Source organism: Lissotriton helveticus, chromosome 3_2 (genome assembly GCF_964261635.1).
Source record: "Lissotriton helveticus chromosome 3_2, aLisHel1.1, whole genome shotgun sequence".
NCBI lineage: Eukaryota > Metazoa > Chordata > Amphibia > Caudata > Salamandridae > Lissotriton > Lissotriton helveticus.
This window is the reverse complement of record NC_136062.1, coordinates 376,579,934-376,850,744: the sequence shown is the minus strand read 5'-3', so window position 1 is coordinate 376,850,744 and position 270,811 is coordinate 376,579,934.

The window sequence follows — 270,811 nt, the reverse complement described above, 5'->3', positions numbered from 1 at the left end:
TAGTGAGTGCAGAGTAGTGAGTGTAGAGCAGTGAGTGCAGAGTAGAGAGTGCAGAATAGTGAGTAGTGAGTGGTGAATGCAGAGTGGTGAGTGCAGAGTGGTGAGTGCAGAGTGGTGAGTGCAGAGTAGTGAGTAGTGAGTAGTGAGTGCAGAGTAGTGAGTGCAGAGTAGTGAGTAGTGAGTGCATAGTAGTGAGTGCAGAGCAGTGAGGGCAGAGTAGTGAGTAGTGAGTGCAGAGTAGTGAGTAGTGAGTAGTGAGTGCAGAGTAGTGAGTGCAGAGCAGTGAGTAGTCAGTGCAGAGTAGTGAGTAGTGAGTGCAGAGTAGTGAGTGCAGAGTAGTGAGTGCAGAGTAGTGAGTGCAGAGTAGTGAGTGCAGAGTAGGGAGTAGTGAGTGCAGAGTAGTGAGTGGTGAGTAGTGAGTGCCAAGTAGTGAGTGCTGAGTAGTGAGTGCTGAGTAGTGAGTGCAGAATAGTGAATAGTGAGTGCAGAGTAGTGAGTAGTGAGTGCAGAGTAGTGAGTAGTGAGTGCGGAGTAGTGAGTGCAGAGTAGTGAGTAGTGAGGGCAGAGTAGTGAGTGCAGAGTAGTGAGTAGTGAGTGCAGAGTAGTGAGTGCAGAGTAGTGAGTGCAGAGTAGTGAGTAGTGAGTGCAGAGTAGTGAGTGCAGAGTAGTTAGTAGTGAGTGCAGAGTAGTGAGTGTAGAGTGGTGAGTGTAGAGTGGTGAGTGCAGAGTGGTGAGTGCAAAGTGGTGAGTGCAGAGTGGTGAGTGTAGAGTGGTGAGTGCAGAGTAGTGAATAGTGAGTGCAGAGTAGTGAGTAGTGAGTAGTGAGTAGTGAGTGCAGAGTAGTGAGTGCAGAGTAGTGAGTGCAGAGTAGTGAGTGCAGAGTAGTGAATGCAGAATAGTGAGTGCAGAGTAGTGAGTAGGGGGGCAGAGTAGTGAGTGCAGAGTAGTGAGTAGTGAGTGCAGAGTAGTGAGTAGTGAGCAGTGAGTGCAGAGTAGTGAGTAGTAATGGCAGAGTAGTGAGTAGTGAGCACAGAGTAGTGAGTAGCGAGTAGTGAGTGCAGAGTAGTGAGTAGTGAGTGCGGAGTAGTGAGTGCAGAGTAGTGAGTAGTGAGGGCAGAGTAGTGAGGGCAGAGTAGTGAGTAGTGAGTGCAGAGTAGTGAGTGCAGAGTAGTGAGTAGTGAGTAGTGAGTGCAGAGTAGTGAGTAGTGATTAGTGAGTGCAGAGTAGTGAGTAGTGAGTAGTGAGTGCAGAGTAGTAAGTAGTGAGTGCAGAGTAGTGAGTAGTGAGTGCAGAGTGGTGAGTGAGAGTGGTGAGTGCAGAGTGGTGAGTAGTGAGTAGTGAGTGCAGAGTAGTGAGTAGTGAGTAGTGAGTGCAGAGTAGTGAGTGCAGAGTAGTGAGTGCAGAGTAGTGAGTAGTGAGTGGTGAGTGCAGAGTGGTGAGTGCAGAGTGGTGAGTGCAGAGTAGTGAGTAGTGAGTAGTGAGTGCAGAGTAGTGAGTGCAGAGTAGTGAGTAGTGAGTGCAGAGTAGTGAGTGCAGAGTAGTGAGTAGTGAGTGCGGAGTAGTGAGTGCAGAGTAGTGAGTAGTGAGGGCAGAGTAGTGAGGGCAGAGTAGTGAGTAGTGAGTGCAGAGTAGTGAGTGCAGAGTAGTGAGTAGTGAGTAGTGAATGCAGAGTAGTGAGTGCAGAGTAGTGAGTGCAGAGTAGTGAGTGCAGAGTAGTGAGTAGTGAGTGCAGAGTAGTGAGTAGTGAGTAGTGAGTACAGAGTAGTGAGTAGTGAGTGCAGAGTAGTGAGTGCAGAGTAGTGAGTAGTGAGTGCAGAGTAGTGAGTGGTGAGTGCAGAGTAGTGAGTGCAGAGTGGTGAGTGCAGAGTGATGAGTGCAGAGTGGTGAGTGCAGAGTGGTGAGTGCAGAGTGGTGAGTGCAGAGTAGTGAGTAGTGAGTAGTGAGTAGTGAGTGCAGAGTAGTGAGTGCAGAGTAGTGAGTAGTGAGTGCAGAGTAGTGAGTGCAGAGTAGTGAGTAGTGAGTAGTGAGTCCAGAGTAGTGAGTGCAGAGTAGTGAGTAGTGAGTGCAGAGTAGTGAGTGCAGAGTAGTGAGTGCATAGTAGTGAGTGCAGAGCAGTGAGTGCAGAGTAGTTAGTAGTGAGTAGTGAGTGCAGAGTAGTGAGTAGTGAGTGCAGAGTAGTGAGTAGTGAGGGCAAAGTAGTGAGTAGTGAGTGCAGAGTAGTGAGTAGTAAGTACAGAGTAGTGAGTAGTGAGTGCAGAGTGGTGAGTGCAGAGTGGTAAATGCAGAGTGGTGAGTGCAGAGTGGTGAGTAGTGAGTAGTGAGTGCAGAGTAGTGAGTGCAGAGTAGTGAGTGCACAGTAGTGAGTAGTGAGTACAGAGTAGTGAGTAGTGAGTAGTGAGTGCAGAGTAGTGAGTAGTGAGTGCAGAGTAGTGAGTAGTGAGTGCAGAGTAGTGAGTGCAGAGTAGTGAGTAGTTAGTGCAGAGTAGTGAGTGGTGAGTGCAGAGTAGTGAGTGAGGAGTAGTGAGTGCAGAGTAATGAGTGCAGAATAGTGAGTAGTGAGTGCAGAGTAGTGAGTAGTCAGTGCAGAGTAGTGAGTAGTGAGTGCAGAGTAGTGAGTAGTGAGTAGTGAGTGCAGAGTAGTGAGTGCAGAGTAGTGAGTGCAGAGTAGTGAGTAGTGAGTGGTGAGTGCAGAGTGGTGAGTGCAGAGTGGTGAGTGCAGAGTGGTGAGTGCAGAGTGGTGAGTGCAGAATAGTGAGTAGTGAGTAGTGAGTGCAGAGTAGTGAGTGCAGAGTAGTGAGTGCAGAGTAATGAGTAGTGAGTGCAGAGTAGTGAGTGCAGAGTAGTGAGTGCAGAGTAGTGAGTGCAGAATAGTGAGTGCAGAGTAGTGAGTGCAGAGTAGTGAGTGCAGAGTAGTGAGAATGAGTAGTGAGTGCAGAGTAGTGAGTAGTGAGTGCGGAGTAGTGAGTGCAGAGTAGTGAGGGCAGAATAGTGAGGGCAGAGTAGTGAGTAGTGAGTGCAGAGTAGTGAGTGCAGAGTAGTGAGTAGTGAGTAGTGAGTGCAGAATAGTGAGTAGTGATTAGTGAGTGCAGAGTAGTGAGTAGTGAGTGCAGAGTAGTAAGTAGTGAGTGCAGAGTAGTGAGTAGTGAGTGGTGAGTGCAGAGTGGTGAGTGCAGAGTGGTGAGTAGTGAGTAGTGAGTGCAGAGTAGTGAGTGCAGAGTAGTAAGTGCCGAGTAGTGAGTGGAGAGTGCAGAGTGGTGAGTACAGAGTGGTGAGTGCAGAGTGGTGAGTCGTGAGTGCAGAGTAGTGAGTGGAGAGTGCAGAGTGGTGAGTACAGAGTGGTGAGTGCAGAGTGGTGAGTCGTGAGTGCAGAGTAGTGAGTGCAGAGTAGTGAGTAGTGAGTGCAGAGTAGTGAGTAGTCAGTGCAGAGTAGTGAGTAGTGAGTGCAGAGTAGTGAGTAGTGAGTGCAGAGTAGTGAGTAGTGAGTGCAGAGTAGTGAGTAGTGAGTAGAGAGTGCAGAATAGTGAGTAGTGTGTAGTGAGTAGTGAGTGCAGAGTAGTGAGTGCAGAGTAGTGAGTAGTGAGTGCAGAGTAGTGAGTGGAGAGTGCAGAGTGGTGAGTACAGAGTGGTGAGTGCAGAGTGGTGAGTCGTGAGTGCAGAGTAGTGAGTGCAGAGTAGTGAGTAGTGAGTGCAGAGTAGTGAGTAGTCAGTGCAGAGTAGTGAGTAGTGAGTGCAGAGTAGTGAGTAGTGAGTGCAGAGTAGTGAGTGCAGAGTAGTGAGTAGTGAGTGCATAGTAGTGAGTGCAGAGCAGTGAGTGCAGAGTAGTGAGTAGTGAGTGCAGAGTAGTGAGTAGTGAGTGGTGAGTGGTGAGTGCAGAGTAGTGAGTGCAGAGTAGTGAGTGCAGAGTAGTGAGTGCAGAGCAGTGAGTAGTGAGTGCAGAGTAGTGAGTAGTGAGTAGTGAGTGCAGAGTAGTGAGTGCAGAGTAGTGAGTGCAGAGTAGTGAGTGCAGAGTAGTGAGTGCAGAATAGTGAGTGCAGAGTAGTGAGTGCTGAGTAGGGAGTAGTGAGTGCAGAGTAGTGAGTGGCGAGTAGTGAGTGCTGAGTAGTGAGTGCTGAGTAGTGAGTGCCGAGTAGTGAGTGCAGAATAGTGAGTAGTGAGTGCAGAGTTTTGAGTAGTGAGTGCAGAGTAGTGAGTAGTGAGTGCGGAGTAGTGAGTGCAGAGTAGTGAGTAGTGAGGGCAGAGTAGTGAGTGCAGAGTAGTGAGTAGTGAGTGCTGAGTAGTGAGTGCAGAGTAGTGAGTGCAGAGTAGTGAGTGCAGAGTAGTGAGTGCAGGGTCGTGAGTAGTGAGTGCAGGGTCGTGAGTAGTGAGTGCAGAGTAGTGAGTAGTGAGTGCAGAGTAGTGAGTAGTGAGTAGTGAGTAGTGAGTGCAGAGTAGTGAGTGCAGAGTAGTGAGTAGTGAGTGGTGAGTGCAGAGTGGTGAGTGCAGAGTGGTGAGTGCAGAGTAGTGAGTAGTGAGTAGTGAGTGCAGAGTAGTGAGTGCAGCGTAGTGAGTGCAGAGTTGTGAGTGCAGAGTAGTGAGTAGTGAGTGTAGAGTAGTGAGTAGTGCGTAGTGAGTGCAGAATAGTGAGTGCAGAGTGGTGAGTAGTGAGTAGTGAATGCAGAGTAGTGAGTGCAGAGTAGTGAGTGCAGAGTAGTGAGTGCAGAGTAGTGAGTAGTGAGTAGTGAGTGCAGAGTAGTGAGTAGTGAGTAGTGAGTACAGAGTAGTGAGTAGTGAGTGCAGAGTAGTGAGTGCAGAGTAGTGAGTAGTGAGTGCAGAGTAGTGAGTGGTGAGTGCAGAGTAGTGAGTGCAGAGTGGTGAGTGCAGAGTGGTGAGTAGTGAGTGCAGAGTAGTGAGTGCAGAGTAGTGAGTAGTGAGTGCAGAGTAGTGAGTGCAGAGTAGTGAGTAGTGAGTGGTGAGTGCAGAGTGGTGAGTGCAGAGTAGTGAGTAGTGAGTAGTGAGTGCAGAGTAGTGAGTGCAGAGTAGTGAGTAGTGAGTGCAGAGTAGTGAGTGCAGAGTAGTGAGTAGTGAGTGCAGAGTAGTGAGTGCAGAGCAGTGAGTGCAGAGTAGTGAGTAGTGAGTAGTGAGTGCAGAGTAGTGAGTAGTGAGTAGTGAGTGCAGAGTAGTGAGAGTGTAGTGAGTGCAGAGTAGTGAGTAGTGAGTGGTGAGTGCAGAGTGGTGAGTGCAGAGTTGTGAGTGCAGAGTGGTGAGTGCAGAGTAGTGAGTAGTGAGTACAGAGTAGTGAGTGCAGAGTAGTGAGTAGTGAGTGCAGAGTAGTTAGTGCAGAGTAGTGAGTAGTGAGTGCAGAGTAGTGAGTGCAGAGCAGTGAGTGTAGAGTAGTGAGTAGTGAGTAGTGAGTGCAGAGTAGTGAGTGGTGAGTGCAGAGTAGTGAGTGCAGAGTAGTGAGTGCAGAGTAGTGAGTAGTGAGTGCAGAGTAGTGAGTGCAGAGTAGTGAGTGCAGAATAGTGAGTGCAGAGTAGTGAGTGCAGAGTAGGGAGTAGTGAGTGCAGAGTAGTGAGTGCCAAGTAGTGAGTGCCGAGTAGTGAGTGCTGAGTAGTGAGTGCCGAGTAGTGAGTTCAGAATAGTGAGTAGTGAGTGCAGAGTAGTGAGTAGTGAGTGCAGAGTAGTGAGTAGTGAGTGCGGAGTAGTGAGTGCAGAGTAGTGAGTAGTGAGGGCAGAGTAGTGAGTAGTGAGTAGTGAGTGCAGAGTAGTGAGTGCAGAGTAGTGAGTATAGAGTGGTGAGTGTAGAGTGGTGAGTGCAGAGTGGTGAGTGCAAAGTGTTGAGTGCAGAGTGGTGAGTGCAGAGTGGTGAGTGGAGAGTAGTGAGTGCAGAGTAGTGAGTAGTGAGTAGTGAGTGCAGAGTAGTGAGTGCAGAGTGGTGATTAGTGAGTAGTGAGTGCAGAGTAGTGAGTGCAGAGTAGTGAGTGCAGAGTAGTGAGTGCAGAGTAGTGAGTAGTGAGTGCAGAGTAGTGAGTAGTGAGTAGTGAGTACAGAGTAGTGAGTAGTGAGTGCAGAGTAGTGAGTGCAGAGTAGTGAGTAGTGAGTGCAGAGTAGTGAGTGGTGAGTGCAGAGTAGTGAGTGCAGAGTGGTGAGTGCAGAGTGATGAGTGCAGAGTGGTGAGTGCAGAGTGGTGAGTGCAGAGTGGTGAGTGCAGAGTAGTGAGTAGTGAGTAGTGAGTAGTGAGTGCAGAGTAGTGAGTGCAGAGTAGTGAGTAGTGAGTGCAGAGTAGTGAGTGCAGAGTAGTGAGTAGTGAGTAGTGAGTCCAGAGTAGTGAGTGCAGAGTAGTGAGTAGTGAGTGCAGAGTAGTGAGTGCAGAGTAGTGAGTAGTGAGTGCATAGTAGTGAGTGCAGAGCAGTGAGTGCAGAGTAGTTAGTAGTGAGTAGTGAGTGCAGAGTAGTGAGTAGTGAGTGCAGAGTAGTGAGTAGTGAGGGCAAAGTAGTGAGTAGTGAGTGCAGAGTAGTGAGTAGTAAGTACAGAGTAGTGAGTAGTGAGTGCAGAGTGGTGAGTGCAGAGTGGTAAATGCAGAGTGGTGAGTGCAGAGTGGTGAGTAGTGAGTAGTGAGTGCAGAGTAGTGAGTGCAGAGTAGTGAGTGCACAGTAGTGAGTAGTGAGTACAGAGTAGTGAGTAGTGAGTAGTGAGTGCAGAGTAGTGAGTAGTGAGTGCAGAGTAGTGAGTAGTGAGTGCAGAGTAGTGAGTGCAGAGTAGTGAGTAGTTAGTGCAGAGTAGTGAGTGGTGAGTGCAGAGTAGTGAGTGAGGAGTAGTGAGTGCAGAGTAATGAGTGCAGAATAGTGAGTAGTGAGTGCAGAGTAGTGAGTAGTCAGTGCAGAGTAGTGAGTAGTGAGTGCAGAGTAGTGAGTAGTGAGTAGTGAGTGCAGAGTAGTGAGTGCAGAGTAGTGAGTGCAGAGTAGTGAGTAGTGAGTGGTGAGTGCAGAGTGGTGAGTGCAGAGTGGTGAGTGCAGAGTGGTGAGTGCAGAATAGTGAGTAGTGAGTAGTGAGTGCAGAGTAGTGAGTGCAGAGTAGTGAGTGCAGAGTAATGAGTAGTGAGTGCAGAGTAGTGAGTGCAGAGTAGTGAGTGCAGAGTAGTGAGTGCAGAATAGTGAGTGCAGAGTAGTGAGTGCAGAGTAGTGAGTGCAGAGTAGTGAGAATGAGTAGTGAGTGCAGAGTAGTGAGTAGTGAGTGCAGAGTAGTGAGTGCAGAGTAGTGAGTAGTGAGGATAGAGTAGTGAGAAGTGAGTGCAGAGTAGTGAGTAGTAAGTGCAGAGTAGTGAGTAGTGAGTGCAGAGTAGGGAGTAGTGAGTGCAGAGTAGGGAGTAGTGAGTAGTGAGTGCCGAGTAGTGAGTGCAGAATAGTGAGTAGTGAGTGCAGAGTAGTGAGTAGTGAGTGCGGAGTAGTGAGTGCAGAGTAGTGAGTAGTGAGGGCAGAATAGTGAGGGCAGAGTAGTGAGTAGTGAGTGCAGAGTAGTGAGTGCAGAGTAGTGAGTAGTGAGTAGTGAGTGCAGAGTAGTAAGTAGTGAGTGCAGAGTAGTGAGTAGTGAGTGCAGAGTGGTGAGTGCAGAGTGGTGAGTGCAGAGTGGTGAGTAGTGAGTAGTGAGTGCAGAGTAGTGAGTGCAGAGTAGTGAGTGCAGAGTAGTGAGTAGTGAGTGCAGAGTAGTGAGTGCAGAGTAGTGAGTAGTGAGTGCATAGTAGTGAGTGCAGAGCAGTGAGTGCAGAGTAGTTAGTAGTGAGTAGTGAGTGCAGAGTAGTGAGTAGTGAGTGCAGAGTAGTGAGTAGTGAGGGCAAAGTAGTGAGTAGTGAGTGCAGAGTAGTGAGTAGTAAGTACAGAGTAGTGAGTAGTGAGTGCAGAGTGGTGAGTGCAGAGTGGTAAATGCAGAGTGGTGAGTGCAGAGTGGTGAGTAGTGAGTAGTGAGTGCAGAGTAGTGAGTGCAGAGTAGTGAGTGCACAGTAGTGAGTAGTGAGTACAGAGTAGTGAGTAGTGAGTAGTGAGTGCAGAGTAGTGAGTAGTGAGTGCAGAGTAGTGAGTAGTGAGTGCAGAGTAGTGAGTGCAGAGTAGTGAGTAGTTAGTGCAGAGTAGTGAGTGGTGAGTGCAGAGTAGTGAGTGAGGAGTAGTGAGTGCAGAGTAATGAGTGCAGAATAGTGAGTAGTGAGTGCAGAGTAGTGAGTAGTCAGTGCAGAGTAGTGAGTAGTGAGTGCAGAGTAGTGAGTAGTGAGTAGTGAGTGCAGAGTAGTGAGTGCAGAGTAGTGAGTGCAGAGTAGTGAGTAGTGAGTGGTGAGTGCAGAGTGGTGAGTGCAGAGTGGTGAGTGCAGAGTGGTGAGTGCAGAATAGTGAGTAGTGAGTAGTGAGTGCAGAGTAGTGAGTGCAGAGTAGTGAGTGCAGAGTAATGAGTAGTGAGTGCAGAGTAGTGAGTGCAGAGTAGTGAGTGCAGAGTAGTGAGTGCAGAATAGTGAGTGCAGAGTAGTGAGTGCAGAGTAGTGAGTGCAGAGTAGTGAGAATGAGTAGTGAGTGCAGAGTAGTGAGTAGTGAGTGCAGAGTAGTGAGTAGTGAGTGCAGAGTAGTGAGTAGTGAGGATAGAGTAGTGAGAAGTGAGTGCAGAGTAGTGAGTAGTAAGTGCAGAGTAGTGAGTAGTGAGTGCAGAGTAGGGAGTAGTGAGTGCAGAGTAGGGAGTAGTGAGTAGTGAGTAGTGAGTGCCGAGTAGTGAGTGCAGAATAGTGAGTAGTGAGTGCAGAGTAGTGAGTAGTGAGTGCGGAGTAGTGAGTGCAGAGTAGTGAGTAGTGAGGGCAGAATAGTGAGGGCAGAGTAGTGAGTAGTGAGTGCAGAGTAGTGAGTGCAGAGTAGTGAGTAGTGAGTAGTGAGTGCAGAGTAGTAAGTAGTGAGTGCAGAGTAGTGAGTAGTAAGTGCAGAGTGGTGAGTGCAGAGTGGTGAGTGCAGAGTGGTGAGTAGTGAGTAGTGAGTGCAGAGTAGTGAGTGCAGAGTAGTGAGTGCAGAGTAGTGAGTGCAGAGTAGTGAGTAGTGAGTGCAGAGTAGTGAGTAGTGAGTGCAGAGTAGTGAGTAGTGAGTAGTGAGTGCAGAATAGTGAGTAGTGTGTAGTGAGTGCAGAGTAGTGAGTGCAGAGTAGTGAGTAGTGAGTGCAGAGTAGTGAGTGCCGAGTAGTGAGTGCAGAGTAGTGAGTAGTGAGTGCAGAGTAGTGAGTAGTCAGTGCAGAGTGGTGAGTCATGAGTGCAGAGTAGTGAGTGCCGAGTAGTGAGTGCAGAGTAGTGAGTAGTGAGTGCAGAGTAGTGAGTAGTCAGTGCAGAGTAGTGAGTAGTGAGTGCAGAGTAGTGAGTAGTGAGTAGTGAGTGCAGAGTAGTGAGCGTAGAGTAGTGAGTGCAGAGTAGAGAGTGCAGAATAGTGAGTAGTGAGTGGTGAGTGCAGAGTGGTGAGTGCAGAGTGGTGAGTGTAGAGTGGTGAGTGCAGCGTAGTGAGTAGTGAGTGCAGAGTAGTGAGTGCAGAGTAGTGAGTAGTGAGTGCGGAGTAGTGAGTGCAGAGTAGTGAGTAGTGAGTGCATAGTAGTGAGTGCAGAGCAGTGAGTGCAGAGTAGTGAGTAGTGAGTGCAGAGTAGTGAGTAGTGAGTGGTGAGTAGTGAGTGGTGAGTGCAGAGTAGTGAGTGCAGAGCAGTGAGTAGTGAGTGCAGAGTAGTGAGTAGTGAGTAGTGAGTGCAGAGTAGTGAGTGCAGAGTAGTGAGTGCAGAGTAGTGAGTGCAGAATAGTGAGTGCAGAGTAGTGAGTGCAGAGTAGGGAGTAGTGAGTGCAGAGTAGTGAGTGGCGAGTAGTGAGTGCCGAGTAGTGAGTGCTGAGTAGTGAGTGCTGAGTAGTGAGTGCAGAATAGTGAGTGGTGAGTGCAGAGTGGTGAGTAGTGAGTAGTGAGTGCAGAGTAGTGAGTGCAGAGTAGTGAGTGCAGAGTAGTGAGTGCAGAGTAGTGAGTAGTGAGTGCTGAGTAGTGAGTAGTGAGTAGTGAGTGCAGAGTAGTGAGTAGTGAGTAGTGAGTGCAGAATAGTGAGTAGTGTGTAGTGAGTGCAGAGTAGTGAGTGCAGAGTAGTGAGTAGTGAGTGCAGAGTAGTGAGTGGAGAGTGCAGAGTGGTGAGTGCAGAGTGGTGAGTCATGAGTGCAGAGTAGTGAGTGCCGAGTAGTGAGTGCAGAGTAGTGAGTAGTGAGTGCAGAGTAGTGAGTAGTCAGTGCAGAGTAGTGAGTAGTGAGTGCAGAGTAGTGAGTAGTGAGTAGTGAGTGCAGAGTAGTGAGTGTAGAGCAGTGAGTGCAGAGTAGAGAGTGCAGAATAGTGAGTAGTGAGTGGTGAATGCAGAGTGGTGAGTGCAGAGTGGTGAGTGCAGAGTGGTGAGTGCAGAGTAGTGAGTAGTGAGTAGTGAGTGCAGAGTAGTGAGTGCAGAGTAGTGAGTAGTGAGTGCATAGTAGTGAGTGCAGAGCAGTGAGGGCAGAGTAGTGAGTAGTGAGTGCAGAGTAGTGAGTAGTGAGTAGTGAGTGCAGAGTAGTGAGTGCAGAGCAGTGAGTAGTCAGTGCAAAGTAGTGAGTAGTGAGTGCAGAGTAGTGAGTGCAGAGTAGTGAGTGCAGAGTAGTGAGTGCAGAGTAGTGAGTGCAGAGTAGGGAGTAGTGAGTGCAGAGTAGTGAGTGGTGAGTAGTGAGTGCCAAGTAGTGAGTGCTGAGTAGTGAGTGCTGAGTAGTGAGTGCAGAATAGTGAATAGTGAGTGCAGAGTAGTGAGTAGTGAGTGCAGAGTAGTGAGTAGTGAGTGCGGAGTAGTGAGTGCAGAGTAGTGAGTAGTGAGGGCAGAGTAGTGAGTGCAGAGTAGTGAGTAGTGAGTGCAGAGTAGTGAGTGCAGAGTAGTGAGTGCAGAGTAGTGAGTAGTGAGTGCAGAGTAGTGAGTGCAGAGTAGTTAGTAGTGAGTGCAGAGTAGTGAGTGTAGAGTGGTGAGTGTAGAGTGGTGAGTGCAGAGTGGTGAGTGCAAAGTGGTGAGTGCAGAGTGGTGAGTGTAGAGTGGTGAGTGCAGAGTAGTGAATAGTGAGTGCAGAGTAGTGAGTAGTGAGTAGTGAGTAGTGAGTGCAGAGTAGTGAGTGCAGAGTAGTGAGTGCAGAGTAGTGAGTGCAGAGTAGTGAATGCAGAATAGTGAGTGCAGAGTAGTGAGTAGGGGGGCAGAGTAGTGAGTGCAGAGTAGTGAGTAGTGAGTGCAGAGTAGTGAGTAGTGAGCAGTGAGTGCAGAGTAGTGAGTAGTGATGGCAGAGTAGTGAGTAGTGAGCACAGAGTAGTGAGTAGTGAGTAGTGAGTGCAGAGTAGTGAGTAGTGAGTGCGGAGTAGTGAGTGCAGAGTAGTGAGTAGTGAGGGCAGAGTAGTGAGGGCAGAGTAGTGAGTAGTGAGTGCAGAGTAGTGAGTGCAGAGTAGTGAGTAGTGAGTAGTGAGTGCAGAGTAGTGAGTAGTGATTAGTGAGTGCAGAGTAGTGAGTAGTGAGTAGTGAGTGCAGAGTAGTAAGTAGTGAGTGCAGAGTAGTGAGTAGTGAGTGCAGAGTGGTGAGTGAGAGTGGTGAGTGCAGAGTGGTGAGTAGTGAGTAGTGAGTGCAGAGTAGTGAGTAGTGAGTAGTGAGTGCAGAGTAGTGAGTGCAGAGTAGTGAGTGCAGAGTAGTGAGTAGTGAGTGGTGAGTGCAGAGTGGTGAGTGCAGAGTGGTGAGTGCAGAGTAGTGAGTAGTGAGTAGTGAGTGCAGAGTAGTGAGTGCAGAGTAGTGAGTAGTGAGTGCAGAGTAGTGAGTGCAGAGTAGTGAGTGCAGAGTAGTGAGTAGTGAGTAGTGAGTGGAGAGTAGTGAGTAGTGATTAGTGAGTGCAGAGTAGTGAGTAGTGAGTAGTGAGTGCAGAGTAGTAAGTAGTGAGTGCAGAGTAGTGAGTAGTGAGTGCAGAGTGGTGAGTGAGAGTGGTGAGTGCAGAGTGGTGAGTAGTGAGTAGTGAGTGCAGAGTAGTAAGTGCAAAGTAGTGAGTGCAGAGTAGTGAGTAGTGAGTGCAGAGTAGTGAGTAGTGAGTAGTGAGTGCAGAGTAGTGAGTAGTTAGTAGTGAGTGCAGAGTAGTGAGTAGTGAGTGCGGAGTAGTGAGTGCAGAGTAGTGAGTAGTGAGGGCAGAATGGTGAGTGCAGAGTAGTGAGTAGTGAGTGCAGAGTAGTGAGTGCAGAGTAGTGAGTGCAGAGTAGTGAGTGCAGAGTAGTGAGTAGTTAGTAGTGAGTGCAGAGTAGTGAGTAATGAGTGCGGAGTAGTGAGTGCAGAGTAGTGAGTAGTGAGGGCAGAATGGTGAGTGCAGAGTAGTGAGTAGTGAGTGCAGAGTAGTGAGTGCAGAGTAGTGAGTGCAGAGTAGTGAGTGCAGAGTAGTGAGTGCAGAGTAGTGAGTGCAGAGTAGTGAGTAGTGAATAGTGAGTGCAGAGTAGTGAGTGCAGAGTAGTGAGTGCAGACTAGTGAGTGCAGAGTAGTGAGTGCAGAGTAGGGAGTAGTGAGTGCAGAGTAGTGAGTGTCGAGTAGTGAGTGCCGAGTAGTGAGTGCAGAGTAGTGAGTAGTGAGTGCAGAGTAGTGAGTAGTGAGTAGTGAGTGCAGAGTAGTGAGTAGTGAGGGCAGAGTAGTGAGTAGTGAGTGCAGAGTAGTGAGTAGTAAGTGCAGAGTAGTGAGTAGTGAGTGCAGAGTAGTGAGTAGTGAGTGCAGAGTAGGGAGTAGTGAGTGCAGAGTAGTGAGTGCTGAGTAGTGAGTGCCGAGTAGTGAGTGCAGAATAGTGAGTAGTGAGTGCAGAGTAGTGAGTAGTGAGTGCGGAGTAGTGAGTGCAGAGTAGTGAGTAGTGAGGGCAGAATAGTGAGTGCAGAGTAGTGAGGAGTGAGTGCAGAGTAGTGAGTGCAGAGTAGTGAGTAGTGAGTGCAGAGTAGTGAGTAGTTAGTAATGAGTGCAGAGTAGTGAGTAGTGAGTGCAGAGTAGTAAGTAGTGAGAGCAGAGTAGTGAGTAGTGAGTGCAGAGTGGTGAGTGCAGAGTGGTGAGTGCAGAGTGGTGAGTAGTGAGTAGTGAGTACAGAGTAGTGAGTGCAGAGTAGTGAGTACAGAGTAGTGAGTGCAGAGTCGTGAGTGCAGAGTAGTGAGTAGTGAGTACAGGGTAGTGAGTAGTGAGTAGTGACTGCAGAGTAGTGAGTAGTGAGTGCAGAGTAGTGAGTAGTGAGTAGTGAGTGCAGAGTAGTGAGTGCAGAGTAATGAGTGCAGAGTAGTGAGTATTGAGTGCAGAGTAGTGAGTAGTGAGTGCAGAGTAGTGAGTGCAGAGTAGTGAGTGCAGAGTAGTGAGTAGTGAGTGGTGAGTGCAGAGTAGTGAGTAGTCAGTGCAGAGTAGTGAGTGCAGAGTAGTGAGTAGTGAGTAGTGAGTGCAGAGTAGTGAGTGCAGAGTAGTTAGTGCAGAGTAGTGAGTAGTGAGTGGTGAGTGCAGAGTGGTGAGTGCAGAGTGGTGAGTGCAGAATAGTTAGTAGTGAGTAGTGAGTGCAGAGTAGTGAGTGCAGAGTAGTGAGTAGTGAGTGCAGAGTAGTGAGTAGTAAGTGCAGAGTAGTGAGTAGTGAGTTCAGAGTAGTGAGTAGTGAGTACAGAGTAGAGAGTAGTGAGTGCAGAGTAGTGAGTGCCAAGTAGTGAGAGCCGAGTAGTGAGTAGTGAGTGCAGAGTTCTGAGTAGTGAGTGCGGAGTAGTGAGTGCAGAGTAGTGAGTAGTGAGGGCAGAGTAGTGAGTGCAGAGTAATGAGTAGTGAGTGCAGAGTAGTGAGTGCATAGTAGTGAGTAGTGAGTAGTGAGTGCAGAGCAGTGAGTAGTGAGTAGTGAGTGCAGAGTAGTAAGTAATGAGTGCAGAGTAGTGAGTAGTGAGTGCAGAGTGGTGAGTGCAGAGTGGTGAGTGCAGAGTGGTGAGTGCAGAGTGGTGAGTAGTGAGTAGTGAGTGCAGAGTAGTGAGTGCAGAGTAGTGAGTGCAGAGTAGTGAGTAGTGAGTGCAGAGTAGTGAGTAGTGAGTAGTGAGTGCAGAGTAGTGAGTAGTGAGTAGTGAGTGCAGAGTAGTGAATAGTGAGTAGTGAGTGCAGAGTAGTGAGTGCAGAGTAGTGAGTGCAGAGTAGTGAGTGGTGAGTGCAGAGTGGTGAGTGCAGAGTGGTGAGTGCAGAGTGGTGAGTAGTGAGTAGTGAGTGCAGAGTAGTGAGTGCAAAGTAGTGAGTGCAGAGTAGTGAGTAGTGAGTGCAGAGTAAAGAGTAGTGAGTAGTGAGTGCAGAGTAGTGAGTAGTTAGTAGTGAGTGCAGAGTAGTGAGTAGTGAGTGCGGAGTAGTGAGTGCAGAGTAGTGAGTAGTGAGGGCAGAATGGTGAGTGCAGAGTAGTGAGTAGTGAGTGCAGAGTAGTGAGTGCAGAGTAGTGAGTGCAGAGTAGTGAGTGCAGAGTAGTGAGTAGTTAGTAGTGAGTGCAGAGTAGTGAGTAATGAGTGCGGAGTAGTGAGTGCAGAGTAGTGAGTAGTGAGTGCAGAGTAGTGAGTGCAGAGTAGTGAGAAGTGAGTGCAGAGTAGTGAGTAGTGATTAGTGAGTGCAGAGTAGTGAGTAGTGAGTAGTGAGTGCAGAGTAGTAAGTAGTGAGTGCAGAGTAGTGAGTAGTGAGTGCAGAGTGGTGAGTGCAGAGTGGTGAGTGCAGAGTGGTGAGTAGTGAGTAGTGAGTGCAGAGTAGTGAGTGCAGAGTAGTGAGTGCAGAGTAGTGAGTGCAGAGTAGTGAGTAGTGAGTGCAGAGTAGTGAGTAGTGAGTAGTGAGAGCAGAGTAGTGAGTAGTGAGTAGTGAGTGCAGAGTAGTGAGTAGTGAGTAGTGAGTGCAGAGTAGTGAGTGCAGAGTAGTGAGTAGTGAGTGCTGAGTAGTGAGTGGTGAGTGCAGAGTGGTGAATGCAGAGTGGTGAATGCAGAGTGTTGAGTCGTGAGTGCAGAGTAGTGAGTTCAGAATAGTGAGTGCAGAGTAATGAGTGCAGAGTAGTGAGTAGTTGGTGCAGAGTAGTGAGTAGTCAGTGCAGAGTAGTGAGTAGTGAGTGCAGAGTAGTGAGTAGTGAGTGCAGAGTAGTGAGTGCAGAGTAGTGAGTGCAGAGTAGTGAGTAGTGAGTGGTAAGTGCAGAGTAGTGAGTAGTGAGGGCAGAGTAGTGAGTAGTGAGTGCAGAGTAGTGAGTAGTAAGTGCAGAGTAGTGAGTAGTGAGTGCAGAGTAGTGAGTAGTGGGTACAGAGTAGTGAGTGCAGAGTAGTGAGTAGTGAGTGCAGAGTAGTGAGTGCAGAGTAGTGAGTGCAGAGCAGTGAGTGTTGAGTAGTGAGTAGTGAGTGCAGAGTAGTGAGTGGTGAGTGCAGAGTAGTGAGTGCAGAGTAGTGAGTGCAGAGTAGTGAGTAGTGAGTGCAGAGTAGTGAGTGCAGAGTAGTGAGTGCAGAATAGTGAGTGCAGAGTAGTGAGTGCAGAGTAGGGAGTAGTGAGTGCAGAGTAGTGAGTGCCAAGTAGTGAGTGCCGAGTAGTGAGTGCTGAGTAGTGAGTGCCGAGTAGTGAGTTCAGAATAGTGAGTAGTGAGTGCAGAGTAGTGAGTAGTGAGTGCAGAGTAGTGAGTAGTGAGTGCGGAGTAGTGAGTGCAGAGTAGTGAGTAGTGAGGGCAGAGTAGTGAGTGCAGAGTAGTGAGTGTAGAGTGGTGAGTGTAGAGTGGTGAGTGCAGAGTGGTGAGTGCAAAGTGTTGAGTGCAGAGTGGTGAGTGCAGAGTGGTGAGTGGAGAGTAGTGAGTAGTGAGTGCAGAGTAGTGAGTAGTGAGTAGTGAGTACAGAGTAGTGAGTAGTGAGTGCAGAGTAGTGAGTGCAGAGTAGTGAGTAGTGAGTGCAGAGTAGTGAGTGGTGAGTGCAGAGTAGTGAGTGCAGAGTGGTGAGTGCAGAGTGGTGAGTAGTGAGTGCAGAGTAGTGAGTGCAGTGTAGTGAGTGCAGAGTAGTGAGTGCAGAGTAGTGAGTGGTGAGTGCAGAGTGGTGAGTGCAGAGTGGTGAGTGCAGAGTAGTGAGTAGTGAGTAGTGAGTGCAGAGTAGTGAGTGCAGAGTAGTGAGTAGTGAGTGCAGAGTAGTGAGTAGTGACTGCAGAGTAGTGAGTGCAGAGCAGTGAGTGCATAGTAGTGAGTAGTGAGTAGTGAGTGCAGAGTAGTGAGTAGTGAGTGCAGAGTAGTGAGTAGTGAGTAGTGAGTGCAGAGTAGTGAGTAATGAGTGCGGAGTAGTGAGTGCAGAGTAGTGAGTAGTGAGTGCAGAGTAGTGAGTGCAGAGTAGTGAGAAGTGAGTGCAGAGTAGTGAGTAGTGATTAGTGAGTGCAGAGTAGTGAGTAGTGAGTGCAGAGTAGTAAGTAGTGAGTGCAGAGTAGTAAGTAGTGAGTGCAGAGTAGTGAGTAGTGAGTGCAGAGTGGTGAGTGCAGAGTGGTGAGTAGTGAGTAGTGAGTGCAGAGTAGTGAGTGCAGAGTAGTGAGTGCAGAGTAGTGAGTGCAGAGTAGTGAGTAGTGAGTGCAGAGTAGTGAGTAGTGAGTAGTGAGAGCAGAGTAGTGAGTAGTGAGTAGTGAGTGCAGAGTAGTGAGTAGTGAGTAGTGAGTGCAGAGTAGTGAGTGCAGAGTAGTGAGTAGTGAGTGCTGAGTAGTGAGTGGTGAGTGCAGAGTGGTGAATGCAGAGTGGTGAATGCAGAGTGTTGAGTCGTGAGTGCAGAGTAGTGAGTGCAGAATAGTGAGTGCAGAGTAATGAGTGCAGAGTAGTGAGTAGTTGGTGCAGAGTAGTGAGTAGTCGGTGCAGAGTAGTGAGTAGTGAGTGCAGAGTAGTGAGTAGTGAGTGCAGAGTAGTGAGTGCAGAGTAGTGAGTGCAGAGTAGTGAGTAGTAAGTGGTGAGTGCAGAGTGGTGAGTGCAGAGTGGTGAGTGCAGAGTAGTGAGTAGTGAGTACAGAGTAGTGAGTGCAGAGTAGTGAGTAGTGAGTGCAGAGTAGTGAGTGCAGAGTAGTGAGTAGTGAGTGCAGAGTAGTGAGTGCAGAGCAGTGAGTGTTGAGTAGTGAGTAGTGAGTGCAGAGTAGTGAGTGGTGAGTGCAGAGTAGTGAGTGCAGAGTAGTGAACGCAGAGTAGTGAGTAGTGAGTGCAGAGTAGTGAGTGCAGAGTAGTGAGTGCAGAATAGTGAGTGCAGAGTAGTGAGTGCAGAGTAGGGAGTAGTGAGTGCAGAGTAGTGAGTGCCAAGTAGTGAGTGCCGAGTAGTGAGTGCTGAGTAGTGAGTGCCGAGTAGTGAGTTCAGAATAGTGAGTAGTGAGTGCAGAGTAGTGAGTAGTGAGTGCAGAGTAGTGAGTAGTGAGTGCAGGGTAGTGAGTGCAGAGTAGTGAGTAGTGAGGGCAGAGTAGTGAGTGCAGAGTAGTGAGTGTAGAGTGGTGAGTCTAGAGTGGTGAGTGCAGAGTGGTGAGTGCAGAGTGGTGAGTGGAGAGTAGTGAGTAGTGAGTGCAGAGTAGTGAGTAGTGAGTAGTGAGTGCAGAGTAGTGAGTGCAGAGTGGTGAGTAGTGAGTAGTGAATACAGAGTAGTGAGTGCAGAGTAGTGAGTGCAGAGTAGTGAGTGCAGAGTAGTGAGTAGTGAGTAGTGAGTGCAGAGTAGTGAGTAGTGAGTACAGAGTAGTGAGTAGTGAGTGCAGAGTAGTGAGTGCAGAGTAGTGAGTAGTGAGTGCAGAGTAGTGAGTGGTGAGTGCAGAGTAGTGAGTGCAGAGTGGTGAGTGCAGAGTGGTGAGTAGTGAGTGCAGAGTAGTGAGTGCAGAGTAGTGAGTAGTGAGTGCAGAGTAGTGAGTGCAGAGTAGTGAGTGGTGAGTGCAGAGTGGTGAGTGCAGAGTGGTGAGTGCAGAGTGGTGAGTGCAGAGTAGTGAGTAGTGAGTGCAGAGTAGTGAGTGCAGAGTAGTGAGTAGTGAGTGCAGAGTAGTGAGTGCAGAGTAGTGAGTAGTGATTGCAGAGTAGTGAGTGCAGAGCAGTGAGTGCAGAGTAGTGAGTAGTGAGTAGTGAGTGCAGAGTAGTGAGTGCAGAGTAGTGAGTAGTGAGTGCTGAGTAGTGAGTGGTGAGTGCAGAGTGGTGAATGCAGAGTGGTGAATGCAGAGTGTTGAGTCGTGAGTGCAGAGTAGTGAGTGCAGAATAGTGAGTGCAGAGTAATGAGTGCAGAGTAGTGAGTAGTTGGTGCAGAGTAGTGAGTAGTCGGTGCAGAGTAGTGAGTAGTGAGTGCAGAGTAGTGAGTAGTGAGTGCAGAGTAGTGAGTGCAGAGTAGTGAGTGCAGAGTAGTGAGTAGTAAGTGGTGAGTGCAGAGTGGTGAGTGCAGAGTGGTGAGTGCAGAGTAGTGAGTAGTGAGTACAGAGTAGTGAGTGCAGAGTAGTGAGTAGTGAGTGCAGAGTAGTGAGTGCAGAGTAGTGAGTAGTGAGTGCAGAGTAGTGAGTGCAGAGCAGTGAGTGTTGAGTAGTGAGTAGTGAGTGCAGAGTAGTGAGTGGTGAGTGCAGAGTAGTGAGTGCAGAGTAGTGAACGCAGAGTAGTGAGTAGTGAGTGCAGAGTAGTGAGTGCAGAGTAGTGAGTGCAGAATAGTGAGTGCAGAGTAGTGAGTGCAGAGTAGGGAGTAGTGAGTGCAGAGTAGTGAGTGCCAAGTAGTGAGTGCCGAGTAGTGAGTGCTGAGTAGTGAGTGCCGAGTAGTGAGTTCAGAATAGTGAGTAGTGAGTGCAGAGTAGTGAGTAGTGAGTGCAGAGTAGTGAGTAGTGAGTGCAGGGTAGTGAGTGCAGAGTAGTGAGTAGTGAGGGCAGAGTAGTGAGTGCAGAGTAGTGAGTGTAGAGTGGTGAGTGTAGAGTGGTGAGTGCAGAGTGGTGAGTGCAAAGTGTTGAGTGCAGAGTGGTGAGTGCAGAGTGGTGAGTGGAGAGTAGTGAGTAGTGAGTGCAGAGTAGTGAGTAGTGAGTAGTGAGTGCAGAGTAGTGAGTGCAGAGTGGTGAGTAGTGAGTAGTGAATGCAGAGTAGTGAGTGCAGAGTAGTGAGTGCAGAGTAGTGAGTGCAGAGTAGTGAGTAGTGAGTAGTGAGTGCAGAGTAGTGAGTAGTGAGTAGTGAGTACAGAGTAGTGAGTAGTGAGTGCAGAGTAGTGAGTGCAGAGTAGTGAGTAGTGAGTGCAGAGTAGTGAGTGGTGAGTGCAGAGTAGTGAGTGCAGAGTGGTGAGTGCAGAGTGGTGAGTAGTGAGTGCAGAGTAGTGAGTGCAGAGTAGTGAGTAGTGAGTGCAGAGTAGTGAGTGCAGAGTAGTGAGTGCAGAGTAGTGAGTAGTGAGTGCAGAGTAGTGAGTGCAGAGTAGTGAGTGGTGAGTGCAGAGTGGTGAGTGCAGAGTGGTGAGTGCAGAGTGGTGAGTGCAGAGTAGTGAGTAGTGAGTGCAGAGTAGTGAGTGCAGAGTAGTGAGTAGTGAGTGCAGAGTAGTGAGTGCAGAGTAGTGAGTAGTGACTGCAGAGTAGTGAGTGCAGAGCAGTGAGTGCAGAGTAGTGAGTAGTGAGTAGTGAGTGCAGAGTAGTGAGTAGTGAGTAGTGAGTGCAGAGTAGTGAGTGCAGAGTAGTGAGTGCAGAGTAATGAGTAGTGAGTGCAGAGTAGTGAGTGCAGAGTAGTGAGTGCAGAGTAGTGAGTGCAGAATAGTGAGTGCAGAGTAGTGAGTGCAGAGTAGTGAGTGCAGAGTAGTGAGAATGAGTAGTGAGTGCAGAGTAGTGAGTAGTGAGTGCAGAGTAGTGAGTAGTGAGTGCAGAGTAGTGAGTAGTGAGGATAGAGTAGTGAGTAGTGAGTGCAGAGTAGTGAGTAGTAAGTGCAGAGTAGTGAGTAGTGAGTGCAGAGTAGGGAGTAGTGAGTGCAGAGTAGGGAGTAGTGAGTAGTGAGTAGTGAGTGCCGAGTAGTGAGTGCCGAGTAGTGAGTGCAGAATAGTGAGTAGTGAGTGCAGAGTAGTGAGTAGTGAGTGCGGAGTAGTGAGTGCAGAGTAGTGAGTAGTGAGGGCAGAATAGTGAGGGCAGAGTAGTGAGTAGTGAGTGCAGAGTAGTGAGTGCAGAGTAGTGAGTAGTGAGTAGTGAGTGCAGAGTAGTAAGTAGTGAGTGCAGAGTAGTGAGTAGTGAGTGCAGAGTGGTGAGTGCAGAGTGGTGAGTGCAGAGTGGTGAGTAGTGAGTAGTGAGTGCAGAGTAGTGAGTGCAGAGTAGTGAGTGCAGAGTAGTGAGTGCAGAGTAGTGAGTAGTGAGTGCAGAGTAGTGAGTAGTGAGTGCAGAGTAGTGAGTAGTGAGTAGTGAGTGCAGAATAGTGAGTAGTGTGTAGTGAGTGCAGAGTAGTGAGTGCAGAGTAGTGAGTAGTGAGTGCAGAGTAGTGAGTGCCGAGTAGTGAGTGCAGAGTAGTGAGTAGTGAGTGCAGAGTAGTGAGTAGTCAGTGCAGAGTGGTGAGTCATGAGTGCAGAGTAGTGAGTGCCGAGTAGTGAGTGCAGAGTAGTGAGTAGTGAGTGCAGAGTAGTGAGTAGTCAGTGCAGAGTAGTGAGTAGTGAGTGCAGAGTAGTGAGTAGTGAGTAGTGAGTGCAGAGTAGTGAGTGTAGAGTAGTGAGTGCAGAGTACAGAGTGCAGAATAGTGAGTAGTGAGTGGTGAGTGCAGAGTGGTGAGTGCAGAGTGGTGAGTGTAGAGTGGTGAGTGCAGCGTAGTGAGTAGTGAGTAGTGAGTGCAGAGTAGTGAGTGCAGAGTAGTGAGTAGTGAGTGCAGAGTAGTGAGTGCAGAGTAGTGAGTAGTGAGTGCATAGTAGTGAGTGCAGAGCAGTGAGTGCAGAGTAGTGAGTAGTGAGTGCAGAGTGTGAGTAGTGAGTGGTGAGTGCAGAGTAGTGAGTGCAGAGCAGTGAGTAGTGAGTGCAGAGTAGTGAGTAGTGAGTAGTGAGTGCAGAGTAGTGAGTGCAGAGTAGTGAGTGCAGAGTAGTGAGTGCAGAATAGTGAGTGCAGAGTAGTGAGTGCAGAGTAGGGAGTAGTGAGTGCAGAGTAGTGAGTGGCGAGTAGTGAGTGCCGAGTAGTGAGTGCTGAGTAGTGAGTGCTGAGTAGTGAGTGCAGAATAGTGAGTGGTGAGTGCAGAGTGGTGAGTAGTGTGTAGTGAGTGCAGAGTAGTGAGTGCAGAGTAGTGAGTGCAGAGTAGTGAGTAGTGAGTGCTGAGTAGTGAGTAGTGAGTAGTGAGTAGTGAGTGCAGAGTAGTGAGTAGTGAGTAGTGAGTGCAGAATAGTGAGTAGTGTGTAGTGAGTGCAGAGTAGTGAGTGCAGAGTAGTGAGTAGTGAGTGCAGAGTAGTGAGTGGAGAGTGCAGAGTGGTGAGTGCAGAGTGGTGAGTCATGAGTGCAGAGTAGTGAGTGCCGAGTAGTGAGTGCAGAGTAGTGAGTAGTGAGTGCAGAGTAGTGAGTAGTCAGTGCAGAGTAGTGAGTAGTGAGTGCAGAGTAGTGAGTAGTGAGTAGTGAGTGCAGAGTAGTGAGTGTAGAGCAGTGAGTGCAGAGTAGAGAGTGCAGAATAGTGAGTAGTGAGTGGTGAATGCAGAGTGGTGAGTGCAGAGTGGTGAGTGCAGAGTGGTGAGTGCAGAGTAGTGAGTAATGAGTAGTGAGTGCAGAGTAGTGAGTGCAGAGTAGTGAGTAGTGAGTGCATAGTAGTGAGTGCAGAGCAGTGAGGGCAGAGTAGTGAGTAGTGAGTGCAGAGTAGTGAGTAGTGAGTAGTGAGTGCAGAGTAGTGAGTGCAGAGCAGTGAGTAGTCAGTGCAGAGTAGTGAGTAGTCAGTGCAGAGTAGTGAGTAGTGAGTAGTGAGTGCAGAGTAGTGAGTGCAGAGTAGTGAGTGCAGAGTAGTGAGTGCAGAGTAGTGAGTGCAGAGTAGGGAGTAGTGAGTGCAGAGTAGTGAGTGGTGAGTAGTGAGTGCCAAGTAGTGAGTGCTGAGTAGTGAGTGCTGAGTAGTGAGTGCAGAATAGTGAATAGTGAGTGCAGAGTAGTGAGTAGTGAGTGCAGAGTAGTGAGTAGTGAGTGCGGAGTAGTGAGTGCAGAGTAGTGAGTAGTGAGGGCAGAGTAGTGAGTGCAGAGTAGTGAGTAGTGAGTGCAGAGTAGTGAGTGCAGAGTAGTGAGTGCAGAGTAGTGAGTAGTGAGTGCAGAGTAGTGAGTGCAGAGTAGTTAGTAGTGAGTGCAGAGTAGTGAGTGTAGAGTGGTGAGTGTAGAGTGGTGAGTGCAGAGTGGTGAGTGCAAAGTGGTGAGTGCAGAGTGGTGAGTGTAGAGTGGTGAGTGCAGAGTAGTGAATAGTGAGTGCAGAGTAGTGAGTAGTGAGTGCAGAGTAGTGAGTGCAGAGTAGTGAGTGCAGAGTAGTGAGTGCAGAGTAGTGAGTGCAGAGTAGTGAATGCAGAATAGTGAGTGCAGAGTAGTGAGTAGGGGGGCAGAGTAGTGAGTGCAGAGTAGTGAGTAGTGAGTGCAGAGTAGTGAGTAGTGAGCAGTGAGTGCAGAGTAGTGAGTAGTGATGGCAGAGTAGTGAGTAGTGAGCACAGAGTAGTGAGTAGCGAGTAGTGAGTGCAGAGTAGTGAGTAGTGAGTGCGGAGTAGTGAGTGCAGAGTAGTGAGTAGTGAGGGCAGAGTAGTGAGGGCAGAGTAGTGAGTAGTGAGTGCAGAGTAGTGAGTGCAGAGTAGTGAGTAGTGAGTAGTGAGTGCAGAGTAGTGAGTAGTGATTAGTGAGTGCAGAGTAGTGAGTAGTGAGTAGTGAGTGCAGAGTAGTAAGTAGTGAGTGCAGAGTAGTGAGTAGTGAGTGCAGAGTGGTGAGTGAGAGTGGTGAGTGCAGAGTGGTGAGTAGTGAGTAGTGAGTGCAGAGTAGTGAGTAGTGAGTAGTGAGTGCAGAGTAGTGAGTGCAGAGTAGTGAGTGCAGAGTAGTGAGTAGTGAGTGGTGAGTGCAGAGTGGTGAGTGCAGAGTGGTGAGTGCAGAGTAGTGAGTAGTGAGTAGTGAGTGCAGAGTAGTGAGTGCGGAGTAGTGAGTAGTGAGTGCAGAGTAGTGAGTGCAGAGTAGTGAGTGCAGAGTAGTGAGTAGTGAGTAGTGAGTGCAGAGTAGTGAGTAGTGATTAGTGAGTGCAGAGTAGTGAGTAGTGAGTAGTGAGTGCAGAGTAGTAAGTAGTGAGTGCAGAGTAGTGAGTAGTGAGTGCAGAGTGGTGAGTGAGAGTGGTGAGTGCAGAGTGGTGAGTAGTGAGTAGTGAGTGCAGAGTAGTAAGTGCAAAGTAGTGAGTGCAGAGTAGTGAGTAGTGAGTGCAGAGTAGTGAGTAGTGAGTAGTGAGTGCAGAGTAGTGAGTAGTTAGTAGTGAGTGCAGAGTAGTGAGTAGTGAGTGTGGAGTAGTGAGTGCAGAGTAGTGAGTAGTGAGGGCAGAATGGTGAGTGCAGAGTAGTGAGTAGTGAGTGCAGAGTAGTGAGTGCAGAGTAGTGAGTGCAGAGTAGTGAGTGCAGAGTAGTGAGTAGTTAGTAGTGAGTGCAGAGTAGTGAGTAATGAGTGCGGAGTAGTGAGTGCAGAGTAGTGAGTAGTGAGGGCAGAATGGTGAGTGCAGAGTAGTGAGTAGTGAGTGCAGAGTAGTGAGTGCAGAGTAGTGAGTGCAGAGTAGTGAGTGCAGAGTAGTGAGTAGTAAGTGCAGAGTAGTGAGTGTAGAGTGGTGAGTGTAGAGTGGTGAGTGCAGAGTGGTGAGTGCAAAGTGGTGAGTGCAGAGTGATGAGTGTAGAGTGGTGAGTGCAAAGTAGTGAGTAGTGAGTGCAGAGTAGTGAGTAGTGAGTATTGAGTGCAGAGTAGTGAGTGCAGAGTAGTGAATGCAGAGTAGTGAGTGCAGAGTAGTGAGTGCAGAATAGTGAGTGCAGAGTAGTGAGTAGTGAGTGCAGAGTAGTGAATGCAGAGTAGTGAGTAGTGAGCAGAGTAGTGAGTAGTGAGCAGTGAGTGCAGAGTCGTGAGTAGTGATGGCAGAGTAGTGAGTAGTGAGAGCAGAGTAGTGAGTAGTGAGTGCAGAGTAGTGAGTAGTGAGTGCAGAGTAGTGAGTAGTGAGTGCAGAGAAGGGAGTAGTGAGTGCAGAGAAGGGAGTGCCGAGTAGTGAGTGCCGAGTAGTGAGTGCCGAGTAGTGAGTGCAGAATAGTGAGTAGTGAGTGCAGAGTAATGAGTAGTGAGTGCAGAGTAGTGAGTAGTGAGTGCAGAGTAGTGAGTGCAGAGTAGTGAGGGCAGAATAGTGAGTAGTGAGTGGTGAGTGCAGAGTGGTGAGTGCAGAGTGGTGAGTGCAGAGTGGTGAGTGCAGCGTAGTGAGTAGTGAGTGCAGAGTAGTGAGTGCAGAGTAGTGAGTAGTGAGTGCAGAGTAGTGAGTGCAGAGTAGTGAGTGCATAGTAGTGAGTGCAGAGCAGTGAGTGCAGAGTAGTGAGTAGTGAGTGCAGAGTAGTGAGTAGTAAGTGGTGAGTGCAGAGTAGTGAGTGCAGAGCAGTGAGTAGTGAGTGCAGAGTAGTGAGTAGTGAGTAGTGAGTGCAGAGTAGTGAGTGCAGAGTAGTGAGTGCAGAGTAGTGAGTGCAGAATAGTGAGTGCAGAGTAGTGAGTGCAGAGTAGGGAGTAGTGAGTGCAGAGTAGTGAGTGGCGAGTAGTGAGTGCCGAGTAGTGAGTGCTGAGTAGTGAGTGCTGAGTAGTGAGTGCAGAATAGTGAGTGGTGAGTGCAGAGTGGTGAGTAGTGAGTAGTGAGTGCAGAGTAGTGAGTGCAGAGTAGTGAGTGCAGAGTAGTGAGTGCAGAGTAGTGAGTAGTGAGTGCAGAGTAGTGAGTAGTGAGTGCAGAGTAGTGAGTAGTGAGTGCAGAATAGTGAGTAGTGTGTAGTGAGTGCAAAGTAGTGAGTGCAGAGTAGTGAGTAGTGAGTGCAGAATAGTGAGTAGTGTGTAGTGAGTGCAGAGTAGTGAGTGCAGAGTAGTGAGTAGTGAGTGCAGAGTAGTGAGTGGAGAGTGCAGAGTGGTGAGTGCAGAGTGGTGAGTCATGAGTGCAGAGTAGTGAGTGCCGAGTAGTGAGTGCAGAGTAGTGAGTAGTGAGTGCAGAGTAGTGAGTAGTCAGTGCAGAGTAGTGAGTAGTGAGTGCAGAGTAGTGAGTAGTGAGTAGTGAGTGCAGAGTAGTGAGTGTAGAGTAGTGAGTGCAGAGTAGAGAGTGCAGAATAGTGAGTAGTGAGTGGTGAGTGCAGAGTGGTGAGTGCAGAGTGGTGAGTGCAGAGTGGTGAGTGCAGAGTAGTGAGTAGTGAGTAGTGAGTGCAGAGTAGTGAGTGCAGAGTAGTGAGTAGTGAGTGCATAGTAGTGAGTGCAGAGCAGTGAGGGCAGAGTAGTGAGTAGTGAGTGCAGAGTAGTGAGTAGTGAGTAGTGAGTGCAGAGTAGTGAGTGCAGAGCAGTGAGTAGTCAGTGCAGAGTAGTGAGTAGTGAGTGCAGAGTAGTGAGTGCAGAGTAGTGAGTGCAGAGTAGTGAGTGCAGAGTAGTGAGTGCAGAGTAGGGAGTAGTGAGTGCAGAGTAGTGAGTGGCGAGTAGTGAGTGCCAAGTAGTGAGTGCTGAGTAGTGAGTGCTGAGTAGTGAGTGCAGAATAGTGAATAGTGAGTGCAGAGTAGTGAGTAGTGAGTGCAGAGTAGTGAGTAGTGAGTGCGGAGTAGTGAGTGCAGAGTAGTGAGTAGTGAGGGCAGAGTAGTGGGTGCAGAGTAGTGAGTAGTGAGTGCAGAGTAGTGAGTGCAGAGTAGTGAGTGCAGAGTAGTGAGTAGTGAGTGCAGAGTAGTGAGTGCAGAGTAGTGAGTAGTGAGTGCAGAGTAGTGAGTGTAGAGTGGTGAGTGTAGAGTGGTGAGTGCAGAGTGGTGAGTGCAAAGTGGTGAGTGCAGAGTGGTGAGTGTAGAGTGGTGAGTGCAGAGTAGTGAATAGTGAGTGCAGAGTAGTGAGTAGTGAGTAGTGAGTAGTGAGTGCAGAGTAGTGAGTGCAGAGTAGTGAGTGCAGAGTAGTGAGTGCAGAGTAGTGAATGCAGAATAGTGAGTGCAGAGTAGTGAGTAGGGGGGCAGAGTAGTGAGTGCAGAGTAGTGAGTAGTGAGTGCAGAGTAGTGAGTAGTGAGCAGTGAGTGCAGAGTAGTGAGTAGCGAGTAGTGAGTGCAGAGTAGTGAGTAGTGAGTGCGGAGTAGTGAGTGCAGAGTAGTGAGTAGTGAGGGCAGAGTAGTGAGGGCAGAGTAGTGAGTAGTGAGTGCAGAGTAGTGAGTGCAGAGTAGTGAGTAGTGAGTGCAGAGTAGTGAGTAGTGATTAGTGAGTGCAGAATAGTGAGTAGTGAGTGCAGAGTAGTAAGTAGTGAGTAGTGAGTAGTGAGTGCAGAGTGGTGAGTGAGAGTGGTGAGTGCAGAGTGGTGAGTAGTGAGTAGTGAGTGCAGAGTAGTGAGTAGTGAGTGCAGAGTAGTGAGTGCAGAGTAGTGAGTGCAGAGTAGTGAGTAGTGAGTGGTGAGTGCAGAGTGGTGAGTGCAGAGTGGTGAGTGCAGAGTAGTGAGTAGTGAGTAGTGAGTGCAGAGTAGTGAGTGCAGAGTAGTGAGTAGTGAGTGCAGAGTAGTGAGTGCAGAGTAGTGAGTGCAGAGTAGTGAGTAGTGAGTGCAGAGTAGTGAGTAGTGATTAGTGAGTGCAGAGTAGTGAGTAGTGAGTAGTGAGTGCAGAGTAGTAAGTAGTGAGTGCAGAGTAGTGAGTAGTGAGTGCAGAGTGGTGAGTGAGAGTGGTGAGTGCAGAGTGGTGAGTAGTGAGTAGTGAGTGCAGAGTAGTGAGTGCAAAGTAGTGAGTGCAGAGTAGTGAGTAGTGAGTGCAGAGTAGTGAGTAGTGAGTAGTGAGTGCAGAGTAGTGAGTAGTTAGTAGTGAGTGCAGAGTAGTGAGTAGTGAGTGCGGAGTAGTGAGTGCAGAGTAGTGAGTAGTGAGGGCAGAATGGTGAGTGCAGAGTAGTGAGTAGTGAGTGCAGAGTAGTGAGTGCAGAGTAGTGAGTGCAGAGTAGTGAGTAGTTAGTAGTGAGTGCAGAGTAGTGAGTAAAGAGTGCGGAGTAGTGAGTGCAGAGTAGTGAGTAGTGAGGGCAGAATGGTGAGTGCAGAGTAGTGAGTAGTGAGTGCAGAGTAGTGAGTGCAGAGTAGTGAGTGCAGAGTAGTGAGTGCAGAGTAGTGAGTAGTAAGTGCAGAGTAGTGAGTGTAGAGTGGTGAGTGTAGAGTGGTGAGTGCAGAGTGGTGAGTGCAAAGTGGTGAGTGCAAAGTGGTGAGTGCAGAGTGATGAGTGTAGAGTGGTGAGTGCAAAGTAGTGAGTAGTGAGTGCAGAGTAGTGAGTAGTGAGTATTGAGTGCAGAGTAGTGAGTGCAGAGTAGTGAATGCAGAGTAGTGAGTGCAGAGTAGTGAGTGCAGAATAGTGAGTGCAGAGTAGTGAGTAGTGAGTGCAGAGTAGTGAATGCAGAGTAGTGAGTAGTGAGCAGAGTAGTGAGTAGTGAGCAGTGAGTGCAGAGTCATGAGTAGTGATGGCAGAGTAGTGAGTAGTGAGCGCAGAGTAGTGAGTAGTGAGTGCAGAGTAGTGAGTAGTGAGTGCAGAGTAGTGAGTAGTGAGTGCAGAGAAGGGAGTAGTGAGTGCAGAGAAGGGAGTGCCGAGTAGTGAGTGCCGAGTAGTGAGTGCCGAGTAGTGAGTGCAGAATAGTGAGTAGTGAGTGCAGAGTAATGAGTAGTGAGTGCAGAGTAGTGAGTAGTGAGTGCAGAGTAGTGAGTGCAGAGTAGTGAGGGAAGAGTAGTGAGTGCAGAGTAGTGAGTAGTGAGTGCAGAGTAGTGAGTGCAGAGTAGTGAGTGCAGAGTAGTGAGTGCAGAGTAGTGAGTGCAGAGTAGTGAGTAGTGAGTGCAGAGTAGTGAGTAGTGAGTAGTGAGTGCAGAGTAGTGAGTAGTGAGTAGTGAGTAGTGAGTGCAGAGTAGTGAGTAGTGAGTAGTGAGTGCAGAGTAGTGAGTAGTGAGTAGAGAGTGCAGAGTAGTGAGTGCAGAGTAGTGAGTAGTGAGTGCAGAGTAGTGAGTGGTGAGTGCAGAGTGGTGAGTGCAGAGTGGTGAGTGCAGAGTGGTGAGTCGTGAGTGGAGAGTAGTGAGTGCAGAGTAGTGAGTGCAGACTAATGAGTGCAGAGTAGTGAGTAGTGAGTGCAGAGAAGTGAGTAGTCAGTGCAGAGTAGTGTGTAGTGAGTGCAGAGTAGTGAGTAGTGAGTAGTGAGTGCAGAGTAGTGAGTGCAGAGTAGTGAGTGCAGAGTAGTGAGTAGTGAGTGGTGAGTGCAGAGTGGTGAGTGCAGAGTGGTGAGTGCAGAGTAGTGAGTAGTGAGTAGTGAGTGCAGAGTAGTGAGTGCAGAGTAGTGAGTAGTGAGTGCAGAGTAGTGAGTGCAGAGTAGTGAGTAGTGAGTGCAGAGTAGTGAGTGCAGAGCAGTGAGTGCAGAGTAGTGAGTAGTGAGTAGTGAGTGCAGAGTAGTGAGTGGTGAGTGCAGAGTAGTGAGTGCAGAGTAGTGAGTGCAGAGTAGTGAGTAGTGAGTGCATAGTAGTGAGTGCAGAGCAGTGAGGGCAGAGTAGTGAGTAGTGAGTGCAGAGTAGTGAGTAGTGAGTAGTGAGTGCAGAGTAGTGAGTGCAGAGCAGTGAGTAGTCAGTGCAGAGTAGTGAGTAGTGAGTGCAGAGTAGTGAGTGCAGAGTAGTGAGTGCAGAGTAGTGAGTGCAGAGTAGTGAGTGCAGAGTAGGGAGTAGTGAGTGCAGAGTAGTGAGTGGCGAGTAGTGAGTGCCAAGTAGTGAGTGCTGAGTAGTGAGTGCTGAGTAGTGAGTGCAGAATAGTGAATAGTGAGTGCAGAGTAGTGAGTAGTGAGTGCAGAGTAGTGAGTAGTGAGTGCGGAGTAGTGAGTGCAGAGTAGTGAGTAGTGAGGGCAGAGTAGTGGGTGCAGAGTAGTGAGTAGTGAGTGCAGAGTAGTGAGTGCAGAGTAGTGAGTGCAGAGTAGTGAGTAGTGAGTGCAGAGTAGTGAGTGCAGAGTAGTGAGTAGTGAGTGCAGAGTAGTGAGTGTAGAGTGGTGAGTGTAGAGTGGTGAGTGCAGAGTGGTGAGTGCAAAGTGGTGAGTGCAGAGTGGTGAGTGTAGAGTGGTGAGTGCAGAGTAGTGAATAGTGAGTGCAGAGTAGTGAGTAGTGAGTAGTGAGTAGTGAGTGCAGAGTAGTGAGTGCAGAGTAGTGAGTGCAGAGTAGTGAGTGCAGAGTAGTGAATGCAGAATAGTGAGTGCAGAGTAGTGAGTAGGGGGGCAGAGTAGTGAGTGCAGAGTAGTGAGTAGTGAGTGCAGAGTAGTGAGTAGTGAGCAGTGAGTGCAGAGTAGTGAGTAGCGAGTAGTGAGTGCAGAGTAGTGAGTAGTGAGTGCGGAGTAGTGAGTGCAGAGTAGTGAGTAGTGAGGGCAGAGTAGTGAGGGCAGAGTAGTGAGTAGTGAGTGCAGAGTAGTGAGTGCAGAGTAGTGAGTAGTGAGTGCAGAGTAGTGAGTAGTGATTAGTGAGTGCAGAATAGTGAGTAGTGAGTGCAGAGTAGTAAGTAGTGAGTAGTGAGTAGTGAGTGCAGAGTGGTGAGTGAGAGTGGTGAGTGCAGAGTGGTGAGTAGTGAGTAGTGAGTGCAGAGTAGTGAGTAGTGAGTGCAGAGTAGTGAGTGCAGAGTAGTGAGTGCAGAGTAGTGAGTAGTGAGTGGTGAGTGCAGAGTGGTGAGTGCAGAGTGGTGAGTGCAGAGTAGTGAGTAGTGAGTAGTGAGTGCAGAGTAGTGAGTGCAGAGTAGTGAGTAGTGAGTGCAGAGTAGTGAGTGCAGAGTAGTGAGTGCAGAGTAGTGAGTAGTGAGTGCAGAGTAGTGAGTAGTGATTAGTGAGTGCAGAGTAGTGAGTAGTGAGTAGTGAGTGCAGAGTAGTAAGTAGTGAGTGCAGAGTAGTGAGTAGTGAGTGCAGAGTGGTGAGTGAGAGTGGTGAGTGCAGAGTGGTGAGTAGTGAGTAGTGAGTGCAGAGTAGTGAGTGCAAAGTAGTGAGTGCAGAGTAGTGAGTAGTGAGTGCAGAGTAGTGAGTAGTGAGTAGTGAGTGCAGAGTAGTGAGTAGTTAGTAGTGAGTGCAGAGTAGTGAGTAGTGAGTGCGGAGTAGTGAGTGCAGAGTAGTGAGTAGTGAGGGCAGAATGGTGAGTGCAGAGTAGTGAGTAGTGAGTGCAGAGTAGTGAGTGCAGAGTAGTGAGTGCAGAGTAGTGAGTAGTTAGTAGTGAGTGCAGAGTAGTGAGTAAAGAGTGCGGAGTAGTGAGTGCAGAGTAGTGAGTAGTGAGGGCAGAATGGTGAGTGCAGAGTAGTGAGTAGTGAGTGCAGAGTAGTGAGTGCAGAGTAGTGAGTGCAGAGTAGTGAGTGCAGAGTAGTGAGTAGTAAGTGCAGAGTAGTGAGTGTAGAGTGGTGAGTGTAGAGTGGTGAGTGCAGAGTGGTGAGTGCAAAGTGGTGAGTGCAAAGTGGTGAGTGCAGAGTGATGAGTGTAGAGTGGTGAGTGCAAAGTAGTGAGTAGTGAGTGCAGAGTAGTGAGTAGTGAGTATTGAGTGCAGAGTAGTGAGTGCAGAGTAGTGAATGCAGAGTAGTGAGTGCAGAGTAGTGAGTGCAGAATAGTGAGTGCAGAGTAGTGAGTAGTGAGTGCAGAGTAGTGAATGCAGAGTAGTGAGTAGTGAGCAGAGTAGTGAGTAGTGAGCAGTGAGTGCAGAGTCATGAGTAGTGATGGCAGAGTAGTGAGTAGTGAGCGCAGAGTAGTGAGTAGTGAGTGCAGAGTAGTGAGTAGTGAGTGCAGAGTAGTGAGTAGTGAGTGCAGAGAAGGGAGTAGTGAGTGCAGAGAAGGGAGTGCCGAGTAGTGAGTGCCGAGTAGTGAGTGCCGAGTAGTGAGTGCAGAATAGTGAGTAGTGAGTGCAGAGTAATGAGTAGTGAGTGCAGAGTAGTGAGTAGTGAGTGCAGAGTAGTGAGTGCAGAGTAGTGAGGGAAGAGTAGTGAGTGCAGAGTAGTGAGTAGTGAGTGCAGAGTAGTGAGTGCAGAGTAGTGAGTGCAGAGTAGTGAGTGCAGAGTAGTGAGTGCAGAGTAGTGAGTAGTGAGTGCAGAGTAGTGAGTAGTGAGTAGTGAGTAGTGAGTGCAGAGTAGTGAGTAGTGAGTAGTGAGTAGTGAGTGCAGAGTAGTGAGTAGTGAGTAGTGAGTGCAGAGTAGTGAGTAGTGAGTAGAGAGTGCAGAGTAGTGAGTGCAGAGTAGTGAGTAGTGAGTGCAGAGTAGTGAGTGGTGAGTGCAGAGTGGTGAGTGCAGAGTGGTGAGTGCAGAGTGGTGAGTCGTGAGTGGAGAGTAGTGAGTGCAGAGTAGTGAGTGCAGACTAATGAGTGCAGAGTAGTGAGTAGTGAGTGCAGAGAAGTGAGTAGTCAGTGCAGAGTAGTGTGTAGTGAGTGCAGAGTAGTGAGTAGTGAGTAGTGAGTGCAGAGTAGTGAGTGCAGAGTAGTGAGTGCAGAGTAGTGAGTAGTGAGTGGTGAGTGCAGAGTGGTGAGTGCAGAGTGGTGAGTGCAGAGTAGTGAGTAGTGAGTAGTGAGTGCAGAGTAGTGAGTGCAGAGTAGTGAGTAGTGAGTGCAGAGTAGTGAGTGCAGAGTAGTGAGTAGTGAGTGCAGAGTAGTGAGTGCAGAGCAGTGAGTGCAGAGTAGTGAGTAGTGAGTAGTGAGTGCAGAGTAGTGAGTGGTGAGTGCAGAGTAGTGAGTGCAGAGTAGTGAGTGCAGAGTAGTGAGTGCAGAGTAGTGAGTAGTGAATAGTGAGTGCAGAGTAGTGAGTGCAGAGTAGTGAGTGCAGAGTAGTGAGTGCAGAATAGTGAGTGCAGAGTAGTGAGTGCAGAGTAGGGAGTAGTGAGTGCAGAGTAGTGAGTGTCGAGTAGTGAGTGCCGAGTAGTGAGTGCAGAGTAGTGAGTAGTGAGTGCAGAGTAGTGAGTAGTGAGTAGTGAGTGCAGAGTAGTGAGTAGTGAGGGCAGAGTAGTGAGTAGTGAGTGCAGAGTAGTGAGTAGTAAGTGCAGAGTAGTGAGTAGTGAGTGCAGAGTAGTGAGTAGTGAGTGCAGAGTAGGGAGTAGTGAGTGCAGAGTAGTGAGTGCTGAGTAGTGAGTGCCGAGTAGTGAGTGCACAATAGTGAGTAGTGAGTGCAGAGTAGTGAGTAGTGAGTGCGGAGTAGTGAGTGCAGAGTAGTGAGTAGTGAGGGCAGAATAGTGAGTGCAGATTAGTGAGTAGTGAGTGCAGAGTAGTGAGTGCAGAGTAGTGAGTAGTGAGTGCAGAGTAGTGAGTAGTTAGTAGTGAGTGCAGAGTAGTGAGTAGTGAGTAGTGAGTGCAGAGTAGTAAGTAGTGAGAGCAGAGTAGTGAGTAGTGAGTGCAGAGTGGTGAGTGCAGAGTGGTGAGTAGTGAATAGTGAGTACAGAGTAGTGAGTGCAGAGTAGTGAGTGCAGAGTAGTGAGTGCAGATTAGTGAGTAGTGAGTGCAGAGTAGTGAGTAGTGAGTGCAGAGTAGTGAGTAGTGAGTGCAGAGTAGTGAGTAGTGAGGGCAAAGTAGTATGTAGTGAGTGCAGAGTGGTGAGTGCAGAGTGGTGGGTGCAGAGTGGTGAGTGCAGAGTGGTGAGTAGTGAGTAGTGAGTGCAGAGTAATGAGTGCAGAGTAGTGAGTGCAGAGTAGTGAGTAGTGAGTACAGGGTAGTGAGTAGTGAGTAGTGAGTGCAGAGTAGTGAGTAGTGAGTGCAGAGTAGTGAGTAGTGAGTAGTGAGTGCAGAGTAGTGAGTGCAGAGTAGTGAGTGCAGAGTAATGAGTGCAGAGTAGTGAGTAGTGAGTGCAGAGTAGTGAGTAGTTAGTGCAGAGTAGTGAGTAGTGAGTGCAGAGTAGTGAGTAGTGAGTGCAGAGTAGTGAGTGCAGAGTAGTGAGTGCAGAGTAGTGAGTAGTGAGTGGTGAGTGCAGAGTAGTGAGTAGTCAGTGCAGAGTAGTGAGTAGTGAGTGCAGAGTAGTGAGTTGTGAGTAGTGAGTGCAGAGTATTGAGTGCAGAGTAGTGAGTGCAGAGTAGTGAGTAGTTAGTAGTGAGTGCAGAGTAGTGAGTAGTGAGTGCGGAGTAGTGAGTGCAGAGTAGTGAGTAGTGAGGGCAGAATGGTGAGTGCAGAGTAGTGAGTAGTGAGTGCAGAGTAGTGAGTGCAGAGTAGTGAGTGCAGAGTAGTGAGTAGTAATTGCAGAGTAGTGAGTGTAGAGTGGTGAGTGTAGAGTGGTGAGTGCAGAGTGGTGAGTGCAAAGTGGTGAGTGCAGAGTGATGAGTGTAGAGTGGTGAGTGCAGAGTAGTGAGTAGTGAGTGCAGAGTAGTGAGTAGTGAGTATTGAGTGCAGAGTAGTGAGTGCAGAGTAGTGAATGCAGAGTAGTGAGTGCAGAGTAGTGAGTGAAGAATAGTGAGTGCAGAGTAGTGAGTAGTGAGTGCAGAGTAGTGAGTGCAGAGTAGTGAGTAGTGAGCAGAGTAGTGAGAAGTGAGCAGTGAGTGCAGAGTAGTGAGTAGTGATGGCAGAGTAGTGAGTAGTGAGCGCAGAGTAGTGAGTAGTGAGTGCAGAGTAGTGAGTAGTGAGTGCAGAGTAGTGAGTGCAGAGTAGTGAGTAGTGAGTGCAGAGAAGGGAGTAGTGAGTGCAGAGAAGGGAGTGGCGAGTAGTGAGTGCCGAGTAGTGAGTGCCGAGTAGTGAGTGCAGAATAGTGAGTGCAGAGTAGTGAGTAGTGAGTACAGGGTAGTGAGTAGTGAGTAGTGAGTGCAGAGTAGTGAGTGCAGAGTAGTGAGTGCAGAGTAGTGAGTAGTGAGTGGTGAGTGCAGAGTAGTGAGTAGTCAGTGCAGAGTAGTGAGTAGTGAGTGCAGAGTAGTGAGTAGTGAGTAGTGAGTGCAGAGTAGTGAGTGTAGAGTAGTGAGTGCCGAGTAGTGAGTGCAGAATAGTGAGTGCAGAGTAGTGAGTAGTGAGTACAGGGTAGTGAGTAGTGAGTAGTGAGTGCAGAGTAGTGAGTGCAGAGTAGTGAGTGCAGAGTAGTGAGTGCAGAGTAGTGAGTAGTGAGTGCAGAGTAGTGAGTAGTGAGTAGTGAGAGCAGAGTAGTGAGTAGTGAGTAGTGAGTGCAGAGTAGTGAGTAGTGAGTAGTGAGTGCAGAGTAGTGAGTGCAGAGTAGTGAGTAGTGAGTGCTGAGTAGTGAGTGGTGAGTGCAGAGTGGTGAATGCAGAGTGGTGAATGCAGAGTGTTGAGTCGTGAGTGCAGAGTAGTGAGTGCAGAATAGTGAGTGCAGAGTAATGAGTGCAGAGTAGTGAGTAGTTGGTGCAGAGTAGTGAGTAGTCAGTGCAGAGTAGTGAGTAGTGAGTGCAGAATAGTGAGTAGTGAGTGCAGAGTAGTGAGTGCAGAGTAGTGAGTGCAGAGTAGTGAGTAGTGAGTGGTGAGTGCAGAGTGGTGAGTGCAGAGTGGTGAGTGCAGAGTAGTGAGTAGTGAGTACAGAGTAGTGAGTGCAGAGTAGTGAGTAGTGAGTGCAGAGTAGTGAGTGCAGAGTAGTGAGTAGTGAGTGCAGAGTAGTGAGTGCAGAGCAGTGAGTAGTGAGTAGTGAGTAGTGAGTGCAGAGTAGTGAGTGGTGAGTGCAGAGTAGTGAGTGCAGAGTAGTGAGTGCAGAGTAGTGAGTAGTGAGTGCAGAGTAGTGAGTGCAGAGTAGTGAGTGCAGAATAGTGAGTGCAGAGTAGTGAGTGCAGAGTAGGGAGTAGTGAGTGCAGAGTAGTGAGTGCCAAGTAGTGAGTGCCGAGTAGTGAGTGCTGAGTAGTGAGTGCCGAGTAGTGAGTTCAGAATAGTGAGTAGTGAGTGCAGAGTAGTGAGTAGTGAGTGCAGAGTAGTGAGTAGTGAGTGCGGAGTAGTGAGTGCAGAGTAGTGAGTAGTGAGGGCAGAGTAGTGAGTGCAGAGTAGTGAGTGTAGAGTGGTGAGTGTAGAGTGGTGAGTGCAGAGTGGTGAGTGCAAAGTGTTGAGTGCAGAGTGGTGAGTGCAGAGTGGTGAGTGGAGAGTAGTGAGTAGTGAGTGCAGAGTAGTGAGTAGTGAGTAGTGAGTGCAGAGTAGTGAGTGCAGAGTGGTGAGTAGTGAGTAGTGAATGCAGGGCAGTGAGTGCAGAGTAGTGAGTGCAGAGTAGTGAGTGCAGAGTAGTGAGTAGTGAGTGCAGAGTAGTGAGTAGTGAGTAGTGAGTACAGAGTAGTGAGTAGTGAGTGCAGAGTAGTGAGTAGTGAGTGCAGAGTAGTGAGTGGTGAGTGCAGAGTAGTGAGTGCAGAGTGGTGAGTGCAGAGTGGTGAGTAGTGAGTGCAGAGTAGTGAGTGCAGAGAAGTGAGTAGTGAGTGCAGAGTAGTGAGTGCAGAGTAGTGAGTGGTGAGTGCAGAGTGGTGAGTGCAGAGTGGTGAGTGCAGAGTGGTGAGTGCAGAGTAGTGAGTAGTGAGTAGTGAGTGCAGAGTAGTGAGTGCAGAGTAGTGAGTGGTGAGTGCAGAGTGGTGAGTGCAGAGTGGTGAGTGCAGAGTGGTGAGTGCAGAGTAGTGAGTAGTGAGTAGTGAGTGGTGAGTGCAGAGTGGTGAGTGCAGAGTGGTGAGTGCAGAGTGGTGAGTGCAGAGTAGTGAGTAGTGAGTAGTGAGTGCAGAGTAGTGAGTGCAGAGTAGTGAGTGGTGAGTGCAGAGTGGTGAGTGAGAGTGGTGAGTGCAGAGTGGTGAGTAGTGAGTAGTGAGTGCAGAGTAGTGAGTAGTGAGTAGTGAGTGCAGAGTAGTGAGTGCAGAGTAGTGAGTGCAGAGTAGTGAGTAGTGAGTGGTGAGTGCAGAGTGGTGAGTGCAGAGTAGTGAGTAGTGAGTAGTGAGTGCAGAGTAGTGAGTGCAGAGTAGTGAGTAGTGAGTGGTGAGTGCAGAGTGGTGAGTGCAGAGTAGTGAGTAGTGAGTAGTGAGTGCAGAGTAGTGAGTGCAGAGTAGTGAGTAGTGAGTGCAGAGTAGTGAGTGCAGAGTAGTGAGTAGTGAGTAGTGAGTGCAGAGTAGTGAGTAGTGATTAGTGAGTGCAGAGTAGTGAGTAGTGAGTAGTGAGTGCAGAGTAGTAAGTAGTGAGTGCAGAGTAGTGAGTAGTGAGTGCAGAGTGGTGAGTAGTGAGTAGTGAGTGCAGAGTAGTAAGTGCAAAGTAGTGAGTGCAGAGTAGTGAGTAGTGAGTGCAGAGTAGTGAGTAGTGAGTAGTGAGTGCAGAGTAGTGAGTAGTGAGTAGTGAGTAGTGAGTGCAGAGTAGTGAGTAGTGAGTAGAGAGTGCAGAGTAGTGAGTGCAGAGTAGTGAGTAGTGAGTGCAGAGTAGTGAGTGGTGAGTGCAGAGTGGTGAGTGCAGAGTGGTGAGTGCAGAGTGGTGAGTCGTGAGTGGAGAGTAGTGAGTGCAGAGTAGTGAGTGCAGACTAATGAGTGCAGAGTAGTGAGTAGTGAGTGCAGAGAAGTGAGTAGTCAGTGCAGAGTAGTGTGTAGTGAGTGCAGAGTAGTGAGTAGTGAGTAGTGAGTGCAGAGTAGTGAGTGCAGAGTAGTGAGTGCAGAGTAGTGAGTAGTGAGTGGTGAGTGCAGAGTGGTGAGTGCAGAGTGGTGAGTGCAGAGTAGTGAGTAGTGAGTAGTGAGTGCAGAGTAGTGAGTGCAGAGTAGTGAGTAGTGAGTGCAGAGTAGTGAGTGCAGAGTAGTGAGTAGTGAGTGCAGAGTAGTGAGTGCAGAGCAGTGAGTGCAGAGTAGTGAGTAGTGAGTAGTGAGTGCAGAGTAGTGAGTGGTGAGTGCAGAGTAGTGAGTGCAGAGTAGTGAGTGCAGAGTAGTGAGTGCAGAGTAGTGAGTAGTGAATAGTGAGTGCAGAGTAGTGAGTGCAGAGTAGTGAGTGCAGAGTAGTGAGTGCAGAATAGTGAGTGCAGAGTAGTGAGTGCAGAGTAGGGAGTAGTGAGTGCAGAGTAGTGAGTGTCGAGTAGTGAGTGCCGAGTAGTGAGTGCAGAGTAGTGAGTAGTGAGTGCAGAGTAGTGAGTAGTGAGTAGTGAGTGCAGAGTAGTGAGTAGTGAGGGCAGAGTAGTGAGTAGTGAGTGCAGAGTAGTGAGTAGTAAGTGCAGAGTAGTGAGTAGTGAGTGCAGAGTAGTGAGTAGTGAGTGCAGAGTAGGGAGTAGTGAGTGCAGAGTAGTGAGTGCTGAGTAGTGAGTGCCGAGTAGTGAGTGCACAATAGTGAGTAGTGAGTGCAGAGTAGTGAGTAGTGAGTGCAGAGTAGTGAGTGCAGAGTAGTGAGTAGTGAGGGCAGAATAGTGAGTGCAGAGTAGTGAGTAGTGAGTGCAGAGTAGTGAGTGCAGAGTAGTGAGTAGTGAGTGCAGAGTAGTGAGTAGTTAGTAGTGAGTGCAGAGTAGTGAGTAGTGAGTAGTGAGTGCAGAGTAGTAAGTAGTGAGAGCATAGTAGTGAGTAGTGAGTGCAGAGTGGTGAGTGCAGAGTGATGAGTGTAGAGTGGTGAGTGCAAAGTAGTGAGTAGTGAGTGCAGAGTAGTGAGTAGTGAGTATTGAGTGCAGAGTAGTGAGTGCAGAGTAGTGAATGCAGAGTAGTGAGTGCAGAGTAGTGAGTGCAGAATAGTGAGTGCAGAGTAGTGAGTAGTGAGTGCAGAGTAGTGAATGCAGAGTAGTGAGTAGTGAGCAGAGTAGTGAGTAGTGAGCAGTGAGTGCAGAGTCATGAGTAGTGATGGCAGAGTAGTGAGTAGTGAGCGCAGAGTAGTGAGTAGTGAGTGCAGAGTAGTGAGTAGTGAGTGCAGAGAAGGGAGTAGTGAGTGCAGAGAAGGGAGTGCCGAGTAGTGAGTGCCGAGTAGTGAGTGCCGAGTAGTGAGTGCAGAATAGTGAGTAGTGAGTGCAGAGTAATGAGTAGTGAGTGCAGAGTAGTGAGTAGTGAGTGCAGAGTAGTGAGTGCAGAGTAGTGAGGGAAGAGTAGTGAGTGCAGAGTAGTGAGTAGTGAGTGCAGAGTAGTGAGTGCAGAGTAGTGAGTGCAGAGTAGTGAGTGCAGAGTAGTGAGTAGTGAGTGCAGAGTAGTGAGTAGTGAGTAGTGAGTGCAGAGTAGTGAGTAGTGAGTAGTGAGTAGTGAGTGCAGAGTAGTGAGTAGTGAGTAGTGAGTGCAGAGTAGTGAGTAGTGAGTAGAGAGTGCAGAGTAGTGAGTGCAGAGTAGTGAGTAGTGAGTGCAGAGTAGTGAGTGGTGAGTGCAGAGTGGTGAGTGCAGAGTGGTGAGTGCAGAGTGGTGAGTCGTGAGTGGAGAGTAGTGAGTGCAGAGTAGTGAGTGCAGACTAATGAGTGCAGAGTAGTGAGTAGTGAGTGCAGAGAAGTGAGTAGTCAGTGCAGAGTAGTGTGTAGTGAGTGCAGAGTAGTGAGTAGTGAGTAGTGAGTGCAGAGTAGTGAGTGCAGAGTAGTGAGTGCAGAGTAGTGAGTAGTGAGTGGTGAGTGCAGAGTGGTGAGTGCAGAGTGGTGAGTGCAGAGTAGTGAGTAGTGAGTAGTGAGTGCAGAGTAGTGAGTGCAGAGTAGTGAGTAGTGAGTGCAGAGTAGTGAGTGCAGAGTAGTGAGTAGTGAGTGCAGAGTAGTGAGTGCAGAGCAGTGAGTGCAGAGTAGTGAGTAGTGAGTAGTGAGTGCAGAGTAGTGAGTGGTGAGTGCAGAGTAGTGAGTGCAGAGTAGTGAGTGCAGAGTAGTGAGTGCAGAGTAGTGAGTAGTGAATAGTGAGTGCAGAGTAGTGAGTGCAGAGTAGTGAGTGCAGAGTAGTGAGTGCAGAATAGTGAGTGCAGAGTAGTGAGTGCAGAGTAGGGAGTAGTGAGTGCAGAGTAGTGAGTGTCGAGTAGTGAGTGCCGAGTAGTGAGTGCAGAGTAGTGAGTAGTGAGTGCAGAGTAGTGAGTAGTGAGTAGTGAGTGCAGAGTAGTGAGTAGTGAGGGCAGAGTAGTGAGTAGTGAGTGCAGAGTAGTGAGTAGTAAGTGCAGAGTAGTGAGTAGTGAGTGCAGAGTAGTGAGTAGTGAGTGCAGAGTAGGGAGTAGTGAGTGCAGAGTAGTGAGTGCTGAGTAGTGAGTGCCGAGTAGTGAGTGCACAATAGTGAGTAGTGAGTGCAGAGTAGTGAGTAGTGAGTGCAGAGTAGTGAGTGCAGAGTAGTGAGTAGTGAGGGCAGAATAGTGAGTGCAGAGTAGTGAGTAGTGAGTGCAGAGTAGTGAGTGCAGAGTAGTGAGTAGTGAGTGCAGAGTAGTGAGTAGTTAGTAGTGAGTGCAGAGTAGTGAGTAGTGAGTAGTGAGTGCAGAGTAGTAAGTAGTGAGAGCATAGTAGTGAGTAGTGAGTGCAGAGTGGTGAGTGCAGAGTGATGAGTGTAGAGTGGTGAGTGCAAAGTAGTGAGTAGTGAGTGCAGAGTAGTGAGTAGTGAGTATTGAGTGCAGAGTAGTGAGTGCAGAGTAGTGAATGCAGAGTAGTGAGTGCAGAGTAGTGAGTGCAGAATAGTGAGTGCAGAGTAGTGAGTAGTGAGTGCAGAGTAGTGAATGCAGAGTAGTGAGTAGTGAGCAGAGTAGTGAGTAGTGAGCAGTGAGTGCATAGTCATGAGTAGTGATGGCAGAGTAGTGAGTAGTGAGCGCAGAGTAGTGAGTAGTGAGTGCAGAGTAGTGAGTAGTGAGTGCAGAGAAGGGAGTAGTGAGTGCAGAGAAGGGAGTGCCGAGTAGTGAGTGCCGAGTAGTGAGTGCCGAGTAGTGAGTGCAGAATAGTGAGTAGTGAGTGCAGAGTAATGAATAGTGAGTGCAGAGTAGTGAGTAGTGAGTGCAGAGTAGTGAGTGCAGAGTAGTGAGGGAAGAGTAGTGAGTGCAGAGTAGTGAGTAGTGAGTGCAGAGTAGTGAGTGCAGAGTAGTGAGTGCAGAGTAGTGAGTGCAGAGTAGTGAGTGCAGAGTAGTGAGTAGTGAGTGCAGAGTAGTGAGTAGTGAGTAGTGAGTGCAGAGTAGTGAGTAGTGAGTAGTGAGTAGTGAGTGCAGAGTAGTGAGTAGTGAGTAGTGAGTGCAGAGTAGTGAGTAGTGAGTAGAGAGTGCAGAGTAGTGAGTGCAGAGTAGTGAGTAGTGAGTGCAGAGTAGTGAGTGGTGAGTGCAGAGTGGTGAGTGCAGAGTGGTGAGTGCAGAGTGGTGAGTCGTGAGTGGAGAGTAGTGAGTGCAGAGTAGTGAGTGCAGACTAATGAGTGCAGAGTAGTGAGTAGTGAGTGCAGAGAAGTGAGTAGTCAGTGCAGAGTAGTGTGTAGTGAGTGCAGAGTAGTGAGTAGTGAGTAGTGAGTGCAGAGTAGTGAGTGCAGAGTAGTGAGTGCAGAGTAGTGAGTAGTGAGTGGTGAGTGCAGAGTGGTGAGTGCAGAATAGTGAGTGCAGAGTAGTGAGTGCAGAGTAGTGAGTAGTGAGTGGTGAGTGCAGAGTGGTGAGTGCAGAGTGGTGAGTGCAGAGTAGTGAGTAGTGAGTACAGAGTAGTGAGTGCAGAGTAGTGAGTAGTGAGTGCAGAGTAGTGAGTGCAGAGTAGTGAGTAGTGAGTGCAGAGTAGTGAGTGCAGAGCAGTGAGTGTTGAGTAGTGAGTAGTGAGTGCAGAGTAGTGAGTGGTGAGTGCAGAGTAGTGAGTGCAGAGTAGTGAGTGCAGAGTAGTGAGTAGTGAGTGCAGAGTAGTGAGTGCAGAGTAGTGAGTGCAGAATAGTGAGTGCAGAGTAGTGAGTGCAGAGTAGGGAGTAGTGAGTGCAGAGTAGTGAGTGCCAAGTAGTGAGTGCCGAGTAGTGAGTGCTGAGTAGTGAGTGCTGAGTAGTGAGTTCAGAATAGTGAGTAGTGAGTGCAGAGTAGTGAGTAGTGAGTGCAGAGTAGTGAGTAGTGAGTGCGGAGTAGTGAGTGCAGAGTAGTGAGTAGTGAGGGCAGAGTAGTGAGTGCAGAGTAGTGAGTGTAGAGTGGTGAGTGTAGAGTGGTGAGTGCAGAGTGGTGAGTGCAAAGTGTTGAGTGCAGAGTGGTGAGTGCAGAGTGGTGAGTGGAGAGTAGTGAGTAGTGAGTGCAGAGTAGTGAGTAGTGAGTAGTGAGTGCAGAGTAGTGAGTGCAGAGTGGTGAGTAGTGAGTAGTGAATGCAGAGTAGTGAGTGCAGAGTAGTGAGTGCAGAGTAGTGAGTGCAGAGTAGTGAGTAGTGAGTAGTGAGTGCAGAGTAGTGAGTAGTGAGTAGTGAGTACAGAGTAGTGAGTAGTGAGTGCAGAGTAGTGAGTGCAGAGTAGTGAGTAGTGAGTGCAGAGTAGTGAGTGGTGAGTGCAGAGTAGTGAGTGCAGAGTGGTGAGTGCAGAGTGGTGAGTAGTGAGTGCAGAGTAGTGAGTGCAGAGAAGTGAGTAGTGAGTGCAGAGTAGTGAGTGGTGAGTGCAGAGTGGTGAGTGCAGAGTGGTGAGTGCAGAGTGGTGAGTGCAGAGTGGTGAGTGCAGAGTAGTGAGTAGTGAGTAGTGAGTGCAGAGTAGTGAGTGCAGAGTAGTGAGTGGTGAGTGCAGAGTGGTGAGTGCAGAGTGGTGAGTGCAGAGTGGTGAGTGCAGAGTAGTGAGTAGTGAGTAGTGAGTGGTGAGTGCAGAGTGGTGAGTGCAGAGTGGTGAGTGCAGAGTGGTGAGTGCAGAGTAGTGAGTAGTGAGTAGTGAGTGCAGAGTAGTGAGTGCAGAGTAGTGAGTGGTGAGTGCAGAGTGGTGAGTGCAGAGTGGTGAGTGCAGAGTGGTGAGTGCAGAGTAGTGAGTAGTGAGTAGTGAGTGCAGAGTAGTGAGTGCAGAGTAGTGAGTAGTGAGTGCAGAGCAGTGAGTGCAGAGTAGTGAGTAGTGAGTAGTGAGTGCAGAGTAGTGAGTAGTGAGTAGTGAGTGCAGAGTAGTGAGTGCAGAGTAGTGAGTGCAGAGTAATGAGTAGTGAGTAGTGAGTGCAGAGTAGTGAGTGCAGAGTAGTGAGTGCAGAGTAGTGAGTGCAGAATAGTGAGTGCAGAGTAGTGAGTGCAGAGTAGTGAGTACAGAGTAGTGAGTAGTGAGTGCAGAGTGGTGAGTGAGAGTGGTGAGTGCAGAGTGGTGAGTAGTGAGTAGTGAGTGCAGAGTAGTGAGTAGTGAGTAGTGAGTGCAGAGTAGTGAGTGCAGAGTAGTGAGTGCAGAGTAGTGAGTAGTGAGTGGTGAGTGCAGAGTGGTGAGTGCAGAGTGGTGAGTGCAGAGTGGTGAGTGCAGAGTAGTGAGTAGTGAGTAGTGAGTGCAGAGTAGTGAGTGCAGAGTAGTGAGTAGTGAGTGCAGAGTAGTGAGTGCAGAGTAGTGAGTGCAGAGTAGTGAGTAGTGAGTAGTGAGTGCAGAGTAGTGAGTAGTGATTAGTGAGTGCAGAGTAGTGAGTAGTGAGTAGTGAGTGCAGAGTAGTAAGTAGTGAGTGCAGAGTAGTGAGTAGTGAGTGCAGAGTGGTGAGTAGTGAGTAGTGAGTGCAGAGTAGTAAGTGCAAAGTAGTGAGTGCAGAGTAGTGAGTAGTGAGTGCAGAGTAGTGAGTAGTGAGTAGTGAGTGCAGAGTAGTGAGTAGTGAGTAGTGAGTAGTGAGTGCAGAGTAGTGAGTAGTGAGTAGTGAGTGCAGAGTAGTGAGTAGTGAGTAGAGAGTGCAGAGTAGTGAGTGCAGAGTAGTGAGTAGTGAGTGCAGAGTAGTGAGTGGTGAGTGCAGAGTGGTGAGTGCAGAGTGGTGAGTGCAGAGTGGTGAGTCGTGAGTGGAGAGTAGTGAGTGCAGAGTAGTGAGTGCAGACTAATGAGTGCAGAGTAGTGAGTAGTGAGTGCAGAGAAGTGAGTAGTCAGTGCAGAGTAGTGTGTAGTGAGTGCAGAGTAGTGAGTAGTGAGTAGTGAGTGCAGAGTAGTGAGTGCAGAGTAGTGAGTGCAGAGTAGTGAGTAGTGAGTGGTGAGTGCAGAGTGGTGAGTGCAGAGTGGTGAGTGCAGAGTAGTGAGTAGTGAGTAGTGAGTGCAGAGTAGTGAGTGCAGAGTAGTGAGTAGTGAGTGCAGAGTAGTGAGTGCAGAGTAGTGAGTAGTGAGTGCAGAGTAGTGAGTGCAGAGCAGTGAGTGCAGAGTAGTGAGTAGTGAGTAGTGAGTGCAGAGTAGTGAGTGGTGAGTGCAGAGTAGTGAGTGCAGAGTAGTGAGTGCAGAGTAGTGAGTGCAGAGTAGTGAGTAGTGAATAGTGAGTGCAGAGTAGTGAGTGCAGAGTAGTGAGTGCAGAATAGTGAGTGCAGAGTAGTGAGTGCAGAGTAGGGAGTAGTGAGTGCAGAGTAGTGAGTAGTGAGTAGTGAGTGCAGAGTAGTGAGTAGTGAGGGCAGAGTAGTGAGTAGTGAGTGCAGAGTAGTGAGTAGTAAGTGCAGAGTAGTGAGTAGTGAGTGCAGAGTAGTGAGTAGTGAGTGCAGAGTAGGGAGTAGTGAGTGCAGAGTAGTGAGTGCTGAGTAGTGAGTGCCGAGTAGTGAGTGCACAATAGTGAGTAGTGAGTGCAGAGTAGTGAGTAGTGAGTGCAGAGTAGTGAGTGCAGAGTAGTGAGTAGTGAGGGCAGAATAGTGAGTGCAGAGTAGTGAGTAGTGAGTGCAGAGTAGTGAGTGCAGAGTAGTGAGTAGTGAGTGCAGAGTAGTGAGTAGTTAGTAGTGAGTGCAGAGTAGTGAGCAGTGAGTAGTGAGTGCAGAGTAGTAAGTAGTGAGAGCATAGTAGTGAGTAGTGAGTGCAGAGTGGTGAGTGCAGAGTGATGAGTGTAGAGTGGTGAGTGCAAAGTAGTGAGTAGTGAGTGCAGAGTAGTGAGTAGTGAGTATTGAGTGCAGAGTAGTGAGTGCAGAGTAGTGAATGCAGAGTAGTGAGTGCAGAGTAGTGAGTGCAGAATAGTGAGTGCAGAGTAGTGAGTAGTGAGTGCAGAGTAGTGAATGCAGAGTAGTGAGTAGTGAGCAGAGTAGTGAGTAGTGAGCAGTGAGTGCAGAGTCATGAGTAGTGATGGCAGAGTAGTGAGTAGTGAGCGCAGAGTAGTGAGTAGTGAGTGCAGAGTAGTGAGTAGTGAGTGCAGAGTAGTGAGTAGTGAGTGCAGAGAAGGGAGTAGTGAGTGCAGAGAAGGGAGTGCCGAGTAGTGAGTGCCGAGTAGTGAGTGCCGAGTAGTGAGTGCAGAATAGTGAGTAGTGAGTGCAGAGTAATGAGTAGTGAGTGCAGAGTAGTGAGTAGTGAGTGCAGAGTAGTGAGTGCAGAGTAGTGAGGGAAGAGTAGTGAGTGCAGAGTAGTGAGTAGTGAGTGCAGAGTAGTGAGTGCAGAGTAGTGAGTGCAGAGTAGTGAGTGCAGAGTAGTGAGTGCAGAGTAGTGAGTAGTGAGTGCAGAGTAGTGAGTAGTGAGTAGTGAGTGCAGAGTAGTGAGTAGTGAGTAGTGAGTAGTGAGTGCAGAGTAGTGAGTAGTGAGTAGTGAGTGCAGAGTAGTGAGTAGTGAGTAGAGAGTGCAGAGTAGTGAGTGCAGAGTAGTGAGTAGTGAGTGCAGAGTAGTGAGTGGTGAGTGCAGAGTGGTGAGTGCAGAGTGGTGAGTGCAGAGTGGTGAGTCGTGAGTGGAGAGTAGTGAGTGCAGAGTAGTGAGTGCAGACTAATGAGTGCAGAGTAGTGAGTAGTGAGTGCAGAGAAGTGAGTAGTCAGTGCAGAGTAGTGTGTAGTGAGTGCAGAGTAGTGAGTAGTGAGTAGTGAGTGCAGAGTAGTGAGTGCAGAGTAGTGAGTGCAGAGTAGTGAGTAGTGAGTGGTGAGTGCAGAGTGGTGAGTGCAGAGTGGTGAGTGCAGAGTAGTGAGTAGTGAGTAGTGAGTGCAGAGTAGTGAGTGCAGAGTAGTGAGTAGTGAGTGCAGAGTAGTGAGTGCAGAGTAGTGAGTAGGGAGTGCAGAGTAGTGAGTGCAGAGCAGTGAGTGCAGAGTAGTGAGTAGTGAGTAGTGAGTGCAGAGTAGTGAGTGGTGAGTGCAGAGTAGTGAGTGCAGAGTAGTGAGTGCAGAGTAGTGAGTGCAGAGTAGTGAGTAGTGAATAGTGAGTGCAGAGTAGTGAGTGCAGAGTAGTGAGTGCAGAGTAGTGAGTGCAGAATAGTGAGTGCAGAGTAGTGAATGCAGAGTAGGGAGTAGTGAGTGCAGAGTAGTGAGTGTCGAGTAGTGAGTGCCGAGTAGTGAGTGCAGAGTAGTGAGTAGTGAGTGCAGAGTAGTGAGTAGTGAGGGCAGAGTAGTGAGTAGTGAGTGCAGAGTAGTGAGTAGTAAGTGCAGAGTAGTGAGTAGTGAGTGCAGAGTAGTGAGTAGTGAGTGCAGAGTAGGGAGTAGTGAGTGCAGAGTAGTGAGTGCTGAGTAGTGAGTGCCGAGTAGTGAGTGCACAATAGTGAGTAGTGAGTGCAGAGTAGTGAGTAGTGAGTGCGGAGTAGTGAGTGCAGAGTAGTGAGTAGTGAGGGCAGAATAGTGAGTGCAGATTAGTGAGTAGTGAGTGCAGAGTAGTGAGTACAGAGTAGTGAGTAGTGAGTGCAGAGTAGTGAGTAGTTAGTAGTGAGTGCAGAGTAGTGAGTAGTGAGTAGTGAGTGCAGAGTAGTAAGTAGTGAGAGCAGAGTAGTGAGTAGTGAGTGCAGAGTGGTGAGTGCAGAGTGGTGAGTAGTGAGTAGTGAGTACAGAGTAGTGAGTGCAGAGTAGTGAGTGCAGAGTAGTGAGTGCAGATTAGTGAGTAGTGAGTGCAGAGTAGTGAGTAGTGAGTGCAGAGTAGTGAGTAGTGAGTGCAGAGTAGTGAGTAGTGAGGGCAAAGTAGTATGTAGTGAGTGCAGAGTGGTGAGTGCAGAGTGGTGGGTGCAGAGTGGTGAGTGCAGAGTGGTGAGTAGTGAGTAGTGAGTGCAGAGTAGTGAGTGCAGAGTAGTGAGTGCAGAGTAGTGAGTAGTGAGTACAGGGTAGTGAGTAGTGAGTAGTGAGTGCAGAGTAGTGAGTAGTGAGTGCAGAGTAGTGAGTAGTGAGTAGTGAGTGCAGAGTAGTGAGTGCAGAGTAGTGAGTGCAGAGTAATGAGTGCAGAGTAGTGAGTAGTGATTGCAGAGTAGTGAGTAGTCAGTGCAGAGTAGTGAGTAGTGAGTGCAGAGTAGTGAGTAGTGAGTGCAGAGTAGTGAGTGCAGAGTAGTGAGTGCAGAGTAGTGAGTAGTGAGTGGTGAGTGCAGAGTAGTGAGTAGTCAGTGCAGAGTAGTGAGTAGTGAGTGCAGAGTAGTGAGTTGTGAGTAGTGAGTGCAGAGTATTGAGTGCAGAGTAGTGAGTGCAGAGTAGTGAGTAGTTAGTAGTGAGTGCAGAGTAGTGAGTAGTGAGTGCGGAGTAGTGAGTGCAGAGTAGTGAGTAGTGAGGGCAGAATGGTGAGTGCAGAGTAGTGAGTAGTGAGTGCAGAGTAGTGAGTGCAGAGTAGTGAGTGCAGAGTAGTGAGTAGTAATTGCAGAGTAGTGAGTGTAGAGTGGTGAGTGCAGAGTGGTGAGTGCAAAGTGGTGAGTGCAGAGTGATGAGTGCAGAGTGGTGAGTGTAGAGTGGTGAGTGCAGAGTAGTGAGTAGTGAGTGCAGAGTAGTGAGTATTGAGCATTGAGTGCAGAGTAGTGAGTGCAGAGTAGTGAATGCAGAGTAGTGAGTGCAGAGTAGTGAGTGAAGAATAGTGAGTGCAGAGTAGTGAGTAGTGAGTGCAGAGTAGTGAGTGCAGAGTAGTGAGTAGTGAGCAGAGTAGTGAGAAGTGAGCAGTGAGTGCAGAGTAGTGAGTAGTGATGGCAGAGTAGTGAGTAGTGAGCGCAGAGTAGTGAGTAGTGAGTGCAGAGTAGTGAGTAGTGAGTGCAGAGTAGTGAGTGCAGAGTAGTGAGTAGTGAGTGCAGAGAAGGGAGTAGTGAGTGCAGAGAAGGGAGTGGCGAGTAGTGAGTGGCGAGTAGTGAGTGCCGAGTAGTGAGTGCAGAATAGTGAGTGCAGAGTAGTGAGTAGTGAGTACAGGGTAGTGAGTAGTGAGTAGTGAGTGCAGAGTAGTGAGTGCAGAGTAGTGAGTGCAGAGTAGTGAGTAGTGAGTGGTGAGTGCAGAGTAGTGAGTAGTCAGTGCAGAGTAGTGAGTAGTGAGTGCAGAGTAGTGAGTAGTGAGTAGTGAGTGCAGAGTAGTGAGTGTAGAGTAGTGAGTGCCGAGTAGTGAGTGCAGAATAGTGAGTGCAGAGTAGTGAGTAGTGAGTACAGGGTAGTGAGTAGTGAGTAGTGAGTGCAGAGTAGTGAGTGCAGAGTAGTGAGTGCAGAGTAGTGAGTGCAGAGTAGTGAGTAGTGAGTGCAGAGTAGTGAGTAGTGAGTAGTGAGAGCAGAGTAGTGAGTAGTGAGTAGTGAGTGCAGAGTAGTGAGTAGTGAGTAGTGAGTGCAGAGTAGTGAGTGCAGAGTAGTGAGTAGTGAGTGCTGAGTAGTGAGTGGTGAGTGCAGAGTGGTGAATGCAGAGTGGTGAATGCAGAGTGTTGAGTCGTGAGTGCAGAGTAGTGAGTGCAGAATAGTGAGTGCAGAGTAATGAGTGCAGAGTAGTGAGTAGTTGGTGCAGAGTAGTGAGTAGTCAGTGCAGAGTAGTGAGTAGTGAGTGCAGAATAGTGAGTAGTGAGTGCAGAGTAGTGAGTGCAGAGTAGTGAGTGCAGAGTAGTGAGTAGTGAGTGGTGAGTGCAGAGTGGTGAGTGCAGAGTGGTTAGTGCAGAGTAGTGAGTAGTGAGTACAGAGTAGTGAGTGCAGAGTAGTGAGTAGTGAGTGCAGAGTAGTGAGTGCAGAGTAGTGAGTAGTGAGTGCAGAGTAGTGAGTGCAGAGCAGTGAGTGTTGAGTAGTGAGTAGTGAGTGCAGAGTAGTGAGTGGTGAGTGCAGAGTAGTGAGTGCAGAGTAGTGAGTGCAGAGTAGTGAGTAGTGAGTGCAGAGTAGTGAGTGCAGAGTAGTGAGTGCAGAATAGTGAGTGCAGAGTAGTGAGTGCAGAGTAGGGAGTAGTGAGTGCAGAGTAGTGAGTGCCAAGTAGTGAGTGCCGAGTAGTGAGTGCTGAGTAGTGAGTGCCGAGTAGTGAGTTCAGAATAGTGAGTAGTGAGTGCAGAGTAGTGAGTAGTGAGTGCAGAGTAGTGAGTAGTGAGTGCGGAGTAGTGAGTGCAGAGTAGTGAGTAGTGAGGGCAGAGTAGTGAGTGCAGAGTAGTGAGTGTAGAGTGGTGAGTGTAGAGTGGTGAGTGCAGAGTGGTGAGTGCAAAGTGTTGAGTGCAGAGTGGTGAGTGCAGAGTGGTGAGTGGAGAGTAGTGAGTAGTGAGTGCAGAGTAGTGAGTAGTGAGTAGTGAGTGCAGAGTAGTGAGTGCAGAGTGGTGAGTAGTGAGTAGTGAATGCAGAGTAGTGAGTGCAGAGTAGTGAGTGCAGAGTAGTGAGTGCAGAGTAGTGAGTAGTGAGTAGTGAGTGCAGAGTAGTGAGTAGTGAGTAGTGAGTACAGAGTAGTGAGTAGTGAGTGCAGAGTAGTGAGTGCAGAGTAGTGAGTAGTGAGTGCAGAGTAGTGAGTGGTGAGTGCAGAGTAGTGAGTGCAGAGTGGTGAGTGCAGAGTGGTGAGTAGTGAGTGCAGAGTAGTGAGTGCAGAGAAGTGAGTAGTGAGTGCAGAGTAGTGAGTGCAGAGTAGTGAGTGGTGAGTGCAGAGTGGTGAGTGCAGAGTGGTGAGTGCAGAGTGGTGAGTGCAGAGTGGTGAGTGCAGAGTAGTGAGTAGTGAGTAGTGAGTGCAGAGTAGTGAGTGCAGAGTAGTGAGTGGTGAGTGCAGAGTGGTGAGTGCAGAGTGGTGAGTGCAGAGTGGTGAGTGCAGAGTAGTGAGTAGTGAGTAGTGAGTGGTGAGTGCAGAGTGGTGAGTGCAGAGTGGTGAGTGCAGAGTGGTGAGTGCAGAGTAGTGAGTAGTGAGTAGTGAGTGCAGAGTAGTGAGTGCAGAGTAGTGAGTGGTGAGTGCAGAGTGGTGAGTGCAGAGTGGTGAGTGCAGAGTGGTGAGTGCAGAGTAGTGAGTAGTGAGTAGTGAGTGCAGAGTAGTGAGTGCAGAGTAGTGAGTAGTGAGTGCAGAGCAGTGAGTGCAGAGTAGTGAGTAGTGAGTAGTGAGTGCAGAGTAGTGAGTAGTGAGTGCAGAGTAGTGAGTGCAGAGTAGTGAGTGCAGAGTAATGAGTAGTGAGTAGTGAGTGCAGAGTAGTGAGTGCAGAGTAGTGAGTGCAGAGTAGTGAGTGCAGAATAGTGAGTGCAGAGTAGTGAGTGCAGAGTAGTGAGTACAGAGTAGTGAGTAGTGAGTGCAGAGTGGTGAGTGAGAGTGGTGAGTGCAGAGTGGTGAGTAGTGAGTAGTGAGTGCAGAGTAGTGAGTAGTGAGTAGTGAGTGCAGAGTAGTGAGTGCAGAGTAGTGAGTGCAGAGTAGTGAGTAGTGAGTGGTGAGTGCAGAGTGGTGAGTGCAGAGTGGTGAGTGCAGAGTAGTGAGTAGTGAGTAGTGAGTGCAGAGTAGTGAGTGCAGAGTAGTGAGTAGTGAGTGCAGAGTAGTGAGTGCAGAGTAGTGAGTGCAGAGTAGTGAGTAGTGAGTAGTGAGTGCAGAGTAGTGAGTAGTGATTAGTGAGTGCAGAGTAGTGAGTAGTGAGTAGTGAGTGCAGAGTAGTAAGTAGTGAGTGCAGAGTAGTGAGTAGTGAGTGCAGAGTGGTGAGTAGTGAGTAGTGAGTGCAGAGTAGTAAGTGCAAAGTAGTGAGTGCAGAGTAGTGAGTAGTGAGTGCAGAGTAGTAAGTAGTGAGAGCAGAGTAGTGAGTAGTGAGTGCAGAGTGGTGAGTGCAGAGTGGTGAGTAGTGAGTAGTGAGTACAGAGTAGTGAGTGCAGAGTAGTGAGTGCAGAGTAGTGAGTGCAGATTAGTGAGTAGTGAGTGCAGAGTAGTGAGTAGTGAGTGCAGAGTAGTGAGTAGTGAGTGCAGAGTAGTGAGTAGTGAGGGCAAAGTAGTATGTAGTGAGTGCAGAGTGGTGAGTGCAGAGTGGTGGGTGCAGAGTGGTGAGTGCAGAGTGGTGAGTAGTGAGTAGTGAGTGCAGAGTAGTGAGTGCAGAGTAGTGAGTGCAGAGTAGTGAGTAGTGAGTACAGGGTAGTGAGTAGTGAGTAGTGAGTGCAGAGTAGTGAGTAGTGAGTGCAGAGTAGTGAGTAGTGAGTAGTGAGTGCAGAGTAGTGAGTGCAGAGTAGTGAGTGCAGAGTAATGAGTGCAGAGTAGTGAGTAGTGATTGCAGAGTAGTGAGTAGTCAGTGCAGAGTAGTGAGTAGTGAGTGCAGAGTAGTGAGTAGTGAGTGCAGAGTAGTGAGTGCAGAGTAGTGAGTAGTGAGTGGTGAGTGCAGAGTAGTGAGTAGTCAGTGCAGAGTAGTGAGTAGTGAGTGCAGAGTAGTGAGTTGTGAGTAGTGAGTGCAGAGTATTGAGTGCAGAGTAGTGAGTGCAGAGTAGTGAGTAGTTAGTAGTGAGTGCAGAGTAGTGAGTAGTGAGTGCGGAGTAGTGAGTGCAGAGTAGTGAGTAGTGAGGGCAGAATGGTGAGTGCAGAGTAGTGAGTAGTGAGTGCAGAGTAGTGAGTGCAGAGTAGTGAGTGCAGAGTAGTGAGTGCAGAGTAGTGAGTAGTAATTGCAGAGTAGTGAGTGTAGAGTGGTGAGTGTAGAGTGGTGAGTGCAGAGTGGTGAGTGCAAAGTGGTGAGTGCAGAGTGATGAGTGTAGAGTGGTGAGTGCAGAGTAGTGAGTAGTGAGTGCAGAGTAGTGAGTATTGAGTATTGAGTGCAGAGTAGTGAGTGCAGAGTAGTGAATGCAGAGTAGTGAGTGCAGAGTAGTGAGTGAAGAATAGTGAGTGCAGAGTAGTGAGTAGTGAGTGCAGAGTAGTGAGTGCAGAGTAGTGAGTAGTGAGCAGAGTAGTGAGAAGTGAGCAGTGAGTGCAGAGTAGTGAGTAGTGATGGCAGAGTAGTGAGTAGTGAGCGCAGAGTAGTGAGTAGTGAGTGCAGAGTAGTGAGTAGTGAGTGCAGAGTAGTGAGTGCAGAGTAGTGAGTAGTGAGTGCAGAGAAGGGAGTAGTGAGTGCAGAGAAGGGAGTGGCGAGTAGTGAGTGCCGAGTAGTGAGTGCCGAGTAGTGAGTGCAGAATAGTGAGTGCAGAGTAGTGAGTAGTGAGTACAGGGTAGTGAGTAGTGAGTAGTGAGTGCAGAGTAGTGAGTGCAGAGTAGTGAGTGCAGAGTAGTGAGTAGTGAGTGGTGAGTGCAGAGTAGTGAGTAGTCAGTGCAGAGTAGTGAGTAGTGAGTGCAGAGTAGTGAGTAGTGAGTAGTGAGTGCAGAGTAGTGAGTGTAGAGTAGTGAGTGCCGAGTAGTGAGTGCAGAATAGTGAGTGCAGAGTAGTGAGTAGTGAGTACAGGGTAGTGAGTAGTGAGTAGTGAGTGCAGAGTAGTGAGTGCAGAGTAGTGAGTGCAGAGTAGTGAGTGCAGAGTAGTGAGTAGTGAGTGCAGAGTAGTGAGTAGTGAGTAGTGAGAGCAGAGTAGTGAGTAGTGAGTAGTGAGTGCAGAGTAGTGAGTAGTGAGTAGTGAGTGCAGAGTAGTGAGTGCAGAGTAGTGAGTAGTGAGTGCTGAGTAGTGAGTGGTGAGTGCAGAGTGGTGAATGCAGAGTGGTGAATGCAGAGTGTTGAGTCGTGAGTGCAGAGTAGTGAGTGCAGAATAGTGAGTGCAGAGTAATGAGTGCAGAGTAGTGAGTAGTTGGTGCAGAGTAGTGAGTAGTCAGTGCAGAGTAGTGAGTAGTGAGTGCAGAATAGTGAGTAGTGAGTGCAGAGTAGTGAGTGCAGAGTAGTGAGTGCAGAGTAGTGAGTAGTGAGTGGTGAGTGCAGAGTGGTGAGTGCAGAGTGGTGAGTGCAGAGTAGTGAGTAGTGAGTACAGAGTAGTGAGTGCAGAGTAGTGAGTAGTGAGTGCAGAGTAGTGAGTGCAGAGTAGTGAGTAGTGAGTGCAGAGTAGTGAGTGCAGAGCAGTGAGTGTTGAGTAGTGAGTAGTGAGTGCAGAGTAGTGAGTGGTGAGTGCAGAGTAGTGAGTGCAGAGTAGTGAGTGCAGAGTAGTGAGTAGTGAGTGCAGAGTAGTGAGTGCAGAGTAGTGAGTGCAGAATAGTGAGTGCAGAGTAGTGAGTGCAGAGTAGGGAGTAGTGAGTGCAGAGTAGTGAGTGCCAAGTAGTGAGTGCCGAGTAGTGAGTGCTGAGTAGTGAGTGCCGAGTAGTGAGTTCAGAATAGTGAGTAGTGAGTGCAGAGTAGTGAGTAGTGAGTGCAGAGTAGTGAGTAGTGAGTGCGGAGTAGTGAGTGCAGAGTAGTGAGTAGTGAGGGCAGAGTAGTGAGTGCAGAGTAGTGAGTGTAGAGTGGTGAGTGTAGAGTGGTGAGTGCAGAGTGGTGAGTGCAAAGTGTTGAGTGCAGAGTGGTGAGTGCAGAGTGGTGAGTGGAGAGTAGTGAGTAGTGAGTGCAGAGTAGTGAGTAGTGAGTAGTGAGTGCAGAGTAGTGAGTGCAGAGTGGTGAGTAGTGAGTAGTGAATGCAGAGTAGTGAGTGCAGAGTAGTGAGTGCAGAGTAGTGAGTGCAGAGTAGTGAGTAGTGAGTAGTGAGTGCAGAGTAGTGAGTAGTGAGTAGTGAGTACAGAGTAGTGAGTAGTGAGTGCAGAGTAGTGAGTGCAGAGTAGTGAGTAGTGAGTGCAGAGTAGTGAGTGGTGAGTGCAGAGTAGTGAGTGCAGAGTGGTGAGTGCAGAGTGGTGAGTAGTGAGTGCAGAGTAGTGAGTGCAGAGAAGTGAGTAGTGAGTGCAGAGTAGTGAGTGCAGAGTAGTGAGTGGTGAGTGCAGAGTGGTGAGTGCAGAGTGGTGAGTGCAGAGTGGTGAGTGCAGAGTGGTGAGTGCAGAGTAGTGAGTAGTGAGTAGTGAGTGCAGAGTAGTGAGTGCAGAGTAGTGAGTGGTGAGTGCAGAGTGGTGAGTGCAGAGTGGTGAGTGCAGAGTGGTGAGTGCAGAGTAGTGAGTAGTGAGTAGTGAGTGGTGAGTGCAGAGTGGTGAGTGCAGAGTGGTGAGTGCAGAGTGGTGAGTGCAGAGTAGTGAGTAGTGAGTAGTGAGTGCAGAGTAGTGAGTGCAGAGTAGTGAGTGGTGAGTGCAGAGTGGTGAGTGCAGAGTGGTGAGTGCAGAGTGGTGAGTGCAGAGTAGTGAGTAGTGAGTAGTGAGTGCAGAGTAGTGAGTGCAGAGTAGTGAGTAGTGAGTGCAGAGTAGTGAGTGCAGAATAGTGAGTGCAGAGTAGTGAGTGCAGAGTAGTGAGTACAGAGTAGTGAGTAGTGAGTGCAGAGTGGTGAGTGAGAGTGGTGAGTGCAGAGTGGTGAGTAGTGAGTAGTGAGTGCAGAGTAGTGAGTAGTGAGTAGTGAGTGCAGAGTAGTGAGTGCAGAGTAGTGAGTGCAGAGTAGTGAGTAGTGAGTGGTGAGTGCAGAGTGGTGAGTGCAGAGTGGTGAGTGCAGAGTGGTGAGTGCAGAGTAGTGAGTAGTGAGTAGTGAGTGCAGAGTAGTGAGTGCAGAGTAGTGAGTAGTGAGTGCAGAGTAGTGAGTGCAGAGTAGTGAGTGCAGAGTAGTGAGTAGTGAGTAGTGAGTGCAGAGTAGTGAGTAGTGATTAGTGAGTGCAGAGTAGTGAGTAGTGAGTAGTGAGTGCAGAGTAGTAAGTAGTGAGTGCAGAGTAGTGAGTAGTGAGTGCAGAGTGGTGAGTAGTGAGTAGTGAGTGCAGAGTAGTAAGTGCAAAGTAGTGAGTGCAGAGTAGTGAGTAGTGAGTGCAGAGTAGTGAGTAGTGAGTAGTGAGTGCAGAGTAGTGAGTAGTGAGTAGTGAGTAGTGAGTGCAGAGTAGTGAGTAGTGAGTAGTGAGTGCAGAGTAGTGAGTAGTGAGTAGAGAGTGCAGAGTAGTGAGTGCAGAGTAGTGAGTAGTGAGTGCAGAGTAGTGAGTGGTGAGTGCAGAGTGGTGAGTGCAGAGTGGTGAGTGCAGAGTGGTGAGTCGTGAGTGGAGAGTAGTGAGTGCAGAGTAGTGAGTGCAGACTAATGAGTGCAGAGTAGTGAGTAGTGAGTGCAGAGAAGTGAGTAGTCAGTGCAGAGTAGTGTGTAGTGAGTGCAGAGTAGTGAGTAGTGAGTAGTGAGTGCAGAGTAGTGAGTGCAGAGTAGTGAGTGCAGAGTAGTGAGTAGTGAGTGGTGAGTGCAGAGTGGTGAGTGCAGAGTGGTGAGTGCAGAGTAGTGAGTAGTGAGTAGTGAGTGCAGAGTAGTGAGTGCAGAGTAGTGAGTAGTGAGTGCAGAGTAGTGAGTGCAGAGTAGTGAGTAGTGAGTGCAGAGTAGTGAGTGCAGAGCAGTGAGTGCAGAGTAGTGAGTAGTGAGTAGTGAGTGCAGAGTAGTGAGTGGTGAGTGCAGAGTAGTGAGTGCAGAGTAGTGAGTGCAGAGTAGTGAGTGCAGAGTAGTGAGTAGTGAATAGTGAGTGCAGAGTAGTGAGTGCAGAGTAGTGAGTGCAGAATAGTGAGTGCAGAGTAGTGAGTGCAGAGTAGGGAGTAGTGAGTGCAGAGTAGTGAGTAGTGAGTAGTGAGTGCAGAGTAGTGAGTAGTGAGGGCAGAGTAGTGAGTAGTGAGTGCAGAGTAGTGAGTAGTAAGTGCAGAGTAGTGAGTAGTGAGTGCAGAGTAGTGAGTAGTGAGTGCAGAGTAGGGAGTAGTGAGTGCAGAGTAGTGAGTGCTGAGTAGTGAGTGCCGAGTAGTGAGTGCACAATAGTGAGTAGTGAGTGCAGAGTAGTGAGTAGTGAGTGCAGAGTAGTGAGTGCAGAGTAGTGAGTAGTGAGGGCAGAATAGTGAGTGCAGAGTAGTGAGTAGTGAGTGCAGAGTAGTGAGTGCAGAGTAGTGAGTAGTGAGTGCAGAGTAGTGAGTAGTTAGTAGTGAGTGCAGAGTAGTGAGCAGTGAGTAGTGAGTGCAGAGTAGTAAGTAGTGAGAGCATAGTAGTGAGTAGTGAGTGCAGAGTGGTGAGTGCAGAGTGATGAGTGTAGAGTGGTGAGTGCAAAGTAGTGAGTAGTGAGTGCAGAGTAGTGAGTAGTGAGTATTGAGTGCAGAGTAGTGAGTGCAGAGTAGTGAATGCAGAGTAGTGAGTGCAGAGTAGTGAGTGCAGAATAGTGAGTGCAGAGTAGTGAGTAGTGAGTGCAGAGTAGTGAATGCAGAGTAGTGAGTAGTGAGCAGAGTAGTGAGTAGTGAGCAGTGAGTGCAGAGTCATGAGTAGTGATGGCAGAGTAGTGAGTAGTGAGCGCAGAGTAGTGAGTAGTGAGTGCAGAGTAGTGAGTAGTGAGTGCAGAGTAGTGAGTAGTGAGTGCAGAGAAGGGAGTAGTGAGTGCAGAGAAGGGAGTGCCGAGTAGTGAGTGCCGAGTAGTGAGTGCCGAGTAGTGAGTGCAGAATAGTGAGTAGTGAGTGCAGAGTAATGAGTAGTGAGTGCAGAGTAGTGAGTAGTGAGTGCAGAGTAGTGAGTGCAGAGTAGTGAGGGAAGAGTAGTGAGTGCAGAGTAGTGAGTAGTGAGTGCAGAGTAGTGAGTGCAGAGTAGTGAGTGCAGAGTAGTGAGTGCAGAGTAGTGAGTGCAGAGTAGTGAGTAGTGAGTGCAGAGTAGTGAGTAGTGAGTAGTGAGTGCAGAGTAGTGAGTAGTGAGTAGTGAGTAGTGAGTAGTGAGTGCAGAGTAGTGAGTAGTGAGTAGTGAGTGCAGAGTAGTGAGTAGTGAGTAGAGAGTGCAGAGTAGTGAGTGCAGAGTAGTGAGTAGTGAGTGCAGAGTAGTGAGTGGTGAGTGCAGAGTGGTGAGTGCAGAGTGGTGAGTGCAGAGTGGTGAGTCGTGAGTGGAGAGTAGTGAGTGCAGAGTAGTGAGTGCAGACTAATGAGTGCAGAGTAGTGAGTAGTGAGTGCAGAGAAGTGAGTAGTCAGTGCAGAGTAGTGTGTAGTGAGTGCAGAGTAGTGAGTAGTGAGTAGTGAGTGCAGAGTAGTGAGTGCAGAGTAGTGAGTGCAGAGTAGTGAGTAGTGAGTGGTGAGTGCAGAGTGGTGAGTGCAGAGTGGTGAGTGCAGAGTAGTGAGTAGTGAGTAGTGAGTGCAGAGTAGTGAGTGCAGAGTAGTGAGTAGTGAGTGCAGAGTAGTGAGTGCAGAGTAGTGAGTAGGGAGTGCAGAGTAGTGAGTGCAGAGCAGTGAGTGCAGAGTAGTGAGTAGTGAGTAGTGAGTGCAGAGTAGTGAGTGGTGAGTGCAGAGTAGTGAGTGCAGAGTAGTGAGTGCAGAGTAGTGAGTGCAGAGTAGTGAGTAGTGAATAGTGAGTGCAGAGTAGTGAGTGCAGAGTAGTGAGTGCAGAGTAGTGAGTGCAGAATAGTGAGTGCAGAGTAGTGAATGCAGAGTAGGGAGTAGTGAGTGCAGAGTAGTGAGTGTCGAGTAGTGAGTGCCGAGTAGTGAGTGCAGAGTAGTGAGTAGTGAGTGCAGAGTAGTGAGTAGTGAGGGCAGAGTAGTGAGTAGTGAGTGCAGAGTAGTGAGTAGTAAGTGCAGAGTAGTGAGTAGTGAGTGCAGAGTAGTGAGTAGTGAGTGCAGAGTAGGGAGTAGTGAGTGCAGAGTAGTGAGTGCTGAGTAGTGAGTGCCGAGTAGTGAGTGCACAATAGTGAGTAGTGAGTGCAGAGTAGTGAGTAGTGAGTGCGGAGTAGTGAGTGCAGAGTAGTGAGTAGTGAGGGCAGAATAGTGAGTGCAGATTAGTGAGTAGTGAGTGCAGAGTAGTGAGTACAGAGTAGTGAGTAGTGAGTGCAGAGTAGTGAGTAGTTAGTAGTGAGTGCAGAGTAGTGAGTAGTGAGTAGTGAGTGCAGAGTAGTAAGTAGTGAGAGCAGAGTAGTGAGTAGTGAGTGCAGAGTGGTGAGTGCAGAGTGGTGAGTAGTGAGTAGTGAGTACAGAGTAGTGAGTGCAGAGTAGTGAGTGCAGAGTAGTGAGTGCAGATTAGTGAGTAGTGAGTGCAGAGTAGTGAGTAGTGAGTGCAGAGTAGTGAGTAGTGAGTGCAGAGTAGTGAGTAGTGAGGGCAAAGTAGTATGTAGTGAGTGCAGAGTGGTGAGTGCAGAGTGGTGGGTGCAGAGTGGTGAGTGCAGAGTGGTGAGTAGTGAGTAGTGAGTGCAGAGTAGTGAGTGCAGAGTAGTGAGTGCAGAGTAGTGAGTAGTGAGTACAGGGTAGTGAGTAGTGAGTAGTGAGTGCAGAGTAGTGAGTAGTGAGTGCAGAGTAGTGAGTAGTGAGTAGTGAGTGCAGAGTAGTGAGTGCAGAGTAGTGAGTGCAGAGTAATGAGTGCAGAGTAGTGAGTAGTGATTGCAGAGTAGTGAGTAGTCAGTGCAGAGTAGTGAGTAGTGAGTGCAGAGTAGTGAGTAGTGAGTGCAGAGTAGTGAGTGCAGAGTAGTGAGTGCAGAGTAGTGAGTAGTGAGTGGTGAGTGCAGAGTAGTGAGTAGTCAGTGCAGAGTAGTGAGTAGTGAGTGCAGAGTAGTGAGTTGTGAGTAGTGAGTGCAGAGTATTGAGTGCAGAGTAGTGAGTGCAGAGTAGTGAGTAGTTAGTAGTGAGTGCAGAGTAGTGAGTAGTGAGTGCGGAGTAGTGAGTGCAGAGTAGTGAGTAGTGAGGGCAGAATGGTGAGTGCAGAGTAGTGAGTAGTGAGTGCAGAGTAGTGAGTGCAGAGTAGTGAGTGCAGAGTAGTGAGTAGTAATTGCAGAGTAGTGAGTGTAGAGTGGTGAGTGCAGAGTGGTGAGTGCAAAGTGGTGAGTGCAGAGTGATGAGTGCAGAGTGGTGAGTGTAGAGTGGTGAGTGCAGAGTAGTGAGTAGTGAGTGCAGAGTAGTGAGTATTGAGCATTGAGTGCAGAGTAGTGAGTGCAGAGTAGTGAATGCAGAGTAGTGAGTGCAGAGTAGTGAGTGAAGAATAGTGAGTGCAGAGTAGTGAGTAGTGAGTGCAGAGTAGTGAGTGCAGAGTAGTGAGTAGTGAGCAGAGTAGTGAGAAGTGAGCAGTGAGTGCAGAGTAGTGAGTAGTGATGGCAGAGTAGTGAGTAGTGAGCGCAGAGTAGTGAGTAGTGAGTGCAGAGTAGTGAGTAGTGAGTGCAGAGTAGTGAGTGCAGAGTAGTGAGTAGTGAGTGCAGAGAAGGGAGTAGTGAGTGCAGAGAAGGGAGTGGCGAGTAGTGAGTGGCGAGTAGTGAGTGCCGAGTAGTGAGTGCAGAATAGTGAGTGCAGAGTAGTGAGTAGTGAGTACAGGGTAGTGAGTAGTGAGTAGTGAGTGCAGAGTAGTGAGTGCAGAGTAGTGAGTGCAGAGTAGTGAGTAGTGAGTGGTGAGTGCAGAGTAGTGAGTAGTCAGTGCAGAGTAGTGAGTAGTGAGTGCAGAGTAGTGAGTAGTGAGTAGTGAGTGCAGAGTAGTGAGTGTAGAGTAGTGAGTGCCGAGTAGTGAGTGCAGAATAGTGAGTGCAGAGTAGTGAGTAGTGAGTACAGGGTAGTGAGTAGTGAGTAGTGAGTGCAGAGTAGTGAGTGCAGAGTAGTGAGTGCAGAGTAGTGAGTGCAGAGTAGTGAGTAGTGAGTGCAGAGTAGTGAGTAGTGAGTAGTGAGAGCAGAGTAGTGAGTAGTGAGTAGTGAGTGCAGAGTAGTGAGTAGTGAGTAGTGAGTGCAGAGTAGTGAGTGCAGAGTAGTGAGTAGTGAGTGCTGAGTAGTGAGTGGTGAGTGCAGAGTGGTGAATGCAGAGTGGTGAATGCAGAGTGTTGAGTCGTGAGTGCAGAGTAGTGAGTGCAGAATAGTGAGTGCAGAGTAATGAGTGCAGAGTAGTGAGTAGTTGGTGCAGAGTAGTGAGTAGTCAGTGCAGAGTAGTGAGTAGTGAGTGCAGAATAGTGAGTAGTGAGTGCAGAGTAGTGAGTGCAGAGTAGTGAGTGCAGAGTAGTGAGTAGTGAGTGGTGAGTGCAGAGTGGTGAGTGCAGAGTGGTTAGTGCAGAGTAGTGAGTAGTGAGTACAGAGTAGTGAGTGCAGAGTAGTGAGTAGTGAGTGCAGAGTAGTGAGTGCAGAGTAGTGAGTAGTGAGTGCAGAGTAGTGAGTGCAGAGCAGTGAGTGTTGAGTAGTGAGTAGTGAGTGCAGAGTAGTGAGTGGTGAGTGCAGAGTAGTGAGTGCAGAGTAGTGAGTGCAGAGTAGTGAGTAGTGAGTGCAGAGTAGTGAGTGCAGAGTAGTGAGTGCAGAATAGTGAGTGCAGAGTAGTGAGTGCAGAGTAGGGAGTAGTGAGTGCAGAGTAGTGAGTGCCAAGTAGTGAGTGCCGAGTAGTGAGTGCTGAGTAGTGAGTGCCGAGTAGTGAGTTCAGAATAGTGAGTAGTGAGTGCAGAGTAGTGAGTAGTGAGTGCAGAGTAGTGAGTAGTGAGTGCGGAGTAGTGAGTGCAGAGTAGTGAGTAGTGAGGGCAGAGTAGTGAGTGCAGAGTAGTGAGTGTAGAGTGGTGAGTGTAGAGTGGTGAGTGCAGAGTGGTGAGTGCAAAGTGTTGAGTGCAGAGTGGTGAGTGCAGAGTGGTGAGTGGAGAGTAGTGAGTAGTGAGTGCAGAGTAGTGAGTAGTGAGTAGTGAGTGCAGAGTAGTGAGTGCAGAGTGGTGAGTAGTGAGTAGTGAATGCAGAGTAGTGAGTGCAGAGTAGTGAGTGCAGAGTAGTGAGTGCAGAGTAGTGAGTAGTGAGTAGTGAGTGCAGAGTAGTGAGTAGTGAGTAGTGAGTACAGAGTAGTGAGTAGTGAGTGCAGAGTAGTGAGTGCAGAGTAGTGAGTAGTGAGTGCAGAGTAGTGAGTGGTGAGTGCAGAGTAGTGAGTGCAGAGTGGTGAGTGCAGAGTGGTGAGTAGTGAGTGCAGAGTAGTGAGTGCAGAGAAGTGAGTAGTGAGTGCAGAGTAGTGAGTGCAGAGTAGTGAGTGGTGAGTGCAGAGTGGTGAGTGCAGAGTGGTGAGTGCAGAGTGGTGAGTGCAGAGTGGTGAGTGCAGAGTAGTGAGTAGTGAGTAGTGAGTGCAGAGTAGTGAGTGCAGAGTAGTGAGTGGTGAGTGCAGAGTGGTGAGTGCAGAGTGGTGAGTGCAGAGTGGTGAGTGCAGAGTAGTGAGTAGTGAGTAGTGAGTGGTGAGTGCAGAGTGGTGAGTGCAGAGTGGTGAGTGCAGAGTGGTGAGTGCAGAGTAGTGAGTAGTGAGTAGTGAGTGCAGAGTAGTGAGTGCAGAGTAGTGAGTGGTGAGTGCAGAGTGGTGAGTGCAGAGTGGTGAGTGCAGAGTGGTGAGTGCAGAGTAGTGAGTAGTGAGTAGTGAGTGCAGAGTAGTGAGTGCAGAGTAGTGAGTAGTGAGTGCAGAGCAGTGAGTGCAGAGTAGTGAGTAGTGAGTAGTGAGTGCAGAGTAGTGAGTAGTGAGTAGTGAGTGCAGAGTAGTGAGTGCAGAGTAGTGAGTGCAGAGTAATGAGTAGTGAGTAGTGAGTGCAGAGTAGTGAGTGCAGAGTAGTGAGTGCAGAGTAGTGAGTGCAGAATAGTGAGTGCAGAGTAGTGAGTGCAGAGTAGTGAGTACAGAGTAGTGAGTAGTGAGTGCAGAGTGGTGAGTGAGAGTGGTGAGTGCAGAGTGGTGAGTAGTGAGTAGTGAGTGCAGAGTAGTGAGTAGTGAGTAGTGAGTGCAGAGTAGTGAGTGCAGAGTAGTGAGTGCAGAGTAGTGAGTAGTGAGTGGTGAGTGCAGAGTGGTGAGTGCAGAGTGGTGAGTGCAGAGTAGTGAGTAGTGAGTAGTGAGTGCAGAGTAGTGAGTGCAGAGTAGTGAGTAGTGAGTGCAGAGTAGTGAGTGCAGAGTAGTGAGTGCAGAGTAGTGAGTAGTGAGTAGTGAGTGCAGAGTAGTGAGTAGTGATTAGTGAGTGCAGAGTAGTGAGTAGTGAGTAGTGAGTGCAGAGTAGTAAGTAGTGAGTGCAGAGTAGTGAGTAGTGAGTGCAGAGTGGTGAGTAGTGAGTAGTGAGTGCAGAGTAGTAAGTGCAAAGTAGTGAGTGCAGAGTAGTGAGTAGTGAGTGCAGAGTAGTAAGTAGTGAGAGCAGAGTAGTGAGTAGTGAGTGCAGAGTGGTGAGTGCAGAGTGGTGAGTAGTGAGTAGTGAGTACAGAGTAGTGAGTGCAGAGTAGTGAGTGCAGAGTAGTGAGTGCAGATTAGTGAGTAGTGAGTGCAGAGTAGTGAGTAGTGAGTGCAGAGTAGTGAGTAGTGAGTGCAGAGTAGTGAGTAGTGAGGGCAAAGTAGTATGTAGTGAGTGCAGAGTGGTGAGTGCAGAGTGGTGGGTGCAGAGTGGTGAGTGCAGAGTGGTGAGTAGTGAGTAGTGAGTGCAGAGTAGTGAGTGCAGAGTAGTGAGTGCAGAGTAGTGAGTAGTGAGTACAGGGTAGTGAGTAGTGAGTAGTGAGTGCAGAGTAGTGAGTAGTGAGTGCAGAGTAGTGAGTAGTGAGTAGTGAGTGCAGAGTAGTGAGTGCAGAGTAGTGAGTGCAGAGTAATGAGTGCAGAGTAGTGAGTAGTGATTGCAGAGTAGTGAGTAGTCAGTGCAGAGTAGTGAGTAGTGAGTGCAGAGTAGTGAGTAGTGAGTGCAGAGTAGTGAGTGCAGAGTAGTGAGTAGTGAGTGGTGAGTGCAGAGTAGTGAGTAGTCAGTGCAGAGTAGTGAGTAGTGAGTGCAGAGTAGTGAGTTGTGAGTAGTGAGTGCAGAGTATTGAGTGCAGAGTAGTGAGTGCAGAGTAGTGAGTAGTTAGTAGTGAGTGCAGAGTAGTGAGTAGTGAGTGCGGAGTAGTGAGTGCAGAGTAGTGAGTAGTGAGGGCAGAATGGTGAGTGCAGAGTAGTGAGTAGTGAGTGCAGAGTAGTGAGTGCAGAGTAGTGAGTGCAGAGTAGTGAGTGCAGAGTAGTGAGTAGTAATTGCAGAGTAGTGAGTGTAGAGTGGTGAGTGTAGAGTGGTGAGTGCAGAGTGGTGAGTGCAAAGTGGTGAGTGCAGAGTGATGAGTGTAGAGTGGTGAGTGCAGAGTAGTGAGTAGTGAGTGCAGAGTAGTGAGTATTGAGTATTGAGTGCAGAGTAGTGAGTGCAGAGTATTGAATGCAGAGTAGTGAGTGCAGAGTAGTGAGTGAAGAATAGTGAGTGCAGAGTAGTGAGTAGTGAGTGCAGAGTAGTGAGTGCAGAGTAGTGAGTAGTGAGCAGAGTAGTGAGAAGTGAGCAGTGAGTGCAGAGTAGTGAGTAGTGATGGCAGAGTAGTGAGTAGTGAGCGCAGAGTAGTGAGTAGTGAGTGCAGAGTAGTGAGTAGTGAGTGCAGAGTAGTGAGTGCAGAGTAGTGAGTAGTGAGTGCAGAGAAGGGAGTAGTGAGTGCAGAGAAGGGAGTGGCGAGTAGTGAGTGCCGAGTAGTGAGTGCCGAGTAGTGAGTGCAGAATAGTGAGTGCAGAGTAGTGAGTAGTGAGTACAGGGTAGTGAGTAGTGAGTAGTGAGTGCAGAGTAGTGAGTGCAGAGTAGTGAGTGCAGAGTAGTGAGTAGTGAGTGGTGAGTGCAGAGTAGTGAGTAGTCAGTGCAGAGTAGTGAGTAGTGAGTGCAGAGTAGTGAGTAGTGAGTAGTGAGTGCAGAGTAGTGAGTGTAGAGTAGTGAGTGCCGAGTAGTGAGTGCAGAATAGTGAGTGCAGAGTAGTGAGTAGTGAGTACAGGGTAGTGAGTAGTGAGTAGTGAGTGCAGAGTAGTGAGTGCAGAGTAGTGAGTGCAGAGTAGTGAGTGCAGAGTAGTGAGTAGTGAGTGCAGAGTAGTGAGTAGTGAGTAGTGAGAGCAGAGTAGTGAGTAGTGAGTAGTGAGTGCAGAGTAGTGAGTAGTGAGTAGTGAGTGCAGAGTAGTGAGTGCAGAGTAGTGAGTAGTGAGTGCTGAGTAGTGAGTGGTGAGTGCAGAGTGGTGAATGCAGAGTGGTGAATGCAGAGTGTTGAGTCGTGAGTGCAGAGTAGTGAGTGCAGAATAGTGAGTGCAGAGTAATGAGTGCAGAGTAGTGAGTAGTTGGTGCAGAGTAGTGAGTAGTCAGTGCAGAGTAGTGAGTAGTGAGTGCAGAATAGTGAGTAGTGAGTGCAGAGTAGTGAGTGCAGAGTAGTGAGTGCAGAGTAGTGAGTAGTGAGTGGTGAGTGCAGAGTGGTGAGTGCAGAGTGGTGAGTGCAGAGTAGTGAGTAGTGAGTACAGAGTAGTGAGTGCAGAGTAGTGAGTAGTGAGTGCAGAGTAGTGAGTGCAGAGTAGTGAGTAGTGAGTGCAGAGTAGTGAGTGCAGAGCAGTGAGTGTTGAGTAGTGAGTAGTGAGTGCAGAGTAGTGAGTGGTGAGTGCAGAGTAGTGAGTGCAGAGTAGTGAGTGCAGAGTAGTGAGTAGTGAGTGCAGAGTAGTGAGTGCAGAGTAGTGAGTGCAGAATAGTGAGTGCAGAGTAGTGAGTGCAGAGTAGGGAGTAGTGAGTGCAGAGTAGTGAGTGCCAAGTAGTGAGTGCCGAGTAGTGAGTGCTGAGTAGTGAGTGCCGAGTAGTGAGTTCAGAATAGTGAGTAGTGAGTGCAGAGTAGTGAGTAGTGAGTGCAGAGTAGTGAGTAGTGAGTGCGGAGTAGTGAGTGCAGAGTAGTGAGTAGTGAGGGCAGAGTAGTGAGTGCAGAGTAGTGAGTGTAGAGTGGTGAGTGTAGAGTGGTGAGTGCAGAGTGGTGAGTGCAAAGTGTTGAGTGCAGAGTGGTGAGTGCAGAGTGGTGAGTGGAGAGTAGTGAGTAGTGAGTGCAGAGTAGTGAGTAGTGAGTAGTGAGTGCAGAGTAGTGAGTGCAGAGTGGTGAGTAGTGAGTAGTGAATGCAGAGTAGTGAGTGCAGAGTAGTGAGTGCAGAGTAGTGAGTGCAGAGTAGTGAGTAGTGAGTAGTGAGTGCAGAGTAGTGAGTAGTGAGTAGTGAGTACAGAGTAGTGAGTAGTGAGTGCAGAGTAGTGAGTGCAGAGTAGTGAGTAGTGAGTGCAGAGTAGTGAGTGGTGAGTGCAGAGTAGTGAGTGCAGAGTGGTGAGTGCAGAGTGGTGAGTAGTGAGTGCAGAGTAGTGAGTGCAGAGAAGTGAGTAGTGAGTGCAGAGTAGTGAGTGCAGAGTAGTGAGTGGTGAGTGCAGAGTGGTGAGTGCAGAGTGGTGAGTGCAGAGTGGTGAGTGCAGAGTGGTGAGTGCAGAGTAGTGAGTAGTGAGTAGTGAGTGCAGAGTAGTGAGTGCAGAGTAGTGAGTGGTGAGTGCAGGGTGGTGAGTGCAGAGTGGTGAGTGCAGAGTGGTGAGTGCAGAGTAGTGAGTAGTGAGTAGTGAGTGGTGAGTGCAGAGTGGTGAGTGCAGAGTGGTGAGTGCAGAGTGGTGAGTGCAGAGTAGTGAGTAGTGAGTAGTGAGTGCAGAGTAGTGAGTGCAGAGTAGTGAGTGGTGAGTGCAGAGTGGTGAGTGCAGAGTGGTGAGTGCAGAGTGGTGAGTGCAGAGTAGTGAGTAGTGAGTAGTGAGTGCAGAGTAGTGAGTGCAGAGTAGTGAGTAGTGAGTGCAGAGCAGTGAGTGCAGAGTAGTGAGTAGTGAGTAGTGAGTGCAGAGTAGTGAGTAGTGAGTAGTGAGTGCAGAGTAGTGAGTGCAGAGTAGTGAGTGCAAAGTGGTGAGTGCAGAGTGATGAGTGTAGAGTGGTGAGTGCAAAGTAGTGAGTAGTGAGTGCAGAGTAGTGAGTAGTGAGTATTGAGTGCAGAGTAGTGAGTGCAGAGTAGTGAATGCAGAGTAGTGAGTGCAGAGTAGTGAGTGCAGAATAGTGAGTGCAGAGTAGTGAGTAGTGAGTGCAGAGTAGTGAATGCAGAGTAGTGAGTAGTGAGCAGAGTAGTGAGTAGTGAGCAGTGAGTGCAGAGTCGTGAGTAGTGATGGCAGAGTAGTGAGTAGTGAGAGCAGAGTAGTGAGTAGTGAGTGCAGAGTAGTGAGTAGTGAGTGCAGAGTAGTGAGTAGTGAGTGCAGAGAAGGGAGTAGTGAGTGCAGAGAAGGGAGTGCCGAGTAGTGAGTGCCGAGTAGTGAGTGCCGAGTAGTGAGTGCAGAATAGTGAGTAGTGAGTGCAGAGTAATGAGTAGTGAGTGCAGAGTAGTGAGTAGTGAGTGCAGAGTAGTGAGTGCAGAGTAGTGAGGGCAGAATAGTGAGTAGTGAGTGGTGAGTGCAGAGTGGTGAGTGCAGAGTGGTGAGTGCAGAGTGGTGAGTGCAGCGTAGTGAGTAGTGAGTGCAGAGTAGTGAGTGCAGAGTAGTGAGTAGTGAGTGCAGAGTAGTGAGTGCAGAGTAGTGAGTGCATAGTAGTGAGTGCAGAGCAGTGAGTGCAGAGTAGTGAGTAGTGAGTGCAGAGTAGTGAGTAGTAAGTGGTGAGTGCAGAGTAGTGAGTGCAGAGCAGTGAGTAGTGAGTGCAGAGTAGTGAGTAGTGAGTAGTGAGTGCAGAGTAGTGAGTGCAGAGTAGTGAGTGCAGAGTAGTGAGTGCAGAATAGTGAGTGCAGAGTAGTGAGTGCAGAGTAGGGAGTAGTGAGTGCAGAGTAGTGAGTGGCGAGTAGTGAGTGCCGAGTAGTGAGTGCTGAGTAGTGAGTGCTGAGTAGTGAGTGCAGAATAGTGAGTGGTGAGTGCAGAGTGGTGAGTAGTGAGTAGTGAGTGCAGAGTAGTGAGTGCAGAGTAGTGAGTGCAGAGTAGTGAGTGCAGAGTAGTGAGTAGTGAGTGCAGAGTAGTGAGTAGTGAGTGCAGAGTAGTGAGTAGTGAGTGCAGAATAGTGAGTAGTGTGTAGTGAGTGCAGAGTAGTGAGTGCAGAGTAGTGAGTAGTGAGTGCAGAATAGTGAGTAGTGTGTAGTGAGTGCAGAGTAGTGAGTGCAGAGTAGTGAGTAGTGAGTGCAGAGTAGTGAGTGGAGAGTGCAGAGTGGTGAGTGCAGAGTGGTGAGTCATGAGTGCAGAGTAGTGAGTGCCGAGTAGTGAGTGCAGAGTAGTGAGTAGTGAGTGCAGAGTAGTGAGTAGTCAGTGCAGAGTAGTGAGTAGTGAGTGCAGAGTAGTGAGTAGTGAGTAGTGAGTGCAGAGTAGTGAGTGTAGAGTAGTGAGTGCAGAGTAGAGAGTGCAGAATAGTGAGTAGTGAGTGGTGAGTGCAGAGTGGTGAGTGCAGAGTGGTGAGTGCAGAGTGGTGAGTGCAGAGTAGTGAGTAGTGAGTAGTGAGTGCAGAGTAGTGAGTGCAGAGTAGTGAGTAGTGAGTGCATAGTAGTGAGTGCAGAGCAGTGAGGGCAGAGTAGTGAGTAGTGAGTGCAGAGTAGTGAGTAGTGAGTAGTGAGTGCAGAGTAGTGAGTGCAGAGCAGTGAGTAGTCAGTGCAGAGTAGTGAGTAGTGAGTGCAGAGTAGTGAGTGCAGAGTAGTGAGTGCAGAGTAGTGAGTGCAGAGTAGTGAGTGCAGAGTAGGGAGTAGTGAGTGCAGAGTAGTGAGTGGCGAGTAGTGAGTGCCAAGTAGTGAGTGCTGAGTAGTGAGTGCTGAGTAGTGAGTGCAGAATAGTGAATAGTGAGTGCAGAGTAGTGAGTAGTGAGTGCAGAGTAGTGAGTAGTGAGTGCGGAGTAGTGAGTGCAGAGTAGTGAGTAGTGAGGGCAGAGTAGTGGGTGCAGAGTAGTGAGTAGTGAGTGCAGAGTAGTGAGTGCAGAGTAGTGAGTGCAGAGTAGTGAGTAGTGAGTGCAGAGTAGTGAGTGCAGAGTAGTGAGTAGTGAGTGCAGAGTAGTGAGTGTAGAGTGGTGAGTGTAGAGTGGTGAGTGCAGAGTGGTGAGTGTAAAGTGGTGAGTGCAGAGTGGTGAGTGTAGAGTGGTGAGTGCAGAGTAGTGAATAGTGAGTGCAGAGTAGTGAGTAGTGAGTAGTGAGTAGTGAGTGCAGAGTAGTGAGTGCAGAGTAGTGAGTGCAGAGTAGTGAGTGCAGAGTAGTGAATGCAGAATAGTGAGTGCAGAGTAGTGAGTAGGGGGGCAGAGTAGTGAGTGCAGAGTAGTGAGTAGTGAGTGCAGAGTAGTGAGTAGTGAGCAGTGAGTGCAGAGTAGTGAGTAGCGAGTAGTGAGTGCAGAGTAGTGAGTAGTGAGTGCGGAGTAGTGAGTGCAGAGTAGTGAGTAGTGAGGGCAGAGTAGTGAGGGCAGAGTAGTGAGTAGTGAGTGCAGAGTAGTGAGTGCAGAGTAGTGAGTAGTGAGTGCAGAGTAGTGAGTAGTGATTAGTGAGTGCAGAATAGTGAGTAGTGAGTGCAGAGTAGTAAGTAGTGAGTAGTGAGTGCAGAGTGGTGAGTGAGAGTGGTGAGTGCAGAGTGGTGAGTAGTGAGTAGTGAGTGCAGAGTAGTGAGTAGTGAGTGCAGAGTAGTGAGTGCAGAGTAGTGAGTGCAGAGTAGTGAGTAGTGAGTGGTGAGTGCAGAGTGGTGAGTGCAGAGTGGTGAGTGCAGAGTAGTGAGTAGTGAGTAGTGAGTGCAGAGTAGTGAGTGCAGAGTAGTGAGTAGTGAGTGCAGAGTAGTGAGTGCAGAGTAGTGAGTGCAGAGTAGTGAGTAGTGAGTGCAGAGTAGTGAGTAGTGATTAGTGAGTGCAGAGTAGTGAGTAGTGAGTAGTGAGTGCAGAGTAGTAAGTAGTGAGTGCAGAGTAGTGAGTAGTGAGTGCAGAGTGGTGAGTGAGAGTGGTGAGTGCAGAGTGGTGAGTAGTGAGTAGTGAGTGCAGAGTAGTGAGTGCAAAGTAGTGAGTGCAGAGTAGTGAGTAGTGAGTGCAGAGTAGTGAGTAGTGAGTAGTGAGTGCAGAGTAGTGAGTAGTTAGTAGTGAGTGCAGAGTAGTGAGTAGTGAGTGCGGAGTAGTGAGTGCAGAGTAGTGAGTAGTGAGGGCAGAATGGTGAGTGCAGAATAGTGAGTAGTGAGTGCAGAGTAGTGAGTGCAGAGTAGTGAGTGCAGAGTAGTGAGTAGTTAGTAGTGAGTGCAGAGTAGTGAGTAAAGAGTGCGGAGTAGTGAGTGCAGAGTAGTGAGTAGTGAGGGCAGAATGGTGAGTGCAGAGTAGTGAGTAGTGAGTGCAGAGTAGTGAGTGCAGAGTAGTGAGTGCAGAGTAGTGAGTGCAGAGTAGTGAGTAGTAAGTGCAGAGTAGTGAGTGTAGAGTGGTGAGTGTAGAGTGGTGAGTGCAGAGTGGTGAGTGCAAAGTGGTGAGTGCAAAGTGGTGAGTGCAGAGTGATGAGTGTAGAGTGGTGAGTGCAAAGTAGTGAGTAGTGAGTGCAGAGTAGTGAGTAGTGAGTATTGAGTGCAGAGTAGTGAGTGCAGAGTAGTGAATGCAGAGTAGTGAGTGCAGAGTAGTGAGTGCAGAATAGTGAGTGCAGAGTAGTGAGTAGTGAGTGCAGAGTAGTGAATGCAGAGTAGTGAGTAGTGAGCAGAGTAGTGAGTAGTGAGCAGTGAGTGCAGAGTCATGAGTAGTGATGGCAGAGTAGTGAGTAGTGAGCGCAGAGTAGTGAGTAGTGAGTGCAGAGTAGTGAGTAGTGAGTGCAGAGTAGTGAGTAGTGAGTGCAGAGAAGGGAGTAGTGAGTGCAGAGAAGGGAGTGCCGAGTAGTGAGTGCCGAGTAGTGAGTGCCGAGTAGTGAGTGCAGAATAGTGAGTAGTGAGTGCAGAGTAATGAGTAGTGAGTGCAGAGTAGTGAGTAGTGAGTGCAGAGTAGTGAGTGCAGAGTAGTGAGGGAAGAGTAGTGAGTGCAGAGTAGTGAGTAGTGAGTGCAGAGTAGTGAGTGCAGAGTAGTGAGTGCAGAGTAGTGAGTGCAGAGTAGTGAGTGCAGAGTAGTGAGTAGTGAGTGCAGAGTAGTGAGTAGTGAGTAGTGAGTGCAGAGTAGTGAGTAGTGAGTAGTGAGTAGTGAGTGCAGAGTAGTGAGTAGTGAGTAGTGAGTGCAGAGTAGTGAGTAGTGAGTAGAGAGTGCAGAGTAGTGAGTGCAGAGTAGTGAGTAGTGAGTGCAGAGTAGTGAGTGGTGAGTGCAGAGTGGTGAGTGCAGAGTGGTGAGTGCAGAGTGGTGAGTGCAGAGTGGTGAGTCGTGAGTGGAGAGTAGTGAGTGCAGAGTAGTGAGTGCAGACTAATGAGTGCAGAGTAGTGAGTAGTGAGTGCAGAGAAGTGAGTAGTCAGTGCAGAGTAGTGTGTAGTGAGTGCAGAGTAGTGAGTAGTGAGTAGTGAGTGCAGAGTAGTGAGTGCAGAGTAGTGAGTGCAGAGTAGTGAGTAGTGAGTGGTGAGTGCAGAGTGGTGAGTGCAGAGTGGTGAGTGCAGAGTAGTGAGTAGTGAGTAGTGAGTGCAGAGTAGTGAGTGCAGAGTAGTGAGTAGTGAGTGCAGAGTAGTGAGTGCAGAGTAGTGAGTAGTGAGTGCAGAGTAGTGAGTGCAGAGCAGTGAGTGCAGAGTAGTGAGTAGTGAGTAGTGAGTGCAGAGTAGTGAGTGGTGAGTGCAGAGTAGTGAGTGCAGAGTAGTGAGTGCAGAGTAGTGAGTGCAGAGTAGTGAGTAGTGAATAGTGAGTGCAGAGTAGTGAGTGCAGAGTAGTGAGTGCAGAGTAGTGAGTGCAGAATAGTGAGTGCAGAGTAGTGAGTGCAGAGTAGGGAGTAGTGAGTGCAGAGTAGTGAGTGTCGAGTAGTGAGTGCCGAGTAGTGAGTGCAGAGTAGTGAGTAGTGAGTGCAGAGTAGTGAGTAGTGAGTAGTGAGTGCAGAGTAGTGAGTAGTGAGGGCAGAGTAGTGAGTAGTGAGTGCAGAGTAGTGAGTAGTAAGTGCAGAGTAGTGAGTAGTGAGTGCAGAGTAGTGAGTAGTGAGTGCAGAGTAGGGAGTAGTGAGTGCAGAGTAGTGAGTGCTGAGTAGTGAGTGCCGAGTAGTGAGTGCACAATAGTGAGTAGTGAGTGCAGAGTAGTGAGTAGTGAGTGCGGAGTAGTGAGTGCAGAGTAGTGAGTAGTGAGGGCAGAATAGTGAGTGCAGATTAGTGAGTAGTGAGTGCAGAGTAGTGAGTGCAGAGTAGTGAGTAGTGAGTGCAGAGTAGTGAGTAGTTAGTAGTGAGTGCAGAGTAGTGAGTAGTGAGTAGTGAGTGCAGAGTAGTAAGTAGTGAGAGCAGAGTAGTGAGTAGTGAGTGCAGAGTGGTGAGTGCAGAGTGGTGAGTAGTGAGTAGTGAGTACAGAGTAGTGAGTGCAGAGTAGTGAGTGCAGAGTAGTGAGTGCAGATTAGTGAGTAGTGAGTGCAGAGTAGTGAGTAGTGAGTGCAGAGTAGTGAGTAGTGAGTGCAGAGTAGTGAGTAGTGAGGGCAAAGTAGTATGTAGTGAGTGCAGAGTGGTGAGTGCAGAGTGGTGGGTGCAGAGTGGTGAGTGCAGAGTGGTGAGTAGTGAGTAGTGAGTGCAGAGTAATGAGTGCAGAGTAGTGAGTGCAGAGTAGTGAGTAGTGAGTACAGGGTAGTGAGTAGTGAGTAGTGAGTGCAGAGTAGTGAGTAGTGAGTGCAGAGTAGTGAGTAGTGAGTAGTGAGTGCAGAGTAGTGAGTGCAGAGTAGTGAGTGCAGAGTAATGAGTGCAGAGTAGTGAGTAGTGAGTGCAGAGTAGTGAGTAGTTAGTGCAGAGTAGTGAGTAGTGAGTGCAGAGTAGTGAGTAGTGAGTGCAGAGTAGTGAGTGCAGAGTAGTGAGTGCAGAGTAGTGAGTAGTGAGTGGTGAGTGCAGAGTAGTGAGTAGTCAGTGCAGAGTAGTGAGTAGTGAGTGCAGAGTAGTGAGTTGTGAGTAGTGAGTGCAGAGTATTGAGTGCAGAGTAGTGAGTGCAGAGTAGTGAGTAGTTAGTAGTGAGTGCAGAGTAGTGAGTAGTGAGTGCGGAGTAGTGAGTGCAGAGTAGTGAGTAGTGAGGGCAGAATGGTGAGTGCAGAGTAGTGAGTAGTGAGTGCAGAGTAGTGAGTGCAGAGTAGTGAGTGCAGAGTAGTGAGTAGTAATTGCAGAGTAGTGAGTGTAGAGTGGTGAGTGTAGAGTGGTGAGTGCAGAGTGGTGAGTACAAAGTGGTGAGTGCAGAGTGATGAGTGTAGAGTGGTGAGTGCAGAGTAGTGAGTAGTGAGTGCAGAGTAGTGAGTAGTGAGTATTGAGTGCAGAGTAGTGAGTGCAGAGTAGTGAATGCAGAGTAGTGAGTGCAGAGTAGTGAGTGAAGAATAGTGAGTGCAGAGTAGTGAGTAGTGAGTGCAGAGTAGTGAGTGCAGAGTAGTGAGTAGTGAGCAGAGTAGTGAGAAGTGAGCAGTGAGTGCAGAGTAGTGAGTAGTGATGGCAGAGTAGTGAGTAGTGAGCGCAGAGTAGTGAGTAGTGAGTGCAGAGTAGTGAGTAGTGAGTGCAGAGTAGTGAGTGCAGAGTAGTGAGTAGTGAGTGCAGAGAAGGGAGTAGTGAGTGCAGAGAAGGGAGTGGCGAGTAGTGAGTGCCGAGTAGTGAGTGCCGAGTAGTGAGTGCAGAATAGTGAGTGCAGAGTAGTGAGTAGTGAGTACAGGGTAGTGAGTAGTGAGTAGTGAGTGCAGAGTAGTGAGTGCAGAGTAGTGAGTGCAGAGTAGTGAGTAGTGAGTGGTGAGTGCAGAGTAGTGAGTAGTCAGTGCAGAGTAGTGAGTAGTGAGTGCAGAGTAGTGAGTAGTGAGTAGTGAGTGCAGAGTAGTGAGTGTAGAGTAGTGAGTGCCGAGTAGTGAGTGCAGAATAGTGAGTGCAGAGTAGTGAGTAGTGAGTACAGGGTAGTGAGTAGTGAGTAGTGAGTGCAGAGTAGTGAGTGCAGAGTAGTGAGTGCAGAGTAGTGAGTGCAGAGTAGTGAGTAGTGAGTGCAGAGTAGTGAGTAGTGAGTAGTGAGAGCAGAGTAGTGAGTAGTGAGTAGTGAGTGCAGAGTAGTGAGTAGTGAGTAGTGAGTGCAGAGTAGTGAGTGCAGAGTAGTGAGTAGTGAGTGCTGAGTAGTGAGTGGTGAGTGCAGAGTGGTGAATGCAGAGTGGTGAATGCAGAGTGTTGAGTCGTGAGTGCAGAGTAGTGAGTGCAGAATAGTGAGTGACAGAGTAATGAGTGCAGAGTAGTGAGTAGTTGGTGCAGAGTAGTGAGTAGTCAGTGCAGAGTAGTGAGTAGTGAGTGCAGAATAGTGAGTAGTGAGTGCAGAGTAGTGAGTGCAGAGTAGTGAGTGCAGAGTAGTGAGTAGTGAGTGGTGAGTGCAGAGTGGTGAGTGCAGAGTGGTGAGTGCAGAGTAGTGAGTAGTGAGTACAGAGTAGTGAGTGCAGAGTAGTGAGTAGTGAGTGCAGAGTAGTGAGTGCAGAGTAGTGAGTAGTGAGTGCAGAGTAGTGAGTGCAGAGCAGTGAGTAGTGAGTAGTGAGTAGTGAGTGCAGAGTAGTGAGTGGTGAGTGCAGAGTAGTGAGTGCAGAGTAGTGAGTGCAGAGTAGTGAGTAGTGAGTGCAGAGTAGTGAGTGCAGAGTAGTGAGTGCAGAATAGTGAGTGCAGAGTAGTGAGTGCAGAGTAGGGAGTAGTGAGTGCAGAGTAGTGAGTGCCAAGTAGTGAGTGCCGAGTAGTGAGTGCTGAGTAGTGAGTGCCGAGTAGTGAGTTCAGAATAGTGAGTAGTGAGTGCAGAGTAGTGAGTAGTGAGTGCAGAGTAGTGAGTAGTGAGTGCGGAGTAGTGAGTGCAGAGTAGTGAGTAGTGAGGGCAGAGTAGTGAGTGCAGAGTAGTGAGTGTAGAGTGGTGAGTGTAGAGTGGTGAGTGCAGAGTGGTGAGTGCAAAGTGTTGAGTGCAGAGTGGTGAGTGCAGAGTGGTGAGTGGAGAGTAGTGAGTAGTGAGTGCAGAGTAGTGAGTAGTGAGTAGTGAGTGCAGAGTAGTGAGTGCAGAGTGGTGAGTAGTGAGTAGTGAATGCAGAGCAGTGAGTGCAGAGTAGTGAGTGCAGAGTAGTGAGTGCAGAGTAGTGAGTAGTGAGTGCAGAGTAGTGAGTAGTGAGTAGTGAGTACAGAGTAGTGAGTAGTGAGTGCAGAGTAGTGAGTAGTGAGTGCAGAGTAGTGAGTGGTGAGTGCAGAGTAGTGAGTGCAGAGTGGTGAGTGCAGAGTGGTGAGTAGTGAGTGCAGAGTAGTGAGTGCAGAGAAGTGAGTAGTGAGTGCAGAGTAGTGAGTGCAGAGTAGTGAGTGGTGAGTGCAGAGTGGTGAGTGCAGAGTGGTGAGTGCAGAGTGGTGAGTGCAGAGTGGTGAGTGCAGAGTAGTGAGTAGTGAGTAGTGAGTGCAGAGTAGTGAGTGCAGAGTAGTGAGTGGTGAGTGCAGAGTGGTGAGTGCAGAGTGGTGAGTGCAGAGTGGTGAGTGCAGAGTAGTGAGTAGTGAGTAGTGAGTGGTGAGTGCAGAGTGGTGAGTGCAGAGTGGTGAGTGCAGAGTGGTGAGTGCAGAGTAGTGAGTAGTGAGTAGTGAGTGCAGAGTAGTGAGTGCAGAGTAGTGAGTGGTGAGTGCAGAGTGGTGAGTGAGAGTGGTGAGTGCAGAGTGGTGAGTAGTGAGTAGTGAGTGCAGAGTAGTGAGTAGTGAGTAGTGAGTGCAGAGTAGTGAGTGCAGAGTAGTGAGTGCAGAGTAGTGAGTAGTGAGTGGTGAGTGCAGAGTGGTGAGTGCAGAGTAGTGAGTAGTGAGTAGTGAGTGCAGAGTAGTGAGTGCAGAGTGGTGAGTGCAGAGTGGTGAGTGCAGAGTAGTGAGTAGTGAGTAGTGAGTGCAGAGTAGTGAGTGCAGAGTAGTGAGTAGTGAGTGCAGAGCAGTGAGTGCAGAGTAGTGAGTAGTGAGTAGTGAGTGCAGAGTAGTGAGTAGTGAGTAGTGAGTGCAGAGTAGTGAGTGCAGAGTAGTGAGTGCAAAGTGGTGAGTGCAGAGTGATGAGTGTAGAGTGGTGAGTGCAAAGTAGTGAGTAGTGAGTGCAGAGTAGTGAGTAGTGAGTATTGAGTGCAGAGTAGTGAGTGCAGAGTAGTGAATGCAGAGTAGTGAGTGCAGAGTAGTGAGTGCAGAATAGTGAGTGCAGAGTAGTGAGTAGTGAGTGCAGAGTAGTGAATGCAGAGTAGTGAGTAGTGAGCAGAGTAGTGAGTAGTGAGCAGTGAGTGCAGAGTCGTGAGTAGTGATGGCAGAGTAGTGAGTAGTGAGAGCAGAGTAGTGAGTAGTGAGTGCAGAGTAGTGAGTAGTGAGTGCAGAGTAGTGAGTAGTGAGTGCAGAGAAGGGAGTAGTGAGTGCAGAGAAGGGAGTGCCGAGTAGTGAGTGCCGAGTAGTGAGTGCCGAGTAGTGAGTGCAGAATAGTGAGTAGTGAGTGCAGAGTAATGAGTAGTGAGTGCAGAGTAGTGAGTAGTGAGTGCAGAGTAGTGAGTGCAGAGTAGTGAGGGCAGAATAGTGAGTAGTGAGTGGTGAGTGCAGAGTGGTGAGTGCAGAGTGGTGAGTGCAGAGTGGTGAGTGCAGCGTAGTGAGTAGTGAGTGCAGAGTAGTGAGTGCAGAGTAGTGAGTAGTGAGTGCAGAGTAGTGAGTGCAGAGTAGTGAGTGCATAGTAGTGAGTGCAGAGCAGTGAGTGCAGAGTAGTGAGTAGTGAGTGCAGAGTAGTGAGTAGTAAGTGGTGAGTGCAGAGTAGTGAGTGCAGAGCAGTGAGTAGTGAGTGCAGAGTAGTGAGTAGTGAGTAGTGAGTGCAGAGTAGTGAGTGCAGAGTAGTGAGTGCAGAGTAGTGAGTGCAGAATAGTGAGTGCAGAGTAGTGAGTGCAGAGTAGGGAGTAGTGAGTGCAGAGTAGTGAGTGGCGAGTAGTTAGTGCCGAGTAGTGAGTGCTGAGTAGTGAGTGCTGAGTAGTGAGTGCAGAATAGTGAGTGGTGAGTGCAGAGTGGTGAGTAGTGAGTAGTGAGTGCAGAGTAGTGAGTGCAGAGTAGTGAGTGCAGAGTAGTGAGTGGTGAGTGCAGAGTAGTGAGTGCAGAGTAGTGAGTGCAGAGTAGTGAGTGCAGAGTAGTGAGTAGTGAATAGTGAGTGCAGAGTAGTGAGTGCAGAGTAGTGAGTGCAGAGTAGTGAGTGCAGAATAGTGAGTGCAGAGTAGTGAGTGCAGAGTAGGGAGTAGTGAGTGCAGAGTAGTGAGTGTCGAGTAGTGAGTGCCGAGTAGTGAGTGCAGAGTAGTGAGTAGTGAGTGCAGAGTAGTGAGTAGTGAGTAGTGAGTGCAGAGTAGTGAGTAGTGAGGGCAGAGTAGTGAGTAGTGAGTGCAGAGTAGTGAGTAGTAAGTGCAGAGTAGTGAGTAGTGAGTGCAGAGTAGTGAGTAGTGAGTAGTGAGTGCAGAGTAGTGAGTGCAGAGTGGTGAGTAGTGAGTAGTGAATGCAGAGCAGTGAGTGCAGAGTAGTGAGTGCAGAGTAGTGAGTGCAGAGTAGTGAGTAGTGAGTGCAGAGTAGTGAGTAGTGAGTAGTGAGTACAGAGTAGTGAGTAGTGAGTGCAGAGTAGTGAGTAGTGAGTGCAGAGTAGTGAGTGGTGAGTGCAGAGTAGTGAGTGCAGAGTGGTGAGTGCAGAGTGGTGAGTAGTGAGTGCAGAGTAGTGAGTGCAGAGAAGTGAGTAGTGAGTGCAGAGTAGTGAGTGCAGAGTAGTGAGTGGTGAGTGCAGAGTGGTGAGTGCAGAGTGGTGAGTGCAGAGTGGTGAGTGCAGAGTGGTGAGTGCAGAGTAGTGAGTAGTGAGTAGTGAGTGCAGAGTAGTGAGTGCAGAGTAGTGAGTGGTGAGTGCAGAGTGGTGAGTGCAGAGTGGTGAGTGCAGAGTGGTGAGTGCAGAGTAGTGAGTAGTGAGTAGTGAGTGGTGAGTGCAGAGTGGTGAGTGCAGAGTGGTGAGTGCAGAGTGGTGAGTGCAGAGTAGTGAGTAGTGAGTAGTGAGTGCAGAGTAGTGAGTGCAGAGTAGTGAGTGGTGAGTGCAGAGTGGTGAGTGAGAGTGGTGAGTGCAGAGTGGTGAGTAGTGAGTAGTGAGTGCAGAGTAGTGAGTAGTGAGTAGTGAGTGCAGAGTAGTGAGTGCAGAGTAGTGAGTGCAGAGTAGTGAGTAGTGAGTGGTGAGTGCAGAGTGGTGAGTGCAGAGTAGTGAGTAGTGAGTAGTGAGTGCAGAGTAGTGAGTGCAGAGTGGTGAGTGCAGAGTGGTGAGTGCAGAGTAGTGAGTAGTGAGTAGTGAGTGCAGAGTAGTGAGTGCAGAGTAGTGAGTAGTGAGTGCAGAGCAGTGAGTGCAGAGTAGTGAGTAGTGAGTAGTGAGTGCAGAGTAGTGAGTAGTGAGTAGTGAGTGCAGAGTAGTGAGTGCAGAGTAGTGAGTGCAAAGTGGTGAGTGCAGAGTGATGAGTGTAGAGTGGTGAGTGCAAAGTAGTGAGTAGTGAGTGCAGAGTAGTGAGTAGTGAGTATTGAGTGCAGAGTAGTGAGTGCAGAGTAGTGAATGCAGAGTAGTGAGTGCAGAGTAGTGAGTGCAGAATAGTGAGTGCAGAGTAGTGAGTAGTGAGTGCAGAGTAGTGAATGCAGAGTAGTGAGTAGTGAGCAGAGTAGTGAGTAGTGAGCAGTGAGTGCAGAGTCGTGAGTAGTGATGGCAGAGTAGTGAGTAGTGAGAGCAGAGTAGTGAGTAGTGAGTGCAGAGTAGTGAGTAGTGAGTGCAGAGTAGTGAGTAGTGAGTGCAGAGAAGGGAGTAGTGAGTGCAGAGAAGGGAGTGCCGAGTAGTGAGTGCCGAGTAGTGAGTGCCGAGTAGTGAGTGCAGAATAGTGAGTAGTGAGTGCAGAGTAATGAGTAGTGAGTGCAGAGTAGTGAGTAGTGAGTGCAGAGTAGTGAGTGCAGAGTAGTGAGGGCAGAATAGTGAGTAGTGAGTGGTGAGTGCAGAGTGGTGAGTGCAGAGTGGTGAGTGCAGAGTGGTGAGTGCAGCGTAGTGAGTAGTGAGTGCAGAGTAGTGAGTGCAGAGTAGTGAGTAGTGAGTGCAGAGTAGTGAGTGCAGAGTAGTGAGTGCATAGTAGTGAGTGCAGAGCAGTGAGTGCAGAGTAGTGAGTAGTGAGTGCAGAGTAGTGAGTAGTAAGTGGTGAGTGCAGAGTAGTGAGTGCAGAGCAGTGAGTAGTGAGTGCAGAGTAGTGAGTAGTGAGTAGTGAGTGCAGAGTAGTGAGTGCAGAGTAGTGAGTGCAGAGTAGTGAGTGCAGAATAGTGAGTGCAGAGTAGTGAGTGCAGAGTAGGGAGTAGTGAGTGCAGAGTAGTGAGTGGCGAGTAGTGAGTGCCGAGTAGTGAGTGCTGAGTAGTGAGTGCTGAGTAGTGAGTGCAGAATAGTGAGTGGTGAGTGCAGAGTGGTGAGTAGTGAGTAGTGAGTGCAGAGTAGTGAGTGCAGAGTAGTGAGTGCAGAGTAGTGAGTGCAGAGTAGTGAGTAGTGAGTGCAGAGTAGTGAGTAGTGAGTGCAGAGTAGTGAGTAGTGAGTGCAGAATAGTGAGTAGTGTGTAGTGAGTGCAGAGTAGTGAGTGCAGAGTAGTGAGTAGTGAGTGCAGAATAGTGAGTAGTGTGTAGTGAGTGCAGAGTAGTGAGTGCAGAGTAGTGAGTAGTGAGTGCAGAGTAGTGAGTGGAGAGTGCAGAGTGGTGAGTGCAGAGTGGTGAGTCATGAGTGCAGAGTAGTGAGTGCCGAGTAGTGAGTGCAGAGTAGTGAGTAGTGAGTGCAGAGTAGTGAGTAGTCAGTGCAGAGTAGTGAGTAGTGAGTGCAGAGTAGTGAGTAGTGAGTAGTGAGTGCAGAGTAGTGAGTGTAGAGTAGTGAGTGCAGAGTAGAGAGTGCAGAATAGTGAGTAGTGAGTGGTGAGTGCAGAGTGGTGAGTGCAGAGTGGTGAGTGCAGAGTGGTGAGTGCAGAGTAGTGAGTAGTGAGTAGTGAGTGCAGAGTAGTGAGTGCAGAGTAGTGAGTAGTGAGTGCATAGTAGTGAGTGCAGAGCAGTGAGGGCAGAGTAGTGAGTAGTGAGTGCAGAGTAGTGAGTAGTGAGTAGTGAGTGCAGAGTAGTGAGTGCAGAGCAGTGAGTAGTCAGTGCAGAGTAGTGAGTAGTGAGTGCAGAGTAGTGAGTGCAGAGTAGTGAGTGCAGAGTAGTGAGTGCAGAGTAGTGAGTGCAGAGTAGGGAGTAGTGAGTGCAGAGTAGTGAGTGGCGAGTAGTGAGTGCCAAGTAGTGAGTGCTGAGTAGTGAGTGCTGAGTAGTGAGTGCAGAATAGTGAATAGTGAGTGCAGAGTAGTGAGTAGTGAGTGCAGAGTAGTGAGTAGTGAGTGCGGAGTAGTGAGTGCAGAGTAGTGAGTAGTGAGGGCAGAGTAGTGGGTGCAGAGTAGTGAGTAGTGAGTGCAGAGTAGTGAGTGCAGAGTAGTGAGTGCAGAGTAGTGAGTAGTGAGTGCAGAGTAGTGAGTGCAGAGTAGTGAGTAGTGAGTGCAGAGTAGTGAGTGTAGAGTGGTGAGTGTAGAGTGGTGAGTGCAGAGTGGTGAGTGCAAAGTGGTGAGTGCAGAGTGGTGAGTGTAGAGTGGTGAGTGCAGAGTAGTGAATAGTGAGTGCAGAGTAGTGAGTAGTGAGTAGTGAGTAGTGAGTGCAGAGTAGTGAGTGCAGAGTAGTGAGTGCAGAGTAGTGAGTGCAGAGTAGTGAATGCAGAATAGTGAGTGCAGAGTAGTGAGTAGGGGGGCAGAGTAGTGAGTGCAGAGTAGTGAGTAGTGAGTGCAGAGTAGTGAGTAGTGAGCAGTGAGTGCAGAGTAGTGAGTAGCGAGTAGTGAGTGCAGAGTAGTGAGTAGTGAGTGCGGAGTAGTGAGTGCAGAGTAGTGAGTAGTGAGGGCAGAGTAGTGAGGGCAGAGTAGTGAGTAGTGAGTGCAGAGTAGTGAGTGCAGAGTAGTGAGTAGTGAGTGCAGAGTAGTGAGTAGTGATTAGTGAGTGCAGAATAGTGAGTAGTGAGTGCAGAGTAGTAAGTAGTGAGTAGTGAGTAGTGAGTGCAGAGTGGTGAGTGAGAGTGGTGAGTGCAGAGTGGTGAGTAGTGAGTAGTGAGTGCAGAGTAGTGAGTAGTGAGTGCAGAGTAGTGAGTGCAGAGTAGTGAGTGCAGAGTAGTGAGTAGTGAGTGGTGAGTGCAGAGTGGTGAGTGCAGAGTGGTGAGTGCAGAGTAGTGAGTAGTGAGTAGTGAGTGCAGAGTAGTGAGTGCAGAGTAGTGAGTAGTGAGTGCAGAGTAGTGAGTGCAGAGTAGTGAGTGCAGAGTAGTGAGTAGTGAGTGCAGAGTAGTGAGTAGTGATTAGTGAGTGCAGAGTAGTGAGTAGTGAGTAGTGAGTGCAGAGTAGTCAGTAGTGAGTGCAGAGTAGTGAGTAGTGAGTGCAGAGTGGTGAGTGAGAGTGGTGAGTGCAGAGTGGTGAGTAGTGAGTAGTGAGTGCAGAGTAGTGAGTGCAAAGTAGTGAGTGCAGAGTAGTGAGTAGTGAGTGCAGAGTAGTGAGTAGTGAGTAGTGAGTGCAGAGTAGTGAGTAGTTAGTAGTGAGTGCAGAGTAGTGAGTAGTGAGTGCGGAGTAGTGAGTGCAGAGTAGTGAGTAGTGAAGGCAGAATGGTGAGTGCAGAGTAGTGAGTAGTGAGTGCAGAGTAGTGAGTGCAGAGTAGTGAGTGCAGAGTAGTGAGTAGTTAGTAGTGAGTGCAGAGTAGTGAGTAAAGAGTGCGGAGTAGTGAGTGCAGAGTAGTGAGTAGTGAGGGCAGAATGGTGAGTGCAGAGTAGTGAGTAGTGAGTGCAGAGTAGTGAGTGCAGAGTAGTGAGTGCAGAGTAGTGAGTGCAGAGTAGTGAGTAGTAAGTGCAGAGTAGTGAGTGTAGAGTGGTGAGTGTAGAGTGGTGAGTGCAGAGTGGTGAGTGCAAAGTGGTGAGTGCAAAGTGGTGAGTGCAGAGTGATGAGTGTAGAGTGGTGAGTGCAAAGTAGTGAGTAGTGAGTGCAGAGTAGTGAGTAGTGAGTATTGAGTGCAGAGTAGTGAGTACAGAGTAGTGAATGCAGAGTAGTGAGTGCAGAGTAGTGAGTGCAGAATAGTGAGTGCAGAGTAGTGAGTAGTGAGTGCAGAGTAGTGAATGCAGAGTAGTGAGTAGTGAGCAGAGTAGTGAGTAGTGAGCAGTGAGTGCAGAGTCATGAGTAGTGATGGCAGAGTAGTGAGTAGTGAGCGCAGAGTAGTGAGTAGTGAGTGCAGAGTAGTGAGTAGTGAGTGCAGAGTAGTGAGTAGTGAGTGCAGAGAAGGGAGTAGTGAGTGCAGAGAAGGGAGTGCCGAGTAGTGAGTGCCGAGTAGTGAGTGCCGAGTAGTGAGTGCAGAATAGTGAGTAGTGAGTGCAGAGTAATGAGTAGTGAGTGCAGAGTAGTGAGTAGTGAGTGCAGAGTAGTGAGTGCAGAGTAGTGAGGGAAGAGTAGTGAGTGCAGAGTAGTGAGTAGTGAGTGCAGAGTAGTGAGTGCAGAGTAGTGAGTGCAGAGTAGTGAGTGCAGAGTAGTGAGTGCAGAGTAGTGAGTAGTGAGTGCAGAGTAGTGAGTAGTGAGTAGTGAGTGCAGAGTAGTGAGTAGTGAGTAGTGAGTAGTGAGTGCAGAGTAGTGAGTAGTGAGTAGTGAGTGCAGAGTAGTGAGTAGTGAGTAGAGAGTGCAGAGTAGTGAGTGCAGAGTAGTGAGTAGTGAGTGCAGAGTAGTGAGTGGTGAGTGCAGAGTGGTGAGTGCAGAGTGGTGAGTGCAGAGTGGTGAGTCGTGAGTGGAGAGTAGTGAGTGCAGAGTAGTGAGTGCAGACTAATGAGTGCAGAGTAGTGAGTAGTGAGTGCAGAGAAGTGAGTAGTCAGTGCAGAGTAGTGTGTAGTGAGTGCAGAGTAGTGAGTAGTGAGTAGTGAGTGCAGAGTAGTGAGTGCAGAGTAGTGAGTGCAGAGTAGTGAGTAGTGAGTGGTGAGTGCAGAGTGGTGAGTGCAGAGTGGTGAGTGCAGAGTAGTGAGTAGTGAGTAGTGAGTGCAGAGTAGTGAGTGCAGAGTAGTGAGTAGTGAGTGCAGAGTAGTGAGTGCAGAGTAGTGAGTAGTGAGTGCAGAGTAGTGAGTGCAGAGCAGTGAGTGCAGAGTAGTGAGTAGTGAGTAGTGAGTGCAGAGTAGTGAGTGGTGAGTGCAGAGTAGTGAGTGCAGAGTAGTGAGTGCAGAGTAGTGAGTGCAGAGTAGTGAGTAGTGAATAGTGAGTGCAGAGTAGTGAGTGCAGAGTAGTGAGTGCAGAGTAGTGAGTGCAGAATAGTGAGTGCAGAGTAGTGAGTGCAGAGTAGGGAGTAGTGAGTGCAGAGTAGTGAGTGTCGAGTAGTGAGTGCCGAGTAGTGAGTGCAGAGTAGTGAGTAGTGAGTGCAGAGTAGTGAGTAGTGAGTAGTGAGTGCAGAGTAGTGAGTAGTGAGGGCAGAGTAGTGAGTAGTGAGTGCAGAGTAGTGAGTAGTAAGTGCAGAGTAGTGAGTAGTGAGTGCAGAGTAGTGAGTAGTGAGTGCAGAGTAGGGAGTAGTGAGTGCAGAGTAGTGAGTGCTGAGTAGTGAGTGCCGAGTAGTGAGTGCACAATAGTGAGTAGTGAGTGCAGAGTAGTGAGTAGTGAGTGCGGAGTAGTGAGTGCAGAGTAGTGAGTAGTGAGGGCAGAATAGTGAGTGCAGATTAGTGAGTAGTGAGTGCAGAGTAGTGAGTGCAGAGTAGTGAGTAGTGAGTGCAGAGTAGTGAGTAGTTAGTAGTGAGTGCAGAGTAGTGAGTAGTGAGTAGTGAGTGCAGAGTAGTAAGTAGTGAGAGCAGAGTAGTGAGTAGTGAGTGCAGAGTGGTGAGTGCAGAGTGGTGAGTAGTGAGTAGTGAGTACAGAGTAGTGAGTGCAGAGTAGTGAGTGCAGAGTAGTGAGTGCAGATTAGTGAGTAGTGAGTGCAGAGTAGTGAGTAGTGAGTGCAGAGTAGTGAGTAGTGAGTGCAGAGTAGTGAGTAGTGAGGGCAAAGTAGTATGTAGTGAGTGCAGAGTGGTGAGTGCAGAGTGGTGGGTGCAGAGTGGTGAGTGCAGAGTGGTGAGTAGTGAGTAGTGAGTGCAGAGTAATGAGTGCAGAGTAGTGAGTGCAGAGTAGTGAGTAGTGAGTACAGGGTAGTGAGTAGTGAGTAGTGAGTGCAGAGTAGTGAGTAGTGAGTGCAGAGTAGTGAGTAGTGAGTAGTGAGTGCAGAGTAGTGAGTGCAGAGTAGTGAGTGCAGAGTAATGAGTGCAGAGTAGTGAGAAGTGAGTGCAGAGTAGTGAGTAGTTAGTGCAGAGTAGTGAGTAGTGAGTGCAGAGTAGTGAGTAGTGAGTGCAGAGTAGTGAGTGCAGAGTAGTGAGTGCAGAGTAGTGAGTAGTGAGTGGTGAGTGCAGAGTAGTGAGTAGTCAGTGCAGAGTAGTGAGTAGTGAGTGCAGAGTAGTGAGTTGTGAGTAGTGAGTGCAGAGTATTGAGTGCAGAGTAGTGAGTGCAGAGTAGTGAGTAGTTAGTAGTGAGTGCAGAGTAGTGAGTAGTGAGTGCGGAGTAGTGAGTGCAGAGTAGTGAGTAGTGAGGGCAGAATGGTGAGTGCAGAGTAGTGAGTAGTGAGTGCAGAGTAGTGAGTGCAGAGTAGTGAGTGCAGAGTAGTGAGTAGTAATTGCAGAGTAGTGAGTGTAGAGTGGTGAGTGTAGAGTGGTGAGTGCAGAGTGGTGAGTACAAAGTGGTGAGTGCAGAGTGATGAGTGTAGAGTGGTGAGTGCAGAGTAGTGAGTAGTGAGTGCAGAGTAGTGAGTAGTGAGTATTGAGTGCAGAGTAGTGAGTGCAGAGTAGTGAATGCAGAGTAGTGAGTGCAGAGTAGTGAGTGAAGAATAGTGAGTGCAGAGTAGTGAGTAGTGAGTGCAGAGTAGTGAGTGCAGAGTAGTGAGTAGTGAGCAGAGTAGTGAGAAGTGAGCAGTGAGTGCAGAGTAGTGAGTAGTGATGGTAGAGTAGTGAGTAGTGAGCGCAGAGTAGTGAGTAGTGAGTGCAGAGTAGTGAGTAGTGAGTGCAGAGTAGTGAGTGCAGAGTAGTGAGTAGTGAGTGCAGAGAAGGGAGTAGTGAGTGCAGAGAAGGGAGTGGCGAGTAGTGAGTGCCGAGTAGTGAGTGCCGAGTAGTGAGTGCAGAATAGTGAGTGCAGAGTAGTGAGTAGTGAGTACAGGGTAGTGAGTAGTGAGTAGTGAGTGCAGAGTAGTGAGTGCAGAGTAGTGAGTGCAGAGTAGTGAGTAGTGAGTGGTGAGTGCAGAGTAGTGAGTAGTCAGTGCAGAGTAGTGAGTAGTGAGTGCAGAGTAGTGAGTAGTGAGTAGTGAGTGCAGAGTAGTGAGTGTAGAGTAGTGAGTGCCGAGTAGTGAGTGCAGAATAGTGAGTGCAGAGTAGTGAGTAGTGAGTACAGGGTAGTGAGTAGTGAGTAGTGAGTGCAGAGTAGTGAGTGCAGAGTAGTGAGTGCAGAGTAGTGAGTGCAGAGTAGTGAGTAGTGAGTGCAGAGTAGTGAGTAGTGAGTAGTGAGAGCAGAGTAGTGAGTAGTGAGTAGTGAGTGCAGAGTAGTGAGTGCAGAGTAGTGAGTGCAGAGTAGTGAGTAGTGAGTGCTGAGTAGTGAGTGGTGAGTGCAGAGTGGTGAATGCAGAGTGGTGAATGCAGAGTGTTGAGTCGTGAGTGCAGAGTAGTGAGTGCAGAATAGTGAGTGCAGAGTAATGAGTGCAGAGTAGTGAGTAGTTGGTGCAGAGTAGTGAGTAGTCAGTGCAGAGTAGTGAGTAGTGAGTGCAGAATAGTGAGTAGTGAGTGCAGAGTAGTGAGTGCAGAGTAGTGAGTGCAGAGTAGTGAGTAGTGAGTGGTGAGTGCAGAGTGGTGAGTGCAGAGTGGTGAGTGCAGAGTAGTGAGTAGTGAGTACAGAGTAGTGAGTGCAGAGTAGTGAGTAGTGAGTGCAGAGTAGTGAGTGCAGAGTAGTGAGTAGTGAGTGCAGAGTAGTGAGTGCAGAGCAGTGAGTAGTGAGTAGTGAGTAGTGAGTGCAGAGTAGTGAGTGGTGAGTGCAGAGTAGTGAGTGCAGAGTAGTGAGTGCAGAGTAGTGAGTAGTGAGTGCAGAGTAGTGAGTGCAGAGTAGTGAGTGCAGAATAGTGAGTGCAGAGTAGTGAGTGCAGAGTAGGGAGTAGTGAGTGCAGAGTAGTGAGTGCTGAGTAGTGAGTGCTGAGTAGTGAGTGCAGAATAGTGAGTGGTGAGTGCAGAGTGGTGAGTAGTGAGTAGTGAGTGCAGAGTAGTGAGTGCAGAGTAGTGAGTGCAGAGTAGTGAGTGGTGAGTGCAGAGTAGTGAGTGCAGAGTAGTGAGTGCAGAGTAGTGAGTGCAGAGTAGTGAGTAGTGAATAGTGAGTGCAGAGTAGTGAGTGCAGAGTAGTGAGTGCAGAGTAGTGAGTGCAGAATAGTGAGTGCAGAGTAGTGAGTGCAGAGTAGGGAGTAGTGAGTGCAGAGTAGTGAGTGTCGAGTAGTGAGTGCCGAGTAGTGAGTGCAGAGTAGTGAGTAGTGAGTGCAGAGTAGTGAGTAGTGAGTAGTGAGTGCAGAGTAGTGAGTAGTGAGGGCAGAGTAGTGAGTAGTGAGTGCAGAGTAGTGAGTAGTAAGTGCAGAGTAGTGAGTAGTGAGTGCAGAGTAGTGAGTAGTGAGTAGTGAGTGCAGAGTAGTGAGTGCAGAGTGGTGAGTAGTGAGTAGTGAATGCAGAGCAGTGAGTGCAGAGTAGTGAGTGCAGAGTAGTGAGTGCAGAGTAGTGAGTAGTGAGTGCAGAGTAGTGAGTAGTGAGTAGTGAGTACAGAGTAGTGAGTAGTGAGTGCAGAGTAGTGAGTAGTGAGTGCAGAGTAGTGAGTGGTGAGTGCAGAGTAGTGAGTGCAGAGTGGTGAGTGCAGAGTGGTGAGTAGTGAGTGCAGAGTAGTGAGTGCAGAGAAGTGAGTAGTGAGTGCAGAGTAGTGAGTGCAGAGTAGTGAGTGGTGAGTGCAGAGTGGTGAGTGCAGAGTGGTGAGTGCAGAGTGGTGAGTGCAGAGTGGTGAGTGCAGAGTAGTGAGTAGTGAGTAGTGAGTGCAGAGTAGTGAGTGCAGAGTAGTGAGTGGTGAGTGCAGAGTGGTGAGTGCAGAGTGGTGAGTGCAGAGTGGTGAGTGCAGAGTAGTGAGTAGTGAGTAGTGAGTGGTGAGTGCAGAGTGGTGAGTGCAGAGTGGTGAGTGCAGAGTGGTGAGTGCAGAGTAGTGAGTAGTGAGTAGTGAGTGCAGAGTAGTGAGTGCAGAGTAGTGAGTGGTGAGTGCAGAGTGGTGAGTGAGAGTGGTGAGTGCAGAGTGGTGAGTAGTGAGTAGTGAGTGCAGAGTAGTGAGTAGTGAGTAGTGAGTGCAGAGTAGTGAGTGCAGAGTAGTGAGTGCAGAGTAGTGAGTAGTGAGTGGTGAGTGCAGAGTGGTGAGTGCAGAGTAGTGAGTAGTGAGTAGTGAGTGCAGAGTAGTGAGTGCAGAGTGGTGAGTGCAGAGTGGTGAGTGCAGAGTAGTGAGTAGTGAGTAGTGAGTGCAGAGTAGTGAGTGCAGAGTAGTGAGTAGTGAGTGCAGAGCAGTGAGTGCAGAGTAGTGAGTAGTGAGTAGTGAGTGCAGAGTAGTGAGTAGTGAGTAGTGAGTGCAGAGTAGTGAGTGCAGAGTAGTGAGTGCAAAGTGGTGAGTGCAGAGTGATGAGTGTAGAGTGGTGAGTGCAAAGTAGTGAGTAGTGAGTGCAGAGTAGTGAGTAGTGAGTATTGAGTGCAGAGTAGTGAGTGCAGAGTAGTGAATGCAGAGTAGTGAGTGCAGAGTAGTGAGTGCAGAATAGTGAGTGCAGAGTAGTGAGTAGTGAGTGCAGAGTAGTGAATGCAGAGTAGTGAGTAGTGAGCAGAGTAGTGAGTAGTGAGCAGTGAGTGCAGAGTCGTGAGTAGTGATGGCAGAGTAGTGAGTAGTGAGAGCAGAGTAGTGAGTAGTGAGTGCAGAGTAGTGAGTAGTGAGTGCAGAGTAGTGAGTAGTGAGTGCAGAGAAGGGAGTAGTGAGTGCAGAGAAGGGAGTGCCGAGTAGTGAGTGCCGAGTAGTGAGTGCCGAGTAGTGAGTGCAGAATAGTGAGTAGTGAGTGCAGAGTAATGAGTAGTGAGTGCAGAGTAGTGAGTAGTGAGTGCAGAGTAGTGAGTGCAGAGTAGTGAGGGCAGAATAGTGAGTAGTGAGTGGTGAGTGCAGAGTGGTGAGTGCAGAGTGGTGAGTGCAGAGTGGTGAGTGCAGCGTAGTGAGTAGTGAGTGCAGAGTAGTGAGTGCAGAGTAGTGAGTAGTGAGTGCAGAGTAGTGAGTGCAGAGTAGTGAGTGCATAGTAGTGAGTGCAGAGCAGTGAGTGCAGAGTAGTGAGTAGTGAGTGCAGAGTAGTGAGTAGTAAGTGGTGAGTGCAGAGTAGTGAGTGCAGAGCAGTGAGTAGTGAGTGCAGAGTAGTGAGTAGTGAGTAGTGAGTGCAGAGTAGTGAGTGCAGAGTAGTGAGTGCAGAGTAGTGAGTGCAGAATAGTGAGTGCAGAGTAGTGAGTGCAGAGTAGGGAGTAGTGAGTGCAGAGTAGTGAGTGGCGAGTAGTGAGTGCCGAGTAGTGAGTGCTGAGTAGTGAGTGCTGAGTAGTGAGTGCAGAATAGTGAGTGGTGAGTGCAGAGTGGTGAGTAGTGAGTAGTGAGTGCAGAGTAGTGAGTGCAGAGTAGTGAGTGCAGAGTAGTGAGTGCAGAGTAGTGAGTAGTGAGTGCAGAGTAGTGAGTAGTGAGTGCAGAGTGGTGAGTGCAGAGTGGTGAGTGCAGAGTAGTGAGTAGTGAGTACAGAGTAGTGAGTGCAGAGTAGTGAGTAGTGAGTGCAGAGTAGTGAGTGCAGAGTAGTGAGTAGTGAGTGCAGAGTAGTGAGTGCAGAGCAGTGAGTAGTGAGTAGTGAGTAGTGAGTGCAGAGTAGTGAGTGGTGAGTGCAGAGTAGTGAGTGCAGAGTAGTGAGTGCAGAGTAGTGAGTAGTGAGTGCAGAGTAGTGAGTGCAGAGTAGTGAGTGCAGAATAGTGAGTGCAGAGTAGTGAGTGCAGAGTAGGGAGTAGTGAGTGCAGAGTAGTGAGTGCTGAGTAGTGAGTGCTGAGTAGTGAGTGCAGAATAGTGAGTGGTGAGTGCAGAGTGGTGAGTAGTGAGTAGTGAGTGCAGAGTAGTGAGTGCAGAGTAGTGAGTGCAGAGTAGTGAGTGGTGAGTGCAGAGTAGTGAGTGCAGAGTAGTGAGTGCAGAGTAGTGAGTGCAGAGTAGTGAGTAGTGAATAGTGAGTGCAGAGTAGTGAGTGCAGAGTAGTGAGTGCAGAGTAGTGAGTGCAGAATAGTGAGTGCAGAGTAGTGAGTGCAGAGTAGGGAGTAGTGAGTGCAGAGTAGTGAGTGTCGAGTAGTGAGTGCCGAGTAGTGAGTGCAGAGTAGTGAGTAGTGAGTGCAGAGTAGTGAGTAGTGAGTAGTGAGTGCAGAGTAGTGAGTAGTGAGGGCAGAGTAGTGAGTAGTGAGTGCAGAGTAGTGAGTAGTAAGTGCAGAGTAGTGAGTAGTGAGTGCAGAGTAGTGAGTAGTGAGTAGTGAGTGCAGAGTAGTGAGTGCAGAGTGGTGAGTAGTGAGTAGTGAATGCAGAGCAGTGAGTGCAGAGTAGTGAGTGCAGAGTAGTGAGTGCAGAGTAGTGAGTAGTGAGTGCAGAGTAGTGAGTAGTGAGTAGTGAGTACAGAGTAGTGAGTAGTGAGTGCAGAGTAGTGAGTAGTGAGTGCAGAGTAGTGAGTGGTGAGTGCAGAGTAGTGAGTGCAGAGTGGTGAGTGCAGAGTGGTGAGTAGTGAGTGCAGAGTAGTGAGTGCAGAGAAGTGAGTAGTGAGTGCAGAGTAGTGAGTGCAGAGTAGTGAGTGGTGAGTGCAGAGTGGTGAGTGCAGAGTGGTGAGTGCAGAGTGGTGAGTGCAGAGTGGTGAGTGCAGAGTAGTGAGTAGTGAGTAGTGAGTGCAGAGTAGTGAGTGCAGAGTAGTGAGTGGTGAGTGCAGAGTGGTGAGTGCAGAGTGGTGAGTGCAGAGTGGTGAGTGCAGAGTAGTGAGTAGTGAGTAGTGAGTGGTGAGTGCAGAGTGGTGAGTGCAGAGTGGTGAGTGCAGAGTGGTGAGTGCAGAGTAGTGAGTAGTGAGTAGTGAGTGCAGAGTAGTGAGTGCAGAGTAGTGAGTGGTGAGTGCAGAGTGGTGAGTGAGAGTGGTGAGTGCAGAGTGGTGAGTAGTGAGTAGTGAGTGCAGAGTAGTGAGTAGTGAGTAGTGAGTGCAGAGTAGTGAGTGCAGAGTAGTGAGTGCAGAGTAGTGAGTAGTGAGTGGTGAGTGCAGAGTGGTGAGTGCAGAGTAGTGAGTAGTGAGTAGTGAGTGCAGAGTAGTGAGTGCAGAGTGGTGAGTGCAGAGTGGTGAGTGCAGAGTAGTGAGTAGTGAGTAGTGAGTGCAGAGTAGTGAGTGCAGAGTAGTGAGTAGTGAGTGCAGAGCAGTGAGTGCAGAGTAGTGAGTAGTGAGTAGTGAGTGCAGAGTAGTGAGTAGTGAGTAGTGAGTGCAGAGTAGTGAGTGCAGAGTAGTGAGTGCAAAGTGGTGAGTGCAGAGTGATGAGTGTAGAGTGGTGAGTGCAAAGTAGTGAGTAGTGAGTGCAGAGTAGTGAGTAGTGAGTATTGAGTGCAGAGTAGTGAGTGCAGAGTAGTGAATGCAGAGTAGTGAGTGCAGAGTAGTGAGTGCAGAATAGTGAGTGCAGAGTAGTGAGTAGTGAGTGCAGAGTAGTGAATGCAGAGTAGTGAGTAGTGAGCAGAGTAGTGAGTAGTGAGCAGTGAGTGCAGAGTCGTGAGTAGTGATGGCAGAGTAGTGAGTAGTGAGAGCAGAGTAGTGAGTAGTGAGTGCAGAGTAGTGAGTAGTGAGTGCAGAGTAGTGAGTAGTGAGTGCAGAGAAGGGAGTAGTGAGTGCAGAGAAGGGAGTGCCGAGTAGTGAGTGCCGAGTAGTGAGTGCCGAGTAGTGAGTGCAGAATAGTGAGTAGTGAGTGCAGAGTAATGAGTAGTGAGTGCAGAGTAGTGAGTAGTGAGTGCAGAGTAGTGAGTGCAGAGTAGTGAGGGCAGAATAGTGAGTAGTGAGTGGTGAGTGCAGAGTGGTGAGTGCAGAGTGGTGAGTGCAGAGTGGTGAGTGCAGCGTAGTGAGTAGTGAGTGCAGAGTAGTGAGTGCAGAGTAGTGAGTAGTGAGTGCAGAGTAGTGAGTGCAGAGTAGTGAGTGCATAGTAGTGAGTGCAGAGCAGTGAGTGCAGAGTAGTGAGTAGTGAGTGCAGAGTAGTGAGTAGTAAGTGGTGAGTGCAGAGTAGTGAGTGCAGAGCAGTGAGTAGTGAGTGCAGAGTAGTGAGTAGTGAGTAGTGAGTGCAGAGTAGTGAGTGCAGAGTAGTGAGTGCAGAGTAGTGAGTGCAGAATAGTGAGTGCAGAGTAGTGAGTGCAGAGTAGGGAGTAGTGAGTGCAGAGTAGTGAGTGGCGAGTAGTGAGTGCCGAGTAGTGAGTGCTGAGTAGTGAGTGCTGAGTAGTGAGTGCAGAATAGTGAGTGGTGAGTGCAGAGTGGTGAGTAGTGAGTAGTGAGTGCAGAGTAGTGAGTGCAGAGTAGTGAGTGCAGAGTAGTGAGTGCAGAGTAGTGAGTAGTGAGTGCAGAGTAGTGAGTAGTGAGTGCAGAGTAGTGAGTAGTGAGTGCAGAATAGTGAGTAGTGTGTAGTGAGTGCAGAGTAGTGAGTGCAGAGTAGTGAGTAGTGAGTGCAGAATAGTGAGTAGTGTGTAGTGAGTGCAGAGTAGTGAGTGCAGAGTAGTGAGTAGTGAGTGCAGAGTAGTGAGTGGAGAGTGCAGAGTGGTGAGTGCAGAGTGGTGAGTCATGAGTGCAGAGTAGTGAGTGCCGAGTAGTGAGTGCAGAGTAGTGAGTAGTGAGTGCAGAGTAGTGAGTAGTCAGTGCAGAGTAGTGAGTAGTGAGTGCAGAGTAGTGAGTAGTGAGTAGTGAGTGCAGAGTAGTGAGTGTAGAGTAGTGAGTGCAGAGTAGAGAGTGCAGAATAGTGAGTAGTGAGTGGTGAGTGCAGAGTGGTGAGTGCAGAGTGGTGAGTGCAGAGTGGTGAGTGCAGAGTAGTGAGTAGTGAGTAGTGAGTGCAGAGTAGTGAGTGCAGAGTAGTGAGTAGTGAGTGCATAGTAGTGAGTGCAGAGCAGTGAGGGCAGAGTAGTGAGTAGTGAGTGCAGAGTAGTGAGTAGTGAGTAGTGAGTGCAGAGTAGTGAGTGCAGAGCAGTGAGTAGTCAGTGCAGAGTAGTGAGTAGTGAGTGCAGAGTAGTGAGTGCAGAGTAGTGAGTGCAGAGTAGTGAGTGCAGAGTAGTGAGTGCAGAGTAGGGAGTAGTGAGTGCAGAGTAGTGAGTGGCGAGTAGTGAGTGCCAAGTAGTGAGTGCTGAGTAGTGAGTGCTGAGTAGTGAGTGCAGAATAGTGAATAGTGAGTGCAGAGTAGTGAGTAGTGAGTGCAGAGTAGTGAGTAGTGAGTGCGGAGTAGTGAGTGCAGAGTAGTGAGTAGTGAGGGCAGAGTAGTGGGTGCAGAGTAGTGAGTAGTGAGTGCAGAGTAGTGAGTGCAGAGTAGTGAGTGCAGAGTAGTGAGTAGTGAGTGCAGAGTAGTGAGTGCAGAGTAGTGAGTAGTGAGTGCAGAGTAGTGAGTGTAGAGTGGTGAGTGTAGAGTGGTGAGTGCAGAGTGGTGAGTGCAAAGTGGTGAGTGCAGAGTGGTGAGTGTAGAGTGGTGAGTGCAGAGTAGTGAATAGTGAGTGCAGAGTAGTGAGTAGTGAGTAGTGAGTAGTGAGTGCAGAGTAGTGAGTGCAGAGTAGTGAGTGCAGAGTAGTGAGTGCAGAGTAGTGAATGCAGAATAGTGAGTGCAGAGTAGTGAGTAGGGGGGCAGAGTAGTGAGTGCAGAGTAGTGAGTAGTGAGTGCAGAGTAGTGAGTAGTGAGCAGTGAGTGCAGAGTAGTGAGTAGCGAGTAGTGAGTGCAGAGTAGTGAGTAGTGAGTGCGGAGTAGTGAGTGCAGAGTAGTGAGTAGTGAGGGCAGAGTAGTGAGGGCAGAGTAGTGAGTAGTGAGTGCAGAGTAGTGAGTGCAGAGTAGTGAGTAGTGAGTGCAGAGTAGTGAGTAGTGATTAGTGAGTGCAGAATAGTGAGTAGTGAGTGCAGAGTAGTAAGTAGTGAGTAGTGAGTAGTGAGTGCAGAGTGGTGAGTGAGAGTGGTGAGTGCAGAGTGGTGAGTAGTGAGTAGTGAGTGCAGAGTAGTGAGTAGTGAGTGCAGAGTAGTGAGTGCAGAGTAGTGAGTGCAGAGTAGTGAGTAGTGAGTGGTGAGTGCAGAGTGGTGAGTGCAGAGTGGTGAGTGCAGAGTAGTGAGTAGTGAGTAGTGAGTGCAGAGTAGTGAGTGCAGAGTAGTGAGTAGTGAGTGCAGAGTAGTGAGTGCAGAGTAGTGAGTGCAGAGTAGTGAGTAGTGAGTGCAGAGTAGTGAGTAGTGATTAGTGAGTGCAGAGTAGTGAGTAGTGAGTAGTGAGTGCAGAGTAGTCAGTAGTGAGTGCAGAGTAGTGAGTAGTGAGTGCAGAGTGGTGAGTGAGAGTGGTGAGTGCAGAGTGGTGAGTAGTGAGTAGTGAGTGCAGAGTAGTGAGTGCAAAGTAGTGAGTGCAGAGTAGTGAGTAGTTAGTAGTGAGTGCAGAGTAGTGAGTAGTGAGTGCGGAGTAGTGAGTGCAGAGTAGTGAGTAGTGAAGGCAGAATGGTGAGTGCAGAGTAGTGAGTAGTGAGTGCAGAGTAGTGAGTGCAGAGTAGTGAGTGCAGAGTAGTGAGTAGTTAGTAGTGAGTGCAGAGTAGTGAGTAAAGAGTGCGGAGTAGTGAGTGCAGAGTAGTGAGTAGTGAGGGCAGAATGGTGAGTGCAGAGTAGTGAGTAGTGAGTGCAGAGTAGTGAGTGCAGAGTAGTGAGTGCAGAGTAGTGAGTGCAGAGTAGTGAGTAGTAAGTGCAGAGTAGTGAGTGTAGAGTGGTGAGTGTAGAGTGGTGAGTGCAGAGTGGTGAGTGCAAAGTGGTGAGTGCAAAGTGGTGAGTGCAGAGTGATGAGTGTAGAGTGGTGAGTGCAAAGTAGTGAGTAGTGAGTGCAGAGTAGTGAGTAGTGAGTATTGAGTGCAGAGTAGTGAGTACAGAGTAGTGAATGCAGAGTAGTGAGTGCAGAGTAGTGAGTGCAGAATAGTGAGTGCAGAGTAGTGAGTAGTGAGTGCAGAGTAGTGAATGCAGAGTAGTGAGTAGTGAGCAGAGTAGTGAGTAGTGAGCAGTGAGTGCAGAGTCATGAGTAGTGATGGCAGAGTAGTGAGTAGTGAGCGCAGAGTAGTGAGTAGTGAGTGCAGAGTAGTGAGTAGTGAGTGCAGAGTAGTGAGTAGTGAGTGCAGAGAAGGGAGTAGTGAGTGCAGAGAAGGGAGTGCCGAGTAGTGAGTGCCGAGTAGTGAGTGCCGAGTAGTGAGTGCAGAATAGTGAGTAGTGAGTGCAGAGTAATGAGTAGTGAGTGCAGAGTAGTGAGTAGTGAGTGCAGAGTAGTGAGTGCAGAGTAGTGAGGGAAGAGTAGTGAGTGCAGAGTAGTGAGTAGTGAGTGCAGAGTAGTGAGTGCAGAGTAGTGAGTGCAGAGTAGTGAGTGCAGAGTAGTGAGTGCAGAGTAGTGAGTAGTGAGTGCAGAGTAGTGAGTAGTGAGTAGTGAGTGCAGAGTAGTGAGTAGTGAGTAGTGAGTAGTGAGTGCAGAGTAGTGAGTAGTGAGTAGTGAGTGCAGAGTAGTGAGTAGTGAGTAGAGAGTGCAGAGTAGTGAGTGCAGAGTAGTGAGTAGTGAGTGCAGAGTAGTGAGTGGTGAGTGCAGAGTGGTGAGTGCAGAGTGGTGAGTGCAGAGTGGTGAGTCGTGAGTGGAGAGTAGTGAGTGCAGAGTAGTGAGTGCAGACTAATGAGTGCAGAGTAGTGAGTAGTGAGTGCAGAGAAGTGAGTAGTCAGTGCAGAGTAGTGTGTAGTGAGTGCAGAGTAGTGAGTAGTGAGTAGTGAGTGCAGAGTAGTGAGTGCAGAGTAGTGAGTGCAGAGTAGTGAGTAGTGAGTGGTGAGTGCAGAGTGGTGAGTGCAGAGTGGTGAGTGCAGAGTAGTGAGTAGTGAGTAGTGAGTGCAGAGTAGTGAGTGCAGAGTAGTGAGTAGTGAGTGCAGAGTAGTGAGTGCAGAGTAGTGAGTAGTGAGTGCAGAGTAGTGAGTGCAGAGCAGTGAGTGCAGAGTAGTGAGTAGTGAGTAGTGAGTGCAGAGTAGTGAGTGGTGAGTGCAGAGTAGTGAGTGCAGAGTAGTGAGTGCAGAGTAGTGAGTGCAGAGTAGTGAGTAGTGAATAGTGAGTGCAGAGTAGTGAGTGCAGAGTAGTGAGTGCAGAGTAGTGAGTGCAGAATAGTGAGTGCAGAGTAGTGAGTGCAGAGTAGGGAGTAGTGAGTGCAGAGTAGTGAGTGTCGAGTAGTGAGTGCCGAGTAGTGAGTGCAGAGTAGTGAGTAGTGAGTGCAGAGTAGTGAGTAGTGAGTAGTGAGTGCAGAGTAGTGAGTAGTGAGGGCAGAGTAGTGAGTAGTGAGTGCAGAGTAGTGAGTAGTAAGTGCAGAGTAGTGAGTAGTGAGTGCAGAGTAGTGAGTAGTGAGTGCAGAGTAGGGAGTAGTGAGTGCAGAGTAGTGAGTGCTGAGTAGTGAGTGCCGAGTAGTGAGTGCACAATAGTGAGTAGTGAGTGCAGAGTAGTGAGTAGTGAGTGCGGAGTAGTGAGTGCAGAGTAGTGAGTAGTGAGGGCAGAATAGTGAGTGCAGATTAGTGAGTAGTGAGTGCAGAGTAGTGAGTGCAGAGTAGTGAGTAGTGAGTGCAGAGTAGTGAGTAGTTAGTAGTGAGTGCAGAGTAGTGAGTAGTGAGTAGTGAGTGCAGAGTAGTAAGTAGTGAGAGCAGAGTAGTGAGTAGTGAGTGCAGAGTGGTGAGTGCAGAGTGGTGAGTAGTGAGTAGTGAGTACAGAGTAGTGAGTGCAGAGTAGTGAGTGCAGAGTAGTGAGTGCAGATTAGTGAGTAGTGAGTGCAGAGTAGTGAGTAGTGAGTGCAGAGTAGTGAGTAGTGAGTGCAGAGTAGTGAGTAGTGAGGGCAAAGTAGTATGTAGTGAGTGCAGAGTGGTGAGTGCAGAGTGGTGGGTGCAGAGTGGTGAGTGCAGAGTGGTGAGTAGTGAGTAGTGAGTGCAGAGTAATGAGTGCAGAGTAGTGAGTGCAGAGTAGTGAGTAGTGAGTACAGGGTAGTGAGTAGTGAGTAGTGAGTGCAGAGTAGTGAGTAGTGAGTGCAGAGTAGTGAGTAGTGAGTAGTGAGTGCAGAGTAGTGAGTGCAGAGTAGTGAGTGCAGAGTAATGAGTGCAGAGTAGTGAGAAGTGAGTGCAGAGTAGTGAGTAGTTAGTGCAGAGTAGTGAGTAGTGAGTGCAGAGTAGTGAGTAGTGAGTGCAGAGTAGTGAGTGCAGAGTAGTGAGTGCAGAGTAGTGAGTAGTGAGTGGTGAGTGCAGAGTAGTGAGTAGTCAGTGCAGAGTAGTGAGTAGTGAGTGCAGAGTAGTGAGTTGTGAGTAGTGAGTGCAGAGTATTGAGTGCAGAGTAGTGAGTGCAGAGTAGTGAGTAGTTAGTAGTGAGTGCAGAGTAGTGAGTAGTGAGTGCGGAGTAGTGAGTGCAGAGTAGTGAGTAGTGAGGGCAGAATGGTGAGTGCAGAGTAGTGAGTAGTGAGTGCAGAGTAGTGAGTGCAGAGTAGTGAGTGCAGAGTAGTGAGTAGTAATTGCAGAGTAGTGAGTGTAGAGTGGTGAGTGTAGAGTGGTGAGTGCAGAGTGGTGAGTACAAAGTGGTGAGTGCAGAGTGATGAGTGTAGAGTGGTGAGTGCAGAGTAGTGAGTAGTGAGTGCAGAGTAGTGAGTAGTGAGTATTGAGTGCAGAGTAGTGAGTGCAGAGTAGTGAATGCAGAGTAGTGAGTGCAGAGTAGTGAGTGAAGAATAGTGAGTGCAGAGTAGTGAGTAGTGAGTGCAGAGTAGTGAGTGCAGAGTAGTGAGTAGTGAGCAGAGTAGTGAGAAGTGAGCAGTGAGTGCAGAGTAGTGAGTAGTGATGGTAGAGTAGTGAGTAGTGAGCGCAGAGTAGTGAGTAGTGAGTGCAGAGTAGTGAGTAGTGAGTGCAGAGTAGTGAGTGCAGAGTAGTGAGTAGTGAGTGCAGAGAAGGGAGTAGTGAGTGCAGAGAAGGGAGTGGCGAGTAGTGAGTGCCGAGTAGTGAGTGCCGAGTAGTGAGTGCAGAATAGTGAGTGCAGAGTAGTGAGTAGTGAGTACAGGGTAGTGAGTAGTGAGTAGTGAGTGCAGAGTAGTGAGTGCAGAGTAGTGAGTGCAGAGTAGTGAGTAGTGAGTGGTGAGTGCAGAGTAGTGAGTAGTCAGTGCAGAGTAGTGAGTAGTGAGTGCAGAGTAGTGAGTAGTGAGTAGTGAGTGCAGAGTAGTGAGTGTAGAGTAGTGAGTGCCGAGTAGTGAGTGCAGAATAGTGAGTGCAGAGTAGTGAGTAGTGAGTACAGGGTAGTGAGTAGTGAGTAGTGAGTGCAGAGTAGTGAGTGCAGAGTAGTGAGTGCAGAGTAGTGAGTGCAGAGTAGTGAGTAGTGAGTGCAGAGTAGTGAGTAGTGAGTAGTGAGAGCAGAGTAGTGAGTAGTGAGTAGTGAGTGCAGAGTAGTGAGTAGTGAGTAGTGAGTGCAGAGTAGTGAGTGCAGAGTAGTGAGTAGTGAGTGCTGAGTAGTGAGTGGTGAGTGCAGAGTGGTGAATGCAGAGTGGTGAATGCAGAGTGTTGAGTCGTGAGTGCAGAGTAGTGAGTGCAGAATAGTGAGTGCAGAGTAATGAGTGCAGAGTAGTGAGTAGTTGGTGCAGAGTAGTGAGTAGTCAGTGCAGAGTAGTGAGTAGTGAGTGCAGAATAGTGAGTAGTGAGTGCAGAGTAGTGAGTGCAGAGTAGTGAGTGCAGAGTAGTGAGTAGTGAGTGGTGAGTGCAGAGTGGTGAGTGCAGAGTGGTGAGTGCAGAGTAGTGAGTAGTGAGTACAGAGTAGTGAGTGCAGAGTAGTGAGTAGTGAGTGCAGAGTAGTGAGTGCAGAGTAGTGAGTAGTGAGTGCAGAGTAGTGAGTGCAGAGCAGTGAGTAGTGAGTAGTGAGTAGTGAGTGCAGAGTAGTGAGTGGTGAGTGCAGAGTAGTGAGTGCAGAGTAGTGAGTGCAGAGTAGTGAGTAGTGAGTGCAGAGTAGTGAGTGCAGAGTAGTGAGTGCAGAATAGTGAGTGCAGAGTAGTGAGTGCAGAGTAGGGAGTAGTGAGTGCAGAGTAGTGAGTGCCAAGTAGTGAGTGCCGAGTAGTGAGTGCTGAGTAGTGAGTGCCGAGTAGTGAGTTCAGAATAGTGAGTAGTGAGTGCAGAGTAGTGAGTAGTGAGTGCAGAGTAGTGAGTAGTGAGTGCGGAGTAGTGAGTGCAGAGTAGTGAGTAGTGAGGGCAGAGTAGTGAGTGCAGAGTAGTGAGTGTAGAGTGGTGAGTGTAGAGTGGTGAGTGCAGAGTGGTGAGTGCAAAGTGTTGAGTGCAGAGTGGTGAGTGCAGAGTGGTGAGTGGAGAGTAGTGAGTAGTGAGTGCAGAGTAGTGAGTAGTGAGTAGTGAGTGCAGAGTAGTGAGTGCAGAGTGGTGAGTAGTGAGTAGTGAATGCAGAGCAGTGAGTGCAGAGTAGTGAGTGCAGAGTAGTGAGTGCAGAGTAGTGAGTAGTGAGTGCAGAGTAGTGAGTAGTGAGTAGTGAGTACAGAGTAGTGAGTAGTGAGTGCAGAGTAGTGAGTAGTGAGTGCAGAGTAGTGAGTGGTGAGTGCAGAGTAGTGAGTGCAGAGTGGTGAGTGCAGAGTGGTGAGTAGTGAGTGCAGAGTAGTGAGTGCAGAGAAGTGAGTAGTGAGTGCAGAGTAGTGAGTGCAGAGTAGTGAGTGGTGAGTGCAGAGTGGTGAGTGCAGAGTGGTGAGTGCAGAGTGGTGAGTGCAGAGTGGTGAGTGCAGAGTAGTGAGTAGTGAGTAGTGAGTGCAGAGTAGTGAGTGCAGAGTAGTGAGTGGTGAGTGCAGAGTGGTGAGTGCAGAGTGGTGAGTGCAGAGTGGTGAGTGCAGAGTAGTGAGTAGTGAGTAGTGAGTGGTGAGTGCAGAGTGGTGAGTGCAGAGTGGTGAGTGCAGAGTGGTGAGTGCAGAGTAGTGAGTAGTGAGTAGTGAGTGCAGAGTAGTGAGTGCAGAGTAGTGAGTGGTGAGTGCAGAGTGGTGAGTGAGAGTGGTCAGTGCAGAGTGGTGAGTAGTGAGTAGTGAGTGCAGAGTAGTGAGTAGTGAGTAGTGAGTGCAGAGTAGTGAGTGCAGAGTAGTGAGTGCAGAGTAGTGAGTAGTGAGTGGTGAGTGCAGAGTGGTGAGTGCAGAGTAGTGAGTAGTGAGTAGTGAGTGCAGAGTAGTGAGTGCAGAGTAGTGAGTAGTGAGTGGTGAGTGCAGAGTGGTGAGTGCAGAGTAGTGAGTAGTGAGTAGTGAGTGCAGAGTAGTGAGTGCAGAGTAGTGAGTAGTGAGTGCAGAGTAGTGAGTGCAGAGTAGTGAGTGCAGAGTAGTGAGTAGTGAGTAGTGAGTGCAGAGTAGTGAGTAGTGATTAGTGAGTGCAGAGTAGTGAGTAGTGAGTAGTGAGTGCAGAGTAGTAAGTAGTGAGTGCAGAGTAGTGAGTAGTGAGTGCAGAGTGGTGAGTAGTGAGTAGTGAGTGCAGAGTAGTAAGTGCAAAGTAGTGAGTGCAGAGTAGTGAGTAGTGAGTGCAGAGTAGTGAGTAGTGAGTAGTGAGTGCAGAGTAGTGAGTAGTGAGTAGTGAGTAGTGAGTGCAGAGTAGTGAGTAGTGAGTAGAGAGTGCAGAGTAGTGAGTGCAGAGTAGTGAGTAGTGAGTGCAGAGTAGTGAGTGGTGAGTGCAGAGTGGTGAGTGCAGAGTGGTGAGTGCAGAGTGGTGAGTCGTGAGTGGAGAGTAGTGAGTGCAGAGTAGTGAGTGCAGACTAATGAGTGCAGAGTAGTGAGTAGTGAGTGCAGAGAAGTGAGTAGTCAGTGCAGAGTAGTGTGTAGTGAGTGCAGAGTAGTGAGTAGTGAGTAGTGAGTGCAGAGTAGTGAGTGCAGAGTAGTGAGTGCAGAGTAGTGAGTAGTGAGTGGTGAGTGCAGAGTGGTGAGTGCAGAGTGGTGAGTGCAGAGTAGTGAGTAGTGAGTGCAGAGTAGTGAGTGCAGAGTAGTGAGTAGTGAGTGCAGAGTAGTGAGTGCAGAGTAGTGAGTAGTGAGTGCAGAGTAGTGAGTGCAGAGCAGTGAGTGCAGAGTAGTGAGTAGTGAGTAGTGAGTGCAGAGTAGTGAGTGGTGAGTGCAGAGTAGTGAGTGCAGAGTAGTGAGTGCAGAGTAGTGAGTGCAGAGTAGTGAGTAGTGAATAGTGAGTGCAGAGTAGTGAGTGCAGAGTAGTGAGTGCAGAGTAGTGAGTGCAGAATAGTGAGTGCAGAGTAGTGAGTGCAGAGTAGGGAGTAGTGAGTGCAGAGTAGTGAGTGTCGAGTAGTGAGTGCCGAGTAGTGAGTGCAGAGTAGTGAGTAGTGAGTGCAGAGTAGTGAGTAGTGAGTAGTGAGTGCAGAGTAGTGAGTAGTGAGGGCAGAGTAGTGAGTAGTGAGTGCAGAGTAGTGAGTAGTAAGTGCAGAGTAGTGAGTAGTGAGTGCAGAGTAGTGAGTAGTGAGTGCAGAGTAGGGAGTAGTGAGTGCAGAGTAGTGAGTGCTGAGTAGTGAGTGCCGAGTAGTGAGTGCACAATAGTGAGTAGTGAGTGCAGAGTAGTGAGTAGTGAGTGCAGAGTAGTGAGTGCAGAGTAGTGAGTAGTGAGGGCAGAATAGTGAGTGCAGAGTAGTGAGTAGTGAGTGCAGAGTAGTGAGTGCAGAGTAGTGAGTAGTGAGTGCAGAGTAGTGAGTAGTTAGTAGTGAGTGCAGAGTAGTGAGTAGTGAGTAGTGAGTGCAGAGTAGTAAGTAGTGAGAGCATAGTAGTGAGTAGTGAGTGCAGAGTGGTGAGTGCAGAGTGATGAGTGTAGAGTGGTGAGTGCAAAGTAGTGAGTAGTGAGTGCAGAGTAGTGAGTAGTGAGTATTGAGTGCAGAGTAGTGAGTGCAGAGTAGTGAATGCAGAGTAGTGAGTGCAGAGTAGTGAGTGCAGAATAGTGAGTGCAGAGTAGTGAGTAGTGAGTGCAGAGTAGTGAATGCAGAGTAGTGAGTAGTGAGCAGAGTAGTGAGTAGTGAGCAGTGAGTGCAGAGTCATGAGTAGTGATGGCAGAGTAGTGAGTAGTGAGCGCAGAGTAGTGAGTAGTGAGTGCAGAGTAGTGAGTAGTGAGTGCAGAGTAGTGAGTAGTGAGTGCAGAGAAGGGAGTAGTGAGTGCAGAGAAGGGAGTGCCGAGTAGTGAGTGCCGAGTAGTGAGTGCCGAGTAGTGAGTGCAGAATAGTGAGTAGTGAGTGCAGAGTAATGAGTAGTGAGTGCAGAGTAGTGAGTAGTGAGTGCAGAGTAGTGAGTGCAGAGTAGTGAGGGAAGAGTAGTGAGTGCAGAGTAGTGAGTAGTGAGTGCAGAGTAGTGAGTGCAGAGTAGTGAGTGCAGAGTAGTGAGTGCAGAGTAGTGAGTGCAGAGTAGTGAGTAGTGAGTGCAGAGTAGTGAGTAGTGAGTAGTGAGTGCAGAGTAGTGAGTAGTGAGTAGTGAGTAGTGAGTGCAGAGTAGTGAGTAGTGAGTAGTGAGTGCAGAGTAGTGAGTAGTGAGTAGAGAGTGCAGAGTAGTGAGTGCAGAGTAGTGAGTAGTGAGTGCAGAGTAGTGAGTGGTGAGTGCAGAGTGGTGAGTGCAGAGTGGTGAGTGCAGAGTGGTGAGTCGTGAGTGGAGAGTAGTGAGTGCAGAGTAGTGAGTGCAGACTAATGAGTGCAGAGTAGTGAGTAGTGAGTGCAGAGAAGTGAGTAGTCAGTGCAGAGTAGTGTGTAGTGAGTGCAGAGTAGTGAGTAGTGAGTAGTGAGTGCAGAGTAGTGAGTGCAGAGTAGTGAGTGCAGAGTAGTGAGTAGTGAGTGGTGAGTGCAGAGTGGTGAGTGCAGAGTGGTGAGTGCAGAGTAGTGAGTAGTGAGTAGTGAGTGCAGAGTAGTGAGTGCAGAGTAGTGAGTAGTGAGTGCAGAGTAGTGAGTGCAGAGTAGTGAGTAGTGAGTGCAGAGTAGTGAGTGCAGAGCAGTGAGTGCAGAGTAGTGAGTAGTGAGTAGTGAGTGCAGAGTAGTGAGTGGTGAGTGCAGAGTAGTGAGTGCAGAGTAGTGAGTGCAGAGTAGTGAGTGCAGAGTAGTGAGTAGTGAATAGTGAGTGCAGAGTAGTGAGTGCAGAGTAGTGAGTGCAGAGTAGTGAGTGCAGAATAGTGAGTGCAGAGTAGTGAGTGCAGAGTAGGGAGTAGTGAGTGCAGAGTAGTGAGTGTCGAGTAGTGAGTGCCGAGTAGTGAGTGCAGAGTAGTGAGTAGTGAGTGCAGAGTAGTGAGTAGTGAGTAGTGAGTGCAGAGTAGTGAGTAGTGAGGGCAGAGTAGTGAGTAGTGAGTGCAGAGTAGTGAGTAGTAAGTGCAGAGTAGTGAGTAGTGAGTGCAGAGTAGTGAGTAGTGAGTGCAGAGTAGGGAGTAGTGAGTGCAGAGTAGTGAGTGCTGAGTAGTGAGTGCCGAGTAGTGAGTGCACAATAGTGAGTAGTGAGTGCAGAGTAGTGAGTAGTGAGTGCAGAGTAGTGAGTGCAGAGTAGTGAGTAGTGAGGGCAGAATAGTGAGTGCAGAGTAGTGAGTAGTGAGTGCAGAGTAGTGAGTGCAGAGTAGTGAGTAGTGAGTGCAGAGTAGTGAGTAGTTAGTAGTGAGTGCAGAGTAGTGAGTAGTGAGTAGTGAGTGCAGAGTAGTAAGTAGTGAGAGCATAGTAGTGAGTAGTGAGTGCAGAGTGGTGAGTGCAGAGTGATGAGTGTAGAGTGGTGAGTGCAAAGTAGTGAGTGCAGAGTAGTGAGTAGTGAGTATTGAGTGCAGAGTAGTGAGTGCAGAGTAGTGAATGCAGAGTAGTGAGTGCAGAGTAGTGAGTGCAGAATAGTGAGTGCAGAGTAGTGAGTAGTGAGTGCAGAGTAGTGAATGCAGAGTAGTGAGTAGTGAGCAGAGTAGTGAGTAGTGAGCAGTGAGTGCAGAGTCATGAGTAGTGATGGCAGAGTAGTGAGTAGTGAGCGCAGAGTAGTGAGTAGTGAGTGCAGAGTAGTGAGTAGTGAGTGCAGAGTAGTGAGTAGTGAGTGCAGAGAAGGGAGTAGTGAGTGCAGAGAAGGGAGTGCCGAGTAGTGAGTGCCGAGTAGTGAGTGCCGAGTAGTGAGTGCAGAATAGTGAGTAGTGAGTGCAGAGTAATGAGTAGTGAGTGCAGAGTAGTGAGTAGTGAGTGCAGAGTAGTGAGTGCAGAGTAGTGAGGGAAGAGTAGTGAGTGCAGAGTAGTGAGTAGTGAGTGCAGAGTAGTGAGTGCAGAGTAGTGAGTGCAGAGTAGTGAGTGCAGAGTAGTGAGTGCAGAGTAGTGAGTAGTGAGTGCAGAGTAGTGAGTAGTGAGTAGTGAGTGCAGAGTAGTGAGTAGTGAGTAGTGAGTAGTGAGTGCAGAGTAGTGAGTAGTGAGTAGTGAGTGCAGAGTAGTGAGTAGTGAGTAGAGAGTGCAGAGTAGTGAGTGCAGAGTAGTGAGTAGTGAGTGCAGAGTAGTGAGTGGTGAGTGCAGAGTGGTGAGTGCAGAGTGGTGAGTGCAGAGTGGTGAGTCGTGAGTGGAGAGTAGTGAGTGCAGAGTAGTGCGTGCAGACTAATGAGTGCAGAGTAGTGAGTAGTGAGTGCAGAGAAGTGAGTAGTCAGTGCAGAGTAGTGTGTAGTGAGTGCAGAGTAGTGAGTAGTGAGTAGTGAGTGCAGAGTAGTGAGTGCAGAGTAGTGAGTGCAGAGTAGTGAGTAGTGAGTGGTGAGTGCAGAGTGGTGAGTGCAGAATAGTGAGTGCAGAGTAGTGAGTGCAGAGTAGTGAGTAGTGAGTGGTGAGTGCAGAGTGGTGAGTGCAGAGTGGTGAGTGCAGAGTAGTGAGTAGTGAGTACAGAGTAGTGAGTGCAGAGTAGTGAGTAGTGAGTGCAGAGTAGTGAGTGCAGAGTAGTGAGTAGTGAGTGCAGAGTAGTGAGTGCAGAGCAGTGAGTGTTGAGTAGTGAGTAGTGAGTGCAGAGTAGTGAGTGGTGAGTGCAGAGTAGTGAGTGCAGAGTAGTGAGTGCAGAGTAGTGAGTAGTGAGTGCAGAGTAGTGAGTGCAGAGTAGTGAGTGCAGAGTAGTGAGTGCAGAGTAATGAGTGCAGAGTAGTGAGTAGTGAGTGCAGAGTAGTGAGTAGTTAGTGCAGAGTAGTGAGTAGTGAGTGCAGAGTAGTGAGTAGTGAGTGCAGAGTAGTGAGTGCAGAGTAGTGAGTGCAGAGTAGTGAGTAGTGAGTGGTGAGTGCAGAGTAGTGAGTAGTCAGTGCAGAGTAGTGAGTAGTGAGTGCAGAGTAGTGAGTTGTGAGTAGTGAGTGCAGAGTATTGAGTGCAGAGTAGTGAGTGCAGAGTAGTGAGTAGTTAGTAGTGAGTGCAGAGTAGTGAGTAGTGAGTGCGGAGTAGTGAGTGCAGAGTAGTGAGTAGTGAGGGCAGAATGGTGAGTGCAGAGTAGTGAGTAGTGAGTGCAGAGTAGTGAGTGCAGAGTAGTGAGTGCAGAGTAGTGAGTAGTAATTGCAGAGTAGTGAGTGTAGAGTGGTGAGTGTAGAGTGGTGAGTGCAGAGTGGTGAGTGCAAAGTGGTGAGTGCAGAGTGATGAGTGTAGAGTGGTGAGTGCAGAGTAGTGAGTAGTGAGTGCAGAGTAGTGAGTAGTGAGTATTGAGTGCAGAGTAGTGAGTGCAGAGTAGTGAATGCAGAGTAGTGAGTGCAGAGTAGTGAGTGAAGAATAGTGAGTGCAGAGTAGTGAGTAGTGAGTGCAGAGTAGTGAGTGCAGAGTAGTGAGTAGTGAGCAGAGTAGTGAGAAGTGAGCAGTGAGTGCAGAGTAGTGAGTAGTGATGGCAGAGTAGTGAGTAGTGAGCGCAGAGTAGTGAGTAGTGAGTGCAGAGTAGTGAGTAGTGAGTGCAGAGTAGTGAGTGCAGAGTAGTGAGTAGTGAGTGCAGAGAAGGGAGTAGTGAGTGCAGAGAAGGGAGTGGCGAGTAGTGAGTGCCGAGTAGTGAGTGCCGAGTAGTGAGTGCAGAATAGTGAGTGCAGAGTAGTGAGTAGTGAGTACAGGGTAGTGAGTAGTGAGTAGTGAGTGCAGAGTAGTGAGTGCAGAGTAGTGAGTGCAGAGTAGTGAGTAGTGAGTGGTGAGTGCAGAGTAGTGAGTAGTCAGTGCAGAGTAGTGAGTAGTGAGTGCAGAGTAGTGAGTAGTGAGTAGTGAGTGCAGAGTAGTGAGTGTAGAGTAGTGAGTGCCGAGTAGTGAGTGCAGAATAGTGAGTGCAGAGTAGTGAGTAGTGAGTACAGGGTAGTGAGTAGTGAGTAGTGAGTGCAGAGTAGTGAGTGCAGAGTAGTGAGTGCAGAGTAGTGAGTGCAGAGTAGTGAGTAGTGAGTGCAGAGTAGTGAGTAGTGAGTAGTGAGAGCAGAGTAGTGAGTAGTGAGTAGTGAGTGCAGAGTAGTGAGTAGTGAGTAGTGAGTGCAGAGTAGTGAGTGCAGAGTAGTGAGTAGTGAGTGCTGAGTAGTGAGTGGTGAGTGCAGAGTGGTGAATGCAGAGTGGTGAATGCAGAGTGTTGAGTCGTGAGTGCAGAGTAGTGAGTGCAGAATAGTGAGTGCAGAGTAATGAGTGCAGAGTAGTGAGTAGTTGGTGCAGAGTAGTGAGTAGTCAGTGCAGAGTAGTGAGTAGTGAGTGCAGAATAGTGAGTAGTGAGTGCAGAGTAGTGAGTGCAGAGTAGTGAGTGCAGAGTAGTGAGTAGTGAGTGGTGAGTGCAGAGTGGTGAGTGCAGAGTGGTGAGTGCAGAGTAGTGAGTAGTGAGTACAGAGTAGTGAGTGCAGAGTAGTGAGTAGTGAGTGCAGAGTAGTGAGTGCAGAGTAGTGAGTAGTGAGTGCAGAGTAGTGAGTGCAGAGCAGTGAGTAGTGAGTAGTGAGTAGTGAGTGCAGAGTAGTGAGTGGTGAGTGCAGAGTAGTGAGTGCAGAGTAGTGAGTGCAGAGTAGTGAGTAGTGAGTGCAGAGTAGTGAGTGCAGAGTAGTGAGTGCAGAATAGTGAGTGCAGAGTAGTGAGTGCAGAGTAGGGAGTAGTGAGTGCAGAGTAGTGAGTGCCAAGTAGTGAGTGCCGAGTAGTGAGTGCTGAGTAGTGAGTGCCGAGTAGTGAGTTCAGAATAGTGAGTAGTGAGTGCAGAGTAGTGAGTAGTGAGTGCAGAGTAGTGAGTAGTGAGTGCGGAGTAGTGAGTGCAGAGTAGTGAGTAGTGAGGGCAGAGTAGTGAGTGCAGAGTAGTGAGTGTAGAGTGGTGAGTGTAGAGTGGTGAGTGCAGAGTGGTGAGTGCAAAGTGTTGAGTGCAGAGTGGTGAGTGCAGAGTGGTGAGTGGAGAGTAGTGAGTAGTGAGTGCAGAGTAGTGAGTAGTGAGTAGTGAGTGCAGAGTAGTGAGTGCAGAGTGGTGAGTAGTGAGTAGTGAATGCAGAGCAGTGAGTGCAGAGTAGTGAGTGCAGAGTAGTGAGTGCAGAGTAGTGAGTAGTGAGTGCAGAGTAGTGAGTAGTGAGTAGTGAGTACAGAGTAGTGAGTAGTGAGTGCAGAGTAGTGAGTAGTGAGTGCAGAGTAGTGAGTGGTGAGTGCAGAGTAGTGAGTGCAGAGTGGTGAGTGCAGAGTGGTGAGTAGTGAGTGCAGAGTAGTGAGTGCAGAGAAGTGAGTAGTGAGTGCAGAGTAGTGAGTGCAGAGTAGTGAGTGGTGAGTGCAGAGTGGTGAGTGCAGAGTGGTGAGTGCAGAGTGGTGAGTGCAGAGTGGTGAGTGCAGAGTAGTGAGTAGTGAGTAGTGAGTGCAGAGTAGTGAGTGCAGAGTAGTGAGTGGTGAGTGCAGAGTGGTGAGTGCAGAGTGGTGAGTGCAGAGTGGTGAGTGCAGAGTAGTGAGTAGTGAGTAGTGAGTGGTGAGTGCAGAGTGGTGAGTGCAGAGTGGTGAGTGCAGAGTGGTGAGTGCAGAGTAGTGAGTAGTGAGTAGTGAGTGCAGAGTAGTGAGTGCAGAGTAGTGAGTGGTGAGTGCAGAGTGGTGAGTGAGAGTGGTGAGTGCAGAGTGGTGAGTAGTGAGTAGTGAGTGCAGAGTAGTGAGTAGTGAGTAGTGAGTGCAGAGTAGTGAGTGCAGAGTAGTGAGTGCAGAGTAGTGAGTAGTGAGTGGTGAGTGCAGAGTGGTGAGTGCAGAGTAGTGAGTAGTGAGTAGTGAGTGCAGAGTAGTGAGTGCAGAGTAGTGAGTAGTGAGTGGTGAGTGCAGAGTGGTGAGTGCAGAGTAGTGAGTAGTGAGTAGTGAGTGCAGAGTAGTGAGTGCAGAGTAGTGAGTAGTGAGTGCAGAGTAGTGAGTGCAGAGTAGTGAGTGCAGAGTAGTGAGTAGTGAGTAGTGAGTGCAGAGTAGTGAGTAGTGATTAGTGAGTGCAGAGTAGTGAGTAGTGAGTAGTGAGTGCAGAGTAGTAAGTAGTGAGTGCAGAGTAGTGAGTAGTGAGTGCAGAGTGGTGAGTAGTGAGTAGTGAGTGCAGAGTAGTAAGTGCAAAGTAGTGAGTGCAGAGTAGTGAGTAGTGAGTGCAGAGTAGTGAGTAGTGAGTAGTGAGTGCAGAGTAGTGAGTAGTGAGTAGTGAGTAGTGAGTGCAGAGTAGTGAGTAGTGAGTAGAGAGTGCAGAGTAGTGAGTGCAGAGTAGTGAGTAGTGAGTGCAGAGTAGTGAGTGGTGAGTGCAGAGTGGTGAGTGCAGAGTGGTGAGTGCAGAGTGGTGAGTCGTGAGTGGAGAGTAGTGAGTGCAGAGTAGTGAGTGCAGACTAATGAGTGCAGAGTAGTGAGTAGTGAGTGCAGAGAAGTGAGTAGTCAGTGCAGAGTAGTGTGTAGTGAGTGCAGAGTAGTGAGTAGTGAGTAGTGAGTGCAGAGTAGTGAGTGCAGAGTAGTGAGTGCAGAGTAGTGAGTAGTGAGTGGTGAGTGCAGAGTGGTGAGTGCAGAGTGGTGAGTGCAGAGTAGTGAGTAGTGAGTAGTGAGTGCAGAGTAGTGAGTGCAGAGTAGTGAGTAGTGAGTGCAGAGTAGTGAGTGCAGAGTAGTGAGTAGTGAGTGCAGAGTAGTGAGTGCAGAGCAGTGAGTGCAGAGTAGTGAGTAGTGAGTAGTGAGTGCAGAGTAGTGAGTGGTGAGTGCAGAGTAGTGAGTGCAGAGTAGTGAGTGCAGAGTAGTGAGTGCAGAGTAGTGAGTAGTGAATAGTGAGTGCAGAGTAGTGAGTGCAGAGTAGTGAGTGCAGAGTAGTGAGTGCAGAATAGTGAGTGCAGAGTAGTGAGTGCAGAGTAGGGAGTAGTGAGTGCAGAGTAGTGAGTGTCGAGTAGTGAGTGCCGAGTAGTGAGTGCAGAGTAGTGAGTAGTGAGTGCAGAGTAGTGAGTAGTGAGTAGTGAGTGCAGAGTAGTGAGTAGTGAGGGCAGAGTAGTGAGTAGTGAGTGCAGAGTAGTGAGTAGTAAGTGCAGAGTAGTGAGTAGTGAGTGCAGAGTAGTGAGTAGTGAGTGCAGAGTAGGGAGTAGTGAGTGCAGAGTAGTGAGTGCTGAGTAGTGAGTGCCGAGTAGTGAGTGCACAATAGTGAGTAGTGAGTGCAGAGTAGTGAGTAGTGAGTGCAGAGTAGTGAGTGCAGAGTAGTGAGTAGTGAGGGCAGAATAGTGAGTGCAGAGTAGTGAGTAGTGAGTGCAGAGTAGTGAGTGCAGAGTAGTGAGTAGTGAGTGCAGAGTAGTGAGTAGTTAGTAGTGAGTGCAGAGTAGTGAGTAGTGAGTAGTGAGTGCAGAGTAGTAAGTAGTGAGAGCATAGTAGTGAGTAGTGAGTGCAGAGTGGTGAGTGCAGAGTGATGAGTGTAGAGTGGTGAGTGCAAAGTAGTGAGTAGTGAGTGCAGAGTAGTGAGTAGTGAGTATTGAGTGCAGAGTAGTGAGTGCAGAGTAGTGAATGCAGAGTAGTGAGTGCAGAGTAGTGAGTGCAGAATAGTGAGTGCAGAGTAGTGAGTAGTGAGTGCAGAGTAGTGAATGCAGAGTAGTGAGTAGTGAGCAGAGTAGTGAGTAGTGAGCAGTGAGTGCAGAGTCATGAGTAGTGATGGCAGAGTAGTGAGTAGTGAGCGCAGAGTAGTGAGTAGTGAGTGCAGAGTAGTGAGTAGTGAGTGCAGAGTAGTGAGTAGTGAGTGCAGAGAAGGGAGTAGTGAGTGCAGAGAAGGGAGTGCCGAGTAGTGAGTGCCGAGTAGTGAGTGCCGAGTAGTGAGTGCAGAATAGTGAGTAGTGAGTGCAGAGTAATGAGTAGTGAGTGCAGAGTAGTGAGTAGTGAGTGCAGAGTAGTGAGTGCAGAGTAGTGAGGGAAGAGTAGTGAGTGCAGAGTAGTGAGTAGTGAGTGCAGAGTAGTGAGTGCAGAGTAGTGAGTGCAGAGTAGTGAGTGCAGAGTAGTGAGTGCAGAGTAGTGAGTAGTGAGTGCAGAGTAGTGAGTAGTGAGTAGTGAGTGCAGAGTAGTGAGTAGTGAGTAGTGAGTAGTGAGTGCAGAGTAGTGAGTAGTGAGTAGTGAGTGCAGAGTAGTGAGTAGTGAGTAGAGAGTGCAGAGTAGTGAGTGCAGAGTAGTGAGTAGTGAGTGCAGAGTAGTGAGTGGTGAGTGCAGAGTGGTGAGTGCAGAGTGGTGAGTGCAGAGTGGTGAGTCGTGAGTGGAGAGTAGTGAGTGCAGAGTAGTGAGTGCAGACTAATGAGTGCAGAGTAGTGAGTAGTGAGTGCAGAGAAGTGAGTAGTCAGTGCAGAGTAGTGTGTAGTGAGTGCAGAGTAGTGAGTAGTGAGTAGTGAGTGCAGAGTAGTGAGTGCAGAGTAGTGAGTGCAGAGTAGTGAGTAGTGAGTGGTGAGTGCAGAGTGGTGAGTGCAGAGTGGTGAGTGCAGAGTAGTGAGTAGTGAGTAGTGAGTGCAGAGTAGTGAGTGCAGAGTAGTGAGTAGTGAGTGCAGAGTAGTGAGTGCAGAGTAGTGAGTAGTGAGTGCAGAGTAGTGAGTGCAGAGCAGTGAGTGCAGAGTAGTGAGTAGTGAGTAGTGAGTGCAGAGTAGTGAGTGGTGAGTGCAGAGTAGTGAGTGCAGAGTAGTGAGTGCAGAGTAGTGAGTGCAGAGTAGTGAGTAGTGAATAGTGAGTGCAGAGTAGTGAGTGCAGAGTAGTGAGTGCAGAGTAGTGAGTGCAGAATAGTGAGTGCAGAGTAGTGAGTGCAGAGTAGGGAGTAGTGAGTGCAGAGTAGTGAGTGTCGAGTAGTGAGTGCCGAGTAGTGAGTGCAGAGTAGTGAGTAGTGAGTGCAGAGTAGTGAGTAGTGAGTAGTGAGTGCAGAGTAGTGAGTAGTGAGGGCAGAGTAGTGAGTAGTGAGTGCAGAGTAGTGAGTAGTAAGTGCAGAGTAGTGAGTAGTGAGTGCAGAGTAGTGAGTAGTGAGTGCAGAGTAGGGAGTAGTGAGTGCAGAGTAGTGAGTGCTGAGTAGTGAGTGCCGAGTAGTGAGTGCACAATAGTGAGTAGTGAGTGCAGAGTAGTGAGTAGTGAGTGCAGAGTAGTGAGTGCAGAGTAGTGAGTAGTGAGGGCAGAATAGTGAGTGCAGAGTAGTGAGTAGTGAGTGCAGAGTAGTGAGTGCAGAGTAGTGAGTAGTGAGTGCAGAGTAGTGAGTAGTTAGTAGTGAGTGCAGAGTAGTGAGTAGTGAGTAGTGAGTGCAGAGTAGTAAGTAGTGAGAGCATAGTAGTGAGTAGTGAGTGCAGAGTGGTGAGTGCAGAGTGATGAGTGTAGAGTGGTGAGTGCAAAGTAGTGAGTGCAGAGTAGTGAGTAGTGAGTATTGAGTGCAGAGTAGTGAGTGCAGAGTAGTGAATGCAGAGTAGTGAGTGCAGAGTAGTGAGTGCAGAATAGTGAGTGCAGAGTAGTGAGTAGTGAGTGCAGAGTAGTGAATGCAGAGTAGTGAGTAGTGAGCAGAGTAGTGAGTAGTGAGCAGTGAGTGCAGAGTCATGAGTAGTGATGGCAGAGTAGTGAGTAGTGAGCGCAGAGTAGTGAGTAGTGAGTGCAGAGTAGTGAGTAGTGAGTGCAGAGTAGTGAGTAGTGAGTGCAGAGAAGGGAGTAGTGAGTGCAGAGAAGGGAGTGCCGAGTAGTGAGTGCCGAGTAGTGAGTGCCGAGTAGTGAGTGCAGAATAGTGAGTAGTGAGTGCAGAGTAATGAGTAGTGAGTGCAGAGTAGTGAGTAGTGAGTGCAGAGTAGTGAGTGCAGAGTAGTGAGGGAAGAGTAGTGAGTGCAGAGTAGTGAGTAGTGAGTGCAGAGTAGTGAGTGCAGAGTAGTGAGTGCAGAGTAGTGAGTGCAGAGTAGTGAGTGCAGAGTAGTGAGTAGTGAGTGCAGAGTAGTGAGTAGTGAGTAGTGAGTGCAGAGTAGTGAGTAGTGAGTAGTGAGTAGTGAGTGCAGAGTAGTGAGTAGTGAGTAGTGAGTGCAGAGTAGTGAGTAGTGAGTAGAGAGTGCAGAGTAGTGAGTGCAGAGTAGTGAGTAGTGAGTGCAGAGTAGTGAGTGGTGAGTGCAGAGTGGTGAGTGCAGAGTGGTGAGTCGTGAGTGGAGAGTAGTGAGTGCAGAGTAGTGAGTGCAGACTAATGAGTGCAGAGTAGTGAGTAGTGAGTGCAGAGAAGTGAGTAGTCAGTGCAGAGTAGTGTGTAGTGAGTGCAGAGTAGTGAGTAGTGAGTAGTGAGTGCAGAGTAGTGAGTGCAGAGTAGTGAGTGCAGAGTAGTGAGTAGTGAGTGGTGAGTGCAGAGTGGTGAGTGCAGAATAGTGAGTGCAGAGTAGTGAGTGCAGAGTAGTGAGTAGTGAGTGGTGAGTGCAGAGTGGTGAGTGCAGAGTGGTGAGTGCAGAGTAGTGAGTAGTGAGTACAGAGTAGTGAGTGCAGAGTAGTGAGTAGTGAGTGCAGAGTAGTGAGTGCAGAGTAGTGAGTAGTGAGTGCAGAGTAGTGAGTGCAGAGCAGTGAGTGTTGAGTAGTGAGTAGTGAGTGCAGAGTAGTGAGTGGTGAGTGCAGAGTAGTGAGTGCAGAGTAGTGAGTGCAGAGTAGTGAGTAGTGAGTGCAGAGTAGTGAGTGCAGAGTAGTGAGTGCAGAATAGTGAGTGCAGAGTAGTGAGTGCAGAGTAGGGAGTAGTGAGTGCAGAGTAGTGAGTGCCAAGTAGTGAGTGCCGAGTAGTGAGTGCTGAGTAGTGAGTGCTGAGTAGTGAGTTCAGAATAGTGAGTAGTGAGTGCAGAGTAGTGAGTAGTGAGTGCAGAGTAGTGAGTAGTGAGTGCGGAGTAGTGAGTGCAGAGTAGTGAGTAGTGAGGGCAGAGTAGTGAGTGCAGAGTAGTGAGTGTAGAGTGGTGAGTGTAGAGTGGTGAGTGCAGAGTGGTGAGTGCAAAGTGTTGAGTGCAGAGTGGTGAGTGCAGAGTGGTGAGTGGAGAGTAGTGAGTGCAGAGTAGTGAGTGCAGAGTAGTGAGTGCAGAGTAGTGAGTGCAGAGTAGTGAGTAGTGAGTAGTGAGTGCAGAGTAGTGAGTAGTGAGTAGTGAGTACAGAGTAGTGAGTAGTGAGTGCAGAGTAGTGAGTGCAGAGTAGTGAGTAGTGAGTGCAGAGTAGTGAGTGGTGAGTGCAGAGTAGTGAGTGCAGAGTGGTGAGTGCAGAGTGGTGAGTAGTGAGTGCAGAGTAGTGAGTGCAGAGAAGTGAGTAGTGAGTGCAGAGTAGTGAGTGGTGAGTGCAGAGTGGTGAGTGCAGAGTGGTGAGTGCAGAGTGGTGAGTGCAGAGTGGTGAGTGCAGAGTAGTGAGTAGTGAGTAGTGAGTGCAGAGTAGTGAGTGCAGAGTAGTGAGTGGTGAGTGCAGAGTGGTGAGTGCAGAGTGGTGAGTGCAGAGTGGTGAGTGCAGAGTAGTGAGTAGTGAGTAGTGAGTGGTGAGTGCAGAGTGGTGAGTGCAGAGTGGTGAGTGCAGAGTGGTGAGTGCAGAGTAGTGAGTAGTGAGTAGTGAGTGCAGAGTAGTGAGTGCAGAGTAGTGAGTGGTGAGTGCAGAGTGGTGAGTGCAGAGTGGTGAGTGCAGAGTGGTGAGTGCAGAGTAGTGAGTAGTGAGTAGTGAGTGCAGAGTAGTGAGTGCAGAGTAGTGAGTAGTGAGTGCAGAGCAGTGAGTGCAGAGTAGTGAGTAGTGAGTAGTGAGTGCAGAGTAGTGAGTAGTGAGTAGTGAGTGCAGAGTAGTGAGTGCAGAGTAGTGAGTGCAGAGTAATGAGTAGTGAGTAGTGAGTGCAGAGTAGTGAGTGCAGAGTAGTGAGTGCAGAGTAGTGAGTGCAGAATAGTGAGTGCAGAGTAGTGAGTGCAGAGTAGTGAGTACAGAGTAGTGAGTAGTGAGTGCAGAGTGGTGAGTGAGAGTGGTGAGTGCAGAGTGGTGAGTAGTGAGTAGTGAGTGCAGAGTAGTGAGTAGTGAGTAGTGAGTGCAGAGTAGTGAGTGCAGAGTAGTGAGTGCAGAGTAGTGAGTAGTGAGTGGTGAGTGCAGAGTGGTGAGTGCAGAGTGGTGAGTGCAGAGTGGTGAGTGCAGAGTAGTGAGTAGTGAGTAGTGAGTGCAGAGTAGTGAGTGCAGAGTAGTGAGTAGTGAGTGCAGAGTAGTGAGTGCAGAGTAGTGAGTGCAGAGTAGTGAGTAGTGAGTAGTGAGTGCAGAGTAGTGAGTAGTGATTAGTGAGTGCAGAGTAGTGAGTAGTGAGTAGTGAGTGCAGAGTAGTAAGTAGTGAGTGCAGAGTAGTGAGTAGTGAGTGCAGAGTGGTGAGTAGTGAGTAGTGAGTGCAGAGTAGTAAGTGCAAAGTAGTGAGTGCAGAGTAGTGAGTAGTGAGTGCAGAGTAGTGAGTAGTGAGTAGTGAGTGCAGAGTAGTGAGTAGTGAGTAGTGAGTAGTGAGTGCAGAGTAGTGAGTAGTGAGTAGTGAGTGCAGAGTAGTGAGTAGTGAGTAGAGAGTGCAGAGTAGTGAGTGCAGAGTAGTGAGTAGTGAGTGCAGAGTAGTGAGTGGTGAGTGCAGAGTGGTGAGTGCAGAGTGGTGAGTGCAGAGTGGTGAGTCGTGAGTGGAGAGTAGTGAGTGCAGAGTAGTGAGTGCAGACTAATGAGTGCAGAGTAGTGAGTAGTGAGTGCAGAGAAGTGAGTAGTCAGTGCAGAGTAGTGTGTAGTGAGTGCAGAGTAGTGAGTAGTGAGTAGTGAGTGCAGAGTAGTGAGTGCAGAGTAGTGAGTGCAGAGTAGTGAGTAGTGAGTGGTGAGTGCAGAGTGGTGAGTGCAGAGTGGTGAGTGCAGAGTAGTGAGTAGTGAGTAGTGAGTGCAGAGTAGTGAGTGCAGAGTAGTGAGTAGTGAGTGCAGAGTAGTGAGTGCAGAGTAGTGAGTAGTGAGTGCAGAGTAGTGAGTGCAGAGCAGTGAGTGCAGAGTAGTGAGTAGTGAGTAGTGAGTGCAGAGTAGTGAGTGGTGAGTGCAGAGTAGTGAGTGCAGAGTAGTGAGTGCAGAGTAGTGAGTGCAGAGTAGTGAGTAGTGAATAGTGAGTGCAGAGTAGTGAGTGCAGAGTAGTGAGTGCAGAATAGTGAGTGCAGAGTAGTGAGTGCAGAGTAGGGAGTAGTGAGTGCAGAGTAGTGAGTAGTGAGTAGTGAGTGCAGAGTAGTGAGTAGTGAGGGCAGAGTAGTGAGTAGTGAGTGCAGAGTAGTGAGTAGTAAGTGCAGAGTAGTGAGTAGTGAGTGCAGAGTAGTGAGTAGTGAGTGCAGAGTAGGGAGTAGTGAGTGCAGAGTAGTGAGTGCTGAGTAGTGAGTGCCGAGTAGTGAGTGCACAATAGTGAGTAGTGAGTGCAGAGTAGTGAGTAGTGAGTGCAGAGTAGTGAGTGCAGAGTAGTGAGTAGTGAGGGCAGAATAGTGAGTGCAGAGTAGTGAGTAGTGAGTGCAGAGTAGTGAGTGCAGAGTAGTGAGTAGTGAGTGCAGAGTAGTGAGTAGTTAGTAGTGAGTGCAGAGTAGTGAGCAGTGAGTAGTGAGTGCAGAGTAGTAAGTAGTGAGAGCATAGTAGTGAGTAGTGAGTGCAGAGTGGTGAGTGCAGAGTGATGAGTGTAGAGTGGTGAGTGCAAAGTAGTGAGTAGTGAGTGCAGAGTAGTGAGTAGTGAGTATTGAGTGCAGAGTAGTGAGTGCAGAGTAGTGAATGCAGAGTAGTGAGTGCAGAGTAGTGAGTGCAGAATAGTGAGTGCAGAGTAGTGAGTAGTGAGTGCAGAGTAGTGAATGCAGAGTAGTGAGTAGTGAGCAGAGTAGTGAGTAGTGAGCAGTGAGTGCAGAGTCATGAGTAGTGATGGCAGAGTAGTGAGTAGTGAGCGCAGAGTAGTGAGTAGTGAGTGCAGAGTAGTGAGTAGTGAGTGCAGAGTAGTGAGTAGTGAGTGCAGAGAAGGGAGTAGTGAGTGCAGAGAAGGGAGTGCCGAGTAGTGAGTGCCGAGTAGTGAGTGCCGAGTAGTGAGTGCAGAATAGTGAGTAGTGAGTGCAGAGTAATGAGTAGTGAGTGCAGAGTAGTGAGTAGTGAGTGCAGAGTAGTGAGTGCAGAGTAGTGAGGGAAGAGTAGTGAGTGCAGAGTAGTGAGTAGTGAGTGCAGAGTAGTGAGTGCAGAGTAGTGAGTGCAGAGTAGTGAGTGCAGAGTAGTGAGTGCAGAGTAGTGAGTAGTGAGTGCAGAGTAGTGAGTAGTGAGTAGTGAGTGCAGAGTAGTGAGTAGTGAGTAGTGAGTAGTGAGTGCAGAGTAGTGAGTAGTGAGTGCAGAGTAGTGAGTAGTGAGTAGAGAGTGCAGAGTAGTGAGTGCAGAATAGTGAGTAGTGAGTGCAGAGTAGTGAGTGGTGAGTGCAGAGTGGTGAGTGCAGAGTGGTGAGTGCAGAGTGGTGAGTCGTGAGTGGAGAGTAGTGAGTGCAGAGTAGTGAGTGCAGACTAATGAGTGCAGAGTAGTGAGTAGTGAGTGCAGAGAAGTGAGTAGTCAGTGCAGAGTAGTGTGTAGTGAGTGCAGAGTAGTGAGTAGTGAGTAGTGAGTGCAGAGTAGTGAGTGCAGAGTAGTGAGTGCAGAGTAGTGAGTAGTGAGTGGTGAGTGCAGAGTGGTGAGTGCAGAGTGGTGAGTGCAGAGTAGTGAGTAGTGAGTAGTGAGTGCAGAGTAGTGAGTGCAGAGTAGTGAGTAGTGAGTGCAGAGTAGTGAGTGCAGAGTAGTGAGTAGGGAGTGCAGAGTAGTGAGTGCAGAGCAGTGAGTGCAGAGTAGTGAGTAGTGAGTAGTGAGTGCAGAGTAGTGAGTGGTGAGTGCAGAGTAGTGAGTGCAGAGTAGTGAGTGCAGAGTAGTGAGTGCAGAGTAGTGAGTAGTGAATAGTGAGTGCAGAGTAGTGAGTGCAGAGTAGTGAGTGCAGAGTAGTGAGTGCAGAATAGTGAGTGCAGAGTAGTGAATGCAGAGTAGGGAGTAGTGAGTGCAGAGTAGTGAGTGTCGAGTAGTGAGTGCCGAGTAGTGAGTGCAGAGTAGTGAGTAGTGAGTGCAGAGTAGTGAGTAGTGAGTGCAGAGTAGTGAGTAGTGAGGGCAGAGTAGTGAGTAGTGAGTGCAGAGTAGTGAGTAGTAAGTGCAGAGTAGTGAGTAGTGAGTGCAGAGTAGTGAGTAGTGAGTGCAGAGTAGGGAGTAGTGAGTGCAGAGTAGTGAGTGCTGAGTAGTGAGTGCCGAGTAGTGAGTGCACAATAGTGAGTAGTGAGTGCAGAGTAGTGAGTAGTGAGTGCGGAGTAGTGAGTGCAGAGTAGTGAGTAGTGAGGGCAGAATAGTGAGTGCAGATTAGTGAGTAGTGAGTGCAGAGTAGTGAGTACAGAGTAGTGAGTAGTGAGTGCAGAGTAGTGAGTAGTTAGTAGTGAGTGCAGAGTAGTGAGTAGTGAGTAGTGAGTGCAGAGTAGTAAGTAGTGAGAGCAGAGTAGTGAGTAGTGAGTGCAGAGTGGTGAGTGCAGAGTGGTGAGTAGTGAGTAGTGAGTACAGAGTAGTGAGTGCAGAGTAGTGAGTGCAGAGTAGTGAGTGCAGATTAGTGAGTAGTGAGTGCAGAGTAGTGAGTAGTGAGTGCAGAGTAGTGAGTAGTGAGTGCAGAGTAGTGAGTAGTGAGGGCAAAGTAGTATGTAGTGAGTGCAGAGTGGTGAGTGCAGAGTGGTGGGTGCAGAGTGGTGAGTGCAGAGTGGTGAGTAGTGAGTAGTGAGTGCAGAGTAGTGAGTGCAGAGTAGTGAGTGCAGAGTAGTGAGTAGTGAGTACAGGGTAGTGAGTAGTGAGTAGTGAGTGCAGAGTAGTGAGTAGTGAGTGCAGAGTAGTGAGTAGTGAGTAGTGAGTGCAGAGTAGTGAGTGCAGAGTAGTGAGTGCAGAGTAATGAGTGCAGAGTAGTGAGTAGTGATTGCAGAGTAGTGAGTAGTCAGTGCAGAGTAGTGAGTAGTGAGTGCAGAGTAGTGAGTAGTGAGTGCAGAGTAGTGAGTGCAGAGTAGTGAGTGCAGAGTAGTGAGTTGTGAGTGGTGAGTGCAGAGTAGTGAGTAGTCAGTGCAGAGTAGTGAGTAGTGAGTGCAGAGTAGTGAGTTGTGAGTAGTGAGTGCAGAGTATTGAGTGCAGAGTAGTGAGTGCAGAGTAGTGAGTAGTTAGTAGTGAGTGCAGAGTAGTGAGTAGTGAGTGCGGAGTAGTGAGTGCAGAGTAGTGAGTAGTGAGGGCAGAATGGTGAGTGCAGAGTAGTGAGTAGTGAGTGCAGAGTAGTGAGTGCAGAGTAGTGAGTGCAGAGTAGTGAGTGCAGAGTAGTGAGTAGTAATTGCAGAGTAGTGAGTGTAGAGTGGTGAGTGCAGAGTGGTGAGTGCAAAGTGGTGAGTGCAGAGTGATGAGTGCAGAGTGGTGAGTGTAGAGTGGTGAGTGCAGAGTAGTGAGTAGTGAGTGCAGAGTAGTGAGTATTGAGTATTGAGTGCAGAGTAGTGAGTGCAGAGTAGTGAATGCAGAGTAGTGAGTGCAGAGTAGTGAGTGAAGAATAGTGAGTGCAGAGTAGTGAGTAGTGAGTGCAGAGTAGTGAGTGCAGAGTAGTGAGTAGTGAGCAGAGTAGTGAGAAGTGAGCAGTGAGTGCAGAGTAGTGAGTAGTGATGGCAGAGTAGTGAGTAGTGAGCGCAGAGTAGTGAGTAGTGAGTGCAGAGTAGTGAGTAGTGAGTGCAGAGTAGTGAGTGCAGAGTAGTGAGTAGTGAGTGCAGAGAAGGGAGTAGTGAGTGCAGAGAAGGGAGTGGCGAGTAGTGAGTGCCGAGTAGTGAGTGCCGAGTAGTGAGTGCAGAATAGTGAGTGCAGAGTAGTGAGTAGTGAGTACAGGGTAGTGAGTAGTGAGTAGTGAGTGCAGAGTAGTGAGTGCAGAGTAGTGAGTGCAGAGTAGTGAGTAGTGAGTGGTGAGTGCAGAGTAGTGAGTAGTCAGTGCAGAGTAGTGAGTAGTGAGTGCAGAGTAGTGAGTAGTGAGTAGTGAGTGCAGAGTAGTGAGTGTAGAGTAGTGAGTGCCGAGTAGTGAGTGCAGAATAGTGAGTGCAGAGTAGTGAGTAGTGAGTACAGGGTAGTGAGTAGTGAGTAGTGAGTGCAGAGTAGTGAGTGCAGAGTAGTGAGTGCAGAGTAGTGAGTGCAGAGTAGTGAGTAGTGAGTGCAGAGTAGTGAGTAGTGAGTAGTGAGAGCAGAGTAGTGAGTAGTGAGTAGTGAGTGCAGAGTAGTGAGTAGTGAGTAGTGAGTGCAGAGTAGTGAGTGCAGAGTAGTGAGTAGTGAGTGCTGAGTAGTGAGTGGTGAGTGCAGAGTGGTGAATGCAGAGTGGTGAATGCAGAGTGTTGAGTCGTGAGTGCAGAGTAGTGAGTGCAGAATAGTGAGTGCAGAGTAATGAGTGCAGAGTAGTGAGTAGTTGGTGCAGAGTAGTGAGTAGTCAGTGCAGAGTAGTGAGTAGTGAGTGCAGAATAGTGAGTAGTGAGTGCAGAGTAGTGAGTGCAGAGTAGTGAGTGCAGAGTAGTGAGTAGTGAGTGGTGAGTGCAGAGTGGTGAGTGCAGAGTGGTTAGTGCAGAGTAGTGAGTAGTGAGTACAGAGTAGTGAGTGCAGAGTAGTGAGTAGTGAGTGCAGAGTAGTGAGTGCAGAGTAGTGAGTAGTGAGTGCAGAGTAGTGAGTGCAGAGCAGTGAGTGTTGAGTAGTGAGTAGTGAGTGCAGAGTAGTGAGTGGTGAGTGCAGAGTAGTGAGTGCAGAGTAGTGAGTGCAGAGTAGTGAGTAGTGAGTGCAGAGTAGTGAGTGCAGAGTAGTGAGTGCAGAATAGTGAGTGCAGAGTAGTGAGTGCAGAGTAGGGAGTAGTGAGTGCAGAGTAGTGAGTGCCAAGTAGTGAGTGCCGAGTAGTGAGTGCTGAGTAGTGAGTGCCGAGTAGTGAGTTCAGAATAGTGAGTAGTGAGTGCAGAGTAGTGAGTAGTGAGTGCAGAGTAGTGAGTAGTGAGTGCGGAGTAGTGAGTGCAGAGTAGTGAGTAGTGAGGGCAGAGTAGTGAGTGCAGAGTAGTGAGTGTAGAGTGGTGAGTGTAGAGTGGTGAGTGCAGAGTGGTGAGTGCAAAGTGTTGAGTGCAGAGTGGTGAGTGCAGAGTGGTGAGTGGAGAGTAGTGAGTAGTGAGTGCAGAGTAGTGAGTAGTGAGTAGTGAGTGCAGAGTAGTGAGTGCAGAGTGGTGAGTAGTGAGTAGTGAATGCAGAGTAGTGAGTGCAGAGTAGTGAGTGCAGAGTAGTGAGTGCAGAGTAGTGAGTAGTGAGTGCAGAGTAGTGAGTAGTGAGTAGTGAGTACAGAGTAGTGAGTAGTGAGTGCAGAGTAGTGAGTGCAGAGTAGTGAGTAGTGAGTGCAGAGTAGTGAGTGGTGAGTGCAGAGTAGTGAGTGCAGAGTGGTGAGTGCAGAGTGGTGAGTAGTGAGTGCAGAGTAGTGAGTGCAGAGAAGTGAGTAGTGAGTGCAGAGTAGTGAGTGCAGAGTAGTGAGTGGTGAGTGCAGAGTGGTGAGTGCAGAGTGGTGAGTGCAGAGTGGTGAGTGCAGAGTGGTGAGTGCAGAGTAGTGAGTAGTGAGTAGTGAGTGCAGAGTAGTGAGTGCAGAGTAGTGAGTGGTGAGTGCAGAGTGGTGAGTGCAGAGTGGTGAGTGCAGAGTGGTGAGTGCAGAGTAGTGAGTAGTGAGTAGTGAGTGGTGAGTGCAGAGTGGTGAGTGCAGAGTGGTGAGTGCAGAGTGGTGAGTGCAGAGTAGTGAGTAGTGAGTAGTGAGTGCAGAGTAGTGAGTGCAGAGTAGTGAGTGGTGAGTGCAGAGTGGTGAGTGCAGAGTGGTGAGTGCAGAGTGGTGAGTGCAGAGTAGTGAGTAGTGAGTAGTGAGTGCAGAGTAGTGAGTGCAGAGTAGTGAGTAGTGAGTGCAGAGCAGTGAGTGCAGAGTAGTGAGTAGTGAGTAGTGAGTGCAGAGTAGTGAGTAGTGAGTAGTGAGTGCAGAGTAGTGAGTGCAGAGTAGTGAGTGCAGAGTAATGAGTAGTGAGTAGTGAGTGCAGAGTAGTGAGTGCAGAGTAGTGAGTGCAGAGTAGTGAGTGCAGAATAGTGAGTGCAGAGTAGTGAGTGCAGAGTAGTGAGTACAGAGTAGTGAGTAGTGAGTGCAGAGTGGTGAGTGAGAGTGGTGAGTGCAGAGTGGTGAGTAGTGAGTAGTGAGTGCAGAGTAGTGAGTAGTGAGTAGTGAGTGCAGAGTAGTGAGTGCAGAGTAGTGAGTGCAGAGTAGTGAGTAGTGAGTGGTGAGTGCAGAGTGGTGAGTGCAGAGTGGTGAGTGCAGAGTAGTGAGTAGTGAGTAGTGAGTGCAGAGTAGTGAGTGCAGAGTAGTGAGTAGTGAGTGCAGAGTAGTGAGTGCAGAGTAGTGAGTGCAGAGTAGTGAGTAGTGAGTAGTGAGTGCAGAGTAGTGAGTAGTGATTAGTGAGTGCAGAGTAGTGAGTAGTGAGTAGTGAGTGCAGAGTAGTAAGTAGTGAGTGCAGAGTAGTGAGTAGTGAGTGCAGAGTGGTGAGTAGTGAGTAGTGAGTGCAGAGTAGTAAGTGCAAAGTAGTGAGTGCAGAGTAGTGAGTAGTGAGTGCAGAGTAGTAAGTAGTGAGAGCAGAGTAGTGAGTAGTGAGTGCAGAGTGGTGAGTGCAGAGTGGTGAGTAGTGAGTAGTGAGTACAGAGTAGTGAGTGCAGAGTAGTGAGTGCAGAGTAGTGAGTGCAGATTAGTGAGTAGTGAGTGCAGAGTAGTGAGTAGTGAGTGCAGAGTAGTGAGTAGTGAGTGCAGAGTAGTGAGTAGTGAGTAGTGAGGGCAAAGTAGTATGTAGTGAGTGCAGAGTGGTGAGTGCAGAGTGGTGGGTGCAGAGTGGTGAGTGCAGAGTGGTGAGTAGTGAGTAGTGAGTGCAGAGTAGTGAGTGCAGAGTAGTGAGTGCAGAGTAGTGAGTAGTGAGTACAGGGTAGTGAGTAGTGAGTAGTGAGTGCAGAGTAGTGAGTAGTGAGTGCAGAGTAGTGAGTAGTGAGTAGTGAGTGCAGAGTAGTGAGTGCAGAGTAGTGAGTGCAGAGTAATGAGTGCAGAGTAGTGAGTAGTGATTGCAGAGTAGTGAGTAGTCAGTGCAGAGTAGTGAGTAGTGAGTGCAGAGTAGTGAGTAGTGAGTGCAGAGTAGTGAGTGCAGAGTAGTGAGTAGTGAGTGGTGAGTGCAGAGTAGTGAGTAGTCAGTGCAGAGTAGTGAGTAGTGAGTGCAGAGTAGTGAGTTGTGAGTAGTGAGTGCAGAGTATTGAGTGCAGAGTAGTGAGTGCAGAGTAGTGAGTAGTTAGTAGTGAGTGCAGAGTAGTGAGTAGTGAGTGCGGAGTAGTGAGTGCAGAGTAGTGAGTAGTGAGGGCAGAATGGTGAGTGCAGAGTAGTGAGTAGTGAGTGCAGAGTAGTGAGTGCAGAGTAGTGAGTGCAGAGTAGTGAGTGCAGAGTAGTGAGTAGTAATTGCAGAGTAGTGAGTGTAGAGTGGTGAGTGTAGAGTGGTGAGTGCAGAGTGGTGAGTGCAAAGTGGTGAGTGCAGAGTGATGAGTGTAGAGTGGTGAGTGCAGAGTAGTGAGTAGTGAGTGCAGAGTAGTGAGTATTGAGTATTGAGTGCAGAGTAGTGAGTGCAGAGTAGTGAATGCAGAGTAGTGAGTGCAGAGTAGTGAGTGAAGAATAGTGAGTGCAGAGTAGTGAGTAGTGAGTGCAGAGTAGTGAGTGCAGAGTAGTGAGTAGTGAGCAGAGTAGTGAGAAGTGAGCAGTGAGTGCAGAGTAGTGAGTAGTGATGGCAGAGTAGTGAGTAGTGAGCGCAGAGTAGTGAGTAGTGAGTGCAGAGTAGTGAGTAGTGAGTGCAGAGTAGTGAGTGCAGAGTAGTGAGTAGTGAGTGCAGAGAAGGGAGTAGTGAGTGCAGAGAAGGGAGTGGCGAGTAGTGAGTGCCGAGTAGTGAGTGCCGAGTAGTGAGTGCAGAATAGTGAGTGCAGAGTAGTGAGTAGTGAGTACAGGGTAGTGAGTAGTGAGTAGTGAGTGCAGAGTAGTGAGTGCAGAGTAGTGAGTGCAGAGTAGTGAGTAGTGAGTGGTGAGTGCAGAGTAGTGAGTAGTCAGTGCAGAGTAGTGAGTAGTGAGTGCAGAGTAGTGAGTAGTGAGTAGTGAGTGCAGAGTAGTGAGTGTAGAGTAGTGAGTGCCGAGTAGTGAGTGCAGAATAGTGAGTGCAGAGTAGTGAGTAGTGAGTACAGGGTAGTGAGTAGTGAGTAGTGAGTGCAGAGTAGTGAGTGCAGAGTAGTGAGTGCAGAGTAGTGAGTGCAGAGTAGTGAGTAGTGAGTGCAGAGTAGTGAGTAGTGAGTAGTGAGAGCAGAGTAGTGAGTAGTGAGTAGTGAGTGCAGAGTAGTGAGTAGTGAGTAGTGAGTGCAGAGTAGTGAGTGCAGAGTAGTGAGTAGTGAGTGCTGAGTAGTGAGTGGTGAGTGCAGAGTGGTGAATGCAGAGTGGTGAATGCAGAGTGTTGAGTCGTGAGTGCAGAGTAGTGAGTGCAGAATAGTGAGTGCAGAGTAATGAGTGCAGAGTAGTGAGTAGTTGGTGCAGAGTAGTGAGTAGTCAGTGCAGAGTAGTGAGTAGTGAGTGCAGAATAGTGAGTAGTGAGTGCAGAGTAGTGAGTGCAGAGTAGTGAGTGCAGAGTAGTGAGTAGTGAGTGGTGAGTGCAGAGTGGTGAGTGCAGAGTGGTGAGTGCAGAGTAGTGAGTAGTGAGTACAGAGTAGTGAGTGCAGAGTAGTGAGTAGTGAGTGCAGAGTAGTGAGTGCAGAGTAGTGAGTAGTGAGTGCAGAGTAGTGAGTGCAGAGCAGTGAGTGTTGAGTAGTGAGTAGTGAGTGCAGAGTAGTGAGTGGTGAGTGCAGAGTAGTGAGTGCAGAGTAGTGAGTGCAGAGTAGTGAGTAGTGAGTGCAGAGTAGTGAGTGCAGAGTAGTGAGTGCAGAATAGTGAGTGCAGAGTAGTGAGTGCAGAGTAGGGAGTAGTGAGTGCAGAGTAGTGAGTGCCAAGTAGTGAGTGCCGAGTAGTGAGTGCTGAGTAGTGAGTGCCGAGTAGTGAGTTCAGAATAGTGAGTAGTGAGTGCAGAGTAGTGAGTAGTGAGTGCAGAGTAGTGAGTAGTGAGTGCGGAGTAGTGAGTGCAGAGTAGTGAGTAGTGAGGGCAGAGTAGTGAGTGCAGAGTAGTGAGTGTAGAGTGGTGAGTGTAGAGTGGTGAGTGCAGAGTGGTGAGTGCAAAGTGTTGAGTGCAGAGTGGTGAGTGCAGAGTGGTGAGTGGAGAGTAGTGAGTAGTGAGTGCAGAGTAGTGAGTAGTGAGTAGTGAGTGCAGAGTAGTGAGTGCAGAGTGGTGAGTAGTGAGTAGTGAATGCAGAGTAGTGAGTGCAGAGTAGTGAGTGCAGAGTAGTGAGTGCAGAGTAGTGAGTAGTGAGTAGTGAGTGCAGAGTAGTGAGTAGTGAGTAGTGAGTACAGAGTAGTGAGTAGTGAGTGCAGAGTAGTGAGTGCAGAGTAGTGAGTAGTGAGTGCAGAGTAGTGAGTGGTGAGTGCAGAGTAGTGAGTGCAGAGTGGTGAGTGCAGAGTGGTGAGTAGTGAGTGCAGAGTAGTGAGTGCAGAGAAGTGAGTAGTGAGTGCAGAGTAGTGAGTGCAGAGTAGTGAGTGGTGAGTGCAGAGTGGTGAGTGCAGAGTGGTGAGTGCAGAGTAGTGAGTGCAGAGTAGTGAGTAGTGAGTGCAGAGTAGTGAGTAGTGAGTAGTGAGAGCAGAGTAGTGAGTAGTGAGTAGTGAGTGCAGAGTAGTGAGTAGTGAGTAGTGAGTGCAGAGTAGTGAGTGCAGAGTAGTGAGTAGTGAGTGCTGAGTAGTGAGTGGTGAGTGCAGAGTGGTGAATGCAGAGTGGTGAATGCAGAGTGTTGAGTCGTGAGTGCAGAGTAGTGAGTGCAGAATAGTGAGTGCAGAGTAATGAGTGCAGAGTAGTGAGTAGTTGGTGCAGAGTAGTGAGTAGTCAGTGCAGAGTAGTGAGTAGTGAGTGCAGAATAGTGAGTAGTGAGTGCAGAGTAGTGAGTGCAGAGTAGTGAGTGCAGAGTAGTGAGTAGTGAGTGGTGAGTGCAGAGTGGTGAGTGCAGAGTGGTGAGTGCAGAGTAGTGAGTAGTGAGTACAGAGTAGTGAGTGCAGAGTAGTGAGTAGTGAGTGCAGAGTAGTGAGTGCAGAGTAGTGAGTAGTGAGTGCAGAGTAGTGAGTGCAGAGCAGTGAGTGTTGAGTAGTGAGTAGTGAGTGCAGAGTAGTGAGTGGTGAGTGCAGAGTAGTGAGTGCAGAGTAGTGAGTGCAGAGTAGTGAGTAGTGAGTGCAGAGTAGTGAGTGCAGAGTAGTGAGTGCAGAATAGTGAGTGCAGAGTAGTGAGTGCAGAGTAGGGAGTAGTGAGTGCAGAGTAGTGAGTGCCAAGTAGTGAGTGCCGAGTAGTGAGTGCTGAGTAGTGAGTGCCGAGTAGTGAGTTCAGAATAGTGAGTAGTGAGTGCAGAGTAGTGAGTAGTGAGTGCAGAGTAGTGAGTAGTGAGTGCGGAGTAGTGAGTGCAGAGTAGTGAGTAGTGAGGGCAGAGTAGTGAGTGCAGAGTAGTGAGTGTAGAGTGGTGAGTGTAGAGTGGTGAGTGCAGAGTGGTGAGTGCAAAGTGTTGAGTGCAGAGTGGTGAGTGCAGAGTGGTGAGTGGAGAGTAGTGAGTAGTGAGTGCAGAGTAGTGAGTAGTGAGTAGTGAGTGCAGAGTAGTGAGTGCAGAGTGGTGAGTAGTGAGTAGTGAATGCAGAGTAGTGAGTGCAGAGTAGTGAGTGCAGAGTAGTGAGTGCAGAGTAGTGAGTAGTGAGTAGTGAGTGCAGAGTAGTGAGTAGTGAGTAGTGAGTACAGAGTAGTGAGTAGTGAGTGCAGAGTAGTGAGTGCAGAGTAGTGAGTAGTGAGTGCAGAGTAGTGAGTGGTGAGTGCAGAGTAGTGAGTGCAGAGTGGTGAGTGCAGAGTGGTGAGTAGTGAGTGCAGAGTAGTGAGTGCAGAGAAGTGAGTAGTGAGTGCAGAGTAGTGAGTGCAGAGTAGTGAGTGGTGAGTGCAGAGTGGTGAGTGCAGAGTGGTGAGTGCAGAGTGGTGAGTGCAGAGTGGTGAGTGCAGAGTAGTGAGTAGTGAGTAGTGAGTGCAGAGTAGTGAGTGCAGAGTAGTGAGTGGTGAGTGCAGGGTGGTGAGTGCAGAGTGGTGAGTGCAGAGTGGTGAGTGCAGAGTAGTGAGTAGTGAGTAGTGAGTGGTGAGTGCAGAGTGGTGAGTGCAGAGTGGTGAGTGCAGAGTGGTGAGTGCAGAGTAGTGAGTAGTGAGTAGTGAGTGCAGAGTAGTGAGTGCAGAGTAGTGAGTGGTGAGTGCAGAGTGGTGAGTGCAGAGTGGTGAGTGCAGAGTGGTGAGTGCAGAGTAGTGAGTAGTGAGTAGTGAGTGCAGAGTAGTGAGTGCAGAGTAGTGAGTAGTGAGTGCAGAGCAGTGAGTGCAGAGTAGTGAGTAGTGAGTAGTGAGTGAAGAGTAGTGAGTAGTGAGTAGTGAGTGCAGAGTAGTGAGTGCAGAGTAGTGAGTGCAAAGTAATGAGTAGTGAGTAGTGAGTGCAGAGTAGTGAGTGCAGAGTAGTGAGTGCAGAGTAGTGAGTGCAGAATAGTGAGTGCAGAGTAGTGAGTGCAGAGTAGTGAGTACAGAGTAGTGAGTAGTGAGTGCAGAGTGGTGAGTGAGAGTGGTGAGTGCAGAGTGGTGAGTAGTGAGTAGTGAGTGCAGAGTAGTGAGTAGTGAGTAGTGAGTGCAGAGTAGTGAGTGCAGAGTAGTGAGTGCAGAGTAGTGAGTAGTGAGTGGTGAGTGCAGAGTGGTGAGTGCAGAGTGGTGAGTGCAGAGTAGTGAGTAGTGAGTAGTGAGTGCAGAGTAGTGAGTGCAGAGTAGTGAGTAGTGAGTGCAGAGTAGTGAGTGCAGAGTAGTGAGTGCAGAGTAGTGAGTAGTGAGTAGTGAGTGCAGAGTAGTGAGTAGTGATTAGTGAGTGCAGAGTAGTGAGTAGTGAGTAGTGAGTGCAGAGTAGTAAGTAGTGAGTGCAGAGTAGTGAGTAGTGAGTGCAGAGTGGTGAGTAGTGAGTAGTGAGTGCAGAGTAGTAAGTGCAAAGTAGTGAGTGCAGAGTAGTGAGTAGTGAGTGCAGAGTAGTGAGTAGTGAGTAGTGAGTGCAGAGTAGTGAGTAGTGAGTAGTGAGTAGTGAGTGCAGAGTAGTGAGTAGTGAGTAGTGAGTGCAGAGTAGTGAGTAGTGAGTAGAGAGTGCAGAGTAGTGAGTGCAGAGTAGTGAGTAGTGAGTGCAGAGTAGTGAGTGGTGAGTGCAGAGTGGTGAGTGCAGAGTGGTGAGTGCAGAGTGGTGAGTCGTGAGTGGAGAGTAGTGAGTGCAGAGTAGTGAGTGCAGACTAATGAGTGCAGAGTAGTGAGTAGTGAGTGCAGAGTAGTGAGTAGTTAGTAGTGAGTGCAGAGTAGTGAGTAGTGAGTGCGGAGTAGTGAGTGCAGAGTAGTGAGTAGTGAGGGCAGAATGGTGAGTGCAGAGTAGTGAGTAGTGAGTGCAGAGTAGTGAGTGCAGAGTAGTGAGTGCAGAGTAGTGAGTGCAGAGTAGTGAGTAGTAATTGCAGAGTAGTGAGTGTAGAGTGGTGAGTGTAGAGTGGTGAGTGCAGAGTGGTGAGTGCAAAGTGGTGAGTGCAGAGTGATGAGTGTAGAGTGGTGAGTGCAGAGTAGTGAGTAGTGAGTGCAGAGTAGTGAGTATTGAGTATTGAGTGCAGAGTAGTGAGTGCAGAGTAGTGAATGCAGAGTAGTGAGTGCAGAGTAGTGAGTGAAGAATAGTGAGTGCAGAGTAGTGAGTAGTGAGTGCAGAGTAGTGAGTGCAGAGTAGTGAGTAGTGAGCAGAGTAGTGAGAAGTGAGCAGTGAGTGCAGAGTAGTGAGTAGTGATGGCAGAGTAGTGAGTAGTGAGCGCAGAGTAGTGAGTAGTGAGTGCAGAGTAGTGAGTAGTGAGTGCAGAGTAGTGAGTGCAGAGTAGTGAGTAGTGAGTGCAGAGAAGGGAGTAGTGAGTGCAGAGAAGGGAGTGGCGAGTAGTGAGTGCCGAGTAGTGAGTGCCGAGTAGTGAGTGCAGAATAGTGAGTGCAGAGTAGTGAGTAGTGAGTACAGGGTAGTGAGTAGTGAGTAGTGAGTGCAGAGTAGTGAGTGCAGAGTAGTGAGTGCAGAGTAGTGAGTAGTCAGTGCAGAGTAGTGAGTAGTGAGTGCAGAGTAGTGAGTAGTGAGTAGTGAGTGCAGAGTAGTGAGTGTAGAGTAGTGAGTGCCGAGTAGTGAGTGCAGAATAGTGAGTGCAGAGTAGTGAGTAGTGAGTACAGGGTAGTGAGTAGTGAGTAGTGAGTGCAGAGTAGTGAGTGCAGAGTAGTGAGTGCAGAGTAGTGAGTGCAGAGTAGTGAGTAGTGAGTGCAGAGTAGTGAGTAGTGAGTAGTGAGAGCAGAGTAGTGAGTAGTGAGTAGTGAGTGCAGAGTAGTGAGTAGTGAGTAGTGAGTGCAGAGTAGTGAGTGCAGAGTAGTGAGTAGTGAGTGCTGAGTAGTGAGTGGTGAGTGCAGAGTGGTGAATGCAGAGTGGTGAATGCAGAGTGTTGAGTCGTGAGTGCAGAGTAGTGAGTGCAGAATAGTGAGTGCAGAGTAATGAGTGCAGAGTAGTGAGTAGTTGGTGCAGAGTAGTGAGTAGTCAGTGCAGAGTAGTGAGTAGTGAGTGCAGAATAGTGAGTAGTGAGTGCAGAGTAGTGAGTGCAGAGTAGTGAGTGCAGAGTAGTGAGTAGTGAGTGGTGAGTGCAGAGTGGTGAGTGCAGAGTGGTGAGTGCAGAGTAGTGAGTAGTGAGTACAGAGTAGTGAGTGCAGAGTAGTGAGTAGTGAGTGCAGAGTAGTGAGTGCAGAGTAGTGAGTAGTGAGTGCAGAGTAGTGAGTGCAGAGCAGTGAGTGTTGAGTAGTGAGTAGTGAGTGCAGAGTAGTGAGTGGTGAGTGCAGAGTAGTGAGTGCAGAGTAGTGAGTGCAGAGTAGTGAGTAGTGAGTGCAGAGTAGTGAGTGCAGAGTAGTGAGTGCAGAATAGTGAGTGCAGAGTAGTGAGTGCAGAGTAGGGAGTAGTGAGTGCAGAGTAGTGAGTGCCAAGTAGTGAGTGCCGAGTAGTGAGTGCTGAGTAGTGAGTGCCGAGTAGTGAGTTCAGAATAGTGAGTAGTGAGTGCAGAGTAGTGAGTGCAGAGTAGTGAGTAGTGAGTGCGGAGTAGTGAGTGCAGAGTAGTGAGTAGTGAGGGCAGAGTAGTGAGTGCAGAGTAGTGAGTGTAGAGTGGTGAGTGTAGAGTGGTGAGTGCAGAGTGGTGAGTGCAAAGTGTTGAGTGCAGAGTGGTGAGTGCAGAGTGGTGAGTGGAGAGTAGTGAGTAGTGAGTGCAGAGTAGTGAGTAGTGAGTAGTGAGTGCAGAGTAGTGAGTGCAGAGTGGTGAGTAGTGAGTAGTGAATGCAGAGTAGTGAGTGCAGAGTAGTGAGTGCAGAGTAGTGAGTGCAGAGTAGTGAGTAGTGAGTAGTGAGTGCAGAGTAGTGAGTAGTGAGTAGTGAGTACAGAGTAGTGAGTAGTGAGTGCAGAGTAGTGAGTGCAGAGTAGTGAGTAGTGAGTGCAGAGTAGTGAGTGGTGAGTGCAGAGTAGTGAGTGCAGAGTGGTGAGTGCAGAGTGGTGAGTAGTGAGTGCAGAGTAGTGAGTGCAGAGAAGTGAGTAGTGAGTGCAGAGTAGTGAGTGCAGAGTAGTGAGTGGTGAGTGCAGAGTGGTGAGTGCAGAGTGGTGAGTGCAGAGTGGTGAGTGCAGAGTGGTGAGTGCAGAGTAGTGAGTAGTGAGTAGTGAGTGCAGAGTAGTGAGTGCAGAGTAGTGAGTGGTGAGTGCAGGGTGGTGAGTGCAGAGTGGTGAGTGCAGAGTGGTGAGTGCAGAGTAGTGAGTAGTGAGTAGTGAGTGGTGAGTGCAGAGTGGTGAGTGCAGAGTGGTGAGTGCAGAGTGGTGAGTGCAGAGTAGTGAGTAGTGAGTAGTGAGTGCAGAGTAGTGAGTGCAGAGTAGTGAGTGGTGAGTGCAGAGTGGTGAGTGCAGAGTGGTGAGTGCAGAGTGGTGAGTGCAGAGTAGTGAGTAGTGAGTAGTGAGTGCAGAGTAGTGAGTGCAGAGTAGTGAGTAGTGAGTGCAGAGCAGTGAGTGCAGAGTAGTGAGTAGTGAGTAGTGAGTGCAGAGTAGTGAGTAGTGAGTAGTGAGTGCAGAGTAGTGAGTGCAGAGTAGTGAGTGCAAAGTAATGAGTAGTGAGTAGTGAGTGCAGAGTAGTGAGTGCAGAGTAGTGAGTGCAGAGTAGTGAGTGCAGAATAGTGAGTGCAGAGTAGTGAGTGCAGAGTAGTGAGTACAGAGTAGTGAGTAGTGAGTGCAGAGTGGTGAGTGAGAGTGGTGAGTGCAGAGTGGTGAGTAGTGAGTAGTGAGTGCAGAGTAGTGAGTAGTGAGTAGTGAGTGCAGAGTAGTGAGTGCAGAGTAGTGAGTGCAGAGTAGTGAGTAGTGAGTGGTGAGTGCAGAGTGGTGAGTGCAGAGTGGTGAGTGCAGAGTAGTGAGTAGTGAGTAGTGAGTGCAGAGTAGTGAGTGCAGAGTAGTGAGTAGTGAGTGCAGAGTAGTGAGTGCAGAGTAGTGAGTGCAGAGTAGTGAGTAGTGAGTAGTGAGTGCAGAGTAGTGAGTAGTGATTAGTGAGTGCAGAGTAGTGAGTAGTGAGTAGTGAGTGCAGAGTAGTAAGTAGTGAGTGCAGAGTAGTGAGTAGTGAGTGCAGAGTGGTGAGTAGTGAGTAGTGAGTGCAGAGTAGTAAGTGCAAAGTAGTGAGTGCAGAGTAGTGAGTAGTGAGTGCAGAGTAGTGAGTAGTGAGTAGTGAGTGCAGAGTAGTGAGTAGTGAGTAGTGAGTAGTGAGTGCAGAGTAGTGAGTAGTGAGTAGTGAGTGCAGAGTAGTGAGTAGTGAGTAGAGAGTGCAGAGTAGTGAGTGCAGAGTAGTGAGTAGTGAGTGCAGAGTAGTGAGTGGTGAGTGCAGAGTGGTGAGTGCAGAGTGGTGAGTGCAGAGTGGTGAGTCGTGAGTGGAGAGTAGTGAGTGCAGAGTAGTGAGTGCAGACTAATGAGTGCAGAGTAGTGAGTAGTGAGTGCAGAGAAGTGAGTAGTCAGTGCAGAGTAGTGTGTAGTGAGTGCAGAGTAGTGAGTAGTGAGTAGTGAGTGCAGAGTAGTGAGTGCAGAGTAGTGAGTGCAGAGTAGTGAGTAGTGAGTGGTGAGTGCAGAGTGGTGAGTGCAGAGTGGTGAGTGCAGAGTAGTGAGTAGTGAGTAGTGAGTGCAGAGTAGTGAGTGCAGAGTAGTGAGTAGTGAGTGCAGAGTAGTGAGTGCAGAGTAGTGAGTAGTGAGTGCAGAGTAGTGAGTGCAGAGCAGTGAGTGCAGAGTAGTGAGTAGTGAGTAGTGAGTGCAGAGTAGTGAGTGGTGAGTGCAGAGTAGTGAGTGCAGAGTAGTGAGTGCAGAGTAGTGAGTAGTGAATAGTGAGTGCAGAGTAGTGAGTGCAGAGTAGTGAGTGCAGAGTAGTGAGTGCAGAATAGTGAGTGCAGAGTAGTGAGTGCAGAGTAGGGAGTAGTGAGTGCAGAGTAGTGAGTGTCGAGTAGTGAGTGCCGAGTAGTGAGTGCAGAGTAGTGAGTAGTGAGTGCAGAGTAGTGAGTAGTGAGTAGTGAGTGCAGAGTAGTGAGTAGTGAGGGCAGAGTAGTGAGTAGTGAGTGCAGAGTAGTGAGTAGTAAGTGCAGAGTAGTGAGTAGTGAGTGCAGAATAGTGAGTAGTGAGTGCAGAGTAGGGAGTAGTGAGTGCAGAGTAGTGAGTGCTGAGTAGTGAGTGCCGAGTAGTGAGTGCACAATAGTGAGTAGTGAGTGCAGAGTAGTGAGTAGTGAGTGCAGAGTAGTGAGTGCAGAGTAGTGAGTAGTGAGGGCAGAATAGTGAGTGCAGAGTAGTGAGTAGTGAGTGCAGAGTAGTGAGTGCAGAGTAGTGAGTAGTGAGTGCAGAGTAGTGAGTAGTTAGTAGTGAGTGCAGAGTAGTGAGTAGTGAGTAGTGAGTGCAGAGTAGTAAGTAGTGAGAGCATAGTAGTGAGTAGTGAGTGCAGAGTGGTGAGTGCAGAGTGATGAGTGTAGAGTGGTGAGTGCAAAGTAGTGAGTAGTGAGTGCAGAGTAGTGAGTAGTGAGTATTGAGTGCAGAGTAGTGAGTGCAGAGTAGTGAATGCAGAGTAGTGAGTGCAGAGTAGTGAGTGCAGAATAGTGAGTGCAGAGTAGTGAGTAGTGAGTGCAGAGTAGTGAGTGGTGAGTGCAGAGTAGTGAGTGCAGAGTGGTGAGTGCAGAGTGGTGAGTAGTGAGTGCAGAGTAGTGAGTGCAGAGAAGTGAGTAGTGAGTGCAGAGTAGTGAGTGCAGAGTAGTGAGTGGTGAGTGCAGAGTGGTGAGTGCAGAGTGGTGAGTGCAGAGTGGTGAGTGCAGAGTGGTGAGTGCAGAGTAGTGAGTAGTGAGTAGTGAGTGCAGAGTAGTGAGTGCAGAGTAGTGAGTGGTGAGTGCAGAGTGGTGAGTGCAGAGTGGTGAGTGCAGAGTGGTGAGTGCAGAGTAGTGAGTAGTGAGTAGTGAGTGGTGAGTGCAGAGTGGTGAGTGCAGAGTGGTGAGTGCAGAGTGGTGAGTGCAGAGTAGTGAGTAGTGAGTAGTGAGTGCAGAGTAGTGAGTGCAGAGTAGTGAGTGGTGAGTGCAGAGTGGTGAGTGCAGAGTGGTGAGTGCAGAGTGGTGAGTGCAGAGTAGTGAGTAGTGAGTAGTGAGTGCAGAGTAGTGAGTGCAGAGTAGTGAGTAGTGAGTGCAGAGCAGTGAGTGCAGAGTAGTGAGTAGTGAGTAGTGAGTGCAGAGTAGTGAGTAGTGAGTAGTGAGTGCAGAGTAGTGAGTGCAGAGTAGTGAGTGCAGAGTAATGAGTAGTGAGTAGTGAGTGCAGAGTAGTGAGTGCAGAGTAGTGAGTGCAGAGTAGTGAGTGCAGAATAGTGAGTGCAGAGTAGTGAGTGCAGAGTAGTGAGTACAGAGTAGTGAGTAGTGAGTGCAGAGTGGTGAGTGAGAATGGTGAGTGCAGAGTGGTGAGTAGTGAGTAGTGAGTGCAGAGTAGTGAGTAGTGAGTAGTGAGTGCAGAGTAGTGAGTGCAGAGTAGTGAGTGCAGAGTAGTGAGTAGTGAGTGGTGAGTGCAGAGTGGTGAGTGCAGAGTGGTGAGTGCAGAGTAGTGAGTAGTGAGTAGTGAGTGCAGAGTAGTGAGTGCAGAGTAGTGAGTAGTGAGTGCAGAGTAGTGAGTGCAGAGTAGTGAGTGCAGAGTAGTGAGTAGTGAGTAGTGAGTGCAGAGTAGTGAGTAGTGATTAGTGAGTGCAGAGTAGTGAGTAGTGAGTAGTGAGTGCAGAGTAGTAAGTAGTGAGTGCAGAGTAGTGAGTAGTGAGTGCAGAGTGGTGAGTAGTGAGTAGTGAGTGCAGAGTAGTAAGTGCAAAGTAGTGAGTGCAGAGTAGTGAGTAGTGAGTGCAGAGTAGTGAGTAGTGAGTGCAGAGTAGTGAGTAGTGAGTAGTGAGTAGTGAGTGCAGAGTAGTGAGTAGTGAGTAGTGAGTGCAGAGTAGTGAGTAGTGAGTAGAGAGTGCAGAGTAGTGAGTGCAGAGTAGTGAGTAGTGAGTGCAGAGTAGTGAGTGGTGAGTGCAGAGTGGTGAGTGCAGAGTGGTGAGTCGTGAGTGGAGAGTAGTGAGTGCAGAGTAGTGAGTGCAGACTAATGAGTGCAGAGTAGTGAGTAGTGAGTGCAGAGAAGTGAGTAGTCAGTGCAGAGTAGTGTGTAGTGAGTGCAGAGTAGTGAGTAGTGAGTGCAGAGTAGTGAGTGCAGAGTAGTGAGTAGTGAGTGGTGAGTGCAGAGTGGTGAGTGCAGAGTGGTGAGTGCAGAGTAGTGAGTAGTGAGTAGTGAGTGCAGAGTAGTGAGTGCAGAGTAGTGAGTAGTGAGTGCAGAGTAGTGAGTGCAGAGTAGTGAGTAGTGAGTGCAGAGTAGTGAGTGCAGAGCAGTGAGTGCAGAGTAGTGAGTAGTGAGTAGTGAGTGCAGAGTAGTGAGTGGTGAGTGCAGAGTAGTGAGTGCAGAGTAGTGAGTGCAGAGTAGTGAGTAGTGAATAGTGAGTGCAGAGTAGTGAGTGCAGAGTAGTGAGTGCAGAGTAGTGAGTGCAGAATAGTGAGTGCAGAGTAGTGAGTGCAGAGTAGGGAGTAGTGAGTGCAGAGTAGTGAGTGTCGAGTAGTGAGTGCCGAGTAGTGAGTGCAGAGTAGTGAGTAGTGAGTGCAGAGTAGTGAGTAGTGAGTAGTGAGTGCAGAGTAGTGAGTAGTGAGGGCAGAGTAGTGAGTAGTGAGTGCAGAGTAGTGAGTAGTAAGTGCAGAGTAGTGAGTAGTGAGTGCAGAGTAGTGAGTAGTGAGTGCAGAGTAGGGAGTAGTGAGTGCAGAGTAGTGAGTGCTGAGTAGTGAGTGCCGAGTAGTGAGTGCACAATAGTGAGTAGTGAGTGCAGAGTAGTGAGTAGTGAGTGCAGAGTAGTGAGTGCAGAGTAGTGAGTAGTGAGGGCAGAATAGTGAGTGCAGAGTAGTGAGTAGTGAGTGCAGAGTAGTGAGTGCAGAGTAGTGAGTAGTGAGTGCAGAGTAGTGAGTAGTTAGTAGTGAGTGCAGAGTAGTGAGTAGTGAGTAGTGAGTGCAGAGTAGTAAGTAGTGAGAGCATAGTAGTGAGTAGTGAGTGCAGAGTGGTGAGTGCAGAGTGATGAGTGTAGAGTGGTGAGTGCAAAGTAGTGAGTAGTGAGTGCAGAGTAGTGAGTAGTGAGTATTGAGTGCAGAGTAGTGAGTGCAGAGTAGTGAATGCAGAGTAGTGAGTGCAGAGTAGTGAGTGCAGAATAGTGAGTGCAGAGTAGTGAGTAGTGAGTGCAGAGTAGTGAATGCAGAGTAGTGAGTAGTGAGCAGAGTAGTGAGTAGTGAGCAGTGAGTGCAGAGTCATGAGTAGTGATGGCAGAGTAGTGAGTAGTGAGCGCAGAGTAGTGAGTAGTGAGTGCAGAGTAGTGAGTAGTGAGTGCAGAGTAGTGAGTAGTGAGTGCAGAGAAGGGAGTAGTGAGTGCAGAGAAGGGAGTGCCGAGTAGTGAGTGCCGAGTAGTGAGTGCCGAGTAGTGAGTGCAGAATAGTGAGTAGTGAGTGCAGAGTAATGAGTAGTGAGTGCAGAGTAGTGAGTAGTGAGTGCAGAGTAGTGAGTGCAGAGTAGTGAGGGAAGAGTAGTGAGTGCAGAGTAGTGAGTAGTGAGTGCAGAGTAGTGAGTGCAGAGTAGTGAGTGCAGAGTAGTGAGTGCAGAGTAGTGAGTGCAGAGTAGTGAGTAGTGAGTGCAGAGTAGTGAGTAGTGAGTAGTGAGTGCAGAGTAGTGAGTAGTGAGTAGTGAGTGCAGAGTAGTGAGTAGTGAGTAGTGAGTGCAGAGTAGTGAGTAGTGAGTAGAGAGTGCAGAGTAGTGAGTGCAGAGTAGTGAGTAGTGAGTGCAGAGTAGTGAGTGGTGAGTGCAGAGTGGTGAGTGCAGAGTGGTGAGTGCAGAGTGGTGAGTCGTGAGTGGAGAGTAGTGAGTGCAGAGTAGTGAGTGCAGACTAATGAGTGCAGAGTAGTGAGTAGTGAGTGCAGAGAAGTGAGTAGTCAGTGCAGAGTAGTGTGTAGTGAGTGCAGAGTAGTGAGTAGTGAGTAGTGAGTGCAGAGTAGTGAGTGCAGAGTAGTGAGTGCAGAGTAGTGAGTAGTGAGTGGTGAGTGCAGAGTGGTGAGTGCAGAGTGGTGAGTGCAGAGTAGTGAGTAGTGAGTAGTGAGTGCAGAGTAGTGAGTGCAGAGTAGTGAGTAGTGAGTGCAGAGTAGTGAGTGCAGAGTAGTGAGTAGTGAGTAGTGAGTAGTGAGTGCAGAGTAGTGAGTGCAGAGCAGTGAGTGCAGAGTAGTGAGTAGTGAGTAGTGAGTGCAGAGTAGTGAGTGGTGAGTGCAGAGTAGTGAGTGCAGAGTAGTGAGTGCAGAGTAGTGAGTGCAGAGTAGTGAGTAGTGAATAGTGAGTGCAGAGTAGTGAGTGCAGAGTAGTGAGTGCAGAGTAGTGAGTGCAGAATAGTGAGTGCAGAGTAGTGAGTGCAGAGTAGGGAGTAGTGAGTGCAGAGTAGTGAGTGTCGAGTAGTGAGTGCCGAGTAGTGAGTGCAGAGTAGTGAGTAGTGAGTGCAGAGTAGTGAGTAGTGAGTGCAGAGTAGTGAGTAGTGAGGGCAGAGTAGTGAGTAGTGAGTGCAGAGTAGTGAGTAGTAAGTGCAGAGTAGTGAGTAGTGAGTGCAGAGTAGTGAGTAGTGAGTGCAGAGTAGGGAGTAGTGAGTGCAGAGTAGTGAGTGCTGAGTAGTGAGTGCCGAGTAGTGAGTGCACAATAGTGAGTAGTGAGTGCAGAGTAGTGAGTAGTGAGTGCGGAGTAGTGAGTGCAGAGTAGTGAGTAGTGAGGGCAGAATAGTGAGTGCAGATTAGTGAGTAGTGAGTGCAGAGTAGTGAGTACAGAGTAGTGAGTAGTGAGTGCAGAGTAGTGAGTAGTTAGTAGTGAGTGCAGAGTAGTGAGTAGTGAGTAGTGAGTGCAGAGTAGTAAGTAGTGAGAGCAGAGTAGTGAGTAGTGAGTGCAGAGTGGTGAGTGCAGAGTGGTGAGTAGTGAGTAGTGAGTACAGAGTAGTGAGTGCAGAGTAGTGAGTGCAGAGTAGTGAGTGCAGATTAGTGAGTAGTGAGTGCAGAGTAGTGAGTAGTGAGTGCAGAGTAGTGAGTAGTGAGTGCAGAGTAGTGAGTAGTGAGGGCAAAGTAGTATGTAGTGAGTGCAGAGTGGTGAGTGCAGAGTGGTGGGTGCAGAGTGGTGAGTGCAGAGTGGTGAGTAGTGAGTAGTGAGTGCAGAGTAGTGAGTGCAGAGTAGTGAGTGCAGAGTAGTGAGTAGTGAGTACAGGGTAGTGAGTAGTGAGTAGTGAGTGCAGAGTAGTGAGTAGTGAGTGCAGAGTAGTGAGTAGTGAGTAGTGAGTGCAGAGTAGTGAGTGCAGAGTAGTGAGTGCAGAGTAATGAGTGCAGAGTAGTGAGTAGTGAGTGCAGAGTAGTGAGTAGTCAGTGCAGAGTAGTGAGTAGTGAGTGCAGAGTAGTGAGTAGTGAGTGCAGAGTAGTGAGTGCAGAGTAGTGAGTGCAGAGTAGTGAGTAGTGAGTGGTGAGTGCAGAGTAGTGAGTAGTCAGTGCAGAGTAGTGAGTAGTGAGTGCAGAGTAGTGAGTTGTGAGTAGTGAGTGCAGAGTATTGAGTGCAGAGTAGTGAGTGCAGAGTAGTGAGTAGTTAGTAGTGAGTGCAGAGTAGTGAGTAGTGAGTGCGGAGTAGTGAGTGCAGAGTAGTGAGTAGTGAGGGCAGAATGGTGAGTGCAGAGTAGTGAGTAGTGAGTGCAGAGTCGTGAGTGCAGAGTAGTGAGTGCAGAGTAGTGAGTAGTAATTGCAGAGTAGTGAGTGTAGAGTGGTGAGTGTAGAGTGGTGAGTGCAGAGTTGTGAGTGCAAAGTGGTGAGTGCAGAGTGATGAGTGTAGAGTGGTGAGTGCAGAGTAGTGAGTAGTGAGTGCAGAGTAGTGAGTAGTGAGTATTGAGTGCAGAGTAGTGAGTGCAGAGTAGTGAATGCAGAGTAGTGAGTGCAGAGTAGTGAGTGAAGAATAGTGAGTGCAGAGTAGTGAGTAGTGAGTGCAGAGTAGTGAGTGCAGAGTAGTGAGTAGTGAGCAGAGTAGTGAGAAGTGAGCAGTGAGTGCAGAGTAGTGAGTAGGGGACATATCGGATGCCGCATTACCTGCCGTGAGGGAAACGGCTATCTCGCTTTGTTTGTTGCTCCAGTCCACTGCCTGACAAACAACAGAACCGCGCCGTGAGGGAAACGGCCAGAAGCCCAGCGCCCACACCGCCATCCACCGCTATCCACCCGGTGCAGCAGCAGCTGGGGAACTACATCACCCAGCTGCCCCGGGGGTGGACGCGGCGGGTGTGATGACGCCCACGCGCCAGGAGGCGCCTTATCAGCAGGGAGCGCCGAAGCGCTCTTGGGACATATCGGACGCCGCATTACCTGCCGTGAGGGAAACGGCTATCTCGCTTTGTTTGTTGCTCCAGTCCACTGCCTGACAAACAACAGAACCGCGCCGTGAGGGAAACGGCCAGAAGCCCAGCGCCCACACCGCCATCCACCGCTATCCACCCGGTGCAGCAGCAGCTGGGGAACTACATCACCCAGCTGCCCCGGGGGTGGACGCGGCGGGTGTGACGACGCCCACGCGCCAGGAGGCGCCTTATCAGCAGGGAGCGCCGAAGCGCTCTTGGGACATATCGGACGCCGCATTACCTGCCGTGAGGGAAACGGCTATCTCGCTTTGTTTGTTGCTCCAGTCCACTGCCTGACAAACAACAGAACCGCGCCGTGAGGGAAACGGCCAGAAGCCCAGCGCCCACACCGCCATCCACCGCTATCCACCCGGTGCAGCAGCAGCTGGGGAACTACATCACCCAGCTGCCCCGGGGGTGGACGCGGTGGGTGTGACGACGCCCACGCGCCAGGAGGCGCCTTATCAGCAGGGAGCGCCGAAGCGCTCTTGGGACATATCGGACGCCGCATTACCTGCCGTGAGGGAAACGGCTATCTCGCTTTGTTTGTTGCTCCAGTCCACTGCCTGACAAACAACAGAACCGCGCCGTGAGGGAAACGGCCAGAAGCCCAGCGCCCACACCGCCATCCACCGCTATCCACCCGGTGCAGCAGCAGCTGGGGAACTACATCACCCAGCTGCCCCGGGGGTGGACGCGGCGGGTGTGACGACGCCCACGCGCCAGGAGGCGCCTTATCAGCAGGGAACGCCTCTCGCACACGCGAGTCGCGCGCGGGAGAAGCCCGGGACAAGGGCGGGACAGTCTTAGACAGTCCTAGACTGGCCGGGACTGGACTGGGCAACCCCTCTAACATCTGTAACTCAAGCAAGTAAGAAATTTCCATTCTTTATTAACTTTACTGTGCAGCGTCATCACGTAAGGCTCCCTGGAGCTCTAAATGAAACTCACTGATACACGCGCTCTATCTAAGTATCTGGTGTTTATTGGTAAAGCCTATATAATCTTAGGACAATCGACAATACTATCTAAATATGTCTAAAAAAAATTCTAAAAAACAGCCCCCTGTTAACTCTAAGCCTACAGTTAACTCTAAGCCCATAGAAAACTACATGCTTCAAGTCATAACCAAAATAAATAAAGACAGAAGAGAATCATTGGGACTAAGTCAGTCGCCTGACTTACAGTTACTAAGCCCAATTCAAAGTCCTCAACATTCAGGCTCTCTAGTATTTGATGACTCCACTAACCTAATTGACATTACGGTCCATCCTACACCAAACTTGGATGATCAGAACAGCCTTATCCTGGATGATGCTGCAAATGTTATGCCACTAGATCATGGAATAAATATTGAACATGATCATGAGATTCTGGTGCATAATGCTGATGATCTACCATCTCCTGAGCAGGAAACTCGACCTACGAGAAAAAACAGGAAAACTCATCAAAAGCGGATGGGGTTACGTTCAAGTAATAGGAGGAAAAATGCTTCTCCGACAGGGCAAAACAAGGCAAAAATTTTAGATGATGGTGACACTAATGTTCTTGATAAAAGCAATCACGACAAAAGCTATAATGAAGATGATTTGCTTCAGAAAATAGCAGACATTATTGATTCCAAAATTCAAACCATCATTAAGCCTTTAATCGCCAAGATTGACAAATTGAGTGCGGAGGTAAAAAAGATGAGTACTCTTCAAGTCAAAGCTGTGGAAGGGGTTGAGACGGTTAATACCTTAGTGACACAAATGGCGAAACCAATTGAATCTAAGGCAAAGAGCTCTATAGAAAAAGAGAGCAGTCCTACGCTCCCAGAAAGTACAGTCGGGAATGAAACTCATTCTACTATTCGACCTCTGAACATCGCCGGGGTATCAGGACCCAAAGGTAATTTGCCAATAAACTGCCAGGAAATAGATCCCCTCCAATTTATTGAGGAAGCATCTCCTGTGGTCCTGGTTCTGGCAAATGTCCCCTCGCCAGCAGACGCACAATCCGAAACACCAGCATCTTTGTTTAGCAAGGCCCTTCATTGGCTAACAAACAATACACAAATGGCACCAGGAGGAAAATATCAACTTGCATCCGAGATTAAATCCACTAAGAGGGTGGCGTGGATTGGAAATCGACCGAAAGTATTCAAGGGAGATTGTGTTATAGTGACTTTTTCCCATCCAGGTGTTCTGCCAAATCTCCTAAACCATATCAATCCCCCCCAAAGAAGAGCAGGATCTGTTGTTCCTCTTACGTTAAAATTCTTTTATGGAGAGCAAGAGAATGTGACTTTTCCAAGGACTCCCGGACCTATGTGGAACACTGTGAGAAACAATAGAGGCCAAGGGGTTCCCCTAAATGATTGGGGTATGGTTTTAGGCAATAGATATGAAGCCTTATCAGGGCTAAATGATTGTGATTGACTGGGTTGTAGACTTGAAAATTTCCTAATTCCTGTTGTCACTCATGCGGTCAGTGAAATGGGCACCCGGTTAAATACTGGATTAAATACTGGATTAACTGATGTTTTGACCAATGTAAGCAACACACAGGTCGAGTCTGGTAATATGACTAATGCTGAACAGCGTATTGAATGTTCCAAACTTACTACTAATAATCATATACTTGAGTCATATGAGATTTTATCTCCTGAATTGGTTGTTATAGATGGTAACGCATGTGAATATAATTTTACTCAGCAACAGTGCAAAGGTCAAACAAATTGTACAAAATCTACCAGTGACAATGTTAACATACAATGTACCTTGTTGTCCTGGAATGTTGCAGGGTTAAAAAACAAGATTTTATCACAGGATCTGCTAACTTTCCTGGATTCTAAGGATATAGTCCTCTTTCAGGAGACTTGGCAGTTAGAACCGGATCCAATACAGGGATATTTACATTATTTTATTCCAGCCACCCCGAGCTCAAGGGGAAGGGCAAAAGGTGGCTTGGTAACATGGATTAAGCAGAATAATGACTACTCAGTGTTACAAATAGATACCAATAGTCCTGATATATTACTGGTCAAATTACAGCGACCGCCAAGTAGGGATATCTTTATTTTTAACATCTACTCAAGGGGCCTACCGGGTGGTAAACCCACTAAGGCGGTTGAACTGTTGGATATTCTATTAAATCAACACTGTTTGAATGCTGATATTATTATTGGTGGTGATTTTAATTGTTGTTTTGAACCACTTGATAACCAGGATGTTGACCTCACTACTGAAGAGGACTTCATTTGGGAAATCCCACAGCTTTCCTTGATACCTATCAAAAGATGGACTGAGGCTGCATTACAGTTAAAAGTATTATGTGTTGAGTCTGGGCTGAGGGCCACTAACGGAAGAACATTATCAGACAAGCAGGGCGCCCCTACTTTCTCTAATGGAACTACTCAAAGTCGTATTGATTATATATTGACTAATAAAGAGAACTGGGGGAATGTTCTTGATATGAGGGTTGAGACAAGGGTGGAAAGTGACCACGACCCATTGATTTTAACCTTTAAACTGTTCGATCTGATGACAAATGAGGAAGAGAGGGAAACTGTCCAGATAAACCTTTCCAACGATCAAAGACACATCAGATGGGCAATTTGTGCAGCAAATGAGGAAAGCATGGTAGCCATAAGGGACTTAACAACTCTGGCCATCCATGAAGTCCAGGACATATATGATAAAAATACCCCGATAGCTGAAATTACCAGGATCCACGACAAATTTTTTAACAATTTAAAATTATTTTTTGTAAAGAAAGCTAAGAAAAAGCCACATAGACCGATTAGAAAGGAGGATCAGTGGTATGACAAGTCCTGCAGGACTGCCTATAGATTCCTGTCAGATGCGGTAAAAACTCGAGACAAAATTAAAATAAGGGAGGCCCGAGTTATGTACAAAAAAGTGCAATTTAGTGCAAAAAGGGATTGGGAGGAAGGCTACTGGAGGGATCTACTCGATGTCAGTAGGGAAAGATCTATGACACCCTTCTGGAACATTGTTAAATGGGGAAGGGGGTCTAATAGAGGAGAACCCACTAACCATGTGCTACCAGAAGCCTGGGTATCCCATTTTTCTACCCATTTTGCTGCTGAGGATGAAGGCGAAGAGGAATGTCTAGCTTTAGCAGATATTCCTGCGAGCCCCCTAGTCTTCTCAAAAGATGATATCCTAAAAACTCTGAGCTGTATACCTAAAGCCAGAGCCCCGGGCCTAGATTTTATCCCTGGAGATTTGTTTATGCACGACAAGGACCTATGGGCCACCTATATTCAGCTGTTAGCCAACGCTATTGCTAAGGGCTCGCCTATTCCTGAGACCTGGAAAGGAGCCGAGATTATCCCCATCTTTAAAAAGGGGGCATGCTCGGATCCAGGCAATTACAGGCCTATTAGCCTGATTGCATGTGTACAAAAAGTTGTGGCAAGGTTATTATTACAGCGAATTCATGGGTGGATAGATGACTATGATATATTATCTCCCCTGCAGGCTGGGTTCCGTAGTCATACCAGCACTATCGATCAAGTTTTTAGATTTGTTTTATTGTATTGGCGCACAGTTTTATTAGAGGGCGGGATGCTTTTTGCAGCTTTTGTTGATTTAAAATCAGCTTTTGATTTAGTTCCCCGCCATAAACTGTGGAATATCCTACATGATCAGGGTATTCCAAAAGAAATCCTGTCTTTATTGATCAGGATGCATGAAAATAGTTTTGCACAAGTACGATGGAATCAGCAGGGTAGTACTACTGAGAAGTTCCCCATTGCGAGGGGTGTACGCCAAGGATGCGTGCTCGCACCAACACTCTTCTCGCTATACATCAACAGGGTGATCGGTTATTTTGAACATCAGCCCACGGATGCCCCAAGGTTGGCAGGAAGGCCGATCCCCCTGTTGATGTTTGCGGACGATACCTTGCTGATATCAAAGACCCAGCAGGGACTTCAAAAGGCCATTAGGGTGTTTGAAGGATTTTGCACTGATCATGGTCTTGTAATCAATACCAGCAAAACTAAATTTATGGTTATGCACAAACGGAAACACATTAGAGGTAGAGTCATTATGGATGGGGTTCAGCTTGAGCAGACCCAGGTCTTTAAGTACCTTGGTATCAATCTGTCATACAATCTAGATTGGAAACATCATATAAATGAACTAGACACAAAACATGCTCAACTTGCAGGAGTTCTCACAAAGGAGCTTTTTTCATCTTATACCAAACCAATTAGACCTGTCTTAAAAATCTACAATGCTAAGGTCGGAGCAGCTGTTCTTTACGGAGCAGAACTCTGGGGGTCCAGTAAACTTAACAAGTTGACGGTAGCACAGAACAAATTTCTCCGCAACATTACTGGGTTACCAATGTCAACCCCATTGATACCTTTAAAGTATGATTTGGGAATCTATAGCTTTAGGGACATAGCCAGGTATAGAATTGTGGCCTACTGGAGAAGGTTATGGGTAACTCCTGAACTCTTCCAGTATGCCCAAGGCTTCTTGGAGGTGAGAACCCTAGATACTGCTAATAAGATAGTCTGGTTGAAAGAGGCTAAACTTCTATATAGGGCACTGGGTTTATCCCAAATGTGGGATGATCCCTTAAATAGTGTTTTTCCACCGAAAAAGACACTACGTGAACTCTACTGGAGTATGGTGGAGATTAAGTGCTTTAGGAATCATATTGACCGTTCCTTTACATATGATTATTTGGAGCTTAAGCACTCACCGGCCCTCGAATCCTACTGGGATTGGATTACGGTCCCCGGGGACCGGAAGAGGTACCATCAGTTGAGGGTGGGGACACTTCCGTTAAATGCCCTAATAGTGAAATGGAATAAGGCACAAACTCCAAGGTGCCCCTTCTGTCCGGACCATAACGAAAACATCGGACATGTGTTATTTGCTTGCCCTGAATATAGAATACCTAGACAATCATGGCTTAAACCAATTTGCATCCAGTTAGGTTTAAAGACGTCAAACGAGGCTGTTAGGATTTTAAGAACAGATTCCTCCCAGCCTGTTGTTATAGCTATGGCAAAATTCCTCCACTGGATGTGGATAATTCGGGCACGCAAAACCTGTTTGGAATAAGTCTAGGATTGTTATTTCATGCCGTACAGTTTGCATTTATTTAAATTTCCTTTAAGTATATATTTTTATGTGATAAACTATGCAAATCACAACAAGTAGTTGTTACTTTTTATTTTCTTTCGATTGGAATCTAATGAACTTAGCTGGATATTTTAAGATTGTATAAAGAAGTAAATAGGATATTTTAAGATTGTGTAAAGATGTAAGTAGGATATTTTAAGATTGTGTAATAGTGTAAATAGTATGAGATAGGAAGATCTTTATTATTTTTTTGTTTATTTATTGTATTAATTCATGTGGATCCTGTATTTCTCTGGGGTGGGGGGGAGGGGTGGGACAAAAAACAACATATTTTTTATTTTTTATTCTGTAAAATGTCTTTGATGATTGAAATATATCGAATAAAGACTAATTAAAAGTGAAAAAAAAAAGTGAAGTGTAAAAGTGAGTAGTGATGGCAGAGTAGTGAGTAGTGAGCGCAGAGTAGTGAGTAGTGAGTGCAGAGTAGTGAGTAGTGAGTGCAGAGTAGTGAGTGCAGAGTAGTGAGTAGTGAGTTCAGAGAAGGGAGTAGTGAGTGCAGAGAAGGGAGTGGCGAGTAGTGAGTGCCGAGTAGTGAGTGCCGAGTAGTGAGTGCAGAATAGTGAGTGCAGAGTAGTGAGTAGTGAGTACAGGGTAGTGAGTAGTGAGTAGTGAGTGCAGAGTAGTGAGTGCAGAGTAGTGAGTGCAGAGTAGTGAGTAGTGAGTGGTGAGTGCAGAGTAGTGAGTAGTGAGTGCAGAGTAGTGAGTAGTGAGTGCAGAGTAGTGAGTAGTGAGTGCAGAGTAGTGAGTGTAGAGTAGTGAGTGCCGAGTAGTGAGTGCAGAATAGTGAGTGCAGAGTAGTGAGTAGTGAGTACAGGGTAGTGAGTAGTGAGTAGTGAGTGCAGAGTAGTGAGTGCAGAGTAGTGAGTGCAGAGTAGTGAGTGCAGAGTAGTGAGTAGTGAGTGCAGAGTAGTGAGTAGTGAGTAGTGAGAGCAGAGTAGTGAGTAGTGAGTAGTGAGTGCAGAGTAGTGAGTAGTGAGTAGTGAGTGCAGAGTAGTGAGTGCAGAGTAGTGAGTAGTGAGTGCTGAGTAGTGAGTGGTGAGTGCAGAGTGGTGAATGCAGAGTGGTGAATGCAGAGTGTTGAGTCGTGAGTGCAGAGTAGTGAGTGCAGAATAGTGAGTGCAGAGTAATGAGTGCAGAGTAGTGAGTAGTTGGTGCAGAGTAGTGAGTAGTCAGTGCAGAGTAGTGAGTAGTGAGTGCAGAATAGTGAGTAGTGAGTGCAGAGTAGTGAGTGCAGAGTAGTGAGTGCAGAGTAGTGAGTAGTGAGTGGTGAGTGCAGAGTGGTGAGTGCAGAGTGGTGAGTGCAGAGTAGTGAGTAGTGAGTACAGAGTAGTGAGTGCAGAGTAGTGAGTAGTGAGTACAGAGTAGTGAGTGCAGAGTAGTGAGTAGTGAGTGCAGAGTAGTGAGTGCAGAGCAGTGAGTGTTGAGTAGTGAGTAGTGAGTGCAGAGTAGTGAGTGGTGAGTGCAGAGTAGTGAGTGCAGAGTAGTGAGTGCAGAGTAGTGAGTAGTGAGTGCAGAGTAGTGAGTGCAGAGTAGTGAGTGCAGAATAGTGAGTGCAGAGTAGTGAGTGCAGAGTAGGGAGTAGTGAGTGCAGAGTAGTGAGTGCCAAGTAGTGAGTGCCGAGTAGTGAGTGCTGAGTAGTGAGTGCCGAGTAGTGAGTTCAGAATAGTGAGTAGTGAGTGCAGAGTAGTGAGTAGTGAGTGCAGAGTAGTGAGTAGTGAGTGCGGAGTAGTGAGTGCAGAGTAGTGAGTAGTGAGGGCAGAGTAGTGAGTGCAGAGTAGTGAGTGTAGAGTGGTGAGTGTAGAGTGGTGAGTGCAGAGTGGTGAGTGCAAAGTGTTGAGTGCAGAGTGGTGAGTGCAGAGTGGTGAGTGGAGAGTAGTGAGTAGTGAGTGCAGAGTAGTGAGTAGTGAGTAGTGAGTGCAGAGTAGTGAGTGCAGAGTGGTGAGTAGTGAGTAGTGAATGCAGAGTAGTGAGTGCAGAGTAGTGAGTGCAGAGTAGTGAGTGCAGAGTAGTGAGTAGTGAGTAGTGAGTGCAGAGTAGTGAGTAGTGAGTAGTGAGTACAGAGTAGTGAGTAGTGAGTGCAGAGTAGTGAGTGCAGAGTAGTGAGTAGTGAGTGCAGAGTAGTGAGTGGTGAGTGCAGAGTAGTGAGTGCAGAGTGGTGAGTGCAGAGTGGTGAGTAGTGAGTGCAGAGTAGTGAGTGCAGAGAAGTGAGTAGTGAGTGCAGAGTAGTGAGTGCAGAGTAGTGAGTGGTGAGTGCAGAGTGGTGAGTGCAGAGTGGTGAGTGCAGAGTGGTGAGTGCAGAGTAGTGAGTAGTGAGTAGTGAGTGCAGAGTAGTGAGTGCAGAGTAGTGAGTAGTGAGTGCAGAGTAGTGAGTGCAGAGTAGTGAGTAGTGACTGCAGAGTAGTGAGTGCAGAGCAGTGAGTGCAGAGTAGTGAGTAGTGAGTAGTGAGTGCAGAGTAGTGAGTAGTGAGTAGTGAGTGCAGAGTAGTGAGTGCAGAGTAGTGAGTGCAGAGTAATGAGTAGTGAGTAGTGAGTGCAGAGTAGTGAGTGCAGAGTAGTGAGTGCAGAGTAGTGAGTGCAGAATAGTGAGTGCAGAGTAGTGAGTGCAGAGTAGTGAGTACAGAGTAGTGAGTAGTGAGTGCAGAGTGGTGAGTGAGAGTGGTGAGTGCAGAGTGGTGAGTAGTGAGTAGTGAGTGCAGAGTAGTGAGTAGTGAGTAGTGAGTGCAGAGTAGTGAGTGCAGAGTAGTGAGTGCAGAGTAGTGAGTAGTGAGTGGTGAGTGCAGAGTGGTGAGTGCAGAGTGGTGAGTGCAGAGTAGTGAGTAGTGAGTAGTGAGTGCAGAGTAGTGAGTGCAGAGTAGTGAGTAGTGAGTGCAGAGTAGTGAGTGCAGAGTAGTGAGTGCAGAGTAGTGAGTAGTGAGTAGTGAGTGCAGAGTAGTGAGTAGTGATTAGTGAGTGCAGAGTAGTGAGTAGTGAGTAGTGAGTGCAGAGTAGTAAGTAGTGAGTGCAGAGTAGTGAGTAGTGAGTGGTGAGTAGTGAGTAGTGAGTGCAGAGTAGTAAGTGCAAAGTAGTGAGTGCAGAGTAGTGAGTAGTGAGTGCAGAGTAGTGAGTAGTGAGTAGTGAGTGCAGAGTAGTGAGTAGTGAGTAGTGAGTAGTGAGTGCAGAGTAGTGAGTAGTGAGTAGTGAGTGCAGAGTAGTGAGTAGTGAGTAGAGAGTGCAGAGTAGTGAGTGCAGAGTAGTGAGTAGTGAGTGCAGAGTAGTGAGTGCAGAGTGGTGAGTGCAGAGTGGTGAGTGCAGAGTGGTGAGTCGTGAGTGGAGAGTAGTGAGTGCAGAGTAGTGAGTGCAGACTAATGAGTGCAGAGTAGTGAGTAGTGAGTGCAGAGAAGTGAGTAGTCAGTGCAGAGTAGTGTGTAGTGAGTGCAGAGTAGTGAGTAGTGAGTAGTGAGTGCAGAGTAGTGAGTGCAGAGTAGTGAGTGCAGAGTAGTGAGTAGTGAGTGGTGAGTGCAGAGTGGTGAGTGCAGAGTGGTGAGTGCAGAGTAGTGAGTAGTGAGTAGTGAGTGCAGAGTAGTGAGTGCAGAGTAGTGAGTAGTGAGTGCAGAGTAGTGAGTGCAGAGTAGTGAGTAGTGAGTGCAGAGTAGTGAGTGCAGAGCAGTGAGTGCAGAGTAGTGAGTAGTGAGTAGTGAGTGCAGAGTAGTGAGTGGTGAGTGCAGAGTAGTGAGTGCAGAGTAGTGAGTGCAGAGTAGTGAGTGCAGAGTAGTGAGTAGTGAATAGTGAGTGCAGAGTAGTGAGTGCAGAGTAGTGAGTGCAGAGTAGTGAGTGCAGAATAGTGAGTGCAGAGTAGTGAGTGCAGAGTAGGGAGTAGTGAGTGCAGAGTAGTGAGTGTCGAGTAGTGAGTGCCGAGTAGTGAGTGCAGAGTAGTGAGTAGTGAGTGCAGAGTAGTGAGTAGTGAGTAGTGAGTGCAGAGTAGTGAGTAGTGAGGGCAGAGTAGTGAGTAGTGAGTGCAGAGTAGTGAGTAGTAAGTGCAGAGTAGTGAGTGTAGAGTGGTGAGTGTGGAGTGGTGAGTGCAGAGTAGTGAATGCAGAGTAGTGAGTGCAGAGTAGTGAGTGCAGAATAGTGAGTGCAGAGTAGTGAGTGGAGAGTGCAGAGTGGTGAGTGCAGAGTGGTGAGTGCAGAGTGGTGAGTCGTGAGTGCAGAGTAGTGAGTGCAGAGTAGTGAGTGCAGAGTAGTGAGTAGTGAGTGCAGAGTAGTGAGAGAGTAGTGAGTGCAGAGTAGTGAGTAGTGAGTGGTGAGTGCAGAGTGGTGAGTGCAGAGTGGTGAGTGCAGAGTGGTGAGTGCAGAGTAGTGAGTAGTGAGTACAGAGTAGTGAGTGCAGAGTAGTGAGTAGTGAGTACAGAGTAGTGAGTGCAGAGTAGTGAGTAGTGAGTGCAGAGTAGTGAGTGCAGAGCAGTGAGTGTTGAGTAGTGAGTAGTGAGTGCAGAGTAGTGAGTGGTGAGTGCAGAGTAGTGAGTGCAGAGTAGTGAGTGCAGAGTAGTGAGTAGTGAGTGCAGAGTAGTGAGTGCAGAGTAGTGAGTGCAGAATAGTGAGTGCAGAGTAGTGAGTGCAGAGTAGGGAGTAGTGAGTGCAGAGTAGTGAGTGCCAAGTAGTGAGTGCCGAGTAGTGAGTGCTGAGTAGTGAGTGCCGAGTAGTGAGTTCAGAATAGTGAGTAGTGAGTGCAGAGTAGTGAGTAGTGAGTGCAGAGTAGTGAGTAGTGAGTGCGGAGTAGTGAGTGCAGAGTAGTGAGTAGTGAGGGCAGAGTAGTGAGTGCAGAGTAGTGAGTGTAGAGTGGTGAGTGTAGAGTGGTGAGTGCAGAGTGGTGAGTGCAAAGTGTTGAGTGCAGAGTGGTGAGTGCAGAGTGGTGAGTGGAGAGTAGTGAGTAGTGAGTGCAGAGTAGTGAGTAGTGAGTAGTGAGTGCAGAGTAGTGAGTGCAGAGTGGTGAGTAGTGAGTAGTGAATGCAGAGTAGTGAGTGCAGAGTAGTGAGTGCAGAGTAGTGAGTGCAGAGTAGTGAGTAGTGAGTAGTGAGTGCAGAGTAGTGAGTAGTGAGTAGTGAGTACAGAGTAGTGAGTAGTGAGTGCAGAGTAGTGAGTGCAGAGTAGTGAGTAGTGAGTGCAGAGTAGTGAGTGGTGAGTGCAGAGTAGTGAGTGCAGAGTGGTGAGTGCAGAGTGGTGAGTAGTGAGTGCAGAGTAGTGAGTGCAGAGAAGTGAGTAGTGAGTGCAGAGTAGTGAGTGCAGAGTAGTGAGTGGTGAGTGCAGAGTGGTGAGTGCAGAGTGGTGAGTGCAGAGTGGTGAGTGCAGAGTAGTGAGTAGTGAGTAGTGAGTGCAGAGTAGTGAGTGCAGAGTAGTGAGTAGTGAGTGCAGAGTAGTGAGTGCAGAGTAGTGAGTAGTGACTGCAGAGTAGTGAGTGCAGAGCAGTGAGTGCAGAGTAGTGAGTAGTGAGTAGTGAGTGCAGAGTAGTGAGTAGTGAGTAGTGAGTGCAGAGTAGTGAGTGCAGAGTAGTGAGTGCAGAGTAATGAGTAGTGAGTAGTGAGTGCAGAGTAGTGAGTGCAGAGTAGTGAGTGCAGAGTAGTGAGTGCAGAATAGTGAGTGCAGAGTAGTGAGTGCAGAGTAGTGAGTACAGAGTAGTGAGTAGTGAGTGCAGAGTGGTGAGTGAGAGTGGTGAGTGCAGAGTGGTGAGTAGTGAGTAGTGAGTGCAGAGTAGTGAGTAGTGAGTAGTGAGTGCAGAGTAGTGAGTGCAGAGTAGTGAGTGCAGAGTAGTGAGTAGTGAGTGGTGAGTGCAGAGTGGTGAGTGCAGAGTGGTGAGTGCAGAGTAGTGAGTAGTGAGTAGTGAGTGCAGAGTAGTGAGTGCAGAGTAGTGAGTAGTGAGTGCAGAGTAGTGAGTGCAGAGTAGTGAGTGCAGAGTAGTGAGTAGTGAGTGCAGAGTAGTGAGTAGTGATTAGTGAGTGCAGAGTAGTGAGTAGTGAGTAGTGAGTGCAGAGTAGTAAGTAGTGAGTGCAGAGTAGTGAGTAGTGAGTGGTGAGTAGTGAGTAGTGAGTGCAGAGTAGTAAGTGCAAAGTAGTGAGTGCAGAGTAGTGAGTAGTGAGTGCAGAGTAGTGAGTAGTGAGTAGTGAGTGCAGAGTAGTGAGTAGTGAGTAGTGAGTAGTGAGTGCAGAGTAGTGAGTAGTGAGTAGTGAGTGCAGAGTAGTGAGTAGTGAGTAGAGAGTGCAGAGTAGTGAGTGCAGAGTAGTGAGTAGTGAGTGCAGAGTAGTGAGTGCAGAGTGGTGAGTGCAGAGTGGTGAGTGCAGAGTGGTGAGTCGTGAGTGGAGAGTAGTGAGTGCAGAGTAGTGAGTGCAGACTAATGAGTGCAGAGTAGTGAGTAGTGAGTGCAGAGAAGTGAGTAGTCAGTGCAGAGTAGTGTGTAGTGAGTGCAGAGTAGTGAGTAGTGAGTAGTGAGTGCAGAGTAGTGAGTGCAGAGTAGTGAGTGCAGAGTAGTGAGTAGTGAGTGGTGAGTGCAGAGTGGTGAGTGCAGAGTGGTGAGTGCAGAGTAGTGAGTAGTGAGTAGTGAGTGCAGAGTAGTGAGTGCAGAGTAGTGAGTAGTGAGTGCAGAGTAGTGAGTGCAGAGTAGTGAGTAGTGAGTGCAGAGTAGTGAGTGCAGAGCAGTGAGTGCAGAGTAGTGAGTAGTGAGTAGTGAGTGCAGAGTAGTGAGTGGTGAGTGCAGAGTAGTGAGTGCAGAGTAGTGAGTGCAGAGTAGTGAGTGCAGAGTAGTGAGTAGTGAATAGTGAGTGCAGAGTAGTGAGTGCAGAGTAGTGAGTGCAGAGTAGTGAGTGCAGAATAGTGAGTGCAGAGTAGTGAGTGCAGAGTAGGGAGTAGTGAGTGCAGAGTAGTGAGTGTCGAGTAGTGAGTGCCGAGTAGTGAGTGCAGAGTAGTGAGTAGTGAGTGCAGAGTAGTGAGTAGTGAGTAGTGAGTGCAGAGTAGTGAGTAGTGAGGGCAGAGTAGTGAGTAGTGAGTGCAGAGTAGTGAGTAGTAAGTGCAGAGTAGTGAGTAGTGAGTGCAGAGTAGTGAGTAGTGAGTGCAGAGTAGGGAGTAGTGAGTGCAGAGTAGTGAGTGCTGAGTAGTGAGTGCCGAGTAGTGAGTGCACAATAGTGAGTAGTGAGTGCAGAGTAGTGAGTAGTGAGTGCGGAGTAGTGAGTGCAGAGTAGTGAGTAGTGAGGGCAGAATAGTGAGTGCAGAGTAGTGAGTAGTGAGTGCAGAGTAGTGAGTGCAGAGTAGTGAGTAGTGAGTGCAGAGTAGTGAGTAGTTAGTAGTGAGTGCAGAGTAGTGAGTAGTGAGTAGTGAGTGCAGAGTAGTAAGAAGTGAGAGCAGAGTAGTGAGTAGTGAGTGCAGAGTGGTGAGTGCAGAGTGGTGAGTAGTGAGTAGTGAGTACAGAGTAGTGAGTGCAGAGTAGTGAGTGCAGAGTAGTGAGTGCAGATTAGTGAGTAGTGAGTGCAGAGTAGTGAGTAGTGAGTGCAGAGTAGTGAGTAGTGAGTGCAGAGTAGTGAGTAGTGAGGGCAAAGTAGTATGTAGTGAGTGCAGAGTGGTGAGTGCAGAGTGGTGGGTGCAGAGTGGTGAGTGCAGAGTGGTGAGTAGTGAGTAGTGAGTGCAGAGTAGTGAGTGCAGAGTAGTGAGTGCAGCGTAGTGAGTAGTGAGTACAGGGTAGTGAGTAGTGAGTAGTGAGTGCAGAGTAGTGAGTAGTGAGTGCAGAGTAGTGAGTAGTGAGTAGTGAGTGCAGAGTAGTGAGTGCAGAGTAGTGAGTGCAGAGTAATGAGTGCAGAGTAGTGAGTAGTGAGTGCAGAGTAGTGAGTAGTCAGTGCAGAGTAGTGAGTAGTGAGTGCAGAGTAGTGAGTAGTGAGTGCAGAGTAGTGAGTGCAGAGTAGTGAGTGCAGAGTAGTGAGTAGTGAGTGGTGAGTGCAGAGTAGTGAGTAGTCAGTGCAGAGTAGTGAGTAGTGAGTGCAGAGTAGTGAGTTGTGAGTAGTGAGTGCAGAGTATTGAGTGCAGAGTAGTGAGTGCAGAGTAGTGAGTAGTTAGTAGTGAGTGCAGAGTAGTGAGTAGTGAGTGCGGAGTAGTGAGTGCAGAGTAGTGAGTAGTGAGGGCAGAATGGTGAGTGCAGAGTAGTGAGTAGTGAGTGCAGAGTAGTGAGTGCAGAGTAGTGAGTGCAGAGTAGTGAGTGCAGAGTAGTGAGTAGTAATTGCAGAGTAGTGAGTGTAGAGTGGTGAGTGTAGAGTGGTGAGTGCAGAGTGGTGAGTGCAAAGTGGTGAGTGCAGAGTGATGAGTGTAGAGTGGTGAGTGCAGAGTAGTGAGTAGTGAGTGCAGAGTAGTGAGTAGTGAGTATTGAGTGCAGAGTAGTGAGTGCAGAGTAGTGAATGCAGAGTAGTGAGTGCAGAGTAGTGAGTGAAGAATAGTGAGTGCAGAGTAGTGAGTAGTGAGTGCAGAGTAGTGAGTGCAGAGTAGTGAGTAGTGAGCAGAGTAGTGAGAAGTGAGCAGTGAGTGCAGAGTAGTGAGTAGTGATGGCAGAGTAGTGAGTAGTGAGCGCAGAGTAGTGAGTAGTGAGTGCAGAGTAGTGAGTAGTGAGTGCAGAGTAGTGAGTGCAGAGTAGTGAGTAGTGAGTGCAGAGAAGGGAGTAGTGAGTGCAGAGAAGGGAGTGGCGAGTAGTGAGTGCCTAGTAGTGAGTGCCGAGTAGTGAGTGCAGAATAGTGAGTGCAGAGTAGTGAGTAGTGAGTACAGGGTAGTGAGTAGTGAGTAGTGAGTGCAGAGTAGTGAGTGCAGAGTAGTGAGTGCAGAGTAGTGAGTAGTGAGTGGTGAGTGCAGAGTAGTGAGTAGTCAGTGCAGAGTAGTGAGTAGTGAGTGCAGAGTAGTGAGTAGTGAGTAGTGAGTGCAGAGTAGTGAGTGTAGAGTAGTGAGTGCCGAGTAGTGAGTGCAGAATAGTGAGTGCAGAGTAGTGAGTAGTGAGTACAGGGTAGTGAGTAGTGAGTAGTGAGTACAGAGTAGTGAGTGCAGAGTAGTGAGTGCAGAGTAGTGAGTGCAGAGTAGTGAGTAGTGAGTGCAGAGTAGTGAGTAGTGAGTAGTGAGAGCAGAGTAGTGAGTAGTGAGTAGTGAGTGCAGAGTAGTGAGTAGTGAGTAGTGAGTGCAGAGTAGTGAGTGCAGAGTAGTGAGTGCAGAGTAGTGAGTAGTGAGTGCTGAGTAGTGAGTGGTGAGTGCAGAGTGGTGAATGCAGAGTGGTGAATGCAGAGTGTTGAGTCGTGAGTGCAGAGTAGTGAGTGCAGAATAGTGAGTGCAGAGTAATGAGTGCAGAGTAGTGAGTAGTTGGTGCAGAGTAGTGAGTAGTCAGTGCAGAGTAGTGAGTAGTGAGTGCAGAGTAGTGAGTAGTGAGTGCAGAGTAGTGAGTGCAGAGTAGTGAGTGCAGAGTAGTGAGTAGTGAGTGGTGAGTGCAGAGTGGTGAGTGCAGAGTGGTGAGTGCAGAGTAGTGAGTAGTGAGTACAGAGTAGTGAGTGCAGAGTAGTGAGTAGTGAGTGCAGAGTAGTGAGTGCAGAGTAGTGAGTAGTGAGTGCAGAGTAGTGAGTGCAGAGCAGTGAGTGTTGAGTAGTGAGTAGTGAGTGCAGAGTAGTGAGTGGTGAGTGCAGAGTAGTGAGTGCAGAGTAGTGAGTGCAGAGTAGTGAGTAGTGAGTGCAGAGTAGTGAGTGCAGAGTAGTGAGTGCAGAATAGTGAGTGCAGAGTAGTGAGTGCAGAGTAGGGAGTAGTGAGTGCAGAGTAGTGAGTGCCAAGTAGTGAGTGCCGAGTAGTGAGTGCTGAGTAGTGAGTGCCGAGTAGTGAGTTCAGAATAGTGAGTAGTGAGTGCAGAGTAGTGAGTAGTGAGTGCAGAGTAGTGAGTAGTGAGTGCGGAGTAGTGAGTGCAGAGTAGTGAGTAGTGAGGGCAGAGTAGTGAGTGCAGAGTAGTGAGTGTAGAGTGGTGAGTGTAGAGTGGTGAGTGCAGAGTGGTGAGTGCAAAGTGTTGAGTGCAGAGTGGTGAGTGCAGAGTGGTGAGTGGAGAGTAGTGAGTAGTGAGTGCAGAGTAGTGAGTAGTGAGTAGTGAGTGCAGAGTAGTGAGTGCAGAGTGGTGAGTAGTGAGTAGTGAATGCAGAGTAGTGAGTGCAGAGTAGTGAGTGCAGAGTAGTGAGTGCAGAGTAGTGAGTAGTGAGTAGTGAGTGCAGAGTAGTGAGTAGTGAGTAGTGAGTACAGAGTAGTGAGTAGTGAGTGCAGAGTAGTGAGTGCAGAGTAGTGAGTAGTGAGTGCAGAGTAGTGAGTGGTGAGTGCAGAGTAGTGAGTGCAGAGTGGTGAGTGCAGAGTGGTGAGTAGTGAGTGCAGAGTAGTGAGTGCAGAGAAGTGAGTAGTGAGTGCAGAGTAGTGAGTGCAGAGTAGTGAGTGGTGAGTGCAGAGTGGTGAGTGCAGAGTGGTGAGTGCAGAGTGGTGAGTGCAGAGTAGTGAGTAGTGAGTAGTGAGTGCAGAGTAGTGAGTGCAGAGTAGTGAGTAGTGAGTGCAGAGTAGTGAGTGCAGAGTAGTGAGTAGTGACTGCAGAGTAGTGAGTGCAGAGCAGTGAGTGCAGAGTAGTGAGTAGTGAGTAGTGAGTGCAGAGTAGTGAGTAGTGAGTAGTGAGTGCAGAGTAGTGAGTGCAGAGTAGTGAGTGCAGAGTAATGAGTAGTGAGTAGTGAGTGCAGAGTAGTAAGTGCAGAGTAGTGAGTGCAGAGTAGTGAGTGCAGAATAGTGAGTGCAGAGTAGTGAGTGCAGAGTAGTGAGTGCAGAGTAGTGAGAATGAGTAGTGAGTGCAGAGTAGTGAGTAGTGAGTGCAGAGTAGTGAGTAGTGAGTGCAGAGTAGTGAGTAGTGAGGATAGAGCAGTGAGTAGTAAGTGCAGAGTAGTGAGTAGTGAGTGCAGAGTAGGGAGTAGTGAGTGCAGAGTAGGGAGTAGTGAGTGCAGAGTAGGGAGTAGTGAGTAGTGAGTAGTGAGTTCCGAGTAGTGAGTGCCAAGTAGTGAGTGCAGAATAGTGAGTAGTGAGTGCAGAGTAGTGAGTAGTGAGTGCGGAGTAGTGAGTGCAGAGTAGTGAGTAGTGAGGGCAGAATAGTGAGGGCAGAGTAGTGAGTAGTGAGTGCAGAGTAGTGAGTGCAGAGTAGTGAGTAGTGAGTGCAGAGTAGTAAGTAGTGAGTGCAGAGTAGTGAGTAGTGAGTGCAGAGTGGTGAGTGCAGAGTGGTGAGTGCAGAGTGGTGAGTAGTGAGTAGTGAGTGCAGAGTAGTGAGTGCAGAGTAGTGAGTGCAGAGTAGTGAGTAGTGAGTGCAGAGTAGTGAGTAGTGAGTGCAGAGTAGTGAGTAGTGAGTAGTGAGTGCAGAATAGTGAGTAGTGTGTAGTGAGTGCAGAGTAGTGAGTGCAGAGTAGTGAGTAGTGAGTGCAGAATAGTGAGTGCCGAGTAGTGAGTGCAGAGTAGTGAGTAGTGAGTGCAGAGTAGTGAGTAGTCAGTGCAGAGTGGTGAGTCATGCATGCAGAGTAGTGAGTGCCGAGTAGTGAGTGCAGAGTAGTGAGTAGTGAGTGCAGAGTAGTGAGTAGTCAGTGCAGAGTAGTGAGTAGTGAGTGCAGAGTAGTGAGTAGTGAGTAGTGAGTAGTGAGTGCAGAGTAGTGAGTGTAGAGTAGTGAGTGCAGAGTAGAGAGTGCAGAATAGTGAGTAGTGAGTGGTGAGTGCAGAGTGGTGAGTGCAGAGTGGTGAGTGCAGCGTAGTGAGTAGTGAGTGCAGAGTAGTGAGTACAGAGTAGTGAGTAGTGATTGCAGAGTAGTGAGTGCAGAGTTGTGAGTAGTGAGTGCATAGTAGTGAGTGCAGAGCAGTGAGTGCAGAGTAGTGAGTAGTGAGTGCAGAGTAGTGAGTAGTGAGTGGTGAGTGCAGAGTAGTGAGTGCAGAGCAGTGAGTAGTGAGTGCAGAGTAGTGAGTAGTGAGTAGTGAGTGCAGAGTAGTGAGTGCAGAGTAGTGAGTGCAGAGTAGTGAGTGCAGAATAGTGAGTGCAGAGTAGCGAGTGCAGAGTAGGGAGTAGTGAGTGCAGAGTAGTGAGTGGCGAGTAGTGAGTGCCGAGTAGTGAGTGCTGAGTAGTGAGTGCTGAGTAGTGAGTGCAGAATAGTGAGTGGTGAGTGCAGAGTGGTGAGTAGTGAGTAGTGAGTGCAGAGTAGTGAGTGCAGAGTAGTGAGTGCAGAGTAGTGAGTGCAGAGTAGTGAGTAGTGAGTGCAGAGTAGTGAGTAGTGAGTAGTGAGTGCAGAGTAGTGAGTAGTGAGTGCAGAATAGTGAGTAGTGTGTAGTGAGTGCAGAGTAGTGAGTGCAGAGTAGTGAGTAGTGAGTGCAGAGTAGTGAGTGGAGAGTGCAGAGTGGTGAGTGCAGAGTGGTGAGTCATGAGTGCAGAGTAGTGAGTGCCGAGTAGTGAGTGCAGAGTAGTGAGTAGTGAGTGCAGAGTAGTGAGTAGTCAGTGCAGAGTAGTGAGTAGTGAGTGCAGAGTAGTGAGTAGTGATGGCAGAGTAGTGAGTAGTGAGCGCAGAGTAGTGAGTAGTGAGTGCAGAGTAGTGAGTAGTGAGTGCAGAGTAGTGAGTGCAGAGTAGTGAGTAGTGAGTGCAGAGAAGGGAGTAGTGAGTGCAGAGAAGGGAGTGGCGAGTAGTGAGTGCCTAGTAGTGAGTGCCGAGTAGTGAGTGCAGAATAGTGAGTGCAGAGTAGTGAGTAGTGAGTACAGGGTAGTGAGTAGTGAGCGCAGAGTAGTGAGTAGTGAGTGCAGAGTAGTGAGTAGTGAGTGCAGAGTAGTGAGTGCAGAGTAGTGAGTAGTGAGTGCAGAGAAGGGAGTAGTGAGTGCAGAGAAGGGAGTGGCGAGTAGTGAGTGCCTAGTAGTGAGTGCCGAGTAGTGAGTGCAGAATAGTGAGTGCAGAGTAGTGAGTAGTGAGTACAGGGTAGTGAGTAGTGAGTAGTGAGTGCAGAGTAGTGAGTGCAGAGTAGTGAGTAGTGAGTGGTGAGTGCAGAGTAGTGAGTAGTCAGTGCAGAGTAGTGAGTAGTGAGTGCAGAGTAGTGAGTAGTGAGTAGTGAGTGCAGAGTAGTGAGTGTAGAGTAGTGAGTGCCGAGTAGTGAGTGCAGAATAGTGAGTGCAGAGTAGTGAGTAGTGAGTACAGGGTAGTGAGTAGTGAGTAGTGAGTACAGAGTAGTGAGTGCAGAGTAGTGAGTGCAGAGTAGTGAGTGCAGAGTAGTGAGTAGTGAGTGCAGAGTAGTGAGTAGTGAGTAGTGAGAGCAGAGTAGTGAGTAGTGAGTAGTGAGTGCAGAGTAGTGAGTAGTGAGTAGTGAGTGCAGAGTAGTGAGTGCAGAGTAGTGAGTGCAGAGTAGTGAGTAGTGAGTGCTGAGTAGTGAGTGGTGAGTGCAGAGTGGTGAATGCAGAGTGGTGAATGCAGAGTGTTGAGTCGTGAGTGCAGAGTAGTGAGTGCAGAATAGTGAGTGCAGAGTAATGAGTGCAGAGTAGTGAGTAGTTGGTGCAGAGTAGTGAGTAGTCAGTGCAGAGTAGTGAGTAGTGAGTGCAGAGTAGTGAGTAGTGAGTGCAGAGTAGTGAGTGCAGAGTAGTGAGTGCAGAGTAGTGAGTAGTGAGTGGTGAGTGCAGAGTGGTGAGTGCAGAGTGGTGAGTGCAGAGTAGTGAGTAGTGAGTAGTGAGTACAGAGTAGTGAGTGCAGAGTAGTGAGTAGTGAGTGCAGAGTAGTGAGTGCAGAGTAGTGAGTAGTGAGTGCAGAGTAGTGAGTGCAGAGCAGTGAGTGTTGAGTAGTGAGTAGTGAGTGCAGAGTAGTGAGTGGTGAGTGCAGAGTAGTGAGTGCAGAGTAGTGAGTGCAGAGTAGTGAGTAGTGAGTGCAGAGTAGTGAGTGCAGAGTAGTGAGTGCAGAATAGTGAGTGCAGAGTAGTGAGTGCAGAGTAGGGAGTAGTGAGTGCAGAGTAGTGAGTGCCAAGTAGTGAGTGCCGAGTAGTGAGTGCTGAGTAGTGAGTGCCGAGTAGTGAGTTCAGAATAGTGAGTAGTGAGTGCAGAGTAGTGAGTAGTGAGTGCAGAGTAGTGAGTAGTGAGTGCGGAGTAGTGAGTGCAGAGTAGTGAGTAGTGAGGGCAGAGTAGTGAGTGCAGAGTAGTGAGTGTAGAGTGGTGAGTGTAGAGTGGTGAGTGCAGAGTGGTGAGTGCAAAGTGTTGAGTGCAGAGTGGTGAGTGCAGAGTGGTGAGTGGAGAGTAGTGAGTAGTGAGTGCAGAGTAGTGAGTAGTGAGTAGTGAGTGCAGAGTAGTGAGTGCAGAGTGGTGAGTAGTGAGTAGTGAATGCAGAGTAGTGAGTGCAGAGTAGTGAGTGCAGAGTAGTGAGTGCAGAGTAGTGAGTAGTGAGTAGTGAGTGCAGAGTAGTGAGTAGTGAGTAGTGAGTACAGAGTAGTGAGTAGTGAGTGCAGAGTAGTGAGTGCAGAGTAGTGAGTAGTGAGTGCAGAGTAGTGAGTGGTGAGTGCAGAGTAGTGAGTGCAGAGTGGTGAGTGCAGAGTGGTGAGTAGTGAGTGCAGAGTAGTGAGTGCAGAGAAGTGAGTAGTGAGTGCAGAGTAGTGAGTGCAGAGTAGTGAGTGGTGAGTGCAGAGTGGTGAGTGCAGAGTGGTGAGTGCAGAGTGGTGAGTGCAGAGTAGTGAGTAGTGAGTAGTGAGTGCAGAGTAGTGAGTGCAGAGTAGTGAGTAGTGAGTGCAGAGTAGTGAGTGCAGAGTAGTGAGTAGTGACTGCAGAGTAGTGAGTGCAGAGCAGTGAGTGCAGAGTAGTGAGTAGTGAGTAGTGAGTGCAGAGTAGTGAGTAGTGAGTAGTGAGTGCAGAGTAGTGAGTGCAGAGTAGTGAGTGCAGAGTAATGAGTAGTGAGTAGTGAGTGCAGAGTAGTAAGTGCAGAGTAGTGAGTGCAGAGTAGTGAGTGCAGAATAGTGAGTGCAGAGTAGTGAGTGCAGAGTAGTGAGTGCAGAGTAGTGAGAATGAGTAGTGAGTGCAGAGTAGTGAGTAGTGAGTGCAGAGTAGTGAGTAGTGAGTGCAGAGTAGTGAGTAGTGAGGATAGAGCAGTGAGTAGTAAGTGCAGAGTAGTGAGTAGTGAGTGCAGAGTAGGGAGTAGTGAGTGCAGAGTAGGGAGTAGTGAGTGCAGAGTAGGGAGTAGTGAGTAGTGAGTAGTGAGTTCCGAGTAGTGAGTGCCAAGTAGTGAGTGCAGAATAGTGAGTAGTGAGTGCAGAGTAGTGAGTAGTGAGTGCGGAGTAGTGAGTGCAGAGTAGTGAGTAGTGAGGGCAGAATAGTGAGGGCAGAGTAGTGAGTAGTGAGTGCAGAGTAGTGAGTGCAGAGTAGTGAGTAGTGAGTGCAGAGTAGTAAGTAGTGAGTGCAGAGTAGTGAGTAGTGAGTGCAGAGTGGTGAGTGCAGAGTGGTGAGTGCAGAGTGGTGAGTAGTGAGTAGTGAGTGCAGAGTAGTGAGTGCAGAGTAGTGAGTGCAGAGTAGTGAGTAGTGAGTGCAGAGTAGTGAGTAGTGAGTGCAGAGTAGTGAGTAGTGAGTAGTGAGTGCAGAATAGTGAGTAGTGTGTAGTGAGTGCAGAGTAGTGAGTGCAGAGTAGTGAGTAGTGAGTGCAGAATAGTGAGTGCCGAGTAGTGAGTGCAGAGTAGTGAGTAGTGAGTGCAGAGTAGTGAGTAGTCAGTGCAGAGTGTAGAGTCATGCATGCAGAGTAGTGAGTGCCGAGTAGTGAGTGCAGAGTAGTGAGTAGTGAGTGCAGAGTAGTGAGTAGTCAGTGCAGAGTAGTGAGTAGTGAGTGCAGAGTAGTGAGTAGTGAGTAGTGAGTAGTGAGTGCAGAGTAGTGAGTGTAGAGTAGTGAGTGCAGAGTAGAGAGTGCAGAATAGTGAGTAGTGAGTGGTGAGTGCAGAGTGGTGAGTGCAGAGTGGTGAGTGCAGCGTAGTGAGTAGTGAGTGCAGAGTAGTGAGTACAGAGTAGTGAGTAGTGATTGCAGAGTAGTGAGTGCAGAGTTGTGAGTAGTGAGTGCATAGTAGTGAGTGCAGAGCAGTGAGTGCAGAGTAGTGAGTAGTGAGTGCAGAGTAGTGAGTAGTGAGTGGTGAGTGCAGAGTAGTGAGTGCAGAGCAGTGAGTAGTGAGTGCAGAGTAGTGAGTAGTGAGTAGTGAGTGCAGAGTAGTGAGTGCAGAGTAGTGAGTGCAGAGTAGTGAGTGCAGAATAGTGAGTGCAGAGTAGCGAGTGCAGAGTAGGGAGTAGTGAGTGCAGAGTAGTGAGTGGCGAGTAGTGAGTGCCGAGTAGTGAGTGCTGAGTAGTGAGTGCTGAGTAGTGAGTGCAGAATAGTGAGTGGTGAGTGCAGAGTGGTGAGTAGTGAGTAGTGAGTGCAGAGTAGTGAGTGCAGAGTAGTGAGTGCAGAGTAGTGAGTGCAGAGTAGTGAGTAGTGAGTGCAGAGTAGTGAGTAGTGAGTAGTGAGTGCAGAGTAGTGAGTAGTGAGTAGTGAGTGCAGAATAGTGAGTAGTGTGTAGTGAGTGCAGAGTAGTGAGTGCAGAGTAGTGAGTAGTGAGTGCAGAGTAGTGAGTGGAGAGTGCAGAGTGGTGAGTGCAGAGTGGTGAGTCATGAGTGCAGAGTAGTGAGTGCCGAGTAGTGAGTGCAGAGTAGTGAGTAGTGAGTGCAGAGTAGTGAGTAGTCAGTGCAGAGTAGTGAGTAGTGAGTGCAGAGTAGTGAGTAGTGAGTAGTGAGTGCAGAGTAGTGAGTGTAGAGTAGTGAGTGCAGAGTAGAGAGTGCAGAATAGTGAGTAGTGAGGGGTGAGTGCAGAGTGGTGAGTGCAGAGTGGTGAGTGCAGAGTGGTGAGTGTAGAGTAGTGAGTAGTGAGTAGTGAGTGCAGAGTAGTGAGTGCAGAGTAGTGAGTAGTGAGTGCATAGTAGTGAGTGCAGAGCAGTGAGGGCAGAGTAGTGAGTAGTGAGTGCAGAGTAGTGAGTAGTGAGTAGTGAGTGCAGAGTAGTGAGTGCAGAGCAGTGAGTAGTCAGTGCAGAGTAGTGAGTAGTGAGTAGTGAGTGCAGAGTAGTGAGTGCAGAGTAGTGAGTGCAGAGTAGTGAGTGCAGAGTAGTGAGTGCAGAGTAGGGAGTAGTGAGTGCAGAGTAGTGAGTGGCGAGTAGTGAGTGCCAAGTAGTGAGTGCTGAGTAGTGAGTGCTGAGTAGTGAGTGCAGAATAGTGAATAGTGAGTGCAGAGTAGTGAGTAGTGAGTGCAGAGTAGTGAGTAGTGAGTGCAGAGTAGTGAGTGCAGAGTAGTGAGTAGTGAGGGCAGAGTAGTGAGTGCAGAGTAGTGAGTAGTGAGTGCAGAGTAGTGAGTGCAGAGTAGTGAGTGCAGAGTAGTGAGTAGTGAGTGCAGAGTAGTGAGTGCAGAGTAGTGAGTAGTGAGTGCAGAGTAGTGAGTGTAGAGTGGTGAGTGCAAAGTGGTGAGTGCAGAGTGGTGAGTGTAGAGTGGTGAGTGCAGAGTAGTGAATAGTGAGTGCAGAGTAGTGAGTAGTGAGTAGTGAGTGCAGAGTAGTGAGTGCAGAGTAGTGAGTGCAGAGTAGTGAATGCAGAATAGTGAGTGCAGAGTAGTGAGTAGGGGGGCAGAGTAGTGAGTGCAGAGTAGTGAGTAGTGAGTGCAGAGTAGTGAGTAGTGAGCAGTGAGTGCAGAGTAGTGAGTAGTGATGGCAGAGTAGTGAGTAGTGAGCACAGAGTAGTGAGTAGCGAGTAGTGAGTGCAGAGTAGTGAGTAGTGAGTGCGGAGTAGTGAGTGCAGAGTAGTGAGTGCAGAGTAGAGAGTGCAGAATAGTGAGTAGTGAGGGGTGAGTGCAGAGTGGTGAGTGAAGAGTGGTGAGTGCAGAGTGGTGAGTGTAGAGTAGTGAGTAGTGAGTAGTGAGTGCAGAGTAGTGAGTGCAGAGTAGTGAGTAGTGAGTGCATAGTAGTGAGTGCAGAGCAGTGAGGGCAGAGTAGTGAGTAGTGAGTGCAGAGTAGTGAGTAGTGAGTAGTGAGTGCAGAGTAGTGAGTGCAGAGCAGTGAGTAGTCAGTGCAGAGTAGTGAGTAGTGAGTAGTGAGTGCAGAGTAGTGAGTGCAGAGTAGTGAGTGCAGAGTAGTGAGTGCAGAGTAGTGAGTGCAGAGTAGGGAGTAGTGAGTGCAGAGTAGTGAGTGGCGAGTAGTGAGTGCCAAGTAGTGAGTGCTGAGTAGTGAGTGCTGAGTAGTGAGTGCAGAATAGTGAATAGTGAGTGCAGAGTAGTGAGTAGTGAGTGCAGAGTAGTGAGTAGTGAGTGCGGAGTAGTGAGTGCAGAGTAGTGAGTAGTGAGGGCAGAGTAGTGAGTGCAGAGTAGTGAGTAGTGAGTGCAGAGTAGTGAGTGCAGAGTAGTGAGTGCAGAGTAGTGAGTAGTGAGTGCAGAGTAGTGAGTGCAGAGTAGTGAGTAGTGAGTGCAGAGTAGTGAGTGTAGAGTGGTGAGTGCAAAGTGGTGAGTGCAGAGTGGTGAGTGTAGAGTGGTGAGTGCAGAGTAGTGAATAGTGAGTGCAGAGTAGTGAGTAGTGAGTAGTGAGTAGTGAGTGCAGAGTAGTGAGTGCAGAGTAGTGAGTGCAGAGTAGTGAATGCAGAATAGTGAGTGCAGAGTAGTGAGTAGGGGGGCAGAGTAGTGAGTGCAGAGTAGTGAGTAGTGAGTGCAGAGTAGTGAGTAGTGAGCAGTGAGTGCAGAGTAGTGAGTATTGATGGCAGAGTAGTGAGTAGTGAGCACAGAGTAGTGAGTAGCGAGTAGTGAGTGCAGAGTAGTGAGTAGTGAGTGCGGAGTAGTGAGTGCAGAGTAGTGAGTAGTGAGGGCAGAGTAGTGAGGGCAGAGTAGTGAGTAGTGAGTGCAGAGTAGTAAGTGCAGAGTAGTGAGTAGTGAGTAGTGAGTGCAGAGTAGTGAGTAGTGATTAGTGAGTGCAGAGTAGTGAGTAGTGAGTGCAGAGTAGTAAGTAGTGAGTGCAGAGTAGTGAGTAGTGAGTGCAGAGTGGTGAGTGAGAGTGGTGAGTGCAGAGTGGTGAGTAGTGAGTGCAGAGTAGTGAGTAGTGAGTAGTGAGTGCAGAGTAGTGAGTGCAGAGTAGTGAGTGCAGAGTAGTGAGTAGTGAGTGGTGAGTAGTGAGTGGTGAGTGCAGAGTGGTGAGTGCAGAGTGGTGAGTGCAGAGTAGTGAGTAGTGAGTGCAGAGTAGTGAGTGCAGAGTAGTGAGAAGTGAGTGCAGAGTAGTGAGTGCAGAGTAGTGAGTGCAGAGTAGTGAGTAGTGAGTAGTGAGTGCAGAGTAGTGAGTAGTGATTAGTGAGTGCAGAGTAGTGAGTAGTGAGTAGTGAGTGCAGAGTAGTAAGTAGTGAGTGCAGAGTAGTGAGTAGTGAGTGCAGAGTGGTGAGTGAGAGTGGTGAGTGCAGAGTGGTGAGTAGTGAGTAGTGAGTGCAGAGTAGTGAGTGCAGAGTAGTGAGTGCAGAGTAGTGAGTGCAGAGTAGTGAGTAGTGAGTGCAGAGTAGTGAGTAGTGAGTAGTGAGAGCAGAGTAGTGAGTAGTGAGTAGTGAGTGCAGAGTAGTGAGTAGTGAGTAGTGAGTGCAGAGTAGTGAGTGCAGAGTAGTGAGTGTAGAGTAGTGAGTAGTGAGTGCTGAGTAGTGAGTGGTGAGTGCAGAGTGGTGAATGCAGAGTGGTGAATGCAGAGTGTTGAGTTGTGAGTGCAGAGTAGTGAGTGCAGAATAGTGAGTGCAGAGTAATGAGTGCAGAGTAGTGAGTAGTTGGTGCAGAGTAGTGAGTAGTCAGTGCAGAGTAGTAAGTAGTGAGTGCAGAGTAGTGAGTAGTGAGTGCAGAGTAGTGAGTGCAGAGTAGTGAGTGCAGAGTAGTGAGTGCAGAGTAGTGAGTAGTGAGTGCTGAGTAGTGAGTGGTGAGTGCAGAGTGGTGAATGCAGAGTGGTGAATGCAGAGTGTTGAGTCGTGAGTGCAGAGTAGTGAGTGCAGAATAGTGAGTGCAGAGTAATGAGTGCAGAGTAGTGAGTAGTTGGTGCAGAGTAGTGAGTAGTCAGTGCAGAGTAGTGAGTAGTGAGTGCAGAGTAGTGAGTAGTGAGTGCAGAGTAGTGAGTGCAGAGTAGTGAGTGCAGAGTAGTGAGTAGTGAGTGGTGAGTGCAGAGTGGTGAGTGCAGAGTGGTGAGTGCAGAGTAGTGAGTAGTGAGTACAGAGTAGTGAGTGCAGAGTAGTGAGTAGTGAGTGCAGAGTAGTGAGTGCAGAGTAGTGAGTAGTGAGTGCAGAGTAGTGAGTGCAGAGCAGTGAGTGTTGAGTAGTGAGTAGTGAGTGCAGAGTAGTGAGTGGTGAGTGCAGAGTAGTGAGTGCAGAGTGGTGAGTGCAGAGTAGTGAGTAGTGAGTGCAGAGTAGTGAGTGCAGAATAGTGAGTGCAGAGTAGTGAGTGCAGAGTAGGGAGTAGTGAGTGCAGAGTAGTGAGTGCCAAGTAGTGAGTGCCGAGTAGTGAGTGCTGAGTAGTGAGTGCCGAGTAGTGAGTTCAGAATAGTGAGTAGTGAGTGCAGAGTAGTGAGTAGTGAGTGCAGAGTAGTGAGTAGTGAGTGCGGAGTAGTGAGTGCAGAGTAGTGAGTAGTGAGGGCAGAGTAGTGAGTGCAGAGTAGTGAGTGTAGAGTGGTGAGTGTAGAGTGGTGAGTGCAGAGTGGTGAGTGCAAAGTGTTGAGTGCAGAGTGGTGAGTGCAGAGTGGTGAGTGGAGAGTAGTGAGTAGTGAGTGCAGAGTAGTGAGTAGTGAGTAGTGAGTGCAGAGTAGTGAGTGCAGAGTGGTGAGTAGTGAGTAGTGAATGCAGAGTAGTGAGTGCAGAGTAGTGAGTGCAGAGTAGTGAGTGCAGAGTAGTGAGTAGTGAGTAGTGAGTGCAGAGTAGTGAGTAGTGAGTAGTTGTTAGACGGGGACCTGGAGGGTCAGCCGAGCACAGTGATCGCACAGACAGGTAACTTCCCCCCCACAGATGGACACCACACAAAGCTTATGGTAACACCTTTTATAGGCACTTCGGGTAGTAGAGTGGTACGATATAGGGCGATCAGGACACGATGATCCTCTCAATTCTAGTCTCTAGTAAGGGAAGGGGGTAGCGGGACAGTCTTGGTACCCACGGGTACGGGTGGGTAACGGTGATAGCTCACAATCCTCGAGCTCGGTGTTCGGAGAGGTCAGACCGCGGCAGCGCCTGCAGGTCCCGAAGAGGTTGTAGGTGGCACGGGCCGCGGCAGCGCCAGCAGGTCCCAACGAGGATGAAGGTTACAACGGGCCATGGCAGCGCCAGCAGGTCCCACGAGGATGCAGGTTGCAACGGGCCGCGGCAGCGCCAGCAGGTCCCACGAGGATGAAGGTTACAACGGGCCGCGGCAGCGCCAGCAGGTCCCACGAGAATGCAGGTTGCAGAGGGCCGCGGCAGCGCCAGCAGGTCCCACGAGGATGAAGGTTGCAGAGGGCCGCGGCAGCGCCAGCAGGCAGGACAATAGTTCACAAGGCAGGGCTGTGGCAGCGCCAACAGTCCGTCAAGGATGAGTTCGTCGCGGTGTCTCTCGACTCCAGGATACAACTGCCTTCCTGTCCTGGGGCTGCCTCAGTTATAGGTCTGGCGCCCTTTGATGTCCGGACCCTCGCTCTTGGAGGTCGGGAGGTCTGGGATGAGGGAGTCCAGACACCCAGCAGGGGGGTGGAGCCAGCGCCCGAGGAGGCTGGGGGTGCTCGGCACCTGGCGGGGGAGAGCCATCGACACTTCGTACTCCCATTGACCTGCCAAGTGGGCCGTTCACCTCCTGGGTGGAGGGTGGTGCCGGGATGTCGGGGCCTGGCCAGGCCCAGTGTTGGGGTCGGGCTGAGGCCGCACGGCCGCGTGGTGCCGTGTCCAAGATGGCGGCTGGGCCGGGCAATGGTGCTGACGGTGGCCCGGGCCCTGTCCTGCGGGGAGGGAGCGAGCCCTTCATGTGGCCTGTTCAACATGCGTCCCCCCCAGCTGAAGGCGGGGAGAGTCACCCATCTTCTTGGGGACTTTCCTCGTCGAGGCGGAAAAAGCGGGACAGGCCATCCGCGTTGGCGTGGTCTTGGCCGGGTCGATGTTCCACAGTGAAGTCCATCCCCTGCAGGGAGATGGACCAACGTAGTAGTTTCGGGTTTTCCCCCCGCATCTGCATGAGCCATTGCAGGGGTCGATGATCGGTCTGGACCCGGAAGTGGGTGCCGAAGAGATAAGGCCGGAGCTTTTTGAGGGCCCACACCACGGCGAAGGCCTCCCTCTCGATGGTGCTCCAGCGTCGTTCTCGGGCCAGGAGCCGTCTGCTGATGAAAGCCACTGGCTGGTCAAGTCCTTCGGGGTTCAGCTGGGAAAGGACTGCCCCAACGCCATGGTCGGAGGCATCTGTTTGGACGATAAATTCCCGGCTGTAGTCGGGGGCCTGGAGCACCGGGGCGGAGCACATGGCGGCCTTCAGCTTCTCGAAGGCCGCTTGACAGTCTGGGGTCCAGTTGACCTCCTTTGGTTGGTTTTTGGAGGTGAGTTCCGTGAGGGGCCCTACGATGCTGCCATAGTCCCTCACGAACCGTCGGTAGTAGCCTGTGAGTCCCAAGAAGGCGCGGACCTCGGTCTGGGTGATGGGGGACTGCCATGACTGGATGGCAGCGATCTTGAGTTGCAGAGGGGCCACCAGACCGCTTCCCACCTGGTGCCCGAGATAGGTCACGGACCCCTGGCCAATTTGGCATTTGCTGGCCTTGATCGTGAGGCCAGCTCGTTGGAGGGCCTGTAGCACCTCTCGGAGGTGGTGGAGGTGGTCGGACCAGTGGTGGCTGTACACAGCGATATCGTCCAGGTAGGCGGCGCTGAATCCTTCGAGTCCTGCCAGGACCTGGTTTACTAGCCGCTGAAAGGTTGCTGGGGCATTCTTCATGCCGAATGGCATGACCTTGAAGTGATAGTGGCCATCCGGGGTAGAGAATGCAGATCGTTCTTGGGCCCGGGGTGTGAGACCGATCTGCCAGTAGCCCGCTGTCAGGTCGAAGATGCTGAGGTAGCGGGCAGCTCCCATGCGGTCGATTAGTTCATCGGCTCGGGGGATGGGGTGTGCGTCTGTTCTGGTGACCGCATTCAAGCCCCGGTAGTCGACGCAGAACCGGAGCTCCGGCGTGGCGCCGGGGGCGGCCGCTTTGGGGACCAGTACCACTGGGCTGGCCCAGGGGCTGTCTGAGGGCTCGATGATCCCGAGGGTGAGCATCTTGGCCACCTCCTCTTGGATGCAGGCCCGTACCCGATCTGGTACGCGGTAGGCCCGATGGCGGATAGGGGGACTGTCCCCAGTGTCCACGTCGTGTAAGCACCAGGGGGTGACCCCTGGGGTGAGGGAGAACAGGGTGGAGAACTGGAGCAGGAGGACTCGGCAGTCTTGGCGCTGTTCCAGGGTGAGGGCCTCCGAGAGTCGGACCCCGTCCACGGAGCCGTCTTTCTCCCGTGACCGTAGGAGGTCAGGAAGGGGTTCGGAGTCCTCCTCGGTTCCATTGTCGGTTGCCATCAGGAGACTGAGTTCGGAGCGTACAAAGTGGGGTTTCAGTCTATTAGCGTGGAGGACCCGGAGAGGGTTTCGGGAAGATTCCATATCGATGAGATAGGTGACAGGGCTCTTGCGCTCGATTACTTTGAAGGGCCCCGTCCATTTGTCTTGCAGGGCGCATGGTTCGGTGGGAGACATTACCCACACTTGTTGGCCGGGTTCAAATTCGATGGAGGATGCATTTTGATCGTACCACCTTTTCATGTCCTCCTGACTGGCCTCCAGGTTTGCTTTTGCCATCTCTCTGAACCTTCTGGTCTGGTTGCGGAGGGTTAGGAGGTACTTGAAAACATCTGGAGTGTTCTTTAGAGGGGGCATTTCCCAGCCTTCTTTGACTAGGCTGAGCGGGCCTCGCACCGGGTGTCCATACAAGAGTTCGAAAGGGCTGAAGCCGAGGGACTTCTGGGGGACTTCTCGGTAGGCAAAGAGAAGGCACGGTAGTAGCACATCCCACTGGCGACGGAGGGGCTCTTCCAACCCCCCAATCATCCCTTTGAGCGTGCGGTTGAACCGCTCAACCAGTCCGTTCCCTTGAGGGTGATAGGGGGTCGTGAATCGGTAGGTGACCTCACACTGTTGCCAGAGGGACTTCATGTATTTTGAGATAAAGTTCGTACCCCTGTCGCTGACGACTTCCCGGGGGAAGCCCACTCGAGAGAAGATCCCCATCAAGGCTCGACCCACTACTGGGGCTGTTATCGTACGAAGGGGGACCGCCTCAGGATAGCGGGTGGCGTGATCCACCAGGACCAGGATGAAGCGATGTCCCTGTGCTGTTCGGGGGTCCAGGGGCCCCACAATGTCTATTCCCACCCTTTCAAATGGGGTGGTCACCACGGGGAATGGTTGTAGGGGTGCCTTGAGTTTGCGGCCGCTCTTCCCACTGGCCTGGCAGGTCGGGCAGGACCGGCAATGGTTGGATACGTCATTTCTCATTTTGGGCCAAAAAAAGTGAGTCACCAGGCGGTGGTAGGTCTTGTCTTGGCCCAGGTGCCCGGCCAGGGGGACATCATGGGCTAGGTTCAACAGGAAGTCTCTGAAGTGGAGGGGCACCACCAGCACTCGCCCTGCCCCCAGTTCTGCGATTTTCTGTTCGCTGTACAAGAGATCATTGTCCCAATAAACCCAGTGGGCCCCGGTGGTGTCTCCTTGGCTCTGGGCGAGCGCTTGCGGTCGCAATCCCTCGAGGGAGGGGCAGGTCTTTTGCTCCTGCCGGAATTGTTCCTGGGTGGGCCCCCCTTCTTGACGCCACTGAGCCAGGTCGGGAAGCTCGGGGGGCTGTGTGGACCCCTCTGGGGTGGGGTCCGGGTGGTCGGTCTGGAGGAAGTCTTCTTCTGGAGTGATCGAGGGCGGAGGTGCTGCCCCTTCTGGTTCTTCTGGTCTAGGGAGGGTGCGGGTGGCCATGGACCGGGTGGTTACGCACGCCCAGTCCGGGAGACCCAACATCCCCAGATGCTCTCTTCTTTCCACAGCGGCCCACGGGGAGCTCTCGAGATCGTTCCCCAGGAGGCAGTCTACGGGGGCATCGTCACGGACAGTTACTTTCAGCATGCCGGACACTCCTCCCCATTCGAAGGGGACGCAGGCCATCCGACACAGGCTCTCCGAGTTATCTGCCGATCGGACGGGGCAAAGTACGTTTGGTAGGATTTGTTCTGGGGTCACCAGGTGACAGCGGACGGCCGTCACACTGGCCCCGGTGTCACGCAGGGCCTCGGCCTTGCGCCCATTGATGCTCACCCATTGGCTGTACTTCCGAGTGTTGGCGGGCAGGGGAGTCCGCGGGACCATGTCTCTTCCTCCTAGGCATGCCAGGGTCATGGCGGCGGGTTCCCACTCGAACTGCTCCGACTCATAGGTCTCCGTGTCTTCGGAGACTTGTTCTTCTCCCAGGGCGGCGGCCGCCATCTGGCGGGGCCCGGGGGCCTGGTTCTTCGGGCAGGTCGGGTCACTGGCATAGTGGCCGACTCGCTGGCATCGATGACACGTCACGTTAGCTCGGAACCCCGGGCGCATCGGGGGGTTTCCCCGGCCTGCTGGGGCCGGGGTGGCGTTAGTGGGTGCGGCCGGGGCGGCGTCTCTGCCCCGGCCCGGGCCTCCTCCTCCTCCTCGGGGACGATGGTGACCTTGGTTGGTTCTGTTCTGCTCGTTCGGCCCACTCCGGGCCACTCGGGTGCTCTCCCACCGGTCAGCCTCGGTGGCGAGCTGCCGGGGTTCAGTCAATTTACTGTCGAGGAGGTGCTGCCTGAGCTCGACAAAGCAGTTGTTGGAGAGGTGCTCCCACACAATGAGATTGAAGAGTTGTTCGTAAGTGGTTACGTTGTTACCCTTGATCCACCCCTCGAAGGCTCGGCTGAAATAGTTCACGTATTCCAACCACGTCGTACCTGGGATCCTGGTGCAGTTGCGGAACCTCTGGCGGTACATTTCGGGTGTAAGTCCATATCGACTGAGGAGGGCGGCCTTCATGTGGTCATAGGACGTCATTTGATGGTCCGGAAGCTGCAGCAGGGCATCACGACCCTCGTTGACGAATCTCCCCCATAGACCGGCTCCCCAGTCACTTCGAGCGACCCGGTGGGCGGTCATGGCAATCTCATAGGCTTTGAACCACTGCTGTATGTCGTCGTTCCGGTGATATTCTCGGACCACATCCTTGGGGATGTGGACCTTCTGCTCGGTAGGACCCGGGGAGTGCGGTTGCTCGGGCACCCCTAGGTTTTTGTTCAGTTTGCGCATTTCTATCTCCGCTAGTTTGCACTCGTGCTCGTATGCCAGTCTTTTTTCTTCGAGGTCTCTCTGTCTCTGTTTTTCCTCTCGCTCTTCTCTGAGCCGTAAGTGTTCTAAGTTTATTTTTTGTTCCGCCAGTTTCAATTCTCCGTCTAATCTGAGTCGTGCCAAGTCTAACTCGTGTAATCTATTTTTTTCCCGCTCTTGGATCTCTTCATGGGAGGGGCCTGTTCTCCGTTCCTCCGTCCGGGTGGTGTTGACTTCCGGGGCTGCGGGGTCCCGGGGGGTTGCGGTATTTGTCTCTGTCCAGGCCTCTAGGGCGTTTTTGAAGTCTTCTTTTGTGCTTAGCCCGGTGGTAGCAATGCCTAAGTCCATGCAAAATTGTTTGAGCTCTCGGTGGTTGTATTCTTCCAGCTTTTCCATCTGGAACTTCTCCGCCGATCCGCTCTCTTTGGTCGTCATTGTGGTTTTAGTCGTAGGGTGAGTTACTGTCTGTACGGTACGCGTTGGTTCGGATCGCGCCGCTAGCCACCAATGTTAGACGGGGACCTGGAGGGTCGGCCGAGCACAGTGATCGCACAGACAGGTAACTTCCCCCCCACAGATGGACACCACACAAAGCTTATGGTAACACCTTTTATAGGCACTTCGGGTAGTAGAGTGGTACGATATAGGGCGATCAGGACACGATGATCCTCTCAATTCTAGTCTCTAGTAAGGGAAGGGGGTAGCGGGACAGTCTTGGTACCCACGGGTACGGGTGGGTAACGGTGATAGCTCACAATCCTCGAGCTCGGTGTTCGGAGAGGTCAGACCGCGGCAGCGCCTGCAGGTCCCGAAGAGGTCGTAGGTGGCACGGGCCGCGGCAGCGCCAGCAGGTCCCAACGAGGATGAAGGTTACAACGGGCCGCGGCAGCGCCAGCAGGTCCCACGAGGATGCAGGTTGCAACGGGCCGCGGCAGCGCCAGCAGGTCCCACGAGGATGAAGGTTACAACGGGCCGCGGCAGCACCAGCAGGTCCCACGAGAATGCAGGTTGCAGAGGGCCGCGGCAGCGCCAGCAGGTCCCACGAGGATGAAGGTTGCAGAGGGCCGCGGCAGCGCCAGCAGGCAGGACAATAGTTCACAAGGCAGGGCTGTGGCAGCGCCAACAGTCCGTCAAGGATGAGTTCGTCGCGGTGTCTCTCGACTCCAGGATACAACTGCCTTCCTGTCCTGGGGCTGCCTCAGTTATAGGTCTGGCGCCCTTTGATGTCCGGACCCTCGCTCTTGGAGGTCGGGAGGTCTGGGATGAGGGAGTCCAGACACCCAGCAGGGGGGTGGAGCCAGCGCCCGAGGAGGCTGGGGGTGCTCGGCACCTGGCGGGGGAGAGCCATCGACACTTCGTACTCCCATTGACCTGCCAAGTGGGCCGTTCACCTCCTGGGTGGAGGGTGGTGCCGGGATGTCGGGGCCTGGCCAGGCCCAGTGTTGGGGTCGGGCTGAGGCCGCACGGCCGCGTGGTGCCGTGTCCAAGATGGCGGCTGGGCCGGGCAATGGTGCTGACGGTGGCCCGGGCCCTGTCCTGCGGGGAGGGAGCGAGCCCTTCATGTGGCCTGTCCAACAGTAGTGAGTACAGAGTAGTGAGTAGTGAGTGCAGAGTAGTGAGTGCAGAGTAGTGAGTAGTGAGTGCAGAGTAGTGAGTGGTGAGTGCAGAGTAGTGAGTGCAGAGTGGTGAGTGCAGAGTGGTGAGTACTGAGTGCAGAGTAGTGAGTGCAGAGAAGTGAGTAGTGAGTGCAGAGTAGTGAGTGCAGAGTAGTGAGTGGTGAGTGCAGAGTGGTGAGTGCAGAGTGGTGAGTGCAGAGTGGTGAGTGCAGAGTAGTGAGTAGTGAGTAGTGAGTGCAGAGTAGTGAGTGCAGAGTAGTGAGTAGTGAGTGCAGAGTAGTGAGTGCAGAGTAGTGAGTAGTGACTGCAGAGTAGTGAGTGCAGAGCAGTGAGTGCAGAGTAGTGAGTAGTGAGTAGTGAGTGCAGAGTAGTGAGTAGTGAGTAGTGAGTGCAGAGTAGTGAGTGCAGAGTAGTGAGTGCAGAGTAATGAGTAGTGAGTAGTGAGTGCAGAGTAGTGAGTGCAGAGTAGTGAGTGCAGAGTAGTGAGTGCAGAATAGTGAGTGCAGAGTAGTGAGTGCAGAGTAGTGAGTGCAGAGTAGTGAGAATGAGTAGTGAGTGCAGAGTAGTGAGTAGTGAGTGCAGAGTAGTGAGTAGTGAGTGCAGAGTAGTGAGTAGTGAGGATAGAGCAGTGAGTAGTAAGTGCAGAGTAGTGAGTAGTGAGTGCAGAGTAGGGAGTAGTGAGTGCAGAGTAGGGAGTAGTGAGTGCAGAGTAGGGAGTAGTGAGTAGTGAGTAGTGAGTAGTGAGTGCCGAGTAGTGAGTGCCAAGTAGTGAGTGCAGAATAGTGAGTAGTGAGTGCAGAGTAGTGAGTAGTGAGTGCGGAGTAGTGAGTGCAGAGTAGTGAGTAGTGAGGGCAGAATAGTGAGGGCAGAGTAGTGAGTAGTGAGTGCAGAGTAGTGAGTGCAGAGTAGTGAGTAGTGAGTGCAGAGTAGTAAGTAGTGAGTGCAGAGTAGTGAGTAGTGAGTGCAGAGTGGTGAGTGCAGAGTGGTGAGTGCAGAGTGGTGAGTAGTGAGTAGTGAGTGCAGAGTAGTGAGTGCAGAGTAGTGAGTGCAGAGTAGTGAGTAGTGAGTGCAGAGTAGTGAGTAGTGAGTGCAGAGTAGTGAGTAGTGAGTAGTGAGTACAGAATAGTGAGTAGTGTGTAGTGAGTGCAGAGTAGTGAGTGCCGAGTAGTGAGTGCAGAGTAGTGAGTAGTGAGTGCAGAGTAGTGAGTAGTCAGTGCAGAGTGGTGAGGCATGCGTGCAGAGTAGTGAGTGCCGAGTAGTGAGTGCAGAGTAGTGAGTAGTGAGTGCAGAGTAGTGAGTAGTCAGTGCAGAGTAGTGAGTAGTGAGTGCAGAGTAGTGAGTAGTGAGTAGTGAGTAGTGAGTGCAGAGTAGTGAGTGTAGAGTAGTGAGTGCAGAGTAGAGAGTGCAGAATAGTGAGTAGTGAGTGGTGAGTGCAGAGTGGTGAGTGCAGAGTGGTGAGTGCAGAGTGGTGAGTGCAGAGTGGTGAGTGCAGCGTAGTGAGTAGTGAGTAGTGAGTGCAGAGTAGTGAGTACAGAGTAGTGAGTAGTGATTGCAGAGTAGTGAGTGCAGAGTTGTGAGTAGTGAGTGCATAGTAGTGAGTGCAGAGCAGTGAGTGCAGAGTAGTGAGTAGTGAGTGCAGAGTAGTGAGTAGTGAGTGGTGAGTGCAGAGTAGTGAGTGCAGAGCAGTGAGTAGTGAGTGCAGAGTAGTGAGTAGTGAGTAGTGAGTGCAGAGTAGTGAGTGCAGAGTAGTGAGTGCAGAGTAGTGAGTGCAGAATAGTGAGTGCAGAGTAGCGAGTGCAGAGTAGGGAGTAGTGAGTGCAGAGTAGTGAGTGGCGAGTAGTGAGTGCCGAGTAGTGAGTGCTGAGTAGTGAGTGCTGAGTAGTGAGTGCAGAGTAGTGAGTAGTGAGTGCAGAGTAGTGAGTAGTGAGTAGTGAGTGCAGAGTAGTGAGTAGTGAGTAGTGAGTGCAGAATAGTGAGTAGTGTGTAGTGAGTGCAGAGTAGTGAGTGCAGAGTAGTGAGTAGTGAGTGCAGAGTAGTGAGTGGAGAGTGCAGAGTGGTGAGTGCAGAGTGGTGAGTCATGAGTGCAGAGTAGTGAGTGCCGAGTAGTGAGTGCAGAGTAGTGAGTAGTGAGTGCAGAGTAGTGAGTAGTCAGTGCAGAGTAGTGAGTAGTGAGTGCAGAGTAGTGAGTAGTGAGTAGTGAGTGCAGAGTAGTGAGTGTAGAGTAGTGAGTGCAGAGTAGAGAGTGCAGAATAGTGAGTAGTGAGGGGTGAGTGCAGAGTGGTGAGTGCAGAGTGGTGAGTGCAGAGTGGTGAGTGCAGAGTAGTGAGTAGTGAGTAGTGAGTGCAGAGTAGTGAGTGCAGAGTAGTGAGTAGTGAGTGCATAGTAGTGAGTGCAGAGCAGTGAGTAGTGATTAGTGAGTGCAGAGTAGTGAGTAGTGAGTAGTGAGTGCAGAGTAGTGAGTAGTGAGTAGTGAGTGCAGAGTAGTGAGTAGTGAGTGCAGAGTAGTAAGTAGTGAGTGCAGAGTAGTGAGTAGTGAGGGCAGAATGGTGAGTGCAGAGTAGTGAGTAGTGAGTGCAGAGTAGTGAGTAGTGAGTAGTGAGTGCAGAGTAGTGAGTGCAGAGCAGTGAGTAGTCAGTGCAGAGTAGTGAGTAGTGAGTAGTGAGTGCAGAGTAGTGAGTGCAGAGTAGTGAGTGCAGAGTAGTGAGTGCAGAGTAGTGAGTGCAGAGTAGGGAGTAGTGAGTGCAGAGTAGTGAGTGGCGAGTAGTGAGTGCCAAGTAGTGAGTGCTGAGTAGTGAGTGCTGAGTAGTGAGTGCAGAATAGTGAATAGTGAGTGCAGAGTAGTGAGTAGTGAGTGCAGAGTAGTGAGTAGTGAGTGCGGAGTAGTGAGTGCAGAGTAGTGAGTAGTGAGGGCAGAGTAGTGAGTGCAGAGTAGTGAGTAGTGAGTGCAGAGTAGTGAGTGCAGAGTAGTGAGTGCAGAGTAGTGAGTAGTGAGTGCAGAGTAGTGAGTGCAGAGTAGTGAGTAGTGAGTGCAGAGTAGTGAGTGTAGAGTGGTGAGTGTAGAGTGGTGAGTGCAGAGTGGTGAGTGCAAAGTGGTGAGTGCAGAGTGGTGAGTGTAGAGTGGTGAGTGCAGAGTAGTGAATAGTGAGTGCAGAGTAGTGAGTAGTGAGTAGTGAGTAGTGAGTGCAGAGTAGTGAGTGCAGAGTAGTGAGTGCAGAGTAGTGAATGCAGAATAGTGAGTGCAGAGTAGTGAGTAGGGGGGCAGAGTAGTGAGTGCAGAGTAGTGAGTAGTGAGTGCAGAGTAGTGAGTAGTGAGCAGTGAGTGCAGAGTAGTGAGTAGTGATGGCAGAGTAGTGAGTAGTGAGCACAGAGTAGTGAGTAGCGAGTAGTGAGTGCAGAGTAGTGAGTAGTGAGTGCGGAGTAGTGAGTGCAGAGTAGTGAGTAGTGAGGGCAGAGTAGTGAGGGCAGAGTAGTGAGTAGTGAGTGCAGAGTAGTAAGTGCAGAGTAGTGAGTAGTGAGTAGTGAGTGCAGAGTAGTGAGTAGTGATTAGTGAGTGCAGAGTAGTGAGTAGTGAGTAGTGAGTGCAGAGTAGTAAGTAGTGAGTGCAGAGTAGTGAGTAGTGAGTGCAGAGTGGTGAGTGAGAGTGGTGAGTGCAGAGTGGTGAGTAGTGAGTGCAGAGTAGTGAGTAGTGAGTAGTGAGTGCAGAGTAGTGAGTGCAGAGTAGTGAGTGCAGAGTAGTGAGTAGTGAGTGGTGAGTGCAGAGTGGTGAGTGCAGAGTGGTGAGTGCAGAGTAGTGAGTAGTGAGTAGTGAGTGCAGAGTAGTGAGTGCAGAGTAGTGAGTAGTGAGTGCAGAGTAGTGAGTGCAGAGTAGTGAGTGCAGAGTAGTGAGTAGTGAGTAGTGAGTGCAGAGTAGTGAGTAGTGATTAGTGAGTGCAGAGTAGTGAGTAGTGAGTAGTGAGTGCAGAGTAGTAAGTAGTGAGTGCAGAGTAGTGAGTAGTGAGTGCAGAGTGGTGAGTGAGAGTGGTGAGTGCAGAGTGGTGAGTAGTGAGTAGTGAGTGCAGAGTAGTGAGTGCAAAGTAGTGAGTGCAGAGTAGTGAGTAGTGAGTGCAGAGTAGTGAGTAGTGAGTAGTGAGTGCAGAGTAGTGAGTAGTTAGTAGTGAGTGCAGAGTAGTGAGTAGTGAGTGCGGAGTAGTGAGTGCAGAGTAGTGAGTAGTGAGGGCAGAATGGTGAGTGCAGAGTAGTGAGTAGTGAGTGCAGAGTAGTGAGTGCAGAGTAGTGAGTGCAGAGTAGTGAGTGCAGAGTAGTGAGTAGTTAGTAGTGAGTGCAGAGTAGTGAGTAATGAGTGCGGAGTAGTGAGTGCAGAGTAGTGAGTGCAGAGTAGTAAATGCAGAGTAGTGAGTAGTGAGTGCAGAGTAGTGAGTAGTCAGTGCAGAGTAGTGAGTAGTGAGTGCAGAGTAGTGAGTAGTGAGTAGTGAGTGCAGAGTAGTGAGTGTAGAGTAGTGAGTGCAGAGTAGTAAGTGCAGAGTAGTGAGTGCAGAGTAGTGAGTAGTAAGTGCAGAGTAGTGAGTGTAGAGTGGTGAGTGTAGAGTGGTGAGTGCAGAGTGGTGAGTGCAAAGTGGTGAGTGCAGAGTGATGAGTGTAGAGTGGTGAGTGCAAAGTAGTGAGTAGTGAGTGCAGAGTAGTGAGTAGTGAGTATTGAGTGCAGAGTAGTGAGTGCAGAGTAGTGAATGCAGAGTAGTGTGTGCAGAGTAGTGAGTGCAGAATAGTGAGTAGTGAGGGCAGAGTAGTGAATGCAGAGTAGTGAGTAGTGAGCAGAGTAGTGAGTAGTGAGCAGTGAGTGCAGAGTAGTGAGTAGTGATGGCAGAGTAGTGAGTAGTGAGCGCAGAGTAGTGAGTAGTGAGTGCAGAGTAGTGAGTAGTGAGTGCAGAGTAGTGAGTAGTGAGTGCAGAGAAGGGAGTAGTGAGTGCAGAGAAGGGAGTGCCGAGTAGTGAGTGCCGAGTAGTGAGTGCCGAGTAGTGAGTGCAGAATAGTGAGTAGTGAGTGCAGAGTAATGAGTAGTGAGTGCAGAGTAGTGAGTAGTGAGTGCAGAGTAGTGAGTACAGAGTAGTGAGGGCAGAGTAGTGAGTGCAGAGTAGTGAGTAGTGAGTGCAGAGTAGTGAGTGCAGAGTAGTGAGTGCAGAGTAGTGAGTGCAGAGTAGTGAGTAGTGAGTGCAGAGTAGTGAGTAGTGAGTAGTGAGTGCAGAGTAGTGAGTGGTGAGTAGTGAGTAGTGAGTGCAGAGTAGTGAGTAGTGAGTAGTGAGTGCAGAGTAGTGAGTGCAGAATAGTGAGTGCAGAGTAGTGAGTAGTGAGTGCAGAGTAGTGAATGCAGAGTAGTGAGTAGTGAGCAGAGTAGTGAGTAGTGAGCAGTGAGTGCAGAGTAGTGAGTAGTGATGGCAGAGTAGTGAGTAGTGAGCGCAGAGTAGTGAGTAGTGAGTGCAGAGTAGTGAGTAGTGAGTGCAGAGTAGTGAGTAGTGAGTGCAGAGAAGGGAGTAGTGAGTGCAGAGAAGGGAGTGCCGAGTAGTGAGTGCCGAGTAGTGAGTGCCGAGTAGTGAGTGCAGAATAGTGAGTAGTGAGTGCAGAGTAATGAGTAGTGAGTGCAGAGTAGTGAGTAGTGAGTGCAGAGTAGTGAGTACAGAGTAGTGAGGGCAGAGTAGTGAGTGCAGAGTAGTGAGTAGTGAGTGCAGAGTAGTGAGTGCAGAGTAGTGAGTGCAGAGTAGTGAGTGCAGAGTAGTGAGTAGTGAGTGCAGAGTAGTGAGTAGTGAGTAGTGAGTGCAGAGTAGTGAGTAGTGAGTAGTGAGTAGTGAGTGCAGAGTAGTGAGTAGTGAGTAGTGAGTGCAGAGTAGTGAGTAGTGAGTAGAGAGTGCAGAGTAGTGAGTGCAGAGTAGTGAGTAGTGAGTGCAGAGTAGTGAGTGGTGAGTGCAGAGTGGTGAGTGCAGAGTGGTGAGTCGTGAGTGGAGAGTAGTGAGTGCAGAGTAGTGAGTGCAGACTAATGAGTGCAGAGTAGTGAGTAGTGAGTGCAGAGAAGTGAGTAGTCAGTGCAGAGTAGTGTGTAGTGAGTGCAGAGTAGTGAGTAGTGAGTAGTGAGTGCAGAGTAGTGAGTGCAGAGTAGTGAGTGCAGAGTAGTGAGTAGTGAGTGGTGAGTGCAGAGTGGTGAGTGCAGAGTGGTGAGTGCAGAGTAGTGAGTAGTGAGTAGTGAGTGCAGAGTAGTGAGTGCAGAGTAGTGAGTAGTGAGTGCAGAGTAGTGAGTGCAGAGTAGTGAGTAGTGAGTGCAGAGTAGTGAGTGCAGAGCAGTGAGTGCAGAGTAGTGAGTAGTGAGTAGTGAGTGCAGAGTAGTGAGTGGTGAGTGCAGAGTAGTGAGTGCAGAGTAGTGAGTGCAGAGTAGTGAGTGCAGAGTAGTGAGTAGTGAATAGTGAGTGCAGAGTAGTGAGTGCAGAGTAGTGAGTGCAGAATAGTGAGTGCAGAGTAGTGAGTGCAGAGTAGGGAGTAGTGAGTGCAGAGTAGTGAGTGTCGAGTAGTGAGTGCCGAGTAGTGAGTGCAGAGTAGTGAGTAGTGAGTGCAGAGTAGTGAGTAGTGAGTAGTGAGTGCAGAGTAGTGAGTAGTGAGGGCAGAGTAGAGAGTAGTGAGTGCAGAGTAGTGAGTAGTAAGTGCAGAGTAGTGAGTAGTGAGTGCAGAGTAGTGAGTAGTGAGTGCAGAGTAGGGAGTAGTGAGTGCAGAGTAGTGAGTGCTGAGTAGTGAGTGCCGAGTAGTGAGTGCACAATAGTGAGTAGTGAGTGCAGAGTAGTGAGTAGTGAGTGCGGAGTAGTGAGTGCAGAGTAGTGAGTAGTGAGGGCAGAATAGTGAGTGCAGAGTAGTGAGTAGTGAGTGCAGAGTAGTGAGTGCAGAGTAGAGAGTAGTGAGTAGTGAGTGCAGAGTAGTGAGTAGTTAGTAGTGAGTGCAGAGTAGTGAGTAGTGAGTAGTGAGTGCAGAGTAGTAAGTAGTGAGAGCAGAGTAGTGAGTAGTGAGTGCAGAGTGGTGAGTGCAGAGTGGTGAGTAGTGAGTAGTGAGTACAGAGTAGTGAGTGCAGAGTAGTGAGTGCAGAGTAGTGAGTGCAGATTAGTGAGTAGTGAGTGCAGAGTAGTGAGTAGTGAGTGCAGAGTAGTGAGTAGTGAGTGCAGAGTAGTGAGTAGTGAGGGCAAAGTAGTATGTAGTGAGTGCAGAGTGGTGAGTGCAGAGTGGTGGGTGCAGAGTGGTGAGTGCAGAGTGGTGAGTAGTGAGTAGTGAGTGCAGAGTAGTGAGTGCAGAGTAGTGAGTGCAGAGTAGTGAGTAGTGAGTACATGGTAGTGAGTAGTGAGTAGTGAGTGCAGAGTAGTGAGTAGTGAGTGCAGAGTAGTGAGTAGTGAGTAGTGAGTGCAGAGTAGTGAGTGCAGAGTAGTGAGTGCAGAGTAATGAGTGCAGAGTAGTGAGTAGTGAGTGCAGAGTAGTGAGTAGTGAGTGCAGAGTAGTGAGTAGTCAGTGCAGAATAGTGAGTAGTGAGTGCAGAGTAGTGAGTAGTGAGTGCAGAGTAGTGAGTGCAGAGTAGTGAGTGCAGAGTAGTGAGTAGTGAGTGGTGAGTGCAGAGTAGTGAGTAGTCAGTGCAGAGTAGTGAGTAGTGAGTGCAGAGTAGTGAGTTGTGAGTAGTGAGTGCTGAGTAGTGAGTGCAGAGTAGTGAGTGCAGAGTAGTGAGTAGTTAGTAGTGAGTGCAGAGTAGTGAGTAGTGAGTGCGGAGTAGTGAGTGCAGAGTAGTGAGTAGTGAGGGCAGAATGGTGAGTGCAGAGTAGTGAGTAGTGAGTGCAGAGTAGTGAGTGCAGAGTAGTGAGTGCAGAGTACTGAGTGCAGAGTAGTGAGTAGTAAGTGCAGAGTAGTGAGTAGTGAGTGCAGAGTAGTGAGTAGTGAGTGCAGAGTAGGGAGTAGTGAGTGCAGAGTAGTGAGTGCCAAGTAGTGAGTGCCGAGTAGTGAGTGCAGAATAGTGAGTAGTGAGTGCAGAGTAGTGAGTAGTGAGTGTGGAGCAGTGAGTGCAGAGTAGTGAGTAGTGAGGGCAGAATAGTGAGGGCAGAGTAGTGGCATAGTAGGCAGAGTAGGGCATATTGCAGTTTGTGCTGAATTTGTCAGTGTGAAATGTACCACTGCATTAAATAACAGCTCAACATGCATTTTCCACTCATTGGCTGAACACTGCAGAATCTCGCGGAGTTTTTATGTAACTATGCGGAATTCCATGGAGGGAAGTTCTGTGAGTTTCGCCTACCCTTACTTATACTGCATATAATGCAAGTTTAAGATAATGATTTACATATTCACATCGCTTTGTACCACTTCCACCTCATGGGCTCAGGTAAGCCCATAATCATTTGGGAAACAGGGAGACAGACACGTCGAAATGGTGGTCACGTTCTCTTGACGAAATTGTAACCACAGACATTGTCTTCCCCTGGAAACCCCATGATGTCTTAATACTATTTAAGCCAGTCAAAAGTAAACAATTCCCTTTGAATGTGTTAAAATAAAAACCTGATTTCAATTTACACCACCATTCATCCAAAATGTAACCAATATCACCAAGAAATACTATTCAAAATCATAATCAAATATGCAATTCCTTTTTTAAAGTTGGAAATCTCATTAAAAAAACACTCAATGTTGCAATAAATATGTGCAAAGCAGATTTATCCATACTTTACTTTTACTTTACTTTAGACTCATTTGTATGGCGCACAAATCATCCCCAGGGGGATCTCTCAGCGCCAGAGAGGGAAGGCCACATGCAAAATAAAAGCTTTAGAATAGCCAAGTCTTAAGCATTTTTTTAAACTGTGGTAGGTTGGGCAGGCACAAATTTGTTCAGGGAGCTCTTTCCAATGTTTGGGTGCCAGATAGGAAAACGCACTGTCACCCATTTTAGATTTCCTAATCCTCTGGCTGCAGATTTGATAGAGTACAATTTTATAAGTCAAGTAAGCCAGTCTCATTCCATGCAGGGTCTTAAAGGCCATGCAATGCAGCTTGAAGAGAGCTTGTTTCCTAACAGGAAGACAATAAAGTTGGCGTAGGAGAGGAAGGGAAGACGTTCGTGCTGGTTTATTGAGGGTGAGACGAACTGCCGTATTTTGCACAACCTGCAATCTAGATAACAGGTCTTCCCTAATTCCTCCCAACAAAGAGTTGCCATAGTCAAGGCAACTGATTAGGAGTGACTGAATGAGGGCCTTTCTGGCATTTAGCAGGATACAGGGGGAAATCTTTCTGAGCATTTGCATGGTCCCGAAGCAGGTGCCTGCGAGAGTCTTCACCTACTCTTCCATCAATAGCTTATTGTCTATTCTAATACCTAGGTTCTTAGCCCACCCTCTTGGGGAAGGAGCTTCTCCTAGTTCTGATTGCCACCAGTCGGAGGTCCACAGTTCTTTTGCCTTGCCAAACAACATCTCAGATTTGGAAGAGTTAAGTTGCAGGACGTTCTTCCTCATCCAACTTCCTATGCTAGTCATACAGTTTATGAACTTATCTTTTGTTACTGCAGGGTCATTATCTATGTGCACAATCAGATGCGTATCATCAGCGTAGGATATGGTTTCAAACCCACAGTTTCTGCCGATTGAGGCCAAAGGGGCAACATATAGGTTGGATAACGTGGGGCTCAATATAGAGCCTTGTGGAACCCCCTTATCCACCGCAGCTGTATGTGACACAAAAGAGTCCAACTGGACGCATTGTGTTCTGTCGGACAGATAATTCTGAATCCATTTAAAGGCCAAACCTCTGACACCAATCTCTCGAAGCCGGATGCGATGAGAGGTGGTGTCAAAGGCTGCAGACTGATCAAGCAGCACTAACATTACTGGAGAGTCCTTATCCAGTGACATCCTTAGCATATCGGTAACCTCTAGTAAGACAGCCTTTCTGCTGTAGGATGCACGGTAGCCGGACTGGGAATGGTCTAATATTTTGTTCTGCTCTAGATAGCTAGAAATATGTCGGTTGATTAGTGTCTCTATGGCTTTGGAACAACAAGGGAGAAGGGAGATTGGCCTCTAATTCTGTAGATCAGTAGGATCAGCTAGAGCCTTTTTAAGCAGGGGCTTAAGGCATGCGATTTTCCATTTGGGTGGAATAGTGGCCGTCGCTAATAAGATGTTACAGATGTCTGCAAGTGTATCCGCTAAGGCCGGGGTCAGCTCAGACATAAAGGCAGGTCGTACCGGGTCAAAAGTAGAACCCAATTTTGCCTGAGATAATAGAGCACCCACCCGCTCACCAGTAATGGTGGGGAAGCATTCTAAACTCGGGCGCAGGGGTTTCCCTTGAGGGGGGCTCTCTCATCAACTACCCTTTCTGGCCCGAAAGGAGCGATATATTGTGCCGATCTTATTAGTGAAGTGGGTTGCTAAGTGATCACATAGTTCCTGTGTGGATGGCGGGAGTGGATTATTCGCCCGTGGATTTGTAAACTCCTTCAGGATGGCAAAGAGCTCCCGCGAGGAGTCTTTGGCTCCCATGATGCGAGAGCCTAAATACAATTGTATGTTCTATATGCAAATTTAAATCCACACCCAAATTTATCTGAAATCAAAAATAATCAATCCAAGAAACAACAACAAATTTCATATTGCTACATGGGGAGAATACCATAGACATTCATTTTGTCATTAAGAACCACTAATCGAACATTAGATCCTCGGTCAAACCACCATTATAGTAGAAAGTCTCTTGTTTAACCAAAGTTGAGTCGATTTAGAGTACAGACGTTTTCTGCATCAACTCGTTTTGGTGGGTTTAAATGATCCAACCACCTTCTTCAGGAAAAGAAATGAAATCTCCCACAAATCGAAATCTATCATAAAAAGATTTTCATAAAAACAAATCAAAGACCAATTTGAAATTTAGTAAATATTATGAAATACCAGCATTTGTAAAGTGCACAGCTACCTCCGGAGAGGTTCCCAGTGCTAGGGGCCGTCGGGAACATTACGCAAGCTATTGCCCAAAGACACAAGGTGCTGGGCTAACCTGCCGCCGGCGATCGAACCGTGAACCCCGTGGTCCAGAGTCAGGAACTCTGGCAGCAGCACCGCACCTCTTCCAGGTTTATAGACTGCAAAGCAATTATACACTAAATATTGCTTTGAGTAATTATTTAATATCAATAAGGTGTGAGAATTGCAGTTATACTAAAACATTTGTCTTTTACAAATACATCATCTGTTATATAAGTTAAAACCTGATTAAAAATGACTCGGTGATATTAAAAAAACAAAAAACTCACAATGACTCATACAAAACAAACAAGATCATATCATTCCTCTTTAAAAACCCTCCCTCCTATGTAAAGGTATTGGGATTGACCCACCAGCAATGTGGTTGTAGTATCTATCAGATATAACTCCTTGCAAAATACCTCCTCGGGTTCATATGCCACCCTCGAGGTTCTCCATTGGGCCCATCAATATGTGGATCTATGGGAAGGCAAAAGATACCCAATATGCTGCAACTAACTTGGTATCATATAAAAACAATATAAGTCTCATCCCTTAATCCCACCAGTTGTAAAGGAGAATCCAATTACCTTTAAATATTTCAAGCAATCCTTTTATATGTATAGAGTGTGGGATTAAACAGTCTCCACCGCTTGTTTGTTCCAGGCAACGTTTACATCAACCAACTTCTAAAGGGCCCGGAAGGTGCCTGTAATGTCGATAAATTATATTTTTTATTTTTGGCTTTAAAAATCTGTCTCAATCTATTGTTTAAAATATGTTTACTGCCTGTGCTGGATTGATGAATCAAATTCCTAACAAAAATTAGACCTATCACCTATGATTTAAAAAACTGCATAAATGGTCACCCTCCGTCCCACGCTCGAATTGCAAGACGCGAGAAATCTTAGAACTTTTTATGCTCAAATGATGCACATGTAACGGCCTATGAACCAGAGGAGTTATTTTACAAGGAGTTATATCTGTTTCAATATTAATGTGAGGCCTAGTAATTAAATCTTGGTCATGTCATATCAAGGAGAATGGGAGATACATCAATACATCGTGTGAGGAGAGGAAATGCTAAGCATGCTATGCTATGTTATCTTATATGTATTTGTAAAGAATACTTTCATCCTGGGAGGGTATCCTGGCACTGGGCAGGTGTGTGTACCTAGCCCTACCCATAGGTTGGTTAATTGAAAAGCCAGGTCTTCTGCTTCGTGAGGTATTCAGGAAAAAAATAGGAGTCTCTGATGCAGAGTGGGAGGTCCTTCCACTCTTTAGGAGCGATGTAAGAGAACACTTGTCCTCTTGATCTGGTACTGTGTATGCATGGGCGGTCAGTGAGTAGGAGACGTGGGTGCTTGCGGAGAAGATGGGGTGCAGTGTGTGTCCAGCAGTGTGGATGGGCGTCGTCACGAGCTGTTTGAGTCTGAGGTTGGCGAGGTTGTCGATCAGGATGGTGCAGTTGGCGTCGTTGTTGTTCTCGAGGTGGAAGTTCAGGTCCCCGAGGAGGATGTAGACCGTGGAATTGATGGCGTGGTGCTGATGAGGTCGGTGATGGAGTGGCTCAACTGCGGTCAGGGTCCGGGTGGTCTGTAGGCGAGTGTTCCTCTGAGGGTGGTGTTGTCAGGATTATGGGTACTGTCAGGGGCTCTAGGTCAGAATCTGTAGCAAGGTTGAGACAGCGCAAAAAGGTGCCATTAGTTCCCCGTGGGAGAAGAGGGTTCCTAGTGTCCAATCTGATGTGGATACTATGTTTAAGGGCACTATGCAATCCTCATCAATATGGCCGCCAAAAGTCCAGGGATCGCTGTCCAGCGGCAGCGGTCTAGTGTTCAGGAGCTCGCGCTGGCAGTACAGCTGAAGCTCCGTTTCGAACTAAGGAATGACGCACTTCAACTGAATTTGCACCGTAACGGTCGCGTTATCTGAGAAGTCCGCTATTCCAGTTTTCTTGTTTCTTGTCAAAACTTTCAGTTTCCAAGTTTTCTACAGTCTTCAGAATCTTCTCCAAGCAAGTCGCATGCGCTACGTAGGATCACCAGTGTCATTTTCAGTTCGGAGCCAAGTAAGCGTTTTCGAATCCAGTTTTGAGGCACAGGACGTTGGTGCCATCCACAGGTACTTTTCAAAAGACAGTTCGTCAAAAGACTAGTATTTAATTTATTTCATTCCTGAAGAAACCATTTATTACTGAGGTCTTTGGGAGCATTCCTAAGGTACAAACTTTAACGCCACAACAGTGTGAGGTGTAACTCTTCTTAGACACTCCCAGGGTTTTTCATTCAGTGATCTGGACTTATCGTTTCCACAGTTGAAGTTAATATACGAGGAACTTTTAGTTAATTCCTGGTATTCTACAAGGCAACAAAACATACAGAGTTGGTGAGTAAAGGTTATGACAGACAAAATTCTGAGGTGAAGTGAAGTTATCAACATATAGCAAAAGTATAGATAATAATATATTATACATATATGTTTTGCAGACACAGAACAGTTTAACCAAACAAGTAGCTGTCAGTCACTCATCAGTTAAGAGAGAAGCATATAGCCAGGTCTTCCAGGTAACGTTAGTAATAATTACACTTGTCATTCTTTGAAAATTGTTAAAGCATCAGAGAAGGTTAAGTGTGTGTCTTACTGCAGGTGCCAGTGTTATTCTTCGACGTTGGCAGAAGACCCATGAAGAAGACCTTCAACCAGGCTGTCTCTCTTTTTCAATCCACTTCCCCTTTCCCTTCTGCTTCAGAGGCGGCTTAGATTTGTTTCTGGCCGTTGCTGTGGTGGTGGGGTATTGGGAGCATCGTCGGCTTCGCTGGACTTGGAGTAGCCTTCTGACAGGTGTTGGGGTCGGTGTGGATCTGGAAGTGCATGTGCTCGGCCATGGTGAGGGTGTCGTCGGTGTTGTTTGTGACTCTGAGGGTGTCCTTGTGGATGATGGCGATTCCCCCTGCCACTCCGTTGGGGCGGTCTCTGCAGCAGATCTTGTAGCCTTCGGGGATGGCTATGGCGATGTCTGGTGCCGAGGCGGTGTTCAGCCTGGTCTCCGTTAGGAAGGCGACGTCGGGGTGGTTGAGTCTAGGAGGTCCCAGAGCTCGATGGCATGCTTGCGAGCGGAGCGGGTGTTGAAGAGGATGCATCGTAGGTGGTTGGGTTCTCTGGCTGGCAGTTTGGCGGGCCGGATGCTGGTGAAGCTGCAGTTCCGGCAGGTGAAGGGTCCTTGGGAGCGCTTCGTGGTGGCCCGGTGGCAGGGGTGATCTCGCCAGGGTTGAGTGAGTGGAGGGTGCCGGAGTCGTAGTGCAGTCTGGTGGTGTGGCGGTTACGGGGTCCAGGGGTTTTGGCACTGGGTGCGGTCCAGGCACGGACGTGCGCAGATGGGCTTGCCTTTGGCGTGCCAGCGGCGCGCCCGCTGCGCGTGTCAGCTACACTTCCGCGCGGCGTCCTCCATATAAGGCCAAGTGGGAGGGAGGAGCAGCTGGTAGGCGGGAGCGGGCGGCGAATGGGTGACGAGAACAGGACGCAGCAGGAAAAGGGGCGGGCCGCAGGGGAGCAGTGGCGGGAAGCGGGGACGGGAATATAGCGGTGGGGTACGTGAGGAAGGGCCGCTTAGGGGAAGAAGGATAACAGTTATGGGCAGACAAGAAACCAAGTAATAGGCAGCAAAACAGACAGATAACAGTTATGGGCAGACAAGAAAACCAGGTAATAGGCAGCAATACAGACGGATAACAGTTATAGGCAGACAAGAAAAACAAGTAATAGGCAGCAAAACAGACAGAGTCACGGTGGCGGACTAACGGCAGCGGAGGGCAGCACGGGGGAGCCACGAGCGCACAGGAGGAGCCGTGCGGCGTGGGGGCGACCTGGCCTGAGAGCAGGGACGAGGGTCGCAGGGGCCGGGATCATTAAATTGCGAGCATTCGGTCCAATGCCACTGAATCACTCTGATATGGCAAGCTAGTAACAAGGTCTCTGCCCGGAAGCAGACACTGCTCCTCCCTCACTGGTAATGTTAAAATACAGTCATTCTTATCCAAGGATATGTACTTCTCAGCCAGTGCAATTTCTTTGGACATGACTGCTGCAACCTGTTCTGAAAAAGAGTTTGAAGTGCTACTCATTGGCACAGGATTTGGTTTAGAGAGCTGGCCTTTTCTCTTGCCTGTAACTTATCATAGTATCTGAATGGAAATTAGACACATCCCAGTGTTACCAAATAGTTAGAAACGTACATGACAAGGAAGGCAACCAAACATGGATAATGCTGAGACAGCAGACATTGCTGACAAATCTCTGAATGGAACATTACCTGGAATTTGTGGAAGAGCCAAGGCCTGGAGGGACCCGGCCCGGCCCAGCCTCATCCAGTCGAGGATAAATTAAGATGCGTCTGCCCTTTGCCTGCGTTCTGCCCTGGTGCAGCCCATGTGCAGCCCATGCAGCGGGGAATGAAGTCACGCTTTGCAGCTCAAGCAGTGGGAGGTGCCCACCTCCTCTGCTCCCTCTTTGCAGGACACCGTGCTTTCTGGGCCTTACAGTCCATGGCATCACTAAAATCTATATTTGGAAATCACTTTTTTGTCTACAACCTAAATCTTTTTGCACATTTTGTGGAAGCTGAACTTAGACCCAGGCAGAATTTTTTATTCCACTTGTGGAATTGGAGCAATTTGCTGACGGTGTTACTCTTTTAATGCAGAGTTCTTGCCAAATTCTGCCAATTGTCTCATGGCTGTGTCTTTTCCCGGTTCGAGCCGCACGATGACAACAGGGACAATGCGAGGCTCCAGCAAGTGAGCTGAAGAGCGAGATCTGGCATCTCCCAGCACGTTTTCTGGTGGCTAGGAAGCTTTACGGTGTGATTTTCGGATGCGAATGCTCACAGGAAAGGTCATTAGGCTTCTTCTGGAGTACATTTTCTACTCAAACGACCGCAAAATCAACTCGAATGACTATGCACTCTTGTGCACCCCATATTGCAGTTTGTGCTGAATTTGTCAGTGTGAAATGTACCACTGCATTAAATAACAGCTCAACATGCATTTTCCACTCATTGGCTGAACACTGCAGAATATCGAGGAGTTTTTATGTAACTATGCGGAATTCCATGGAGGGAAGTTCTGTGAGTTTCGCCTACCCTTACTTATACTGCATATAATGCAAGTTTAAGATAATGATTTACATATTCACATCGCTTTGTACCACTTCCACCTCATGGGCTCAGGTAAGCCCATAATCATTTGGGAAATAGGGAGACAGACACGTCGAAATGGTGGACACGTTCTCTTGACGAAATTGTAACCACAGACATCGTCTTCCCCTGGAAACCCCATGATGTCTTAATACTATTTAAGCCAGTCAAAAGTAAACAATTCCCTTTGAATGTGTTAAAATAAAAACCTGATTTCAATTCACACCACCATTCATCCAAAATTTAACCAATATCACCAAGAAATACTATTCAAAATCATAATCAAATATGCAATTCCTTTTTTAAAGTTGGAAATCTCATTAAAAAAACACTCAATGTTGCAATAAATATGTGCAAAGCAGATTTATCCATACTTTACTTTTACTTTACTTTAGACTCATTTGTATGGCGCACAAATCATCCCCAGGGGGATCTCTCAGCGCCAGAGAGGGAAGGCCATATGCAAAATAAAATCTTTAGAATAGCCAAGTCTTAAGCATTTTTTTAAACTGTGGTAGGTTGGGCAGGCACAAATTTGTTCAGGGAGCTCTTTCCAATGTTTGGGTGCCAGATAGGAAAACGCACTGTCACCCATTTTAGATTTCCTAATCCTCTGGCTGCAGATTTGATAGAGTACAATTTTATAAGTCAAGTAAGCCAGTCTCATTCCATGCAGGGTCTTAAAGGCCATGCAATGTAGCTTGAAGAGAGCTCGTTTCCTAACAGAAAGACAATAAAGTTGGCGTAGGAGAGGAAGGGAAGAGGTTCATGCTGGTTTATTGAGGGTGAGACGAGCTGCCGTATTTTGCACAACCTGCAATCTAGATAACAGGTCTTCCCTAATTCCTCCCAACAAAGAGTTGCCATAGTCAAGGCAACTGATTAGGAGTGACTGAATGAGGGCCTTTCTGGCATTTAGCGGGATACAGGGGAAAATCTTTCTGAGCATTTGCATGGTCCCGAAGCAGGTGCCTGCGAGAGTCTTCACCTACTCTTCCATCAATAGCTTATTGTCTATTCTAACACCTAGGTTCTTAGCCCACCCTCTTGGGGAAGGAGCTTCTCCTAGTTCTGATTGCCACCAGTCGGAGGTCCACAGTTCTTTTGCCTTGCCAAACAACATCTCAGATTTGGAAGAGTTAAGTTGCAGGACGTTCTTCCTCATCCAACTTCCTATGCTAGTCATACAGTTTATGAACTTATCTTTTGTTACTGCAGGGTCATTCTCTATGTGCACAAACAGATGCGTATCATCAGCGTAGGATATGGTTTCAAACCCACAGTTTCTGACGATTGTGGCCAAAGGGGCAACATATAGGTTGGATAACGTGGGGCTCAATATAGAGCCTTGTGGAACTCCCTTATCCACCGCAGCTGTATGTGACACAAAAGAGTCCAACTGGACGCATTGTGTTCTGTCGGACAGATAATTCTGAATCCATTAAACCCCTTCTACGCTCATGACGAGCTCAGCTCGTCATGTATTTTCCATTGATTTCAATGGAAAATACATGAGGAATTTGCAAGGGCCTTAGCATCCAAGTGGTTAAAGGCCAAACCTCTGACACCAATCTCTCAAAGCCGGATGCGATGAGAGGTGGTGTCAAAGGCTGCAGACTGATCAAGCAGCACTAACATTACTGGAGAGTCCTTATCCAGTGACATCCTTAGCATATCGGTAACCTCTAGTAAGGCAGCCTTTCTGCTGTAGGATGCACGGTAGCCGGACTGGGATGGGTCTAATATTTTGTTCTGCTCTAGATAGCTAGAAAGATGTCGGTTGATTAGTGTCTCTATGGCTTTGGAACAACAAGGGAGGAGGGAGATTGGCCTCTAATTCTGTAGATCAGTAGGATCAGCTAGAGCCTTTTTAAGCAGGGGCTTAAGGCGTGCGATTTTCCATTTGGGTGGAAAAGTGGCCGTCGCTAATGAGATGTTACAGATGTCTGCAAGTGTATCCGCTAAGACCGGGGTTAGCTCAGACATAAACGCAGGTCGTACCGGGTCAAAAGTAGAACCCAATTTTGCCTGAGATAATAGAGCAACCACCCGCTCACCAGTAATGGTGGGGAAGCATTCTAAACTCGGGCGCAGGGGTTTCCCTTGAGGGGGGCTCTCTCATCAACTACCCTTTCTGGCCCGAAAGGAGCGATATATTGTGCCGATCTTATTAGTGAAGTGGGTTGCTAAGTGATCACATAGTTCCTGTGTGGATGGCGGGAGTGGATTATTCGCCCGTGGATTTGTAAACTCCTTCAGGATGGCAAAGAGCTCCCGCGAGGAGTCTTTGGCTCCCATGATGCGAGAGCCTAAATACAATTGTATGTTCTATATGCAAATTTAAATCCACACCCAAATTTATCTGAAATCAAAAATAATCAATCCAAGAAACAACAACAAATTTCATATTGCTACATGGGGAGAATACCATAGACATTCATTTTGTCATTAAGAACCACTAATCGAACATTAGATCCTCGGTCAAACCACCACTATAGTAGAAAGTCTCTTGTTTAACCAAAGTTGAGTCGATTTAGAGTACAGATGTTTTCTGCATCAACTCGTTTTGGTGGGTTTAAATGATCCAACCACCTTCTTCAGGAAAAGAAATGAAATCTCCCACAAATCGAAATCTATCATAAAAAGATTTTCATAAAAACAAATCAAAGACCAATTTGAAATGTAGTAAATATTATGAAATACCAGCATTTGTAAAGTGCACAGCTACCTCCGGAGAGGTTCCCAGTGCTAGGGGCCGTCGGGAACATTACGCAAGCTATTGCCCAAAGACACAAGGTGCTGGGCTAACCTGCCGCCGGCGATCGAACCGTGAACCCCGTGGTCCAGAGTCAGGAACTCTGGCAGCAGCACCGCACCTCTTCCAGGTTTATAGACTGCAAAGCAATTATACACTAAATATTGCTTTGAGTAATTATTTAATATCAATAAGGTGTGAGAATTGCAGTTATACTAAAACATTTTTCTTTTACAAATACATCATCTGTTATATAAGTTAAAACCTGGTTAAAAACGACTCGGTGATATTAAAAAAACTAAAAACTCACAATGACTCATACAAAACAAACAAGATCATATCATTCCCCTTTAAAAACCCTCCCTCCTATGTAAAGGTATTGGGATTGACCCACCAGCAATGTGGTTGTAGTATCTATCAGATATAACTCCTTGCAAAATACCTCCTCGGGTTCATATGCCACCCTCGAGGTTCTCCATTGGGCCCATCAATATGTGGATCTATGGGAAGGCAAAAGATACCCAATATGCTGCAACTAACTTGGTATCATATAAAAACAATATAAGTCTCATCCCTTAATCCCACCAGTTGTAAAGGAGAATCCAATTACCTTTAAATATTTCAAGCAATCCTTTTATATGTATAGAGTGTGGGATTAAACAGTCTCCACCGCTTGTTTGTTCCAGGCAACGTTTACATCAACCAGGGGCGCTAGAGGGCGCACAAGCAGAATGGCCGCACTGTAGTGAGGCTCCTGCCGCCTGACTACATAATCCTGCATTGATCCTTTTCTCACCAGCGCCAAGCCTCTTCCCACTGCCAGTGCCTTGTGATAAATACTGTGGAGCAGACTCGGTGAAACTTTGACGGCGATCGGAGGCACCCGCTTGAAGTTCTAGCTGTGGAGAGACTGCACCGAGAGCTGGTCCGGAACGTGTCGGCTGGCGCTGCCCGGCCTCTGTGATTACGGGAGGCCGCGGCTGCCCACGAGGCGTGTGGGCCACACCAGACGGCGTGCAGAGGTGAGCCTTGCTGTGTGTCATCCCCTGGCCCCAGCGACTTGATCGGACTCCTGGCCGGCCCTGTACCCTGCTCTTATCGCTGGTGGCGCTTGGCAGGCACAATTGATGTCGGACTGGAGGTCTGCTCTGCCTGCTGGTGAGCTCTGTGGACAGTGGTGCGCCATATGTCTGTGGGGGAGGGGCGGCTGACCGTTGGCGCATAGGAGGCTGCTCTCTGGCTGTGGATCGGCTGCCTGTCATCGGGGCCCCCCACCCCCCCCCCACCTACCGAGCTCGCGCAGTGTTGGGCAGCATCTGCTGAATTCTTCGAGACCGGCTCATCTCGCCTGCCCGCGAACTCTGCCCTGCCGGCGGAGGCTTCTCATCGAGGTGGCGGCGGCTGTACCTGCATCGGAAACGGACCGCGGCTGAACACCGGGTCGGTAAGGAGCGGGGGCTGACTGTGCGCCCCCGTACTATTGGCGGGGGGGGTAGTCGCTGCCACATCGTGTCCCTGCAGGGGCCCCTTGCCTGGCCCTCTGGGGGGCTCCTTTGCACGCTGAGCCTCCGCTGCGCTCTGATGGCTGTGGCAGCGCCCGAATAGACTGACTGGGCTGCGACTTCTACTTTGCTGCGGGCCACGTGGGTCCCATTATTTGGCCCTCCACATCCTCATTGAGCTGCGCGGCGCACTGGCATATCAGGCCTGACCTGGCATACGGGAGCAGCTCGCCTGCAGCCTGGGGCTCTTCAAGAGTGCTTCCTCACCTCTGCTATATGGAAAGTGATTTGGAACTAGTCCCTAGTGTTGGAAGCGGAGCTGACTGCTAGAGGCTCTTCCCCATGGCCTGAGGTACACGCTCTGCATGCCCCTCATACTTATGTGCATGATCCACAACTACTGCGAGTACCCGCCGGATTTGTCCTGCCCATCCTCCGGAGCCTGTGCTGCACTACTGGGGACACCAGGACTACCGGCTTCACCGAAACACAACTTTAATATGGTTCCACTGGTTTCTTCTGACTACTGATATCGTTTTGCACCTCACATAGCTGTACCTACCTGAGCCTCCCTACAAGTGTGTATGCGGCTCCCTCTCTCTCTGCTGATGTTTTGTGCGGACTATATCTAGCCTACACGACCCCTTCACATTGCTTGTGCGGAGACCCTGTTGCTTGGTGCTGTGTTAAGACGTACTTATCTATCGCCGCTACAAGGAGTGATTGTGCTGCAACAACCATGGGAAAGCCAGATAACAGACAATCTAAGTTATCCTTCGACTCTACAGCCCCCAAGAAAGGACTGAAAACTACGTCGGAATCGGGAGAGCTTCACGGCGCTGTGTCATCTGGTGCGGGTTCCGCCTCGGCGCCAGCAGATATGCAACAACTGATGCAGGAAATGCGCCAAGGGTTTGCCACCATAGTGGATAAAGTAGATCGGATCTCTTCTAGGATGGATGCCATCGCGCAAAAAATAGATATTCATGAGGAGCGCATCACGGAAGCGGAGAGGCGCATCTCCACTACTGATGACACCACAGCCTCTCACACGGCGCAACTCTCTAGGATGGACAATGTCCTTAGAGTTATTGCGGCTAAGAACGAGGAATTGGAAGCCCGAAGCTGTCGCAATAACATTCGCGTGGTGGGCGTGCCGGAGTCCACCAACACAGGGCGCATGGAGGAGTACGTAGAGAGGCTGCTCCTGGCGGCTGTGGGAACTGACGCATTCTCCAAGCAATTTATTGTAGAAAGAGCGCATCGTTCTTTGGGCCCGCAGCCCCAACCTGGAGCTCCTCCTCGACCCATCATTGCGCGCCTTCTCAACTACCGTGATCGGGATACAGCACTGAAGGCGGCACGCACCAACCGCACCTTATCATATGAAGGGGTCAACTTTTCTATCTACCCAGATTTCACACCTGTGGTGCAAGAACAACGTCGCAAGTTCCTTGATGTAAAGCGGAAGCTACAAGACCTGCAAATTGATTATGCATTGCTGTACCCAGCCAAGCTACGAGTCACTCACCAGGCCAAGCAACATTTTTTTACGACTCCACAACAAGTGAGCGAATTTCTGAAAACCCTGCGCCATGCGCGCTCCAGTCGCAGGGGTGCTGAAAGTATGCCGCAGGAGGATGCCCAATCGCTGAATGGTGATGGCTAAAGGACAGATTTGATCGCCTAGGTGCCTTGCTGATCCGCCGCTTCCATCCTCTGCCTGATGAACTGCCTCACGTTATAATATGTACTGCCATCAATCTGGTACACAGTGGGTGGGCGTTGGTATGCTGGTGGTACTGTGACTCAGGCACCACCCCCGCTCCTTAACCGCGCTAGCCCCGGGCCGTACAGGACGCAGGGCGCGGGAGTGGCTCTGTGCCGCCCTTGATGACCCCCGTAGGGAGTACCCCCTGGAATGTGTTTGCTGCCTCGCAGCTGTTGGGATGGTTACTCATTGGTGTGGGTGGTGGGGGGGATGTGATTTCTGGCAAGTTTGGGTTGCTTCAGTGGGAGGTGGGGGAGGTGGGGATCAATGGGTACGGGGGGCAATTCTATCGCCTCCGCGTTGCTTATATTCAGCTGCTTGACAGGTTTGACTTTAGCATGCTGATGGTTTTCCCTGGGTGGGGCGGGTGGGGCGGGGGGTGTTCAATTTGGAGTATGTTGTTGTCTGACCGAAAGTTCAAAGTGTTCTTACGTTTCATACTGACAGGATGTTATGCAGATTATCTGCGGGACTGTTCTCCCGCAGGGCATTGTGTACACACGAGCGTTATTCCACGAGCCTCTATTGGTATACATTTTCATTCACGACCTGCACTGTTGATCCATTGGCTCCTAGCGCCTCGATTGCTAACTGTTGAACCATTACCTTTCCATGGGGGACGCTGATTTGAATGTTTTAACGTGGAATGTGCGGGGATTGGGAGACCCCAGGAAGCGGCGCTATGTACTATCATACTTAGATCGCCATTCAGTGCACATCGCCCTTCTCCAGGAAACCCACCTCAGGGCACAGGCATCCCACACTTTTGCTTCCAGATGGGCGGTACACACGGTGTTCTCATCCTACTCTACCTATGCTAGGGGCACGGCGATACTTGTGAAAAGGGGTACGCCCTTTGCCATGACTGGTGTGAGGGTGGATAGCCAGGGGCGATATTGTATAATGTGGGGCAGGTTGGGACACATTGCTATGACTCTGGTATGCTGCTATGGCCCTAACATTGACGACCCACACTTTTTCACAGAGCTTTGGGCAACAGTAGTGGGAACAGGTCCTCAACACATTATTTGGGGAGGCGACTTTAACACTACTATAGACCCTGCAGTTGATAGGTCTCTTCCTTCTCTGCACCATTACACTAAAGCAAGGGAGACGCTACGATCGGTGCTCACTGAATATAATTTTGTGGACGCTTGGAGGCATTTACATGCGGGCTCCAGAGAAGGTACACATTTCACAGCACAGGCACGCTCTTGGGCGCGACTTGACTACATATTTTTGACCCCGCAGCTCTCTACTTCACTTACTAAGGCACTACACCTTCCCAGGACGTACTCTGACCACTCACCTGTGAAACTCACATTACGTTCAGCTGATCTAAGCCCCCCCACAACGGCATGGCGGATGCAACCTACGATGCTGCTCGACGCGGTGTTCCAGGAAGAATTACGCTGTGAATGTCTTCAATTTTTTCAGAGAAATAAAAACTCGGTCGCTGACGTTGAGACCATTTGGGACTCGTTTAAAGTGACTTTGCGGGGGCTATGCATTGCCAAGGGCTCTGGGGTTTTACGGAGCATTTTGACACGATTGCGGTCGCTTGAGGCAGATCTTACACGCCTCGAGGCGTCCTTGGCTAGGGGCGCTGACAATACTACCCTCTTGGCTATCCGTGAAAAGATCTCTGAGTATACTGACGAGGCTGATAGAGAAGCAAAATTTAGAGGCAAGTACTGGGCTGCTAGACGCTATGGAGAGGGCGAGAGGCCAGGTAAAGCCTTGGCTGCGACGATGAAATTAGCTAAAACACCTAATGTCATACTGGAACTTGAGGACTCTACCGGAGAAGTGTATTTAGACACAGCTCGGATCCTCAATATTTTTGTAGAGCATTATAGCTCGTTATATACCTCCACTAGAACTGGTAACCTGTGCCTGCAAGAATATCTGGCTGATGTATCACTTGGGTGGCTTAGTGATGCACAAAGAGCGTTCTTAAGTGCCCCTTTCGAGGTGGGTGAGGTGCGTGATGCTATCATGAGCATGCAGTCCGGGAAAGCTACGGGACTAGACGGAATCCCGATAGAGTTTTACAAGACTTACATAGACTTTATGGCTCCTGTACTGAAAGAGGTGTACGAGGACGCTCTTGAGGTCAGCCACTTGCCGCCTTCCATGCATGTGGCGCTTATCACGTCGCTGCTCAAACCCGGGAAGGCGGCAACTAAATGTGACTCTTATCGACCCCTATCCCTCCTGAACTGTGATGTGAAGATTCTTGCAAAACTAATAGCGACTCGCATCAGCCTTTTGCTCCCAGCCCTGATCTTGCCTGACCAATGTGGTTTTGTCCCTGGCAGAGCCACTTCGCATAATTTGCGTACCTTTTTTTCGGTCCTTGATTCGGTCCATGAAGACCTGCCTATGGCTGCCATATTTCTTGACGCCACTAAGGCTTTTGATTCCCTGGAATGGGACTATGTATTCCGTGTACTAGAAAGGATGGGTTTTCCGGCGATATTTATCGCCTGCATTCAGCTCCTGTATGAACGACCGGTAGCTAGAGTTCTTATTAATGGCAAACTCTCCTCGGAATTCCCAGTTACCAGGGGCACTAGACAAGGATGCCCTCTGTCGCCGCTTCTTTTTGCCATAGCGACAGAGCCCCTGGCTGCAAAATTGCGACAACATCACAAAGACAAGGGCCTGCGTTGTTTTCAGCGTCAGCTGCTGATATCCATGTATGCGGACGACATCACTCTATATGTGCGTAATCCGTGTGACAATTTAAACCCTATCCTCAGAGAGTTTGTACGATTCGGTAGACTCTCTGGAATTCAAATTAATTGGGGTAAGTCATGCATATTCCCACTCACGGCGTCCACGGTTAGGTTCGGGCTGGACTACCCTATAGATTGGTGCGAAGGAGACTTTAAATATCTGGGCATCAGCATCGAGAAGAATAGGGACGAATTACTTAGAGCCAACTATGGCACAGCTATGATGCGCATCACTGATAACATAACGAGATGGATCACGTTGCCCCTTTCTCTAGCCGGTAGGACGTCCTTAATTAAAATGGTGATTCTCCCCCAGTTATTGTACCTCTTTCTGAACATTCCATTCTACCCTGGCAGATATTTCTTCCGGCAACTTCGGACGGAACTCATTAGGCTTGTGTGGGGAGGGAAGTCGCCTCGCCTGAAGTGGGAAACCTTGATTAGGCCCTATGCGCAGGGTGGGTTTGGAGTACCGGATTTCGAATTGTATTACCAAGCAGCTCAAGCCCATTATGCCTATTTCTGGATCCGCCAACCCCGTTATATGCCCCAACTGGCTGTGGAACATTGGCTGGCTCATCCTATTCCCATAGAAGGAACACTCTATGCCCTAGTACCAGGTAGAGATAAGACGCCTACGACAGTAATGAGCACAGTCACGGCGTGGTCTCGCCTTACTGCTAGGATGGAGGCGGTGATGCTGTATGCACCTCTGCTACCTTTGGTTTACCACCCAACATTGCCCCTGCTACAGGAAGTGGGTTTTCGCAAATTGCTATCTAAAATACACATCACAATATGGGGGGACCTGTATCACAATGGCAAATTCCGATCTATGGATCATCTCTATGAAAGCATACAACCGACCCCGCTAGATGTCTTCCTATACATCAGACTGTGTCAAGGTCTAAAAGCCCTCACACCTGACTTCCCTAATGAGCCCCCGACACTTCCCCCACTGCAACTCTTATTACAAAATGACGCCCCTTCTAAACTTGTGTCTACGCTCTATAGATCAGTACGCGCACATATAGACTACCTGACTTTGGCTGCTAGGCTGAGATGGGATCAAGAACTGGACACTCCGCTAACAGACGAACAATGGGGATTCTGTCTCCTGCAAACGGAGCGCATTTCTGCCAGCAGCAGGTTTAGGATTCTCCATTATAAATACATTCACCGACTATACTACACCCCGGTTAGAATGCATAGATTCCAACTTCGTACTACTGACACCTTTGACAGATGCAATGCCCCAGGGGCTGATTTTCTGCATTTAGCGTGGGAATGTGGGGAGGTGCAGCGGTACTGGGGTCAAGTATTCGCAGCCTTATCTAAAATGATTCATGTTGAACTGGACCCCTCCCCTGTCTTAGCTTTGTTGGGATATGTGGAGCCCCTGCAAGCCGCGTACCGCAAATTCATTGCCCTGGCCCTCTTAATGGCTAAACGCAGAGTGGTGTGTCGATGGGGTAGAGGCAGAGCACCTAAGTTCAAGAATTGGCTTTACGATCTTACATATTGCCAGGAACAACTTCATGTATATTCTGAACTGCTACCACCTGCCTCGCGACCCAGGGACATATGGGCCCCACTGCAGTGCTACTTAGCTCAGGTGCATAATGACGCATTGGTTGCGACAACGCCTTGAGACTTTACACTGGTGAGCTGAGGTGTGGGTAGGATTTGACCTTGTGAGTCTTCTTGATTGCTTATGAACCCGCAATGCCCTTTTCCTAGGCAAATACAACTGCATACCGCAGAGGAGGATGCTATTCTCCCTGTTATACTGGGGTGTGTGACCTGGGGGGGATTCTGACAGGCAGCACCCTTCAGATCTGTTCACTGCTGTTAAGTCCCCATTGGGAGCATTTAGTTCTTAATATGTAAATCTGGACTATATTATGAGCGACTACTGCATATACTGCTGGACTAATTGCTGTTCTTCAGATGGTTATTTTCTTTCCAAACGTTCTAGGCTATGGATCAACTGATATATACATGCTCTGTGGATTGTACCTGTGTACGTATAAATGCCTTTTTTATACTGTAATGTACCTGAAATTGCCAAAATAAAGTTTAAAAAAAAACAAAAAAAAAACGTTTACATCAACCAACTTCTAAAGGGCCCGGAAGGTGCCTGTAATGTCGATAAATTATATTTTTTATTTTTGGCTTTAAAAATCTGTCTCAATCTATTGTTTAAAATATGTTTACTGCCTGTGCTGGATTGATGAATCAAATTCCTAACAAAAATTAGACCTATCACCTATGATTTAAAAAACTGCATAAATGGTCACCCTCCGTCCCACGCTCGAATTGCAAGACGCGAGAAATCTTAGAACTTTTTATGCTCAAATGATGCACATGTAACGGCCTATGAACCAGAGGAGTTATTTTACAAGGAGTTATATCTGTTTCAATATTAATGTGAGGCCTAGTAATTAAATCTTGGTCATGTCATATCAAGGAGAATGGGAGATACATCAATACATCGTGTGAGGAGAGGAAATGCTAAGCATGCTATGCATTGTTTCTTATATGTATTTGTAAAGAATACTTTCATCCTGGGAGGGTATCCTGGCGCTGGACAGGTGTGTGTACCTAGCCCTACCCATAGGTTGGTTAATTGAAAAGCCAGGTCTTCTGCTTCGTGATGCATTCAGGAAAAATAGGCGTCTCTGATGCAGAGTGGGAGGTCCTTCCACTCTTTAGGAGCGATGTAAGAGAACACTTGTCCTCTTGATCTGGTACTGTGTATGCATGGGCGGTCAGTGAGTAGGAGACGTGGGTGCTTGCGGAGAAGATGGGGTGCAGTGTGTGTCCAGCAGTGTGGGTGGGCGTCGTCACGAGCTGTTTGAGTCTGAGGTTGGCGTGGTTGTCGATCAGGATGGTGGAGTTGGCGTCGTTGTTGTTCTCGAGGTGGAAGTTCAGGTCCCCGAGGAGGATGTAGACCGTGGAGTTGAGGGCGTGGTGCTGATGAGGTCAGCGATGGAGTGGCTGAACTGCGGTCAGGGTCCGGGTGGTCTGTAGACGAGTGTTCCTCTGAGGGTGGTGTTGTCAGGATTATGGGTACTGTCCGGGGCTCTAGGTCAGAATCTGTAGCAAGGTTGAGACAGCGCAAAAAGGTACCATTAGTTCCCCGTGGGAGAAGAGGGTTCCTAGTGTCCAATCTGATGTGGAGACTATGTTTAAGGGCACTATGCAATCCTCATCAATATGGCCGCCAAAAGTCCAGGGATCGCTGTCCAGCGGCAGCGGTCTAGTGTTCAGGAGCTCGCGCTGGCAGTACAGCTGAAGCTCCGTTTCGAACTAAGGAATGACGCACTTCAACTGAATTCGCACCGTAACGGTAGTGTTATCTGAGAAGCCCGCTATTCCAGTTTTCTTGTTTCTTGTCAAAACTTTCAGTTTCCAAGTTTTCTACAGTCTTCAGAATCTTCTCCAAGCAAGTCGCATGCGCTACGTGGGATCACCAGTGTCATTTTCAGTTCAGAGCCAAGTAAGCGTTTTTGAATCCAGTTTTGAGGCACAGGACATTGGTGCCATCCACAGGTACTTTTCAAAAGACAGTTCGTCAAAAGACTAGTATTTAATTTATTTCATTCCTGAAGAAACCATTTATTACTGAGGTCTTTGGGAGCATTCCTAAGGTACAAACTTTAACGCCACAACAGTGTGAGGTGTAACTCTTCTTAGACACTCCCAGGGTTTTTCATTCAGTGATCTGGACTTATCGTTTCCACAGTTGAAGTTAATATACGAGGAACTTTTAGTTAATTCCTGGTATTCTACAAGGCAACAAAACATACAGAGTTGATGAGTAAAGGTTATGACAGAAAATTTCTGAGGTGAAGTGAAGTTATCAACATATAGCAAAAGTATAGATAATAATATATTATACATATATGTTTTGCAGACACAGAACAGTTTAACCAAACAAGTAGCTGTCAGTCACTCATCAGATAAGAGAGAAGCATATAGCCAGGTCTTCCAGGTAACGTTAGTAATAATTAGACTTGTCATTCTTTGAAAATTGTTAAAGACTCAGAGAAGGTTAAGTGTGTGTCTTACTGCAGGTGCCAGTATTATTCTTCGACGTTGGCAGAAGACCCGTGAAGAAGACCTTCAACCAGGCTGTCTCTCTTTTTCAATCCACTTCCCCTTTCCCTTCTGCTTCAGAGGCGGCTTAGATTTGTTTCTGGCCGTTGCTGAGGTGGTGGGGCATTGGGAGCATTGTCGGCTTCGATGGACTTGGAGTAGCCTTCTGACAGATTGAAGTGCCAACTTCCCATCTAAGCCGCAATGGCAGAGGGCTTTGATTTGAAAACTCTGGCAGGAATATTGGATGGACTACAAAGTCAGTTGACTCAGTCCGTCGATGATAATAGGGTTTTAAGAGAGGAAATGAAAAGGTCCCAACAAGAGAATCATATAATTAGGTCAAAAATGGAGGAACTCATAGCAGGAAGGTCTTCGGAATCGAGTAGAAATTCTGCTTCGGAAGCAGCTACTCAGGTAATTCATTCCGTTGCTCCAGTAGTACCATTGGCTAATCCAGAGAGATTTGGGGGAGACCCACATAAGGCCCAGATATTCCTCATGCAGTGTTCGCTGCATTTTCTCTGTCGACCAGTTGTATTTATAGATGATAGAGTAAAGGTTGCGTTCATGCTGTCCTACATGAGCGGTGATGCGGCCCCGTGGTCAATGCCGTTGATTTCTAGAGATGACCCAGCCCTGTACAGCTTTGATGTCTTTAAGAAAGAATTTTTACGGATTTTTAATCGCAGAACTGCAGAACAGGCCACCGACAATGAACTTTTGGACCTAAAACAAGGAAACCGGGAGTTAATTGCCTACATAGCTCAATTTAACAAACTGATAGTAGAGACTGAGTGGCCTGAGGGTAAACGCTCCGCCATTTTTTACAGAGGCCTGAGGGACGAGCTAAAGGATGCAGTGGCGCAGATACCTAAGAGACCACAAGAGATATCAGAATTAATAGACCTGGTCTTACAGTTGGAACATCGACTTTCAGAAAGGAAGTCAGAGAAGAAAAAAGATTTTAGGACCTATTTCCCACGTCTAGACCGGGTAAAGAGTGAAACTAGTCGATCTGAAAACAGTGCAGGGGAGGAACCTATGCAAATTGGCTCCATCAGGGGACCACTGTCTAAAGAAGAAACGGAAAAAAGGCGAGCCAACAACTTGTGCCTGTACTGTGGTGTGTCAGGTCATTTCGTAAGAGACTGTTTGAAAAAACCTAAGGTTAGCGTAAGTTTAAAAGCCAAATCCCACCAGTAGAGGGAGTTGCTCTGGTGGGAAAAGAACAAAATTCAACTCCGGAGGTGCAGCAGTTAATAAACACCCTTCAGTCGGCGGCTCCACATTTGACGGTCTCATTTGTTGTGAGATTCGGCACTAAAGAAATTACAGGGGTATCAGTCATGATTGACTCCGGTGCCACAGGCAATTTTTGTGATTTGTCTTATGCCAAAGAAATGGGGATTCAGGCTGTGACTAAGAGACACCCGGAAATAGTCAAAGCAGTGGATGGCACTAATCTCACTTCGGGACCTATCACTAAAGAAACTGAAACTTTAGAGCTGTTGGGATTACAGGGCCATCGGGAATTTCTTCGTTTCAATCTAATAGATGCTCCACAGTTCAAATTAATATTGGGATTGCCTTGGCTCACAGAGCATAATCCAAAAATCGATTGGGAACAGAGATCAGTGGAAATGACCTCAGCACATTGTCGTCAGTCTTGCTTTACTCATTCTCATCAGAAAACAGAGGGATCACCATCTTGGGAATTGGCTCAACTTACCCATCAGATGTGTGCACTGAAAACTATAGAAATTCCCCCAGAATACCAGGACTTGGCCAGTGTGTTCGATAAGGGAAATGCAGAAAAACTCCCACCCCATCGTGAGTACGACTGTAAAATTGAGCTTGAACCCAGTGCTAGGTTGCCGTGCAGTCGAATCTATGCACTTACAGAAGCGGAGAATACGTTTTAAAAAAAATATTTGGATGATTATTTGAAGATAGGGTTCATAAGACCCTCTCAATCACCCGTCTCTTCGCCACTGTTTTTTCAGCCGAAGAAGGATGGTACCTTACGCACTTGTATTGACTACAGAGCATTGAACTTGGTGACTGTAAAAAATTGTTATCCACTTCCACTCATCTCGCAGCTACTAGACCAAGTGAAGGGAGAGAAAATATACACTAAATTGGACTTACGAGGAGCGTACCATCTGGTAAGAGTGGCTCAGGGTGAGGAATGGAAGACAGCATTTCGTACCAAGTACGGTCTTTATGAATATCAGGTAATGCCTTTTGGATTGAGCAATGCTCCGGCGGCATTTCAACACTTTGTGAACGACGTTTTAAGAGAATTTTTGGATCGAGTAGCCGTCATTTACATTGATGATATCCTTATCTTTTCGGACAGCACTTAGGATCACGTTCTTCAGGTGCGAGCAATTTTAAAGAAATTGCTAGATAACCATTTGTACGTCAAGCTGGAGAAGTGTTCCTTTCACGTGAGAAAAGTGGAGTTCCTAGGATTCGTCTTGTCGGCTGACGGGGTGGCCATGGATCCATCCAAGGTACAAGTTATCCAGGAGTGGTCATCGCCAAGGAGCGTCAAGGAAGTACAGAGTTTCTTAGGCTTTTCCACTTTTTACAGGAGGTTCATTCCGAATTTTTCGGCCAAGGTTCAACCCATTACTCGACTCCTTAAGAAAGGGAAGGAGTTCCTTTGGTCCCCTGAAGCGGAAGAGGCATTTCAGTTCCTTAAGAGGGCGTTTGTCACAGCACCTATCTTAATGCATCCAGACCCAGCGCAGGAGTTTTTTGTGGAAACAGATGCGTCAGACTTCGCTACTGGTGGAATTTTGTCACAAAGAAACAAGCTTACTGGACAACTTCATCCTGTGGCTTATCGGTCGAGGAAATTGTCTGAAACTGAATTTAATTACACCATTGCTAAGGAGTTACTAGCAGTAAAGGAAGCATTTCAGGATTGGCGCCACTATCTGCTTGGGGCTAGGCACAAGGTGACTGTGTACACTGACCATCGGAATTTGCAATTTTTAAAATCAGCCAAAACTTTGACTCCTCGTCAACTGAGAGGGTCGTTATATTTTTCTGAGTTCGATTTCGTCATAACTTTCATACTAGGAGTGAAGAACGGCAAAGCAGACTCTTTATCACGAATGAATTGTTCAGAAGATAAAAGAGTACCAGGTGATGAACCAATCATTCCTCGAGAGAGAATTGTGGGAGCTATTTAGTTAGAAGACTTCATCAAGGAGATATTGAAAAAATGTTCTGGGCAGGAATTGGAAAAGTGGGCAGCAGACGATGAGAAAAAATCAATAAAACATTCTTTACCATACTACGAAGAAGCTTTTTATTTGCCCACCAGAGAATTACAGGAAAAGGCATTGGCTAGTTGTCATGACGATCCGTTGGCTGGACACAAAGGCAGTAAGAAGACTTTGCAGTTGTTACAGAGGCATTTTTGGTGGCCAGGAATGGCAGCTCAAGTGGGACAGTATGTCGCAACCTGTGAACTGTGTATAAAAGGAAAGCCCTCAAGACAGAGTCCACAGGGGTTATTACAACCTCTACCAAACGCTCCAGGCCCATGGCACACAGTATCATTAGACTTAATTGTAGATATACCACTTAGTCAGGGGTACACTGCCATTTTGGTGATGGTAGACACCTTCTCCAAAATGGGTCATTTTGTTCCTTTGGAAAAAGTTCCATCCGCCCCTCAGCTGGTGAAATATTTAACCAACATGTGGTGCGAGCTCATGGTATTCCTCAGATTCTAATCTCGGACAGAGGTGCTCAATTTGTGTCTCGTTTCTGGAAGAACTATATGCACAGTTTGGGCATTGACACTCGGCTCTCAACTAGTTTCCATCCGGAGACAGATGGGCAGACCGAGCGAGTTAACCAGGAGTTGGAGCAGTACCCTGAGATTATATTTAATGGAACAAGAAGGGAACTGGTCAGACCTGCTGTGGTCGGCTGAGTTCGCTTACAACAATGCTGTTCATGCCTCCACAGGTTTTACCCCATTCTATCTAAACTATGGCCGTCATCCTAAGATAACTTTGGGGAAAATTATTGAGGAAAATCCAACTGTGGTTGAGTGGGTAGCAAACTTGAAAAAATCTTACCAGCAGGCTCAGTTAAATCTTATCAAAGCGAAGATTTCATATAAACAGCAGGCAGATAAAAAGAGGAGGGTAGGAGAAAGTTTTGAGGTAGGAGATCAGGTTTGGTTATCCACAAAACATCTTAGATTGAAAGGTAATAGGAAGTTTCAGCCTAGGTTTATTGGCCCATTTAAAATACAGAGAAAAATAAACCCAGTAGTAGTCAAATTGCAACTTCCCCGCAATTTAAAAATTCATCCAGCCTTTCATCTATCCCTGCTAAAGAAAAATCCTCCTAAGGTTCGATACAAAGGTAAACCAGCGCCAATTAGAGTAGAATCAAATGAGGAATTTGAGGTTAGTAGAATCTTAGATTCTAAAATCTCCAGGAAAAAATTGTTCTATCTAGTCGATTGGAAGGGTTTTGGCCCAGAGGAAAGATCATGGGAGCCTTCCAGTAACGTTCATGCTCCCAAGTTAGTTAGGCAATTTCATCAGACCAACCCCTCGAAGCCAAAATTGGGAGGGTCCCCTTTGGAGGGAGGTACTGTCAGGATTATGGGTACTGTCCGGGGCTCTAGGTCAGAATCTGTAGCAAGGTTGAGACAGCGCAAAAAGGTGCCATTAGTTCCCCATGGGAGAAGAGGATTCCTAGTGTCCAATCTGATGTGGAGACTATGTTTAAGGGCACTATGCAATCCTCATCAATATGGCCGCCAAAAGTCCAGGGATCGCTGTCCAGCGGCAGCGGTCTAGTGTTCAGGAGCTCGTGCTGGCAGTACAGCTGAAGCTCCGTTTCGAACTAAGGAATGACGCACTTCAACTGAATTCGCACCGTAACGGTCGCGTTATCTGAGAAGTCCGCTGTTCCAGTTTTCCTGTTTCTTGTCAAAACAGTGATCTGGACTTATCGTTTCCACAGTTGAAGTTAATATACAAGGAACTTTTAGTTAATTCCTGGTATTCTACAAGGCAACAAAACATACAGAGTTGGTGAGTAAAGGTTATGACAGAAAAAATTCTGAGGTGAAGTGAAGTTATCAACATATAGCAAAAGTATAGATAATAATATATTATACATATATGTTTTGCAGACACAGAACAGTTTAACCAAACAAGTAGCTGTCAGTCACTCATCAGTTAAGAGAGAAGCATATAGCCAGGTCTTCCAGGTAACGTTAGTAATAATTACACTTGTCATTCTTTGAAAATTGTTAAAGCATCAGAGAAGGTTAAGTGTGTGTCTTACTGCAGGTGCCAGTGTTATTCTTCGACGTTGGCAGAAGACCCATGAAGAAGACCTTCAACCAGGCTATCTCTCTTTTTCAATCCACTTCCCCTTCTGCTTCAGAGGCGGCTTAGATTTGTTTCTGGCCGTTGCTGTGGTGGTGGGGTATTGGGAGCATCGTCGGCTTCGATGGACTTGGAGTAGCCTTCTGACAGGTGTTGGGGTCGGTGTGGATCTGGAAGTGCATGTGCTCGGCCATGGTGAGGGTGTCGTCGGTGTTGTTTGTGACTCTGAGGGTGTCCTTGTGGATGATGGCGATTCCCCCTGCCACTCCATTGGGGCGGTCTCTGCAGGAGATCTTGTAACCTTCGGGGATGGCTATGGCGATGTCTGGTGCCGAGGCGGTGTTCAGCCTGGTCTCCGTTAGGAAGGCGACGTCGGGGTGGTTGAGTCTAGGAGATCCCAGAGCTCGATGGCATGCTTGCGAGCGGAGCGGGTGTTGAGGAGGATGCATCGTAGGTGGTTGGGTTCTCTGGCTGGCAGTTTGGCGGGCCGGATGCTGGTGAAGCTGCAGTTCCGGCAGGTGAAGGGTCCTTGGGAGCGCTTCGTGGTGGCCCGGTGGCAGGGGTGATCTCGCCAGGGTTGAGTGAGTGGAGGGTGCCGGAGTCGTAGTGCAGTCTGGTGGTGTGGCGGTTACGGGGTCCAGGGGTTTTGGCACTGGGTGCGGTCCAGGCACGGACGTGCGCAGATGGGCTTGCCTTTGGCGTGCCAGCGGCGCACCCGCTGCGTGTGTCCGCAGCACTTCCGCGCGGCGTCCTCCATATAAGGCCAAGTGGGAGGGAGGAGCAGCTGGTAGGCGGGAGCGGGCGGCGAATGGGTGGCGGGAACAGGACGCAGCAGGAAAAGGGGCGGGCCGGAGGGGAGCAATGGCGGGAAGCGGGGACGGGAATATAGCGGTGGGGTACGTGAGGAAGGGGCGCTTAGGGGAAGAAGGATAACAGTTATGGGCAGACAAGAAACCAAGTAATAGGCAGCAAAACAGACAGATAACAGTTATGGGCAGACAAGAAAACCAGGTAATAGGCAGCAAAACAGACGGATAACAGTTATAGGCAGACAAGAAAAACAAGTAATAGGCAGCAAGACAGACAGAGTCATGGCGGTGGACTAACGGCAGCGGAGGGCAGCACGGGGGAGCCACGAACGCACAGGAGGAGCCGTGCGGCGTGGGGGCGACCTGGCCTGAGAGCAGGGACGAGGGTCGCAGGGGCCGGGATCATTAAATTGTGAGCATTCGGTCCAATGCCACTGAATCACTCTGATATGGCAAGCTAGTAACAAGGTCTCTGCCCGGAAGCAGACACTGCTCCTCCCTCACTGGTAATGTTAAAATACAGTCATTCTTATCCAAGGATATGTACTTCTCAGCCAGTGCAATTTCTTTGGACATGACTGCTGCAACCTGTTCTGAAAAAGAGTTTGAAGTGCTACTCATTGGCACAGGATTTGGTTTAGAGAGCTGGCCTTTTCTCTTGCCTGTAACTTATCATAGTATCTGAATGGAAATTAGACAAACCCCAGTGTTACCAAATAGTTATAAACGTACGTGACAAGGAAGGCAACCCAACATGGATAATGCTGAGACAGCAGACATTGCCCACAAATCTCTGAATGGAACATTACCTGGAATTTGTGGAAGAGCCAAGGCCTGGAGGGACCCAGCCCGGCCCGGCCTCATCCAGTTGAGGATAAATTAAGATGCGTCTGCCCTTTGCCTGCATTCTGCCCTGGTGCAGCCCATGTGCAGCCCACGCAGCGGGGAATGGAGTCACGCTTTGCAGCTCAAGCAGTGGGAGGTGCCCACCTCCTCTGCTCCCTCTTTGCAGGACACCGTGCTTTCTGGGCCTTAGAGTCCATGGCATCACTAAAATCTATATTTGGAAATCACTTTTTTGTCTATAACCTAAATCTTTTTGCACATTTTGTTGAAGCTGAACTTAGACCCAGGCGGAATTTTTTATTCCGCTTGTGGAATTGGAGCAATTTGCTGATGGTGTTACTCTTTTAATGCAGAGTTCTTGCCAAATTCTGCCAATTGTCTCATGGCTGTGTCTTTTCCCCGTTCGAGCCGCACGATGACAACAGGGACAATGCGAGGCTCCAGCAAGTGAGCTGAAGAGCGAGATCTGGCATCTCCCAGCACGTTTTCTGGTGGCTAGGAAGCTTTATGGCGTGATTTTCGGATGCGAATGCTCACAGGAAAGGTCATTAGACTTCTTCTGGAGTACATTTTCTACTCAAACGACAGCAAAATCAACTCGAATGACTATGCACTCTTGTGCACCCGTATTGCAGTTTGTGCTGATTTTGTCAGTGTGAAATGTACCACTGCATTAAATAACAGCTCAACGTGCATTTTTCCACTCATTGGCTGAACACTGCAGAATCTCGAGGAGTTTTTATATAACTATGCGGAATTCCATGGAGGGAAGTTCTGTGAGTTTCGCCTACCCTTACTTATACTACATATAATGCAAGTTTAAGATAATGATTTACATATTCACATCGCTTTGTACCACTTCCACCTCATGGGCTAAGGTAAGCCCATAATCATTCGGGAAACAGGGAGACAGACACGTCAAAATGGCGGGCCCGTTCTCTTGACGAAATTGTAACCACAGACATCGTCTTCCCCTGGAAACCCGATGATGTCTTAATACTATTTAAGCCAGTCAAAAGTAAACAATTCCCTTTGAATGTGTTAAAATAAAAACCTGATTTAAATTCACACCACCATTCATCCAAAATTTAACCAATATCACCAAGAAATACTATTCAAAATCATAATCAAATATGCAATTCCTTTTTTAAAGTTGGAAATCTCATTAAAAAAACACTCAATGTTGCAATAAATATGTGCAAAGAAGATTTATCCATACTTTAATTTTACTTTACTTTAGACTCATTTGTATGGCGCACAAATCATCCCCAGGAGGATCTCTCAGCGCCAGAGAGGGAAGGCCAGATGTAAAATAAAATCTTTAGAATAGCCAAGTCTTGAGCATTTTTTTAAACTGTGGTAGGTTGGGGCAGGCACAAATTTGTTCAGGGAGCTCTTGCCAATGTTTGGGGGCCAGATAGGAAAACGCACTGTCACCCATTTTAGATTTCCTAATCCTCTGGCTGCAGATTTGATAGAGTACAATTTTATAAGTCAAGTAAGCCAGTCTCATTCCATGCAGGGACTTAAAGGCCATGCAATGCAGCTTGAAGAGAGCTCGTTTCCTAACAGGAAGACAATAAAGTTGGTGTAGGAGAGGAAGGGAAGAGGTTCGTGCTGGTTTATTGAGGGTGAATTTTGCACAACCTGCAATCTAGATAACAGGTCTTCCCTAATTCCTCCCAACAAAGAGTTGCCATAGTCAAGGCAACTGATTAGGAGTGACTGAATGAGGGCCTTTCTGGCATTTAGCGGGATACAGGGGAAAATCTTTCTGAGCATTTGCATGGTCCGGAAGCAGGTGCCTGCAAGAGTCTTCACCTACTCTTCCATCAATAGCTTATTGTCTGTTCTAACACCTAGGTTCTTAGCCCACCCTCTTGGGGAAGGAGCTTCTCCTAGTTCTGATTGCTACCAGTCGGAGGTCCACAGTTCTTTTGCCTTGCCAAACAACATCTCAGATTTGGAAGAGTTAAGTTGCAGGACGTTCTTCCTCATCCAACTTGCTATGCTAGTCATACAGTTTATGAACTTATCTTTTGTTACTGCAGGGTCATTATCTATGTGCACAATCAGATGCGTATCATCAGCGTAGGATATGGTTTCAAACCCACAGTTTCTGCCGATTGAGGCCAAAGGGGCAACATATAGGTTGGATAACGTGGGGCTCAATATAGAGCCTTGTGGAACCCCCTTATCCACCGCAGCTGTATGTGACACAAAGGAGTCCAACTGGACGCATTGTGTTCTGTCGGATAGATAATTCTGAATCCATTTAAAGGCCAAACCTCTGACACCAATCTCTCGAAGCCGGTTCAACAGGATGCGATGAGAGATGGTGTCAAAGGCTGCCGACTGATCAAGCAGCACTAACATTACTGGAGAGTCCTTATCCAGTGACATCCTTAGCATATCGGTAACCTCTAGTAAGGCAGCCTTTCTGCTGTAGGATGCACGGTAGCCGGACTGGGATGGGTCTAATATTTTGTTCTGCTCTAGATGGCTAGAAAGATGTCGGTTGATTAGTGTCTCTATGGCTTTGGAACAACAAGGGAGAAGGGAGATTGGCCTCTAATTCTGTAGATCAGTAGGATCAGCTAGAGCCTTTTTAAGCAGGGGCTTAAAGCGTGCAATTTTCCATTTGGGTGGAAAAGTGGCCGTCGCTAATGAGATGTTACAGATGTCTGCAAGTGTATCCGCTAAGACCGGGGTTAGCTCAGACATAAACGCAGGTGGTACCGGGTCAAAAGTAGAACCCAATTTTGCCTGAGATAATAGAGAACCCACCCGCTCACCAGTAATGGTGGGGAAGCATTCTAAACTCGGGGCGCAGGGGTTTCCCTCGAGGGGGGCTCTCTCATCAACTACCCTTTCTGGCCCGAAAGGAGCGATATATTGTGCCGATCTTATTAGTGAAGTGGGCTGCTAAGTGATCACATAGTTCCTGTGTGGATGGCGGGAGTGGATTATTCGCCCGTGGATTTGTAAACTCCTTCAGGATGGCAAAGAGCTCCGGCGAGGAGTCTTTGGCTCCCATGATGCGAGAGCCTAAATACAATTGTATGTTCTATATGCAAATTTAAATCCACACCCAAATTTATCTAAAATCAAAAATAATCAATCCAAGAACCAACAACAAATTTCATATTGCTACATGGGGAGAATACCAGACATTCATTTTGTCATTAAGAACCACTAATCGAACATTAGATCCTTGGTCAAACCACCACTATAGAAGAAAGTCTCTTGTTTAACCAAAGTTGAGTCGTTTAGAGTACAGACGTTTTCTGCATCAACTCATTTTGGTGGGTTTAAATGATCCAACCACCTTCTTCAGGAAAAGAAATGAAATCTCCCACAAATCGAAATCTATCATAAAAAGATTTTCATAAAAACAAATCAAAGACCAATTTGAAATTTAGTAAATATTATGAAATATCAGCATTTGTAAAGTGCACAGCTACCTCCGGAGAGGTTCCCAGTGCTAGGGGCCATCGGGAACATTACACAAGCTATTGCCCAAAGACACAAGGTGCTGGGCTAACCTCCCGCCGGCGATCGAACCGTGAACCCCGTGGTCCAGAGTCAGGAACTCTGGCAGCAGCACCGCTCCTCTTCCAGGTTTATAGACTGCAAAGCAATTATACACTAAATATTGCTTTGAGTAATTATTTAATAATATCAATAAGGTGTGAGAATTGCAGTTATACTAAAACATTTTTGTTTTACAAAAATCATCATCTGTTATATAAGTTAAAACCTGGTTAAAAACGACTCAGTGATATTAAAAAAACTAAAAACTCACAATGACTCATACAAAACAAACAAGATCATATCATTCCCCTTTAAAAACCCTCCCTCCTATGTAAAGGTATTGGGATTGACCCACCAGCAATGTGGTTGTAGTATCTATCAGATATAACTCCTTGCAAAATACCTCCTCGGGTTCATATGCCACCCTCGAGGTTCTCCATTGGGCCCATCAATATGTGGATCTATGGGAAGGCAAAAGATACCCAATATGCTGCAACTAACTTGGTATCATATAAAAACAATATAAGTCTCATCCCTTAATCCCACCAGTTGTAAAGGAGAATCCAATTACCTTTAAATATTTCAAGCAATCCTTTTATATGTATACAGTGTGGGATTAAACAGTCTCCACCGCTTGTTTGTTCCAGGCAACGTTTACATCAACCAACTTCTAAAGGGCCCGGAAGGTGCCTGTAATGTCGATAAATTATATTTTTTTATTTTTGGCTTTAAAAATCTGTCTCAATCTATTGTTTAAAATATGTTTACTGCCTGTGCTGGATTGATGAATCAAATTCCTAACAAAAATTAGACCTATCACCTATGATTTAAAAAACTGCATAAATGGTCACCCTCCGTCCCACGCTCGAATTGCAAGACGCGAGAAATCTTAGAACTTTTTATGCTCAAATGATGCACATGTAACGGCCTATGAACCAGAGGAGTTATTTTACAAGGAGTTATATCTGTTTCAATATTAATGTGAGGCCTAGTAATTAAATCTTGGTCATGTCATATCAAGGAGAATGGGAGATACATCAATACATCGTGTGAGGAGAGGAAATGCTAAGCATGCTATGCTATGTTATCTTATATGTATTTGTAAAGAATACTTTCATCCTGGGAGGGTATCCTGGCGCTGGACAGGTGTGTGTACCTAGCCCTACCATAGGTTGGTTAATTGAAAAGCCAGGTCTTCTGCTTCGTGATGTATTCAGGAAAAAAATAGGAGTCTCTGATGCAGAGTGGGAGGTTCTTCCACTCTTTAGGAGTGATGTAAGAGAACACTTGTCCTATGGATCTGGTACTGTGTATGCATGGGTGGTCAGTGAGTAGGAGCCCTGTGGAGTGGTGGTGTCTGGATGGTGGTTGGAAGGAGATGTAACTGTTCAGGTAGGTAGGGCCTGAGTTGTGGAGTGCCTTGAATGTGTGTGTGAGGAGTTTGACTTGAGCATATTTGTGAATTGGGAAATAGCGAAGCTCCCTGAGGTGTGGTGTGAGTTATGTGTGGGAAGTTGAGGATAAGTCTTGCTGCAGAGTTCTGGTTGGTCTGTAGTCTTCTTGGGCCCGATGTAGGAGCCCAAATACCGGTCGGTAACGGCCGATTTCGGCCGTTACCGACCGGTATTTAGGAATTGGCATGTAGGGGGCCAATTTTACAGATTCGGTAAATTTACCGAATCGGTAAAATATCGAATCGGTATTTTTACCGATTCGGTAACTTCCAGATGTAGGTGGGACTCTTCTGAGTCCCAAAGGCCTTTCAGATTCGGTATTTTACCACCCAATCCAATTGGGTGGTAAAATACCAAATCCAGGTGTGCATGCACATGTGTGCATGCACACCTATGCCATGTGACAGACAGACATGCCCTTAGGGCACACATGCCTGTATTCATGGTGCTAGAGGGTGTCAAAGGGACACCCCCTGCACCCTTGCTGGATTCGGTATTTACCGAATCGGTAAATACCGATTCGGTATTGCCCATTGATTCCTATGGGCTTCAAGGCCCATAGGAATCAATGGGCAATACCGAATCGGTATTTACCGATTCGGTAAATACCGATTTTTACAGAATCGGTAATTCAATTACCGATTTTACCTAAATCTCCCTCCTTCTATTTTACCGATTCATAAATACCGAATCGGTAAAATTCGGTATTTATGAATCGGTAAAATAGAATTACCTACATCTGGCCCCTAGTGAGTTGCTTTGGTGGTCCCTGTATAAAGGGTATTCCTAAGGTCTTCCTCAGCATCTTCAGAATCCACTTTGCTGTCAATTATTCCAAGGTTACTGGCATGGGTTATGGGCGTGGGTTCCTGTTCAGCCACATGATTGGTATAGAATGGCATGCATGGTCAAGGGGAGTACATCGTTCCCTCCAGAGGAAGACATGCTAAGCAAGATTGGGAGGTCATGACAGACATGGTCAAGTGAAGTATACACATTTCCCTCTTCTTATAGCAGAAGCCCCTTGAGGGGCACATTTCCAAAGTATGCAGGGGCTTCAGCAAGGTGTTGATTCAAGATTCAATCATGCCATTCAGTCTGCCAAAAAACATGTAAAAAGTTGGACCATCACATCCAACACTTCTTGCCTCTTCAATGTTATACTAGGGAGGGTTGGCCATGCTTGGCCCTTTTTAGTTTTTGGGTCAATCAATCAATCAATCATTCCATTTGTAGAGTGCTCCATACCCGTGAGGGTCTCAAGGCACTGGGGGGGGGGGGGGGGGGGGGGGGTGCTGCTACTGATCGAAGAGCCAGGTCTTGAGAAGTTTTCTGAAGGTCAGCAAGTCCTGGGTCTGTCGTAGGCCGGTAGGGAGAGTGTTCCAGGTCTTGGCTGTGAGGTAGGAGAAGGATCGGCCGCCGGCGGTGGTTTTTCGGAAGCGTGGAACTGTAGCGAGGGCGAGGTTGGCAGAGCGGAGGCTGCGGGTGGGGGTATAGAAGTTGAGTCGGTCATTGAGATATGCTTGTCCAGTGTTGTGTAGGGCTTTGTGTGCGTGGATGAGGAGTTTGAAGGTGATCCTGTTGTTGATGGGGAGCCAGTGCAGGCCTCTTAGGTGGGGTGTGATGTGGCTGCCTCGGGGGACATCGAGGATCAGTCGTGCCGATGCGTTCTGGATACGTTGCAGTCGTCTCAGGAGCTTGGTTGTTGTTCCTGCATAGAGGGCGTTCCAGTAGTCCAGTCAGCTGGTGATGAGGGTCTGGGTGACAGTTTTTCTCGTGTCGCGGGGGATCCATTTGAAGATCCTGCGGAGCATTCGGAGGGTGTGGAAGCAGGAAGCGGAGACGGTGTTGACCTGCTTGGTCATAGAGTGTGCGGAGTCAAGGATGACCCCCAGGTTGCGCACGTGGTCGGTGGGTTCAGGGGCAGACCCTAGCGATGTTGGCCACCAGGAGTCGTCCCAGGCTGAGGGGGTGGGGCCGAGGATGAGGACTTCTGTCTTGTCTGAGTTCAGCTTCAGCCTGCTGTCTTTCATCCATTCGGCGACGGCCTTCATTCCTCTGTGAAAGTTGGCTTTGGCGGTGTGGGGGTCTTTGGTGGGGGATATGAACAGCTGGGTGTCATCGGCGTAGGAGATGATGTTGAGGTTGTGTTGTCGTGCGACGTGGGTGAGTGGTGCCATGTAGATATTGAAAAGTGTCGGGCTGAGGGATGATCCCTGTGGTACGCCGCAGATGATTCTGGTGGTCTTGGAGCGGAAGGGTGGGAGGCGGACGCTCTGGGTTCTGTCGGAGAGGAAGGATATGGTCCAGGCCAGGGCCTTCTCTTGGATTCCGGCGTCATGGAGACGTGCTGCTAGAGTGCGGTGGCAGACCGTGTCGAAGGCCGCCGATAGGTCCAGAAGGATGAGAGCGGCTGTTTCTCCTTCGTCCATGAGGATCCTAATGTCATCGGTGGTGGCGTTGAGGGCGGTCTCGGTGCTGTGGTTGCTGCGAAAGCCGGACTGGGATGGATCTAGGATGTTGTGGTCTTCAAGGTAGCGGGTCAGCTGTCTGTTGACGATTTTCTCAGTTACTTTTGCTGGGAAAAGGGAGCAGGAAGATGGGCCGGAAGTTCTTGAGGTCCTTGGGGTCCGCCTTGGGTTTCTTCAGTAGGGCGTTGATCTCGGCGTGTTTCCAGCTCTCTGGAAGGTTGCTGTCTCGAAGGAGATGTTGATTGTTTTCCAGAGATGGGGTGCGATGGTGCTGCTGGCTTTGTTGAAAAGGTGGTGAGGGCATGGGTCGGACTGGGACCCGGAGTGGATGGAGTTCATGGTCTTGATGGTGTCTTCGTCTCTGATGTTGGACCAGGCGGTCAGGCGACTGGTGTGGGTGGTGGTCGCAGGGGTGGTGGTCTCAGCGGTGGATGTGGAGGTGTCGGTGTTGAAGCTGTCGTGGATGTCAGTGATCTTGCGGTGAAAGAAGGTGGCCAGTGAGTTGCACAGCTCTTGTGATGGTGGGATGTCGTTGGTATTGGCGCTGGGGTTGGAGAGTTCTTTCACGACGTTGAAGAGCTCTTTGCTGTTGTGTGCATTGCTGTCTAGGCGGTCCTTGAAGGCGGTCCTCTTGGTGGTCCTCTTGGTGGTCCTGATGAGTTGCTGGTGTCTGAGGGTGGCGTTCTTGTGGGCTGTGTAGTTGTCTGGTGTCCGGTCGCGGAGCCAGTTCTTTTCCAGCTTCCGGCAGGTGCGCTTTGAGGTCCGAAGGTCTTCTGTGAACCATGCGGCTTTCTTGTTGGTGTGATTGGTGGCGGAGGTCTTGAGTGGAGCGAGGGTGTCGGCGCAGTCGTTGATCCACTTTTTGTGGTTGGTGGCCGCAGTGTCGGGGTCGGTGGGGTCGGCTGGTGGCCCCAAGCTGAGGGTGGTGGTCAGTTGGTCCTCGGTGACCTTTCCCCAGCATCGGGGTGGCATCTGTGGAGTGTGGTGGGTTTCCTGAAGGTGAAGTGGATGCATCTGTGGTCTGTATAGTGGGGTTCGGTGGTGTGGTTGAAGGAGACGTGGGTGCTTGCGGAGTAGATGGGGTCCAGTGTGTGTCCAGCAGTGTGGGTGGGTGTCGTCATGAGCTGTTTGAGTCTGAGGTTGGTGAGGTTGTCGATCAGGATGGTGGAGTTGGCGTCGTTGTTGTTCTCGAGGTGGAAGTTCAGGTCCCCGAGGAGGATGTAGACCGTGGAGTTGACGGCATGAGTGCTGATGAGGTCGGCGATGGAGTGGCTGAACTGCGGTCAGGGTCCGGGTGGTCTGCAGACGAGTGTTCCTCTGAGGGTGGTGTTGGGGTCTGTGTGGATCTGGAAGTGCATGTGCTCGGCCATGGTGAGGGTGTCGTCAATGTTGTTTGTGACTCTGAGGGTGTCCTTGTGGATGATGGCGATTCCCCCTGCCACTCCGTTGGGGCGGTCTCTGCAGGAGATCTTGTAGCCTTCGGGGATGGCTATGGCGATGTCTGGTGCCGAGGCGGTGTTCAGCCTGGTCTCCGTTAGGAAGGCGACGTCGGGGTGGTTGAGTCTAGTAGGTCCCAGAGCTCGATGGCATGCTTGCGAGCGGAGCGGGTGTTGAGGAGGATACATCGTAGGTGGTTGGGTTCTCTGGCTGGCAGTTTGGCGGGCCGGATGCTGGTGAAGCTGCAGTTCCGGCAGGTGAAGGGTCCTTGGGAGCGCTTCGTGGTGGCCCGGTGGCAGGGGTGATCTCGCCAGGGTTGAGTGAGTGGAGGGTGCCGGAGTCGTAGTGCAGTCTGGTGGTGTGGCGGTTACGGGGTCCAGGGGTTTTGGCACTGGGTGCGGTCCAGGCACGGACGTGCACAGATGGGCTTACCATTGGCATGCCAGCGGCGCACCCGCTGTGCGTGTCCGCTGCACTTCCGCGCGGCATCCTCCATATAAGGCCAAGTGGGAGGGAGGAGCAGCTGGTAGGCGGGAGCGGGCGGCGAATGGGTGGGGGGAACAGGACTCAGCAGGAAAAGGGGCGGGGCCGCAGGGGAGCAGTGGCGGGAAGCGGGGACTGGAATATAGTGGTGGGGTACGTGAGGAAGGGGCGCTTAGTGGAAGAAGGATAACAGTTATGGGCAGACAAGAAACCAAGTAATAGGCAGCAAAACAGACAGATAACAGTTATGGGCAGACAAGAAAACCAGATAATAGGCAGCAAAACAGACGGATAACAGTTATAGGCAGACAAGAAAAACAAGTAAACGGCAGCAAAACAGACAGAGTCACGGCGGCGGACTAACGGCAGCGGAGGGCAGCACGGGGGAGCCACGAGCGCACAGGAGGAGCCATGCGGCGTGGGGGCGACCTGGCCTGAGAGCAGGGACGAGGGTCGCAGGGGCCGGGACCATTAAATTATGAGCATTCGGTCCAATGCCACTGAATCACTCTGATATGGCAAGCTAGTAACAAGGTCTCTGCCCGGAAGCAGACACTGCTCCTCTCTCACTGGTAATGTTAAAATACAGTCATTCTTATCCAAGGATATGTACTTCTCAGCCAGTGCAATTTCTTTGGACATGACTGCTGCAACCTGTTCTGAAAAAGAGTTTGAAGTGCTACTCATTGGCACAGGATTTGGTTTAGAGAGCTGGCCTTTTCTCTTGCCTGTAACTTATCATAGTATCTGAATGGAAATTAGACACACCCCAGTGTTACCAAATAGTTAGAAACGTACGTGACAAGGAAGGCAACCCAACATGGATAATGCTGAGATAGCAGACATTGCTGACAAATCTCTGAATGGAACATTACCTGGAATTTGTGGAAGAGCCAAGGCCTGGAGGGACCCAGCCCGGCCCGGCCTCATCCAGTCGAGGATAAATTAAGATGCGTCTGCCCTTTGCCTGCGTTCTGCCCTGGTGCAGCCCATGTGCAGCCCATGCAGCGGGGAATGAAGTCACGCTTTGCAGCTCAAGCAGTGGAAGGTGCCCACCTCCTCTGCTGCCTCTTTGCAGGACACCATGCTTTCTGGGCCCTAGAGTCCATGGCATCACTAAAATCTATATTTGGAAATCACTTTTTTGTCTACAACCTAAATCTTTTTGCACATTTTGTGGAAGCTGAACTTAGACCCAGGAGGAATTTTTTATTCCGCTTGTGGAATTGGAGCAATTTGCTGACGGTGTTACTCTTTTAAAGCAGAGTTCTTGCCAAATTCTGCCAATTGTCTCATGGCTGTGTCTTTTCCCGGTTCGAGCCGCACGATGACAACAGGGACAATGCGAGGCTCCAGCAAGTGAGCTGAAGAGCGAGATCTGGCATCTCCCAGCACGTTTTCTGGTGGCTAGGAAGCTTTACGGCGTGATTTTCGGATGCGAATGCTCACAGGAAAGGTCATTAGGCTTCTTCTGGAGTACATTTTCTACTCAAATGACAGCAAAATCAACTCAAATGACTATGCACTCGTGTGCACCCCATATTCCAGTTTGTGCTGAATTTGTCAGTGTGAAATGTACCACTGCATTAAATAACAGCTCAACGTGCATTTTTCCACTCATCGGCTGAACACTGCAGAATCTCGAGGAGTTTTTATGTAACTATGCGGAATTCCATGGAGGGAAGTTCTGTGAGTTTCGCCTACCCTTACTTATACTGCATATAATGCAAGTTTAAGATAATGATTTACATATTCACATCGCTTTGTACCACTTCCACCTCATGGGCTCAGGTAAGCCCATAATCATTCGGGAAACAGGGAGACAGACACGTCGAAATGGCGGACACGTTCTCTTGACGAAATTGTAACCACAGACATCGTCCTCCCCTGGAAACCCCATGATGTCTTAATACTATTTAAGCCAGTCAAAAGTAAACAATTCCCTTTGAATGTGTTAAAATAAAAACCTGATTTCAATTCACACCACCATTCATCCAAAATTTAACCAATATCACCAAGAAATACTATTCAAGATCATAATCAAATATGCAATTCCTTTTTTAAAGTTGGAAATCTCATTAAAAAAATCACTCAATGTTGCAATAAATATGTGCAAAGCAGATTTATCCATACTTTACTTTTACTTTACTTTAGACTCCTTTGTATGGCGCACAAATCATCCCCAGGGGGATCTCTCAGCGCCAGAGAGGGAAGGCCAGATGTAAAATAAAATCTTTAGAATAGCCAAGTCTTGAGCATTTTTTTAAACTGTGGTAGTTGGGGCAGGCACAAATTTGTTCAGGGAGCTCTTTCCAATGTTTGGGGGCCAGATAGGAAAACGCACTGTCACCCATTTTAGATTTCCTAATCCTCTGGCTGCAGATTTGATAGAGTACAATTTTATAAGTCAAGTAAGCCAGTCTCATTCCATGCAGGGACTTAAAGGCCATGCAATGCAGCTTGAAGAGAGCTCGTTTCCTAACAGGAAGACAATAAAGTTGGCGTAGGAGAGGAAGGGAAGAGGTTTGTGCTGGTTTATTGAGGGTGAGACGAGCTGCCGTATTTTGCACAACCTGCAATCTAGATAACAGGTCTTCCCTAATTCCTCCCAACAAAGAGTTGCCATAGTCAAGGCAACTGATTAGGAGCGACTGAATGAGGGCCTTTCTGGCATTTAGCGGGATACAGGGGAAAATCTTTCTGAGCATTTGCATGGTCCCGAAGCAGGAGCCTGCGAGAGTCTTCACCTACTCTTCCATCAATAGCTTATTGTCTATTCTAACACCTAGGTTCTTAGCCCACCCTCTTGGGGAAGGAGCTTCTCCTAGTCTGATTGCCACCAGTCGGAGGTCCACATTTCTTTTGCCTTGCCAAACAACATCTCAGCTTTGGAAGAGTTAAGTTGCAGGACGTTCTTCCTCATCCAACTTGCTATGCTAGTCATACAGGTTATGAACTTAGCTTTTGTTACTGCAGGGTCATTCTCTATGTGGAGTGTGGTGGGTTTCCTGAAGGTGAAGTGGACGCCTCTGTCGTCTGTCCAGTGGGGTTCGGTGGTGTGGTTGAAGGAGACGTGGGGGCTTGCGGAGAAGATGGGGTCCAGTGTGTGTCCAGCGGTGTGGGTGGGTGTCGTCACGAGCTGTTTGAGTCTGAGGTTGGCGAGGTTGTCGATCAGGGCAGTGGAGTTGGCGTCGTTGTTCTCGAGGTGGAAGTTCAGGTCCCCGAGGAGGATGTAGTCCGTGGAGGTGAGGGCGTGGGTGCTGATGAGGTCGGCGATGGAGTCGCTGAACTGCGATCGGGGTCCGGGTGGTCTGTAGACAAGTGTTCCTCTGAGGGTGGTGTTGAGGTCGGTGTGGATCTGGAAGTGCATGTGCTCGGCCATGGTGAGGGTGTCGTCGGTGTTGGTTGAGACTCTGAGGGTGTCCTTGTGGATGATGGCGATTCCCCCTCCCACTCCGTTGGGGCGGTCTCTGCGGGAGATCTTGTAGCCTTCGGGGATGGCTATGGCGATGTTTGGTGCCGAGGCGGTGTTCAGCCAGGTCTCCGTTAGGAAGGCGACATCAGGGGTGGTTGAGTCTAGGAGGTCCCAGAGTTTGATGGCGTGCTTGCGAGCGGAGCGGGTGTTGAGGAGGATGCATCGTAGGTGGTTGGGTTCTCTGGCTGGCGGTTTGGCGGGCCGGATGCTGGTGAAGCTGCAGTTCCGGCAGGTGAAGGGTCCTTGGGAGCGCTTCGGGGTGGCCCGGTGGCAGGGGTGATCTCGTCCAGGGTTGAGTGAGTGGAGGGTGCCGGAGTCGTAGTGCAGTCTGGTGGTGTGGCGGTTACGGGGTCCAGGGGTTTTGTCACTGGGTGTGGTCCAGCCACGGAGGGGCGCAGATGGGCTTGCCTTTGGCGTGCCAGCTGCGCGCCAGCTGCGCGTGTCCGCTGCGCTTCCGTGCGGCGTCCTCCATATAAGGCCAAGTGGGAGGGAGGAGCAGCTGGGAGGCGGGAGCTGGGCAGCGAATGGGCGGTGGGAACTGGACGCAGCAGGAAAAGGGGCGGGGCCGCAGGGGAGCAGTGGCGGGAAGCGAGGACGGGAATATAGCGGTGGGGTACGTGAGGAAGGGGGCGCTTGGGGGAAGAAGGATAACAGTTATGGGCAGACAAGAAACCAAGTAATAGGCAGCAAAACAGACGGATAACAGTTATGGGCAGACAAGAAAAACAAGTAATAGGCAGCAAAACAGACAGAGTCACGGCGGTGGACTCACGGCAGTGGAGGGCAGCACGGGGGAGTCACGAGAGCACAGGCGGAGCCGTGCGGCGTGGGGGCGACCTGGCCTGAGAGCAGGGACGAGGGTCGCAGGGGCCGGGATCATTAAATTGCGAGCATTCAGTCCAATGCCACTGAATCACTCTGATATGGCAAGCTAGTAACAAGGTCTCTGCCCGGAAGCAGGACACTGCTCCTCCCTCACTGGTAATGTTAAAATACAGTCATTCTTATCCAAGGATATGTAATTCTCTGCCAGTGCAATTTCTTTGGACATGACTGCTGCAAACTGTTCTGAAAAAGAGTTTGAAGTGCTACTCATTAGCACAGGATTTGGTTTAGAGAGCTGGCCTTTTCTCTTGCCTGTAACTTATCATAGTATCTGAATGGAAATTAGACACACCCCAATGTTACCAAATAGTTAGAAACAAGGAAGGCAACCCAACATGGATATAGCTGAGACAACAGACATTGCTGACAAATCTCTGAATGGAACATTACCTGGAATTTGTGGAAGAGCCAAGGCATGGAGTGCCCGGTCCGGCCTCCTCCAGTCGATAATAAATTAAGATGAGTCTGCCCTTTGCCTGCGTTCTGCCCCAGTGAAGCCCATGCGCATCCCACGCAGCGGGGAATGAAGCCACGCTTTGCAGCTCAAGCAGTGGGAGGTGCCAACCTCCTCTGCTCCCTCTTTGCAGGACACCGTGCTTTCTGGGCCTTAGAGTCCATGGCATCACGAAAATCTATATTTGGAAATCACTTTTTTGTCTACAACCTAAATCTTTTTGCACATTTTGTGGAAGCTTAACTTAGACCCAGGCGGAATTTTTTATTCCGCTTGTGGAATTGGAGCAATTTGCTGACGGTGTTACTCTTTTAATGCAGAGTTCTTGCCAAATTCTGCCAATTGTCTCATGGTTGTGTCTTTTCCCGGTTCGAGCCGCACGATGACAACAGGGACAATGCGAGGCTCCAGCAAGTGAGCTGAAGAGCGAGATCTGGCATCTCTCAGCACGTTTTCTGGTGGCTAGGAAGCTTTCCGGCGTGATTTTCGGATGCGAATGCTCACAGGAAAGGTTATTAGGCTGCTTCTGGAGTACATTTTCTACTCAAACGACAGCAAAATCAACTCGAATGACTATGCACTCTTGTGCACCCCATATTGCAGTTTGTGCTGAATTTGTCAGTGTGAAATATACCACTGCATTAAATAACAGCTCAACGTGCGTTTTTCCACTCATTGGCTGAACACTGCAGAATCTCGAGGAGTTTTTATGTAACTATGCGGAATTCCATGGAGTGAAAATCTGTGAGTTTCACCTACCCTTACTTATACTGTATATAATGCAAGTTTAAGATAATGATTTACATATTCACATCGCTTTGTGTAACAGGCTGGGATGGTGTAGCGCTAAAAATACATGTCACTCTTTTCCCTCAACACCAACCTTTGGCCAGGCCCAACACTCACAGACCCCACTCGATTGCACTCAGGATCACAGTTCCCATACTTTCTTTAAAGCACATCGACTGCTGATCAAAACTCACCTTTTTCCCTCACCTGAATCACCTTACAATGCACAGCTTACAAACAATCACAAGGTTTGCACCCACTGTCCTCCCTCCCAAGCCTGCCTCTTTTATCTAGTGCAACCCTCATCCCATCTCTATTTCACTCATGTAGGCCTCTCCTCTGTCCAATCTGGGCTTTATCGACACCTACCCATGTCTTCAAGATCTACTGCATTAATCACCTCTGTACAGCGCGCTCTTGCCATGCACCTAGGTTTCCGATCTGGTTTGAAATTAGATTATTAGTTAAGAAAGCTGGAAACCCCACTGAAATAATATACCCAATCCTTGTCAGGGTGAACCACAAAAAGTCACTAAGCTAGCATGTACTTAACCATCTGGTAGCTTGGCACAAAAGCAATCAGGCTTAACCTAGAGGCAATGTGTAAAATATTTATGCAGCACTCAAACAGTATTAATGTGGAAACACAACACAAGAAAAATAGAGTGAATTTTAATAAATACAATGACATCAAAACAAACAAAGCCAAGAGGTAGAACCAGAGTTATGAATTATTAAAGTTTTAGGAACAAAATGCCAGCCACGCGTATCTGGTCATGCAAGACTTGGTCAAAGTTAAGGCTGACCGTGATGGAGCACAGGTTGAAAACAATGTGTGGATTGTCCTCAGTCTCGGCTTACCTCCGACTTGGAAGAAATGTAAGTAAAGTTCTTGAGAAGGTAGAGCTCCAGTGAGGGAAGGTACCAGGCTGTATCTGAAGATGAGTCGTTGAAAGGGAAACATCCTTTACAACGCAACTTTTACCACGCAGTGCCTTTACAATGCAACCATTACAACGCATTTCATTACAACGCATTGCGCTGGGGGGGCGCTTTAGGATAGGGAATAGATTTAATTTACTATCCAACACCTTCCCTAGTATCCATGGGGACTGGAGTTGGAATAGTAAATTAAACTATTCACTATCCAGCACCCCAAAGCGCTATGCGTTATAACAGCACGTGTTGTAAAAACAGCGTCGTAACAGCATGCGTGGTAAAAGCATGCGTTGTAATGTCATACATCCCGTTGAAGGGGAGCCAATGGACAAAGTCTTGGTGAGGCCAGTGACAATGGCGGAAAAAGCTCAGCACCAGAAAAAGTCGATTTTCGGGTCAAAGAGGTTGCCGTCGTCGATGGGGTGCTGGTTGTTATTTAGACCGGTGAAGATTTCTATCATCGGATGTAGACATTTTTCTGGAGCTCAAAATACCCCAGGAGGATGAAGCTGCAGACTGCAGCTGAAGAGGGCTCTAAGAGGCTGGATACCGTTGTCAAGAGGTCCCGCTGAAAGGCATTTGCTGCAACGGAGGAGAATGAAGCGAGAACTGCGGTGAAGTCAATTCCACTGGCGGTGATGTGCTTTCATCTGATCTGCTTTCAGGTTGGTCCTGTTCTCCTGTCAGTTCTTATGGCAGGTTTTGCTGAAAATGTGTTTAAATCCCAGGTTTGCGATTTTGATAGGAGGCCACTCTCACATCACACCAAGGGCCCAGTGTTGTAATTTGACAGCACCTGAGTTAGCGTTTAGCTCAGCTACACGATCTTTTCTGTTAACTTGACTTAAGCGTACGGGGGCCATTTTGTATTTTGTGGCTTCCATTTTGTACGAACATGCGGCCTCGTGGTAGAGTGCCCTTTTGTCCTTCCTTCATGCCAATGAACCTTCACTTTGCCCAGCAACAGGCTATTTTTAGCGATGGTCAGTTTCACGCATGCGCACACGATCTCCGGACTAAGAGAGTAGTCACTCTTTAGGAATGTTCCCCTAACTGACCAGTGGTATTAAGCTCCTCCCACATGCTGGCTGTGCTCCAAAAATGTCCTTATATGTACCTAAAACTGTTCAAATGTGTACCGCCTATCTTTTTATTACCTTTAAACTGTATAAAAGAGGTCGCGCACCGATGTTCGGTGTGATACTTCTTGCATTACCGAAGGGTGCTGTAGGAATGTACCACCACCCCATGGGGTCCTAATAAACTTGTCTCTTTGCATTTTCAGTTTCCGTGCCAATTTCCGTCTATGGTGTTTGAGTGTTTTTGCAGAGTATGTAGGCCTGACAGAACCCGATACCTCAATTGGCGACCACGAAGGGACTCATCGGCGAGTCGGATTCCCGAAGGAGAGGTCACGACGAAGGATTGGAAACTCGCTATGGACGCGTACGCTGCCACTGAGTGACCCGAGTCTCGGCACCTACGGTGTTTTTCCCTTCCTTCTGATCTGACCTTCCAGGTGGCGCCGGTCTTCGACTGAGATCCTGATCGGTTGGTTTGTCGTGTAGTGCCCGTTTTGGCTGATTCGGCTACGGAACTTGGCAGTTGGAAATCTGGACACTTTTGAAGATATTTGGTAAGCTTATGTTTGGTAAGGTAGTCTACTGACACTTACTGTGGCTTTTTTGAATTTGAATTTGAATTTGAATTTGTATGAGTTAGCTAACGTTTGGACCTATGATTTGAATTATATGTGGAGTGCACCTCACATAGGCAGGCATGTAGGGATATTTCTCTGATTTTGAATTTGTTTGAACGGCACATCGTGCGTAAGTACCTTTTAAGTGCCATTTGTTGTAATATCACGTTTCTGTGATATTTTGAACATGCCTGTTCTCAGCAAACTCCGAGGAATGTGCTGTTTTGGAAATGGTACCAGTTATCGATTAAATGAATCTCAGCCGGCTCCCCCAGAGGGGACTCCTAACCGTGAAATGTACATTAAATTTGGCCTTCCTCCCATAATGTATAGCACGTTATGGCACAAATATACAAAATCTGATCGTGAATTGCAATGGCCACTACATGGGTCATTCGACTTGCGAAAAGTCCAGTATGTGGAGCAGTGTTTGTTCCAGCGCAGGTCTAGACAGGACATGTTTGATTGTGTGCGTATGTGGGAGAAAGCGGTGCGTGAACGAATGAAGCGTGAAGAAGCCTTGGCGGACAAAGAGCAGCGCAAGGCTGCTCGGGATAAAGCTTTGCAGCTACAGGAGAAGGAATTGCAGGAACAGAAAGAAAAAGAGAGTCGAGAGCGTAATTTACAAGTTAATGGTCAGTTTCCTCTTCGGCGTCCTCTCTATCCTGTCCTTACTAATGAATTAGATGATTTTTCATTGTTAGATCGTTGCCCGCCTCCGTATGTTCAGCCTAGGGCTCCGGATGTGGAATCGGACAAGGATAATCAGAACAAACAACGTACCAGGTTACATGCCGAGCGTATGACGGAATTGCGTTCGATTGCCCATAAACTTAATGTAAATTCTATAACTGTTTCAGAGGTTGATGATATTATGAGTAAGTGGTCCGACAAGGAACAATTGTATTTTTTAGATCATTTTGCAGGCGAAGTTGTTGAGCGGTTTAGAAAACAATCTCCTGAGTTTGAACCTAAGGATATATCAGTTGGTCGTGAGAATTTTCGTAAAGGTATTTTTGCTCTTTCAGATGCGGAGGAATTTTTCCGACGGTTGATTTGGTTACGGGATGAGGCAACACGATTGCGAGCGGTGAAAGAGGCATCGAACCCACCAGCGTCTGAATCGACGGAAACTTCTCGAGTGTGCCCTATCTATCGATCAGATAAGAGTGTTGCGATTAATGTTTTGCCTATGCGGGAAGCCGCACCTTTGTATGTCCCTCCCAAAGGGGACGGTACGGATGATGATAAGATGTCTAAAGATTCAAAGGGCTATTTTGTGTATAATTGGGTTTATACGCCATGGAATAGAGCAGATGTTATGGCACTTAAGAATGCTTTGCCTGACCCCCGTAAAAATCCAGCAGCTTTCTATGAAGGTGTGGAGGGCGCTATTTCTTCATGTATTATGACGTTAGTCGATATTGATCTTTTCTTTGGGTTGATATTGCCTCCTGATATGTGTTGGGCGATTCGTAAGTTTGACGATCGTACGATATTAGGTGCAGATTGGAAGGAGATAGTGAGAGCTGACCTAGATAGGGAACCTGCATGTAAGCCGTGCCAGTTAATTTTAGAATTACCGACGGCTATCTTGACTAAATTAAAAACGCTTGTCCCCCCTAAGAAGATAGATTGGACAGTATTGGCATCTTGTAAACAGAAGCTAGATTAATCAGTTTCTGACTTCTTTTCACGTTTCGAGGAAGCATTCCATGATTACAGTGGTCAATCATTAACAGAGGACACGGGCAGGCATTTGTTTGTAGACAAGTATGTGGCTAATCTCCTACCGGAGATTGCAAAATGATTAAAGGCTAGTGAAAGTTCATGGACCACTGCAACGCCCGCTTCTTTATTAACCATGGCTCAGTATTATGAACGACAGGAATTAGAGGCAAAAGAAAGTAGTGATAAGAAAGTGAAAGACTTAAAGACGAAGGTAATGTTGGCACAAGTTCATGCTACGCAATCGAGAGGGAATGATAGGGGTAGACGGGGATCGTACGTTACGTCTCCCCCTCGTTCCGACATTTCTGAGGATCAGTGTGCATACTGTAAACAGTTTGGACATTGGGTTGCAGATTGTCCAGTACTTCGTGAACAGCGTAGTCAGAGGGGTCGAGGTAGTGGAAGGTCACGGAATAGTTATTCAGGACCGAGAGGTGGAGCGAATGACCGTGGTAGGTTTGAAGAAAGGGGTCGAGGTCAGGTTGAACATAATACTTTTGATTGACGGAATCAATATCAGGTAGCTGAAGGAGAACATATTGAGTCACAGGATAATAGACATGCATAGGATTGCGTAGGATGGGGTGTGGAATCGGTTGAGGTACCAGTCGATCAGAGGGGTCCATATATATCAGCACATGTTTTGGGTTCTACTGATCAGTTTCTGGTTGACACAGGAGCTACTCGTAGCGCTCTGTCCAAACACTTGGTTCCAAGGGCTCCCCTGTCTGGCGAAACAATTACAGCAATAGGGTTCGATGGAACACCTTCTCTAAACCCATTGTCTCAACCCCTTACATTTCATGTTGACAAATTCACTGCCCCATGTCCGTTTCTATTATCCCCAAATACACCAGATAATATTATGGGACTTGATATGCTAAAGCATTTTCGTGCAACAATACGCTGTGCCCCTGAAGGGGTGCGGGTTATTTTGAATGAAAACTACCAAGAAATTGAGAGATTGTGCCTCATGCAAGAGTCCGATGCATTAGCTTCCCTTCCAAGCACGTTATGGGTCACTTCTGATACTGATGTGGGTCAAATGATTATTCCCCCTGTGCACATTACTGTGAAGGAGGGAGCGTTATTACCTTGTGTTCCTCAGTACAAGATCTCTAGAGAAGGCGAACTGGCTTTGGCACATATTGTGAATGACTTGATAACGGCAAGGGTGGTGGAGGAAGTTCCCTACAATGTTTGCAACAGTCCAATTTTGCCGATTCTAAAGAAAGATACAGACTCCAAGATTTATCGTTTCATTATTGATTTGAGAGAAATTAATAAGATAGTTGTACCCCAGTATCCAGTAGTGTCCGATATCACCAGGTTACTTACTCTGGTTCCACCCACAGTTACTACATTTACGGTGATCGATTTGAAAAACGCTTTCTTTTCGATCCCCATTCATCCTGATAGCCGATATTTGTTCGGTTTTACATTAAATAATAAATCTTATAGATTTTGTCGAGTTCCTCAAGGTTACACAGAAAGTCCTAGCATTTACAGCCAGGCTTTGAAAAGACAGCTTGATTCTTTTGATTTGCAGTCTGGGGTGGCGCTTATACAATATGTTGATGACATCTTGCTTGCGGCAGATACACAGGAGCAATGCGAGGAGAGTACGTTCTCCCTGCTTTCTTTTCTTGCTGAACATAATCACAAGGTTTCACGGAAGAAGCTGCAATACTGTAGATCAAAGGTGACATATATTGGTCATCTTTTGTCTAAGGAGGGACGTGCATTAACAACAGACCGAATCCAAGCAATTTTAGATACACCAGTCCCTTGCACACAGAAGGATGTTCGTGCTTTCATAGGTTTGACGTCCTTTTGCAGGCAATGGATACTAGGATTTTCATACATTGTAAAACCTTTGTAAGCATTGCTGTCCAAAACTGCACCAACCTCTCTTGAATGGACGGATGAATGTCAGAATGCTTTTGAACAATTGAGACAAGCTCTTTGCTCTGCACCAGTGTTAGGTACACCAGATTATACAAAGCTCTTTACACTGTATGTACATGAGAAGGATGGATGCGCATTGTCAGTCTTAGTACAGTTACACGGAGACAAACAGAGACCATGTGCATATTTTTCAGCGGTACTCGACCCTGTGGCTCGAAGACTGCCTGGATGCCTTCGAGCAGTTGCAGCAACAGCAGTAGCTATACGGCAGAGTGAGGGAATAGTTTTATCGCACAAATTGTTGGTGTTAGTTCCCCATGCAGTAGATGCGCTATTGAACCAAACGAAAACGCAGCATCTAACCAGTGCCCGTTTAACAGGATACGAGTTAACACTGCTGGCGCCACACATTACATTGAAGAGGTGCGCCACTTTGAACCCCGCCACTTTATTGCCATATCCTGTTACTGAGACCCAGGAAGAAGAACAACATGATTGTGTTTTTCTGACTGATGAACAAACAAAGGGTCGTGTTGATTTACAGGACACGCCACTTCCAGATGTAGATGGGGAACTGTGGGTTGATGGATCGTGTGTGAGATTGCCAGATGGTACAGCTTCCGCGGCCTATGCGATCACGACACTTAAGACGGTGGTAGAAACAGCACGGATACTGCAGAAATCGGCTCAAGCAGCTGAATTGATAGCCTTAACGAAAGCATGTGAGCTAAGTGCTGGATTATGTGTGAATATCTACACCGATAGTCGTTTATGACTTCACATGGAACACAAATTATGTACGGAGAGTTGGTATGTGATCTCCTGAATACACTATTATGCCCAAGGAAGGTGGTGATAATAAAATGTAGTGCACATAAAAAGGTGACAGACAAAATAGGGCAAGGAAACGCTTTTGCAGACCGCATAGCGAGAGAGACTGCCATGTTGCAAAATGACTCCCCTATGTATGTGGTGAGATCGCAAGCCGAGCGATGGCATGATGCTAGAGAGGAAGTTTTAGACATACAGAAATCATCGTCTGAAGCGGAGCTTGCAGCATGGGCAATAGAGGGAGTGTTGGATGATGAGGGTTGCTGGAGAAGCAAAGACATGAAGAGATGGAAATTACCTGCTGCTTACTTGCAGGCAATGGTTCAAATGACGCATGGGCTGGCACATATTGGAGCTCTTGCGATTACTAAATTGCTTACACGAGTTTGGGAGCATCCTGAGATTACCAGCACGGCTAGGAGAATAGTACAGACCTGTCTGATATGCCTACAGTACAATCCTGCTAAAGGGACCTCTACTCCTAAAGGAGGGTTTGTTCCACCTACTGCACCATTCGAAGTACTGCAAATGGATTACATCCAGCTGGAGCGCTGTAATAACCTCAAGTATGTCCTAGTGGTGGTGTGTACTTTCAGTAAATGGGTTGAAGCCTACCCCACGAAGGATAATACAGCATTAACAACAGCTAAGGTGTTACTGAAAGAGTACTTCCCACGTTATGGTGTTTGTAAATTTTGGTGGAATGATAATGGTCCTCATTTCGTTGGGAAAATAGTGGAGCATGTCCTGAAAGGATTGGGAATAAGACAAAAGTTCCACGCTGTATTTCACCCGCAGTCAGCAGGTCTAGTAGAAAGGTATAATGGGACTCTGAAGCTGAAACTAGCAAAGATCGTGGCATCTACGTCTTTGAAATGGCCGGATGCTTTGCCATTGGCATTATTGTCTATTAGATCAGTACCACACTCTCGGACTGGCCTCACATCCTATGAGGTGGTGTTTGGAAGGCCCATGAATATCTTGGGAGTTCCAAAGCCTCGTTTGATACATGATGTACCTTGTATAATGATGAACGATTATTTGGCACGATTAACAAATGATTTATCTTCTATTCATCAACAGGTTCGAGAAGCGCTCCCCGACAATTCCATTGGAGAGGCTCACAATCTTCATCCTGGCGACTTCGTGATGATCAGGGTGTTTGAGAGATCCAGCAGCTTGGAGCCAAGGTGGCGTGGCCCTGAGCAAGTGCTGCTGGCAACGCGGACAGCTGTGCGTGTCACGAATAAGAAGCGGTGGATACATTCGACGCACTGCCGACGTGTCTCTCCGGATCTGGTGAACCCTACTGTGCTGTCCGACTACAGAGACATCTTGGACGCGGAGAAGAGCCCAGCTGTTACGCCTCACGAGTCGGAGGGAGCCTTCCCGGACCACGCAGATTCTGGTGGAGTGAAGTACAATCTACGGCCAAGGAAATAATTTTTTTTGTATTTTTCATGACTGGTTGGTAACCGTTCCGAGGTTTGTGAAACGGAAGCCGGGGAATATCAAGGGGGGGGGGATCAGTTCTGTCCAGTGTAGCAACACCCGTCTTGAATCTCGGAGAAAAACTCAACGGCAGCCTCGGTTCTCAGCACCATATTTTTATTTTTTAGTTTGTTTCTTGAGACTTCTGTTCATTGTACCATGGCACCTATGACATTGAGAAACAGAAGACTTTTGGGTTCGGTTCTTTTTGTTGCGACAATAGTGGTAATAGCAGTAATAGCTTGGACTATAGAAAGACTATTTCCTGCACGGGAATATTTACTGCCTACCACTCCAATTCCATCTGAACATTTTCATTTTACTTTGCCCTATCACGAAGAAAGACAGACAGACTTATTTGAATAATAGTTTCATTCAGATATTGCATCACACGCATAACATGACCAACACGTCCAACTTTTGGGTATGTGGGATGTTACCTGGGCATCAGAAGGGAGGAACCCCACTTATTCCTCTTCCTTTTTCTCATAATGGGTCATGCAATGCTTGGTACACTCTTCTCTTTACTTTGAGATGGCCAACAAAAGGTGGACTACTTTTTCCACTGAACAAGGTCTGCTATAATGATCGAGATGGCTATCCACAAGCAGAAGGAACTAAGTTCGAGTGGGAAGAATATCGACCGGACAATGTATCTGCACCTCGCATCTTCACTAATCAGAGACTTACAAATATGTCCAGTTTACATGTAATTACTGTCATTGATACGAAAGCAGATCTCTGTATTAGGAATAAGGGAACAATTCCGGTGGGGAGAAGTGAATGCAATATTACTCTTGCTTTTGATACTCCCAATGGTATTTCATTTGTGGCCTCACGAAACACTTATTTTATCTGTCTTCCTCTTGGATGGTTAGGCACATGTTACATATCCTTTGTATTACCCCCTGTGTTTATTGCTCCTCCTATGTACCATAATGATTTTGTATTATATCATGATTTTATTTTGAATAGAGTTAAGAGGACATTGGACATTGATGGTGTTGATCAAACTGACACCTCCCTACAACAATATGTGGATTTTAATTTAGGGTTATTTTCTTTTGTGGGCGCTGCTCTAAACGGCAGGAAAATTAGGCGGCTAACACGTGTTGTGGAGGCAGTTGCTAATGAAACTGTTTCTGCTTTAGGGAATATAACTGAAGAGCTCCAGATTACTAGAATTGTTACGCTTCAGAACCGAATGGTTCTGGATGTAGTGTTAGCTGATCGTGGGGGTGCATGTCGTATCATCGGAAGTAGTTGTTGCGTCTATGTCCCTGACAATTCGCCTTCTTTGTATGATGCCATTTCCAAATTGCACAAAATTGCCTCTGAAATTCACACTGACAATGGTACTTGGACTTTTTCGGGTTGGTTTTGGACTATGCTCAGTACATGGGGCTGGAAACTGCTAACGATTCTATGTGTAATTATTGGAATATTCTTCTTTTGCTGTTTATGTATTCAATGTGGTCCTGCTCTATGTTCTGTATGTATTACGGCCTGTATCCCATCCAAACGAGCTATTGCTAAAAATGTACGAATGAGTAATGCCGAAGTGAGGCGGATCATGATGATCGATGTCGAGGATGAACATACGGATTATTTCCATTATGAGGTAGCTTCAGCTAAACGCTAAAAGGGCCGTCTGTCGTAATTTGGCAGCAACTGAGTTAGCGTTTAGCTCAGCTACACGACCTTTTCTGTTAACTTGACTTAAGCGTACGGGGGCCATTTTGTATTTTGTGGCTTCCATTTTGTATGAACATGCGGCCTCGTGGTAGAGTGCCCTTTTGTCCTTCCTTCATGCCAATGAACCTTCACTTTGCCCAGCAACAGGCTATTTTTAGCGATGGTCAGTTTCACGCATGCGCACACACGATCTCCGGACTAAGAGAGTGGTCACTCTTTAGGAATGTTCCCCTAACTGACCAGTGGTATTAAGCTCCTCCCACATGCTGGCTGTGCGCCAAAAATGTCCTTATATGTACCTAAAACTGTTCAAATGTGTACCGCCTATCTTTTTATTACCTTTAAACTGTATAAAAGAGGTCGCGCACCAATGTTCGATGTGATACTTCTTGCATTACCGAAGGGTGCTGTAGGAATGTACCACCACCCCATGGGGTCCTAATAAACTTGTCTCTTTGCATTTTCAGTTTCCGTGCCAATTTCCGTCTATGGTGTTTGAGTGTTTTTGCAGAGTATGTAGGCCTGACAGAACCTGATACCTCACCAGGACCTGGAGGAGAGAGGGGGGGCACCATATGGGGGGGTTAGCATTCACTTCAACAGGGACCAGTAGCAGCAGGCAGGGTCTCTAGAGCTTACTGTGTCCCTGTAGCTCACACAGGAGCTAACCCTTTGAGTCACTCTATTGTTTCTGGGTTCAGGGAGCAGGGTAAGACTTTCTTCCTCAGGCAGCAGGGCAGTCCTTCTTCTTAGTCTTCCACAGTCCAGAAGTGATCTGATCTGCCACCTGGGAGTTCTCCCTTTTAGCCCAAGTGCCAGCCATTGTATGAGGGCAACACCGATGTTTGGCCCCCAAATATCTACAGTGACAAAAGAGTAGTGTCAGGTCCTCTGTGTGTGCTGCAGGCAAGGTTCTTTTGAAGTGTAATTCAGGGCTGGACACCACTATTAGGACATGTAAAACTTTAATCCACATGACCTACTTTATAAATACCATGCACCCTGCCCTTGGAGCTTTTAGGGTCTACCTTACGGTGACCTATATGTATTAAAAAGGAAGGTTTAGGCTTGGCAAGATGTTTAATTTGTCAGGTTGAAATGACTGTTTAAAAATGCACTACAGGTTCCAGTGGCACTTCTGAGACATGTTTAAAAATGCTACTTTAGTAGGTGACACAATGAGTGCTACAGGCCCACTTGAAGCATTTAAATTACAGGTCCTGGGTTCATGGAGTACAATTTACAATGGACTTACAGTTAAATGAAATGTGCCAATTGGGTATAGGCCAATTTTACTATATTTTAAGGAGAGAGCACAAGCACTTTAGCACTGGTTAACAGTGGTAAAGTGTACAGAGTCCTAGGGCCAGCAAAGACGAATTCAACAAAATAGAAAGGGGTGAAGGCTACAATTTTAACATCGAAGGGTGTCAAGTCTAACAGATCTGTAAACCACATACATATTATATGCAGCAACTATTATCATACAGATCTACCTCACACAGCGACATTTCACCTCTAAGTACAGACAGTGAATATTACACCAGACATGTTATAGTATAATTCATACACTATATCATTTGTTACACCTCACTTTGGGAGAAAGTCCGCTTCTCGAAGTAAAGCTTGCTCTTCTCAATTAAAACCAGCAGATGGCAGTAGACTTCCATGCTTCTGGCAAATTGAAGCACCCAAAGGGAAAAACGCAATAATTTCTACAAATGAAATTTGAAGGACTTCTGTTCTGTAATCTGTTCAGTGAGCAGGAGATCTGAGGACATGAGGCCAGTCGGAGACAGGACCTTCCACAAAACACGAGAATGCACCTCTCAGGGAAAGGGAGCTTCCCGCTTGCGTCTGTCTTTTCATCTCCAGGTAAGCAGACCGAACATCTATTAACCTTCCAATGATGCTGAAGGGCGGCAATTTCTAAACCTACACCGTTGAACCCGGAAGCACAAAGGAGCATTACCGCTGGATTCCAGAACATGAATTGCAGGGCACGTTGGGCTGACACATATTAGGCTTGCATTATTACCTGCATCATTTTCCAAATAAATATACCGACACAAATTGTACTTTTCTCAAATACACATTTTACTCTACTCATCGATGCGAATATATTTGTAACGGGGCTCATGATTTGCCACTTTCTTTTACCAAGTTTTTCTAAAAAATTTACAAAATATAGCCCCACTAGGGCAGATGTACAAGTCTCTTGCGCTGCTTTTGCGTCACTTTTAACATGGGAAACGGGACGCAAAAGCTGCGCAAGGAGCTTGTAAATCTGCCCCAGTTTCTTTAACAAATTTAATATGAAACCATTTTTCTAGATGTTGATCCTAAATTTTGAAAAAGGCAGTTTATTAATCTTTATGGTTTTTTCTATGGCTGTTGGGAGTAGGGAGGGGAAGGAAAATATGTGGGGGCAGATTACAAGCCCCTTCCGCCACTTTTGCGTAACATGGGAAAAGTGACGCAAAAGTGGCGCAAGGGGCTTCTAAATAAGCCCTGTGAGAGTTAAACGGTTACCATTTCCCACGAGGAACAGGGTCGGTACAGATTTGCATAAGGCGGGCCTTTGTCTATAGTGGCATGGTGGAAGAAAAACGATGGACTGGAATGCGTCCCTGAGCGATTGCCTGTGGGTGAGATCCCTTCAAGCCTTCCATCTATCACTTTACTGTTGTTGCTGTTGACACCCTAGCTTTGACAGGTATGCTCAGACATGGGTCCCATAGTCACTGTGCCAGGGAACTCAAGCTACTCTCTCCTGACAGCCTCCACGAGGCTGACATCTGTCTGGTGGCCTGCCTTGCAAGGAAAGGAGTGCCTCAAACAGGAACCAAACACCACAAAGCCTTGCCTTGCAAGGAAAGGAGTGCCTCAAACAGGAAAAAGCTGAGATGGACGAGGGGAAGTCACTTACCTCCTCGCCGCTCTGTCCCACGAGATTTCTCCTCCGCCGCACAGGTAGCAGGCAGGCACCCCTGAGCCAATAACAATGCAGCTCCCCTAAACCAATCACATCGCTGCATCACAATGCTGAATGCAGCGATGTGATTGGTCTGAGTGCTGTGGTTCAGCTCTCAGACTGGAACTGGGGGCCTGGGAATGTTCTCCATGCCGGCTGTAATGCAGCCTGCATGGAGAAGATTCTAAAGTGCGCATGACTCTTTGCCAGCCGGAGAGTTCCGGTCAAAGCATCTTGTACACTTTAGTGTGCTTACCACTCCTATCCAGCTCTGTCAGCAGAGCAGCCCCGCCCTCATGCTGCCACAGCAGGGAAGAATAAAATGATAATATTGCGTTATTATCATGTTATTTTTCCTTTATTAGTGGGGCAATGCTCCTCCGCCTTTGCAGAGGAGCCACCACTGGAGCCATCCTCCCACTTTCTTCAACTCTGGTATCAGTTGGAGGGTCTGAAGTCAGAAGAGAGGCATATGTGTCAAGCCCTCCTGAGGTGGACCCATAGTTTCCATCTGGAAAAAGTGTGAACTATATCTGGGCAGTGCCCAATGGAGGCAGGGGGAGGGTGTCCAGTGGCATGGAATGGGAGAAGGCAATCTTGAGATGCAATATTCTGAAGGTATAAATACCATGAGAAAGAAGACGCGGCAGTGGCTCATTGACAGAGGAGGAAGCATATCAAAGGCCGGGGAACATAGTCCTGGAAGGAAGAGAGATGGTAACCCAGACCCTATCAAAAGTCCAAGACATCCATCATGTCATGGATGAGAGCAAAAGGAGGGGAGGGAGGGTGTGAAGGACAGGGGCTTTAATAACACAGATGTGTCTATACTGCTGTCCTGTAGGGTTGCAAGATCAGCCAGGATCAGAAAACTCCTGACCTCTCTGGTCTAGTTTACTGCTCCTGCTGTTCAGCTGACTTTAGCTCCACAGGTCAGGCGACCACACCGTGATCTCTGAGCCCGCCATTTTGGCACCGCTGTGGTGACCTTATCAGTCATCCCCTTTTTTGCTCAGCTAGTTTGTTTTCATTTCTGAATGGTCTGAATGTTATAGTATCCTGTATGTAATCACTGTTCTTCAAATTGAAAATTAATTTCTGACTGTTTTGATTTGCGCCTAATACCTTTTGCCTATCACTGATTTTGCCTGCCACTTTGTCCACGCACTCCCATATCTTAGGACTATTTATGCAAGTCCATCTGCGCCTTGACCATGCCCAGCGCCAAGAATCCTGGCTCTTCCTCCCCACATAGCTACACCACCGCAGACCACTGAGCCCTGGACCCTGGATATGCCAACAATCACTCCTGACGCACGTCCCCATGCACCACCAGAAGACCTTCCTCCTGCCGAGACTTCCACCTCACCATCAGCACCAAAGCTACTGACAACACTAGAGACAACACCTACACAGACACCAGGCCAACCAATATCATCACAACAAAACTTCAGTGCATCCTTCTCAGCACACTATGGCTTAGCAAACATGCCACGGAAATCTGGGACATGATCTCATCCCTCACTCCGGACATCTTCTTCCTCACAGAGACCTGGCTGAACCCCGCTTCCGCACTGGAATACACAACCACCATCTCTGGAGGCTACAAAATAATCCACGGAGACCGAACCAACTAACATGGAGGTGGAATCGCCATTGGTTACAAGGACACCATCCGCTGCACGATATCTCCAGACAACCCAACCCCGTAAATGGAACACCTCAACTTCCAACTTCACAACAGACGATAAAAGCAGCATTAGAGGCACACATGGCTACAGACTAACTGGATCATGCACCAGCTTTTGCAATGCCATCCCAGACCGCATCACTCCGATCGCCATCGACTCAGATCACTACATCTTACTAGGGCACCTCAACTTTCACCTCAATGACCCCAACAACGCCAATACCACTGACCTCTTGTAAAGCTTGAGCAACATCGGGCTCAAGAAACTGGTCACGACCCCACCCACATCGAAGGACACATACTTGTCCCCATCTTCACTTCCAGCGACAGAATTAAATACAACCACGCCACACAACTCACCTGGTGTGACCACTACAGCATCCACTTTACCATTCCAGGAGCTACCATGACAGGTACCACCCCGTCAGATTCACACACAGAGACTGGAGAAAGATATCAGAAAAATAGTGGAACAACACTCTTTGCTCCCTGTTGGACAGGCCACATGAAGGGCCGCTCTCCCCCGGCCCAACCAGGCCCGAACCAGCCACGCAAGTACCACACACCACCATTGCACGACCACCGTCCCCGCAGGGACCCCTACACTCGAACCTGTTGACCGCGTAGGCCGACCCACTACCGGCCTGCGCGCCCATCCTGGGCGCCATCTTGGACACTCCACCACGAGGCCGCCTGGCCCCCGATCGACCTCAACCCTGGGCCTGGCCAGGCCTCAGACATTCCGGCACCAACATCCACCCAGGAGGTGAGCGGGCTACTTGGTCAGTCAATGGGAGCAAGAGGTGTCGATGGCTCTCCCCCGCCAAGTACCGCTCGCCCATCGCCTCCCCGGGCGCTGGCTCCACCCCCCTGCTGGGTGTCTGAACCCCCTCATCCCGGACCTCCCGACCTCCAAGTGCGAGGGTCCGGACATCAAAGCACACCAGCCCTATAACTGGGGCAGCTCCAGAGCCGGACGGGAGTTGTATCTTGGAGTCGAGAGACGCAAAGAAGAACTCATCCTTGACGGACTACTGGCGCTGCCGTAGCTCTGTCTTGTGCACCCTCGTCTTGCCTGCTGGCGCTGCCGCGGCTTTGGGAACCACCCTATCCTTCATCGTCGTCGGGACCTGCTGGCGTGGCCGCGGACCGTTTGTAACCACCACCTTCATCGGGACCTGCTGGCTCTGCCGCGGACCGTCGTCTTCCTTCATCCATCTCGGGACCTGCTGGCTCCGCCGCGGCCCGTTCATCTACACCACCGAGCTCGAGGATTGAGAGCTATTTCCATCTCTTTGGTAACAAGACTGTCCCGCTACCCTTTTCCCAAACAGAGACCAGAATAGAGGGGACCCCTGAGTCCAGACCTCCTTGTACCATTCTACCGTACTTGAAGAATTGCCTATAAAGTATCGTTGAACTTTATCATTGTGTGGTGTCCGTCTGTGGGGGGGGAGTTACTTGTCTGTACGATTCACTGGAGACGGCTCTCCCCGGAGACCTCTCCCCTTATCCTCGGCCGACCCTCCCGGTCCGTCTAACATTGGTGGCCAGCGACGGGATCCGAATCACCGCATAAACCGTACAGAGAGTAGCTCACCCCACGGCGAATCACGATGTCAACTAAAGACAGCGGATCAACGGAGAAATTCCAGATGGAGAAATTGGACGAGTACAGCCATCGTGAACTTAAACAGTTCTGTATCGAATTAGGTATCGCTACCACCGGACTAAATACCAAAGATGACTTTAAGCAGGCCCTGGAATCTTGGGCAGAAACCGGGGCTGCCGGAACCCCCGATCAAGACATCGCAGCACAAACCCCCATGGCCCCTGAAGAACGAAGAACGGGTCTCTCGCCAGACGAGATCCAGGAACGAGAAAGAACCCGACTACACGAGCTGGAAATGGCCCGGCTCAAAATGGACGTTGAACTAAAGTTGGCCGAACAGAAAATCAACTTAGAGCACCTGCGTCTCCGAGAAGAAAGAGAGGAGAAACAGAGACAAAGGGAGCTCGAGGAAAAGAAACTGGCATATGAACATGAGCGGAAATTAGCTGAAATCGACCTACGCAAACAGAATAAAGAAGCAGGGGTGCCCGAGCAACCCCACGCTCCAGGGGCAACAGAGAAGAAGGTACACATCCCCAAGGATGTCGTCCGAGAATACTTCCGAGAGGACGACATCCAGCAATGGTTTAAGGCCTATGAAATCGCTATGACTGCACACCGGATCGATAGAAGCGATTGGGGGGCCGGTCTGTGGGGGAGATTCCTCAATGAGGGCCGCGACGCCCTGCTGCAACTCCCGGACCACCAGATGACCTCCTATGACCATATGAAAGCTGCACTCCTCACCCGCTATGGCCTCACACCCGAGATGTACCGTCAGAGGTTCCGAGACTGCACCCGCATCCCAGGTACAACTTGGGTGGACTATGTCAATTACTTTAGCCGAGCCTTCGAGGGCTGGATCAAAGGAAGCAAGGTCACAACCTACGAACAACTGTTCAATCTTATGGTATGGGAGCATCTGTCGAACAATTGCTTCATTGAACTTCGGCAGCACCTCCTCGACAGCAAGTTAACGGATCCCCGGCAGCTCGCAGCCGAAGCAGACCGGTGGGAGATCACCAGAGTGAGTCGAAATGGGTCCTCCGAACAGAACCGGAACAACAATGGTCAGCACCGTCCCCGAGGAGGTGGAGGCCAAGGACGCGGAAGAAGCAACGCTCCGGTCACCCCCACTACCAGCCCCACCCCCCCGGCCAACCGGGGCAGCACCCCAGCGCGACCGGGACATCGAGCCAATGTTACCTGCCATCGATGCCAACGAGTCGGACACTATGCAAACGACCCAAACTGCCCCCAGTACCAGAGCCCAAGACCCCGCCAAGTAGCCGCTGCTGCTCTGGGGGAGGAACAGATCTCAGAGGAACAAGAAGAATATGAACAGGAACACCAAGAATGGGAGCCAGCCGCCATGGCTCTCGCCTGCCTAGGGGGGAGAGACATGGTCCCGCGGGTCCCCCTACCCGCTAATACCCAGAAGTACAGCCAATGGGTGGGCATCAATGGACGCCGGGCTGAAGCCCTTCGTGACACTGGGGCCAGTATAACAGCCGTCCGCTGTCACCTGGTGACCCCCGAACAATACTTACCAAACATTCTCTGCCCTGTACGTTCAGCCGATAACTCAGAAAGTCTGTGTCGGATGGCCTGCGTCCCCTTCGAATGGGGAGGGGTCTCCGGCATGTTGAAGGTGACGGTCCGAGATGATGCCCCCGTAGACTGCCTCCTGGGTAATGACCTGGAAAGCTCTCCATGGGCAGCAGTCGAACGAAAAGAGCACCTGGGGATGCTGGGCGTCCCGGACTGGGCGTGCGTCACCACCCGGTCCATGACCGCCCGTGCCAACACCCGCCCAGAGGAACTCGAATGGCCGGCGCCACCGCCTCCGGTCGCCCCCGCCGAAACCACCGACCGTGACGTCCCCCCCGAACCAGCTCAACCTCCAGACCTCGCTAACCTCGACCAGTGGCCTCAAGAGGGGGGGCCCACGCAAGAACAATTTCGCCAAGAACAAAAGACCTGTCCCTCCCTCGAGGGACTCCGCCAGCAAGCGCTAGCCCAAAGCGCAGGGGATACCTCCGGAACTCACTGGGTCTACTGGGACAATGATCTGCTGTACAGTGAGCAAAGAATCGCGGAGCTGGGGGCCAGCCGAGTCCTAGTGGTACCCCTCCGTTTTAGAGACTTTCTGCTAAACCTGGCCCACGATGTCCCCCTGGCAGGACACTTGGGTCAAGACAAAACCTATAGCCGCCTGGTGACCCACTTCTTCTGGCCCAAAATGAGGGACAATGTACACCAGCATTGCCGATCTTGCCCCACGTGCCAAGCCAGTGGGAAGAGCGGCCGCAAACTGAAAGCCCCCCTGCAACCTTTTCCCGTGGTCACCACCCCGTTCGAGAGGGTCGGAATCGATATCGTAGGGCCCCTGGACCCGCGCACAAAACAAGGCCATCGATTCATCCTGGTGCTAGTGGACCACGCCACCCGCTACCCGGAGGCTGTTCCCCTGCGGACTGTGACAGCCCCGGTAGTCGGCCGGGCTCTGATGGGGATCTTCTCCCGGGTGGGCTTCCCCCGGGAGGTCGTCAGTGACAGAGGCACGAACTTTATTTCGAAATATATGAAATCTCTCTGGCAACAGTGCGGGGTTACCTACCGGTTCACGACCCCCTATCACCCTCAAGGAAACGGCCTCGTTGAGCGGTTCAACCGCACGCTCAAAGGGATGATCGGGGGGTTGGAAGAGCCCCTCCGTCGCCAGTGGGATGTGCTGCGGCCGTGCCTCCTCTTCGCATATCGAGAGGTTCCCCAGAAGTCCCTGGGCTTCAGCCCATTTGAACTGCTATATGGACACCCCGTGCGCGGGCCGCTCAGCCTAGTTAAGGAAGGCTGGGAGATGCCCCCTCTAAAGAACCCACCAGATGTTTTCCGCTACCTCCTAACACTCCGCAACCAGACCCGGCGATTCCGAGGACTAGCAAAAGCCAACCTAGAGGCCAGTCAAGAGGACATGAAAAGGTGGTATGACCGGAATGCCTCCTCCATCGAATTTGAACCTGGGCAACAGGTATGGGTGATGTCCCCCACCGAACCCTGCGCCCTACAAGACAAGTGGACAGGGCCCTTCAAAGTGGTCGAGCGCAAGGGTCCGGCTACCTATCTCATCGACTTGGAATCTTCCCGGAACCCCCTCCGGGTCCTCCACGCTAACAGACTGAAACCGCACTTTGTACGGACAGAACTCAGCCTCCTGATGGCCACAGACAATGGGGCGGAAGAGGACTCCGAGCCCCTCCCGGACCTCCTACGAACGCGGGAGAAAGATGGTTCCGTAGAGGGGGTCCGACTCTCAGAGGCCCTCACCCGAGAGCAACACCAGGAGTGCCAAGTTCTCCTGTCACAATTCGCCAGCCTGTTCTCCCTCACCCCAGGTGTCACTTCCTGGTGTACGCACGATGTGGACACGGGGGACAGCCCCCCTATCCGCCACCGGGCCTACCGCGTGCCAGATCGGGTACGGGCCTGCATCCAGGAGGAAGTAGCCAAAATGCTCACGCTCGGGGTCATCGAGCCCTCAGACAGCCCCTGGGCCAGCCCTGTAGTACTGGTCCCCAAAGCAGCTGCCCCCGGCACCACACCAGAACTCCGGTTCTGCGTCGACTACCGGGGCTTGAATGCGGTCACCAGGACAGACGCACATCCCATCCCCCGGGCAGATGAACTAATCGACCGCATGGGAGCTGCCCGCTACCTCAGTATCTTCGACCTGACGGCGGGCTACTGGCAAATCGGCCTCACACCCCGGGCACAAGAACGTTCTGCCTTTTCCACTCCCGATGGCCATTACCATTTCACAGTCATGCCCTTCGGCATGAAGAATGCCCCAGCAACATTCCAACGGCTCGTCAATCAGGTCCTGGCGGGGCTCGAAGGATTCAGCGCCGCCTACCTAGACGACATCGCTGTATACAGCAACCAGTGGTCCGAGCACCTCCACCACCTCCGAGCAGTGCTGCACGCCCTTCAGCAAGCGGGCCTCACGATCAAGGCCAGCAAATGTCAAATTGGGCAAGGGTCTGTAACCTACCTCGGGCACCAGGTGGGAAGCGGCCTGGTGGCCCCTCTGCAGCTAAAAATTGCCGCCATCCAGTCCTGGCAGCCCCCCATTACCCAGACCGAGGTACGAGCCTTCCTGGGCCTCACGGGCTATTACCGAAGGTTCGTGAAAGACTATGGTACTATCGTGAGGCCCCTCACAGAGCTCACGTCAAAAAATCAGCCCCAGAAAGTCAACTGGACCCCAGAGTGTCAAGCTGCATTTGAACAATTGAAAGCCGCCATGTGCTACGCCCCTGTGCTCCAGGCCCCCGACTACAGCCGGGAGTTCATCGTCCAGACGGATGCCTCCGACCATGGCATTGGGGCAGTCCTGTCTCAAGTGAACACCGAAGGCCGTGATCAGCCGGTGGCCTTCATCAGCCGGCGACTCCTACCACGGGAACAACGCTGGAGCACCATAGAGAGGGAGGCCTTCGCGGTGGTATGGGCCCTCAAGAAGCTCCGGCCCTACCTTTTTGGCACACCCTTTCGGGTACAGACCGACCACCGACCCCTGCAGTGGCTGATGCAGATGCGGGGGGAAAACCCGAAGTTACTACGCTGGTCCATCTCCCTACAAGGGATGGACTTCACAGTTGAACATCGGCCTGGGCCAGATCACGCCAACGCAGATGGCCTGTCCCGGTTCTTCCGCCTCGACGAGAAGAGTCCCCAAGAGAATGGGTAACTCTCCCCGCCTTCAGCTGGGGGGGACGCATGTTGGACAGGCCACATGAAGGGCCGCTCTCCCCCGGCCCAACCAGGCCCGAACCAGCCACGCAAGTACCACACACCACCATTGCACGACCACCGTCCCCGCAGGGACCCCTACACTCGAACCTGTTGACCGCGTAGGCCGACCCACTACCGGCCTGCGCGCCCATCCTGGGCGCCATCTTGGACACTCCACCACGAGGCCGCCTGGCCCCCGATCGACCTCAACCCTGGGCCTGGCCAGGCCTCAGACATTCCGGCACCAACATCCACCCAGGAGGTGAGCGGGCTACTTGGTCAGTCAATGGGAGCAAGAGGTGTCGATGGCTCTCCCCCGCCAAGTACCGCTCGCCCATCGCCTCCCCGGGCGCTGGCTCCACCCCCCTGCTGGGTATCTGAACCCCCTCATCCCGGACCTCCCGACCTCCAAGTGCGAGGGTCCGGACATCAAAGCACACCAGCCCTATAACTGGGGCAGCTCCAGAGCCGGACGGGAGTTGTATCTTGGAGTCGAGAGACGCAAAGAAGAACTCATCCTTGACGGACTACTGGCGCTGCCGTAGCTCTGTCTTGTGCACCCTCGTCTTGCCTGCTGGCGCTGCCGCGGCTTTGGGAACCACCCTATCCTTCATCGTCGTCGGGACCTGCTGGCGTGGCCGCGGACCGTTTGTAACCACCACCTTCATCGGGACCTGCTGGCTCTGCCGCGGACCGTCGTCTTCCTTCATCCATCTCGGGACCTGCTGGCTCCGCCGCGGCCCGTTCATCTACACCACCGAGCTCGAGGATTGAGAGCTATTTCCATCTCTTTGGTAACAAGACTGTCCCGCTACCCTTTTCCCAAACAGAGACCAGAATAGAGGGGACCCCTGAGTCCAGACCTCCTTGTACCATTCTACCGTACTTGAAGAATTGCCTATAAAGTATCGTTGAAATTTATCATTGTGTGGTGTCCGTCTGTGGGGGGGGAGTTACTTGTCTGTACGATTCACTGGAGACGGCTCTCCCCGGAGACCTCTCCCCTTATCCTCGGCCGACCCTCCCGGTCCGTCTAACACTCCCACATCCCAGAATTCATGTCTGACCCAGATCAAACAGCAAAACAACCTCTCCCAGTGGATCACAGAAGGCACCAATGGAAACGCCCCTGCCAAGATTACGAATGCCAGAAGATCGAACAAAAAGAGGTAGCTGGTTCACCGAGGAACTGCAAGCCAACAATTCCAACTGCTGACAACTAGAAAGAAAGTGTCAGCGCAGCAAACAGTCCAAAGACCGCGTCACCTTCAGGACAGCAAAGAACAAGTTCCACCTCCTCCTGACAGAAACCAAGAAGAACACGCTGGCAGACCACATTGAAGCAAGCACGAAACACAGCACGGAACTCTACCATTTTAAAGGAGTTCTCCAACCCAGCAGCCACCAAGTACAACATCACTCTCTCCCAAGAACTGTTCGACAACCTTGCTGATTTCTTCAATGACAAGATATTGGCCATCTACAAAAACTGTGAACGCCAACTCCAGCCGCCGCTCACAACCACAAACACAAACTCTGAACACCAGCTCACTCACTGGGACAACCTCACCAAGCAAGACACCATAGTCATCATGAACTCTTTGCACTATGGCGTACCACAGACCATCGCCCACACCGCGTCTTCCTGACAATAAAGAGAGGGTCCCTGTATTTATGAATGCAAAGGCAGGAAAGCAGGGGTAAAAAGGCCATACATTAAACAAAAATAACCTGCCTGATATAATAGCTAGGCGGCATATCTCGCCATAATTTTAGAGGTGCTCAAAGTCGTAATAGAACCAAGTAATTCAAAACGTATACCAAAATACTCTACTCATAAGGCAATAAATGTAATTTAATTAAAAAAATGTCAATGTTTAATATACTTCATTCCAAATAAATGCATATGTTCTTAACATCAAATGAGACATAAACATGAATATTAACAAAAGCAATGAAAATCACTTTCTCTCTGAAGACCTCCAGACTCTCTCCCCCAGCATCACAATCATTCTCATCATCAAACTGCAACAGTATCATTCACTCCACATACATTCTTTTCCTAAATACATGCTCCAGACATCAATAATACCAAAAGTAACAATGATTTTAAGCAAAACAAGGACCACAAAACCAATCTAAACACTCTTAAATTCATGAGTACTTTTCAGAGATATGATAGAGTTGATATAATTCATATTTCTTGATAAATCAATATATTCATATCAGGTTATAAATGTTATGGTCCTCATATTTCAGTTCTGAATATGTGCGCGTTTTGGTGAAGGCCACAATTTCAGTCGCACCTTCCTCATGGCGCAAAAACATTAAAAAACCAACTAACAGATGGAGGAGCTGAGGTAATTCCCAGAGCAAGTAACTAGGAAAAACATAATAAATCACATACAAAAGCTCCAAATAATTCTATGAATCTATGTGCACATGTTCACAAAGTGACATACTAGCGCAAGTAAAACCCAAAATGAATACACCACAGTGTAAAGGAAGATTATTAAATTGACCAACTCCAGAATACACTTATACATATTTCATGTATCCAACAGATCAGTGAAGTGGCACTGGTTGAAAAGGACATAGAGTGCATATCTCAAATATAACCAATAAACAAGAGAACCCAACAGACGGAAAACCCAATAGAATTGTGTGAAAATGCAAACCAAGTGCAAATTAAGACCTGACAGCATGTGAGCAGTGATTTATAACCAAGTTTCAATCAATCAATCAGGATTGGCTAATCACCCATTAGGGTCTCAAGGTGCTGGGGGGAGGGGTTCTGAAGTTCAGTCGAAGAACCAGGTCTTGAGGTCCTTCCTGAATTGAGGCAGTGAGGATGATTACCTGAGATGTAGAGGAAGAGAGTTCCCAGTCTTTGTGGCAAGGCAGGAGATGGATCTTCCTCTGGCCGTGGTCTTGTGGTGCCAAGTTGGCGGAGTGGAGGTGTCTGGTGGGAGTGTAGAAGGAGAAGTAGTGGTTGAGGTATGCAGGTCCAATGTTGTGGAAGGCTCTGTAGGCATGCGTGAGGAGCTTGAAGATAATTATTTTGTTGATCAGGAGTCAGTGGAGGTTTCTCAGGTGCAGGCAACATGGCTGCAGCGGGGAAAGTCCAGGATAGGTTTCGCTGCTGCGTTCTGGATTCTTAGCAATTTCTTTTGCAACTTCTTGGTGGGGCTGGCGTGGAGTGCTTTGCCATAGTAGGATTTGCTTCTGACATGTGCCTTGGTGACCATTCTTAGGAACTCGGTCGGAATCCAATTGAAAACCTTCAAAGCATGTTGCGCGTGTGAAGGCAGGAGCCTGAGATGGACGTTGATTTGGCAGTTAATTGAGAGCGAGGAGTCAAGGATGATGCCAAGGTTATGTGCGTGGTCGATGGGTGGGGGGGGGGGGGGCACTCCAAGCACAGCGGGCCACCAGGAGTTGTCCCAGGCAACCGGGTAGTTGCCAGGATGAGGACTTTAGTTTTGTCTGAATTAAGTTTGAGGCACGTGCCCTTCATCCAGGTGGGGAAATTGTTCTTTGCGGCAGTAGATTCATCAGTGAGGGAGAGAATCAGCTGTGTGTCGTTGGCATAGCAGATGAGGTTTCGTCCATGGTTGAGTCACTATACTCACTCATAGTAACAAGCTTCACAAAATGAGAGGTTCAGACGTCAAGGATTACTAAGTTCTGTAAACAAGAGGCAATATCCTAAAATGAGAGCAACCAATATACAATAAGGTCAATGACCTGACTCAATGTATTCAATGGATTCAACCCAGATCTGTGACTGGGGGTGAGTGTCTGAAAAGTTTCAGCGCTCCGTCCATCATCTACTTGTGTTTGCTTTGTTCACCCTAAGTTGGCAGGGTATGCCCAGACATGGGTCCCTTGCTCACTTTGCCATTGGAATCAAGCTAGCCTGGCTGATGAAGGGTGTTACCCTGAAACTGGTCCCAGGATGCTTGTTTCTCGTCCAGGGAAGACATGGCTTGGCAGTTCAGGCTGGGCTGTTCCCATGAGGCACAGGGTCAAGACTGATTTGCCTATAACTGGGTCTGAACTGAGGTGGCGAAGTGAGCTGAAGAACGATGATGGATTCAACCCAGATCTGTGACTGGGGTGAGTGTTTGAAAAGTTTCAGCACTCCGTCCATCATCTCCTTGTGTTTGCTTCAATGTAAGTAGTTAACATAAGTCCCTCTCATGAAAGTGCTGCAACAAATGAACAGCCTCATACTTTCAAAGGCTCGACTACGTCCTCGTAGTGACATCAGACGTCACCAATCAGTAGGTCGTACTGAAGGCACAATTTACAAAGAGTAAACAGATGGCAACATCTTACCATAACAAAATCGTAAGTAATCTCTGGAACACCCAGATGCAGACTGGGTACAGTATGTTTGAGTCTGAGAGATAAAGGGCACATCTAAGTATAAAATATCGAACCAACTATGTGAAAACGGTTCAGAGAAGTGTATATATAATACAGAGTTAGCTATCAACTTTCTGTTTAAGTTTAAGGACCGAGTCTATATATCCCTGTATATGAAGTCCCAAACATACTGACATGTATGTAAACTTACAGCTTTCTAGGAGTCAAATACTAGTCATACAGAATCTTGAAAAATACCAATGAAGTCCCAAACATACTGACATGTATGTAAACTTACAGCTTCCTAGGCGTTAAATACTAGTCATAGAGAATCTTGAAAAATACAAATTTCAATCACAATCTTTGGAGGGCTCTACAGTGGTAGAAAAACAAGCGAGCCCTTTCCTCTGGAGAATAAGTCTCCCGCAGAAATCGTTGCAGTGTAGTCTGCTAACAGTAAGGGAGAGGCTCGAATGCAAGGATTTAAGCAGGACCCCATAAAGCCCCCATAAATCCCTGAGACCACCCTTTTGAAGCAACCCCAAAGCCGCAAATATTGTTGGATAGGGTATTGTAGAACTAACAACTGATGCCGCAAAGCGTACCGGAGGCAATGTGTCAGTTGTCAGTAATCAGCGGAAGGCAGACTGAATTCCACCACATCCACCTGACAGTATTTGAGAAAGCCATCCTGGTATAACTGATCTATACATCATATCCCTTAGGCATGCCTGGACGCCAAATATCTGCATTCATTTGAAATGCAAAGGGCAGTCTTGTTCAATAATGTAGCTTTGCTATGCAGGAGTGGAGACACTGCTTAGTGCTTATGGTAAGCACTTCATGCAGCTGCAAACGCACTGGGAACAGGGTGCTGTGCTGTGATATTGTGCAAAGAAAAGAGGAACACAGGGAGGCAACAATCAGGATAGCCCAGGAAGTGTCGCTCAATGTGTACCCACATAAGGGTTTCCCTAGGTTTGCACATATAGAGGGCTAGCTGTGATAGGTGGAAGGCAGGCTGTACAGGCCCATGTTGGGCAGGCAAAGGCGACCTGCTGTGGTATCTGTCCACAACCTAGAGGCATGAAGTATAGGCCTTCTCCAGCCTTCTGTGAAAGGAACAATTAGAAACTAGCTTTAGTTGTTCCTCATGGAGACCGTAGGGAAGGGCGCTAGTTCTCATCACACTTACGTCAAACCATGGCACCCGCATTCAAACCTGGATGCTCGTACTACACAGAGACTCCTACGGTCTCCATGAGGCACGACTAAAGCGGTGAACAACATTTACAATGAAACTTTTACAACGCACTACCATTACAACGCGGTCATTACAACGCAAACCATTACAACGCATTGCGCTGGGGGGCGCTCTAGGATAGGGAATATATTTAATTTACTATCCAACACCTTCCCTACTATCCACGGGGACTGGAGTTGGAATAGTAAATTAAATAAATTACTATCCAGCGCTTAAAAGCACTATGCGTTGTAATGGTATGCGATGTAAAAACTGCGTTATAAAGGCAGGCGTTGTAATAGCCTGCGTTGTAACGTCATACATCCGACTAAAGCTAGTTTCGAATTGTTCCTTTCACAGAAGGCTGGAAAGTTGCCACACTGTAAGTAAATGTAAATGTAAATGTAAATGTGTGTATACTTGTAAAGCGCACTATCACCTGAAAGGTATCTTGGCGCTGTATACCGCAGTGGAACCCTTCCTGGCTTTCCCTGTGAGATGCCCCTTACTGGGCACCTCCAAGGTGAGGCCAGGCATCCTAGCGCTTTCGGGGCCGTTGTGGAGATTAAGCAAGCTATTGCCCAGAGTTGCAGAGTGGGACCCCTGATTAGAGTAGGCACCTAGGCGAGAATTATCAAGTCCATGGACATTGAGCCCAAGACCCTGCCGCGTCAGGAATTGAACACTGGTCCCGGGCCAGACCTCTGTCTCAGGGTCTGCCGCTCTAATCGGTGAGCCACACTTCTCCTAGTACTCGGTGTGGTTCTTGATTGACCCAGAGCAGGGTGCCCCTTAGCGTGTGCATACTGCTCAGGCCATTGGAATAGGTCCTGATGAAAACCTGGTAATTTCACGCACAGGTTGAAACATGTAGACCACCGCGATCACTATTTTAGACATAGACACCACAGGTCAATCTAACCTAACTTGGTGTCCCACTTTGTTTTTAACCATTGTCTTATTGCTCCATATTAAACTTTTAGGGAGTTAAATAAAGATGATTTTTAACCGCACCTTTTCACTCACTTACACCACTGTTGTTAATAATCCTGCTCCACTGGTGTTGAAGTACACCCGGGTAGCATTCGGCTACTCGGGTGGGACCCCAATGATGAAGCATGTCACCAACTAGGTTTGTGAGTGAGGGGTCTTTTTTAGAAAAGGAACTTTTTTCCTTTTCCTCCATGTTTACCTCCTCATCTCGTTGATATTCTATATCTGCTGGTTTACTCCTTTATTTGTTTTTGGTTCATATCACAGGGGGACTGGGAGTATCCCTTGTAAAACCCTCACTCTCTATTTTTTAGACAGTAGAGTGAATAACTAAACCACTACTACCTCCTTGTTTTATTATTGGTAAAAATGCATACCGTGGCAAAAATGTATCCCCATGCCCATCCTCGTAATTATCCAGAAGAGGTAGGGCCATTCAACAGTCAAATGCCTTTTTGGCAACTAAATAAAGTGCCAACATGCTTACTATGTCATCTTTTGTATGCCATACGCATGTGCTTGCGTCTGAAGGTGATTACAAGAGCATCTGGCTAGGGCAAAGCCCACTTGTGACGTATGAATACGTTGTAGAATCACCTTGGTCACTCTGTTTCCAGTCCACATCGATTAGCAAGAACGGGCAGTAACTTGTACAATCCAGAGGATTCTTATGTTCCTTGAGGAAAAGAGCGATAGTGGCCTGATTAGAAAGAAGGAAAAGAGATGCTGCCGGACGTGGCAGCAAACACTGTGCACTGTGCACTAATGACCCAAAGGGATTAGACAATATGATCAATGAATAATCTATAGTAGATCACAATAAACAAAAGAATCCTTCTGATGTAGAAAAAACGATTGTATTCATCGAAAATGCATAAATTATCATGGTGAACAAATTGTAAATACAATATTTGTCAATGACTTGTTGACACTAGAATACATGCAAATATACAGTCATTGCATCATGACTATTATAATGCCAAATACATTAATATGGTACTTTTTGCCAATGCTTGCGAACAGCCCGATGCATTTCGGGACATAGGTGTCCCTTCCTCAGGGGCAATCTGGCTGAGCAATGTGGTGGCAAAACAATGTGGAGGCGCACTCGATGAGAGGGATAGTCTGCAAGTGGTTCGTGGGCTTAACGCGGCTGATACTGACGATGTTTACAGGAATGACCACCAGTCTAACAATGCTTCACAACTCACTGATGTGATACCACAACGCAAAACCTGAAATTAGCGTGTCCGTGAGCTCATGCTTCCATATTGAACTTGGAAGGCCTTCATCCAGAGTGCAGCAAAAGGGTCTTCCCAGCTTTGTACCCCCCCCCCCCCACACAGGGATGCCATTTTCCCTTACAGGTCGCCAAGGCTAAAATGGCTTCACCCACCTCGTTTTTAGTATAGGCACCCTATAGATACCTCTGTTCTGCAGCAATAAGAGAGGGGAGGTGTTTCACATTGTAGCCAAGACCTGGAACGAGCTACCGGTAGACATCACATGCGCCACCTCCCTGAACACTTCCAGGAAGACCCTCAAGACCTGGCTCTTCGGCTAAACAGATCTGCGGACCCCCCCCCTCACTGGTGAGTAGCACGCTTAGAATGCCCACGAGGCAAAAAACTCATGTTTCTCCGTGATAGTCGTCTGCAATTTACTCTACAGAAGTGGTGCTTTCTCACCATGATTGTATTTATGTTTCTTCGGCATTACTAGAGCTTTGTCCTCCACTGCGGCAAAGTGTGAGTTGAGACATATGTTTTATAATTTGAGTTTTGTCTAGACCATGGGGGATAATACATAACAGCTTTAGAGATCCTGGATCTCCTTTTGTAAACCAAGTATCTCGGCTTGTTAGTTTCGCATCAGCACTCCCCAGATTTGCTTTCACCGCAGCACAGATGGTCCTATGGGATCCCACCCACCTCTCCTTGTCAGCAATGCAAGAGCCGATATGGGAACTGATTAAACCTGACATCCTTGGTGTGGTATTCTCCCAAAATGTTTGCCTTCACCTCTTCTGTTTTGCTCAATTTGTTTTTGTTTGCTTTAGGACTCTGTGAACTTTACCACTGCTAACCAGGGCTAATGCACTTGTGCTATCTCCTTCAAACATAGTAAAATTGGCCTATTCTGAATTGACACATTTACTTCACTTGTACGTCCCTAGTAAATACTACTACAGGTACCCAGGGCCTATAAATTAAGTGCTACCAGTGTGCCAGAAGCACTATTTGTGCCTTCTACTAAAGTAGATCTTGAAAACATGTCTCAGGCCTGCCACTGCAGCCTGTGGTGTAGTTTAAACTCACATTTCTACCTGGCAGAATATACCTTTTGCCAAAAATAACCTGCCTGATATAATAGCTAGGCGGCATATCTCGCCATAATTTTAGAGGTGCTCAAAGTCGTAATAGAACCAAGTAATTCAAAACGTATACCAAAATACTCTACTCATAAGGCAATAAATGTAATTTAATTAAAAAAATGTCAATGTTTAATATACTTCATTCCAAATAAATGCATATGTTCTTAACATCAAATGAGACATAAACATGAATATTAACAAAAGCAATGAAAATCACTTTCTCTCTGAAGACCTCCAGACTCTCTCCCCCAGCATCACAATCATTCTCATCATCAAACTGCAACAGTATCATTCACTCCACATACATTCTTTTCCTAAATACATGCTCCAGACATCAATAATACCAAAAGTAACAATGATTTTAAGCAAAACAAGGACCACAAAACCAATCTAAACACTCTTAAATTCATGAGTACTTTTCAGAGATATGATAGAGTTGATATAATTCATATTTCTTGATAAATCAATATATTCATATCAGGTTATAAATGTTATGGTCCTCATATTTCAGTTCTGAATATGTGCGCGTTTTGGTGAAGGCCACAATTTCAGTCGCACCTTCCTCATGGCGCAAAAACATTAAAAAACCAACTAACAGATGGAGGAGCTGAGGTAATTCCCAGAGCAAGTAACTAGGAAAAACATAATAAATCACATACAAAAGCTCCAAATAATTCTATGAATCTATGTGCACATGTTCACAAAGTGACATACTAGCGCAAGTAAAACCCAAAATGAATACACCACAGTGTAAAGGAAGATTATTAAATTGACCAACTCCAGAATACACTTATACATATTTCATGTATCCAACAGATCAGTGAAGTGGCACTGGTTGAAAAGGACATAGAGTGCATATCTCAAATATAACCAATAAACAAGAGAACCCAACAGACGGAAAACCCAATAGAATTGTGTGAAAATGCAAACCAAGTGCAAATTAAGACCTGACAGCATGTGAGCAGTGATTTATAACCAAGTTTCAATCAATCAATCAGGATTGGCTAATCACCCATTAGGGTCTCAAGGTGCTGGGGGGAGGGGTTCTGAAGTTCAGTCGAAGAACCAGGTCTTGAGGTCCTTCCTGAATTGAGGCAGTGAGGATGATTACCTGAGATGTAGAGGAAGAGAGTTCCCAGTCTTTGTGGCAAGGCAGGAGATGGATCTTCCTCTGGCCGTGGTCTTGTGGTGCCAAGTTGGCGGAGTGGAGGTGTCTGGTGGGAGTGTAGAAGGAGAAGTAGTGGTTGAGGTATGCAGGTCCAATGTTGTGGAAGGCCCTGTAGGCATGCGTGAGGAGCTTGAAGATAATTATTTTGTTGATCAGGAGTCAGTGGAGGTTTCTCAGGTGCAGGCAACATGGCTGCAGCGGGGAAAGTCCAGGATAGGTTTCGCTGCTGCGTTCTGGATTCTTAGCAATTTCTTTTGCAACTTCTTGGTGGGGCTGGCGTGGAGTGCTTTGCCATAGTAGGATTTGCTTCTGACATGTGCCTTGGTGACCATTCTTAGGAACTCGGTCGGAATCCAATTGAAAACCTTCAAAGCATGTTGCGCGTGTGAAGGCAGGAGCCTGAGATGGACGTTGATTTGGCAGTTAATTGAGAGCGAGGAGTCAAGGATGATGCCAAGGTTATGTGCGTGGTCGATGGGTGGGGGGGGGGGCACTCCAAGCACAGCGGGCCACCAGGAGTTGTCCCAGGCAACCGGGTAGTTGCCAGGATGAGGACTTTAGTTTTGTCTGAATTAAGTTTGAGGCACGTGCCCTTCATCCAGGTGGGGAAATTGTTCTTTGCGGCAGTAGATTCATCAGTGAGGGAGAGAATCAGCTGTGTGTCGTTGGCATAGCAGATGAGGTTTCGTCCATGGTTGAGTCACTATACTCACTCATAGTAACAAGCTTCACAAAATGAGAGGTTCAGACGTCAAGGATTACTAAGTTCTGTAAACAAGAGGCAATATCCTAAAATGAGAGCAACCAATATACAATAAGGTCAATGACCTGACTCAATGTATTCAATGGATTCAACCCAGATCTGTGACTGGGGGTGAGTGTCTGAAAAGTTTCAGCGCTCCGTCCATCATCTACTTGTGTTTGCTTTGTTCACCCTAAGTTGGCAGGGTATGCCCAGACATGGGTCCCTTGCTCACTTTGCCATTGGAATCAAGCTAGCCTGGCTGATGAAGGGTGTTACCCTGAAACTGGTCCCAGGATGCTTGTTTCTCGTCCAGGGAAGACATGGCTTGGCAGTTCAGGCTGGGCTGTTCCCATGAGGCACAGGGTCAAGACTGATTTGCCTATAACTGGGTCTGAACTGAGGTGGCGAAGTGAGCTGAAGAACGATGATGGATTCAACCCAGATCTGTGACTGGGGTGAGTGTTTGAAAAGTTTCAGCACTCCGTCCATCATCTCCTTGTGTTTGCTTCAATGTAAGTAGTTAACATAAGTCCCTCTCATGAAAGTGCTGCAACAAATGAACAGCCTCATACTTTCAAAGGCTCGACTACGTCCTCGTAGTGACATCAGACGTCACCAATCAGTAGGTCGTACTGAAGGCACAATTTACAAAGAGTAAACAGATGGCAACATCTTACCATAACAAAATCGTAAGTAATCTCTGGAACACCCAGATGCAGACTGGGTACAGTATGTTTGAGTCTGAGAGATAAAGGGCACATCTAAGTATAAAATATCGAACCAACTATGTGAAAACGGTTCAGAGAAGTGTATATATAATACAGAGTTAGCTATCAACTTTCTGTTTAAGTTTAAGGACCGAGTCTATATATCCCTGTATATGAAGTCCCAAACATACTGACATGTATGTAAACTTACAGCTTTCTAGGAGTCAAATACTAGTCATACAGAATCTTGAAAAATACCAATGAAGTCCCAAACATACTGACATGTATGTAAACTTACAGCTTCCTAGGCGTTAAATACTAGTCATAGAGAATCTTGAAAAATACAAATTTCAATCACAATCTTTGGAGGGCTCTACAGTGGTAGAAAAACAAGCGAGCCCTTTCCTCTGGAGAATAAGTCTCCCGCAGAAATCGTTGCAGTGTAGTCTGCTAACAGTAAGGGAGAGGCTCGAATGCAAGGATTTAAGCAGGACCCCATAAAGCCCCCATAAATCCCTGAGACCACCCTTTTGAAGCAACCCCAAAGCCGCAAATATTGTTGGATAGGGTATTGTAGAACTAACAACTGATGCCGCAAAGCGTACCGGAGGCAATGTGTCAGTTGTCAGTAATCAGCGGAAGGCAGACTGAATTCCACCACATCCACCTGACAGTATTTGAGAAAGCCATCCTGGTATAACTGATCTATACATCATATCCCTTAGGCATGCCTGGACGCCAAATATCTGCATTCATTTGAAATGCAAAGGGCAGTCTTGTTCAATAATGTAGCTTTGCTATGCAGGAGTGGAGACACTGCTTAGTGCTTATGGTAAGCACTTCATGCAGCTGTAAACGCACTGGGAACAGGGTGCTGTGCTGTGATATTGTGCAAAGAAAAGAGGAACACAGGGAGGCAACAATCAGGATAGCCCAGGAAGTGTCGCTCAATGTGTACCCACATAAGGGTTTCCCTAGGTTTGCACATATAGAGGGCTAGCTGTGATAGGTGGAAGGCAGGCTGTACAGGCCCATGTTGGGCAGGCAAAGGCGACCTGCTGTGGTATCTGTCCACAACCTAGAGGCATGAAGTATAGGCCTTCTCCAGCCTTCTGTGAAAGGAACAATTAGAAACTAGCTTTAGTTGTTCCTCATGGAGACCGTAGGGAAGGGCGCTAGTTCTCATCACACTTACGTCAAACCATGGCACCCGCATTCAAACCTGGATGCTCGTACTACACAGAGACTCCTACGGTCTCCATGAGGCACGACTAAAGCGGTGAACAACATTTACAATGAAACTTTTACAACGCACTACCATTACAACGCGGTCATTACAACGCAAACCATTACAACGCATTGCGCTGGGGGGCGCTCTAGGATAGGGAATATATTTAATTTACTATCCAACACCTTCCCTACTATCCACGGGGACTGGAGTTGGAATAGTAAATTAAATAAATTACTATCCAGCGCTTAAAAGCACTATGCGTTGTAATGGTATGCGATGTAAAAACTGCGTTATAAAGGCAGGCGTTGTAATAGCCTGCGTTGTAACGTCATACATCCGACTAAAGCTAGTTTCGAATTGTTCCTTTCACAGAAGGCTGGAAAGTTGCCACACTGTAAGTAAATGTAAATGTAAATGTAAATGTGTGTATACTTGTAAAGCGCACTATCACCTGAAAGGTATCTTGGCGCTGTATACCGCAGTGGAACCCTTCCTGGCTTTCCCTGTGAGATGCCCCTTACTGGGCACCTCCAAGGTGAGGCCAGGCATCCTAGCGCTTTCGGGGCCGTTGTGGAGATTAAGCAAGCTATTGCCCAGAGTTGCAGAGTGGGACCCCTGATTAGAGTAGGCACCTAGGCGAGAATTATCAAGTCCGTGGACATTGAGCCCAAGACCCTGCCGCGTCAGGAATTGAACACTGGTCCCGGGCCAGACCTCTGTCTCAGGGTCTGCCGCTCTAATCGGTGAGCCACACTTCTCCTAGTACTCGGTGTGGTTCTTGATTGACCCAGAGCAGGGTGCCCCTTAGCGTGTGCATACTGCTCAGGCCATTGGAATAGGTCCTGATGAAAACCTGGTAATTTCACGCACAGGTTGAAACATGTAGACCACCGCGATCACTATTTTAGACATAGACACCACAGGTCAATCTAACCTAACTTGGTGTCCCACTTTGTTTTTAACCATTGTCTTATTGCTCCATATTAAACTTTTAGGGAGTTAAATAAAGATGATTTTTAACCGCACCTTTTCACTCACTTACACCACTGTTGTTAATAATCCTGCTCCACTGGTGTTGAAGTACACCCGGGTAGCATTCGGCTACTCGGGTGGGACCCCAATGATGAAGCATGTCACCAACTAGGTTTGTGAGTGAGGGGTCTTTTTTAGAAAAGGAACTTTTTCCTTTTCCTCCATGTTTACCTCCTCATCTCGTTGATATTCTATATCTGCTGGTTTACTCCTTTATTTGTTTTTGGTTCATATCACAGGGGGACTGGGAGTATCCCTTGTAAAACCCTCACTCTCTATTTTTTAGACAGTAGAGTGAATAACTAAACCACTACTACCTCCTTGTTTTATTATTGGTAAAAATGCATACCGTGGCAAAAATGTATCCCCATGCCCATCCTCGTAATTATCCAGAAGAGGTAGGGCCATTCAACAGTCAAATGCCTTTTTGGCAACTAAATAAAGTGCCAACATGCTTACTATGTCATCTTTTGTATGCCATACGCATGTGCTTGCGTCTGAAGGTGATTACAAGAGCATCTGGCTAGGGCAAAGCCCACTTGTGACGTATGAATACGTTGTAGAATCACCTTGGTCACTCTGTTTCCAGTCCACATCGATTAGCAAGAACGGGCAGTAACTTGTACAATCCAGAGGATTCTTATGTTCCTTGAGGAAAAGAGCGATAGTGGCCTGATTAGAAAGAAGGAAAAGAGATGCTGCCGGACGTGGCAGCAAACACTGTGCACTGTGCACTAATGACCCAAAGGGATTAGACAATATGATCAATGAATAATCTATAGTAGATCACAATAAACAAAAGAATCCTTCTGATGTAGAAAAAACGATTGTATTCATCGAAAATGCATAAATTATCATGGTGAACAAATTGTAAATACAATATTTGTCAATGACTTGTTGACACTAGAATACATGCAAATATACAGTCATTGCATCATGACTATTATAATGCCAAATACATTAATATGGTACTTTTTGCCAATGCTTGCGAACAGCCCGATGCATTTCGGGACATAGGTGTCCCTTCCTCAGGGGCAATCTGGCTGAGCAATGTGGTGGCAAAACAATGTGGAGGCGCACTCGATGAGAGGGATAGTCTGCAAGTGGTTCGTGGGCTTAACGCGGCTGATACTGACGATGTTTACAGGAATGACCACCAGTCTAACAATGCTTCACAACTCACTGATGTGATACCACAACGCGAAACCTGAAATTAGCGTGTCCGTGAGCTCATGCTTCCATATTGAACTTGGAAGGCCTTCATCCAGAGTGCATCAAAAGGGTCTTCCCAGCTTTGTACCCCCCCCCCCACACAGGGATGCCATTTTCCCTTACAGGTCGCCAAGGCTAAAATGGCTTCACCCACCTCGTTTTTAGTATAGGCACCCTATAGATACCTCTGTTCTGCAGCAATAAGAGAGGGGAGGTGTTTCACATTGTAGCCAAGACCTGGAACGAGCTACCGGTAGACATCACATGCGCCACCTCCCTGAACACTTCCAGGAAGACCCTCAAGACCTGGCTCTTCGGCTAAACAGATCTGCGGACCCCCCCCCTCACTGGTGAGTAGCACGCTTAGAATGCCCACGAGGCAAAAAACTCATGTTTCTCCGTGATAGTCGTCTGCAATTTACTCTACAGAAGTGGTGCTTTCTCACCATGATTGTATTTATGTTTCTTCGGCATTACTAGAGCTTTGTCCTCCACTGCGGCAAAGTGTGAGTTGAGACATATGTTTTATAATTTGAGTTTTGTCTAGACCATGGGGGATAATACATAACAGCTTTAGAGATCCTGGATCTCCTTTTGTAAACCAAGTATCTCGGCTTGTTAGTTTCGCATCAGCACTCCCCAGATTTGCTTTCACCGCAGCACAGATGGTCCTATGGGATCCCACCCACCTCTCCTTGTCAGCAATGCAAGAGCCGATATGGGAACTGATTAAACCTGACATCCTTGGTGTGGTATTCTCCCAAAATGTTTGCCTTCACCTCTTCTGTTTTGCTCAATTTGTTTTTGTTTGCTTTAGGACTCTGTGAACTTTACCACTGCTAACCAGGGCTAATGCACTTGTGCTATCTCCTTCAAACATAGTAAAATTGGCCTATTCTGAATTGACACATTTACTTCACTTGTACGTCCCTAGTAAATACTACTACAGGTACCCAGGGCCTATAAATTAAGTGCTACCAGTGTGCCAGAAGCACTATTTGTGCCTTCTACTAAAGTAGATCTTGAAAACATGTCTCAGGCCTGCCACTGCAGCCTGTGGTGTAGTTTAAACTCACATTTCTACCTGGCAGAATATACCTTTTGCCAGTGTGAGAAACAGGGGTGTTGGTTGAGGGGGGAATGAGTCTTTCTCAAGCAACAGCCACAATCCTTGTCAGGGAGAACCACAAAAGGTCAATAAATTAAACTGTGCTTAACCCTTTGGTAGCTTGGCACAAAAACAGTTAGGTTTACTTTAGACTAGAGGCAATGTGTAAAAGTATTTATGCAGACTGATTTTGGCTTGTGCACAACCTTAGTTTAAACAATTGTCGGAAAACTTTGAACAATTCGAAGCGTTTTTTTTGCGTGCTCCTGGGGTGGCGTATTCTGTGCATGAAACGTCACTGTATTATTACTTGTTAGCGCTTCTAAAATCCATTGGTGCGTCCCCCTGGGCAGTCCTGATATCCAGAAGTTGGATTTCTCGATTTATTCTGCTTTATTCCCAAAAAGAAAGGAGAAAAGATAGTAGACTTTAATGGTAATCCTTTCTGAATTTTCTTTATCGGATTCTTTTAAAATTCTTTTGGGTTCAGTTTGAAATTATTCTCATTGCAAAGAGTCCAGTTGTCGGTGTAGGAAGACGTGAGGAGCAAGCTGGGTGTCACGGACCGGCTGCCACTGTAGCACAAAGACCCTGTTGGCCGTCGCAGATGGTCGTTGCTGGAGGTAGGCTGTCACCGCAGGCTGTCGATGCAGTAGCGCTAAGTGCTGAACTCATGTTGCTAATCGTCTCTGGGGGTTGCCGTTTTCCTTTACACTACCAAATAAAAGAAATTCAGCACTCCTAAGGAGAGGGTCATAGTAAAACAAAAAGGAAGCACCTGGAAAGGAGTCTCAACACTCATAAAATGAAGCACAGTTTCAAAATAAAGCATGGGGTTTTATTAATGCAATACTCCCTAACAGAAAGACTTTCCCAGATATCATAATCAGGTAAAACAACAGACCAATGTATATGGATATATATATATATATATATATATATATATATATATATATATATATATATATATATATTGCCTACTATGAGGAGCCCGCACGGTAGCACACCCCGTGCTGGGAGGTCAACAGCACCTTGTAGCACTCTCATTTGCATTCAGCTTCAAAGGCTCTACGCGTTTCGGAGCATTTCCTTGATCACGAGCCACACCTCACAAAACAGCAGCAAAACGATGTAAAGGGAACACCTGCTTTTATTAACACAAAGTCCCACCCCTCTGGACAGGTACTTCCGCCTCATTGGCTACTTCTTTCATTCCTTCGTGTAGATTGGTTTTGGCAGTGTTAGGGTCTTTGGTGAGGGAGAGGATCAGCTGGGTGTCGTCAGCGTAGGAGATGATGTTGAGGTTGTGTTGTCGCGCGATGGATGCGAGGGGACTCATGTACACGTTGAAGAGGGTTGGACTGAGTGATGATCCTTGCGGTACGCCGCAGATGACTTCGGTTGCTTCTGATTTAAATGGGGGAGGCGGACTCTCTGGGTTCTTCCGGCGAGGAACGAGATGATCCAGTCTAACGCTTTTCCTTGTATTCCGACGTTGCTGAGGCGTTGTATGAGGTTTTTATGACAGACCGTGTCGAATGCGGCGGAGAGGTCAAGTAGGATGAGGGCAACTGTTTCTCCATTGTCCAGTAGTGTTCGGATGTCGTCTGTAGCAGCGATGAGGGCGGTTTCGGTGCTGTGTTTGGCTCGGAAGCCGGATTGTGAGGGGTCAAGTGAATTGTTGGATTCAAGGAAGGTGGCTAGCTGACTATTGACGGCTTTCTCGATGACTTTGGCCGGGAAGGGGAGGAGTGAGATGGGGCGGTAGTTCTTAAGTTCGGATGGTTCCGCTGTGGGTTTCTTCAGAAGGGCGGTGAGTTCGGCATGTTTCCAGCTTTCTGGGAAGGTAGTGGAGTTGAAGGAGCAGTTGATGACGTCGCGAAGATGGGGTGCGACGATGGAGTCTGCTTTGTTGAAAATGTGGTGGGGACATGGGTTGGCGATCCTGAGTGGATGGAGTTCATCAGGCGGATGGTGTCTTCAGTCGAGATTGGGTTCCAGGTGCAGAGGTTATGAGAGTGCTGTTTTCGTTCGGAGGTGGGTGGAGTGGGTTGTTCTTCGGACAGGTTTCCAAAGCTGTTATGAATGTCGGCGATTTTGTTGTGGAAGAAAGAGGATAGAGAGTCGCAGAGGTCTTGTGAGGGTGTGATGTTGTTGGTGCCGACGGTGGGGTTGGTAAATTCTTTGACGATGTTGAATAATTCTTTACTGTTGTGGGTGTTGTTGTCGAGTCGATCCTGGAATCAATTGGTGGTGTTTGCGGGTGGCGTCCTTGAAGGTGGTCATGTTGTTAGTGGTTGGCTTTTTTCTCCAGGTTTTCTCGAGGGTACGACATAACTTCTTCGACTTCTTAAGGTCATCGTTGTACAAGGGGGCCTTTTTGCTACCTTGTTTGGGGTGGTGGTTTTTCAAGGGCGCTAATTTATCAGCGCTGTGGGTGATCCATTGTGTGAGTTTGGTGGCAGCTTGGTTTGGGTCCGATGATGTGTCGGGGGGGTTTTGGTTAAGCGATGTGAAGAGTTGGTCGGTGGTGATTTTGTTCCAGTTTCTTCGAGGAATTGGTAGTGGTGGTATGTGGGTCGTGGTCTTTTTGTAGCTGAAGTGAGCGCAGCTGTGGTCCGTCCAATAGGGAGCTGTGGTGTGATCGAAGGAGATGTGTTTGCTGGAGGTGAAGATAGGGTCGAGCGTGTGTCCGGCTAAGTGGGTGGGGGTGTCAACAAGTTGTTTGAGTCCGAGATTGGCAAGGTTGTCCAGAAGGGTGGTGGTGTTGATGTCATTAGTCTTTTCCAAGTGGAAGTTGAGGTCTCCCAGTAGAATGTAGTTCTCGGAGGTGAGGGCATGTGGGCTGATGAAGTCAGTGATGTCTTCATTAAATTGTGTGCGGGTTCCTGGTGGTCTGTAGATGAGGGTGCCTCTAAGTGTGGTCCTGGGGTCGGTGTGGATCTGGAAGTGAAGGTGTTCGGCGGTCGCGAGGTTATCGTCGGAGCTGGTCGTTATTCGGATGGTTTTATTATGGACGATGGCGATGCCTCCTCCTGTTTGGTTGGTGCGGTCTTTTCGGATGATCTTGTAGGCATCCGGGATTGCTGTGGCGATGTCGGGCGCTGATGAGGCATTCAGCCAGGTTTCTGTAACGAAGGCGACGTCCGGCGATGTAGTGTCGAGTAGGTCCCAGAGTTCAGTGGCCTGTCTGTGGACCGAGCGGGTGTTCAGCAGGATGCACTTCAGGTGGTTAGAGTCGGAGCTGTGTTTGGAGGAAGTGGATTTGGTGTGGGTCCTGATGCAGGTGAACTTGCAGGATTGGCAGGCGAATGGTCCATGGGTGTGTCCTGGGGCAGCTTCGCAGCATTGTGGTTTGCGTTCGGGGTTGAGGGCGATGAGGGTAGCGGCGTCGTATGTTATGCGGGCGGAGAGGAATTTGCGGGGGCCAGGGGGTCTGGCGCTGGGCGCGGTCCAGGCGCGGACGGGCGTAGACAGGCTTACCTTTGGCGCACCTTCGGCGCGCATGGGGCGTGACCGCTGCACGTGGCCGCTGCGCGGGAAAGCATCTGTCATATATGGATGGAGGAGGGGGCGGGGGCGAGGGAGGAGCAGCTGGGAGGCGTTAGCGGGGCGGGGAGGCTGGCCACGAGGCACAACAAACAAGATGGCAGCGAAAACAAACCTGAAGCAGGACGAGATTGGGGCACACAGATGAATGGCGCTATGGGCGGAGGTACCAGCACAATCAGTCAGTAATACTTATTTCAAACTCTACCAATGCGAGCGCCTGAAATTACATGCGAGCACAGTCTGAGTCAAAGCGGACAATAGCAGGCACAGGAACTTAGCGTATAATGTTTACAAGCGCTATCACTAATTATAGAGCTAAACAGTCGGAGCTACGATACCCAAGCAGCAATGTGTGGAAAGGCAAGCAGTTAGACCCAAGCGCTGCGAAGTCCAGGCAGAGAGCGTGGGGGAGGACCTCTTCACACGGAGTCAAAGAGGTCACAGCGCTGCAAACAACGAACGAGCCTGATCAGTCCGTGGGAGGGAGGAGCAGCTGGGAGGCGTTAGCGGGGCAGGGAGGCTGGCCACGAGGCACAACAAACAAGATGGCAGCGAAAACAAACCTGAAGCAGGACGAGATTGGGGCACACAGATGAATGGCGCTATGGGCGGAGGTACCAGCACAATCAGTCAGTAATACTTATTTCAAACTCTAGCAATGCGAGCGCCTGAAATTACATGTGAGCACAGACTGAGTCAAAGCGGACAATAGCAGGCACAGGAACTTAGCGTATAATGTTTACAATCGCTATCACTAATTATAGAGCTAAACAGTCGGAGCTACGATACCCAAGCAGCAATATGTGGAAAGGCAAGCAGTTAGACCCAAGCGCTGCGAAGTCCAGGCAGAGAGCGTGGGGGAGCGACCTCTTCACACGGAGTAAAAGAATCAGTTATAAAGAGCACAACATGAAAAAAATCACAGAGCAATGAAACTTATAACTCATGCATCACCATTTGAGTGCACATCATTCTGGTTAGCTCGACTGGGAAGTCCTTTCAGCCGTCCAGAAGCCTCAATGAAAGCGAAACTTTCTTGTGATGATAGAGTGTAGGTGCGCCTAAACTTCCTGTCTTTAATACTTTTACTAACACGGACAGAGCATTCTAGAAATGACCCCTCCTTTCATCTATTGCAAAACTGAAGCTGACCATACTGGTCTATTCCAAGGTCAAGACGGGAGACATCTAAACCTCTGTGTTTTGACTCCAAGACAGAGAAGAATATTCCACACAATTCTCTCTCATGCTTTCAAACGCACATCTCACACGTTCTGTTCCAAGCAAGGCTGTTTTGCCCTGTGCTGAAAGGAAAGTAAACAATCCTACCCTGAAGTTACAAGGAGACATGAAATGAAATCACAAGTCAAAATGCAAGCGCACAAAAAAAGATGTCGTAGATTCAAGATGGAGTAAAATAAAACATAAAGTCAATTAAAACACTAGTAGTCAAAGGTCATCACATGATCCAAATACATATGAGTGCATATAGCACTACAATCGCGAAGAATCAGATTAACTCGAGCTTTGCATTGGCGGTTGCGTGTGAATAGGCCTGTTTCCAGTTACGATGAGCTCAAAACTTCATGTTTTTCTTCCTTTCTTCAGAGAGCAGATCCACTGATGCCACACCAATGACCCAGGACCGGAGGGGCACCTCTTGGGGATCAGGTGCCAATCATACAATGCCAGTTGCAGGTCCAGGCAACAAGTCAGCTGGGCCGATGAAGGGAGGCCTCTGGAGATTTTTATGTCCCTGTTCCTCAAAACAGGCCAGTCAACTGACCCTTGGATTCACTTCAGCCTGGGATGAAGAGTGCATGTCCAGTCTTGCTTTTCAGCACGCACGGCTAGCAACAAGCAGTAGAGCAGCAGGGCGTCCTTATTCTGTAGTATCCACAGGCCCAGAAGTGTGGGTCTAAGTGTCCCTATTTTATACCTGCTGCTCACTTTGAAGTAGGAGAAGATTCTGGAGGCTTTGACACACAGAACTGTCTGTAGTTTTCTGCTTCCCTGCCCAGGTTTCAGCTAGGCTACAGGGAAAATAGGCTAGTGTGAAGTCCTTTGTATGTGCACTGAGGCAGCAGCATTGAATTGCAATGTGGCAGGTATAGGAAGTTGGCTCTGTATATACTATACCAAAGTGAGGTATAGTGTGCACAGTGTCCAGGGAGTCCCCAGAGGTATAGCAGAGGCTAAATTAGGTAAGTACTAACAGCTCTCTTTGTAGAAGTGTGGGCGATCAGTTAGGCTTAGCCAGAGGGTGTGTTCCAGCATTTATTGTATTCATTCACCCAATCAATCAATCAATCAAAACATTTGTATAGCGCGCTACTCACCCGGAGGGTCTCAAGGTGCTTGGGGAGGGGGGTCAGATACTGCTCGAACAGCCAGGTCTTGAGTTGCATCCTGAAGGCGAGGTGGTCTTGGGTCAGGCGGAGGTGGGTTGGGAGGGAGTTCCACGTCTTGGCGGCCAGGTAGGAGAAGGATCTTCCTCCCGTTGTGGCTCTTCGGATGTGGGGGACGGCTGCGAGGGCGTGGGTGGTCGATCGTAGCTGGCGGGTGGGAGTGTAGAAGTTCAGGCGGTCGTTGAGGTATCTTGGGCCTTGGTTGTGGAGAGCTTTGTGTGCGTGGGCGTGGAGTCGGAACGTGATTCTCTTGCTGACGGGGAGCCAGTGCAGGTTTCTCAGGTGTGCGGAGATGTGGCTGTGTCGGGGGATGTCCAGGATGAGTCGTGCTGAGGCGTTCTAAATGTGCTGGAGTTTTTTCTGGAGTTTTGCAGTGGTTCCGGCGTAGAGGGAGTTGCCATAGTCCAGTCGGCTGGTGACGAGGGCCTGGGTGACCGTCTTCCTGGTCTCAGTGGGGATCCAACGGAAGATCTTACGTAGCATGCGTAGGATGTTGAAGCATGACGAGGAGACGGCGTTGACTTGTTTGGTCATCGAGAGGGAGGAGTCCAGGATGAAACCCAGGTTGCGTGTGTGGTCTGTAGGTTTGGGTGCGTTGCCTAGGGCAAGGGGCCACCAGGAGTTGTCCCAGGCGGAGGGTGACGATCCCAGGATGAGGACTTCCGTCTTATCTGAGTTCAGTTTCAGGCAGCTGTTCATCATCCACTTGGCAACGTCTTTCATCCCTTCGTGTAGGTTGGTTCTGGCGGTGGCGGGGTCGTTGGTGAGGGAGAGAATCAGCTGGGTGTCGTCGGCGTAGGAGATGATGTTGAGGTTGTGTTGGCGTGAGATGGCCGCGAGGGGGCTCATGTAGATGTTGAGCAGCGTGGGGCTGAGTGATGATCCTTGTGGTACGCCGCAGATGACTTCGGTGGCTTCTGATCTGAACGGGGGGAGGCGGACTCTCTGTGTCCTTCCGGTGAGGAAGGAGATGATCCATTCCATTGCCTTCTCCTGGATTCCGATGTTGTTGAGGCGCTGCACTAGGGTGCGGTGGCAGACCGTGTCGAACGCTGCGGAGAGGTCCAGGAGGATGAGGGCCGCTGTTTCCCCGTTGTCGAGCAGGATTCGGATGTCGTCGGTGGCTGCGATGAGGGCGGTCTCGGTACTGTGGTTGGCCCGGAAGCCGGACTGCGAGTGGTCGAGGGATCCATTCGTCTCGAGGAAGGCGGCCAGCTGTCTGTTGACGGTCTTCTCGATGACTTTGGCAGGAAACGGGAGGAGCGAGATGGGGCGGTAGTTTTTGAGGTCGGTGGGGTCTGCTGATGGTTTCTTCAGTAGGGCGCTGAGTTTGGCATGCTTCCAGCTCTCAGGGAAGGTTGCGGTGTCGAAGGAGGCGTTGATGATGTACCGTATGTGCGGTGCGATGACGGAGTCGGCCTTGTTGAAGATGTGGTGGGGGCAGGGGTCAGTAGGTGATCCGGAGTGGATGGAGTTCATCGTGCGGATGGTGTCTTCGGTGTTGATCGGGGTCCAGGCGCGGAGGGTGGAGGTGGGGGGCGTTGGTGCGGTTGTAGGGTGCGTCGGTTGTGGGCTGAAGCTGTTGTGTATGTCTGCGATCTTGCTGTGGAAGAACGAGGCGAGCGAGTTGCAGAGGTCTTGCGATGGGGTGATGTGGTTGTTTCCGGCGCTGGTGTTGGAGAGCTCTTTGACGATGTTGGAGAGTTCCTTGCTGTTGTGGGCGTTGTTGTCAAGTCGTTCCTTGAATGCGGTTTTCTTGGTGGCACGGATCAGTTGGTGGTGTTTTCGAGTGGCGAGCTTGAGGGTGGTCATGCTGTCTGGTGTCGGGTCTCTGCGCCAGGCTTTCTTGAGGGTTCGGCAGTTCTTCTTGGAGTTCTTGAGTTCGTCGGTGAACCAGGATGCTTTCTTGCTGCCGGGTCTGCTGGGAGGGGTCTTCAGTGGGGCGAGGTCGTCTGCGCAGTTGCTGATCCACCTCGTGAGGTTGTTGGTGGCTTGGTTTGGTTTCGCTGAGCCGGCGGGAGGGTTCTGGTACAGGGATGCGGTGAGCTGGTCGGCTGTGATCTTGTTCCAGCTTCTGCGGGGGACCTGTTGCTGGTGGTGGTGGAGCGTGGTCCTTCTGAAGCTGAAGTGGACGCAGCTGTGGTCCGTCCAGTGGAGTCCGGTGGGGTGGCTGAAGGAGATGTCCTTGCTGGAGGAGAAGACGGGGTCAAGCGTGTGGCCGGCGTAGTGGGTGGGGGTGGTCACTAGTTGCTTGAGTCCGAGTTTGGCGAGGTTGTCCAGCAGGGTGGTGGTGTTGCGGCCGTTGTTGTTCTCCAGGTGGAAGTTGAGGTCCCCGAGGAGGATGTAGTCCGCAGAGGGGAGGGTGAGCGGGCTGATGAAGTCGGCGATGTCTTCGCTGAATTGTGTGCGTGGTCCCGGGGGTCTGTAGATGAGGGTGCCTCTGAGGGTGGTCTTGGGGTCGGTGTGGATCTGGAAGTGCAGGTGTTCGGCGGCTGTGAGGGTGTCGTCGGAGTCGGTCGTGATGCGGATGGTGTTCTTGTGGACGATGGCGATGCCTCCTCCAGTCTGATTGACGCGATCTCTTCGGGTGATCTTGTATCCGTCCAGGATGGCGAAGGCGATGTCTGGCGCTGAGGAGGCGTTCATCCAGGTCTCCGCGAGGAAGGCGACGTCTGGAGCTGTGGTGTCGAGCAGGTTCCAGAGCTCCACGGCGTGTTTGTGGACGGAGCGGGTGTTGAGCAGGATGCACTTCAGGTGGTTGCTGCTGGTGCTCGGCTTGGCGGGTGCGGGTGCAGTGCAGGTCCGGATGCAGGAGAAGTTGCAGGCATGGCAGATGAAGGGTCCGTGGGTGCGTCTCGGGGTGGCTCGGTAGCATCCGGGGATCCGGCCGGTGTTGAGTGTGGTGGCGTCGTACGTCCGGCCGGTGGGCTGGTGTCTGCGGGGACCAGGGGTTCGGGCACTGGGCGCGGGCCAGGCGCGGACGGGCGCAGACGGGCTTGCCTTTGGCGCGCCCGCTGCGCATCAACGCTGCGTGTTTGCCACTCTGCCATAAGCGGAGAGTGGGGGGGCAGAGCGAGGAAGGAGCAGCTGGGAGGCGGGAGCGGGGAGGCGAATGGGAAGGGACTCAGAGAGGGAAGGGGGCGGGGCCGCAGGGGAGCAGCCGCGGGGAGCGGGGAGATGGCGGGAAACGCGGGAGGGGCTGGGCACAACAAGAGGGCAGCAGAGGAAAATACAAAAATTACCACAGGGAATACAACGCAGCGCAACAGAGGTAATACCACAACAGCGGACCAGGAGCACAGCTGCGGGCAGCGGCGGCACTCGGCGGGATCGGGGGCAGCCTGGGCTCACTCACGGGGAGTGTGCACGGTGCGTGGGGTGACCGACCCAGAGGGTCAGAGGTCACTGCTCACCACCGCGTGCACTCTGCCATATATGGCCAAGTGGGAGGGACGAGCAGCTGGGAAGCGGGAGCGGGGCAGCGAATGGGAAGGGACTCAGAGAGGGAAGGGAGCGGGGCCGCAGGGGAGCAGCGGCGGGGAGATGGCGGGAAACGCGGCAGGGGCTGGGCACAACAAGAGGGTACACAGAGGAAAGAAACAAAACAAAATAAACAGAGGGCAGGGGCTGGGCACAACAAGAGGGCAGCAGAGGAAAATACAAAAATTAACACAGGGAATACAACGCAGCGAAACAGAGGTAATACCACAACAGCGGACCAGGAGCACAGCTGCGGGCAGCGGCGGCACTCGGCAGGATCGGGGGCAGCCTGGGCTCACTCACGGGGAGTGTGCGCGGTGCGTGGGGTGACCGGCCCAGAGGGTCAGACTGATGTACACACTCAGAGACTAAATCCAGACCATTTAGATAAGTATAAAAAGGTATACTTATGTTTTAGTTTAGGAACCAAGCAGGACTTGGCACAGGTAAGTAAAATATACTCTCAAATGCAAAACTTCACAAGAAAATGCAGTTGTGGTTGAATTTGCAATAGTTATAGTTTGGTATTGGTTCAAAAAGTAGTTTACATTTCACGATGAATTAATGAATTTAGATTTCTAAAGCGCGTAGCTACCCTGAGGCCTCCTAGCGCTTCTGGACCGGGCAAACAAAAGAAATTCGCCATGTTAGTGCAAAGCCTTGATGAGATGAGTTTTGAGAAGCTTGCGGAAGGCCAGCAAGTTTAGTTCCCTCCAAAGGGTAGGGGGGAGAGAGTTCCAAAGGTTCAACGCATTTGAGGAGAAGAAGCGTCCACCCCATCTAGATCTTCATATTTTCCTTGGAGTGGCAAGGAAAGCAGAACTAGATTGAAGACTCCTAGAGGGTTGATAAGGGGTGACCAGAGAATGGATAATGGCTGGACCAGATTTCCAAATGGCTCTGTGCGCAATACACAGAGCCTTGAACTGTATCCTCGCCTGTGTAGGGAGCCAGTGGAGGTTCCTTAATGCTGGTTTCATCGATTGTCTTTGAGGAAACTGAAGAAGTTGGCGGGCCGCACAGTTCTGGATTACTTGCAATTTCTGAATTGTGGACTGGGGTGCTCCCAGATACAGCGCATTCCCATAGTCCAGGCGGGAGAGTACAAGAGCATGCGCCATAATCCTTCTCGCCTAGGAAGGGAGCAGGGGGAGGATCTTTCGCAGTATTCTCATCAGGCCAAAACAGGTAGCAGAGAGCTTAGTGGCCTGATGATTGAAACAGTGGGAGCTGTCAAGCCACATGCCCAAGCTCTTAATCTGCTGCTTTGGCACTGGGGCAGGGCCGAGACAGGTCGGCCATATAAGAGCCGAGGTAGGTGAGGGAGGTTTGCCCAGGAACATCAGTTCGGTCTTGTCCCTATTTAGCTTAAGATGTGAAAGTTCCATCCATTCTACTACCACCTCTAGGCATGGACCTAGCGTGCAAGATGACCTCTCGGGGTGGTTTAATGCCACAATCAGTTTAGTGTCATCTGCACAGGTAATGATCTTTATGCCCAATGGATGGACTATCTCTGCCAAGGGAGCCATATAGATGTTAAAAAGTGTGGAGCTCAAAGATGAATTACTTTTATAATACTTTTGGATTACTTATGATTACTGTGACTACTGGGAGTGGTATTCCCAGATACCACACTGAGGGATCTCACAATACAAGGTAAGTAAGACTTTTCTTGGTTTAAGTTATGCTGACATTTTTCTCCATACAAAACAACAGGTCAACACTTAGAACATGTTATTCCCAAAATCTCATAACATGGGTTCCTATGGAAGAAAAATGGTTATCGGTTTTACAGGTAAGTAAACGTCTTGTAAGTGCGAAATGATGTCCGGAACACAAAAGCAGGTAGGACTGACTTTATTCAGCCATCAGTTCCCCACCTCAGACAGCAACTGCTGCCCGCCGAATCCCCCGCTCCCAACATTCCCATTCCAAACTCAACAAACTGCAAGTTTTTGGGGTTAGGACCAAGGTTCCCCAAGGTCTAGTGATATATTTCCGAGTTAGGGCCATGTAGCGAAGCAGCTTATTCCTTACATTGTCCTAGAAAATAAAATTTCAGCAGTGAACCTTTGCACACATTTGCATGCACAACAATTTTGGATTAGTTTCTCTGAAACTACTTTGTTTCCACAGCCAGCTTCACCCATCATTATTGCAATGCCTTGAACATCATGTACTTGGTCTCTCTGCCCACTAGGTACACATGTCGTCCTATTTTCATCCACGGTGCGACAGCGATATCTACATATCCATAACATCACTAATCTAGCACGCACATCGCGAAGGCTGCTTTTTATTATAAATAATAGGCATCCCAATAGATTGGCAGAGGAGGCACTTCTGCTGACACTGAAGGTCCCTGAATGCTGAGAAATCACCAATGACATTCCATGAGGGGTGTCCAACTCAAGAGCAAGAGGAGGTCCATCACTCTCTTCTAGCAGGTGATAGGGTTGGATCGTCCCTTGGGGGGATTCTTGGCAATACACCCATACACACTTTGGGGACGCTTAGTGTAGGGTTCACAATGTAGGAGTACGTTAGATTATCATACTGCATATATGCCTGCATATATTCATTACTTCAGCACCATGGTAGGAATGTATTTACTGTTCACTCTTTTGGTGCGTGTAATCTCCTTTATTTGCTTCTGTCTCCTAATCATTTCAGCACATGTATTTTATACAAGAATAACGTTGGTTTAATAAACTTATTGGAAACATCCCACTGTGTATTCTGTATACTTCTCTGGGAGAA